Genomic DNA, 279,584 nt, shown 5'->3' with positions numbered 1-279,584 from the left:
ACTGTTGTGTTAGTTTGTCAAACCTCTGATTGGGTTATGTTGTTGTGACACCTTCAGTGTCCAATTGAAGGTGAGTAGACAATATACGGTAAACATAACTGTAACAGTCCTTTCTGTAGCACTGATTGTTACACTGGCACTGGGACTGTTGCACAACACAATCACCAGGACTCGGGACTACCTGCACGGTTTCACATACAGACAACCTAACTGACTGCCTGACCTGGTGTGAAAGATAAGGTATCATTCGCACTATCAGTGATGTAAGCTCTAGGTGTGATAGTATGATGTACCCACTCCAACTCTCTCACACTCGCTCCGACTGAGTGACACACTTCTGTTCCTTCACATCTTCTCAATTCATATTATGCATTATCATCTTTCTTTGCTTCATAATTTAAGTTTTTTCTGTCTGCTCAGACATGACATGATTTTCATAGTTTTTTTATTACATTAACTGAAATTGATTTGTATGATGATTTACAATTTAGTAGTCTAATTAATAAATATTATCTCCTAGTAGATAAAGATCTAGTGTCATGATCGTATATAAGGGGGGCTTTAAGCCCCCCTGAAATTTTGAAATACACTAAAATTGCACCCAATGGTTTTTTCAGCTAGAACACATTTATGAAGTATTAAGCCGAACAATTTCCCGGAAAAGATTCCTGAGCCTCTATTTTTTATGGTATTTTTTATTTCCTAAACCACCCAATGAACCAGCCTTCCCCCTCCCCGAAATAATTTTCTATACACACCACTGACTTGTGTGAATTGTGGTGATATTTGTTTGTTTATTATGAAGTAATTAAAACATATAAAGAAAATCTTTAAGATTTTTATTTTTTAAAGTAATCTCATATTGGTATTAAAACTAAAATATTGTATATTGCTACTTTACCCTTATTTATATTACTTAAATATAATCTTCAGTGAATCTTTTGGTAAAGTTTGTTATATACAGATTTGTGATTCTGTAGATTTTGCATTCATTGCTTATATCAACTTTAGTAAACAATTTGAATTTTCTTGTTTTAAGCATCCATTTGAAGTTAGAATGTTACCTTTGTTTAAACAGTTCCCATTTTGGACATAGTGATCAGATATTATTTTCCTTGTTGTTGTTAGTTTTGTCTGGAGACCTTTGAGGTACGTATTACTCAATGAGACCTCCTAATCAACATTCTTTTGTTGCCCCTTACCTTTCAATTTGGAGAAGTGGGGTGTACATTTTGAATCAATCACAAATGCCTTTGAGTAATGTCAATATTATATTCCCAAAGTATATTTGAAAATTCCCAATCATTCAAAAGTTGAGAGTAGGCTGTATTAAAATGATCTTGAGTTTTTCCCCATTGCAACAATGTCAAACCTTGTGTAGTTACGGCCTTATTTTTTATTGTAGCACTATGGGAAGTGTTTCATTAAAAAAAGTAATTTATATGCATCCAAACACGTTTTAGTTTTTTTTTTAATTGTAAAGTGTGTTTTTTTAATATTTAAATAAAATTGTCCAACAACATTAAAATTGTTTCTGAATAACCCATAAAAATATCAAAAAACTAAAATGCGTTTTGGTATGTATTAAATCTTTAAAATAAGACATCTACCATTATGCTACAATTGAAAATAAGAGTGCAAAACTGCACGAGGTTTAATATTCTTTTAATGGAGAGAAACTCTTGGTCATTTTACTACAGGTTTAATGTAGCAGAGGGTGAAAATGTTGCAAGAAATTCTTTATATTTTGTATTTGCACCTCGTTTGGTGGGAAATTATCAACTAGAGTGCCTGAACTCAACAGATACTGCCAGTTGTACACCTATGCTTTCCAAGTTGCAGCAACACAAAGTTGAAGGAGTCAACATAATTGCACTAGTTCTAGGTTTACTGTTCAGCAGTTAGAGAACTTTTATCAAAATATGATACATGTAATTATAAAACATTTTCACGAATTGATGATTTCCATTTGGAAACTGTTTCAAATGAGTTTGAAATTCTCTTTCACAAAGTTGTGTTTATTCAAACTAATGAAGTATTCAAATGAGTGAGTAATAAAAACCAAGTTAACAATTCAGCATTTGCCCATTAGGGCATGGGCGTATATAATGGGGAAGCTCAGGGGGCACAAGCCCCCCTCCTAAATTTTAAGACAAATATTAAAATTATACCCAGTAGATTGTTTATGCTAGAACACATTTATGAGGTCTTAAACTCAAAAATATTTAGTTTGAAGATTCCAGATTATGTATTTTTGGAGGATATGTATTCTTCCAAAAGCACCTAGTGAATCAGCTTCCTCCTCCACATGATTTTCTACATACACCACTGCATTGTGATGACTAGGTTCCCAACTGTTTTAACAATAAACTGATAGTGTATGAGTAATTTTCCACATATGTGTTTTTACCTATAAAATTTTAGCTTAATCGTATCATATAAAATGGAGATGTACGTCCGATGAAATAAATAGAAGTTTAAACTTGTTTGATTAATCTAAAACTTCTCAGTATTTCAATTAATACATTTGAAATAGTAATAAATAATTACAAAATGTTCAGTGTATCTTATGTTCCTGTAGTTATTTTTGGGTTAGACACAACTTAAGGTATGTTGCATAATTCCAACACAAGTAAGGGTTTTTGGAGATCACAATTCCCTTTCCCCAGATGCTTAAATTTACAAGGCTGGCCCTAGCTTGTCAGGGGCCCAGTGCAAAATCTTCTGCGAAACCCCCCTCTTCCCCGAATTGGCACCCTCATGCTCTTGCTCCCCACCCACTATAATCAGTACTGTATAGCACTTAAACACTGTATGTCTCATAGATAACAAGAAATAACTTGTTATAAAGTAAAATAACCTAACTGATAGGTACAATAGGTTGTGAAAACATTAAAAAAAACTTACCTTTGGAGAGTTTTTAAATACTTTTGTGCCTATATAATTTTTAAATTATTAATTAATAACTATAAGTTATGTTTACTAATTTGATTCATTAAACACTGTCAAATTCAAAATCTCTGTATTTTATGATTTTACAGATTTCTGAAATCAACATAGTATTTTGAGAACTAGTTTGAAATTATTTATGCAAAATTTTGCTTCCCATTGCTCTCATCTAGACTGCTTACTGTTAAAGAAGTAGTTCTGTTAATAAAAGCTCCCGTTATTTTATCAGGCAAACTGAAATGCTTTTTATGGTGCAGGGTTTCCCAAATTTCAGAGATCGATGTGACTGCATTGTTACACCTGCCTAAACCTTGCTCATATTGAAAATAAAAGTACAATCGAAGAGAAAAATGTATTAGAAACAATAAATCCATAACTATATGAATCAATCAATTGCCAATTTAGAATCAGAACAACATGGTAATTGGTTTTCCTGGGATTGTTTCAAAGTCCATTGTTATAGAATCTAGGTTAACACTCCTCCTATTTTAAAATGTCAGCTATGGCACAGCAGACAGGGAATATTGTTTGATTAGAAAGGAAAGTTACTTAGGCAAAAATACTTCTTTGCCCGTTAATATGTACCTATAAAATACAAGTTTCACAAGCTAGCTAGTTTCCCTTTTGATACTTCCTCTATCAAGTTCTCAGTCACACAACTGTTCATTACATGACACCAGTCAGACCTTTGATAACATGGGAAATGGGAGTCGGCTTTATCCATTAGTCAGTGGACACCAGCAACTAAATGGTTCAGAGTGGCTATGTCAATCAGTAGATTACATTGAAACCAACATATCAGTGGTTCAGAGCGGCTATGTCAATCAGTAGATTACATTGAAACCAACATCTCAGTGGTTCAGAGCGGCTATGTCAATCAGTAATTATATTGAAACCAACATCTCAGTGGTTCAGAGCGGCTATGTCAATCAGTAGATTACATTGAAACCAACATCTCAGTGGTTCAGAGCGGCTATGTCAATCAGTAGATTACATTGAAACCAACATCTCAGTGGTTCAGAGCGGCTATGTCAATCAGTAGATTACATTGAAACCAACATCTCAGTGGTTCAGAGCGGCTATGTCAATCAGTAGATTACATTGAAACCAACATCTCAGTGGTTCAGAGCGGCTATGTCAATCAGTAATTATGGTGAGACCACCTTCTAAATGGTTGAGAGGGGTTATGTCAATTTGTAATTACAGTGAGATCAACATTAAAATGGTTCAGTGCGGCTGTGTCAATTAGTAAAAACAGTGAGACCAAAACTAAATGGTTTAGAGCGGCTGTGTGATTTAGTAATTACAGTGAGACCACCATCAAAATTGTACGGGACAGATGTGTCAATCATTTATTATAAATAGTGAGAACACTATCTGAACGGTTTAGAGCGGCAATGTCAATCAGTAATTACAGTTGAGACCACCATCTAAATGGTTTAGAGGGGCTATGTCTATCAGTAATTACACTGAGAGCACCATTTAAATGGCTCAGGATACCTATGTCAATCAGTAATTACAGTGAGACCACCATCTAAATGGTTCAGAGCGGCTATGTCAATTAGTAATTACAGTGAGACCACCATCTAAAAGGTTCAGAGCGGCTATGTCAATCAGTAATTACAGTGAGACCAACATCTAAATGGTTCAGAGCGGCTATGTCAATCAGTAATTACAGTGAGACCAGCATCTAAATGGTTCAGAGTGGCTATGTCAATTAGTAATTACATTGAGACCACCATTTAAATGGCTCAGGATACCTATGTCAATCAGTAATTACAGTGAGACCACCATCTAAATGGTTCAGAGCGGCTATGTCAATTAGTAATTACAGTGAGACCACCATCTAAAAGGTTCTGTGCGGCTAGGTGAATAAGTAATTACAGTGAGACCAGCATCTAAATGGTTCTGTGCGGCCAGGTGAATAAGTAATTACAGTGAGACCAGCATCTAAATGGTTCAGAGTGGCTATGTCAATTAGTAATTACATTGAGACCACCATTTAAATGGCTCAGGATACCTATGTCAATCAGTAATTACAGTGAGACCACCATCTAAATGGTTCAGAGCGGCTATGTCAATTAGTAATTACAGTGAGACCACCATCTAAAAGGTTCTGTGCGGCTAGGTGAATAAGTAATTACAGTGAGACCAGCATCTAAATGGTTCTGTGCGGCCAGGTGAATCAGTAATTACAGTGAGACCACCATCTAAATGGTTCAGAGTGGCTATGTCAATCAGTAATTACATTGAGACCACCATCTAAATGGTTCTGTGCGGTTAGGTGAATCAGTAATTACAGTGAGACCACCATCTAAATGGTTCTGTGCGGCTAGGTGAATCAGTAATTACAATGAGACCACCATCTAAATGGTTCTGTGCGGCTATGTCAATAAGTAATTACAGTGAGACTACCATCTAAATAGTTAGGAGCGGCTATGACAATCAGTAATTACAGTGAGACCACCATATAAATGGTTCAGAGTGGTTTATGGCTAATACTAATTACAGTGAGACCACCATCTAAATGGTTCTGTGCGGCTATGTCAATAAGTAATTACAGTGAGACTACCATCTAAATAGTTCGGAGCGGCTATGACAATCAGTAATTACAGTGAGACCACCATATAAATTGTTGAGATGGGCTATATCAATTAGTAATTACAGTTAGACAAACAACTAAATGTTTCGGAGTGCCTATGTCAATTAATTACAGTGAGACCACCATCTAAATGGTTTAGAGCGGCTATGTCAATCAGTAATTACAGGGGGACCACAACCTAAATGGTTCTGTGCGGCTAGGTGAATCAGTAATTACAGTATGGCCACCATCTAAATAGTTCACAGTGGCTATATCAATCAGTAATTTAATGTTTTTTTAGAATTTAAATGTTTTATTTTGAATTGTGGCTGTCTAATTAATCTAAATTTAAATTACTCCACACTCTCCCGGCATGGTGTGCTCTTCAATTAGATTCATACCCTCACAGTCAAGTCCTAGTTACGCCACTGCCTTTCTCCCGGCATTAGAGAATGTCGCAGTCACAGCATCATGTCGTCTGATGCGACCACCATGAGTGAGTCGGTGGCATCTCTATGTCACGTGAATGGCATTCTGTTATTCATTGCTGTTGTTCTTGTGCAATTTTTTGTTTGGAGGCAGATGATTCGAACGTGAATAAACCGAATGCAATTCCCATCAAGATTGATAGATGATCAGTATTCGACTATGCAATTGAGGCATTAATGTTCGCATTTTACCTCAGTTTAACTGTCCGTTGAACTTTTAAATGTTCCACATCGCCAATTTCCTCTTGTAAATTGGAAATTGCTCTTGTCTGTCACCACGAATAAGGACACTCTTTGGCAGCCAACCATTCGAAAATTCCAAATTTTCAATACTTGGCACGCTAAAATGCGTTGCATTCGAGTTTTTAACGCCCGTTGGAGCATTCTCTATTGAATTTGAACTTGTTTGCTAATAGGTTAAATATTCGTAAATTCCTATCCTGGGTTTCCAAGTTCAGTAGGAGTCTGCCTCTAGCCTCATGTCCATGTATGCTCGGTCGGTCTCTTATCAGGGCACATTTAGACACAAAAAATAATGTTGTCTACAAAAAAGGACACTTGGAAAAAGTCAACAATTGTAACGTCTTGAATACTTCCTTGCGATATTCTATAAACTTTAAAATTTTAAAACCTGGCCATTTCGCCAGAACACCAAACCGTAGTTGAGGTGTGGGCAAGTCGATCCATAGTATGCCGTCATCAGAACCTGAATAAGGTTCGACCATCAGGAGTGTTATCGTCGAAGGAAAGTACGCATAGACTATTGAAGCGTTTGGTTACCAAGCATAACGCTGTGAAGAAAGAGAATTAATTGTAAGGTTCAATTTTAAATCGTTGGTAGTGTGTATAGGGGACTTTCGTTGTCAGATCAAGATACAAATGATTGTCTTTACTCACCCTCTTGGGGTTCAAATCCACATGCCGTAACGCTCTACTCCAAGGGTTGACAGCCAAGGAGTAGACGCACATTCTCCCAGGTGAATATAGGAGCTGTTGCTAAGTTGGTTTCAACTTTGCCGGCCGAGACAAAGGACAAAAACCCCGCTCTCGGCGGGATCGAAGATAAGACCCTGCGCTGACTCCGCCTACTCCCCTCGATCTATTGTTAACCCATTGCGGATCGTGAAAACGGCGCGCGCGCGGGCCTTAGAGTACGAATTAATCCGTATTACAACGCAGCACCCGCAGTGTTTGCACGCCTACCTGCCTGCTTAGCGCGCTCGCTAATTAGGCCAGCGTATATAATTATACATGTTTTTTTTGTTTATGTTGTTATTTATGTTATATAAACATTATACAGATCATATTAGACAAGTCTATTATACTAGAGCAAATGTAAAAATACAGGTACGTAACATTTTTACTAACGTTTTTTTTGCGTGTTGTAGCTGCTTGATGTAGGACGGATCAAATGTTTTACACAATAAAAAAATGTTGTAATAAAACTGTCACTTCAAGAAACAACTAATCTAATATTTACAAAATATTGAGACTGTCTTTGTCTTAGTAGTGGATTTATTTTGGTGTGATAGTCACGGAAACAATTATACGCGTGATAGAATCGTCTCCATCCTCAATAACACTATCGATATCACTTTCATCACTTCCACTTCCACTTAATAGTCTATCTAATTCAGATGATCGTAAATTATCACCCATTTTATTTACGTACACGCACACGAGGCAAAGGAAAATCGAACGCCACGACTGTACGACTCAGACAAACAATTTGTCGCAAATAAAAAACGTTATTGACCGATAACGAGGGGAGTATTTGTGGACAGGTACCAGAGATAAGATAGGAAGCCAGTCCAGGAAAACGGACTATAAATAATCTCCGAGACTTATAACAGCGATAAGCGTTCAAAACAAATGAGTCATCCGTACCACGTCATCCGCGTGAGGGTCACGTCATTGTGCTTTTGGTCCACGCCTCGCTCCGCGTCACCCTCACGTCGTTGATCCGCAATGGGTTAAGTCGTCTGAGACCCCGTTTGACCCCCATTTCAACTCAGCTAACATGTAAGATCGTCAGCAAAACCCAAAGAATTGAGCCCTTGGATTTAAATTTGTAACAGGAAAACGTCTCTGGGTACAACTCCAAAACAACGTTTCCGAAGAGATAAAATATGTGATGGAACAGTTTATTACGATTACGCGTTTGATTAGATATCATACCTTGAGATAAGAAAATATGTCGAGATAAGGTCTGGTCAATTCGTGGAACATGATAAAAGTTGTAACGAGGTCAGTATTATCTGTTAGAAATAACAATTTTCAACCGTATTGTAATCTGTTTACATCTTGCAATCCGGGTGATGATAAATAAACATCTTAGGATATACATGGCCTTATTTATGCACGTCCTATTTATTCTTTGCTCACGCACAGGGCGACAAAATTGGGGGGGAGGACATTTTGAATTTTATGTTCTAAAATATGTACAAAGCATTAAAATTATTATAATACGTTATGTTATATTACTCATGGATCATGCCGTTGTAGGGTTGTGTAAATGAAGGCGACGCAGCGTGAAGTAAGTACGTTTTGTGTAAATCAATCAACAAATATCGTTCTAGAGGAAAACCACTCTACTTCTAAACCGTATAGATACCCGAGTTTGAACATTAACTACGAACTAACTAGTAAAGCGACAGTAACTACATTAGTTACATTAAGTTATGGCTTGTTTATTTCTGCGTTTAGACATGTAAAGAAAATAATTTACAAACAAAATCTGCTTGTTATCACCATAACAATGATAAAGGATACCGGGTTTTGCACCTTATGAAGCAAACTGCAACTTTGAAAATTCGTAACTAGGATAAGAGCAATGTTTTTTATAACAGATCGTCAAAAATGTAATTTTAGAACTTTTGAATAACATGAATACATGTTACTATGCAATTACTAACTTGATTTATATTTTTTATTGGGTCGTTAAAAAATTTGTGTATTGTTCACTTCTTGGAGTTCTTAAGTTTATCTTGAGTTTAGTGATTTATCTTGAGCATGTAGCTTTGTTAACCACTATTCAAAATTTTAATTTTTAACACCGGTTTCATTAAATACATTATGTTAATTACTTACAATGACCGGCGCCTCCTCGTTGAAACATGCAATCGTTAGGCTGCCGAGGGCTGTATTTCAACGATCGTGTTACAAAATACTGTAACACATTTTGTTACAGTATTTTCTAAATTTCAGAATAATAGCTATCGTCAGATTTCGTAAGGGTTTACACAAAAATTAATTATAAACTTAGAACTCTCAATTATCGATATGTCGTTCTTCAAGAGGCATACAATAAATGCAATATAACATTTTTTTTTACTGTCATTGCTTTTGGAATAATGATGAGTTAAAGTAGAGAAAGCTTAAATTTTACACAGAAAACCGTGCTTTCTCCATATTTTCGGTGATCATAATCCACAAAAACACACAAAATATCTTTCTTTTGCTCGAATACATGGGTGAAAACTACCCAAATAGTAAAAAGTTATTTGCAAGGTAATGTATGTGTAGGCTACATTTTAATGTCGTAGACGTTCGAAGTGAACTTTTTAGCGTGAAAGAGAGGTCGCCGGGACCTGGCTCCGTCAGGGATCGTCTTTAGAAAACGAACTAGGTATAATCCTTTGGGTCGAATTTCTCCTGACAGAGTATAGTCCTAAACACTATCAAGTAATTTATGGTCGATGTATGCAATTTAACATATATTCGTGTACAGTTATTTATATTTTTTAAACTGTTACTCCAAACTCTTACATTTACACCTGGTTTTTTATCATTTATGCGTCTAATTGTATTTTTGTATTTTTGTTTATAGCATTAGTGGTCGTTACACATATTTACAATAAGTGTATTTTTTCTGGGAAATATAAGAAATTTGAAACAAATTGGTTATCTCAGTTTTCCTGTGTTTTCAAAACTTTATTTCACAAGTAATATGTCCTCCCTAAATATTTATATAATTTTTTAAACAAATTGTAAATGTTTTTAAAATCGTTGATGGCATCTTTAATGTTGAAAGGCCTCGTGTGAAAATATAAAATAATTATTGGATAATTTATTGTGAGTTTTATTTTATAAAATAATAGAAAAAAATTGTAAATGGTACAGAATAACAAAAAATGGGCCATTAAAATTTTTCATATTACTTTCCATTTCATCAGGATATAATTTATATTCAATATTTTATTGGTTTAGATATAAAATATCAAATATATTTTATTTTACTTTAAAATGTATGCGTGATTTTCATAATTTATAGTTTTCCGTGTTCCTTAATAAAATTGGATTTAAAAGAAAACTATTACGTTTTTATGAACTTTACTTACATTATTCTTTTTAGAATAAAATTCTCTACACATTTTATTAAAAATTGTTCTTTGTTTAGAGGCGATTTAACGGAATTATTGTAGTCCAAATGCAAACAAGTGTGTTTTGGACCCAAATGAAAAATATGGAATATTGAAGTGGGAAAGACTTTCCCCATACGGTACCAATAAAAACGTGTGTTTTTTAGTGAATCATTTTTTTCAAAATGGTGTATGCCTTCTCACTTTGTACACTGTATTCCACTACTTTACGAGAGTTACCGTGTACAACAGCATACACGAACGCTTTCGAACGCTTGCCGTCACAGGCTGGAGTCAGATATCTCAATCGGCTTCCTGAGGGTTTTATACAGTCGGACAGTTTAAAACTCTTCCGAAGCGCCTTCTGGTGTCAATTGCGTTTTATTCTGTCGAAGAGTTCATGGCTAGCTGCTGGGAGAACCAAAATTTAAATAAAAATGATTTAATTAGAGCCCCGAGTCTCATGTTCTTTGAATGTTGGTGAGAATGGGCAAGAGATGTATGTTTGAATGGCATTGTAAGTATGAATGTGTATAGTAGAGATTTCGGTAATTCTGAGCAATTACTTGGTCAACCCCAAACCTTTCAAGGATGTTGTCAGAAAGCAAGAAACATAATTATAATTCAAGCCCCGCAAGGCCGTCCTACAGGTTGCCGAGCGATAAGAAGGTTCAAAGTCCACGCGATAACAGTGACTTGTGGGAAGACGCGCGGAAGGCCAGTTGTGACAGTACCGTTATGGCTAGTGGTTCCTCCGATAATCCTTTTTTATGTGACGGGTGTGAGAACACGTTACTTAGTTTCACGGTTTCAAGTGAAGATCAGGAAAAGTTAAAACGTTTTTTGTACGAACACGGCGTTTTGCAACGCACCAAAGTTTGCCCTCTAGAATTTGATATTTTACTGATAGGTACTATCTCGAGGGATGTTTTTCTTTCATTGACATCCGCGCGGGAAGATGCTGCCGAAGCCCGGGCTGATGGCCAGAGGCACTTGTCTCAACTCGATAACAGCTAATTAATTTGTAGGTCGAAATTTAAGAATTTCACATACATCTCTAGATTATCGTAGTAAAATATGAAAAAGTTTGGGGTTGACCAAGTAATTGCTCAGAATTACCGAGATTTTAATTAATATAATACTGACTTTTGCAATGCAACGTCTTATTGCCAAAGTGCTATAAATGAATTATTATTATTACTTTATGCAATCTTATTTTGTCGCACGACCGCCTCGTAGAGCCCGGCCTGAGCGGAACCCAGCACATACACAATTAACCCGTTAACAATTGTGCCACCGGAAGTGCTTGTTGTCTCACTTCCGGTTCTCACACTCCCCGACGCAGTACTGGCACGAGTGTAGTAAAGCTGGAGGACGGTAATTTTCCGATCTCAGCTTTGGCGGCTTTAACGTGTCAATGAGTTGGCTTATAATTAAGCCACTCAAATTAAATGCTTGTCGGAACTTTGGCAAAAGTGGGACGTTTGGATTGAGTGGTCAAAATTATACTATTTTATTTTGTAAGTTGTTCAAGTACAGTGTCAATAAAGAGAAAACTCTCATTTTCATGATTAACCCATAAACTCTTCTGACGTCAGCGCCCTAGGCATGAACTACGCAAAACCGCCAAGGTTTATTGGTACGCTTTTACAATGCTCTTTATTCCCCTCTGTACTGTCCTTAGTATTTTACTGTATAGTAAAATACTAATGAATGATAACGTAAATAACGTAAATTGAATGATCTCTTTTTTGTTGTGAAGCTTTTCAGATTAGCTATCAAATGGCGTAAATTATATAAATAATGTATTTGGTAATTTTTAAATGAAAAAGTGATTACATATTTTATTGAATAGGAAATTACAGAATATTGGAAAAATAGACTGACAAGAAATTCTTATAAGAAGCTTGAAGTATAAAAGGAGAGTAAAACAACTGAGAACAAACAGCTCTGTTGAGGCCATTGGTGCTACCAACTTTATATTGATAAAGGTAGTCTTTATTTACTTCAAAGAAAACCAAACCAGTCGAAACAAACTTTAAAAGCTTGTAAATTAAATCAAATACGAGATTTTTTCACAAACGAGTGATCAATCAAACGTTGGCGGGATTTGCCTGAACCTCGGCGGTCTGATCGATCGGACGTAGGCCGTTTTAGTCTGAACCTCTGCGGTCCGATATATCGGACGTTGTCGGTTTTAGCCTGAACCTCTGCGGTCCGATATATCGGACGTTGGCCGTTTTAGTCTGAACCTCTGCGGTCCGATATATCGGACGTTGGCAGTTTTAGTCTGAACCTCTGCGGTCCGATCAATCGGACGTTGGCCGTTTTAGCCTGAACCTCTGCGGTCCGATATATCGGACGTTGGCCGTTTTAGTCTGAACCTCTGCGGTCCGATATATCGGACGTAAGCGATTTTAGCCTGAACCTTCGCGGTCCGATATATCGGACGTTGGCAATTTTAGCCTGAACCTCGGTGGTCCGTTATATCGGGTGTTAGCGTCCAAATGGTTAAACATGATAAGATACGATTGTATCAGACCGATCTAAACTTTTTTCTTGAGTTAAGCTCTAATTAGTGAATCTTATTTATTGTTTAATTACTGCAGCTACAAAAGGTAAATCGGGAACTATTTCTCGGTCAACGGGAACTCCGTTTTGGCGTATTAAGACCCGTTTAGACAGGAATTGACATTTTGCCAACTAGTGTAGACGACTTGTACATTAGTCCTTCCGGCTCAGTGGGAAGTAGATTCTTTGACAGTTGTAATAATTATTTATTTCTCGTGCGATTTACATCTAATAAGTGTCTCTAAAACTATTCGAGATACAAACAAAAGTGCATAGCAAAACTTTAGGAATGTTAAATGCTTTCCAAAATATCTTCCTCGCTTCGTTTTGGTCCATAAATAACGTTGTTGTGGTTATTTTTAATTTGAAAGGGTTCCATATTGCAACGGATTTTCGTACTAATCTGGCAATGACCTGAGCCAAGATTTGTATAAGATCAATTTCTGTACCAAGTTTGAACTGATTTCACCATTTCTTCCCCGAGTTCTTGGCAATAGAAACATTCTTGCGGGATTTACACGATATTTCAAAACCGGAAATCATTGAGAATGATTTGCCGACATTTTTTGCCAACATTGTTGTCAACGTGTTTTCTGTGAATATAAACACTTGCTTCCAATCTGTGAAGTCGACACAATGTTGGCAACACTGCCGCTATACCGGTCACGTGGTCGGCGAAGTGAGAAATTCCAAAAAACCATTAGAGAATCCCATAAAGTTTTTACGCTGTCGTCACACTTTCCTGCTAATGGATCAATATCAGCTTCAACCAAACTAGCTAATAAATCACTGCCAGTTATCTAGCCCAGAATCTCCTTTATAGCCTTTGCTACCAGCGCTAGCTTCTCCAATATTGGAGAGAACTGGAAAAAACGCCCCAAAAGGGTTGCTAACGCAAACTTTCGATATTTGGTAACAAAAGTAGACAATGAATAATTAGTTGGTAGCTTATGGTGTAAACGTGGAAGTTTAACTGTGTCCCTCAACTCAAAGTTTAAGTGGTCTCGCCTTTCTCCGATGTATAATTTCAAAGAGAACAAAAATTAAGACTTTTGTCATAAACTTTAGGTTTTTATTCGAAATTTGAGGTCACGATTTCAATTAGACACTTTAAAAATGTAAACTCTGTTGAATCAATGAAAAACGTAAAGTAGAGTGGTGAAATGCTCTATAAAAATAGAAGCACAGAGAATTCTTCATGAAGAATTATTAACCCCCCAGTGAAGATATAGTCTTTGTAACGTAATGCATTATTCAGCCTGGTTTTATTTCTCATGGTTTAATAGAAGTCGTACAATTCTTTTGTAGAAATGAAAATTCGACTTTGTATATTTATAAAAAAATAATAATAAAAGAACACGAATTTAAGTTCCTCTTAACAATTAATGATACATCAGAAGGGAATTCTAAGCTGAATTCGGGTCGCCTCCTTATTTCAAAACGTGATCAAGACATTTTATGCCTTCATAAAATACCTTGAGACATGCATTTCTAGTCATGAGAGAAATAGTATGAGATGATCAATAAATAAATATTCAGAATCATAATTTCTCGTTTCTTCCAACGTTTTTCGAACAAACGATATTTCGGAGTACAATAAGGTACATTTGAGTGTTGTTACATGTTTGTAGTATTTTGCCACACAAAAAACAAGTACAGTATGTTTTAAGATCTACCTGATGTCTTAGATATATTCATTTATGAATATTCTAAATAATATGATTATGTGATTATTTAGAATTTTGCTCCATTTAACCTTCATTTTATTGCATCGTCTGGTATCTGACGCTGTCTCAGACTTGACTCCTGGAATTTGGAGTCATGTTTGTCTGAAGATATCCAAAGAAAGTCGTCGACTAAGCTCACAACGAGACCTCTACATCGTTTCGACATCGTGTCTCATCACACGATTGAGTGCACCTGATGAGACAATGAGACTACCACTTCACCTATTTATAGGTGTCTCGGATGTCAAAACGATGTAAATGTTTCGTTTTGAGCTTTTTCGTCGTCGACTTTCTTTGCATCTCTTCAGACAAACATTCCAGGAGTCAAGTCTGAGACAGCGTCAGATTCCAGATGCTGCCATAAAAGGAAGGTGAACTGAAGCTAAACTCAAAATTCAATTGAATCGACCCTTCCTACCATAGCTATGTAATGTGATTATATTGTCATCATTAGACATTTAACTGAAATACATCATGCTATATAGGATGCAGATGTTAGTTACTATAAGTTTAGTTATATAACTCATGTTATATAACTATAACTCATGTTAATCCTATCGGCATTTTCAAAAATCATTGAAACTATTATGTGTAATAAACTTATCCAATTCTTTCAGCAACAAAATATGTTTAGTCCGCACCAACACGGTTTCCTCAAAGGTAAATCTACGTCTTCTGCAATTTTTAATTTCATTAATTCCATTATAACTTCTCTTGACCACAAGCTGTACTCGATAGGCATCTTCTGCGATCTCAGCAGGGCTTTTGACTGTGTCAGGCATGACGTTCTGCTGAGTAAACTTGAGGCATATGGCATTAGAGGTGTTGCGCTTCAATTATTTGCCTCCTATTTAAAAGACAGAAAACAAGTCGTAGAAATATCCACAAATACAGGTATTCACCATTCAAATGAGGGAGTCATTAAGTGCGGCGTACCACAGGGCTCTATTTTGGGACCAATACTGTTTGCCATCTACATAAATGATCTTCCCAAAAACATCAACCATAGTAAGATTATCATGTACGCCGACGACTGCACTTTGCAAACATCAGAGTCTACTGCGTCAGCAGCAGTTGATGCTGCCAACAATAGCCTCGCTCAAGCTTCTGAATGGTTTTTCAAAAATGGGCTTGTTCTCAATCCAATCAAGACAGGCTTTATACGTTTCACAATACTTAAAGCACCCAACAGTCACATATTCCCAGGCAGTGGACTCACCTACAACAACAACTCATTGCAACATTTTTCTGCCACAAAATTTCTTGGGCTGCATTTGGATGCCCATCTCAACTGGGAATCTCATGTGGATGTCATCTGCAAAAGGCTCCGCCCAGTCTGCTATGCTCTCGGCCGCCTTGCTCAGGTATGCACCATCCGAGTCCTTCTCGCTGTATACTTCTCCTATGTTGAATCAATTTTAAGGTATGGAATTATTTTTTGGGGTATGTCAAGTAACAAAAATTTTCAAAGAGTTTTCAAAATTCAAAAATGGTGCATAAGAGCAATGTTGAAAATGACCAGAAGGGAATCTTGTCAGTTGGTGTTTAAAGAATTAAACATAATTACAATGGCTGGTCTGGTGGGGTATGAGTGCTGCATGTTTGTTAGAAATAATCCCACTCTGTTTACTGCTGGCGCGGCTTGCCACTCGTATTCAACGAGGGGCGGGCAGCGACTGACAGTGCGGCAACATTCGACTACATTTTTTCAAAAAGGGCCACAGTACATATGTACTGTAGTATATAACAGGCTGCCACCAAACATAAACAAAGAGACAGGTGCTTATACTTTTAAAAGACTTTTAAGAGAGTATTTTGTCACAAAAGTCTTTTATAAGAAGGACTTTATACAAGACATGTAAATTGTATTTTCTTTGTTATGTATTTGTTCTTACTTTGATGTGTTCAATTGTATTGTAATTTGAACGAATAAAATATTATTATTATTATTGTTTAATTGCAGTGCTTTAAATATAATTGCCTTTTATGCCCATTCTTTCTGCAAAAGTATCCTCTCCGTTTCCCTCCTCAATTCTTCTGGCCTTACCTTCTGCATGCCTTCCACAAGTTGTATTCTCTGTGCATCAAGGGTTGTTCCTTTTTATTTTTCAACTCCCTGGAAGCTCCACCTCCCCCTCCCCAAAACAGTTAGGTTTCTAATGTGAACCACGTGATCTCTGTTGCAGACGGGCGGGGATGCGGTGAGCTGCTTCAAGGTGGACAGCAACGGCAATGCCTGTCACCACGGCACGGAGGCGGGGAGCGGCGACTGGGAGGCGGCGGCGGGGGCGGTGTACGTCAACCAGCCGCCCCTCAGTCACCTGGGGGCCGAGTACAAGGGTAGCGTGCGGCGGGATCGACAGGTAGCCGCTTGGTTCCTGTTGTCCTGGCAGCTAGCCGAGCGTCCAGACGTCTCGGACTGGATCGGCCTGTACGATCTGGGTGAGTACTCATAGTGAAGTTGTCCAACCGACCATCGATTGTCGCTAGGCTGCAAGTATCATATTGAAGATAGAGTTGTTCAACCGACCATCGATTGTCGCTAGGCTGCAAGTACTCATATTGAATATAGAGTTGTCTAACCAACCATAGATTGTCGTTAGGCTGCAAGTACTCATAGTGAAGATAGAATTTTCCAACCGACCATCGATTGTCGCTGGGCTGCATGTACTCATGGTGAAGATAGAGTTGTCCAACCGACCATTGATTGTCGCTAGGCTGGAAGTACTCATAGTGAAGATAGAGTTCTCCAACCAACCATCGATTGTCGTTAGGCTGCAAGTACTCATAGTGAAGATAGAATTTTCCAACCGACCATCGATTGTCGCTGGGCTGCATGTACTCATGGTGAAGATAGAGGTGTCTAACCAACAATCGATTGTCGCTAGGCTGCAAGTACTGAGTTATCAAACTAACCATCGATTATCGCTATACTGCAAGTACTCATAGTGAGGTTAGAGTTGTCCAACCAACCATCGATTGTCGCTATACTGCAAGTACTCATAGTGAAGATAAAGTTGTCCAACCGACCATCGATTGTCGCTAGGCTGCATGTACTCATAATGAAGGTAGAGTTGTCCCATCGATTGTCTCTATACTGCAAGTATTCATAATGAAGATAGAGTTTTCTAACCGACCATCGATTGTCGCTAGTCTGCAAGTACTCATAGTGAAGATAGGAATTGTCCAACCAACCATCCTACATCATGTGTAAACATGATGTAACATTTATTTTTTGCATAACTTAAACATTTATTTTTTGCATAACTGTCTGTCAATAATGAAATAAGCTACAGACTTGAAACTGCATTTAACCTCATACGTGAAGTCTGTTACGCGACTGGTTGGTTGGCAGATAAGGAAACCCCATGTTTTTTTCTGACTGCTCTAGTGGTTGACAGATAAGGAAACCCCACATCTTTTTCTGACTGCTCGAGTGGTTCGCAGATAAGGAAGCCCCACATATTTTTCTGACTGCTCTAGTGGTTGACAGATAAGGAAACCCCACATATTTTTCTGACTGCTCTAGTGGTTGACAGATAAGGAAACCCCACATATTTTTCAGATTGCTCGAGTGGTTGACAGATAAGGAAACCCCACATATTTTTCTGACTGCTCGAGTGGTTGGCAGATAAGGAAGCCCCACATCTTTTTCTGACTGCTCTAGTGGTTGACAGATAAGGAAACCCCACATATTTTTCTGACTGCTCTAGTGGTTGACAGATAAGGAAACCCCACATATTTTTCTGACTGCTCTAGTGGTTGACAGATAAGGAAACCCCACATATTTTTCTGACTGCTCTAGTGGTTGACAGATAAGGAAACCCCACATATTTTTCTGACTGCTCTAGTGGTTGACAGATAAGGAAACCCCACATCTTTTTCTGACTGCTCGAGTGGTTCGCAGATAAGGAAGCCCCACATATTTTTCTGACTGCTCTAGTGGTTGACAGATAAGGAAACCCCACATATTTTTCTGACTGCTCTAGTGGTTGACAGATAAGGAAACCCCACATATTTTTCAGATTGCTCGAGTGGTTGACAGATAAGGAAACCCCACATATTTTTCTGACTGCTCGAGTGGTTGGCAGATAAGGAAGCCCCACATCTTTTTCTGACTGCTCTAGTGGTTGACAGATAAGGAAACCCCACATATTTTTCTGACTGCTCTAGTGGTTGACAGATAAGGAAACCCCACATATTTTTCTGACTGCTCTAGTGGTTGACAGATAAGGAAACCCCACATATTTTTCTGACTGCTCTAGTGGTTGACAGATAAGGAAACCCCACATATTTTTCTGACTGCTCTAGTGGTTGACAGATAAGGAAGCCCCACATCTTTTTCTGACTGCTCTAGTGGTTGACAGATAAGGAAACCCCACATATTTTTCTGACTGCTCGAGTGGTTGACAGATAAGGAAACCCCACATATTTTTCTGACTGCTCTAGTGGTTGACAGATAAGGAAACCCCACATCTTTTTCTGACTGCTCGAGTGGTTCGCAGATAAGGAAGCCCCACATATTTTTCAGATTGCTCGAGTGGTTGACAGATAAGGAAACCCCACATATTTTTCTGACTGCTCGAGTGGTTGGCAGATAAGGAAGCCCCACATATTTTTCAGATTGCTCGAGTGGTTGACAGATAAGGAAACCCCACATCTTTTTCTGACTGCTCGAGTGGTTCGCAGATAAGGAAGCCCCACATATTTTTCTGACTGCTCGAGTGGTTCGCAGATAAGGAAGCCCCACATATTTTTCTGACTGCTCGAGTGGTTGACAGATAAGGAAACCCCACATCTTTTTCTGACTGCTCGAGTGGTTCGCAGATAAGGAAGCCCCACATATTTTTCAGATTGCTCGAGTGGTTGACAGATAAGGAAACCCCACATCTCTTTCTGATTGCTCGAGTGGTTGACAGATAAGGAAACTCCACATATTTTTCTGATTGCTCGAGTGGTTGACAGATAAGGAAACCCCACATCTTTTTCTGACTGCTCGAGTGGTTGACAGATAAGGAAACTCCACATATTTTTCTGATTGCTCGAGTGGTTGACAGATAAGGAAACCCCACATCTTTTTCTGACTGCTCGAGTGGTTGGCAGATAAGGAAGCCCCACATATTTTTCAGATTGCTCGAGTGGTTGACAGATAAGGAAACCCCACATCTCTTTCTGATTGCTCGAGTGGTTGACAGATAAGGAAACTCCACATATTTTTCTGATTGCTCGAGTGGTTGACAGATAAGGAAACCCCACATCTCTTTCTGATTGCTCGAGTGGTTGACAGATAAGGAAACTCCACATATTTTTCTGATTGCTCGAGTGGTTGACAGATAAGGAAACCCCACATCTTTTTCTGACTGCTCGAGTGGTTGGCAGATAAGGAAGCCCCACATATTTTTCAGATTGCTCGAGTGGTTGACAGATAAGGTAGCCCCACATATTTTTCTGATTGCTCGAGTGGTTGACAGATAAGGAAGCCCCACATATTTTTCTGATTGCTCGAGTGGTTGGCAGATAAGGAAGCCCCACATATTTTTCTGACTGCTCGAGTGGTTGACAGATAAGGAAGCCCCACATATTTTTCAGATTGCTCGAGTGGTTGACAGATAAGGAAGCCCCACATATTTTTCTGATTGCTCGAGTGGTTGGCAGATAAGGAAGCCCCACATATTTTTCTGACTGCTCGAGTGGTTGACAGATAAGGAAGCCCCACATATTTTTCTGACTGCTCGAGTGGTTGACAGATAAGGAAACCCCACATCTCTTTCTGATTGCTCGAGTGGTTGACAGATAAGGAAGCCCCACATATTTTTCTGACTGCTCGAGTGGTTGACAGATAAGGAAACCCCACATCTTTTTCTGACTGCTCGAGTGGTTGGCAGATAAGGAAGCCCCACATATTTTTCAGATTGCTCGAGTGGTTGACAGATAAGGAAGCCCCACATATTTTTCTGATTGCTCGAGTGGTTGACAGATAAGGAAGCCCCACATATTTTTCTGATTGCTCGAGTGGTTGGCAGATAAGGAAGCCCCACATATTTTTCTGACTGCTCGAGTGGTTGACAGATAAGGAAGCCCCACATATTTTTCAGATTGCTCGAGTGGTTGACAGATAAGGAAGCCCCACATATTTTTCTGATTGCTCGAGTGGTTGGCAGATAAGGAAGCCCCACATATTTTTCTGACTGCTCGAGTGGTTGACAGATAAGGAAGCCCCACATATTTTTCTGACTGCTCGAGTGGTTGACAGATAAGGAAACCCCACACATCTCTTTCTGATTGCTCGAGTGGTTGACAGATAAGGAAGCCCCACATATTTTTCTGACTGCTCGAGTGGTTGACAGATAAGGAAACCCCACATCTTTTTCTGACTGCTCGAGTGGTTGGCAGATAAGGAAGCCCCACATATTTTTCAGATTGCTCGAGTGGTTGACAGATAAGGAAACTCCACATATTTTTCTGATTGCTCGAGTGGTTGACAGATAAGGAAACCCCACATCTTTTTCTGACTGCTCGAGAGGTTGGCAGATAAGGAAGCCCCACATATTTTTCAGATTGCTCGAGTGGTTGACAGATAAGGAAACCCCACATCTCTTTCTGATTGCTCGAGTGGTTGACAGATAAGGAAACCCCACATATCTTTCTGATTGCTCCAGTGGTTGGCAGATAAGGAAACCCCCCCTTTTTTTGTGATTGTTTAAGTGGTTGGCTGATATAGAAACCCCACGCCTTTTTCTGACTGCTCGAGTGGTTGACAGATAAGGAAACCCCACATCTTTTTCTGACTGCTCGAGTGGTTGGCAGATAAGGAAGCCCCACATATTTTTCAGATTGCTCGAGTGGTTGACAGATAAGGAAACTCCACATATTTTTCTGATTGCTCGAGTGGTTGACAGATAAGGAAACCCCACATCTTTTTCTGACTGCTCGAGAGGTTGGCAGATAAGGAAGCCCCACATATTTTTCAGATTGCTCGAGTGGTTGACAGATAAGGAAACCCCACATCTCTTTCTGATTGCTCGAGTGGTTGACAGATAAGGAAACCCCACATATCTTTCTGATTGCTCCAGTGGTTGGCAGATAAGGAAACCCCCCCTTTTTTGTGATTGTTTAAGTGGTTGGCTGATATAGAAACCCCACGCCTTTTTCTGTTTGCTTGAGTGGTTGGTAGATAGGAAATCCCACATATTTTTCTGATTGCTTGTCTTTAAGTGGGAAAATGTGTAACTTTCCAGCAATTGATCAGTTATATAATAAGTGCTAACATTATTAAGTAATGTTAATTTTTCTGTTATAAAATGCTATATAGAACGCGACTTTTAACAGTGAATATTTACACAGAGCATGTATTGGGAGTGGTTTGAGATTTTTGTTTTAGGTGACTTGGTTTTAGGAATTTTCCACATCCAAAGAGAGACAACTCTCGTGCAGGGGGACCTGCCGTATATATGTACACCTGAGCTACCGAGGGTGTTTTAAACAGCCCATTCAAACGGACGCGGGCATTTGAATTTTAAATAGCAAAGTCAGGTCGGAAATATTCCAAAGCAAACAATAGTTGTGTGCTCGCCGTCATGTTAATTAGTGCCGGAGTTATTCCAGAAGGACAGAAGGACACAGTGAGAAGGCACAGTTCGCGGAAAGGATGTCCCCCAGGTGACACCTGACACATGTTTCCGGTGGCCGGACAGACGCGACACCTGTTGCCAGAGGCGTCAAAGTTGACACGCCCACGCTAGATCAACACAGACTCGCCCCCACACAACCCTTCTGATTTATGGTCAGGCGTTCTAGCATAACTATCCATCCGTTCACGTCGATTTGTTTCGTAGAACACCCGTAGATTCATTTTCTGTTGCGTCTTAGTTTTCGTTTCTCCAGGAATCGCATCTGACAATAAGTGACTTCATAACTTTTTCCGCGTTTTCTTAGTTTGAGGAATTGTTCCATGCGTTGGCGTAATCGATAGGAACAGCTGATAACATCGTTTTGCCTAGAGTAATGAAACAGTTGTAACAATTTCAACCATCGGTGACACACTAGATGCAGTGCAGCCTTTGGCTCTTGTTTTATAATTTAGCGCCACGATTTACTAAGGGTGTAGCTAGAATATCTTTGTATGGAGAAGAATTACAGAATATTCCAGTAAAGTAACTATTGTACACATATTACGTTATAATTTCTTATTACTGTTAAAGTGCTAGTACTGTAATATTGTGAAGGAAACAGGATTTTTCCGGACATTTGCCAACGTTCAGTGAAACAAAAAATCGGTAACACTACGTCTCGAGATCTGCGATCTGATCTCTTCTTCATGTAAATTAATTATTAACCTACCACATAATTTACAAACAAGGTTAAGGTAAACAAATCATACCAGAGTGTTGTGACACGCCTAAGTCAGGAATCACAACCACCATGTTGTATGTCAACTTCACAAACTCTAAAAAATGCAGAAGAAAAAACGCAGCACTAATTATTAAACACTAACCTACAGAATACTGGTCACAAAACATCTGCATTCGTCGTTCAACCACCTACGACTCTACGATTGCAGATCTCTAAACGTAGTGTTACTGGAATTTTGTTTCGCTAAACGATGGCAAATGTCCGGAAAATCCTGTTTCCTTCATAATCCTTCCATCGTCAAAAATAAGCTTCAAACAAAGAACTGTAATTCAAAGGTAAATTCAGTTCTTTGTGTAATACTTAGCAAATGTTATCAACAGAGTTGTTACTATGAATGAAGTCTATTGTGTAATTCAATGCCATTCGTTATTCAGATACATTTCCGAATTTCAGAGGCTTTCGCTCTCCAACTCTTCTAGATGTAAAATATATGCTAGCTCCCTAAACTGCCAGTTAATTAAGATGTGGGAGTTTTTAGCAGAATGATGAGAAAAAAATTGGTTCCAAGTCGAAAACTTGGTGGACGCCCAATCGTCTCGGCATTTCCTTTATCGGCTAACCCATTAGTCGAGCCGGTTTCCAGAGACAATGGCCTCCTAATGAACCGGCTCTCCCGACTCCCGCGTCACGATGACAAATGGGATCATCCCCGCACCCTCTCCTCCACCTCCACCTGTAGTGACTGGGCAGGCGGATGTGGTTGCCCCCGCCGGCACCTAACCGCACCTGACGGGGGGATGTGACTTTCATCTCTGTTCGAAAACCCATCACGTCCACCCTCGGTGGCGAAAAGCAAAAAATACACCCCGTGTGATTTCAGGTTTTTGTAACTGTTGGGTAAATCTCTTTGTCTGCTTGCATTAGCATTGTAGCCACCCTCCAATCCTCTGAAGTGATGCAATGTGTTATCCCATACATTCTTTGTTTAAAGTTTGTTATTGACGGTGGAACGTTTGAAAGGATAACAGGATTTCGGACATTTGCAATCGTTATAGAGTAAAAGGTATAACACAACGTTTCCACATTTGGAATCTATCCTCTTCGTCAGGATTAATACTTGCCCCACCAGACGAAGAGGTTAGATCCCAATCCTCGAAACGTTGTATTATACCTTTTATATCCTATGATGGCAAATGTCAGAAATCCTGTTATCTCTCCATACATGTATTTTTTAAATTTAAACTATGTTTATTTTAAATAAATTACGTTAAACGTTTTTGATCATTCTGTTATTGTATTAACGAAGGCTGCAAGATGGTATTGGTTTTTAGAGACTTTTAGGTCAGCAAAATGAGAATTGGACTGTTACAAAATTATAATTTGGACCGTTTTTATGGTTAGATACAGATTACACCATTGAATTGCACAAATAAATTATAATCTAGTGGTTATTAAAATATACGCTCAGTTTTCTATTTTTGTAACGATTATACTATGAATTACCTTAAGTAAAATACTTTAACAGTATTGACCAAACAATATATTAAATTGTTTAATTTAAACTACTATATTTTATAAACGTTCTGTGTTACTCTTTCAACTTTTAAATATATCATATATTGTGTAACATCCACTTAACAAAAGATTCATACTCTCTTCACCCTCAAAACGAACTGAGATTTTTCATATGAGTTTGGTGCCAAGGATAGTATATCGCCGCTATACCTAAACCACATATACAATAAGATCCAATTAAGTTAAACTACACGTCATAACGTAGCTATGGTGGGAAGCTTTGATTTAATGTGAATATTGAGTTTAGCTCCAGTTCACCTTCCTCTTAGTGCAGCGTGAATTTCCAGGAATTTGGACTGGAGCTAACTCAATCAATATTCACACAGGTCAAACTGTTTGTATACATTGTGGAAATAATGAATCAAAATTTAAATTTTGTTCTAAAACACTGTTTTTTGGAGATCGCCTTGTGTTTGTGGATGGCAGCGTTACATAACCTGCAGACTCCAGTGCAGTCAGGCTGGTTTTGGACACGATATTTGATGTGAAAAACGTTTAATCTATCTGTCTCTTCTACGTGTTTTGCACAATTGAGTCGGCGTTTGAACTCCCTACCTGCTCCATGTCATTCAAACAAAGTATTTACAGTCACTTATTACACATCCTTTGCAAAGTAATTAAGAGGATCCATTTGGGTATGGTTCGCAAATGTTCAGGATTTCAGAAATTTGCCATCGTTACAGGTTATAAAAGGTATAACACAACGTTTCAAGGATTGGAATCTATCCTCTTCGTCAGGCGGGGGAGGTATTAATACGTAAAAAAATAACGAACAAAAGGAAGGAAAAGAAAAGGGTCCAAACATTCCCAAAAGCTGCTTGGAGTCCAGTCCAGGCGTTGTCACTGCACAGGATGCAAGTCCCGAGCACAAATCACAAGTACGAGGATAACAATCACGCATCACACCAGCACAGGCAACAGTGGGATATCAACAAGAACGGCTCTTTCGTGTGCTCTTACGCGGTGCCGCTAGTCGTTATTTTTTTGTGTATTAATACCTCCCCCACCTGACGAGGAGGATAGATCCAATCCTCGAAACGTTGTGTTATAGATTTTATAACCTATAACGGTTGCAAATGTCCGAAATCCTGTTATCCTTTCAAACCTTACATCGTCAATAACAAACTGCTGCATTTTATAAAAGATCTTCGTCTATCCGTGTAAAACGTAAACTGTTATGAAAAAATAATTGTTATTTTCTGCAATATAAATAAACTGAAATGTTAAACTGGAAGTTGTTAATGACCTCGAGGTAGATCTGCTTGTAGACAACAACGGTACACCACGGTCCCGGAGATGAAGATGATTCAAGGTCAACCAGTGACATTTGCCTCATCCGGGAGCTGAACGGCGGCCTGGAGGCCCCAGGGGTGTCTACCACGGCTTGGGCAGGTGCAGAGACCAAGGATTACCTGAGAGGGAGGGGGGTATAAACGTGATCATGGTTCATAGGGTTCCCCAGATATGTCGGAAGAGATAATGTTTGAAGCAAGGTCTAATAATTTGGTGTGAGCTTTAGAAGGCCTGATGGCGTCATCTCGGATCAATCCAACTTGGAGGTCTTATTGATTTGAGGATTCTATGAGGCTAAAGTGTATTTTTATCACAGTTTGGTTTTTTTAGCAGGACCCTTTAGATAAGATAACATATCACCTGAATACTGAATAGGAAATTAAATCTGATGGGTTCCAAAAGACTCAAAATTCAGCCAAGACTGGAATCCCCAAGACTCCTTTGATCGCTCTTGGCCTTGTGGTATTGGCTGAGCGTCAGCGAAGCCTATCATTGAAGGAGCTGGAAATATTGCATTTCTGCTTGTCTGCTCGTCTGTTTGCACGATGCATCGAGAACAAACTGTCCAGTCAACTCGGAAGTTTTACATGAGGTTCATTTCTCTATGAGGAAAGTTGATTTCATGATGGTGCATGCCACTCCATGGGATTTAGCTGAGCTTTAGCGAACATTCTACGTTGGTGACCATGATGACAAAGAAAAAAATCATAGAATAAACAAATTTGCAAACAGACTTCAGTGCAGTCATATTGCATTTTAACACGTGTTATATTTGATGGACTGGTCGGTAAGACATTCGTTATATTCTTCTATGTGCAGCAGACATGAGATATTCTAGGAGCCGACAAGCAATACGAGCTGTTTAAGCGCACAACGTTTTCTTGAAATCCGAAGAGAAAGTTTCCCTATGAAAGAAATCGACGATCTTCAGCCGCGCTAGTTTTGTTGGCGGTTCTAACTGGGAGAGTATAAAAAGGTTACAAATATAAAATGACGCTTTTTCTTACATTTGTTTTTACTAGCTTCCCCTCAATTTTAAAATCCGCCTATACAGGCGGCCTTTAAAATTGATCAACGTAGCTCCCAGACTATGAAACACTATATATTTTAGTATAGGAAGATTGCTTTGTAATGTATGTACTAATTATAATTAATTGCCAAAAATCTTGCATGATGATTCTTTCCTATTTGTGTACGGCCCCTATATGTTTTCCTTGGTAACTTAACATGATTTATACGAATTTTCCTTGCCACCTTTTTGAACAATAAAATTGCTTGACGTCTCAATTCCAAGTTTCTCTTCGCACCTTTTTGCGCCCGCGCCGCTTGGCCGCCGATTCTGTTTAACTTCCCGCCCCCAGGGGCTGGGGCGTGACATTCGGGTCGGAAACGCTTTGACCGGCAAACAAATTGTTTTATTGTTGGCACGTTTAGGCCGGAAGAGCTCGAACCCCAGACCTCCCGTCCCTCTGGCCCAAACGAGCCTATTATTTCCTTATCATCTCCCCAAGCTCCCCCCTGTTCCCATGAAAGAGAGAGGAAACGGCTTTTCGACTCTTGTCGTTTGCCATACGTCGAGAAAATCCCATCTGTATTCAAATTTCGAAGTCAAACCAAGCCAATAACACGTGAATGTTGAGTTTAGCTACAGTTCATCTTCCTCTTAGTGCAGCACCTGGAATATGACGCTATCATAGGCTTATCTTATCAGTTGTGCACCTGATGAGATAATTATAATACCTCTTCGCCTAGATTACCCTGTATATTGTAGTCTGGGTATCCCTGATGTCAAAACGATGTGAAGAGTTCATTTAGAGGATCTCTTCTGACGGGCGGGCGTGGACTCCTAATTCCAGGAGTCAAGTCTGTGACACGTCAGATTCCAGGATTGTAGGACTGTAGGTCCACGCCTAGTTTGACGAGGGTGGCTGACGTCACTTTTCTGCAGGGTAGGACAGTTAGTCCACGCCGACACCTGTGGACTAACTGTCCTACTTTTCAAAACTGATCTGGCTGTGCATTAGTTTTTTCTACCTGTACTTATTCTTTACTCTGGTCAGTGATGCTTCCACTACATTCGCACAGCGTACTGCTAAAGCAGCAAATATTAACAATAGTTTACTCAAGCTATCACATATGAAGTGGATTACTAATAGGGAATATATCTTAACGAATTCCATATAGCATTATATTACTATCTGATTAATTTGGCATTGTCCTAATGAATCATAAACATCTACAGTAAGTTTGTATTAGTTATTCCTTATATTGGACCATCGTTTGTATAATACTGTCTATACCAGTAGACACTATTAATAATGGTTAGACATTCTTAAGTTAGAAATGGCGTAACTAACCTGACTTTATTTTATGTATATAATTTCGTTTCATTCTTTTTGCAGCTGTCTTATGTAGTGTACTGAAAATTATTTAGCAGATATAGAGTTTAGATTTCGAAACATCCATTCAAGTGCTGCAGTGTGAGTACGACGATCCCTTATCAACCCCTCGTCAAAAGAAACCCGTGAGTCGGACAGTGAGTCCCAGGCCGGTACCGTGGACCTACTGTCCACCCCTTAAGAAGTAGGTATGAAATGCTTCCGGCAGTGTTATGACGTGGACCTACAGTCCGTTTACCAGATTCCAGACGCTGCACTAAGAGAATGTGAACTGGAGTTAAACTCAATATTCGCACTCATTCAACCCTTCCTACCATAGGATTGACTTTAAATGGTAACATGTGGGGATTGCATGACAAAATGATTTTGTACTTCTAAATTAAAAAACGCATTTTTTGTGTATATTTTCAGTCAGAACTATTGGCCGTCTATATGTGTACACTTCCCACACCAACATTTATTGTTAAGATACGAGTATGTTTCTACAAGTAGGGACAATATAAGCCGACATAAATCATAATACCTTTTCCTGTATTTTGTTTTAAAAACGTACAAAATGTGTATATAATTGAATACATACAGAATGTATGTTACAGTGCAAACAAACTTATATTGGCATTATAGGAAACAAAACTTTTTTACTGTTAATAACAAAACAAATATTGGCATTCTTAAAATTGTAAGTAAATACAATGTTCTTCTTTATGATACCGACACTTCGAATTACATTCTCTATTATACCTGAGAAGGTTCGTTGTTTAGCTACTAGAACAGTATGTTGCGAATCACTGCCCGAGTGTCTTCAGATTGCTTATCGCGTTGATATAAGATAAGACAGTTGCACCGCTTATCATTTACCGAATAGATTACAAGTCCAAAGCCCTACATTGCAAAAGTACACAACACATCAGTCACTGTTAGTAAATTAACGGAAAAGGTCTCAAATTTTAAAAATCTAATCCTATTTTTGTGGTACATTGTTGCAAAGGAAAACAATTTTTTTTAAACGTAGGTACTGCATGTGTGCAAAATGTACGCCTCATCCAATGTGTATTAAAAGTGTAGATTTACAATTTGAAAACTATACTCTAATAGTAGGAAAATTAAGTAGGAAAATTAAACCTAAGTATTTTCCAACTTTCAACTTTGTATGTTGAACGAAACGGAACGGTTAAATAAAAACGCCAACAATGGTGTTATCCGACTTTTGTAGGTCACTATTATTACTAAAATTACTATTATTAGAAATATGTTTACATTTATAGTCTTTAAAGGAAATAGTAATTATAATAGTAAAAGTTATTATTTTAAATGTTTCTGGAATAGTTAAGCACTGACTAAGAAAATAAACTGATTCAATAAGAGTTTAATAAGATTTAATAAGAAAATTAAAAGTTCTACAAAACTTTGTTGTAACCGTATATTTGAGCAAATATTAAGTATGCAGTGCTTGGTCAGTACTGTAATGCAGATATGAAGGACAAAATTACTATCTAACTTTTACTACAGATTTAAAGACTTAAAACCTGTTAATGTATATATATATTTTCTTTATGGAGAAAACTCGTTTTATCAATTTAGTGGAAACTTATTAACAATATAGTAATATCGTTATGGTTTTGTAATTTTGTAATAGTATATAGTATTTATTTGCTTTATTGATAGGTGTTTATTAAAAATAAAGTCTCAATAACTGATATTACAAAGTTGAGATGATTGTTGACAAATTTTTTCTAATACACGTCAGGAATGACGTAGTCATTTCGTGTTTTGAATATACTGTCTTAAAATAAAATGCACAATAAAAAATTACAGTATTAACTAAAATAAAAATATAAAAAATTATCAGTTTGCAGACTAAAGCTTTTACTTAGTGCGTATCATCGAAATAAAGGTGGTAGCTAGGCCGGGTTGCGCGTGTGACGGTGGTTGCGTGTAGGGTCGCGAGGGTTGCCTAAAACTGCTGTACAAGGGTAAACGGACTGTAGGTCCACGTCATAAAACTCCCGGAAGCATTTCTTACCTACTTCTTAAGGGGTGGACAGTGGGTCCACGGTCCCGGCCTGGGACCCACTGTCCGACGCACGAGTTTATTTTGAAGAGGGGTTGACAAGTGATCGTCCGTACTCACACTGCAGCACTTGAATGGATGTTTCGAGATCTAAACGTTATATCTGCTAAATAGTTTTCAGTACACTACATAAGACAGCTGCAAAAAGAATGAAACAAAATTATATACATAAAAATAAAGTCAGGTTAGTTACACACCATTTCTAACTTAAGGAATGGCTGTAACGATTATAGTGGTCTTTGCTTTATTGGATACGTTTTCGCCGACTAGGAGAACTACGATTAAAAATATCGTAAGAATGCACAGAAAAATCAGGTAAAAAGAACAAGACATTTATATAATAGTATAAGAGCCTGTTAACTTTAGTCAATTGTTCTGAGTAAACATTGTTTTATAGTAGCGCAATCATAAATTAATTAATTTGACCACTATTTTTAATTTCCTTACATTTAGTTGTGAAAGCATAGAGTAAGCTTGATGATAATAACACTTCTTATTTCAAACTTTTTTGCAACCACTGTTGAGCACAAGTAAGACAAATGTTTAGATAAGAAAACTAAAAGTTTTGGGTCTGTTTCGTTTTAAGGGCCAGCACCTTACAAACATACTATACCTGACTGACAGTGCATTTAATCGTTTTTTTGGTGTTATTAGTTCTTAGGGCAGTAGTCCAGGTACTACTTCTAGTATAAACTCGTCTTATCTTATCAGTGATAAGCGCGCCGGTTATCTTTTGCCTGTAATGAAACCTGCGTTAGTTCTGTGATTATACTTAGTTTTTCTTGTTCAATAAAGCGTGGTGAGTTGATCTGGTCTTGGACTTTGCAAGCTCGAGTTCATTTTTTTTTCTAAAAGAGCAAGCAGCGCAAAGCGCAGCGCAGCGGGCAAGCATCGCGTGATCTGAGTTTTGAATAGGCAAGCTAGGGTCTTTTGTGCTGGCCCTTAAACGAAAAAGACCCAAAGTTTTATTAAAAGTTTACTTTTAACTGTACACTTTAGTAAATATTGAGTATTGCATGATGAGTACTGTATGCAGACATCCAAAGGAATGTACTATATAACCTTTATATAGTTATAAAACGCATAGTTTATTTGACTTTTGACAGAAGTAGGCTTCTCAGAAGTCTGTATGTACCTTGTTCGAGAAAACAAAGCAATATTAACTAGGGCACAAAATGTATTAAGTCTGGAATAATTTACGATTGCCTTAAGTATACACTTTAAGACATAAGGAAATCTCAACATTGGTGTCGGATATATAATTCACTCGAATCAGAAGTACTCATATGAAAGCCTACGAAATTGCATGCAAAACCGCGGGGAACTATTTATTATTTTTAACATTCATTGTAATCGTGTATCTTTCAAAACCTTTACAGCATTTGCGTTTTTTTATTAACTAAAACACCAACTTTTAAAACGTTTAATGGTTAACGGGTTATTTTAAAGGGGAATAAAATTAATAGGTTTAAGAATAAATTTAAAGAATTTGGAGCGATCGAAGTCCTTATAACTGCTAGTTAATTAAACATGTTATCTCCTGTCGTTCCGGGATCACTATTTGAAATAACGTTAAATTTTTTTCGCAGCGGGATATAGCGATGAATGGCAATTGGAAGTTTGAATGAAACTAGACACATTTTTTAGCCGTTCATCGAGTTGCTGTTTGAGTGATATTTACAACCTATCGTTTGCGGCATAAGGTCACTATTATGTAAGTTAGTATGTCTCTGTAGGCAGATGTTTCGTTTACTGTTTGGATTATATGCCAAGAGCCACTATTTAAGGTAATAAAATATTTTGTCTTCGTATCTATTTAACTTAATTTGGTACAACTTTAAAAATGATATATTAGATATGAACTAAATGGTTATTTTAATTATTAACAATCTTAATAAAACAATAAACCATCCATTTAAATTAACGTGTACTACGAGTAACGTGTCTACTGTCATATGCAGTACTATACTAACGATGGTCCAATATAAGGAATAACTAATACAAACTTACTGTATATGTTTATGATTCATTAGGACAATGCCAAATTAATTAGATAGTAATATAATGCTATATGGAATTCGTTTGGATATAATCCCAATTAGTAATCCACTTCATATGTGATAGCTTGAGTAAACTGTTGTTAATATTTATTGCTTTAGCAGTACGATGTGCGAATGTAGAGGAAGCATCACTGACCAGAATAAAGAATAAGTGCAGGTAGAAAAACGAATGCACGGCCAGGTCAGTTTTGTAAAGTAGGACAGTTAGTCCACTGGACTAACTGTCCTACCCTGCAGAAAAGTGACGTCAGCCACCCTCGTCAAACTAGGCGTGGACCTACAGTCCTACAATCCTGTACAAGAGCTGTTCGGCGCAGTCGCTCTCTTGAGCGGAAAAATCGTCGGGTTTTCCGCAGTTTCCCATTTCCCGGGTGCCGCAGCCCACCGGTGGAGAAAATCGCTTCCTGCCACTTGCCTCGTTCGCTTCGCTCGAACCTCTACTTTTGCTGGTCGGTGGCCATGGTCCTCGTCTTGCTTGAATTGTTGGGCTGAAGGTTTAGACGAGCCTCTCACTTTTGGTTTCTAAACTAGCCAGAAATTAGTGCATCAGGAAACCGAAGCCTCTTTTAAATGCCAATGAATTAAGTATAACGTAGCTATGGTGGGGAGGGTTTATTCAATGTGATTGCTGAGTTCATCTGCCGTTATGTGAAGGAAGTTCAGTTGCTCCTCCATGATCTGGGATCGTGTCCAAAACATCCCAGTGATTATAGGACTGTAGGTCCACGCCTAGTTTTGACGAGGGTGTCTGACGTCACTTTTCTGCAAGGTAGGACAGTTAGTCCACGCCGACACCCGTGGACTAACTGTCCTACTTTTAAAAACTGACCTGGCCGTGCATTAGTTTTTATACCTGCGCTCATTCTTCATTGTGATCAGTGATGATTCCATTACACTCGCACAGCGTAGACTGCTAAGGCAGTAAATATTTACTCAAACAAAAACCCAAGCTATCACATATGAAGTAGATTGCTAATTTGAATTATATTTAAACAAATTCCACACATCACTATATTATTATCTGAGTAATTCGGCATTATCCTAATGAATCATAAACATCTACAGTAATTAAGTATTAATTATTCCTCCTCTTGGTCCATAGTTAGTATAGGCCCTAATAATGTATCTACGAGTAGGCTCTTCACGTAGTACAAGTTAATAGAATTGTTTTATTAACACTTGATTATTAAAAAAACCAATAGGTTATATCTAATATATCACATTTATAGTCGTTTAAAATTACTTTAAATAGGTAACGATACGAAAACAAAATATGTTATTACTTTAAATAGTGGCTCTTGCCTATAAATAAAAAAATAAATAATAACGAAACGTATTGCCTACAGAGACATACTAGCTTACATAATGCCGCTAACGATAGGTTTTAAATGAACAATATTTAGCAGATATAGAGTACAGAGCTGGAACACTCGTTCAAGTGCTGCAGAATGAGTATGAAGATCCCCTGTCAACCCCTCGTCAAAAGAAACCCGTGAGTCGGACAGTGGGTCCACGATCCCGGCCTGGGACCCACTGTCCACCCCTTAAGAAGTAGGTAGGAAATGCTTCCGGCAGTTTTATGACGTGGACCTACAGTCCGTTTACCCATCCCAGTACACTCAATTGTGCACCTGATGAGACAATGAGAACGCTTCTTCATCTAGACTACACTTGTTATTGTGGTCTACGTTCCTCTGATGTTGAAACTATGCAAAGAATTCGTTTTTGAGCTTCTTCGTCGCCAACATGTTTTGGATCTTTTCAGACGGACGTGGACTCAAAATTTCAACAGTCAAGTCTGTGACAGAGTCGGATTTCAGACGCTACAGTAAGCGGAAGTTTAATTCAAAGTCCTCACCAATCAAATAACTATAAAACCGAATGACAGTTCAATTGTGCAGACAGAATTGAAACTGTTAGTATTAAGGAGTATCCGTGCATTGATTGCATCTGCTACAGTACATCGGGTTTTAATTAATTTACTGTTTTACTGAGTGAAAAACAGAACTGCAACGTCGCAAAAACTAGGAGAAGATAAAATGAGAAGATAAGAATGTGTATTTACAAAGATTGCAGTGTTTGCCAAGTGGAACAATATCCAGATTTAGCTTGTGCTTGCTATAACAACAACAAACAAGAAATATAGATTCTTAAGTATATGTAGTTTTCTTACACTGTATTTATCGCTCAGTGGTTTTGCGTTAGTTTCATTGAAAATATTCGTAAAATTGTAAAATACTTTTAATGCCGTAAAGTAAATTATGAATATCATGTTGTATGAAGTATATTGTAATCAGTTTGCTTAAAAGGACTTTGGTAAACTTAACTAAAGCATCATACCAGAATGTCGTTGATATCGAAATATTCACTCAATAATTAATCGGTGTTAAATGACAGTTGTAATAATCTTTTGAGTATTGCAACATTACAAGGTTTGATTGTATTAGTTACACAAGAGATAACTCACCCAATGGTATAAATTTATTGAGGCACGATAAAGCGAGCGATCGGACTGCCATCTGTGGAGTGAGAGAAGTGGCTCAGGTTATGTGGTGCACCCCCAGCGACGGATCTTGGAACTAACGGAAATAAACTCCTTGACCTTAGCACACCTCTTATTTATAAATGATTTATCTCATGTTAAAGTAATACAATCAAGGTAACAAACAGGTAATACATAACAGGCTTCACTGCTGTACATGCGAAATTTCGCACCTATTAGGTTACATAATATGTTACTATGTCACATGTTTAAATTATAATTGTCCTCAGTTTGTCTAATATTGTATTTATTCTACGATTTTATCGTTGCCGTCATGGTCGTTTTTTTAAAATTAATATAAAGTTCTTCGCTAGCGCTCAGCCAAATTGCATGGAGTGACATGCGCCATCGTCGACTTGGATTTTGCTTATCTAGAAATTAGGTTTTACACAACATTTTCAAGTTTATGTCAGTTTGTTTTCATACGGGGAAACATTCAGATGTGAGACATACAGACAGGCATAAAATTTGTCGATCCACTCGAGTAGAAATTTATGCCTTTTTCCTTTTTTATGGTTTGTTATTAACGATGGAAGGTTTGAAAGGATAATAGGATTTCCCATTGACATTTGTTATCGTTATATGTTACTGAAGGTATAACACAACGTTTCGAGTATTGAAATGTATCCTCTTCGTCAGGTGGAGTACCCCTCCCATAGTTTAATACATACAAAACTGTATATTTCCGTTTGTCTTCTTTCCGTTCATTATTTTTCCAGTCCGTCATCTGAACTTTTGCAATTGGCGTTTCTTATATTTTTACTTGAGTTTCTTTGTTTTAGAGTTGATTTCTTTTTCCTTGGTAACCTCGTTGAGGAAATGATGGAAATGAGGAAAGGTCAAACAAACAAGCAACATTAGAAGAGTAGGTAGAAAGTAAAACACTAGAACCGCGTTTAAAAGTCACACTACTTTTAAATAAAGTCTCGTGGAAACAAAAGCAAAAATTGGCTTAGTTCCAAAAATTGTGTTTACGGTATACAATTTTGTTGTAACAGGGAACAAATAGATGAGTCAAAAGGACCATTAAATGTAGATGTAAAAGAAAACACGAGAACGTGGCTAACGGAAAATCCAAAATTTCACATAGTGGGTGGTCTAAGTATGAGTTAGGATGAAGCCAACGTAATACACTGGGAACATCATGCATTAAATTAGCAGATTTCCGATGAGTCAACCATTGGTCGAAATTAGGCCGTTTAGATTGCCAATTCTGACTAATGAACCAACAAGGAAACAAAATGGATTCATCAAACAGATTAGAGATTCGTAATAAACCAATGCGGAGTAAAAAAAAATAAAGTTATAAAACCTAAAAAATGGCCAATTCCTCCACATTTTTCACAACTTTGTTTCTACCGTGATAATGGCCATTTACTATTGGCCATTGATAAGTTTTCAGCGGTTGGTCGGTCAGTGAACTATTGTGACTCGTGTACTTTAGTTCGGTATAAATAATTAGAGTTTATGCACAACTTGTTTATTGTGATTCTTGACTTATGGTTGTCGCAACGCTGTAGTATGATTAGTTTATTTTAACCTAGGTTGTGGTTATCTGTTAGGTTAGTTAATCAACTGAGGAAGCAAATTTCGAAACGTAATGTTACTGATTGTTTTGTATCACTCTCCGATTACCTTCACAATCCATCCATCGTCAAAAACAAACATCAAACGATTGATATTTCCTTTGAGTACTTTACCAATTACTTCAATAGGATGTCAATTAAGATCTAACAGGATAGTCTGATTTCCTCCATAACCTTTAGGGTATATTCATAAACAGACTTCTGAATCTGCACAGATCCTGAACTATGGCAAATGCTTCTTTCATAATCCTTGTATCATCAAAATCAAACTTTTAACAAAGGACCATTACTCTTTTTCATAAGTGTGTTTAAATAAGATTAAATAAAAGAAATGTTATTTTAAATAAAATAGCAGATATTCAATTCTTTACATACTTTATTATTTTCAAATATGTCAAAATAGAGAACACGACCACGCACTAAACTATGCCCTTGTTTACCTTCTTCAACATATAAAGTTTGGTTTATTACAGCAGCCTTCAACAAAGTACTAATAACTAATCTAATAATAACAAAGTAAAACAACTATTTCACTATAAAATCAATTCTTATAAAATGTTTATTATAACAAATCAAGCAATTAAATATTAAATAAAAATATAACTTCTGAAATAATGCAAATGTCTACTTTCTGCTTAGTGCAGTCTGAAATTTGAGACTGTCACTCACGATACTTGACTCCTGAAATCAGTAGTCCATGCCCGTCTAAAACGGAGGAAGGAGGTGCCGTGACACTCTCAACTCTCGGGCATTTCTTTAGGTGCTGTGAGATTAGGTACTATGACATTAGGTGCTATGGGAATCGACCTTGTAAGACGGTTGAAATTTAGATGCTGTGACACGAATACGTCTTTAGGTGCTGTGAAACCCCACGGGTACAACGTTCTCACTGAATCAACCCTTCCCACCATTGCTACGTTCTAAGATAAACTAAACTGAAGGACTTCTGACACGATCAATAAAATTAAAACAAACAAAAAAATATATTTTCTTTTTATAATTAAATAAATTGTAAATAATAATTTACTTTCTGTCGTAAAATTAAATAGGACTTTGAAACAATTTTTTAACTTAAACTCAGGGTTTAACTGGACTTGAAAAATGTCAAGGACTATGTACATTTTTAAGAGGATTACTTGCAATTGATTTATAAATTTAAATTTTAGAACAGTTATAATACAACTGTCTATTAATAAATTGAAACATATTTTAAGTATCCACTATACCACGAGGAACAGTCTCACACCCACAAACTGAAAAACTTAATTCCCCTTACTTACTGAGAACTCTCTAACTACAAACCGAAATGGAGGAGAAGCCCGGTGTCGAGATTAAGTACTTCACCCATCATCGGATTACTAACACCACACATATGTAGATCAAATTACAAGTAATTGTAGGTAAACCGCTTACAAAAAGACACTGGGCGATTTCAGTTCACGCAGGGTGGGGTAAATACCCCTCCGCCGCTGTTGTGCCGCCCTCTTCCAGTATCCCCACCACTGCCCAGCACTCGCCCGCTTGCTCTATCCCCTGACCTGTCCACTGCCACTTAGCGACTAACCTCACACCAAAACGCAAGTTCCCTGGATACGTCTATGGCTACATTATTGTGTTTAATTAATATTTTACGCTTTTATAGGCCTAAACACAAAAATAAAATATACATATAGAATAGGCAAGCAGCTGCAGTGTAAACGAAATGGCGCGAGCGAGACACTACCACACAGCTGATAAAACAGAGAAGGTGAGATGCTTGTCCCACTCCCCACCACTGGAGGGGGCCCCTCCTGCGCGTGGCTGCTAAAATATTTGCTTCTGCGCAGGTTTCTTTGCGATCCGTTTATCTATAATTGGACCAAGAGTATCATATTTTTCGCGCCAATTTTGATTTTGGTATTATCCTGAGACCATTCTGTCCCTATCTACTACTTTTTATTAGGCGATATACGTAGGTTTAGATTATGTTAATATTATCCTTTAATTTATTATTATTTTAAAATTTTAATTAGACAAAAATGAAAATGTTTTCATAAAATGTATAAGTAGTACAGATACAGTTCAATACAAGGTACTCAAGAACAAGATTGTTCTCTTTTAACAAAATTATATGCGTTACTTAATTCTGTCTAATTAATATAATTGTGTGAGCCTGCTTCAAGGCCAATCTCACTAGATAACCCGCCGCAAAATCGGAAGCCAGATTCATTTGGAAACTCCCTAATATTTTTAAAAATATTGAGAAAAGGGCAAAATTTAAAAAGAGTGATGGGAGAATTTACTTTGCACTCAGTTATGAAGCACTTTGCCTGATTTACCTTTTAATGTGTTAATCTTAGATGTGTTGTATTTTATGTTAAAGTGATGCTATGTATTTTATTTATCTAATGTTAATATTTAATTAACTATTTCAGACTTAGTTATTGTGCACAATGTATATTATTATAGTTGGACCTTTGTCATATATACAAGGTGTTTGAAAAGTCTGGGTTACGGCTTAATATTTTACAAACCATAGCAGATAACATCTATAAACTTTGCACAGTGTCATATGGCTATGTAAACTATTTTTCCTCGCTATTACCATGACATGCCAACGATGGGGGGACGGCCCACAGAGGAAAACATGGAAATCTTAAATTAAAGCATGGGTCGAGTGATACCTCATTTGAAAGAGCTCACTTAGTAGAGTTGAATGCCGCAAACCGCACCTCAAAAGGTTTATCCAATCAGAAATGGCGGGTTGTTTTAGGTACACATTGTGAAGTACATTATGCGCTGCCATTTCTGACTGGATCGTCGTATTCTAATGCGATAGGCGGCGTTTCACTCGGCATTCTACTACTACTACATACCTCTTTCAAATGAGGTATCACTCGACCCATGCTTTAATTTAAGATTTCCATGTTTTCCTCTGTGGGCCGTCCCCCCATGGTTGGCATGTCATGGTAATAACAAGGAAAAATAGTTTACATAGCCATATGACACTGTGCAAAGTTTATAGATGTTATCTTCTATGGTTTGTAAAATATTAAGCCGTACCCAGACTTTTCAAACACCTTGTATATAACATGTCCACGACAATTAAAGATGATTTGTCGATAAAAATTTCACAAATTAATATAAAAGGTGAAAGCGTTTCATTCTTAAGATGATAAAAAAATCGCTTCTGCTATATTTATGAAAAATATAAATTTACAGAATTAACACCTGCAATATTTTATAAACTTTTTGTAGCATTTAATACATATGTAACGTATAATCGTTTCAAAACAGGTTTTTATTATTTAGATTTTTATATAACATCTGCCCAATAGGATACACTGCATGTTTACCAATTGTGAAAATAAAAACATAAAATAACAGAATCGTATTAAAAGCTGTCTTATCAATATCGTATTGCTGTTACGACTGCAATCTTTACACAACTAGACATCAAATGAGGTCAATCGAGATAAAACAAGTGGTTCACCGTGTTCCGGGAATCCTTTCTAAGAAGATAACACTGATAAGATTGTCAGTGAAAGTTTGCTGGAAGTGGCAAAAAGTGTACTGTATTTCTAATACATTACCGTCAATTACCAAGCTTTTTCTAAGCAGAAAGGGCCATCGAACTGACAAGAACTTGGCATTAAGAAACGTAACTGTACGTAAGAAATTTTGACTTGTTTCATTAAATACGTATTATAAATCTTGAATGATCAGTAACATAGTAAAATAACAAAACAAACAATTATAGTTGTAAAACATTTACTAGATACCAAATATTTTAAAATTTGTATTAAATTCCAACGTTGCTTGTTTCAACGAAATATGTCAATGCACAAGCGAGCACGACCACTTTAAAGGTACGCTTGCACAAGCCGGAAGTAGTACCAATTTTGAAATTGTTATGACGATTACAACGGTAATTGTTTTAACGAAATTCGTGAGTGCGTAAGCTAGTATGGCCAGTTTAAAATATTCAACTTTTTTTTTTTTTTTACGATAGGAAAATGCATTATGCACCGTCAGGGACAGGTGTTCGCCCTGGTGTGTGGGGCTCTCACCCACTAAAAACCTACCGGTCCAGGCATTGGAAACCCTCTCGGGAACGCATCTCTGCAACTACTTCAAGAGGGTGCCATCGTTCGCCCAATGGGCATTACTTCATTCTAAAATCCACCAGCATGAGCTATTCTGGTGCTTTATAGCTGCTCTCTTCTTTTTTGCCTTAGCACCCTCTTGCAGAACGCAGCGACAGCGTTCCACGATTCGGGACTGGACAACATCTCTTCTATAAGAGTCTCCGGCGAAACATGCCCGATAGCTGCCTCCAGCTCCCTTCTCTCCGTTTCCCACCTTCTACATTTGAAGAAGGTGTGCAGGGCATCGTCCGCATCCGAATCCCCGTACTGGCATTCCGGGATCTTCCCTAAAGTTGAAAATATTCAACTTTAGAACCAGTGGTTTTAGGCAGAGTAGGCTATTAGTTCAGAAATGTTTAGTTGGTTTCACGAGGTCGTTTTGGAAAAATCTGTCACGAGTTTAAATGTGATTTTTGATAGCTGTGAACATGTGACAGCTGTTCCTCTAACAAATAGTGACAACAGCTGTTTTTAGCAGTTGTACTAACTTATGAAATCCAGATCTACATGGCTGTGAAGTTTTTTATACTCTATAATGACTTATAATATGTCCTCCTCCGTAGACTAGTGGTTGTAGTCACGGCTCTCTAACCGAGAGATCACGGGTTCAAATCCCGGGGAGGCCCAATAATGTACTTTGATAATAAAAATCTAAAAAAACCAGTGCACTTCGAAGCTGGCATAGCTGACGCTGAGGCTTAAATGAGATTATAAATAAAGAAAAAAAGACTTATAATGAAACTAGGTACGTTTATAATTTTTGGAACCTTAAAGAGGAAAGTTAAAAAGGAATTAAATTTAATCGTGTGACAGACTTCTCACAATTAAAAAAAAAGTTGTCTAAGATCAACTAAACATTCCTTAACTTATAGCTTAAGAGCCTATTTATACACCTAAAACAATTTGTGTAGTTTTATCCGTTCTAGAGTTATATAATTTGTATAATATTTTTTCTTTGTTTTTAGACCGTTTTTACAAACAGAAAAAAATTCCTGGAATACGCTGTATTTAAGATAGAGAAGTCTAATTTACGTCAAAAAATTTAGTTTTTTCTGGCCTTTATGACATAACTAAACTACATTCTATGAATTAGTATTTTGCTGGCGTCCTTATACTTTTGACATATACTGTATTCCCTTTTTATTTAGGCCATTCTTTAATTTCCTGCCCGCTCAGTTGTAACTACGCAACTGTTTAGCTCCACACAATTAATCACACTTTCACCTCTGGACGGAGTGTTATTTTCGCGCAATGTGCGCATCTGTTTTCGCAGCATTGCTCGTTACGTCGTTACCCGATTCTGGTGTCTGGCGCTGGCGGGGTGGGGAGGGGAGGTTGCCGCTCTGAATGAACGTAGTAAGACCACGTGATCGAGCGTGTGACGTGTCAGTTCAGTCAGTTGTGGCCGAGTCGCCTTCGCAGTCGGTTGTGTTTGTGCTCCGGTCGCCGTACCGCAGCCAACTGGACCGTTTCCGTGTTAGTTGTTAATCAGCTGATTCCTCAACCAGGAACATTTTGGATTATTCGAACATCGTTGTTTTCAATAGGTAAGAATTTTAGCCACTGCTGTACTATTAAAAGTCTATTTGAATTGTTCGGTTTGGGTCCGGAATTGTAATTTGGGTTTTTGACGAATTATTACGGAATTAAACTTATTTGTTGAAAATAGCGTTTCGTTGATAAGTAACTAGTAATTGGAAAATGTGAGTTTACCGGATATATACATATTTTAATCTGTTATTAAGTTTAATATTTAACACGCATACGTAAAATATACATTATGATATATATAACACTTGAGGTATCAAAAATAAATGTTTTATTGCGTAATTCGCTTAATTGAACTGTTGACTATATATTCGTTTTTGTGAGTAACATTAGAAGGCATGATTGTAAAATATTTTTGGCTTTGTTATGCACTACAAAAAAGTGAACATTTGAAATCCAGCGAAAAGGGATTCGCTCAAAAAAAAAACGCTTCTTAGCTCGATTATCTTAGGACAGACTCAAAGATGTGAATACACGACATACCGCGATATTCACTGACTGAACGTTTGTATCACATAACAATGGCAAGTTTGTGTATTGTAACAATTGTGAATTGTTGGTGCTGTACTTTTAATTAGAAAACTTCAAAAAATTCGTGTGTGCATTTAGTAAACATGTCTTTCAAGTAGTCTTTTTGGTAAATTAAATAGTGTTCAAGAAATATACGCCGAGCAGTGCTAAGTGCTCTATTAATTAAACGATTACTTAAAATATTATTTCGAATTTTCACTTGACGTACATTTATACTACGAAATGGGTGGGATGTAATTTTGCACAAATTTTTGCTACGGCATGCAATTCAGAAGTTGCTTTGTATATGCTAACACAATACAATTCCTTAATCGGTCAGTCGACCAATTAAAAATAACTAAAGGGATAATCTACGATCTATAATAAGTGTAATTTAAATATATTAGTAATAGAAAGGAACTCGACTACAAAACCTGTAAATTAAAATAATCCTATATTTTATAATAATATTCCTTTAATACAATAAACGCTTTTTAATTTTGTACCGTAAGTATTCGAACTAGAACATTGGAACGAGTGAATAAATTGCAGATCGATTGTATTAATTGGAATATGCATGAGGAAGAAAAGGAAAGGGTAATTGGTCGCGTTTCAATTAAGCAGATTCCCACCAGCGGTAAAGTAGGCTATTAGACGACCTAGATAGTTAGTATCGATCGGCCTTCATGATAGTATCGACGTTGGATTTTTCAACGTCAAGTATTCAAATTGGTAGTTTGTTATCAGGAGGCCACTCTGACCCTTTCTACTATTTTTCTTATTAGGCTATAAAAGTAGGTAAATACATACGTACGCATTATAATAATGTAAAGAGTTAATGAATTTAGGTAATATCTCAAGGAATTTCTATCTTTTTCCATTAGAAGTAAGGGGTGGTGCCGAAAGCGCCTCTGATGGACATTTCCGATCGGTACTTTCCAGACCTAGTTCACGTTCCAGACCGTCCAGCTTTTCCGACGTCAGATCACTTTGGACGATCTGGCACGTGATCTTAGGCCGGGGAAAACATCTCCTCGAGATAGTACCCAAATTCAAGCTCAGATCTCGTGAGCGCTGTAAAGGCCACCTTGAACTTTGGTACTACCACTTAATTTATGAACAGACACTCCAATAATTATTACATTTTATTTTTGTGAGGCCTTTCGAGTTCAAGGAATACATCATCAGACCCACATAACCCACATAAATAAAAGTGGTTAAATAATACAAACAATTTAGACTTAAATAAAAACACGTGTCATTAAAAATACAAAGAGATCAAATTTTAAAGCCTAGGAAGTATGCCTACTGTATATGTAAGTAATAATTAATATTTAATTAGATTAAAGGCAGTAAGAGTGAATTATAGAAAGGTCCAGGCTCATTATTCACTAAACCATTTTGAGTCTTATGTCTAAAAATCGTTTCATAAGCATCGAGGATTTTTTTATTTTGGATTTTTTTTAAATAATTTTACTTGCGAAAAGCAGTGTCCAGTATGAAGTGCATGTTTAGCCATGGCCGATCATATCGTAAATCTTATCTGAAATATCTACTCTTGTAGATATTTCAGATAAGCTTTGTGTTCCTTGACTCTCTTTTTTATCTTCATTTTTGTTTGGCCAATATATTATAAATCACAGTTGTCAAAAATTAATTTGATAGATTCCAGATGTTTCATCATCGTCTATTTTATTATTTGGATTTTCTAATATATCTTTTAGTTTGATTTTGAAATTTGAGGATGCATTAATATTGGCATGATTTTTAAAACTTTAAAAATTTTTGAAGTTAACTTTTTGTAAGAAACAGAGATTTGTTACTACTTGTAACATATTTATGATAACGTAATATTCTAAATGTAAGTAATGTGCAAATCCTATTACATTTATATTTTCATCAATATTGATTTGAGAAGTTGCCTATGCTGTTAGTAGCCTACTTGAGGATGTTTTAGGGACATCTTTTCTTCTCACAATTTTTGTGACTGCCACTCCTAGACGGCACAGGGAAACGTGAATGTAGAACAAGTGTGAAAGTTTCGTGCGTCCGGGCAGGCAGCACGAAAGGAGAGATGACGTGGGCTGGGGTTTAAATAATGTCCTGACTTTGTGCCGTTTTTGTGCCGCGGAGTCATGGCGTCATGCACTGATATACCAGCCCAGGACCGTTGACTGCACTAAGAGAGTTATATTCTTCCCGTATCCAGCTGCGGCCATCTTGTTTTATTGTACCGTTCACAATCGAGTAATGTATTAACCCTTCGAGGACGGCCGGAAACCGGTAAAATACGTCGTTTTTTTAGGCTAATGATATCATGTGTTTTAAGTAGTTACCCGCAGGTTAACACGCAATTTTGTAGGTTTTGCACCGGTATGAGCACTTCTGGTTCGAGTGAATTATATTTCCGACCCCAATGTTGAGTTTGCCTTCTTGCCACAACCAAGAAAATACGTAAAAAAAGTGTATATATTTATTGCTAATTGTAGTTTAGTGTTTTTTTTTTTTTTTTTTTTTTTTTTTTTTTTTTGTTCCATAGTTGGTTTTATTCTGTTTCCCCGATAAAGAAAATGCATATCACAGATCAGAGAAGTCTACTGTCAAAAGACAACTAAGATGGGTTTTAGAACAGTTTTTATTTTAAATTTTCAGTAAAAGTTAAATAATAGGTTTGCTTTATATTTAATTAATACTTAACATTTTGTTAAATATGCACAATTACAGGTGCATTAATAATGTCACTATTTACGCGTTTGTTTCTTTATAAATTTAAAAATACTTTTAATACTTTGGAACATTTGAGCTAGAATTTTCCAGCAAATTTTCATCAAGCACAGTGCTAATTAATGTCGAGTGTTTCAAGGTGAATCTTCGCAGTCAAATTCTGGCCATCTTATGTTTTAGGATTTTTTCTAAGGCTGATTGATTACTTAACTAACCGCTGATATCTATAAATTACGTGAAAAAGGTTGCTCCTTAGACAATTATTAACTATAAAGTGTAAACAAATTGTAAATAGTGGTTAATGTTCAAACATGAAACTGTGTTTACACAGAACAGTTGATTTCAATTATATTTCACAACTTTAGAGACCAAGATGGGATTTTCGGTGCTTTAAATAACAATGGGGCATTGCCCCAATCGAGTTTTGAAATTAGAATAGGCTTGTGTTCATACCAGGGACCGTAAGAATGTCCATGTAAAATTTCAGTACATTCGGTTGAGTAGATTACGCATTTATAATATTATGTTAGCATACTTAAATAAAGTAATCAACAAAGAAAAGGGTAAAAACCAATTATCTAAGCCAAGATGCTCTGAACTGATGCTACGAAATTTGGGAATACCGATTTCGTGTTTATTATTTAATCTGTCAAATTTGTTTGTAGTCGCTTATGTGGAGGAACGAAATTTCGATATCCCTGATCGCAGCATTATTAAAAAAAAAAAAAAAAAAAAAAAAAAAAAAAAAAAAAAAAAAAAAATTCAAATACGTAGTCAGGAAAAAGTTTTGGGGGGTCCAGACAACTGATATTTTCCAGTCGTGGACAGAGGGCATGGCCCCATTTTGTTCCTTAAAAAGTTCTTGACCTATTTCTTTGTTGAGTACTTGTCAGTAATACCGAATCATTTAAATAATAATAATCGTTTACTAAAAAAGTAATTGAAAATTTTGAAAATGAAAATTTTGAAAATTGCGGGGGGAGTCCGGACTCCTTGGCCCCCTCGCTGGCTACATCCCTGAGTACAGTTAAGTATAATCCCGTTGCGTACCGGGAAAACAAACTAATTGTTTATCGTTCAACATAGCGTATCAGTAAATCCAAATCTAAATTGGATTTGTTGTGCTTTCTCCAGGAGGAGCACAATTCCTGGTATCCTTATCACCACCCTCGAGATCGGTGACGTAGGAACGGAAGTTGCGTGTAGCTACTGCCACACAACTATTAGTAGATTTATAATCTGGAGTTACTCATCGCGCTAAGTTGGTACACCGACTTCCTGTAAGATTACACGCAGTGTCGTGGCAGTTCTGGGTATGCGGCAGGAATACGAGATGGAGACTCATCGTTGGCGCACGCTATTACAGGACCTGGCACTAATGACACAGGAATACAGCTCGTTACAATACAGCATAAACGTGCGTAACACTGTATTTCGTGTAATTTTGTAATTACACGAAATACTTCTGTCTAGCAAATAGCTCAGTCTGAAGAATTGCGTTGATTTTTTTGACAACATATGTTTAAGTTATTTATTTCTCATGTGATTTTGAGTTTACTTACAACAGAGCTTAGATGCAATTACTAATTGGTTTAAGACATGTAGAATCAAAATTAACGAAAATAAATCAGCTCACATGACGTTTACGTTAAATCAAAATTCTTGCTCTCCAGTTACATCGAATGACATTCATTTACCCCAAGTAACTGAAGTAAATTATCTGGGCTTGCGCTTAGACAGAAGACTTACATTGGAAATCCCACATTTGGACAAAGAGACAACAGCTAAATTTAAAAACAAACAAAATGAATTAGCTATTCGGATCTTAATCAAAACTCAGGTTGAAGAACAAGATGCTATTATATAAAACTATCCTAAAACCTATATGGACATATGGTGTGCAGTTATGGCGCACAGAAAGCAACTCAAATCTGGAGATATTTCAACTGTATCAATCAAAATTGTGAAGAAAAATTGCAAAAGCGCCATGGTATGTATCCAATAAAATGTTACATCAAGATTTGAACATCTCAATAGTCAAAGAAGAAATTACCAAATTAAGTCGCATTTATCTTTCAAGATTAGAAGATCATCCAAACCACCTTGCGGCAAATCTACTTGATAATTCTAAAAATGTGTACAGACTCCACCGAACTGCTATCCTGAATCTAGAATCCTTTTAGGTTCTAGAATTAATTATGTTAGTGTTAACAATGGTTAACAGCTAACTAAATTTTAATTGTTAATGTAGTTTCTGTATATAATATTTACTTATTGTTCTTCTCAAATTGAACAGATTGTAAATAAATAAAATATTGTTAAAAATGCGATTTGAGTAATCGATGTCTCGAATCCCGTTCGAATAAAAAAATATCATTTATTACAAATAGTTTTCGAAGTGTTACTAGCATTACAACTTGAAAATGTAAATGGCATCTTGTCGTTAAAGAACAGGAATAAAATACAAATAATACACATGATAGACAGCTGTACAATAATAACTTGTACTCAGGTATTGTTGCAGCAGTGTTGCCAACTCTCGTTTTTCAATAAACTAAAAGCGTTTTAATTGACGCTGTATTTTTAAAATCTCGTTTCTCAATTTACAATGTTTTATACTGTAAATGTTTTGTAACTTGACTCAAAAAAACATTTTTAAATGTTTTGTTTTCACAAAGAACGTTAATTTAATAAACAGATTTTGCATTATCAGATCATTGGCTATAAACAAAGGGCGGTAGTGATCCAAGTACTTTGCATTAGGAAGAACTCTAATTGCTCTTTTCTGGACCGACAGTTTAATACGGCAGAGTGGCCCTACAGCCTAGTGGACGATTGAATAAGCTACTATTGTAAACCAAATCTACCTAAATTAAACGATTTTACATATAGAAATAGACGTGATTATTATAAGGTTTGGCTTGTTATAGTTGAGACTTATGTGGTAATTGAAAAAGAAAAGGGAAAATTTTAATTAAGGTTTTATACTCATATTAATTAGCGTTGTGAAAACAGTTTTATTTCTTTGTCTGCAATGCAGGTAAAAGAACCGGTTTTAGTCTATTGTTGTAATTGTGAATGGCCTGCCTGCTTCATGCCTGAATGGTGAGTCATGTAACCCTTTAGGCGCCTTTTCTGAATGGACAAGTACATTGTGTCGTGAGCCGCTTACCGTAAAATTTCTAGAAAAATTCATGCTCCATTGAAGGAATTTTCAGGTAGCACTGTTATTCCCCTTTTGATTTTATAAGTAGGAGTGTTTTAGGTCGAAATTCTTGGAAACGAAAATTCTGCACAGTTGCCTATTTTGTTTAAGTGCCAATGTGTGAATTATATTTCAGGGTTTAGTCCCACACTAGGGAATTCCTTTAAACAAGTTTTGAACTTAATACTAGAGAAATATTATGCAATTTTAAACACTGTGTTATTTTATTTTGACAAAACCCGTGTACGAAAAGTTTTATAGCCGACAATGAGATATTTTATACTAAAAAGGTTAGGTTTTATTAGTGATGAAAATCCTCGGGAATTAAAAATATTTTCCAAGGAATACTGCCAGCAATATTTCCAAAATTCATAAATGTCCGGGAAATACTGAATAATTTGCAATATTTACGCAGTAGCTATTTCAAACTCTAAAACTGAAATATATTTGTAAATAAAATTTCAATTAAATAAAACTTGTTAAAATGGGAATATTCGCTATTATTAGCTTCAAAATTTATATATTGTGAAGCTGAAAAATATAAAAAACGGTGAATGTATAAAAATAAGTAGTTTTTGAATAAGATGTAGGATGTTTGACTATGAGTTCCAAGATAAAATTACTTTTAAACAAATTTTAAAATGCTTATGTTGTTAATACTTTTTTAGGAATGGTAATCGATTTAGTTCTATAAAAGTCCAGGATATTGTCTATAAAGGAAATTAATGCCTGGAATGATAATTCTTGGATTAAAATGTATGAATTCCCTCAGTTTTAAGGTAAAACTTTAACTGTTAAAACATTCCAAATTTCGAATTTTCAAAAATTGCCAATTTTTGGCAATCTGCCCAAACCATTATTTTTCAGTAATCCCGGCACCACTATGTTTTATATTTTCGGAGGCAAGGAAAAGTCCGTTAGGAATAGTCAGGCAATAAGACGATGTTTTCATGGCATACTTTGTTATCTTTTTTCGCAGCCAATCAACCGATAAGATAAGAAACCGGAAGTGATGAACAGGTGTCCCTGGAGATAGTGTATCCCGCTCCTAGAGAAAATATAAGCCCATCATTGCATTGGTTCTATATTGTTAAAAACTCTTTATTCCTATGAGGAATCACTGTTGCTGCAGTTTTATGGAATCCAACACAGAGTAACACTTGCATTATTGCAATAAAAAACATTTGATAAGTAATTAAAGATTTGTAAATATGTACAAACCATTTTCATTCACTTTCCCCCACTGATATTCTGTATTCACTTCGAATACTGCACAGAACTCTTCTGTACCCTCGTTCAATTCCCATTGTGAGGAGCCGAATGGGAAACGTGTGATTTTGTCTTCCGTTTGCCGCGGAACCGGGTTTCCGGTCGGCGACGTTTCGGCATTGTTTTCTCCCGCCTTCCTCCGCACTTTCCCAGTCTTCACTCGGCCCAGACCCACTTGCGGACCGACTTCGCAGCTCCGTACTCGCGGAGATGGGTATTTTTGATTTTGGCTAATTTGTAGAACATTAGGCGGGAAATTTAAACTTTTAAGAAATCAATTTGGTCTCATAACACAAGTAGATTTTAACACGAATTGTATTCATTACCAAAAAGCCTTGAGTGATGTTGGTAAAATTTTATATAGCTATCCGAAAACAGTACCATGTACGTGTGTGTGCGTGCGTGCGTGCGTGCGTGTGTGTGTGTGTGTGTGTGTGTGTGTGTGTGTGTGTGTGTGTGTGTGTGTGTGTGTGTGCGCGTGCGCGCGTGCAAAAATTGCCAATTCTAAATATAAAATTAATTCATGCATAATTTTACGAAGTACGGTTTAAGGATTAAATCTTGTGGAAGAGGGATCCGGACTTATTAATCTACGTTAATACTTATTTCTAATGTTGATTTTGCCTTGTAAAGATCATCGTTTATTTATTCCTTTTAAAAGGTTTCCGTAGTCATGATTCGTTGGAGCTGTTAACCTCAATACAAGATCGTTCTACTGCTTCTGAACAGTTTGAAGGCTCAATCGGTAATAAATCTTTATTGAAAAAGTTCTTTCTTCTTCTCAAAGGCCTCTTTGTTTAATTAAATATTCTTCGTTGTTTAGACAGAAGTGGGATAAGTCAGTTGATTTAGTTTTTCCGGTATTTCGATAGCGCTCTTTTTCATTTTATTCCAATGAGGAGTACTTTAAGAACGTTTACTAGTTTGAATAATCAATGGAAGTAAAAATGACAGCATATGATAGCATTGAATTGTTCGAAGCTAAACTTATCTTAAATGTTTGTCATGGGAGATATTAATATATTTATCCTGTTTAACAGTGATGCGGCTTTTTCGAACAGCTTTTTGAATCTGTCTTTCTTAACCCTATGTCAACAAATTATGTGACATCAATAGAACATTACTTAATAACTTTTAATGTTTATCATGTAAACAATATTGTTTGGGAATGTGTGTTGAATTTTTTCCTTTGTTTTAATTTACATTTTTCGGTGGTGGACTACAATGGGCTGTGACAAATCAAAGCTTGTTTTTGTGTTTAATATTTATGATTTCGATTTCTGTATTCTCTCTCCCTTCTTTCAATAGTGCGTCCTTCTCTAATTGCATTTAAGTGTTTAACAGTGATATGAGTTTTTCGAACAGCTTTTTGAATCCTTCTTAATCCTATGTCAACGAATTGTGTGAGATTAATAGAACAATTTAATAACTTTTGACGTTGGTCATGTACACAGTTTTGTTTAGGTATGTGTGTTGAATATTTTCCTTAGTATAAATTTACATTTTTCAGTGGTGGGCTTAGCCCTTCCGCTATAAAGGGCTGTGACGGAACAAATCTTGTTTTTGTGTTTAATATTTATGATTTCGGTTTTTGTATTCTCTCTCCTTTTTTTCACTAGTACGTTCTTCTGTTAATTGCATTAACGGTTCTATAAATACAATGTACTAAGAGTTCTCTAAAATCTGCATGGTCGCGTAGCCTACCTCCATTACTAAATAAAACTGACAAATTTATTCGTCGAGTGCATTCGTTCGTGATTTCGACAATCGATTGTAGATAAAGTCGATTCCTCCGAATCGCCAATGGAATTCGTTTTACGATTGACGCAAAGTAACTCGTACCTGTCGGCCATTTTGTCCGACTCGACGGCTTTAGGCCCGGCCTCCACTTGCGATTTGTTGTCGCGCGATTGTTTTGTCGCAGTCGCAAAACTTAATTGAGGTGCATCCACTTGCGACAGAATCGTTGTAGATTTTGATCATGGATGACATCGAAGCAAGTGTTGTGATCGCGCTTTTACTTCGTGCTAGACGTAAACGGCGAAAACATAATTACTGGGTTCACCCAATAAACAAGTCAGCGATTACTAAAAGGGCAGTTTCACAAGTTATTTGAAGATTTGAGTGAACATCCTATAAAATTCTTTCAGTATTACCGAATGACGAAAAAATAGTTTTGATGAACTTTGAGAATAATTGGTCCATCAATTACATATAAAAACACAAAATGGAGATTGTCTATACCACCAGAAGAACGTCTATCAGTGACTTTGAGGTGAGTAATAATTACAGAAAATCAAATTATCTTATTTGTTTATCTATTAAAAAACTCTTTATTAAATCAAAACATTTTAAAAAACACAAGTACAAATTAATAAAAATCAAATGTTATAGGAATAACTAAGGGTTAGTAGTTTACCCATTAAAAGAGTTACGATAAAATCAAAGATCACTTCCACTTGCAGAGGGTGATGACAAAACACTTCCTGCAAAAATCGTTTGTAAAAATTCTGCATTGGCCCAGTATTTTGTGGATACACAGGTTGGTTAGAATTATGTCCGTAAGCAGAATGGCTATGCTGTGGCTGTTGTGTATGTTGGGAAGAGCTGATGTAACCAGGGCGTGGATTAATGTTTCGAGCTTGCCTCATGACGTTTAAAATTTCTATCTTAGCATAATGCTTTTGCTCTTCATTTAATTTTCCTAACATTGGAACCAACATTAAAGCGAAGTGTTTATCTTCATTACCCTCGTCACTTTGTCTTGCTTTCAAAATGTTCAATAAAGATGTCTCATATGAGTTTGCATTTTGTTTCTTACTATTTTTACGCCTTTCACGCTCGGTCTGTGCATTAATGCCAAGTGAGCATCTTGCAGTAGAATTACCTTCTTGAATGTCATCAGATGTATATGTGGTTTGCTCTGGTTCATATCCATCCGTTTTCATTGAGGGAGATATTACTAATAGTTTCTCTTCCTTTTACAAAGGGAACCAAAAACAGCAACGCATCAAAATGGATATACTTTCTTCTTTTTGTTGCTCCTTGGCCTGATGTGGTTTTTCGTTGTGCTGCAATTTCCCTCAAAAAAGCAGTCCTTTAAATTCTTCCACTTTTTTTGAACGGTCTGTACCTGGAATACAAATTTAGTATTAACCCCCCTAGAATAATTAAAAAATTATATTTTATTGATTTCAAATGTAAAAACCTATGCCATAACTTCATCATAACACTTTTGATATAGTACCTCCTTATTTTCAGAATTTATTATTTTCAGGTACCTTGCCACTGGGAACAGCTTCATTTCGTTACACTTTGAATATTTATTGGGTGCCAGCACAAATTGGTCACATCATTAAAGATACTTGCTCAAAAATTGTGGACATGTTTACAACCAATACACATGCCTACCAAATCAGAGGAAGATTGGAAGGAGATAGCAAAAACAATTTTACTTGCGAACGAACTTCCCAAATTGCATTGGTGCATTGACGGCAAACTATAAGAATTCAGAAGCCAAATCACTCTGGATCTCTTTTTTACAATTATAAAAATTACTTTTCGATTGTGTTACTTGCTGTAGTAGACGCAGACTATTGTTTTACAGCAATCGATGTAGGATCTTAACGGTAGTAACAGTGATTCAAATATTCTGAAAAACTCCGCACTAGGTGCAAAGTTGATTGATGGCAAACTGAACATCCCTCAAGCTCAAACTCTTCCTAATGACGAAATGGAAAACCTATGCCATTTGTTATAGTTGGAGATGAAGCATTTGCTACATCAAGAAATATAGTGAGGCCTTATCCCAGGAAGAATTTATCCATGAAACAAAGAGTATACAACTACAGAATGTGCCGTGCTCGAAGAATGGTGGAATGCACGTTTGGTATTTTAGCCAACAAATGGCGAATTTTCCATCGGCCATTGAATGTCCAAACGAACTTAGCGGATGACATTATTAAATCATCCTGCGTTCTCAACAACTTTGTAAGAAGAAAAGATGGTATTCGAGTTGAAGATGAATGCTATGAGTGTCCGCTGGTATGTATACAACAAGTCGGTGTACGGGGGTACCTCTTCAGGTATCGAAGCAAGAGACTACTTGGCAGATTACTTCATTTCACCTCAAGGCTCATTACCTTGGCAATACGACCATGTTTAAATCAATAAGAAGAAGTTGGCATAATAATACATGGAAGTGATTTTACAGAAGAAACCTCTGTTTAAAAAAATTGTTTAATACATGTTAAGAGTAACTAAAGTTTAATAATTTCATTATTAATCATTTATACAACCATATCTTGTTAGCCAAAAACTACATTTTGGTTTAAAATAAATTGCTAATAAAACTATGAAACGATGTTTTATTTACAGAAACCTATTAGGTAGACCCTATTAAAATGAAATATTGAAAAAATGTTTCTTGTGAAATAATAATAAAAAATAAACAAAACTGTTGGGAATAACATTAAAAAAAGCATACAATATTTTAATAGACGATAATATAATAGATTTATAAGATAATACAATATCAAAGACGAAAATAAATTGATTAAATCATCGGGAACATATAGAACTGCAATGAATCCGATAAGATATAAATTATAAGTTAGTGTAGGCTACATTTTTAGATATCCTGTAGGTGGTATTTTTAGCCAAATTAATGCTATCATATTTAAATCACTCACCTTTATGTTTCTTTTCTTTTTGATGTAAGGTCATTCCAGTTTTCTATCACTTTACCACACACTTCAGTCCACAGTTTTTCTTTTATATTTCGGTCACTGTACTCTTTTAATTGTTTATTATAAAGAGCCGGTCTCTTTTCTACTTCACTAATTAGCAAATCAGTATCAATGACTGATTAATACTAATTTACTAGTAGAGGTTTCACTGTCAGACATATTTATTTAGTTAACAAACAGCCACCGCTCGACAGTTACTCAGTCAAAAATGCGACTAAATAATCGCCTGTGGATGGCATGTCGATGCCTGTCCGTGTGACTCATTTTATTTCCGCGACAGTCGCGTCGCGGTCAAAATAGGTCAGTTGCGTTTTTTAAATCGCAGTCGCATTTCTGTCGCATGTGGATGCGCCTGCATTTAAAACAATAGGTTCTATTTTTGCGACTAAACAATCGCGCGACAACAAATCGCAAGTGGAGGCCGGGGCCTTTACGGCGTTAATGAGTCGCTCTGCAAGGCCACCGCACTTCCGGCAGAACCGGAATCGGCCAAATGCAAGGCCGCCACAGAAATTGGTCTAGGAAGGCCGTGTTGGGGTCCACCTGGCTGTGGAGGTCTCTCCAGTGTTGAGATTGTTACCAATAACAAGTCACATTCAGACAAGAGATGGGAAATACCGTTATTTGTTGGAAACCTATTACCAAAATAACGTTGTTACTTAGTATTACGTTCCAGTAACCTATTACCGTGGTAACATGTTACCAACGCTCAGTATTACTATCATGCTGTTACTGAACTGACGTTATTAATCGCAAATGAACTGTCAGACTAAGCTACACGTGTGAGACTATTTATACTTAGTATACTACCATACATATAGTTTAGACATTGTTTACCATTACTACTGACAACTCATCGAGTGTATTCGTTCGTGATTTCCACAATCGATTGTTGAAAACTCAAATAAATCGCCCCGGAGTCGATTCCTCCGAATCGCTAATGGAATTTGTTTTACAATTGACGTGAAGTAACTCACAAGTTATTAAAAATGAAAACAAAAGTGAACAGATCGTTTTGTATTGTTACTATATATGTGGTTTTTCGAAAGAATGAGGTGGCTGAGGAAATGAAAAAGGATGAGAAACAATTGAAGGATGTAAGAGTGTGCAAAATCGTGTAATATATCCGATTGTATAATTCTGTGCAGCACCTGTAACTCTGGCCGTCATCGGAATACATGGAAGAATCCTAGTCTATTTCACCATCAACTGTGATAATTTGATTTCTTTACCTTTTCATCGTTTCTTCCATTCATTAATGCTAGCGAGATTTATTGCGATATTCCTGTACGATCGTCAACGATTTTGTCATCCCGGGATTAGCCACAAGGATAATAAAGGTTGGAACGGAAGGTCGGCTTGATCGCGAAAGGAGAAAGAAGAACTGCTCCTGTATAGACATCGACATTGTGCTGCAGCAGACGTTCCCTTGGCACGTGAATGGGATGAAGACAATGGTCTGGAGAAAATCAATATTGGGCAAGGTCAGGTCAGGAGGCCGGTGGGGAGACGTGCCAGGCCAGGTGTCCAGTGAGACGCGTGCCCCAGCAGCCCTGGGGCACAGGCAGATGCCGTTGTGGGCCGCTAACCATTGTACGTGGCCTTTCAGGTTCCCCAGAGTTCCATCAAGGTTTCATTTGACACGTGATCCTTCGCTTCATCTGATTACAGTGTGATTCAGCTTTTGGGTATTCAGTGCTCTTGCATTGTTGCCTTGGAAGTGTCAAATCCCCACCGGACTAGGTTTGTTCTGTTTTTTAGCCACATTTCCAACACAACGCTCTTAGCGTGCGCTGAAATGACTGTCAACCAGTGAAGGAAACAGGGGGTTTCCGGACATTTGCCATCGTTCAGTGAAACAAAAAAGCAGTAACACTACGTTTCGAGATCTGCAATCTGATCTCTTCTTCAGGTAAATAACTAACCTAACAGATAATTACAAGCTAGGTTGAAAATAAACAAATTTGTGACACGCCTAAGTGCATGTTTTAGAGTTAGTGAAGTTGACACACAACATGGTGGTTGTGATTCCTGACTTAGGCGTGTCACACCGCTATGGTATGATTTGTTTGTTTTCAACCTAGTTTGTAATTATGTATTACGTTAGTTATTTACCTGAAGACGAGATCAGATTGCAGATCTCGAAACGTAGTGTTATTGATTTTTTGTTTCACTAAACGATAGCAAATGTCTGGAAAAATCCTGTTTCATTCACAATCCTTCCACCGTCAAAAATAAACTGTCAAGTAGTGATGTAAAATTCCAGGAAATTTAAAATCGAGGGAATATTCCAAGGGAACATTGCCGACAATTTTCGTAAATTCATACATTACCGAGAATTTATTATTAATTAACAAAATAGCTCAAACACTTGTAAATCAACAGGTATTAGCAACAATTATATGGTTAAATGTTACTAAAACACTGAAATATATTTTAAAATAACATGAAAACATTAATGTACTAAACATTATGGCAATTACTGAAAAACGTAAAGAAACTGTACATTTATGAATAAAAAGTTTTTGAATATTTTATATGTAAGATGTTTGAACATGAGTCCCAGGGAGAAAATACTTGTAAAAAATGCTTAGTTTTTAATAACGGTTTAGGAATTTAAATCCATTCTATAAATGGCCAGGATATTGTTTAATACAAGAAATTGATTCATAGAATTCTTGGATTAAAATGTATGAATTTACTTAGTTGTAAGGTTTTTTAACTCTTAAAAAGTGTTAAAATATTCGAAACAAAAGAAAATCGTAGTTCTGAATTTTTGGGAATCTTCCCGGAGCAAAGAACTCCCTAGCAATATAACCATTTCACAAGTTCCCTCACACTGAGATTCCCGGCAGCATTATGACAACAATGTTGCTCTGAGTCTTCTTTTATGGTGTAGGCTATGTACTTTTAGACTAACATCTTAAGTTCTCCTAACCGTTTTTAATGCATTAACACCAGTTCGGTGCAACATCTTTTGACTGAAGATTGCTCTTCTCGTCGTCGAATATAAAGAATTGAACTGTGTTGCCAATGTTTCACGTGGTTTCATCAGAAAAGACTTACGATAACAGCAGCATAAGCCTAAGGACTTAGATTCTTTCTATTTACTGAAATGCTCTTGTAGCTTTTGTTCCTGTAGCTTTACACATCATAAGATGTCTGTTTGATCATTCTTTGTTGTTCCTTTTAGCACAAAGATGGGGATAATGCAAGTTTGGATTTGTAGAGTAAAAGTACGGTTTTCCGCTACGGACACTAAATGGTATTGGCTAGGCTAATCTTTTCCGGTTTTAAAGATATCAAACCAGCCTCTATGATCTGGTTACATACCAATCAAAGGCTCAAATTTTGAATGTCTACTCAAATGTTCAGGAATTAATCGAAAAGTTCAATAATACAGAATATAATCGACCACCATCGAATTTAGAAACATCTAGTTCTGGTGTCGATGAGAAATCTAGTACGCAAGGGCGAAAAGAAATGGTAATTAATACAAGTGATGTAATCCAGCAGGACGTGATGCAAGAAATATTTCCTTTAATGTAGGGAAATCCTTATTCGTGATATCCTTTCAAGGAAACGAAAGAGGCGACAGGGGTTGGAAACTATTATCACGTAATATGTAATATTCTCGCACTTCCTTGTGCTGTTTGCTGCCATATAATACACATGGCAGAATAATAACTCAGTTATAGTCAACTTGACAATTTATAATTGCCATTTTGAATCGAACAGTACATTCAGACAGGTTCGGACCCTACTTAAAACCCTTCCATGGAATACCCATTGGTTGCACTTTTCACCATTTTTGGAACATTATACTTCCTTTAAAATAACCATGGTGTTACATTGTATTCCCTGACTTTCCAGAAGCACGAGAATGTGAAGTGACAATTTCTCCGGATCAGTCAACCTCATGTCATGAAAAGAAAAAGTCGGCTGCACCTTTTATGTCCGACATATGTAAAGAAATCATATATATATATATATATATATATAATGTGGTAATTTGATAATACCTTGCCTGGCGGTATAGTGATGCTCACATCACACAGTATCCTACTGCCTTTTTTGTTTGACAAGAAATCCTACACGCGTCTGCAGTACCTAGAAAAGGGTACTGGAACATGGTGAAGGATCCCCACACAATTCTGTGGTTCATAGTGAAGCATCCCCAGATTCTTCTGTGATCGTAAGAAAGGGTCCTGACACATTCTGTGATCCATGGCGAAGAGTCTTCACACATGTCTTTGGTACAAAAGAAGGATCATTGCAAAATCCTTTTGACCAATGTGGAATCATCTTTACAAACGGCCATGATCCATGGCGATGGAACATGGCACAAACCTTTTAATCTATGGTGGAAGATCCTCTCAGCTCTATGGGTAAAGGGTACAGGCACACGTTGTGATACATGGTGGAGGATCCCTACACAATTCTGTGGTTCATGATTTTCCTTTGATGCATGGAGAAGGATCATTGCAAAATCCTTCTGGCCAATGTGGAAGGATCTCCACAAACGGCCCTGATCCATGAGAAAGGGTCCATCGTAATCCATGGCGATGGAACATGAAACAAACCTTTTAACCTATGGCGAAAGATCCTCCCACCTCTTTGGGCAATTGGGAAGTGCCATCCCAAATACCTTGTTCAAGCAGAGCAAGGAAAAAAGTACAACAGGACTCCCCTCATTTTACACAAAATAAAAAAAATATATAAAGAATTAATAAATACAAAATAAAAAGCTGTTAGATAAATCTTAGTGAAATGAGACAATTGTGTTATTCTGTTAGAAGTAGCCTACTTGGAATTTACTGCGGGCCTGGCCCGTGCCACAGACTGTTGGGGCCGGTTGCCGGGACTTCTGCCGCTGTATCCGGTGTCCGCAGCCACTTCCGTCTGTTAGCCGCTGGGCGCTGCTTCCGTCGGATATGGACAATACCAGCTTCCTTCCTCTGCGCTTCCCTTCTCTACCTACGACCGGCCACATGGCGGACACTGGGACTCGGGCACGGGGAAACGTGAGTCTGTCACCCAGTCCCACGACGTCGGGAATCCAAAAACACATTGTCTAGGTTCGCGTAAAACTTCTCCGGCACTTTCTATAGTTTGTGGTCCAAGCAATTGGAACGTGACATTATAATTGTGAAAGTGAGAATCCTTTGGAAATTAATTGTTTTATGTAGGACAAATGGATGTGGTATAATGCACATATCGGACTGTATTCATCTACGGTTTCGGAAAATAGAATTTTCATGACATTTGCCATCGTTTAGTGATACAAAACATCACTAACACTACGTTTCGTGATCTGCAAACTGATCTCTTCTTCGGGGAGATAACCTAACACATAATTTAAATCAAGGTATTTTCATTTATAGTTATTTACCTGAAGAAGAGATCAGATCTCGAAACGTAGTGTTACTGATGTTTTGTATCACTGGACGACGGCAATTGTCCAGAAAATCTTGTTTCCTTCACGAACCTTTCATCGTCAAAAACACTTGAAACAAGACTCGTAAAATAGTCCATGAGATTTATAAATTGCAAGAATATAATAAATGTTTCTGTATGGGCTCAGGAGAGATGAGCGTGCTACAAAGTAGTGTAGTATTCATTCCCCGAGTACGTTGCTTTGTCACAAAATGATAATTTACGTTTATTGATCCTTTATACTCGTATTTCAGTTAGGTACCAATTTAATATGTGACACCCACTTACACATACAGTCCGATGATTCTTTGAATGTTGGTTGATGAGTTGTAGCTTCCTTGTTAGTGGAATAAAGAAATAAAGATTCTGACTTTCATCAGGTAACTTCGACATTATATAACTTTGACAATGCAATAGCTAGAGAACCCTGCATATTTAAGTGGATTCCGAACCATGTCGCTTTCAACCTTGATGTATTTATAGAAATGTATCTATCCTCCTTTATCAAATTTCACCCGTTTACCACCCAAGAGAAGTATTGGATATTGGATGCAATCAAATAGAACTTTGCCTCGCAAACAAACATCGACAATCCAATAACCAGCGAACCCTGCATATTTAAGTGGATTCCGAACCACGTCGTTTTCGTCCTCGCCTGTATTTATTAAATCTTATCCATCCTCCTTTATCAAATTTCACCAGTTTACCACCCAAGAGGAGTATTTAGATGTTGGAGGCAATCGAATAAAACTGCCTCGCAAACAAACGTTGACAATCCAGTAGCCAGCGAACCCTGCATGTTTAAGTGGATTCCGAACCACGTCGTTTTCGGCTTTGCCTGTATTTATTGAATGCTGACATCCTATATCAAATTTCACCCGTTTACCACCCAAGAGATATTGGAAGCTATTGAATAAAACAGCCTCGCAAACAATCCCGAGACAGCGACCTCAGGGACCGGCGCGAGAGAGTCGGACATGTGCTCCAGTATGGCCCACACTGACGCCCAGGCACCTGGCCTACTGAGGGCGAGACAAGCGGATACTCCCGACCACATTTCGGTTATCGGGTCATCGGCGTCCGGGTGAAACGCCTCGGGCACGAACTCCCCCCCCCCACCACTACCGCGCGTCCTTTCGCTACGACCAGATTAGCGTATTCCATCCATATGTATCACAACACGCAGTGGACATCATAAACACGGCTGGGTAGGGCACGAATGTTCGCTTAGTGCAGCGTCTGAAATCTGACTCTGTCACAGACTTGATGACAACACCTCTTCGTCTAGATTAAATTTTTTCGTAGTCTGTTGTAGAGTTCGCTTTGTGCTTCTTCTCATTTTGATGTCTTCGGACTGACGTTGACTCCAGATTCCAGGAGTCGGGTTCAAAATTTGTACAACATATTACAGGAATTTTACATTGTCAAATGCAGTAAACACGTGTGACAATTTTTACACTTACAGTATCAACCTATCAGTATAATTTGGTTGGCTGCAGCACATTACAGTCAGAATGACATTTCTCTCCTGATTTATAAAAATGTTTCAATAAACGTTTATCACTTACAAAAACTAAATCACACACCAGTTATTAATTTACAAACAAAACGCTCTTACAGGGTTACCGTTATATTAGAATAATGAATGGTCAACTATAACCTTTTTTTTAAATTATTTTATTTCCAGACACGTGTTTCAGTATTAAACCATCATCAGTGTGAACATTAATCTCTGTGTCTGGAAGTAAAATAATTAAAAAAGGGTTTTATTTGACCATTCATTATTCTAAATTCATTAAATCTTGTGATTAATATTATTATTAAGTGTTTATTGAATATATATATAATCAATAGAAACTAAACTTGTGAGACTCCCAGCGAACACCAGATCCGAGTTTCATAGAGTACAATCATAAAAATCCTACGTACATAGACACGTAATTGCATAAGTCCTCATAAAAGTAAAAAATATACATCTATATATTTTCTAATCAAAATAATAATATGAGACATTAACATATGGCGTAGCGCACTCCTACATTGTTAATTATAAGCATAGCACTAATTATAAGTATTATCGTACAGTGTTGTTCATCAGTTTAACTCGTCTCGTTCCAAAAAATGGAACGTTTCTTGGAATGTTATTCTCAGTTCCGATTGAATAGAGAGCAAAGCCGTGTGATGTACAGTAGTTGGTCGACCGCAGGCCTTAACCTAAGTTTTACAAAGTTGTAATTTTTTTGAAATTTTCAAAAAATTGGTTTGGTGTTCACCAATTTAATAACAATTTATCAGAAACCGCTTCCGCGGCAAACGGATCAAGGTTCGTGACAATAAAGATATTGAAAAGTACAGTACATATCTGTGAAAGTACTGGCGACAGCCAGATAAACAATAAAGATATTGAAAGGAATAGTACATATCTGTGAAAGTACTGGCGACAACCAGATAAACAATAACGATATTGAAAGGTACAGTACATTTCTGTGAAAGTACTGGCGACAGCCAGATAAACAATAAAGATATTGAAAGGAATAGTACATATCTGTGAAAGTACTGGTGACAACCAGAAAAACAATAACGATATTGAAAGGTACAGTACATTTCTGTGAAAGTACTGGTGACAACCAGATAAACGATATTGAAAGGTACAGTACATTTCTGTGAAAGTACTGGCGACAGCCAGATAAACAATAACGATATTGAAAGGTACAGTACATTTCTGTGAAAGTACTGGTGACAACCAGATAAACAATCAAGATATTGAAAGGAATAGTACATTTCTGTGAAAGTACTGGCGACAGCCAGATAAACAATAACGATATTGAAAGGTACAGTACATTTCTGTGAAAGTACTGGTGACAACCAGATAAACAATCAATATATTGAAAGGAATAGTACATTTCTGTGAAAGTACTGGTGACAACCAGATAAACAATCAATATATTGAAAGGAATAGTACATTTCTGTGAAAGTACTGGCGACAGCCAGATAAACAATAACGATATTGAAAGGTACAGTACATATCTGTGAAAGTACTGGCGACAACTAGATAAACAATAAAGATATTGAAATGTACAGTACATATCTGTGAAATTACTGGAGACAATAAAGATATTGAAAGGTACAGTACATTTCTGTGAAGGTACTGGAGATAGTAAAGATATTGAAAGGTACAGAACATTCCTGTGAAAGTACTGGAGACATTAAAGATATTGAAAGTTACAGTGCATTTCTGAGAAAGTATTGGAGACAGTAAAGATATTGAAAAGTACTGTGCATTCACGTGAAAGTACTGGAGACACGCAGATAGCATCGTCAGCTTCGGGGAGTAGGCACGCACTTCCCCAGGAATGTTAATTGGTCCATCCACATGAGTCAGCCGTCGGGTTCGGCTATATCCGGTCCACTATAACCGGAAGTGCGACGTCCTCCATTACGTCGTGTCAGCTATCAGCTGTCCGCAATACAACCGACCGTAACTGCAATACAAGTGCCAATACTGTAGTGGTGCCGTTCCTACTTTAGAATCCTTTACGAGGAGTCGACCTGGTGAATCATTCATCAGAGGATACCTGGAGAAGGTCAAGCCGTTCGTATGCTGATATTCTTCACCGTAGGCTGCACTTAGGAATTGATCAGACTGATTGGATCCAACTTGAGTTTTGTATCACAATATCTCAAAATATTTACAAAAAAGGGGATCGGCCTGTCCTAAAAAAAATAAACTGAGGTTCCGCTATTAACACGAGACTAAATGTGAAAACTGAGTTTAGCATGTGAACTGGAACGTTCTTCTTGGATAGTGTAAAATTGACTTACCACGAATCCTAATCCTAATCAGTACGTATAATATCATACAGTCAATCGTAATAATAATGAAATTCAGAAATAAATATGTGTCTACCTTTCAATGCTAAAATAAACAAAGCTAATCGAAAAACCTTTCAAAATTCTAAATTTTCCATCAGTTACTAAACAAGAAATAATGCATTTAAGCTTATTGAAAACAGAGTAAACCAAAAAGATGACAAACAAGAATTATAAAAACAATGTGGAGTATTCAAAATTAACTGTAGTGACTGTGAAAGCTGTTATATTGGACAAACTGGCAGAAATTTTAATAGAAGGTTTAAAGAACATATACAAGCTTTGAAAACAAATAATATGTCTACAATAAAATAAATTTTTGCTGAACTTTTATTAGAAAATGGCCATGACTACAAAAATATTGAAAAAACATGGAAATTTTGGATATCGAAAGGAAAGGAGGAAAATTAAACACGAAAGAATAATTACATATTTATCTAAATTATAACAAAGATCCTTGCAACATATTAAATAGCAATCTAAAAAATAAGACGAACCATATCTTTGAAAGAATATTAAACACAGAACACTAATCAAAATTACAACTGTATCATATAAATTTAACATCTGTTTAAATGGTCCACATATGTATATTAGTTAGAGGTTAATGTTCACACTGATGATGGTTTAATACCGTGTCCGAAATAAAATAATTATCTAAAAGGGTTTTAGTTCACGATTCATTGTTCTAATATATAAAAAGATATTCTTTACTATGATAGTCTGGGGAAATAAATGAACATCGTCACCACAGAGTTTGGTCCTTGCCGGGCCGGATCTGGGAGATGTGGGCCACAAGGGCGTCCAAGGACCAGCGTACTCCTGCTCGCCGACGACCTCTACTGATATCAAGGTCAAATGGGTGCTGAGCTTTCCTGCTGATCCAGCATAACCATGACGTCATGGAAATGCTTTCATAGACCTCCAGTTGTATAAAAGAAATGTTAACAATGCTTATACAATGGTCCTACAAATAGGAAGTCCTGCAGTTACTTCGTTATGAAATAATAAATTATTATTTGACTATTTGGAACTGAGTCTTTTACGGAGTGAGTTAATTGGTTTCATAATTAGAAGCCACAATTGTGGTGAGAATCACTCCCCCTCTGCCATATCCGCCCTTACACAACCCTCATCATAGCTACTCATTCTAAAAACTACCTCACCCTCTGAAATAACTTAGAGTCGGCCAAACTGGTGGCCATCTTGGATTTAGCTGGATAAGAATAAGAACCTGAAATAAATTTTAGACCATATTTTGGTAGAAGAGATATGGAAGGTGATTTAAAAAATTAAATTAATATATGCTGCTTAGTTTTTATTGGTTATTTAGAAATACAAGCTCTAAATTGTACTGTACTTTCCTGTATAAATATTAAAAAAAATTTAACCTAAAATGAAAATCTAAAAAGCGTTTTGATGAGTATTAATTACATTTTAAAAATTATACATCTCTAATAATTCATCGACCAAATACCATAGCGTAAACATGTTTGAGGCTTAACATTGTTTTTATGAAGCAAAAAAACACAACAAAGCTTCACTAATAGGCTTAATAATAAATATGTTAATAACAATCAATTTCCCACCTGTGTTAAAAACGAAAATATCATTCTGAGGCGTGGAAAATTTCCCTTTATTAGGTAGGTCCTTCTGCTACTAAACCCCGTGTGGCGAAACATATATTTTAGAAAATATGTTCATAAAGACTTATCATAAATTGAGTTCAAAAATAATATTCGTATCATACTGTTGGCCACATCAAACCTTATAGTATTTAAGTCTAGACACAATTATGGCTTTTGTTGAAATGGACAGTGGAATCTTTAAGAAATAAAATAATCGTTAGCGCATTTTTAAACCGTAACCTCGTTGACACATCTTCTTCGCCTTCCTTTCAGTGCAGTGGTGCCGAATTTTTATGGAACCCTTCAGAAGAACATGACTCCAGATTGCAGGAGTCGAGTCTGTGACAGCGTCACACTCCAGACGCTGCACTAAGAGGAAACATTCACACTGAATCAATCCTTCCCACCTTAGGCATTGTTGGGTGCAGTAGCGATAATCCGGTTATAAAAAATGCGAGGAATGCTCACAATCACAATGTGCCGTTGATCCGGGTGTCGGTGTTACAGCGATCGCTAGAATGTAGCAGTGCTATGTGAGGACAGACGACGGTTGTCAGGTAACAATGGAGATAATCCTGCAGAGCGGAGCGGCGCGGCGCGGCTGCTAGGTCAAGGTCACGTGACCGCTACACTGGTGCCGTAATTGCAGTGGCCGTGCAGCTGCAATTTGGCTCTCGGCAACTCTCCGCTCTGCATCCGTGATGCAATCTCTTCGGCGGACATCCTTGTCGGAGTCACTTTTTACTCTGCCTTTTTGTGTCCATTACTTTTTTAAGGAACTGTTTAGGCAGTGTTTGTGTTGAGTTTGGGTGCTTTAGGGATGGGGGGGGGAATTGGCCAGAATTTTATTTCTAGAGAGGGATAATTTTGGGGGTGAATAAGAAGTGAATAAATATTGTTTTAAATGCACGTGTTTGTTAAGATTTGTAGAATTTTAAATGCTTTTGGTTTGTCTAACTGAAGATACTCGTAAGGAGGAAAATTTAATTCAGGGGGATTATTCCCCCCCAATTCCTCTGTGGGTACGCCCCTGGACGCCCCTTGTAATAATTACATTTTTGGACAGCGCAATGTTCATTTTATTTCTAATGAAGCATTAAATTACATTAAAATAATTTTGGTTAATGTAATTGAAGATACTTGTAACGATGAAAATGTAATTTAGGGGGCATTAATCCCCCATAAACCCCCATAGGTACGCCCCTGGTTGCCCCTTGTATTGCGTCATAGGATCAGCTGATCATTAGAAAGGATCTTTATGTTTTTGGACAGCGTAATATTCATTTTATTTGTAGTGTAGCAGTTAAATTACCACGAATATTATTTTCATTCTACCATGACACCAACGTCACGGAAGAATTGTGTTGGAACACGAACACGGTAAAAATGGTTTTGTACATTGAAATACCTCAGCAACTTTCTTCTTATCATCTTTCTTTTTTTTATCATGAATTAAATTAATATCACAACAATAAATGTATTTGAATTTGAAATTTCACATTAGGCCATCATCGCTGCCGCACATGTTGCTTAGCACTTAGAGGCTGTAGAAACTGCGGGTGGTTCTAAGGGCGAAGGGTTGTCAACACGGTTTACAAAGTCCCGCCCAGCTGCAGTGAGGTCTGGCGGATTGAATTACTGAGCAAACATTCGGACGTTTTCGCCAGATGTTCGGCAAACACGGCACTGAGCGATGATCCGCTCTGGGTTCGGCCCGAGTGATCATTGCTTGAAAAGATCTTGTATTTTATTGTACTAAGACAAACCTGCTCGGTTTGATTTGGCTCATTCCTCTAGCTTGAGGTCGACCCAAATCCATCAAAGAACTAGGGCTCCTACTATACCATGTCCGCGCTGACTTTGCACTGGCAATCTGGCAACGTCGCACTCACTTAGGTTCTATCATGGATTCTGTGTCTGCACCCGTTCATGAAAAAATACGATGGTACGTTACTAATTGTTAGGGAATAAATGAATACGCTGGTGCCTATTACTCACACTATCTTGTGCCACAAGTGTTCGCCAGTGTTTTTCCACTTCTGCACCTTACAGCCTGTTCCTATCGTGTGTGAGTTTGTTATCAACATCGTGTGCAACGGAGATGAACGTGTGAACACTTTACACTAGGTGTTCTGTAAGAGTAAAGGATTTAAAAGCAGTTCCATTTTGTAACAAAGTAAATTAAAAGCCAGCTATAGTGGCGGCCATGTTGGTTTCTGCCCCTATAAGAACAGATTGAATTCTTATATACGCTTACGGCCATATTTTCAGTCGTAGAATTATGGTTGGGGGAGGGGGGTTCTCATTTTTAAAAAACGTGCTTTTAGTTTTTTTCGATATTTTTACGGATTATTAATTTATTCTACGGAAAAAACTTAACGTTAAAAATTTTAATCTTTTCGACAAAAAAGTGTTTGGAACGCGTATTTGTATGATCTTTTAGGAACGAGACAACTCCTTAACGCTACGATCAAAAATAAGGGCATACATGTGCACGAGGTTTAACATTGTTCCCATAAGAGAAAACTCAAGGCCGTTTCTCTACCTTGCTCCTAAACACGTGGCACTGCCGTTCCGACTTTAATTAATTCCTGTGATAAAGCGATATCGATGAATGTGCTGGAGGAGCAAACATTGACGAAGTGCTTCCGGTCGTCTTATCTCTATCTGGGACCGGGAGACGAAATCGATTGAGTCATGTCAGCGAAGCTAGAGGGCGACACTGATGGAAGGCGACACAGTGACAGTGGATGGCGTAACTGCGTACTGCAAACTGCGCAACTTCCGCCGGAACTGCTTGCGCAAAGCGGAGACGGGATGCAAGCAAGGCAAGGATGAATGATAAGGTTCTCTAAGTTCACTCACGACGCTGATCAGCGCTCTGGGACATTAAATATTTGAAACACTATTGTACTGAAGGATCTGTCTGAAGAAGTGTTTTCACTGAGGTACCTGTCTAAGGAAATTCGCAATTATGTGGTGTATTTCGGCTACGTATTCCACATAATTGCGTGTGGGATGTTTTAGGGAACTGGTCTAACTCATCCTTTGAGAGAGTCATAAGAATTCTGGAAAAGATGACGATTAAGGCCATCTGTGGTTTCAAAGACCGCGAAGGTTGCCGGGGTACCTTCGCAAAGAAGAGTTCGTGGCGCTTCCGTTTCTATGTTTGATGAAGTACCCACGCCCACTTTTATCAAGCAAGAAATAGAAAGTGCCTAAAAATCCACTTTGGTTCTAAAATTGCGATTATTAATATTGAAAGAGCCTGTTAAATGCAATCAACTGTGTAAACATTGTTTTATGACAGCAAAACCACATATATGTTTTCATTTATTTAACCACATTTTCAATTTGTGTATATTTATAGCCGTGAACGCTTTCATAATAATAACAACACATCTTATTTCAATCTATTATGCAATAACTATTGAGCACATCGTAAAAATATCCTGATAATAAGATTAAGTAAAAATACACGTTACATTTTAGCAAATATTAAGTATGCAGTGCTTGGTCGGTTCTGTTATTGGAGATATCAAAGACTAGTTATCAAATTACTATAAATTTTGAGACTGTCGAACAACCCATCTTAGTTGTCTTTTGAAATAGTTAGGCTTTTCGGATATGTATATTTTCTTGATCGGGGATAAAAGCAAAATCAACTGTGGGACAAGAAATACTAAGGCCGGAATAAATTACAATGGCCATAAGTATACACTTTTTGGAACAACGCAAACTCAACATTGGAGTCAGAAATATAATCCACTCGATTCATAAGTGCTCACATACGTGAAAAGACTACGAATTGTGTGCAAAGCCGCGGGTAACTGCTGGTAATGGATAATGTAGTGTTAAGGTACTGTTCATAACCAGTGGGGCGTAGCCTGGATGGATTTTCGAACCTATATTTTAACCGGGTCCCTAAGAATGTCCATGTAAAATTTCAGTACAATCGATACAGTAGTTTTATGTAATTCGGTAACAAACACACAGACAGACATAATTCAATTTTTATGTAATAGTTAATTTTTCATTATTTTATGTACCCATACAATCTTTGAACCCACCGTAAATAAGTCTTGCAGATCGGATGATTCTACTACCGGACTATGGTTCAGTCACAGATCACGGCGCCGTGGAATGTTGAGAAGTGTCACCAGAACACTGTTCAGTTCAGTATCGGTAGTGTACGGTAGGAGGATGAGAGAAGTGTCACCAACATTGTTCAGTTCAGTACCGGTAGTGTACGGTAGGAGGATGAGAGAAGTGTCACCAACATTGTTCAGTTCAGTACCGGTAGTGTACGGTAGGAGGATGAGAGAAGTGTCACCAACACTGTTCAGTTCAGTACCGGTAGTGTACGGTAGGAGGATGAGAGAAGTGTCACCAACACTGTTCAGTTCAGTACCGGTAGTGTACGGTAGGAGGATGAGATAAGTGTCACCAACATTGTTCAGTTCAGTACCGGTAGTGTACGGTAGGAGGATGAGAGAAGTGTCACCAACATTGTTCAGTTCAGTACCGGTAGTGTACGGTAGGAGGATGAGAGAAGTGTCACCAACACTGTTCAGTTCAGTACCGGTAGTGTACGGTAGGAGGATGAGAGAAGTGTCACCAACATTGTTCAGTTCAGTACCGGTAGTGTACGGTAGGAGGATGAGAGAAGTGTCACCAACATATTGTTCAGTTCAGTACCGGTAGTGTACGGTAGGAGGATGAGAGAAGTGTCACCAACATTGTTCAGTTCAGTACCGGTAGTGTCCGGTAGGTAGGAGGATGGTAGCGCGTCTGATTGCTTTGCATAAGTAGGTCACAGCGATAAGCGGTATTTCGGAAACCGGTTTCCTGTCGTTTATCTCTGTAGCTATTCTGGGAAAATTGCAAGAGAAGAGGTAGAATTGCGACCATTACCAATAAAGATCTGCCAATATTAGAGAAAGTATTTTAACTATATTTATCACTTCCCATTTACCTAGATTTTGATGTTATGCATTAAACAATGATATTTAGTATATTTTTAATTCTGACACTTCAAACAAACTAAAATGTAATTTTATTGTTACATGTTAAAACGTAAAGATTTATTTTACTAAATAAATTCTTTTTGGAGGAATACATTTTAGTATTATACCCATTAAACAGCACCCTTACTCTTTGATGTGAATTCTTGTTTTATACCGGTATGTGATTTAAACTAATTAAAGTTCATAAAAAAGAAGGTAACTTTAGCCTATATTCAAGACAGTTGTAATTTTATAACAAACCTTGTTACAGTTAGTTGTGTGAGGTTTTAGGTTTTGATTTGACCAGAAATATTAATATACGGTAGATAATGGAAAGCAGAACGTGGATGGCAGTGTACTTTATTTATCTTTTATTTTCTGTTCAGGATTGACAACTATAAATTGGCAACATCTTACGATCGAACTCATTTTAAAGGGGGAGGTGTGGCAATTTTCGTTAAATCTGGTATTGAATTCCTTCCACACACGTTGACTCACAGTTGTGATTTAGATTTTGAAGTGGATGGAATAAAAATCGACCTGAACTCTGATGACAAAATTACAATTATTGGCTTATATCGTTCTCCAAACGGATGCAGCAATATTTTTTTTGAAAATTTTGAAAATCTTCTAAATTCCATCTGTTTGAAGTCGTCAAAGTTTATCATAACTGGCGACTTTAACATTGATGTTTTAGACCACACCAACCCCCTGACCCAGCGGCTACGCGACATCCTAAATTCTTTCGGATTGATCTGGTCAGTAAACACGCCAACACGAGTAACCGCCACATCGAGTAAAGCCATCGACAACGTCATCACGAACATTCCAAACGCCTCGGTCACTGTTTTCAATGCGGCCATCTCTGACCACTTCGCTCAGGAGACCACTATCAGTAACTTTCAGCCAGAAATTGAACACCCGTCATCCATAATCAAAAGAGACACTAGCTCGAAAAACATTGCCCTTTTGAATTTGTTTTTAAAAAATGAGTCCTGGTCATTTTTAGACAATCTTGAAAGCGTAGATGAAGCTTACACCGCGTTTCATAATCTTTTTGTCTATCACTTAAATGTAACTTGTCCTTTCAAAAATTTTAAAGAACGCAAACAAGCAAAACAAAATGCTTGGGTGACGAAGGAAATTTTAGAATTACGAGAACGGCTAAAATTTTACCATTCGATTTACATTAGCACCGAAAATGAACAATTTAAAACATTTTTTAGAAATTTCAAGAGCAAATATCGGAAAACAATAAAATCTGCAAAAGCACGTGAAATTGAAACAAAATTGAAAAATTGCGAAAACTTTTCCAAAACTGCTTGGGGCATTATTAAAAATGTAACAACACAGCCAAATTGCTCAAAAAATTCCCAAATTCCAAAGCTCAAAATCCAGGACGAAATTATTTCAGATCCCTCTAAAGTGGCAAGTGAGTTCAACTCATTTTTTTCATCTGTGGCATCACTTGACCCATCATTCAAAGGCCTCAATTGCAGCGAAGTGTCATCGATGGGACCGGTCTCATCCATGGCACTGTCTCCTGTGAGTGAGGAAGAGGTGGCCCGCGTGATACAAGGATTGAAACCAAAAACATCATGTGACATCAACGGCATGTCTGTGTGGCTGCTCAAACGTTGCTCTAAGCATATTTTGGCTCCACTTACAAATTTGATCAACTTGTCTTTCGCACAAGGCATTTTTCCCTTCCTTTTGAAATCTGCGAAAGTCACACCCATTTTCAAAAAAGACGATCCTTGCCTTGCAAGCAACTATCGTCCAATTTCAATCCTCCCAGTCATGAGCAAAGTTCTTGAAAAGATTTTTCTTGTCAGATTTGAAAATTTTCTTGATCGTTTTGAAATCCTCTGTTCCGAACAATTCGGTTTCAGAAAAAACAAATCCACAATCGATGAGGTCACAGACCTAATCGATACAGTTGTCGATGGCCTGGAGAGAAGAGAACATGTGCTAAGCATATTTCTAGACCTCTCTAAAGCATTCGACTGTGTACATCACGAAACACTGTTGTACCAGTTGACGACATGTGGTGTTCGAGGTCTGCCGCACGAATGGATTTCGTCTTACCTCAGGGATAGAAGCCAGTGTGTGCAGATTGCAAATACCCTGTCAGGAAAGGTTCAAATGACTTACGGTGTCCCACAGGGATCTATCCTTGGACCTGTCCTATTCCTTGTGTACGTCAACAGATTGAACTCATCGATCCTTACAGCGAAGATGGTTCAGTATGCTGACGATACAACTCTCTGCATCAGAGCAAAAACAAAACATGAATTAGAAATCAACTCATTTTTAGAACTGAATTCATGTATTCAGTATTTTTCAACACTAAATCTGAGGACCAACAGTTCCAAATCAAGCGTTGTCAATTTCTTTCTTCGGCAGCAAGAACCTGACAATTTCGCTGCCGTGATGGCGGATGATGTTCTAATAGAAGAAACTGATTCCACCAAGTTCCTCGGAATGCACCTAGATCGAGGGCTGACTTGGGACGATCACATTGACAGCATTTGTTCAAAGGTTTCCTCAGGCATTTATGTCTTACGGAACCTTGCAAAATTCTGCTCTTTGGATATACTAAGAACGGCCTACTTTGGCCTACTTGTATATCCACATCTGACATACGGTTTGAGACTGTGGGGCAGCTGTTCTAAATACAAATTCGAACGTGTATTTAGAAGTCAAAAGAAAGCTGTCCGAATCATTTCAAAATTGAACTTCAGAGATTCATGCAAAAACACCTTCAGGGAGCTTGGATTGCTGACTTTGCCCTGTCTCTATATCCTGGAGGTTGTCCTGTACTGCCGTTCTAAGTGTAACTTGGTTCAAGGCAGGGACGTTCACCAGTATGGGACTAGAGGCAGGGACAACTTCCGCGTTCAACAGCACAGAACTGCAGCATTCGAACGTTTACCGTCTGAGGTTGGTGTCAAGCTAATCAATAAGCTCCCTGAAGAGATCAAACAATTGAATGACCAAAAAAAATTTAAAACTCGACTAAGACACCTTCTGGTGTCGAGGGTGTTTTACTCAGTTGACGAGTTTATGGAGAGCCGCTGGGACGAAATTCAAAACTAACACGATCAATCCTCTGGTTCTGGTGTGGCAGTGGCAGGATTGTCTGGTGAGAATGAAGATGAGAGTGAATGAGAGAAACATGTGACTGTGTGCGTGAGTGAATGAAGTGTAGGCCTACCTTTTTATTATTTAAATATTCTGTGACGTTTGTATGCAATTTTATTATTGTTACCGCAATAAAGTTATATTATTATTATTATTATTATTATTTTCCACACGGTTTATCAGATAAATTTGATAAAAACTATGCTAATTTTGTATTATCCGGAAGCCATTCTTTTCCTATCTACTATTCGTTATTGGATAATTACGAATCGCTTCGTGGTTGAATTTATGTTTTGTCACGTGTAGGGTGCTCGTCAAGTGGAAATATAATTTGCATGGTTTATTATTTCACAGTATTTTAGGATTCACATTTGAAAAAGAGTGCAGATGTAAGTTTTGAAACGTCGTGATTTTTTTCTATTAAAACCTTAACGATGGTGTATGATCATTAACTGGTAAGTATTCTTAACCACAAACTATATACACATTTGCTTTATAAGGTGGGTTGTCTATTTCACTTTTGTTCTTTACTACTGATTATTCGGTGTACCTAGATACTATGGCTTATCGATATTGTCTTGTTCGTCAATCGCTTCGCTTACTATCGACCTATTTCGCTTGTATTCATAGAGGAAGAACACTATAGTTGGCACGAGCCTAGAATTGTGAGCGACGAGAAACGGTTAAGTGCGCTATTTTCCTCTATTTCTACCACAGCCAACCCCACAACCCCCAGTTCCGGCGGTGGTCGAGACAGGCCGGAAGTACTTCCGACAAGTCAGCTGTTCCGGAAGTGGATTTATTCTGGGTTTCGCGGGGTTAATTAGCGGGGTCGTCGAAGTAGCTCCCGGACCCAGAGCCATTGTATGAATGTCGGCTGTCATTTTCAAGATACCTACAAGCATATCAGGCCCATTATATACCTGTGGGTCCAGTAGCTGGGATATGGATATGCAGAGCAATCGATTTTGGGATTGGACTTTTTTTACATTAAATTCATAGCATTTCAAGGCAATGTCTCTAAATACAGAAACAGGAGAATTTGTTTGAGCACTCCGCTTGAAATTACGGACATTTAAAGTTGAAAATTTAGGAATTATTGTAATCATCCCAATTAAAAATGAAGATAAATGCGTACATTTTATAGTATGTACATGGTGTTTAGCTTCAGGGAGTGACATGTTTTTAATTTGTAGAAAAATAATTTCGTTAAGAAGGCAAAATAAAAAACACATGTTAATTTTAAGTATCATAGTGTATTATAATCTTAAGTCATAAAAAAAGAAAAATCCGAGAAGCTACAACTCGTGCACTTACCTAAGTACTGTATAAATTTCAAAATTTATTGTTCTGCAGCCGTTTTTATTTAGGTCTAATTGCAATATGTGTAGATTTTATACTTAAAATGTCCAATTTCACGTGAAGTGATGGAACAAAATTTTCTACTTTTTCTATACGCAAGGAAGGAATTATGAATATGGCATTAAAACCATTTCCAAATCTAAAATAGATGCATGGACATTGGCAAAGGCGAGATGAATGATGAGTGAGAGGATGAAAAGAGAGTGAAAGAGAATGTAAAGGATCTGGCTAGCCTTCTCCTGTGCAGTTACCAACTGCAGTCTTTGTAGGTTAGGTTGGAACTTGGCGATGGCTAACCAAGAATTTTGAAAATGGAAGGGATAAAGAACAGAAATACTGGGAGAGAAGATGAAGGGGCCTGTCTGTCATCACTCCAGAGATAACAAGTACTACAGTTTTCAGAGTATTTTCCATTTTCCAAATTAATGGAACTTCCAAAACATAGCGTTGCACCAAATGCTAGGTAAAGAGGAGATATGTTCATTTTAATCGTCCAAAAATGCTTATCGCAAAAGCATTTCGTACTTTCTTATAAAGCACGGCGAATACAATAAAATACTATGCTTTTAGTAAATCATACAATGTTCAGAAAAGGAAGTATACTCAACAAAATCCTGTGGGAATTTGAATTAAAATACCAATTTCAAATCAAAATCATGCGTGAAAAGAAGTTTATACGTTATTGACGTGAATTCCCGCAAACCCATTACTGTACTCCTACGTCATGGACGCAGTTTCCCGCAAACTATATTTGAGGCTAGTTTTAAAGTATAGTACTTTAAACGTGTGTTTTTTTAATTTTTTTAATTCTTGAGCCAGGGTTCAAAATCACACTTGAAAGACCTTCCACATTCGAAATTTATGAGAGTAATAAGATAATTCTCGTTTCCTCCAGCATGGATGACATTATCATGAGATTTCAGGTTGAAACGCCACACATGTTGAATTTGTTTAAATGCTCCATTTATACAGCAGACCGGTTTGTGAAATTTCCTCGTTATGAATGTTGACTTAGTAGAACTTCAGATAAAATGTCTTAGTTTTTCTAGTTCTTCTCTTGCCAACACTGAGAAAATTTAAATCAAATAAATTTCTTCTCGTTATGCTTGGGTTCGGCATTTTCATCGCCATCTGCAAAATATTTTAGAACTTTAAGAAGAACTTGAAGAAGAGAGCAGATCCGATTCCCGAAACGTCGTGTTTTTCTTCATAATGAATCCTTCTTTTTAGAAAGTACTGATAACATTTCTCGGGGAAACCGTCAATAATTTAGAGAAGCTTAAAACTAATGGCACGTCACACGTCATACTAATCCCACAAGAAGTAGCGCAAAGCAGCGGCGTCCCATTGTAAACCGGATGTCGCTCAGTCACAGGTCGGTTTTGCGACCGGAAGCGCCCGTCACTCGCCAATTTCCGGAGCCAAATCACGCCGCGAGCTGCAGTAGGTGGCCGCCGCCGCGCCGCCAAGGCGGTACGTCATTCAGGTGTCATTCGAGTACACTATTAGACATGTAATTGGGCGTGTTTTAGCACATCCAGCTTTCTAACACAATAATAATAACATATGTTCTCCAATGGTAAAATAAAATTGTGGAAGATAGTTCCAGGAAATTGCCAGATGCTGAGTAAATCACGGTTTTTTAGGTTATGTTTATGGAAGTGTTTGTAAATACAACAAGTATCGGATTGTGAAGTTTAGTTGGTACTTTCTGATTAAACGGAGGCCAAAAAACGGGATTTAGCAACTTTGGGTGGCTAGTTACACAGTAAATACTGTGCAACATATTTGTTTATCATCTGTACACAATTATCACGTTAAAGGAATTGTTATCTGCTCGGACAGTCAGATCAGTGAAAGTATATCAAGTCGAAGAAGGTAGCTCTTATCAGATTCGTGCCTCGGTTTATCATACATAACCTAACTCTGTAGCTCATTATTATCTTTGTTTTCGTACTGTACACTTGTTCTAGTGATTTGTAGATAGTGTAGGGAGTGATACTAATTTGATTTGGGATTTGCCAAAGAGCGAGGAAGAAGATGTATCGTTTTTACAGAGTAAAGGATATTTGATACTGTGTAAGTGGTCATAACATGGAATTGTATTTTACTGCTAATAATCCATTTTGGCAATGTAACACTAGGCCATACTGAAAAAACTCTGACTTCGTGAGGATACATAGTTTTCTCACAGTAGTCATGTGTCACAATGTTCCGATTTATATATTTTTGGTGAGAACAATTAACATCTATATTTTGGTGCGAGAAACAGCGCTTTCGTCACACCTTTCACCGACCTTATCGATTTTTGGAATACTCAAATATACATGTGTGATTATCATTTTGTAAAATACTTAATAAAGGTATAGTTTTTGTGTTCATAATCGAACTTGTATACCTACTTTTTAATCGTTAAACGGGTGGCCCCCGTTTAATCAGAAAGTACCGTTTAGTTCTATAAACAATATAATACGTTCACTTGAATTTGGATCATGTTATACTGTTTTCATAAAAAAAACAGTCGGATAATTTTATTCGAACTAGTTTAGGGTGGCGTGTGGAACCGGCTCGAGTCCTTGAAGACCGGCTGGTGATGCCTCTCGACCTTCGTTCACCAAGTTAATCTGATTGAGGGGAGACCCACGCGCGCGGCGTCTCCATCCATTCATTGACAGTCTCCTATCGCAGCCATCTAGCCCAATCTGTGAAAATATCCGGGCGTACGGAACGAGAAACGTCCAAATATCAATACGTTAAAGCTGCGCGCCCACTGCGTCGTCACGGCCGTCAACGGCGTTCCGCACCTTCGGCATGCTCGATAGAAAGTCTGGAGCTACAAACTGTAGGACTGTTGGTACAGCATTTTCAGCGTTCTACGCTGGAATATTTTAACAGTGTGAGAAGAGAAAACGTCTGGGAATAAAATGGAGCTGCTATGAAACCACCAGGTTTGTTTTCATTTTCTTGATACATTATGACGTCAATAATCCGTTCTAAGTTCGATTAGTCTCTTCTCTATATAATTGTGCTTCCAGCATCAGTAATAGTGTTTCAAACTTGTCGTGAGTCATCCTGAAGTAGGTACTCAAAAACACTTATCTTCCACAAGGTCAGGGAACAAAGTGTGAAATTCGCCACAAATCAGTCTGTTTCTGTTAATTTTATAAATTGAAAACCTCCTTTTTTATTTAAACATTCTTCTCTTCTTCTGTAAAAAAACGCACTCACTACCACAATTTCCTCCTCCACATCCATCTTTCAAGAGATCCTCTCCCAAACTGACTTCTGTTTTGGTGGAGGCGGAATGGAGGACAGTACGGAACGCCCGACGACCCAGTGAGCCCCTTGGGCGCGTAGCTTAAAAAAGAAAAACGGCCCCAAACCGCTCACTTGAGGCACTCCACAAAGATCCTGCGTTAGGCTGGCCCGCCGAAGCGATGGCAGGCCGCCGGACCTTGTTCTCTCCAATAGCCGTTAATCCGAGGGTCTCGGGTTCTAATTAGCTCTAAGCAGGATGTCGGCGCCGGCTACTTCCTCCTCGGCGTGACCGCAGCTCCGGGCGGGAAACTGTGGCCAGTGGCTGGGGGCGGAAGCTATTTTTAAAAGCTAGTTTCAACGACTAGGACTCGGGACTGCCCGGCCACCCACGTGATCTGGTGTGGTCAGTTGAGTAAATGTTGTAATTTAATTAGCAGCTTTGATCGTTTGCCTACATGCATTTCTACACGGGATAATTTGTGGAGCCCAGGAGTACCTGGTGACACTTGTCGAGACCAAATCTTCGGCAATCTTGAACTTTACATGGTATCTAAATAGTTATAGGCAAAGATGAGGAATTTCTGGAATATTTTGTTTTTAACATTGTAAAGTTATTCTTAATAAATTGTAATCTATATAGTATACGATGCTAAATTCAATCCTATTAAACAACAAATTCAGTCCTATTAAACAGCATAATAGAATAGATAATATTGTAAAATAACCAAGAAAATACATGTTTTGAAATTTATTTGCCTCCCATATTGAGAGTTTTAATCAAAAGGAGATATCTTAGCTCTATATCTTTATCTCTCAGGATATATTATTTTAAATGCAATTGTTTCAAAAATTAATTCTAGTTTATATGCTCTTCTCAGAATGTCAAAATTGTGCTCACAAGAAACTCTAATAATGATTTATTTTTCACATTCCATTCACATATTATATTTGGTATCTCATTATATGGGTCCACATCAATAACAAATTTAGATTCAATTTTAGTGATACAAGAAAAGCAATTCGTGTCATTTTAAAACTTCAATGGAATAAAACTGTGAAGGCTACCTGACTGACCTGCCAATGTACTCTTTTTCTGAATTTTATACAATAGTTTTCACCATTGTTAAAATTATATTGTATTAGATACTAATATAAAGCATATTTAGTAAACTTAACCGTTTATTTTCTCAATCATGTGACGCCATTCATGTACACCATGTGTAACAACTGAATGAAGGTTTTCTGATTCTGATTCACTGTTGTTGGTGTTCTAGAGGAGAGTGATGGGATGCAAGCTCTAGCCAGGTACAACAAGGACCTGGGCCACTCCCAGGGCGGCCACACCATGTGGTTAGTGGATCTTCCACTTCCTCATCAAGGTATGTACAGTTAGATCTATCCTGGAATGAGCTTATTCAAATATTGAGTAAAAAGCTTGGATCTGGTATTTTTACAGTGCGAAGGATAAAATGGATAAGGGAGCTGGACGCTGCAAAAGTAGCATATTACACCTACCTTAGTCCATTAGAGAGTTGCAGAAGTGCATAAAATCACTTAAGCTTCTGACGATTGTGTCTTTGTATATACATGCATTGGTCATGTACACAGACCAAATAGACTTAGCAAGAGGAAGTGATGTACACTACTACAACACTCGTAGAGCTAAAGATTATATTCTACCAGCACATCACACCACTAAATACAGTAAGAAACCCTCTTACATTGGACGCAAGATCTACGACTCACTCCCTCTGGATCTGAAGAATCTTACTGGAAGACAACTCAAAAATCAACTCAAAGACTGGCTGATGCAGCGACCCTTCTACACCCTAAATGAATATTTTTACTTAGTAAAGGACTCAAACAAGATTTTGTAAAGCAATACTCAATTTTGTTCTACTTTTGTAATGTATTGCATTGTAAGCTAGACACCATGTTATTTCTTGAAGAAATTAACAATAAAGGATTCTTTGATTTTGTTTGATTTGAGACTAAGTCAAATAAGTTCTTACTATACAAGAATTAAACATTAAAAGAAACATACTTTAAAATATAACATTTAAAATAGATTTCAACATATTTTGATGGTTTGAAATAAACGTACTTGACTTACTTATCTTAAAGAAAATCTATATAAAGATTGTGGTTAACCCATGTAAGGTCTGATCACGGGACATGGTCACCTGAGGAAGCATCTTCACAGAGTCGGCATCCTTCAGGAGGATCCGCTCTGTAGAATGTGTGATGAGCAGGAGGAAACTGCTGAACACTTGCTCTTTGATTGTCCTTCAGTAGCAAGGGAGCGGTATGCCATCTTTGGTAGTTTGGACAAGGGTGGTGAATTTCCCCAGGAGGACCTGATAGGTTGTTTTCGGCAGTTTGAGGAACCGCTGAAACTGTAGACTGGTCGGCCTCATGGTGTGCTTCCGGGGTGCACAAAAGGCCCTTGAGACTTAAGTGCATGGTAGTAGGCCACCCCATAGAAGAAGAAGAAGAACCCATGTAATTAATTCCAAAATATGATTCCCACTTTTAGTTCATCACATAAATACTATATACTATTGTAACATAAACTACAGTAAAGGGTGATGCGTTTCCAATTTTAAAACGTAAACAGAATAGAATTTGGTCTACAGTTGCTAAAAATATATGTCAGACACATTGAAAAACTCATCCAGTGAATAAAACTAGAATATCTAGAAACTGGCATATCTAGAAGCCAGTTGTAAAATTTAGTTTTAAAAGTACTTATAGGGTATGTAGCTATTAAGGTTATTAACTTACTATTTAAAGTTTTACCAAGTCTATAAAAATAAATTAAAGCATCGTTTTTTTTTCTGGTGTTATATTCATATGATTTATGTTTGATAAGATGAAAATTTCTTAATACATATACCACCAAATCATATTTGTAAATATTAGTTATAGTTTGAGTTTGCAATTTTTTAAACAGGGAATTACAATGTTCCATTGAGGGTGCCTGTGAAATTATTCGAACTACTTTCTTTTGCAAAATCAGAATTTCTCCTATCTGACTGCAATTATCATAAAAATTATACAACATCTAAAGACAATGTAATTTTGGTCAATGCAATGAGTTAATCGTCTTATAAAAAATGACTTATACAGACAACACTGTACATTTTCTCTTTGCAAACCTGTAGCCCCTTCTTACTCATAGACTTATCAGTTTGTTTACTCTCCATCTTTCTAGCTTGCTGAAATCCTCTATCTGTCTCTGTTCTTGCATAAGTCTGTGGAATAAGTATGTAATTATCAATTTAAATTCACTCATATTAGAATGTGATGAATTCAGATTTTTGTACTTAAATGAATGTAGAAGTAGTGAGTAACTTTTTCTACTCTAACTAAAAGTGAGATTGTTTTAGTTGTCACCTAGTGTCCACTATCTTCTAGTATTATTAATGTTGATTTAAACACTTTATCCTTACTTATCATACTTGTACTGTATTTAATTTTTAATGTCTTAAGCTGCCAAGATTCAGTTCAAGACTCATTAACTTAAGTTGGGAACTGTGCTCTCCGCCAAGATATTCAATGTCTGTAGTTCTTAGACAGTTTATTATCCATTTCCAAGGTTCTGAAGTGGAATGTGACATGTTTAAAGCATTTCAAGTGTTTTTTCCCGCGTTATCAAGTCCTTAAAATGATAAATCAAGTTCAGATAAGAAAATCAAGGTCTACATTCGAACTAGATAGTATTGCTAAAGCCCGAAAGATACAAGAATCTGAAATTCTTAACACTATTTAAGGGAATGTTGATAAAACAATTATTTTGTCTTCATTGACTTTGAGGAAGAAGAATAGGAGAATATGGACACTGATGTTGCCAGACTCTTTAAGGAAAACATGAATTTGATGACCATTCAAATCCATAATTTAGAATAGTTTGATGCTGATTTAAAAATATTTATAAAGCTTTCTTGATAAAGTGGAGCAATACTAAATAATGAGAATAATGATTTATTCCATAATAACTAAACAATTAAATAACATTACAAAATTAAATAACATCCTAATGCCATGGTGGTGAGTTCTCCTTCGTGTACTGGTCTATCCAGTTGCTTACCCTTTAAACTATGTGAGCAGAAAAATGTTATTGATCTTATTTAAAAATTCTCAGAAAAAAAGATCAAAAAGCGATCGCTCACATTATAGGAAATTTTGAACCTGGAAGAGTTTACAAATTCATGCCTCTGGAACATTAAAAAAATGTTAAAAGTCTTTCTAAATTTGTTTTTTTGTGAAACATTCTGCAGGTCACAATTTTAAACTGATTTTCTTAAAATTCAGCATGAACCATGCTTTCTCAATTGTTTTTGATAAGTTTGACAGTCATATCAGTTAGATATTGTGGAGATATATTTAAAAATGTATATTATGGAAATGGTTTGTGATTCTTTAATTATTATTCTAGGTTTTCCAAAACTAAAGACCAAAACCTAAATCTTTTAAGTCTAATTTATTCTTCTTAGATAGTTTGTTTGTAGACTGCGATGTAACCTAATACTGGCTAAATTGTGGGCATCAGTTTCTTAATTAACAGATTGAAAACAAAACCGATTTTACAAGTAATGAAGTATTTATATTAGATTTTGTACAGTTTCTCCTATTTCTCGTCATAAGAAAACTTTGGAAGTCAATATCGTTAGCCTGTGATTGAGAGTCTCTTAGTATTTCTGATCCACTAGATGAATAATTGTTTTTATTTCTTTGATTGATTTTTGGGAATGGACTTATAATTTTACCATAATATTACCATAATAATTTTACCAGTCTAAAACTGTGTGCAAGAAATATTGCTAGATTAGTGGTATTTACTTGCAGGAATTAAATAACTTGATTGTCTTCCTGTTATGAAAACTGTATAATATTTTGTTTGCAGTTCTTGACATCAGTTATTTTTACAGTGAAAACATCTCCTGATAAAGTCTCTCAGTTCATTTTACAATGAATATGAATGTAAAGTGATGTTCATGTTTTGCTAATAACAAAATAATAAGACATAAGCTACTTGCCGTTGCATCACAATCAATTACTATATATATTCTACAGAGGAACGTGAAAAAATCTGGTTCAATTTCATTCTGCAGTTTGTAGGATTAATACAGTGTTGTTGTTTTTCTGTTATTCCAGAAACCCGTCATTCATTCTTTGTTGGTCACAGTTGTTTTATTTAATACAAAGATGGAGGGGATTTCCTGTATGTTTTTTTCATCGTGATTTGAATTTTAAATCTTGTTTTCCAATCGATCGATTTCCTTGCCGTATAATTTGGAACCCGTCTTTCTCATTGCCTTAGTTTGACATGAAGAATGGTAGGAGATGTCTTTGAGAACAATGTTGGCTGGCAAGTGAATGTAAGCTTTAGAATTTTAGGTGAGTTATTCTCCAATACCGATTTATAATAGTTGATAAGCACCTTTTGGGTAGGCAAGTGTCACTTTTGCTTATTTATTAAATTTGTTACCTCTAGATTAACTCTATGATGCGTTTCATGATCATCCAAATTTGTTCCCTTACCAAGCCTGTATTTGCTGAAATTTGTACGCTTTCCGCCGCAGTTTATAATGGTCGTGTATAGTTGTTGTGTTATGTTGCAGAGTGCAGCAAGCTGCTGTGTTTCCGCTACTACAGTGGGCTGAATGTGACGTGTCTCGCGCAGAGTGAGCCGTTGGAGCTGGAGGCACTCTATCATACACAGGCCAAACGCGACTGTCTGCGACCCGCCAGACTGCGTGACTGCAGCAGTGAAAGCGAGTCAGAACCTGAGACGTGCTCCAGGACCCGCAAGCGAGGGTGGCTCAAGAAGAAGACGTCCTTGCCCAACGGATTTATCCGTAGTGCCGAGAAAGTCGAGGATTCCGACACTGATTCCTCGAGGAACTCTTCCAAAGACCTCCCAACGTGGAACTCCCACGAGACTGCACAGAAAACGCTGGATCTCCCCGACCAGGATCAGGAATACTTCCCTATTTGGAGTCAAAAATCACCTATAGCTACAAAATCTGTGTATGAAACGCTTTATCCTTCCTCTACCGAGCCGCCACCACCTCTGCCTCCCAGATCTTATCCTCCGAGGCACAGACCACTGGAGCGGACTAGAGCTCTGCACCCTTCCCCACACCATTGGAGACCCCCTGAGGTACTGAGGAAAAATAAACCTACAGTAGGCGGACCAATTTTACCCCCAAGACCGAAAAAGGTTTTGAATCCGGAGGATAGCTTTGGATTTGAAATAGTTGACACTGATGAACTCTCTGCGGCTTCTAGCCTCCAAGAGAGCCTCAGTGTTGACAGAGAGGGAACTGATCCTGTAAAACCGTGGGGTGCGGGGAACGTCATGGTAGAAGACTCCTTATTGAGAGTGGCAGCCCCCTTGGCAACGCCAGAACAAGACGGGAGTTTAATTGATACATCTTCTTTCGAGAACTTAATAGACGAAGAAGATGTTGTGGAGAATAAACCTATCCAGAAGGGTTGTGTTAGACGCACAATGCCTGCGAGATCTGGACACGTTTCTAGTCAATCTTTCGTTAGTCAAAGTGAGGTGTGTGAAAGTGGTGCGGAGAGTGTTGTTCCTGTCGAGGCTGGTCCTGCGACTGAGATGCCGTCCAAAGACTCAGAGAGTGTCCGAGACTCTCTTACAGTTCCTGAGCAATCTACTGCCTCTATCTCTCCATTGTCGCCGAATTCCGCATCAACTCCTACTTCAGACTCCGGCATCGTCCTCACTAACTCCATAGCTGATTCCAACCACATGGTGTCCAGCACGAGAAGTTCTAGTTCGGATTCGATAGGGACGGAGATCACAGAGGGTCCCGAACCTGTCAGCCACCGGCCAAGATCCGTGGCTGGAAGTGAGACGCCTCTACGATCGCACAGACCGTTGTCACGACAAGTCAGCCACCCCCCAGACAGTGCTGTCATGCTGCTACTGACAGACTCTCCACGCCCTCAGAATAGACTGTTGAACAGAGTCGCAGCTATCACATCTCCCACGATACCCCAGTGCCCTCCCACCCCTACCCATCATGCTCGTCCTGTCCGTGCTTCCTTCCAGAGTCCCATACTTCCTAGACACACACTGACGAGGGATTTCAACAATGCCTCTGCCGTACCCAGGCCACCTGAACCCTCTGACGAAACGTTTTCTCTTGAGCCATTCCGGGAAGTGCCAGATCGCCCAGAGGACTCTGGATGTTCCTCCGGTACGACGCAGAATGGCTGCTCGCTCCTTCCATTGCGTCACCTTACATCTACACGCCTGCCTTCCATCCCTGAAAGGTCGGTCAAGGGCCAACGTTTAGAGCTCGGCACTGACGAAGAACCTCTGCCTCCACGTAAGAAACATGGTTGCTCTCTTTGTTTGTTACATAAAATCTTGGAAAATCCACAGTTAAGCTTGTACTTTTAATCCAGTATTTGTGTAAGTAATGTTTATTTTCTGTAAATTAGTGACGTTTATTTTATGAGTGTCACTAAAGTAGAGCAGTAATATTAGTTGTGATTTGTACCTTCCATTCCAATTTGTCAAGAAAAGACAATATTTAAAATTTAATGTGGTGTACCACAAAGTTATACGCTAGGACCAATTCTCTTTCTGATTTTTCCACAAAAGAAAACTTTTTTGGTGTCCACAGATTGGGAAGCGCGTATCGACAGCCACGGAAGGATCTTCTACATCGACCATGTGAACAGAATGACGACATGGCAGAGGCCCTCTGGTGCTCGGGCCAGACCTCTGAGCAATGAGCTGCAGAGGCAACAACTGGACAGAAGGTGGGAACCCTACTTTTAGATATACAGTATTTTGAGAATGAGTCAGCAGTTTTTTCATTTCTTTTTTATCTTTGTACATTGCAAAGTTCATTGATATTGAATTATTTGCAGTGTAACTTGTTGTTTATACGCTCTTTCAACATAAAAAAAGAAATAAAAGGTAGAAGATAGAGTACAGAGTAGTGGAATTGGGTCAACCATAAATTACTTGTACCCACTTTGCAGGATCTCTGCTTACTGTGCTCATTTTTCCTCTTCCACCACAAAGGACTAACTTTTATTTCAAATGTTAGTCAACTTTCATGTCAACTTCATCATAAACATATGTACAAGAAAATGAGTCCAACATATCGATTATACTTCTAGATTTTAAACTAAACAACAATAATCTTCGTGGGACTGTGGACCAAATATCATGTCCAGCGTTCCAAATGGCAATCAGGTGAACTTGGAAAAGTGGAATAGAGATAAAGGGGCTGTGCTTAATACTTTCTATAATATAATAATTTAATTAGGGTTGGTGTTAGAGAATAATGGTCGATTAACAGTAGTTGTTAAATCCCAAAGTGTCACTTTATAAATGCATTTAATTGATTAAATTATTTTTGTTTCATGTACAGTTGAAAATGAACGTGTGACTGCCAAGGTAGCTTAGCTGTAGTGAAAGAGTTGATTCAATGTGAATGTTGAGTTTAGCTTCATTTGACTGCGTCAGATTCCAGATGCTGTACTAGGTGGAAGGTGAAATGGAGCTAAACTCAACATTCACATGTTGAGGTAGGTTTTACAGAACCTCAACATTAATTTTACAGAATACCAGGAGCGGTTGTTTTAATTAATTGAATTGTAAGGAAAATTCAGTAATATTTCTTTCACTAGTCTAGAAAGTCGAGTAATATTCCTCGACTTGTATTTGAAGTGTTAGTGAGATGCGATGTGATCATGCAGGTACCAGAGTATCCGGCGTACCATCACGTCTCGCCGGCCGGATAGTGACGAGAGCGTGGGAGACTGCCCAGATCTCCCGTCCACCGCTCCGGTGGTGCCAGAAGGGGCAGCAGTGTCCGAGACCGTCAACCACACCCCCGCCGTCAAGTTCCTCTCCCGCCCGGACTTCTTCTCCATCCTGCACATGAACCAGGTGATCAGCACGCTATAATATAGTCAGAGTAAACTACGGAACATTACACAAAATAAACAGTCTTTTAAGTAGTAAAATACAGATAATTTCCTTGATACTCTTACAACAGGTAGGTATTATTGTTACACCCGCTAAATCCTAATTGGTATATTCAGTATGGTTTTACCAAAGAATAAAAAAAAAATACATTGGAAACGCAATATATCAAGTATAATATATAACTATTTTCAGTAAATTACAAGAATTAATATAGATTTCCTATTTAGATGTTTCCAAAGAGGGCAAAGAGGGAGTTTAAGGCAGACTGATGAATGCAGTCTTTGGGATTAGGCAGAAGAATCAGCAGAGTACTCGTGGCTGATTTGTTCTGGAGTTTGTGAAACCAGGACAAAATTTTTAGGGATATATTTATTGAGCCCAGAGAAGAGTCCACAAATCTAATTGGTTTTTGCAGAAGGTTCTTTCAGGATTAAATGCAGGGTCCTAGTCTCTTCCTTCAGGTGGAAAAGACAGTGTAGCCAATTTTCCAACATTTTCGACTCCTCATTTGCTGGAATCGCGAAAAAGAACGGTGTCAGATTTTGTGAACATCTTGGAAGCATGATCTTGATCGGCAGCATCATCTTAATCATGCATGGATGTTAATAAAATTATTGAAACAAGACTAATCGTTAACTAACTCCATGTATGAATTCCCGTATGGTTGCAGACTCAGAAGGCTTATATTGACCTTGTTACAGGATGCTCTGGCGTTGTACAACCGAAACGGTTCACTAAAGCACATGGTATCCAAGATCCGGCGTGACCCGGCCACGTTCCAGCGTTACCAACATAACAGGGACTTGGTCGCTCTGGTCAACCTGTTTGCTGACGCTGTACGGGACCTGCCGCGTGGCTGGGAGACCAAAATGGATCGCAACGGCAAGGTAAGTACTGTTCACGGAACAGTATTTTTGCGTTGTTACAAGAGATTGTAATCTAGTTTTGAGATTTTAAAAAATGTGTGCAGAACTGTTTCAATCAGTGTTTTATTTATCTCATAAGCTGATATGATAAGAGTTTGAAGTAGATAATATTGTGGCTTTTTGATAAGAAAGACAGATTCATTTTATATTGAAAAAGGTATAATTCCAGTCAGAAGACTGTACACTTAAATTGTGTTTTTTTGTTGGAATAATTCTAATTTATTAGAATTGCCAAAGGTATACAATTTTCTGCAATCGTAAAATTATGTGCTTCCCTTTTTCATGAACGTCAAACATAGTGAAAGTGTTCAGTTGTAATTCAGATTTAGTGTCTCTTTAAACACTTCTTTCTGCTAAGACATCTACAATATCAAACAAGATTCCATAGCTGAAGCTATATGTATGCTTGTTTGTCTTTTCATCTCTTCCCTGATGCACATCCAGCATTTCCAAGCACCACGAGGACCTATGCGAGAATTCTGAGGTATAAAAACAAAGTTTTGGAAATTTTGTAAGGTTTTTAACAATGCAAGTTTTCCATAATGAATTGAAATACATTCTACTTAATTGTAATGTTGTAATCTAATAATATTATCATCTGCTAGTAAAGTTGAATATTTCCACAAATTATACGGTTTTGAAACTAAATATTAGATTGTAATTTCCAATTAGATGCGTTTTCCTGTGAATTCATTTAACAGTGCAAGGAATATTTATGAAATTATGAATTTTTACTTGTTATTGAAAACTTAACTTCCATAGGTTCACTGGCACCAGAAAAAAACAATCATCAGTCGTTCATTTTGCTCCCTGACTTTTTTATGTCAAAAATTTAAGTCATCACATTAATTAAAATTCTATTTTCATCTTCATTCCTTAGTTTTTAGTTGTGTTGCTGCTCCAAATAAGCTATTGATCTCTAAACTGTTTAAAAAATGTAATACAAATTAAAAGGTTCTCATTTTTTATTTGAACATTTTTTTGAAATTGAAAAGACCATCTCATAAGTCTTCATACGTTGCTGGTAGTAAACATCTCATATTGTCAAATAACATTATCATTACTGTCACTGTCAGACAGCGACGTGACTAAGGTGAGAGGCATAGTACTCCCAAAAGCCATTCTTTTTTCCGTTTATTTATTAAAATTATATTTTGAATAAAGTACACAAACATGCCATGGAAGGAGTTCTGTTTGTGTTATATTGTCCATATGTAATGGGGGAGGGGAAGCTTTCAAGTTATTTTTAGTGGATGGAGTGGCAAAAGGGCATTTTTTAGGTTACCAAAATCGCATGCGCCGGCTCCGCACTTTGGTGTGTTCTTCAATCGGATTCATCACCCCCTTCCACCCCCCAAAACCAAATCCTAGTTACGCCACTGGAGACAGAACAAAATGTCATTGCCGTCACAGTGACAATTAAAGAAACTAGGTATTAATAGTTAGTTCAAAATGTTCTTTCCATTTAGATTATACACAGGTTGAAGAATTCAGTACAAAAGAACAATGGTGCTTGACAAAGAACCTTGTCATCATTGCTCTTTTTCAGTAAAAAATGTATAGTGTCAAAAAGATGTTGATTGGGTAGCAACTGGTTTTGCAGCATTTTAGTAATAAATGAAAAATAATTTGTGAACCATAAAAATAATAACAGTACTAAATAACATCTTATTCTAGAGTATTATGCTGACTGTTGTATGTTCTTAACGAATCCGTAGTTTTTTATTCCACAACGAGTTGCTGTACTGTATTTTGGATTAATTAGGAGATCAAATTTTATATCTGGTTTTGGAATTTGTTGGGTTGCCAACAGCAATTCTTCATTGACCACACAAACAAGACGACAACGTTTATAGACCCCAGAGTGCCGACAGAGGCCCCGTACCTCAATCCCCACAAGTTGTGCACCGGCTGGGGATCTGGCGCACGCCGGCGCAGTCACAGTGCCGGGGAGCAAGATCTGGCACTCGTGAGAGTAAGCTGTTCATCTCTTAACAAGTTCTCGTTGTCTTGCGTTCATTTGGATTTCAATTTTTACTTTCTCTTTACATTTGGTTATGTTTTTGATGTTTTAAAGTTGGTCAGTGATTTATGGTCATACTGTTGATTTTTGTTATTTTTTAGCGTATATCTGATATACATTTGTCATTTTCATCATTCATAATGCACTTTTGTGTTTGATGTCATATTTCTCTTTTTTTATATGATGTTGTATGTCTTCTTGATTTTTCCCTTTTTAAGTTGTGATTTGTTTCTGAATTATTTTTATTGTTGAGATGATTATTGTTATTTATCAAGTTCTCATTGTTGTTTGCATTCATCTGAAATTCCATTTTGTTATTCTTTGTGTTGTGTTTGGTTAAGTTTTGTATATGTTTAATTTGGTCATGCTGATATATTGTTGGTTTTGTCGTTTATTAGTCGTAGATAAATTATGAGTTTCGTTTATATTCATAATGCAACTATGTGTTTGATGTCATATTTCTCTGTTGTTAATTATTTGATGTTGTCTGTCTTCTTGATTCTTTTTCTTTTTCTAAGTTGTGATTTGTTTCTGAATTCATATTTCTCTGTTGTTAAGTAGTAAGATGTTGTGTGTCTTGATTTTTTTCTCTCTTCAAGTTTGATTTGTTGCTGAATTATTCTTATTGTTGAGGTATTTATTATTAATGTAATTCCTTTTATCTTATGCTTTCCTTTTATCTTATCCTTTTTAAATTATGTAAAAAATGTTCACTTATACTTTATGGAATCTTCATTTGATGATTAGATACTTTTATGACTAGTACTGTATGATAAAATTGTAATTTTTACATGAAATTTCCTTTAAAATTCTACAGGTAAAGGAATCCTGATGCTTTTTTTCAATTAAAGTTTTGTTCATTATGATTTGTTTGGAATTGTAGTGTATGACGATTTTTATTTGTAAATATATAAGATGAAGTTTTATTGATTTTAAATAATATGTGCTTTTGTAAATTTATCTTAGACTATATTGTAATTTCTTTTTAAAAACACAATTCAGGTTCAATAATATACAAAAACGTTACTATCTGCTCCCAAATGATTATGTAACTGAATTTTTTTTATATAAGCTATACTATTTAGTGTGTTAAACAAAATCAGTTTATGTAGTGTAATTATGCTCTGTTTTTATAGGCAATAAAATGTTAACGGTTTGATACGATGTCTTTGCGTTATGTTACAGGCTCCGGTGCCCCCTCCCCGCCCCCCTGGCCCTGGCCCCTCAGGCCTCAGCAGTCGTGGTCTGGAGATACCCACAGCATACAATGATAAGGTACAGGGGTTGATGCTTCTCAACAGGATACTGCATGTGGCTGGGGTTCTGCTTATGTCTGTTACGATTATATGTTGTGATTCAGTTACAGCCGTAAACATTGCTTTGTTATAGTTTCTCACTGACAATGAATGATTTGAAAATGTAATAGGATTTTACACATTCACCGTCTTTACATGTTACAAAAAGTAGAATACAACATTTCGAGGATTGAAGTGCACCCACTTCTTCAGGTGTCAAATAAACCCCAATACAAAAACTAGCACAACAAACTTACAAAACTGTTTTGCAAATCCATTGCTGTACTCAATTTTCAAATTTTTGTGCACATATATGTATTAGGGTTTATTTGACACCTGAGGAAGTGTGTGGACTTCAATCCTCGAAATGTTGTGTTCTGCTTTTTGTAACATTGACGATGTCAAATTTCCGAAATCAAATTTGTGTACAGTGATTGCCAGGCCTCTACTCAGACCATTTTGTTTTGACAATTTTACTGGAGCCCGGGCTCAAAGGAGGCCGGGCCCGCTACACCTCTGAAGGGACAGTGTCAACGGATGAGATAGCTTAATCTAATAACTGTAGTAATTTAACGCTATTATAGGCTAAATTTTTAATATCGTTTTTAATTTAGAACAAACTGTGACAATTACTTTTAAAAATAATAATTTTAATTTTGATTCAACAATCTTGATTCTGTTTTTTACATCGTGCATCAAGCAGAAAAGTCAATAATAGTTCCTACGATCAAACAAATACCTCAACACTTGCGTACGGTCTGATCCGATGAATCATAACTGGAATGTCGATACAAAAGACGAACTATCTTCAGTTGAGAATAAAAAGAAAATTTAAAAAGCGTCTTTTAAAGATTTGTATCAGAATCGTTATTGTCTAAAAATAATTTCAATTGGACAGCTAATAGACTAATTGTTATACATGTTTAGAGTTTACTAAATTAATTAAAAACAACACTTAAAATGGTCCGAATAACAAGATGATTTCCGTACAAATTTTTAGCAACATATAACGAATCTTACTAACATTAACAAAATAATAGGTGGTTGTCAATGGGATAGCGTTGAAGGAGGGGGGGGGGTGAAGCGGTGTGACAGGGTCCGCCAAAGCTGAATACAGCCCTGGTGATTGCAAGTATAACAACTGATGGTAATTGTTTATGAAAAATAAGCAGGCTATGGGAGCAAACAAAGTAAAGACTCAAAACGAAACATTTGCTTCAGTCACAAGTTAGCTTCTGGCTCATGCTTCATTAAAGTTAGAACGTGAGCTATTTGCAATTTACTAACGTTAACGTCCCAACTAGAATGTAGCAGCATGATTACCATTCTCTGTTCGTCCATGCTGCCACTTATTTGACTTATAATGTCTCAGCTATTCCATATAGAGTATGAGTCTTCTTCGTTCTAGCTTTCCAAGTCCTCTTCCAAGTAAGACTTATTCTCTTTGAGGTACATATCCTCTGTTTCTCTTTAACAATTTACCAGAAAGAGTATCGGATGTTCCAGTCAGTAAATTCAAAGTTACAATGAAACAATGGCTGAAAAGCAAAACTTTTTCTCCGTTCATAATTACCTGATCTTTGTTTGATATCAGCTCGTTATTGTTTTCAACTTGTTTTAACCCTTTGACTAGTAATGCTGTAAACAGTTTTCATAATTTTATCTTTCACCTGAATACTTGTGTGATCTTGTACAATGGATAAGAAACACTAGAATAGTTTTCGTAATTCCCACTAGATGGCAGTTACTCTTTTGTCTATTTTTTCAGTTCCAATTTACCACCATGCATCATTGTTCAATTAGTTGTTTTGAGTAATCAGCTGATTCTATTTCTCTTTATGTATATTCTGTTGTTATATCTGACATAAGTTGTAACCTCATTTTTACGTTGCCGTAAGACCTTTTGTATTTTTTATAAAAAAATTGACAGTATTTAGTTTTATATTCATATTTTGTAAATAAAATTATTGTTATGCATAATTATAACAATTTGTATAAAAAATATAAAAAACTTCAAATATGTTAAATTGATTGTTTTTTTTTATAGCTTCCCCTACAGTAAACCTTTAAAAACATACCAATATTTAAATATTTTAAAAACTCATTTTTTAGGGCACTCTTACAGAGAAACCTCTGTTAGTCAAAGGTTTAATTCATAAATAGATGTTATTTATTTGTTTTTTTTTTTACAGTTGCTGTATCTAATCATTTTAGTATATTATGAAGTATTTTTTTTAGTTATTGCATATAATATACCTGTACAGTAACATATTTTTGCTTTGTGTTTTGTATAGTCTATAATTGTGCTTATTGACAATAAAAACATCTTTAATATTGGATCTTGAACCTTTCTTCTTGTTTTGGCTGAGGGAGAAGTAACGGTAGTATTGTTATAATATGTGTGACTTGATGTGTGTTTTTGCATAAATATAATTTTTGTAAATTAAAAACAAACCTGTTGCATTAGACTTGAGTACAATTAATTTTCTCCTCCAAATGTTATACTATTATGCTTATTTATAAGTCAAATTGAAGAATCTTACTGTGTGAATTTCATTTAGAACGTATTTTAGTAATTATTTTTATATAATTTATTTTCATTTAGAACGTATTTTAGTAATTATTTTTATATAATTTATTTTCATTTTGAACGTATTTTAGTAATTATTTTTATGTAATTTATTTTTACTTAAAATGTATTTTAGTATTTATTTTACGTAGTTTATTTTTACTTAGAACGTATTTTAGTATATATTTTTATGAGTATGTTTGTTAGAAAAGGTAAATATTGTGTTCAGGTGGTGGCTTTCCTGCGGCAGCCGAACATCATAGAGATCCTGCGCGAGAGGCACGCAGCTCTGGGCTCCAGTGTGGCTCTGCGGGACAAGGTGAACGCAGTCAGGGTGGAAGGAACTGTGGCACTGGACCGGCTCAGTCACGACATAGATCTCACCATTCTACTCAGGTAGGTTCTTCAGTTGATCGTTATAGAAGTGTTTACCATTTGTCGCAGTTTGTTTTAGCATGTGCGGTGATCACCATGGACATAGCCAATAATTGAGTCCAAGGGGGTACTGACCCCCAAAAGTTTATCTATATACGCTTCCGGTTGAATGAAAACCGATTTGGACTATAATCAAATGGAATAACTAGTCCACTCAGACGTTGGTAGATTAGCAACTACTTTGTTAAACACTGGAGTTTGGTTGGAAAAAATTAATTAATTTCCTTAAATATGTTTGTACAACCAATCTATATAGGGTATCTGAATAATCCTTGGAGCCCCGGTTAAAAGATTTACAAAATACTTGTTTTCCGGTTTTACACCTTGTTAAAACATTTTAACACATTAACATTCATGAAATATGTTGTTCCTGCTGAAATTATCCTCCGTGTTAGCCAGTGGCGTATATATAAAAGTTTTGTGGTGGCTAACACAATGGGTGGTTAAAGAGGTACTCTCCAAAATAGGTACTCTGGAATTTGTCTTCGGAACATTGTTGAGCTTTGAGGTCTCTTAAATATGTTCTAGCTTAAAACAAACTGGATGCAATTTTAATGTTCGTCTATAGAAGCTCTTCACAGCAAGTACGAATTACCTTCATGATAAGGGCGTAGCTAGTGAGGGAGTCCATGTGGGCCTCTCCAAATTTTAAAATTGTCAATTACTTTTTACCAAACAATTGTTATTATTTAAATAATTCAGTATTACTGACATGTACTGCTTAAAGATCGTTCTCAACATTGACAACAGTCAAGAATTTTTAAGGAACAAAATGGGGAATGAACGGTTAGTATGAATACACCAGTTTAGAAAAGCCTCAATATTTTAGCTAATTTCGGTCAGATATTCATGATTTGTCACTCAAATGCTCATAATGAAACTCACAATAAATCAAATATAATAAATTAGTTATTTAATTATTTCTGAATTTTTAACTTTACTTAATGTGAGAATACAAAGAAACATTGTTATCCAGTGGTAAATTTTGCCATTCGAGCTGTCAATTTGACAATTTTTCTAAGCTTTGAGGTAACATATCGCAATATCAAAAAATTTTGATTGATTTTGAATTTTCCACGCGTTATATGGTCATCAAACCACATAATGAGATTGCGTAAGTCGACATGTCCACATATAACTCTCTCTGTACAGCGTAATAACATTAATTACCGCACTTGTAGAGGAACCTGGGGGAATCCACTCCCCTATGAAATTTAGAAATTATCTTGTTTAAGTGATATTGAATTTATATTACAGATTATCCCTATATTTCTAGTTATTAAATTACTTTGCTTGTGTATAGTTCACATTGGTAATAAATATCTCTTCTGGCATATTCGGAAGAAAGGTAGATCTTGTGACATTTAGGCCCTAGAAGATGATAAGATGGACATTATAGTTCAGTAAAGTCGTTGCTTAGGTCCAGATGATCAGAGATTAATAAAAAAAAATATAATTTCAAAGACTCTTTTACACTTTGGGTGCGAGTGCCGTAATTTTTATGATACGCTGAAACAAAGATTTTAATTTTAGCATATTATGTAATCACTAGTTTTACACCGTAATCGTCGGTCTTTAATGCTTTCGATGCCAGTGAATTATCCTTTTTTTATCATTGTGTCTATATTGTAATAATGTGTTGTCGATATAACTTTGCAAAATAAACAAGAACTAAATTACATCTTGAACTTTGCTGATGTGCTTCAGAGGATATTCTACTTTAAAAAATTTATTTATGGTATTTAAATTAATATTATTGTTTACAAATGTTAACTACTATAACCCTAACTTTAAAAAAATCGTAAAAAAATAAAATGTTAGATAGGTTGACCATAATTTTTGCAATAAATAGAAGCCCCTTCAATTTTTATTTCGCCAGTTCATCACCAATATGCGTTGAGTTGGTATCATTGGTCTGCAGGAGCAATGGCTATGCTTTCATTTTGTAAGCCTAATTCAAAAAAACATATTTTTGGCTATTTCTTATAAATAATTTATAAAATTATCTAAAAGCATACTGATTTATTTATAATTTAATTAACTTTGTATACTTTTGCATAGGAAATGTATTTTCCATTTAATTCACTTTATTTTTTAAGGTAAAAAAAATGCTTACTTAACTTATTTACCACAACAGTTTTGTTCTCTAGAAGCCTATTGATTTTATTATTGTTTCTTATATAAAATGAATAGAATTATCTGAAGTAAAACTGCATCTTTATTTACTGAAACAAAAATAAATGCAAATACCAATACTTTTGAAGTACTATATCCATTTTAATAAGACAGAAATACATTTTTGTCACTAACCTTTGTTTTTATATGTAAAACGAAGTGGCTTTCTACACCATAGTAATTAATGTGTAAACAAATAATAGTCCTAAAATAGTTTTATAAGCTTTTACACAAAATTTGGAAAGGAAAATTAATTACCAAATTTCTTGGCATGTAACTTGGTAGCAGTGTTATATTATGGGCATAACTGGGAAAAGTTATATTTTGAAAAACTTCAAACAATGCATAATTAATAAAGTTAATGTCGATGTATTTATGACCTTTATTGCTCATTCGTAGTTTAAATGAAGAAATTGCAGGAACATTGTTAAACACCCAATCAAAGTGGAGATGTCATAGTATCTGGACTTTGTGAGTTGAGAACAAGGACAATTGCTTACTTGAAAAATTTAAATTCAGCATTGGGCTTATCTAAACATTCTATGGTTCAAATCATGGCTAAAGATATAAATTAATATACAAAAATCAATATATTAATTTAGAAGACACTATAAAACAGCTGTTAACAGAATCAACATTACCAACATAAGCAAATATAATTATCAGTCGGCGCTAAATTAAATGTCAATTCATTACATTAAATAATTCACATTATTTACTGAATATGAACAATAAAATACATGTAAAATATACCACCTTGTATGTAATGTCTTTAAACTAAAACTACAAATAATGATAAAATCTTATCTCAAATTCCTTGACTGTTCTGTTTGTATCAACGTAGCCTGTTACGAGTGCAACCTCAATGTAGTCGGTTACGAGAGCAACCTCAATGTAGCCTGTTACGAGTGGAAGCAACCTCAATGTAGTCCGTTACTAGAGCAACCTCAATGAAACTTGTTACGAGGGCAACCTCAATGTAACCTGTTACGAGTGCAACCTCAATGTAGCCTGTTACTAGTGCAACCTCAACATAGCCTGTTACGAGTGCAACCTCAACGTAGCCTGTTACGAGTGCAACCTCAATGCAGCCTGTTACGAGTGCAACCTCAACGTAGCCTGTTACATAGTTTAAATGAAGAAATTGCAGGAACATTGACAGTGTTCCTCACTCAATCAATTTGGAGGTGTCATAGTATCTGGACTTTGTGAGTTGAGAACAAGGACAATTTATTGAAAAATTTAAATTCAGCATTGGGCTTATCTAAAAATTCTATGGTTCAAATCATGGCTAAAGATATAAATTAATATACAAAAATCAATATAGAAGAAACTATAAAACAGCTGTTAACAGAATCAACATTACCAACATAAGCAAATATAATTATCAGTCGGCGCTGAATTAAATGTCAATTCATTACATTAAATAATTCAAATATTTACTGAATATGAACAATAAAATACATGTAAAATATACCACCTTGTATGTAATGTCTTTGAACTAAAACTACAAATAATGATAAAATCTTATCTCAAATTCCTTGACTGTTCTGTTTGTATCAACGTAGCCTATTACGAGTGCAACCTCAATGTAGTCGGTTACGAGAGCAACCTCAATGTAGCCTGTTACGAGTGGAAGCAACCTCAATGTAGTCCGTTACGAGAGCAACCTCAATGTAACCTGTTACGAGGGCAACCTCAATGTAACCTGTTACGAGTGCAACCTCAACGTAGCCTGTTACGAGTGCAACTTCAACATAGCCTGTTAGGACCTCAATGTAGCCTGTTACAAGTGCAACCTCAATGCAGCCTGTTATGAATGCAACCTCAATGCAGCCTGTTACGAGTGCAACCTCAATGCAGCCTGTTATGAATGCAACCTCAATGCAGCCTGTTACGAGTGCAACCTCAATGTAGCCTGTTACGAGTGCAACCTCAATGCAGCCTGTTACGAGTGCAACCTCAACGTAGCCTGTTACGAGTGCAACTTCAACATAGCCTGTTAGGACCTCAATGTAGCCTTTTACGAGTACAACCTCAATGTAGCCTGTTACAAGTGCAACCTCAACATAGCCTGTTACGAATGCAACCTCAATGCAGCCTGTTACGAGTGTAACCTCAATGTAGCCTGTTACGAGTGCAACCTCAACGTAGCCTGTTACGAGTGCAACCTCAATGCAGCCTGTTAGGAGTGCAACCTCAATGTAGCCTTTTACGAGTACAACCTCAATGTAGCCTGTTACGAGGGCAATCTCAACGTAGCCTGTTACAAGTGCAACCTCAATGTAGTCTGTTACGAATGCAACCTCAGTGCAGCCTGTTACGAGTGTAACCTCAATGCAGCCTGTTACGAGTGTAACCTCAATGCAGCCTGTTACGAGTGCAACCTCAACGTAGCCTGTTACGAGTGCAACTTCAACATAGCCTGTTAGGACCTCAATGTAGCCTTTTACGAGTACAACCTCAATGTAGCCTGTTACGAGTGCAACCTCAATGTAGCCTGTTAGGACCTCAATGTAGTATATGAATATTCCTAACCGTTATGAGGGTCTGAACATACAAGTTTAGTTCATAGATGAAAAAGAGGAACGGGAGAATATTGAGTGATGGAGAATGTCTTCTGTAGTAACAGATTTAGTCTTTTGATGATCCAAACAGCTTTGTTTTGTTCAATGAAGACATTGGATTTGTTCAGATATTGGAAGATGATCTGTCTCATGGAACATGATAATGGAGAAATCCATGATAAATCATAATCAAAACCCTAGGCTCTATTAGAAAATGGACGTAATTTCCACAGCTCTAAAATGTTCTAAAGGAAAAAAGATCAATCCTGATAAAGTGATACATGAGATAACCACGATACTGTTTTTACCCTTTTGTGTGGTCAACAACAAAGAGATTGATGTTCCCAGAACAAATCAAAAGGTTTTATTTTTGTCCCATTCTAAATTTCAACCGAGCAAAAGAATTGATGTCTATAATTGAAGGAAGATGAAGGCTAAGAACCAAAAGACCAGAAAGAAATTCGGTTTTAACGGTTTTGTTTATTTATTAGAATAATGGAAGAAAAGTCGTGATTTGTCAGTTTGGAAATTCGCTGAGGAATATGTAAGAAAAAAATTTGTTCCCGCTCATTTGGACCTTTATTATTTTAATTTTTTAATTTTTCAAAGTACCTTTGAAGGTTGTCTAGCCTTGAGACAAAAATTTAAATTTTTTCTAATATTGTTTTGTTTTTGAAATTTAAATCTCTATTAGAAACACAACACAGACTAAAAAAACGAAGGTTCAGAGTACGGTATGTGAATGGTGAAGCATTTTCCACTATTTCTGTACAGTTACGGTACAGGACCTGTTACCACCAGTGTTGTGTACAGGCCACCTCCTACCGTAATTTTGTGGTCAACCTAGGCCGTCCTGTCACACTCCACTGCTGCCACCTGTTTATTACTCCAGATACAATTGTCACTGGGATACGTTTATCTCTAGGACTGTGTCAAGGTTGGCAGCAATTAGTGCAGCCATGTGTGACAATATTATCCTTTGTGTTACTGATCTCGTATCTGTTTTGTTGATTATTGTAATTTTTTCTTGTTATGACTCATGCCAACTAAAACATTAAAGCATTATTTCTTGGGTTGCCAAGGTTACAAATTTTAATAGTTTTATTGCAGCTAATCAACTTGTTCGATCAAAATTTAGATGCATAAACTAAAAACATGAATTGTTATGAATTTTTGTCTTTTTTTACAAAGGGATGGAGTGGTAAAACGTTTTTCCTATCCTTCATTTAGAAATTAAATATCTTAGCTAAATCTTTTGAGATAGATGAATATTCTTTGTTTGAAGTTTGTTTTTGACAATGAAAGGATTGTGTAGGAAACAGGATTTTCTGGATATTTGCCATTGTTCATGGATGGTTCGTTGATTTTTCGTATCACTAAACGATGGCAAATGTCCGGAAAAATCCTATTATCTTCATAGTTAAATAGATGAAGTATTTAACTATGGTTTTATCTTATCAAAATCTTAAATTATCAAATCATTCAATGGATACAAATTTTGAGTTGGTTTCAATACCATTTGGGTAAAGGGAAAACAGTTGAAATCCCTTAAAAGTTATTTGAAATAATGACTATTCTGCAGAGAGCATATAACATTTTAATCAAGAGCGAACTTCAACTTTAACCTTTTTAGGTATTCAATATCTATTTAAGAATTCAAGGTGCCTAGACATGTTAAGTGTGAAAAATATTAATTATTGTACAATAAACAGTAAGGTTAGTATGAACTTAGAGATTTTAACAAAACTTAAGTACTTACAAAGATTCCTTTCTGTTTATGGATAATAAGAGAAAAATAGTCAACATAGAAGATAGCGTCAAATTATCAAAAAGCTGGCAGCCTGTAATAAAGAAATCGTATTGGTCACTGGAAAGGCTGATTTGGCTTTCATCCTTATTCTGTCCGTCCTCATGGACCACTGGCCTGTGTGAGGATCTTATCAAGCAGAATAAAGAGGAGAGTTGGATAGTACAAGGTTGATGGTACTCGTAAAAAGGCCAACGGTCACATGCAGGATTTGAATTTGCACTATCCCTAACTCAGACCTTAAGTTGATTAAGTCTCAGACAATAGTGGTAACTTTGTACTCACTTAAAGAGTTTTATGTTTTATTGATAGGTTTGATTTAGTATCTGTTTACTGAACCTGTCCACAGCAAGGCCAAAATATTTCAATAATTTAACTGTGTACCGTACTCTAAGCAATGTTTTGATGAAGCTGGAAAAAACTTAAATGTTAGTTATGACACTGTAGGCTTAATAAATAACATCACAATATGATGATCCGTATGGATTATGAATGTTTAATAGTTCCCTAACATAAAACTGGATCTAAAGAAGAAGTACAGAATTACCGACCAATATCATTGTTACCTTCATTTTCAAAAATCATTGAGAAAGTTGTCCTTAACGGACTAGTTGTTTCAAAAGTTGTATAATATTTTACATAAAAGGCATTTGGTATTTCAAGAGGTTTAATACTAGGGTCCATTGGAATTGGGGTTTTAGCTTCAACACATATCCCATCGATGACAATGAGGCCTTGTATAGCTGTGCAGGTTACCCTTGTTTGGTGAATCGAATTGGTCACAGAATTATTAATTGTTCATGTCAGTTTCTCAAATTATCATTGGTGGTTAGAATATTGTAATCTGTATAAATTTTTAATTCTTAAAAATAATCCTATGCCACATACGTTTATTGAAGTTTTTATTGTAATTGATCAACAAATCGGATATATTTATTTATTTTGAAAGAATTAGTGCAAAGAAGGAAGAATATGGACTAAGACAAGAGCATGGGCCCACTACATAAGTAATGCTGATATCACAGAATCGATCTCAGTGACTGACTGTGACTCACATCCTGACCACTGTGTCCTGTGTTCTGTGTTCCACAGTAGCTACAGCGTCAGTCTCACTTACACCCACCTGACAGTTCAAGGTTGTATTATAATACAGTTGGATCAACCGGTTTGTCTGCTACTGAATTTCTTTTGGTTTTAGCTTTGATCAGAAAGCGTATTCAGAAGCTAAGATTGTTGTGAAATAAATTCATCACTTCGATAACTCCTCCCATAATTCAATAGCAAATTGTCAATCTTGAATTTCTACTGAATTCAGATAACTGCAAAAGCTAACCAACTGTAGCGTTTTCAGGACTTAAAGAAATCTCATAATTTCAGAGGAGAGACAGTTTGTTTTTTTAAGAATAAGAATAAGAATGTATTTATTCCACCATTAAATAACAAAGGTAAACATATGTAAAAAAAACTTGGAATGACTAGTCACCGCATCAAGTAAAGGTGACTAGCACAATGAAAAATAAACAAGAACTTCTTACATCAAACAGTCTAAATATTACTTATAACCTAGCGGTCCGCTGCAGTGTCAGCACTTATTTATTTTAACTGAACCAAAGTGCACTTTACATTAATACGAGTAAGTAAAATAAACTAAGTAAACTATTCACTTCACTAAGTAACCTCGTCAGTAGGTGAACTAAAAACATCCAATACATTAAATAAAGCCAAACAATTGAATACTTAAAAATATTTACACAAACGCATATAAACTCTATTCCATATATTCTACAATAGGAATTCGTTTTTTTTAATTTTCATAATTATAGCTAATGTAATATTTCTACCAGGTCATTAATGTTGTCTTTATCAAACAGCCATGATTTTAATTTAATCTGAAATAGCCTTATGTTTTGACTGTTTTTTATGTCTATTGGTAAAATATTAAAAATTTTTGGGCCTAAAAATATAAATGTTTTACTGAACATAGTTTTATTCACTTTTGGTCTAATGTATGTTACTTTAGAAGCTGCCCTGGTATAGAAGCGAAATTGTTTTGAACATTTATTTCCACTACGTATGTAAAACATTTTTAATACTTTAAAAATAAAAAGGTATTTCAGAGGCAGAATTTTTAGGAGGCGAAATAGAGGCAAGGACGGTTCGTGTTTGGATTTAAATGTTATGATCCTTATAAAGTGTTTTTGTATGATTTTCTAATGGATTTAGTGTGGTATTGTTTGCTGCACCCCACACTTCTATACCATAAGTCAGTCTTGAGTGGATTAAGGCAAAATATAGCATACGTAAAAGGTCATCGGTTTAAAAGATTTCTTAAATAATAGAACGTTCTTATATTTTTTTCTTAATTGAGTCTGTAGATGATAGATGTGTTGCTTCCATGAAGCGTTTTCGTCTAGAATTACGCCCAGATATTTTATATGAGTTACTTGACTAATAATCGGGCAGGGACAGTTATCATTGATTGAGCAATTTAAATAATCGTGATATTTTAAAGTATTAGGGAAAGAGTATTGTTTTAGGTCAAAATTAATAAAGTTTGTTTTTTCAGCATTTATTTTCATTCTGTTGTTAATACACCAGGTTCCCAAGGACTGCAAATCTTCATTAATGTCGACCCATATGTTTTCCCCAACTTTTCTTGGAGTAATGGATGGGCAACATCATCGGCAAATGCTATTATTTCACCCTTGAATGGAACATTCATTAAATCATTTATGAAAATTAAAAATAGTGTTGCAGACAGTACCGATCCCTGGGGTACACTTTCACAATAGATTTTTGCGTGACTGAGACAGTTTTGAATTTTTTACTTGCTGGGTTCTTTCCTTTTAGAAAACTACTAAACCAGTTTAGCAAAGGTCCTCTTATTCCAGCGAGTTCTAATTTGTCTAGAAGTATGTCAATGTCAACAAGGTCGAAGGCCTTTGAAAAATCTATAAATAATCCTGTACATTTATGACTATTATTTATGCTGTTTTAAAATTCCCTCCATAAAAGTTGCAATAGCCGATTCTGTACTTTTACCTTTAGTAAAGCCAAAATTGGTTAGATGAAAAAAAGTTGTTCTTATTTAAAAAATGAAAGTAGCCTAGATTTAATGCATCTCTCTAGAATTTTAGATATAATAGGCAATAGAGCTATCGGTCTGTGGTTTTGTATCATTTCGGGGCTGCCTTTCTTAAAAATAGGTACAATTATAGTTTTGTTTTAATTTAGAAGGAAACTTGCCTGTTTCAAAACTTAAGTTGACAATATATGATAATACTTCAGATATAGCAGTTTCAATATGTTTTATTAATTGGACTGATATATTGTCAATTCCAGTAGATCTTTTATTATTTAGGGATTTAATGGTATTTGCTAATTTCTAGCGGAGTGACAGGACTCAGGAACATGGAATGCGGTTGACGGCAACAGTGTGCGAGGGCTGCCTCGCGTGGGGGGGAGGGGTCGGCTATCAGCTGTTGAGAGACTGATACAAAGTATTCTGTTTACTGCCAGAGGAGAGTCAGTTTGTTTACTGCTTGAAAATCAGCAGTGGAACGTTGATAATTTGTGTTTAGAGAGGAAAACCCATTATTTCATAGGAGAGCCAGTTTGTTTATTGCTTATAAACACCAATCAGCAGTGGCATGTTCATAATTTGTCTTTAGAGAGTCAATTTCATTATTTCAGAGGAGAGCCAGTTTGTTTACTGCCAGAGGAGAGTCAGTTTGTTTACTGCTTGAAAATCAGCAGTGAAACGTTGATAATTTGTCTTTAGAGAGGAAAGCCCATTATTTCATAGGAGAGCCAGTTTGTTTATTGCTTATAAACACCAATCAGCAGTGGCATGTTCATAATTTGTCTTTAGAGAGGCAATTTCATTATTTCAGAGGAGAGCCAGTTTGTTTACTGCCAGAGGAGTCAGTTTGTTTACTGCTCGAAAATACTAATCAGCAGTGGTACGTTGATGATTTGTCTTTAGGAGGCAGTCCCATTATTTCAGAGAAGAGCCAGTTTGTTTACTGCCAGAGGAGGGTCAGTTTGTTTACTGCTTGAAAATACTAATCAGCAGTGTGTTATCTGCATCTTTGATTGTTATCTGCATCTTTGATTGTTATCTGCGTCTTTGATTGTTATCTGCGTCTTTGATTGTTATCTGCGTCTTTGATTGTTATGTGTGTCTTTGATTGTTATCTGCGTCTTTGATTGTTATGTGTGTCTTTGATTGTTATCTGCGTCTTTGATTGTTATGTGTGTCTTTGATTGTTATCTGCGTCTTTGATTGTTATCTGCGTCTTTGAGTGTTATCTGCGTCTTTGAGTGTTATCTGTATCTTTGATTGTTATCTATCGTTTAAATGAGGGCAGCCCAGTCCAGTCTGGAGCGCTCAATTTCCCTACATCTAACATTGGATGAGTTATATATTCTGTAACTATTACAATCAACGGTATTACTCCAGATACAGTATTATGACAGATATAAGCGTTAAGTACATGCAAGAGACTGTTTTTAATTGTTTCATGACTTGAGCATATTTCTGATGTTTCCAATGTGATTAACAAGAGAAAACTTATTCGAATTCGTACAAAATATAACTTGTGTTGTTGCAAAGTACAAGATCAAGAAGATATAATTACATAGTGTTAAAAAGATTATATTATGTTAAAACATATATTTGTATTAAAATGAAGAGCTTTTCAAACCAATTTTATGATGGCAAGTGTCAATAAAAATTACCGTAACTGCTGTATTCCGAAAATGTGGCAACAATATTTTTGTTATTCCTTTTTTATTTTTTAAACTAACAAAGTATGTTTAAAAATTGAAGCTGTATTTGTAATTCATACTGCAGTTAACCTACTAACAATTTTGTATTCTTGTATTTTAGTGTATTTTAAGTTATATAACAAATTTTGCAATGACGAAGCTGGAATGAATAATGCACAGTCAAAATAGCACTAATTATATGAGTTACTAAATTAAATTCAAAGACAATTGAAAGTTTTACTAATTTGGGGGGAGGGGGCAGAAGCCCCCTAAATTACTCCTCATCTTCTAGTAAATGCCCCTCTCCTCTGTGAGACTGTCCTCTATACCCGCCCCTGCTCTAGATCAACCTCGTTCCCGTACAATTTTATAACTTCCTCTGGGCAGAGAAAGCAATACCGGTACGACATTACCTTGATCTAGTCACTGTAATGAAGTACAAAACTGAAAGTCATAAAAAAGTAGTAGTATTTAAATTGAGAATATCCTATCACAAAGTAAACCAATATGCGGAGTATCGAAGCAACAGACAGGACATTACGAAAGAGTGACGGACGGGCTGTCCATAGTTTTTTTAATCCAAATTCAGTAGTGTCTTCCTTGGACCAGGAGAAAGTGACAGAACGAACGGACAACAGAGACGGAAGGACTTCCCGTTAAACAAATTCAAATACAGGGGACCAGGAGGAAGCGACAGAACGAACGGACAACAGTGAGAGAGAGAGACGGACAGGCTGTCGGTCGTTTTTTACTCCAAATACAGTAGTGTCTTCCTTCGATCAGGAGAAAGTGACAGAACGAACGGACAACAGAGAGACAAACGGACGGGCTGTCCGTCGTTTTGTACTCCAAATATAGTAGTGTCTTCCTTCGACCAGGAGAAAGTGACAGAACGAACGGACAACAGAGAGACAGACGGACGGGCTGTCCGTAGTTTTTTACTCCAAATACAGTAGTGTCTTCCTTCGACCAGGAGAAAGTGACAGAACGAACGGACAACAGAGAGACAGACGGACGGGCTGTCCATCGTTTTTTACTCCAAACACAGTAGTAGTAGTGTCTTCCTTGGACCAGGAGGAAGCAACAGGACATACGGTCAATAGACGGACAACGGACGTGTTGTCCTTTGCTGCTTCTGACAAAGATGAACCTATGTACCAAAATACAAGTCTTCAAGACCCTTCTATCAAGAGTTATTGATCGACGACACGTTTTTATTTACTTTTTTATTAATTTTTAAAATAATAATTTGTTTAATGTTCTATTAATTGTTTTCCACTACAAGTTACCAAAATAGGGTTTATGATTGGAAATTACTATATTAATGTTCAAATGTAAATTAATGTAGTTGGGTTAATCACATTATAAATTACATTATAAATTACAACTTCCAATGGGGTCTAACAACTTGTAGTTTTAAAGATTTATGGTGCAGTTTTAATGGGACAAATATGGTTTTAATAGTAAGTAAACTTTTGTTGAAGTTAAAAACGTGCTTTCAAAGTTTACCTTTAAAACGTGTTTTTATTGACTAAACAATAATTATTGAACTTTTAAATAATTAATGAGTATGGATTTTCACTTTGGTAAAAACTGTTTTTTTGTAATTAAAAGTTCATTTTGAAATGTGGTGTAGGATGTCTTCTGAGTTGCAACTGAAATTTGGCATTTATAATTCAAAATATAGTGAAACTTAGAAATATAATAAAATACATAAATAAACAAACGGAAGTACTGTATATTTGTTTCTCCCACTCTAGTTTGTAATGCATTCAGGCTGCTCTAAAATGATGTCTGTTTTAGCCACCCCATAATGGACAGGGACAAAGAACAAACATTTGTTCTACCGGTGGTGTGGTGGGGGAGGGGTGACAACCCCAGAGGTAAAGGTTATAAATCTATAGTTTATTGGGGGTGGAAGTGAAAGTTGTCCTTCCCTTTACTGCCTCATCCAAGTTCGGACTTTAGAGAACAATTTTACCACCTACGTTTTTATTAGAATTTTTTACCCTCACCGATTTGATCCTGTATTAAAAATCGTCTTCCTCTTCCGCACTGGTTTCACTGTACAACATTTGTCAGGTTTGGTTCCCCCTTTTTCAAATAGTATCGTTACGTTTGTAAATATTAATTTATTGAATGATTTTGAGCAATTTCAACATAACTTAGCTATGTGGGAAGGGTTGATTCAATGTGAATGTTGAGTTTAGTTCCAGTTCCTCTTCCTCTTCCTCTTAGTGCAGCGTCTGGAATTTGACTTGACTCCTGGAATCTGGAGTCATGTTCGTCTGAAGAGATCCAAAAATAGTCGAAGATAGAGAAGCTCAACGTGGAATCTTTACATCGTTTCAACATCAGAGACACCTCAGAGAGGTGTTTTTATTGTCTGATCACGTTGACAACAGAGATTCCAAGACTCGTCTGTGACAGCGTCAGATTCCAGTCTCTGCACTAAGAGGAAGTTGAGATGGAGCTAAACTCAACATTAACAAATTTTTCTCAAATCGGAACATTGTTAACGAGTTTTTCACTCAACAGCCGTGTGCACCAATTTGCTGGGGAGTCTTTTTGTAGCCTCGATATCCTTCAGAGTGCATTACTTCTGGGACATGGCTTCACATATAAATCTACTTTTGAAGAGAGATGGCCCGCAAGGAGTCAGAAGGAGATCTTTAATGAGAGCATAGGTCGAGTAGTACATCAAATTAAAGGTCTTTATTAGTAGAGTACAATGCCGCAAATCCGACCTCAAAAGGTCCGGTCTTTAAAGAACTATGCTGGTTTAAAGTTCGAAACATTTACAATGTAGGAGGTCCTGTTCTAGGTGGTTTAATATTCTTGTCTTGGCTCATGTTGTGAAAGTTAAACTTGGTAAATGAATACTGGACTTAAGAAATAGTTTTAAGGTAGTTAGTGACTCTTCACATCCAATAAAGGATGGTCTACAAGGAGTTCGGAAAAAATTGAACGTAAGCGTAGCTCATTTTGCGAGAGTTCACAGCTACCAAGCCAATATTGTATAGTTATTAACATTAAATAATTTAATATTCCTTATACAGTAAAAATTAATACAGAACATATGGCGTTTATGTTTTGCATAATTCTTACATTACGGTCATGTGAGAAACTAATGACGTTCCATTCACTAGTTTAATCGCTCTGTGCACCAATTATACGGTGAAAACAGTGAAATTCTGCATTAGGAAGTGTAGAAAAGTGAGTTGAACTGACGTATATTCAGTTTCAAATGTTATCGTGATCTGTAATAATAGTGAAATGCCAAATTAGAATGAAATAAGTGAGCATATTCGTTGGTTGTATTGACGACTGATATTCATAATTGTGCAGGCATTGCTTTAGTAGGCTGTGTTGGATTAATAATTAAAATTGATTAGACTTATGTATTAATGCAATTACAAAAAGATGTTTTTATTGTTTGCAAAACACAGTATATAGTGTACAAATCCACATCGAAAAGTGATAATATGTAAACTAATGTATACAAAAGTAAAATTCTTCTGGATTTCTTAGCCATCGTATCTAGTACTTGCCTTGGAGAAACTGGCATTTTACTGAAATGGACAGAAAGTAAGAAATGTGCAGTCAACCGCTCATTCCTTATTCTGTTCCTTAAGAAGTTCTTAACCCATTTAAATGTTGAGAACGATCTTTCGGCATTACGTGTCAGTAATTCTGAATTATTTAAATAATAATAATCGTTAGCTGAAAATTTAATTTGAAAACTTTGGCGGGGGACCCCTTGGACCCCCGCACTGGCTACGTCCTTGGTTCCGTGTTGACATATACTGTCGTGTTTGCTTTTTATGTGCCTCTTGTCAGCAGATTGATATTTAGCGAGTTAATCGTTTGTATTAATTAAATTAAAAGTAACGTAAGAATCCAGGACTTTTGAATTTTTTCGCAAGAAATCTATCAGAATGTTCACTTTTATCTTTTTACGATTTTTATAATAAAATAAACAATGCATTTTAGCAATTGAAAGTGTTTGATTAGTAAATGTTTCCTCCTTCCCTTATCAGTCGGAATGGGGTCAACACTGATAACGGAACGGGTTTGGCGGGTGGAGAGATAGCGTGTTTTAAAGTGGTTGGCGATAAATCAGAGGCCAGTAACGGAAAATTAAAATTTATCGCAGATAACGAAATTTTTTTTGTTTACAAACAACTAACGGACCCAACGGATTTTAATGTTTAAATCGTAGACTAGTGTTCGATTATTTAACTGTAAAAGTTCTACTAATTTGTTGATCAAGAGGATTTACAGGGGTGTTTCAGTAAGTACCCCCCCCCTCCCCACAAATTGCTAGGTAAACTGGCATCTAGGTCAACAGATAACGTCCGTGTAATTCCTTCAAGTTTTTTAAGTTACCGATTGGAGAGTGCATAAACGATGTTAGCAACAATCTCTTCATTGACAGACTGAGTGTAAACAACGTAACCGGTTTTGTTGCGTAAATTTTACCTCTCGCGGACAGCGTTCTCTCTGTGCTCCACAGTTTGCGCACAAAACTGAAGAGCTTAGTGATTCATTTCACGCGCAGGGGCGTATCCAGAAATTTTATTCTCGGGGGGGGGGGGGGGGAGGGGGTCTATCATCCAGTATTTATAGCAGGGGAAATCTTTTGGGTTATTTAAATATAGTATGCATTCGTTTCTTCTACCATATACAATTTTAAACAAATTAAACGAAGTCAGTTTTTATACGCATAGGGTAGAGAACCAGCTGTAACTCTTACTACGATTAGGTTACGGAGTAATCTGTTATTTAAATTTATGGAATGCACAGTCCCGTGCATTGGGATGGAAGCCACGACTACACCTGTCTGTCTGTCTGTGACCGTTGCCGCTCTGGCTTCTTCCCCCGTCCTCCACCTGCGACTTAGCTTGCGCTTAACGGTGTCCGGTCATTGTATGGGGGCTAACGTCTTTCCGTTTCCGGCCGGGAATTTGCACTCCGCATCGCGCAGTTGGAGCTGACACTTCGGATAAAGGGTTGGGAGAAAGTCGTCGCATTATTCATTGAAGTTTCATGATTCAGGTATCCTGCAGAAGTAGCTGAGGGTGTTTTTGGAAGCAACGTCGTGTTAATTGAGCTGAATTAGAATTCTAACGGAATATCAAAATTCGTGTGACGTCCAAACCGAATGGCCCCGCCTAGTAGAGGCACGTAAATTCGTATTAATCATCCTGACATTCATTACTTATATTTGGAATGTTGATTTTATTATGGGACTATTTTAAAAATAAATAAATTTATTCATTTCAGTAATGGTACGAGTTGTTCACCAATGCAGAAGGTCAAAGCTGCCATAAATTACGTAGACAATTCATTTCAATCTGATTTCTTCTTCATTGAAGAAGAGATCAGATTGCAGGTCTCGAAACGTTGTGTTACCGATTTTTTTGTATCACTGAACGATGGCAAATGTCCGGAAAATCCTGTTTCCTTCACAACCCTTCCATAGTCAAAAACAAATTTCAAAAAAAGGATTCATTTTTACATTGAAAGGCAAACTTAACCCCTGCACGTTATTTAACGCCATATACACTTTTTTCATAAAAAATAATGTTTTAAGGAGTTGTTCAACCTTATTTTATCCATCCTCATGGGCTACTGTCCTGTGCGAGGATCTTACCGAACACAATAAAGGGGAGAGTCGATACAGTACAAGGTCGATGGTACTGATAAAAAGTGTAAGGGTCACAAACAGAATTTGAACCAGCGCGCTATCTCTAATGCAAATCCAAAGTTCGACGTCTTGGACCGCTCGGCTATTGCCACACCCGATTATTGTAGTGAAATGTAACTGCAATAATTATAAATATTTTGCCTTGTGCGTAGCTGTGTGTATTTTAGTTTTCCCACAGTGGTCTTCGTAATGACGTAATTAATTTTGTCGAATTCCATATTTTTAGTTCTTTGATTTATAATTATTCCTAATATGCGATACGGTCATAATAAAGGTATTTTTGACCTAGTGTCACGATTGTTGTATACACAAATAAAATTTACAAAAGAAACAGGTTTGGCCAATAATTGAATCGAATAATGGAGAAAAGAAGGAGTTTTTGTGTTCAAGGCCGACTTCTGAAGCAAGAACTGCAATGTTTGTTTCTGTAAGTGTAATATGGGTTCAGTCCTCTCTGGTGGTGTGTCGAAATGGCCTAATGCTCGCGGAATCTGATAAACACGCCCAATAACTGTCATCATTGTTATCAGAAAAGTTGAAGAGCTAAAGACCTAAAGAGCGTATCTTTATCTTATCAGCGTAAATGTTCTGGAATAAAACTATTTTTTATAAGTGCACACCACACCTTCACGAGAAGAAGATATGAGACACAGTTTACGAAGAATAAAGTGTTGGTCGACTCGAATCTTCGATCTGCTAGGGATCTGTGAATAAACTAATATTTCCCACCAACACGGTTGTTTGCAAAGTTAAACTTGGAACATTAAAAATGATTTGAGTTTGTTTTTTTTAACTTAAAGTGTAGTAGAATATTCGAAGTAAAGGTGCTATAGCAAAGTTATTGTTCGTCATGAGTTGACCTTTTTTAAAAAATAACAATGTAATACATGTACGAGTTTGTATAAATAAGTTTAATAGGCACTATTGATTTGACATTGGACGTTGAATTCCAGAAACCTAAACAGAAAGCCGAAGACTGGTGTTTCCGTGGTTCGGACTCCACGTAAAACTGTAGGATTGCCTTTTTACCATTCATTATTTGGGTACTAATTAGAGACACTTGCTGAACAACATTCCTAATTAACTGGCAACAAGATAACACCTAACTCGTCAATTACGCTTCATTCAAACCAATTTAGTATCAGTAATTGGTTATGTTGGTGTCTTTCGCCAGTAGATTAAACATTTTAATTGGTGATCTCTTTCAAGACAGAAAGAAAATGTAGGGCTTTATTGTTAGCTGACACCAAATCAATAAAACTACTGTTTAGGTTTGTTTGTATTTTAATATTTGATACACTCTCAAGCATTTATGATCAGACCCTTTGCATTTTATTCAGTTACAAGATAAGCATTATCTCTGGGGATGTTTTTCTTTGGTTTACGCTGCAGTTATGACCGAAGACATAGATAAGATAAATAAATACAATAAGATAAGAACTTTACCCGAACCCAATTCTTGTAAAACAAGGTTAAACAATTACATTTCAGCGGACAATAAAACTTGACGATTACAGTATGATGTTTTCGTTTACAAGACTTCGCAAGGTTTGGCGTGGGCTAACAAAATGTACCCAAGAATTTCTCTTTGTCAGGTTTTTTAATAATTAATCCCAGTTCAGCAGCTAAGATCCGTATTGTACCCGAAACGAGAAGAGAAACGTTATTTTAAGACAACCATGCGTTATCACCCAACTGAGTGATACTAAGTTTGTTCGGTTTCAAGCCGTGCTTCAAGTGAGTGATGTGCACCATCAGACTTCATTTTGCCTATATAGAAATGAAGTTAACGAGTAAGGTTGATCTGGAGATATTGTGCGGACACGTAGACAGACAGGAGTGTGAAACTTTCCGGTACCATGAGCAATAGGCTTCGCTGACGCTCAGCCAGTCACCGTACTGTAGCTGAGATGGATGCATAAGTATGTGCTGTTTTTGAAATAAGGCAAGCGTTCCGAAGAAAATACAATTCAAGCTTAGACAAGAATGCGGAATGTTCACTGTCTTTTCTTCGTGTCCTTCTCGGAGGAGGGGAGCGAGCATTTACGGATTTTGCGATTCACAGAATTCGCCTGGAGACGGAATATTATCCACCCACTGTTGTGTAATGTGGGGGCTCTATTATAGACATTTGGGAGGAATGTACTCATCTGACCTGCTGGGTCTCGAGTGCAGGACAAACAGGCAGGTGGTGAGGTCCTGCAGGTAGGGTGGCGCCTCAGAGCAGCCGAGGATTCAGGACCTCGGTCTGTAAGCACCGCTTTATGTATTTCGTGATACACGAGGAAAGTAATCGATGTATAGTACAGACATAACCCTCCCTTGTAGAACCATGTCACTGGTAAGGTCAGACCAGGCTGGCCAGACTCAAATTCCTAAAAGGAGGACTTTTAGGGATGAAAAAGGAGGATATTAGAGAAAAAAAGGAGAATATGATTATATATTCTTGTAAACTTTGTAAAAAATATTTATTTATACATTATTACAAAAACACGCATTATAAATTGGTAGTGTATTGCTTGTAATGTAAAATAAAAAAAAAACAAAACTGGATTTGTTTTGACATATAAATAAAAAAATTAAAGGATTCACATTATTAGAGTGTATATTGATGGATAAAAGTATTATTTGAGATTATTATTTTGTGGGTTATACGATTGAGTTAAATATTGTTAAACATTTTCTCTTTAAAAATTATAACTGATTTTTACCCAAGTGCTTAGAATGATTAAAAATAAATTTTATGAAATAATTAGAACTAATTTATTGCATTGATTCATAACATTATTAGTAAGCTATTCTAACACACATGTTGGAAATAATCACTATAGCAGAACAATTATATAACGCATTATAACAAAATTAACCTATCATTCATAATAAATTATAAAATCAAAGGGCAGTAGCGCCAGTGCAGCTGAGCGAATAGAAACAACAGTGAGTCAGTGACACTATAGACAACACTCAACACACAACTGAATCTAACAGCAGTTCACATGCCATGGCATTACGTGTGCGCTGCAATAACTTTTCATGGTGTATCTGCGAGACTTTGGAAACCGGAAGACCTTTTTTATGTCATGCTACTATTTTCGAACATTTAAGCGTTCCCTAAAAAGCCGGACACATATTACATAACTTTCAAAAGCCGGGATGACGGGAGGACAAACATTATAAAAGGAGGACATGACCTCCTAAAGCCGGACGTCTGGTCACCCTGGTTCAGAAGAAGGTTTACGAGGATGTCTCAGAAAATCTGGAATCTGCAAAATCTTGGAAAAGCTTCTAGCAGCGTATATCTTGTGCACATTGTTTCACCTTATAGATTGTTTTATCAGAGAGAAGCTTCCATTTTATATAATTGTTTTTAATACTTTTTGTCGTAGTGTTTATAATTGAATTAGCCAACGTGGATGCTACAGTAAAATTGTATAGGTGGCAAAGACACCCTGGCAGCTTAGCATAGAGGTGGCGGAATATAGAATTTCGCAGACCCCTTTCTCTTCAAACTGCACCTGCCGGCCAAGAATGTATCTGCGCAGCTCATCTCGACAACTAGCGGTGGGAATAGGTATCGGGTTCGATTCCCGGCCGGCGCCACAAAAGGTGTTTTGACCGACTGTACCGTTAGTTCCTTTCCAAGATCGACGGCAGATGGTCAGTACGATCAGTATTGTCCAGGGGCTGATGTTTGACCTGGATTCGTCCTTTCGAAGGGTTGGGGGGTAGAAGGGGTGTGAGATTCGCGAAATTTCGGCACTCACGTCTCCCTGGGTTTAACACAGTGTGGATTTCCAGGAGCGAAAAGAGAATCCAAACGTAAAGAAAATGTAATTGATAATGGTAATGTAAATGTAAATACAATTCAATGTTCGTTCTTTGTGATAGAACACTGAATCTAAAAATTAAGTTTTTGCCTATCCTTTTAAATTTATTTTTGCACTCGAGCCTTTTTCATGGGTTTCAAAACAAATTTGTTACCGTTCTAAATATTCCAATAAACTGCAATAAATTCTCGCATGTCTTTTTTTCAAATGCAGCAGTGACGATCTAGGAGCTCTCCCCCGGAAAATTGGTAAAATGGCGCATTTTCAAAGCATTTGAATTTATAATTAGCTTACTTATAATTAGCTTACTGTATCCGTATTAATAATAGTGTTAATGTGTGTGATGGGTGGGGGGGGGGGGCGTCAGCGTAGAAATCCGCTATGCTGGACAAAAAAGACTATGGATATTGAAACGTTTGTAATATCTAGCGTTTGTGATTTTCTCAATTCAACGTTTTGCACTTAGAAATTCTTCGAGTGCATTGTAAATTTAGGCTATACTCTAACACCACCTTTTTATTGTTTATACCATTGTTCACCGCCAACGTACAGCTATTTATAGCATTTTTAAGTTACGTAAAATCACTTAAATATATAAACAATGTTCACAGAAGGGAACATCTGTTGACCACATCCATTGGAACCCTGTGTGAAACAGGAACAATGTTAGCATGCGAAGTGTTCCAAGTGGCAGATGGAACTGTTTCGTTCCAGATTCCAACCGGATTTATTTAAAATGGAATTGTGGCATTTCGTTAATTCTGGAATGGGCCGGAAGAGAGCGTCATGCCAAAAACTGAAATTTCCTGCTTTTGTTAGTCATTCGATTTTTGAGATTTGAGTAAATTTTGCTCAACTATTTGTATAGAATTGGCACGAAAATCGTTCATATATGTGATGCAGTGTAGTGTGAGCCATGTGCAAGGGTGGTGACAGTTAGGACCATGCCGTGTCCACCCGAGGACCTTGTGCAGTGTCAACTCTATTAGGGAGGCGCCACCCCGAGCTTTGTGGTTGTTTTGGCTTTCCGCGAAACCGAAGGGCAGTTCGCTCTTTGTTTACACTGGCCTTCGTACACTAGCTAATAATACTGGGGTGCGAATTTCAAAAGCCGGCCGAAGCTCGTGCCAAGCGGTGTTGTGTTGCTGCCCGGAATCGACCTTGAAGCTCTCGACCGTTACAATTTGATGCAACGGTCTGTTTAAACGTTCCTGGAACATCCTTATCTTATCTTATAGAGGCTGCTTTGTTTTCGGACGTTGAAAACTACACGTATTACGAATAAAACTCACTGAGTAACGAGTACCATGGACTTATATAAAAAGGCTCAGGGGGCTGAAGCCCCCCCCGGACTATTTAAAAGATCCAGTTGTTTGTTTTTAGCTAGAATGCATTTATGAATCCTTAAAGCGCAACAATTTCTCGGAGGAATATTCCCGAACCCCTATTTTTGGAGGGTATTTTATACCTCCTAAACCACCCACTGTGTCAGTCCCCTCCCAAATAATTTTGTCTATACACCACTGGACGTAGATGAAAAAGCTCAAGGGGATCAAACCCCTCCTTGAAATATTTAAAAGACCACGGATAAAATTTTACCCAGTTGTTTTAGGCTAGAATGCATTTATGAAGCCTTAAAGCACAACAATTTTCCGGAGGAAGATTCCCAAGCTCCTATTTTTGGAGGGTATTTTATACCTCCTAAACCACCCAGTGTGTCACCCCCCCCCCCCCAAATAATTTTCTCTATACACCACTGGAGGTGGACCAGCCTGAACTAGAAAGTGAAATGCCACTGTGAGGGTAAATTGTGATGGAAATCGCATTCGTCACCTGGCCCTCTTGCGCCGAACAGCTGACTGTGCTGAAGTTTCCCGCCAAAACAGTCCGGACACAGGAAGTCGTTTCGCTAATAAACTGACCCATCTGCTTTAACTCGCCATCGCCACGTCCTTCCTTCCAGTCTTATCTGACCAGAGCCCACCTTGCGCCTGGTGTCCAACTCCTTGTCAGGTGTTTTTGGAGATTTGGCGGGAGATTCTGGCTGCTGGTAAAATTGGTAGATGTACAGGGTGAGATACAATCGTCCTCTTCCTTGAGCCAATTTGTGGACAAAATGTAAAACAAATATTTTGAAATGTTTTAAAGACTCTTTACCTTGAGGGGGTACTGCTCAAAAGACATGGGGGTACTTTGTGACATTGCAAAGTGGTAAGTCAAGCATGTTGGTCAAGAACAAAATGTTTGTAATTATTTGTTTACCGCATATTCGAAATCAAAATTTTAATTTGGGATAATTACAAAAGTCACATTTCCTACTTTTAAAAAACTGGTCAAACTGTTAAAAGAAAAAATTTGAGAAACTTATATTAAGATTATTTAACTTAATTCTCAAAGGATATTACAATTTTATGGTCTTGACAAAATCATGGAAGATGCCAGCGATTTTTAGAATTTTTACTGAGTTTGTGATTGTGCTCTTTAGTACTGAGTCGTTTCAAATTCAAATACATTTATGTAATGTGTCAAATTGGCAGTTTGATTTGGAATACAATTGAAATAGGCAATAATGTTTATTTTCTTTCTGTTCCCGAGCTTAAGGTTATCCTCTGAGTATAAATTATATTACAAAGCATTGCTGTCGGTTGAAATTTTTGAGTTTGATTTCCTTTAGGGAACATTCCTCAAATCTTTCCATTGTCCTACCTAGACGTTTCGGGGCATTGAATAATTAATTAATCGTGCTATCTACATATCATATAGAGATAGTGGGGGGAAGAGCATTACAAGATAATGGTTACGCCACAAGACATATCAATACAGCCGTTGAAAAACAAACAAAGACAGATGTCCGTGTGTGCGGCAATCCGATCCAAACCAAAACGAAGAACGTCAAAAACTGGCCTATCTTCCTTGCATCCAAGAAACTACTGAATGGAATAGATAGGGTATTAAAAAGACACGAGCAATACATTCAAGCGCCTAAAACAATGAAGAGTTGTTTGGGGACTAGTAAGGACAGGATTCCCTTGTGCACGCATGGAGTCTATGGAATTCCAGTAGCTGTGACTCAGTATACATTGGGAATACGTGAAGAAAACTATCTTCACGAGGTAGTAAACACATTTAACACCCGTGACGTCAGAATATGAAATTTCAAGCGTAACGGAACACAATTTCAAAACTTAACATGTACTGGAGTACAATTAAACAAATATACTTGAAAAACAATGTATAGGCCTACTATTATCTAAAGATATCTAGAGAAACCTTAGAAATAATCGCGAAAGAGAACAAATCTAACAAATAAGACAGCATCAAATCATCAAAAAGCTAGCAGCCTGTGGTTTTGTAATCTTATTGGTCGCTGATAGGTCTATAATTAGTCTCATTTCTTTATATACCTAACAGATAAGACAACTTCAAATCATCAAAAAGCTAGCAGCCCGTGTTATTGTAATAGCATTGATCGATGATGGGCCTGTAATTAGTTTAACTTCATTATACAGCTCTGTCACATTCATCTCGCCCGTATAAGCGGATGTGATTATTGGCAGTTTTGGTAGACTACAAATGGCTGTCCATTATGAGGCCAGAAAGTTTGTGTTATTTTTTATTTGATATACATTTTTGAGATAAATTTTAGTGACTCTTTTTCAAAAGAAATTTGAGAACTGTTGTTTTTTTAAACGTTACATGTGCAAACGTTCATCTCGATCTTTGCTATTAGAAAAATGGTAAACAATTTCGCCTATTTTAGTCGTACAGCTTGGCAACATGCTACATTTTAAATGTTTGATTTGCATTTTACAGATTACATTTTATTGTACCTGCATTGTTGCTGGTTATTAAATACCGTAAAAAATATCGTAGAGTAAGTTATAACAGTTATGAAAACAGTTGTGTATTTGTCCATATTGCGTTTGTATGTATTTAAGTAATGATCTAAAACATACGCGTTTCAAAACTCTGGGTAGATGGAACACCAGTGCGAATTACTGTTGTAATTGAATAAAACTCAACATAGATATAAACTTGCAGATCAGGACTTCTGGACTGTTGAAAGTAAATACTGTATCTGAAGGCATGAGATAAGATAACATATGAGATAAGAAGAAGTTTACTTCTAGTGAGATTCAGTTCCTCATAGCCGAATCGCCAATCATAACATTGCAGAATAATCAAGAGCAACAGACAGATTGATAACACTGATTTTCTTTGAAAAAAGATAATTCTAAATGGGTGGTTAGCTTTAAGGTTTAATACAGGTAAAAACCTTTGTATTTGTCCAGAATGGATGCTTAAAAATTGAGTTGTTTTGTATCGTGAGGCGTTTAAAACTGTCCTTTATTCGGAGTTCTTGGTGAGGCGTAAGTCCTTCTGATTGCACAAATAACGCTGGATGTTCCCTCCGCTTCCACTGCACGGGGGATGGGAACATGACAGCAGCGATTATGCCGATAACTGTAACAATGAGAGGAGACCGCGCCCCGGAACCACCAGGGCAGGGCGGACCTTACCGTGGTGCGTGCTGCAGGTATGGGCTGTGCGTACAGCGGACAGAAGCTGCCATAGTCCTGAATTTCCCGAAAGTTGAAATGCACACTAAACGCGTTCTGTAACATTCTTTGAGAAAGCTGATGGTTTTTTTAAGAGAATTCTCAAAGAGAATTGGATAAGAGAACATTTTACCCGTTTGGACGAACCGTACCATCTTCAAACAGAAATGCAAGACTACCACGCTTATGATAAATCCACAGATCACGATGATGTGCCCTTTGATTACGTTGGCACTGAAGCCTGGTGGTCCGCCATCTTGGCCTGGAAAATTATCTCGCCACTGTTTTATCGGAGTCCGAGTAAGATAAAAGCACTTTTAATTGCAGATAAGAATCTACCCACCTGGAGCTAAGAGCTGGTGTGTTGGCAGCCAACTTGATTATGGCCGCTTAATGAATGATGTTAATCCTCGTACACGTATTCGCAGAATAATTAATAATCTCATTTTACACAAATGATTAAAATACGCATCCGAACGCTTTTTATATTTTTCAATTATATTTTTAATTCTTATTAGTTATTTCGAAAAATTAAAAAAACATTTGCAAAAAAAACTAATAAGAGTTTTTAAGATGAGCCATCTCCCATAACGTTATGATAAATGGCCACAAGGGTGTAAGAAAAGGCATTGATGTTCTTATGGGAGAAAACTTAAAAATTATATTACTAAATCTGTCCATATTATTTACAGTATTCATTATTGATTTATTTCTTTAATCGATTCTAGTCGTTATACATGTAATGCTACTGGCCATTCTGTCCCACGTGGGCTTGTATTTGCCTTAATCTCCTTGCCTTGTCCGGCAGGCTTTTATCATACGAGATAACTCGACTTTGTTCAGATCGATTACTTTGTTAACTAGTTATCAATGTTATTTGTATTTGCTATTTATCAACCTGGTGATTTATGTAATCATTTAACTAGGCAGGGGTACGCCACACCACGAGTATATAGTTCATTGTATTCTCAAGATATCGTGCGAATAGATAAATAGACAAACTTCATAGATAATAGGAAAGTCTTTACAGACCCTTCAGCAGACAAAAGAGAAATTGTGTGTCTTCAATGACGCTCAGCCAATTCCATGGTTGGTATGCATGCACCATCGTAGAGCTCATTCTTGTCTATGTAGAAATGAAGTTTCGTGCAAATTTAAAGTCTACGTACATGAAATATTTCTCAAGATATCTTGCAACATGATGCAATCATATTTTCGGTGATTGACTTAGGTTTCATAGAAGTGTTCAAGTAATAAAAGTTGCTGCGATCTAGGGAGGGAACTACAACGCAAGAGTATCTCAAAATCAAATCTTGTAACCGACTTTTGACATTGACTTTTCACCCTCTATTATGTTTTTTCTTACAATACGAATAAGCTACATATATTAATATGTGAAATGGTTGTATTTAGCTTGTTTACATTATTCATTTATTCCGCTATTTTCTCGTAGCCATTATGGTTACCCCATAAGAAAATTTCAAGTGTTTAGGTCAGGTCATTTTCGAGACATCGTGCCAGACAGACAGAAATTAATTTTTCCAGTCCCTCGAGTGACAGGCTTCGCTAACGCTCAGCCAATTAGTGTATAACGTGGGAAGAAATAAAGATTCACACATAATACTAAGTTTACAAACACTACCATATACGCTGCAACCTCTAAAACCGGTATGAATAGGGTAAATCCTTAATTTAGGAGTCTAGTAAGAGATATTAACTTTATCTTGTGTTGCGTATCAGATAAAGATGACCGGGATATGATCTAAATCTACATCTGATGTTTGGCATGTCGCAGACTCCGAGAGCTCTTTTCTAACTTGCCAAACATTATTGTTGTAGATTACGTAATTGCTCGAGAAGAGGTCAACAAAAGTTGTTGTCCATTTTTCCACATCTTCAGAGAAGGTGTTTCAAGTGTTGTGAGCACGAAATTTACAAAAGACTGACCCGATCGTAAACCGATTGCACGATTTTCAATCCAACAAGATTTCTCAACCGTGGTGCACACAAGAAGGGGGAGTAACTCCAGTAAAGGACAGGGGAGCCACGAAAACAATCTTGCCGAAGGGATGTTGACCCTTGAGTAGTTTTGAGGTTCCGTTAGGCCTAAGGGAATGTTTTGTCGGCGCGTTTTTGCCCCGTTTTTATCGTAAAGAACACGCAACTGGGGTCGGACTGTGAAAGAACAAGAATTGTCTCCCTGAACTGGGAGATTCGTAAGAAGTCACGTGATGTGTGAAAAAAAATACTACAGTAGTCCGTGTCGAAAGAAGGGTCGGGTGACATTTATTGTCTCTAAAAAGAGTGAACTATTTCATTTAGATTAACTTTGCGTGATACGGCGTCTGCTTTTTATAGATTCAATAATCTACAAACTGATTTTAAGAACAGTTTTATTGCAAGTTTGTAAAGTAGAACACGTACGCTCTACTAAAGATTGGACGTGATACAAACACTTGGTGCTCGGTTACATATCACGTACAATGTAGTCAACTGTTGACTTAACCCGCGGTTGAACCACAACACACCCAGAAATGACCGACATTTTCTTCAGCCAACACACGTTTTGTTGTTTAAACATATTTTCAGCTCGTTTTGTCAAGTATAAGGCGTGGAACTGAGTTGTTGTCGAGAGTAGTGGTGAAACATTGTGTACTCGATGGCGCTTACCGATTTTAACAATATCGGACTTTAAAATTAATTGCACAATTCAGTAAGTAATTTCTGGTTGAGCATATAAGGCAAGAGAAATACATAAGTTGAATTGATGAAGAAGTAATCAAACTTTTTTATCGTGTATTCTGGATTAATAATAATTGGGATATGTCTCATTTATTATCTGGGCGTCCAAAGAAACCTCTCTCGCTTATGAACGAAATCCGATTTCTACAACTACAAAAACTCATAAAAATATTGGAAATCTTAAAAATTGTTTGCATGCGTACTAATTATATGTTGAGACCTTGCCATAAATCTACAAAAAATAATGAGGATGTAAAAGTTTTCTAGGTTCAAAATAGTTTTTATGGTAAACGGACTGTAGGTCCACGTCATAAAACTGCCGGAAGCATTTCTTACCTACTTCTTGAGGGGTGGACAGAGGGTCCACGGTCCCGGCCTGGGACCCACTGTCCGACTCACGGGTTTCTTTTGACGAGGGGTTGACAAGGGATAGTCGTACTCACACTGTAGCACTTGAATGGATGTTTCGAGATCTAAACTCTATATCTGCTAAATAGTTTTCAGTACACTACATAAGACAGCTGCAAAAAGAATGAAACAAAATTATATACATAAAATAAATTCAGGTTAATTATGCCATTTCTGACTTAAGAATGTCTGTAACGATTATAGTGGTCTTTGCTTTATTGGATACGTTTTCGCACCGAGTAGAAGAACAACGATCAAAATATCGTAAGAATGCACAGAAAAATCAGGTAAAGAGAACAAGACATTTATATAATAGTATAAGAGCCTCTTCACTTTAGTCAATTGTTGTAAACATTGTTTAATAGTAGCACAATCATAAATTACCTTACATTTAGTCATGAAAGCATAGAGTAAGCTTGATAATAACAACACTTCTTATTTCAAACTTTTTTTGCGACCGCTGTTGAGCACAAGTAAGACAAATATTTAGATAAATAAACTAAAAGTGTTATTAAAAGTCTACTTTTAACTGTACACTTTAGTAAATATTGAGTATTCATGATGAGTACTGTATGCAGACATCAAAGGAATGTACTATATAACTTTCATATAGTTATAAAACGCATAGTTTATTTGACTTTTGACAGAAGTAGGCTTCTCAGAAGTTTGTATGTACCTTATTCGAAAAAAACAAAGCAATATTAACTAGGGCTTTTTTATGAACTAAACAACAAATTTTAAATTTTTAACGGTTAACGGTTTATTTTAAAGGGGAATAAAACTAATAGGGTTTAAGAATAAATTTAAGAATTTGGAGCGTTCGAGGTCCTTATAACTGCTAGTAATTAAACATTTTATTTCCTGTCGTTCCGGGATCACTATTTGAAATAACGTTAATTGTTTCGCAGCGAGATATAGCGATGAATAGCAATTGGAAGTTTGAATGAAACTAGACAAATTTTTTTAGCCGTTCATCGAATTCCTGTTTGAGTGATATTTACAACGAATCGTTAGCGACATCAGGTCACTATTATGTAAGTTAGTATGTCTGTGTAGGCAGATGTTTTGTTTACTGTTTGGATTATATGCCAAGAGCCACTATTTAAGGTAATAACATATTTTTTCTTCGTATCTATTTAACTTAATTTGGTACAACTTTAAAAATGATATATTAGATATGAACTAAATGGTTATTTTAACTATTAACAATGTTAATAAAACAATAAACCATCCATTGCAATTAACGTGTACTACGAGTAATGTGTCTACTGGTATATACAGTATTATACAAACGATGGAATAACTAATACAAACTTACTGTAGATGTTTATGATTCATTAGGACAATGCCAAATTAATCAGAAAGTAATATAATGCTATATGGAATTCGTTAAGATATAATCCCTATTAGTAATCCACTTCATATGTAATAGCTTGAGTAAAACTGTTGTTAATATTTACTACTTTAGCAGTACGCTGTGCGAATGTAGTGGAAGCATCACTGACCAGAATAAAGAATAAGTGCAGGTAGAAAAACTAATGCACGGCCAGGTCAGTTTTGAAAAATAGGATAGTTAGTCCGCAGGTGTCGGCGTGGACTAACTGTCCTACCCTGCAGAAAAGTGACGTCAGCCACCCTCGTCAAACTAGGCGTGGACCTACAGTCCTACAATCAGTTTTTATCAGGCTAAAAACAAAATTACCGTCAGTGCAGCTGTTTTTCCTCGGAGGATTGAAATTTGGTGTAGACTTTGGTAGATCCAAAATTTAAAATGGTAAAATGGTCCATTGGGAGACGCTCTCCTAACAAGGATGTTGTCCACTTCGGGGCAAACGCAAAGCCTCCCACTCTGACATAAAGTATGGCGTGAGTTTAACCTTGTTTCTTAGTTAACCTGAACAATTGTTAAAATTTTCATTTCAATTATCGAAATCTTTGAGCAAAGTTCGTAATGTGTACAGGATTGCGACAGTTTAGGTCTATGTATCCATATAAAAAAATTCAAAAAGAAAGAAAATTTGCCATAAAATGCAATAATTTATTTACAGTGATACATAATTAGGCCGATTTATTATGATGTATACTTATTCTGGTGTCATTTAAACTTCCAACCATCCGTTCTCAGTCTCCTTGATGGATGGTGATCTTAGTCCCTCAATAAATGAAATCCCTGTTACATCACCAGTTTACTCCTCCCCCCCCCACAGGAATCGACACCCTGCACCACTAATCCCCCAGTACACTGCCTGGACACACCGTGTCGCCTTGCCAGGGAGATCCCCCACACTCACGTGCACGGTGCTTCTGTAACTGGAGCCGCCGCGGCCGTGCCACGGTCCACGGAGTCCCCACAATATCTGGCCTTGCACCGCTAGACTCCAGCTCCAGCAGCGACTCACTGGTTCAGGCAGGTCATTTCATGAGGGGCATCTGCAGAACGTCGGGGAATTCTCGGAAATCGCCCTCGGACTATTTCTGGAACATTAACAGACCACCAATTCACTCATAATCTTATAGTGCAAGGTATAAATTACTCAAATTTAATGGGGTCGTATTTCCTGAAATCATATTGGGACTCACTGAGAGTCATTTCACTCCAAATAGGCGGTCATCTGATCAAAAGCAACTTTTTCAATACATTTTGAAACAACTGGTAAAAGCGCGATTGGGCGATAGTTATACATCTGCCACTCAGTCCCACTGTATTCTATGGAAAGCGAAGGCGAAATGGGTCGATTCTTGAGCAAAAGCCTTCTGTTCCTGGGTTTTCTCCAGTGGTCACATAACTTTGATTTGCTCATCGCCGTTTTCTTAAGATTGGTAATCTTTGAAATGTACAATTTCTTGAAAGTGTTACCACATACATGAGGATATCTGGAAACAGTGATCTATACTAATACAGCAGCGGACCGGCTACACCCGTTCTTTAATAGTAGTACTTTCGTGCTCCCCTTTTTATTTTGGGAGCCGATTAAAAAGGCACTGCAATGTTGTTACAATTTTCTAACATATCTCGAAGCTCGACTTTGAACGTTGCGTTCTCGCCTTATTTTCCCACAAATTGTCAAAGATAAAGGGCGTCAATGTCTATATTTAGATAATCAATATTTGTCGCAGATAAGTTATCATCAATGCCTGACATATGCTGCGTCTGCGGAGTAAAGATACTACAATAATTAAACAAGTTCAGGCACAGTTGAATTGGTTTTTAACGCTTCTCGGTTGGCTATCTTGTAGTTTAAACAAGAAAGAAATGATATTTTATCTGCGAACCAGTACACGTGTCTCGTTTCAGAACAATGAACTATGTTCTTTTGTCTGTGCAGCACCTGCGGCTCTGGTATTGAAATATATACGGATGCGGCAGTGCAAGTATACAATGGGGTGTTGTATAAAGCTCAACCCTGCGTTGTATAGGATTCTCTTGTTTTCCAAAAGAATCTTACTTCACGCATCTGACCACGGTGGTACTGAGTTTTAGGGGTTTGACTGATTTTTTGAAAATTTATACTGTTCTTGATTTGTTTTGCTGCTTACCATAGTCCTGTTTTATATGCAAATCATCGAGTCTTTCTTTTCACGATTACTTCATCTTATTGATAAGGGTTAAATGGCTCTAAACTGCACGATTGCAAATCTTACTAGCTCCTAGTGATAAATCTGAACGTTTTCCCTGAGAGGATCTTTCAATATAGTTTACCTATTGCGGAAAGAGTTTGTTTTAATAGGTTTACCTCCTTCGCGATCTACAAACAATCGATTGTTTTGTTTCACGATTACTTCGCCCTATTGATAAGGGTTAAATGGCTCCAAAACGGTGACTAGTAATGGGTTTTTCATCGGTTTACATCTTTTGCGATCTACAAACAATCGATTGTTTCGTTTCACGATTACTTCGTCCTATTGATAAGGGTTAAATGGCTCCAAACCGGTGACTAGTACTGAATGAGTTTTTCATCGGTTTACCTCTCTTGCGATCTACAAACAATCGATTGTTTTGTTTCACGGTTACTTCGTCTTATTGATGAGCCAAACAACTGAAACCGCAAGATAAGATTCCTGTTCTACGAGAAGTTCGCGTGAAGTCCCCGACAACCGCCGACGGTTGGTGGCTTCCGCCGCGGTTGAAAGCGGTTGGAAAGCGGTCCAGACCGTTCCGGATGTGTTGTAAGTGCAAAAACCGCCCAAGGTGAAACCACGAGACCGTCAACGATAATGACCAATCGTTCGTGTGTGAAACGATCGAATTATGAATTGCAATGTCGGGCTCTGTGTGCTGTACGAATTTACCGTGCGTTTGTGAACAGATGTGGCGGCGATCTGTCAGCGAGAGAAGTGAGGTTAGGGCGGGATCAACGGTCTCATATGCAAACGGGCAGCTACTGAAGCTTAACTTCACCTTTTAAAGGAAAACGGTACCTCCCATTATGTCGTCTACTTAGTCGAAATGGCCGAACAGAACGGTGTGCTACCAAACTGGCTTGAGCCTAAAACAGACATCTTTAGTCTGAGTGCTCTAGGACATCGATTCATTTATCTTTTATCCATTCATTTCACTTAACTTTTGAATTACTGGTATCAAACGAAATCAAATTAAAATGTTTCCACTCGTTGTGGTGATTATTATATTAGTAATATTTTTGGAAAGTTTACACACCTGTATATATTTTTTGGTTTCTATTTAAAATACCTAAAAATATGTATAATAAATAATAGAAAGAGATTATTAAAGATGCCTGTTAGTCCAAAGCAAAATTGGAAAATTTAAATGCAATGGTTAAATAAAATAAGATCATATTTTCGTAACTATCAATAATGGTATATGCAGTTTACCAACATCAAAAGAATTGTGATACTAATACTCTGGTATATCCTTTATTGTTAATATTACTTTCTGGACCTCACTCTTTTTTTCAGATCATGCTATATGACATTTCATCCTGCCCTCAACTGTTCTATTATCTATTCTAGTTTAAGTTAAGGGTTAATTGTAGAACTAAAGCGTAATCAGGCACTAATTCTAGCTAGGAAAAACTTTTTTATATCTATTTGTGACTGAAACAACACCTAGATTACTTTTACATCGTGCATTTTATGTAAAAATTGGATGATGATGGGAAAATTGTGATAATTCATTGAAAATAAATATTTTCTAAAATACGCATTTTTATACAATTAGTCGTCGTGTATTTTTTCTCCCCCATATAAATATAAATATAATACTAGTAAGTTCTCTCCTTGTATTCAGTATGAATTGAGCTATTCGACGTGCTATTTTGATGCTTGTAGTGGCCGAAGTATCTAAAACGGAACACCGCATCAATAAAGCTGTCGAGGGATATTTTTAGCAGTTTCCCCGCCGTTGGCAGCCCTGCTAGTTCTCCCGCGGAGAGGGACTGCGGGAGGGATATTTCACTAGGCGCAGCGGGAGGCGCGATTTCGAACCGATTCCGATTGGACCGTAGTCACCGAGTTAGTTTCGCGCAGTCGCCCGCGCTGTGTGTGTATGTGGGTTTCGTTCGCCTCTATTTTCGTTGAAGTATATTTAAAGTTCGTAAAACTGGTGGATTGTTTAAGCGATTTTATGACGGCTTAACTGTATGGCCGAAAGGTTCGACCAAGCCTGGATGTGGTGACTGTTCCCTTATGACAACTTGGATACTCGGCGGTGGCGACTGTGACTGTAGCTAGATATGGAACATCAACTATGGGAGTTGTTACAAAAACTCTCAGTATACTATTCAGCCTGTAAGTTGTCACTTGTTAATATATCGTGTAGAATATTAGCGTTTCGTAAAAATGTCAATTATTGTCCTAAAAATTCATAAATTTAACCCTTTCGATGCCAGAAATTTGTGTTATTAAACCCGGCTTGGGCATTGAGTATTTACATAATAATCTAGCTATTCAATTAGCCAAATTTACAAAATTTGTATTTTTATGTATTTATGCTTTTGAGTTCATCTACTTCCTACAAACTATTATACAATAAATAGCCTATTACAGGTTTTATTGGTAGGTGTACACAGTAAAAATATTTTTTTAATATATGGAATTTAACGTTTTAAAGTACAGCAACAGCTTTTTGAAAGTTCAAAATTTAAACAATTTCTATAAGTATATTTGAGCACCATTAATTTACACTTTGGGATATGGTAAACAAAAAGAACAAAATGGCCATAGAACTCTAAATCAAACCAAAACATTAATATTATGCCGAGTGTAATATGCCAAAAGTATTTACAATGGTGGGAAACACTTTTCTGATCAATTCAATGTATAATTATACGAGTATTTGCCTTCTTAAACACCGTATGAAAAGTAAATACGCTGTTTTATAAAAGTCCAATTATACAAAAACATTACACGAAGTTGGAGTTCTTTCATTGATTAAACGTAATCGTATAATAATTCGGTGAGATAAGAATATCGTATTGCGCTATTCTGTGTGTTGTCAGCACAGATATTGATGAGAAATATCTTTGGACTTGTGTTAAATGAGATATGGATATGTTGTTGGAATATGTAACGGTGTAATAGACCGTGGTAATTTGTTTTTCTGTGGTTATGCGGTTTTATAGGTTTTTTTCTGAGGTGTTAGAAATGTCGCGTCGTTATGTGGAAAACTGAGGATGGTCGACAGGCGGGTTGTTTTTCGGGAGAAATAAATAATTGCAGAAAAATCAGATATAATGTTTTATCCACTCGTCTATAAAAGCCGAATTAAATTGTTGTGAGTGTATATTTGTGTTTGATTGTTTTACCCATAATACGAACATATAAATTTGGCAGTTTATAAATAATGCTATCCAATTGTTGAGATTTAGATGATGAAGGATTTGGTTACAGTCCAAGTAAGGACTAGTTTTTATGTACCTGACTGTACATAGACATAGCAATACAAACGCTGCTAACCGTAATTTTATCTAAATCGTCATCTAATCTAATGGTAGATGTAGGAAAAAGTCCATGATAAAACTTCTAGGTTATTAAAATATTGAAAAATGTGTCACCATTTCTTAGAATAAAATTTATATATATATATATATATATATATATATATATATATATATATATATATATATATATATATATATATATATATAAAACAATTGATAGTCATAGTTGGAACGAATTTTGAATGAATCCCTAAATGTTATGCTTTTTATTCTTCTATTTTTGTGTACTTTGTAATTTTTATTATGAACTTAGGTTGTTAGAAAAGTATTTTTCTCATTCTTAACTACAAATCCAAGTGTGCGTAATTTTTAAAAATAGGGCCTGACTTAATTTCCTGTTTAAGAGTGTTTTCTTACATTTGATTTAGCATATTGTAAAGTATGGTTGATTTATCTCTTGAATAGTTGTTTGTATTGCTTTTTAATTTTGCATTATCAGTTAGTTCGTTGTTAACCTTTCTCCATGCAAGCAACTTATTTTTAAACGAGTTAAATTAGAAACAGTTGATTATGTTCGACATAAATAACTTAAGTATTAGTGTAGTAAAAAAAAGACTGGACATAAAAAATACGATACCATAGTGTAACTAATGAGGAACCCAGAGCGCGCAGTAAGATAACACATTGTATATCGATAACAGCTGTCTTCTAGGAAAAGTGCAGTCAGTTATACGTAACAGCTCACAAGATAAATTGAAAAAGACCGTCCTCCATTGAAAGTGTATCAGTGTCAATAATTCAAATATAAATATGAAATGTGACTGAATGTTTTGAGAATAAATAATGCCATTATAAATAGTATACGCAATGGGTAGAAGTTAAGGGCCAATTAAAAACCCCTATAATGGTTTATAACGTGGCAGTTGTATAAATTACTTTATAAAATACGTTTATAGATCAATATACCAAAGGTTTGATTGTATTAGTTCTACTGGAGATAAGCCATTCGTATGCTGCAGACGAGGTATGCTGAGGCCCGATGGATTGTTAATTCACGTTAGTTCCGAGGTACGACGCTAGGCTGCGCCACGCAACTTTGATCGTTAACGTTCAAATATTCGCTAGTTCACCTTTCACTCCACAGATGGCAGTCCGAGCGCCAACTTTTGCCGTGCCTCAATTTACAGCATTGGATGAGTTATCTCTTGTGTAGCTAATCAAAAGATAAAACTGATTAATTTTTGTTGTCAAACAGGAATTTTAATCTTGAATGTCTAAAAACGATAATAAGTAATAATTAGATAATAAGTTATCTAAGTTTAGCTCTGTTTCAGTTACGAATTAAGGAAAGATTACAATTTAAAATTCTCGTATAAAAATACTGGGAGTATTTAGTCTCCCTCCGTATATGATATACCTCAGTAATAATAAGCCCCCCTGGATGGAAAATAAACACACTAAAATCGTGCTGCACAACCAAAATTATGTGACAAAAGTAATGATTGAATTATAAACAAAGTTTGAATAATTTGGTTTGGGTATAGTTCTTGTGGAATGGAAGGTTCTCACACTGTTTTGTGTTTGCTTCATTATGAAACTTCACTTCTGAACCTTGGTGTTCGTATGAATATTGTTCGTGCCGGATTGTGTTTGCAAGTTAGTTGACCTGTTTAATGTCGCCGATTTATTTATGTTTATTAACTTTTTATTGGTTTTCAATAAAATTTAAATTCAATCGCATAATAACAATTCTAAATTTAATACTCTATTAATAGCTGTTACAATATATAGCGTGGGATATGTGTAATATCTTTGGCAATGGTTTTATGTATATATCAGTGGCGGATCCAGTGTGGAGGGGGCCACTGATATATGTAGTCTATTTATATTGAGTGTGCGGAAGGCATCCTACATACTCTTTAATGCATACATGTTAGTTGGGTTTCTGGTAGTACTGGCTTGCAATTGTTTCTATAGTTACTTTTTTAAATATTTAACTGCTATTTTGGTATTTGACTGCCCCGATAATCACTGGAAATCTTTACTCAAATCTAAATTTGTTGCTTTGATTTATAGAATTACGAGATAATTGAAAAAAAGTATATATATATAAATTTTTTAGGGTGCATGTTTTTAATTTTTCTTATATTTTGGTTTTACTCGGTAGTTAGTGATTTTGAAAATTTATCCACTCAACAGAAATGTTACGTAGTCATTCTAAGTACGGTACTCGAATAGAAAGGCGCAATCGTCGGAAAATTAAATTCCTCGCGAACAATTCCTCGTTACGGATTTTTTGCGCGTTGTGTTAAAAGGAGGGGTCAGCAGTCGGGACCGTGCCCAAATTTGACTCGCTCGTGCCCAAGCGCCGGTAGGAACACCGAGCTTTTCCCATTTCCCGGGCCGGAGTTCAGTCACCCGTATTACAATGCAGCGGACGCCTGCACACCGAGGAATGCCCTGCTCGTGGTCGTCGCCCTCCCTGCCTTGCAGCCTATCACCGCTTCTTCTGATAGTGAGGACCGGCGATTAAATATTAGCGCGTCAGTTCTGTTCCGGAGCGTTAGCAAAAACGTCGCCCATTTGTGAATTATTATTTTAGTCGCGTAGTCCTGCACTTCTATCTGAATTGATTTGAAGATGATGCTCTGTCCTTTTTCTGACGCTGCTGGTCGAATGTTGTTAAACCCAGTTGGACCATAATCGATAGATTGTCAAACCCAGTTGGACCATAATCGATAGATTGTCAAACCCAGTTGGACCATAATCGATAGATTGTCAAATCCAGTTGGACCATAATCGATATATTGTCAAACCCAGTTGGACCATAATCGACAGATTAGTAGATGAACAACTAGGGCTACTGTGTTAACACTTGGAGTTCGTTTGGAAAAAATTTAATAGTTTCCTTAATTATGTTTGTACAACCGATCTATATGTCAGTATTATATAAACTGAAAAATCTTTGGAGCCTCGGTTAAAAAATCTACAAAATATCGCCGTTTTCTGGTTTACACCGTGTCGGAACATTGTGAACACAATCACATTTTTCGCAATTAAAAACAAATATGTCATTTCCGCTGACAAAAGCCGTTTTATTTTGCATATGTTAAATAAAAATGTCTCCTTATTGGTGATATTATGCTCCGCTTTGGCCAGTGGCGTATATACAGAATTATTGGGGGGAGGGCTGGCTAACACAATGGGTGGTTTAGGAGGTACCCTCCATAATAGGTACTCGGGAATTTTCGTCTGGACATTGTTGAGCTTTGAGGACTCTTAAATATGTTCTAGCTTAAAAAAAAAACTATTAGGTGCAATTTGAATGTCCATGTTCAAAATTTTCGGAAGGGGGGCTTGAGTCCCCTGAGCCCCCCTGTATATACGCCCCTGGGTTTTGCTTGTGTTGACTGAAGACAGCTCTCCACAGCAAGTACGAATTACCTTGATGACAAGGACTTAGTAGCCGGCAAGGGGGTCCAAGGAGTCCGGACCTCCAAATTTTCAAATTTTGCTATTACTTTTTTAGCGAACGATTATTAGGATTTGAATAATTCAATATTACTGACATGTACTGTTGAAAGAACGTTATCAACATTTAAACAGGTCAAGAACTTTTTAAGGAAAAAAATGGGGAATGAGCGGTTGATTGCGTTCTGACCACTACGGGAAAATATCAGTCGTCTTGACCCCCCCCCAATTTTTTTTCTGGATACGTTCTCGCTTGATGGTAGTCATATGCAGAGCAAGCTTAGGATAATTAATGTTGCTTGTGAAAACATGGATTCACAAATTCCAGTTTGTTTCCTTCTATTGTAGTTCATCGCTGGTGTAAACAACTAAACAACAAACGGTTTTGTAACAGTGAAAGAAAGAAAACAGATTATTCACACTTGTTTGCAGTTCAAAGTGTGTTCGATCTCAAAGGCAACGGTTCCCAGTGTATAGACCCCGCGCACCCCTCCCTCACACTCCGCCTTCTGGGTGGGGGAGGGGAGGGGAAGCGCCAGCTGACTGAAACATCTGGTCTCGCCAGCTGATAACGAACTAAAACAATCCACTTCCTAAAAACGCAATACAGTCAACACTTGGCTGCAACAACAGGACGTAGACATTTCAACGTGACCTATTTATTGAGACGTTACATATTATAAAATTGTTCATTCCCCCAATTTGCGTGCTGGAGGAAAAATAATATTTTACCTGGAAAATGGGACTTGAGTTTTATGTTTTTCAACCCCCCTCCTTCTAGATCAAGGACGTATATAAGGGGGCTCAAGGCCCCCCCCCAACATGCTAAGAATAGAAACGTGTCTTAGCATGTTTTAAACATGAACATATTTATTAGGCATGAAAGTTCACCATTATCCGTGGGAAGATTCTCGAGTCCTTAATTTTTGAGGTTATTTTTTATATCCTAACCATCCAGAGTCTCAGCCCACCGAAATAATTTTCTATATACGCCACTGTCCTGAATGAAGAATATTAAGGATTCTCTTGAAAATGCTCGTTCATGATGTATCTTCTAAATAAAATTAAAAATGAGTTCTTCCGTAATACCAAAAATAATTTTGTTCATGTATTTTCTAAACGAAACTCTTTATTTTGTGGAATGTTACTAGGACCTCTACTTGCTTTTCTTGTCTGTTCCATAATTTTCGCTGTGTTAAAATTTCAACTCGGAAGAATACAGTAGGAAAAGAATTTTCTAGAATCAGGTGTCTCTGTATTTTACAACGTATTTATGTAATTTTATTCAGTTATGAACCAAACAATATTTGAAATCGGTGCACTTAAGTTTAAAAAAAACCAATCTTCTAGTAATTAGTTCTAGTGAAAATTTATTCAATTTAACCCTTTAAGGAGGAACCATTTTGTATAGAATAAGATCACTGATAAGACAATATATTTATATATTTTTGCTGGAAATGAGCAAATGTGTACAACATTTTTATAGTTTCATAGCCTTGGAAACCATTTGAGTTTTTCTGGTTACTATAATCTTTTTCTACTACGAAACAAAAATAAACAGGTACGATCATTATGGTTACACTGTGTTTAATAAAAATATTGTTTAAAGAAATGTAAAATAATTTATCTCATATATTCTTAAGATTTTTGTCCAATTCAAATATAATTTAGCATATTTAAATATACCTTTAAAAAACATATTTCCACAGTAAAAGTATGTTTTGGTTCTCATGCTTTGAAGAAATACTCAAAATTACAAGAAATTAATTAACAAATATGTTATATAGTGTATAAGTCATGCTGCTTTCTGTTGTTTTCTCAGTTTCACAACATGTTGCACCCTTTCACAATTTCCATTGTTTATTATTTATAAAGGCCAAACACTGCTTCATCTGCACCTTGATGGTTGTATAAGATTGTAATGATGGGAATGAGCATCCTGGTGCCTGGTGATTGTCATCTGTGTGTGTGGGCCTTGGCCCCATGTCTCTCTGTGTGTCCACATGTTTGTGTCTGAGGCCACTCCACTCATGAGAAATTTACACTCTTCGTTTTGATAACATCTGTCTCGTTTGCCCTTCAGCATTATTTTTCTCATGCCTCATGGACACACTGATAGTCAGATTAGAGTTTGTATCCTTGAAAAATCATTTCGCTTTACTTAACTAAAAAAATCAATGTTCGTTTTAGAACGTATAATACCAGTGGGTGTGCTTCTTGCTGTAGTAGAGTACACAGTTTGGAATGCCAAAATATTTCCAATTAATGCAAAAATAGTTTTCTTCCAATTAATGTATGGCTAAGACAGTTAAATTCTTCTTTAAAATTTTGTAATATAGGTACCCTACAGAGCAAAATGTTCTGTTTGGTAAACATTACAGTGTTGGTCTAGATTCTTATATTAAAAAGCCATGTAATCTTATAAGGTGTTTGATGTTTGGATGATCAAACATAGTTAAAAAGGATTATGTTTCAATTATTTTAGAAAAAGATGGGATAATTGATATAGGTCTGTAATTAGCTGCACCTTCTTTGCATACTCCATTGCCCTATCACTGAATATTCAGTTCGCATTACTTGGAAGCTTTTTGTCTGTACAATACATTTAACTTTAAGTTGTAAAGGTAGAATCAATGATTTATAAAAATGTTTTACAACTTTCAGTAAAAATTCATTGTGTAGAATTTTTAAATTTTAGTCTACATTTTTTGGAGATCTCATTTTGACTCAGATGTTATCAAGACATTACAACATGGAAATTTAGTTGCAGATTTAGTGTATTGATTGGTTTCCAGATGAGTAATAATCTATGTAACAATCCTGAAACAGAAAGTTTTAAAAATGAGAAGTAAAACTACTTGTTTGAGCCTGTTTACTCAAATATGAGTGCTATTTTATTACGAGCAATTGTATTAATTATAATACAAAGTTAAAGTACTCTTTAAAAATAAAATAAATCAGTCTTCAGTTAATTTTTAATAAATTATTATGTGGGTTTCTCATGCTGCTTTCCAAAACCCAGGAGGTATTGCAAAAGTCCGTTCCTAGAAATCTGCAAACAAACAAAAATTAAAATTTTCAGTCTGTTTGCATTCTTGTCTCATGCAAATTTTTGTAACACTCCAATTCACTTTAAGTTCAAGGACATTTCCAGGTGTTATTGTTCTATAATGAGTCCCACTACTAAGTGATCTCTCTGAATAAACATCAGCCATTCTTTACTTCGCCTCAAGAACGTAGCCAGGAAAAAAGTTTGGGGGGGTCAAGACGACTATTTTCCTGTAGTGGATACAAAGTAAGGCAATTTTATTGCTGACAAGCTAGGAGCACCAAACATGTCACAGTTGAGAGGTATCAGTTCTTTGTTTCTCCCGGCTTGTGCAAGCGTGCCCGCTTATACATTGACGGATTTCGTTGGAATTGTCATAAAACGTTGTTCATTGTAAATAGTTGGAATCTTGTAAAATTTGTACAACCTATTGTGCAGCTGATGCCTATCCAAAGACATAATCTTAGTTGCTCCCGGCTTGTGCAAGCATATCTATAAAGTGAACGCGCTCGCTTATGTGTCGACCGAGTTCTTTGGAAAAGGTATCGTTAGTATTGGTAAAAATGGCTAAATAGTTGGTACCCCATGCATTTTTTATAACGGGTATATAATTATACGTATACGGGTATTTTTGTTATTTGTCTCCAAAAATTTTAAACACCATTTTGAAACGGGTAAATGGATTTTGTTAATTTCATAAAGGTCTACCAAAGGTTAATATAATTCTCAAGTTTCATAATTTATCGTAATTGGTTCAAAAGATAAAATTTTTTTTTTCTAAAAAACACATACAGACAGATAGATGGAAAACTAAAGGTTTTAGGACATGCCTTCATATAAGCTTTTTTATTCATTTTTATGCGTAGAACAAAATTCCAAAGTATAGGAATCCTTTTACTGAACACCTTGTAGATATTGATATTCCACTGAAACAAATATCATTTCTATTACTCCAGTACTATCTATTTTGTAAGTAGAAAGTAATAAGTACAAAGGTGTGAACGTCAGCCTGATGAGTGGTGTGGTGTTGCAGCTTGTTCGAACAGGAGATTATGAGCTATGTGCCCGCAAGTCGCACGTCTCCGCGCGGTTCTCCCCAGCTCAGTCCCCAGACCAGCCCTGGACTGTCACGTGCCAACGCGCGTGCGCCTGCTCCCTACCGAAGGGACTTTGAGGCCAAACTGCGCAACTTCTACCGCAAGTTGGAGAGCAAGGGCTACGGTCAGGGACCTGGCAAACTCAAGTAAGTAGATTGAGTACCTACATGTACAAAAGTTTAGTATAAGTGTGCTAAAAAAGTATACAGTATCAAAAATCATCCTTTTCGGTAGATTTTGTTTAAAAAATCAGTTATTGTACCATTTTTCTCATGGTAGTACTTACTGAAAGTTTCTACTCAATGTCCACCAATCATGACTATCAGAGCCTAAAACCACATCTTTTCAATAGTTGAATCTATGCTATATATATTCCGCTGAATATAGAAATAATAACTGTCCTAAAAGAAGCCAAACAAATTGACTTAATACAAAAATTGATCTTTTATCTAAATTTGTTGTCCAATTTGTATGCCATTTTCCTTCAATATGGCAGCCATTCAAAATTTGCAACTCCGCTATTTATGAACCTACAGAAAAAACAAGTGTTTTGGAATGCTTGTAACATTTACTAAACATTTTGTAATTGACAATCATTTTGTACATGAAAAGTTTTTGAAATATCGATTACATGTAAATTCCATACGAATTTTACTATCACTAAATAAAAGCAATGGAAATGCTGAAATAAGTTTGACCCTTGTATAAAGGTTTATATTGTATAAATCTCGATAAAACTGATATGCTGGCCACTCAAATTATATAAAAGATTCATAACTCCTTTATTTGTGAAGTTAGAGAAAAAAATAACGTGTTTTGGAATGCTTATATAACATTCAGTATTTGCTATAAACAATTTTTTTGTATCGCAAATGGTTTTTGAGATGTGTCATGTAAATCAAATGAGAGTAAATTAATACTATTTCAGTTGTCACAAAATCTACCTATTTCTTTTCGCTGAGCCCGAGGGCTTATTTTCATAAATTACTTAACAATTAAAGTATATATGAAGATGAATTAGTACTACTTCACAAATTCCTTCAAATATTATTTATCTTCAAATAACTTGTTGTAAAGGCAAGATCAATATTGGGGCCAAGTCAACACTTATTAGCTTTGTTTTACCGTGTCCAGCATAAAGCTGATAGCGTTTGCTCTGTCTAGGCTGCACATCCGCCGTGAACACCTCCTGGAGGACGCCTTCAACAAGATCATGTGTGCCTCCAAGAAGGACCTGCAGAAGTGCAAGCTGTATGTCCAGTTCGACCACGAGGAGGGTCTGGACTACGGCGGACCTTCTCGGGAGTTCTTCTTCCTGCTGAGCCGAGAACTGTTCAACCCCTACTACGGTTTGTTCGAGTATTCGGCCAACGACACCTACACGGTGCAGGTCTCGCCCATGTCGGCCTTCGTCGACAACCAGCATGAGTGGTTAGTACCACTTTCTCTACTCTGAATCTCTTTATTAAAATCTTGTTCGTAAGAATCCTTAAATTTATTTCATTGGATGTAAAAAAAATTAAAGGCCATAATGAAATGATTTTTAATACAATTGTAGAATTGTCAGTAGTAGCATAAGCTGAGAACAATAAAATGGTATTGTTGTAGTTTACTATACACTTGTATAGTTTGTGTTTTGTAGAATTTAAAGAAAAAACTAAGATGGAAATCTAAGGTAAAATTGAGGAAACTTTATTTTTAAGTGCCTTTTTAAGGATCATAATTTTGTTTTTTGGATTGACCACCATATATGTATTTAAATTTAACTTTTATATATATCTCCAATAAATTACCAAATTATATTTAGTGATAGTTAAATCAGATCAGTACACTCAAATTATGTGCCAATAAAGAAGAGTTTTTGATGTCTGGAATTGAATGTGCAGGTTCAGGTTCAGCGGACGCGTGTTGGGACTCGCGCTCGTCCACCAGTATCTCTTGGACGCATTCTTCACTCGGCCATTCTACAAGGCTCTGCTCAGGCTGTGAGTAATTTCACTTATAACATCCTACACTTTATTTATAACTAAAAGTGTTACAAGAGGGCTGTTGCTTGAGCTGGGTACATTTAGTTTCTTGCTTCTTTTATTGACAGAACAATATACTACAAGAGGCAAATGTTATATTAGTAGCTTGAGCAAAGTTATCTGAAAAGGTTTTTTATTGTTACAGTAACAACTTTGTTAAATTAGTTTGAATTTTTGACAATTTTTAGTTGTATTGTACAAAAGTGAGATTCTCTACTTCGCGTTGACATGTTTTAGGCAAAATTTAATCTATAAAGATTAAACTTCATTCTAAAATGCATACCTCATTTTATTTTTATATTAGTACTACACAAAATACTGCCATGATGTGTGTTTTATTCATATTTTTAGTTGTAAAAAGTAAAAATGGACCAGTTTTTTACCATGATTACATATTTAACATGTATTGTTGAGTACTGAAACAATTAAAACGTTTCCAAGAGTTGAACAGTATGGGAGTTCCACCAGTCCCTGCTGTGGATCAAGGAGTAACCAGTGTTTTGATGTTACAGACCAGTATCCCTGAGTGACCTGGAGTCCCGGGATAGGGAGTTCCACCAGTCCCTGCTGTGGATCTAGGTGTAACCAATGTTGTGATGTTACAGACCAGTATCCCTGAGTGACCTGGAGTCCCGGGATAGGGAGTTCCACCAGTCCCTGCTGTGGATCTAGGAGTAACCAATGTTGTGATGTTACAGACCAGTATCCCTGAGTGACCTGGAGTCCCGGGATGGGGAGTTCCACCAGTCCCTGCTGTGGATCTAGGTGTAACCAATGTTGTGATGTTACAGACCAGTATCCCTGAGTGACCTGGAGTCCCGGGAGAGAGAGTTCCACCAGTCCCTGCTGTGGATCAAGGAGTAACCAGTGTTTTGATGTTACAGACCAGTATCCCTGAGTGACCTGGAGTCCCGGGATAGGGAGTTCCACCAGTCCCTGCTGTGGATCAAGGAGTAACCAGTGTTTTGATGTTACAGACCAGTATCCCTGAGTGACCTGGAGTCCCGGGATAGGGAGTTCCACCAGTCCCTGCTGTGGATCTAGGAGTAACCAATGTTGTTATGTTATGTTACAGACCAGTATCCCTGAGTGACCTGGAGTCCCGGGATGGGGAGTTCCACCAGTCCCTGCTGTGGATCTAGGAGTAACCAATGTTGTGATGTTACAGACCAGTATCCCTGAGTGACCTGGAGTCCCGGGATAGGGAGTTCCACCAGTCCCTGCTGTGGATCTAGGAGTAACCAATGTTGTGATGTTACAGACCAGTATCCCTGAGTGACCTGGAGTCCCGGGATAGGGAGTTCCACCAGTCCCTGCTGTGGATCTAGGAGTAACCAATGTTGTGATGTTACAGACCAGTATCCCTGAGTGACCTGGAGTCCCGGGATGGGGAGTTCCACCAGTCCCTGCTGTGGATCTAGGTGTAACCAATGTTGTGATGTTACAGACCAGTATCCCTGAGTGACCTGGAGTCTCTGGATGGGGAGTTCCACCAGTCCCTGCTGTGGATCTAGGAGTAACCAATGTTGTGATGTTACAGACCAGTATCCCTGAGTGACCTGGAGTCTCTGGATGGGGAGTTCCACCAGTCCCTGCTGTGGATCTAGGAGTAACCAATGTTGTGATGTTACAGACCAGTATCCCTGAGTGACCTGGAGTCTCTGGATGGGGAGTTCCACCAGTCCCTGCTGTGGATCTAGGAGTAACCAATGTTGTGATGTTACAGACCAGTATCCCTGAGTGACCTGGAGTCCCGGGATAGGGAGTTCCACCAGTCCCTGCTGTGGATCTAGGAGTAACCAATGTTGTGATGTTACAGACCAGTATCCCTGAGTGACCTGGAGTCTCTGGATGGGGAGTTCCACCAGTCCCTGCTGTGGATCTAGGAGTAACCAATGTTGTGATGTTACAGACCAGTATCCCTGAGTGACCTGGAGTCTCTGGATGGGGAGTTCCACCAGTCCCTGCTGTGGATCTAGGAGTAACCAATGTTGTGATGTTACAGACCAGTATCCCTTGAGTGACCTGGAGTCCCGGGATAGGGAGTTCCACCAGTCCCTGCTGTGGATCTAGGAGTAACCAATGTTGTGATGTTACAGACCAGTATCCCTGAGTGACCTGGAGTCTCTGGATGGGGAGTTCCACCAGTCCCTGCTGTGGATCAAGGAGCGAGATATTTCCAGCGAGACACTGGACCTGACATTTGCCGTCACGGAGCAGGTGTTTGACCAGGCTGTGGAGAGAGAGCTCAAGCCTGGAGGACGTAACATTCCAGTCACGGAGAAGAACAAGAAGGTAACTTACTAGTTAACTATACTATTGCCACTACATTTGTGAGTTTGTTGAGAGTTCACTTGTTTGAATAGAAGAATTTCAAACAAACGTCATGATAATCAAAGTATAAATTGTAAAAACCATGAGGAAATATTATGAAGTGAACAAAAGTTAGCTGATTACACTCGCGCATGTACCCAGCAGACGCTTGGCATTGCACGGATATAAACAGAAAATGTAAATTAAAAGTGAAAATTATTTACAAAAGTACGATAATTTGTTGATGAAGTTATAAATCTACGGTTTTTTGTAAACAAAATACAACAATAACAAAAGTTTGTGTGTACTACTAGTGATTGTCTGCAAATAGATGCAGCAGAACCACGGCATTGCTTAAAAACAATTGTTGAAAATATTAATAAAATATATTAGTGTTTAGGTTTAATCGTTTTTGATAAGTTCACTTTCAAATAATGATCCATTCATTCTCACAAAATGTGACTTCAAGGTCTAATAACCCTACGAGTGTCTATTTCAGTTTGTACAGTGTTGCAGTAATTTTAGGGATTTTGCTGAGTTTCTTTTAATTCATAAAAAAATGTTTAGTATATATAAAATATTCTCGTTCCAAAATTGTAAAAGTGTTTTACCTTGTCATGTATTTTTGGTAATATAAGAAACTTTAATTCATTCTTAGAAAAAGTAAAATAAGCTTAATTTAGATGGGAATCCAAAGTTATAAGGGGTCATATAGTTTTATATAATAATAAGAATTTATTTATAACTGTACAAAACAAAATTATTGCCTGGACAAAATTTTCTGAAAAAGAACATCTGAACAATTGAAAACTAATAATAATGTTATCTGGAGACAGGCCATATTGATGTACGGACTATGTCTTCAGCTTTCTGTTAAAGTAACTTTTATGTACCTTTGACTAGTTTATGATGTATATTGGCAGTATATGTTCGTCTGTGAAAATATCACCTTATAAAATCCCAATCAAGTAAATAAATTCCATCCAATCTCTGTTGCTGAACAGATTTTTAACACAATGCCTTAATCACATTATCTGTGGTCGCAGGAGTATCTGGAGAGGGTGGTGAGGTGGAGATTAGAGCGAGGAGTCTCCCAGCAGACCGAGTCCCTGGTGCGAGGTTTCTACGAGGTGGTGGATCCTCGGTTGGTGTCGGTGTTTGATGCTCGGGAGCTGGAGCTGGTGATCGCTGGGACCGCCGAGATAGACCTTACGGACTGGCGGACTCACACGGAGTACAGATCTGGTCAGTAGTTACATACACCCTGCTACTGCTTTGTGTTGACTTGTGTATATCATTATTTATCAACTTTAACATTGCAATGGGTCAAATAAATGTATTTTGTAATTTTAACATTTCTCAATTATGACCTTCAAATAGATTTTTATTACATTATACTTTTATATTTAACAAATTCAGTATAGACAAGATGGTATATTCACTATTTTTCCACATTAAATCAAAAGTAAACATCAGTGATGTAACTAGGGCTGGGTTTTGAGGGAGGGCATTTGAAATCAATTTAATTTTGAATATATTTTGTGTATTCTTAATTAAAAATAAAATATTTAACTGCTGTATTTTAAGCAAGTTAAATCGCTGTTATACATTTTTTTTTATTTTTAGGCCTTGTTGGGGGGGGATTCTGACCCCCACATAGTTACACCACTGGTTAACATTAGTTTGCTAGCAGTAACGCTTCAAATCTAAATAACTTAACATTATACAATACAAAATTATAATGTTAATAAGTATATAACAATAAGTAATGGTAAACGATAATAGATAATAGTAAAGGACTAATTTAATAGATTAAGTAGTTGTTTATGTTGTAAGTGATACCTGAATGACATCAATGAATGTTATTTGTTTTGTTGTAGGTTATCACGATAATCATCCAGTGATCGTGTGGTTCTGGTCAGCCATGGAACGGTTTTCCAATGAACAGCGGCTGAGGCTCCTGCAATTCGTCACGGGCACGTCAAGTGTTCCGTACGAGGGTTTTGCAGCGTTACGCGGCTCTACAGGTCCCCGCAAGTTCTGTGTGGAGAAGTGGGGCAAGCCTAACAGTCTGCCCAGGTGAGGAGGGAGTCAGAATTGAAGAGTCTTTATCAGATCGTAACCTAGAGTGATACAGAGCGATACACAAAATACAAGCCCTTGAAATATTTCTAACCCTTTAGGGTCGCCTAAGAAGTTTTTATAAGCAATTTGCAAAAAAAATACAACATAAGCACTTGACAAGTTTACATACACATAAGCTGATACTGGCTCATGATTCAAAATCAATCTACAGCAATGACATAGTGAAAAGAATGTTTCTGTTGTAATGTAACAATACAGAAAACTACCTCTAAATATGAAATCCAACAGGCACTGATGAAATAAACAATACCTTGAATTAAAATTTAAAAGTTTCTATTTGATCTTAAACTGTTTGCACAAAATCGCTTTCACTAAGCGTGAACTTTAAGTTTGCGTTTCCAAACATTTTCTATCTGAAAATCTACACAATAGTTTTCTATAAGAATTTTTGTAAAAGCCATGATATGTTTGTGGGGGAAAATTTGCATAATCTAGATGTTTAAAACATTTAAAGTTTTGAATAATCACTATACTCTGAACCAAATTTGATCGAAGTTGGTGCTTTAATTTGGTTATGGCTGTTGACTACTTATAGACAGATATTTTAAGTGATAACCAAAATTCATTATTTTTACTATGTGGAACAAGGGATAGGAAAAACGTCATCTGCAATCTAAAAACAAAGTCAACCACATTAGATTAAATATTAATGTAGATTGATAAAACATTATTGTATTTATTATATATTGGATGTTAATGTGGATGTTAACAAAAAATAAAGTGTTTTTAAGAAAACTAACTCATAGTCATAGTTTAGCTCATGAAGTTGAGTTAATTTTATTTTTTTATGGTGCAAGTAATTTTCTCATAAAAATTTTAAATTTCCTTTTTCAAAATGGCGTCCGTGTGACTGAAACAACTGTAAATTTAGAGGAAATTTGATAATTATTTTATACAAGTCTTTGTAGACAGTTGGTAAAGATTTATTTATTGTTAATTGTGTTCACCAACAAATTGTCTGGTCCGTGTTGCAGAGCGCACACTTGCTTCAACCGGCTAGACCTGCCGCCGTACCCGACTCCGGAGATACTCTACGAGAAGCTGCTGCTAGCCGTCGAGGAAACAAACACCTTCGGCATCGAGTAGTGGAACCTCGACTCTAGTTCCGAGCATGTGCACGTTTTAGTATGCACGTGCTTTACATTCAGTTTTTGGTGGGTTCGAGTAATCTTTTTATTCCCTCACTTTAGTTTTCTTTGATGAAAATCAGTTGTAATGCTTAAAGACATTAATTTTTATTACAGTTCCTCCTGGATAATGGGGTCAGTTAAATTCGTCATAATGCGGCGTTTCCTCTTACTCAGTAAGCTGTTTCCAACCTTAAAAATATTACTCGTATCTACTGATTATACTAGTAAGTGCTGTTGTATTCTTTTAAAAATCAAATTAAAAGGAAAAAGTTTTATTAGTTTTTAAATAATTATTATTTATTTTGTAGCCAAAGGTTGTTTTTTGTTTTTAAATATTTTACTTGACTGAAGACACTATTCTGTACATAATTTATTTGTATATTATATATCTATTATGTATTTAAGGCCAGTGTATTGTTGTCAGTCGAATCTGTGGTGGTCAGTGATATTGTTATCCGTGGTCCCCTTCCCACTTTTGTTTAACAATAAACAACTTCTTTATTCGTCACATTCATGTTGAAGAACGAGCGATTGTTTAACAATCAAATGTTTTAGGGACTCGAATATGTTAAGAGAAATTAAATTTCATTTTTAAACTACTAAAGTAAAGTGGGCGAATTAAGTTTAGACGTTTTATACAATAAGGGTTGGTAAAAATGCTCATTAAATTGATATTATGTGAGTTGTTAAAGATTTGTTGATGTATTGTGTCAAATGTTTTGAGGTTAGTAGAAAATCAATGTTATACGTATTAACAGATTTATTGGTTCACTATATAGTAAAAATAAATATTGAAAGTATTGTTGATTATTATAATTTTCGATAAGGTGTTAACGTGTAATTCGTTCGCTAAACACCGTAAATTCTTCTTTGGACTTTGTAACATTCAGACGTTGCATTTAAAATATCCTGAAAAGGGCACAGTTTTCAAATAGTGTAGAGAAGATAAATAGAACGCTTTTAAAATGCTCAGTGATCGTTTTGAACTTTTACGGAAATCTTAGCGGTAATTAGATGAAATTGAAGGTTTTTGAAAATATACATGAAGCCTAGTCACGCTTCGCTCAGCAGTAGCCCTAGCTTTTATACATATGAAGCACAATTCGTCCATTAGGTGGCTAGATTCAATTGTCAACTATGTTTGCTTTCTGTGTTTTGTATCCTGATCGGACAGGTTTCGAGCGGGCAGTTCATTCATAGTGAAGTCGTGTCGGAGTTACACACATTATATGTGTCTCCTGCTCCGTGCTACAGAATTGAACAAATCATTGTCGGTAACACAAACAGTGTTACCGCTGCTCTAGACTTTTCGTATCTGAGTGATTACTCTTGAACTGAAAAGTATAGATGTTTGAGTTTGAAAGTTAACCACAAACTAACCAGCAGAGCTACAATAAAGAGCTTTACATTTAAATTTAGCATGTTTATTCCTGCGTTTAGACGTAAAAGCAAATTATTTACAAATGATTACGTCCACACACAACGTAGCTATGGTGAAAAAGGTTGATTCAACGTACGTAAATGTTGACTTTATATTAGCATCTGGAATCTGATGGACAATGAGAATACGTCTTCACCTAGATTACAATATATTTTGTAGTTCTAGGTTTTTAAATCATTGCACTGTTGCATGATGGTGCAGACACTGCAAATACAGAGACATAGGTGTAATTCCTGGAGTAAATTATTGAATTTCAATATTTTAGTCCTATTTTGAACACCCATCGCCAGTAGCTTGATACAATCTCATATAGTACAAATGAGAAATTTTTATCCTATAACAATTGAATTACGTACACTTTGTGCACCGTAAAATCATCATTACCGTTTCACAGAGTCTCCCGATTTTACGTTTCATGAAAATAAAAATAAAATTGTTCCATAGCTATATTGAGTGTGGCCAAAAAGGAGTAAGTCCATAGAGCTTGCAATGTATTTCCTGTTTGAATGTGTTCTGCACAGCTGAAAATACCCTCATTTGTTTCACTACGACCAAACGTGGAGTACGTAGTGAATATGTGGATACGTAAACAAACTAAACGTCTCTTGCCAAGTAACGTAAAAACGATACAGCCCTGCCACTTCAATATCACGATTCTCAGAAGCCTGTGATTAAAAGTACGTGAAAACCCGCTGGAGATCCAACACTGCTCGTATGAATGTACTACCTGCTCGCTCTGCACATTATCTGTACATATGATGTGCACCGCTGTTCCGATGTTGTTGTTGTTGTTTTGTAAGCTCTCATGAGTCACGTGTTTCTGATGCTAGTCATAGATGGTATATTTATATATTTGTGTTTCACCTCATATTGTATCATTGTCATCGTAACTACATTACGTTATAAGTATATTGTGATTTCGACTTTATTTAATCACGTTGAATGTATATTATATTTATTATCCAATAATATAAATTTATAGAAAAGTTTAAGTTTAAATTACTTTCAAATTTGATGTGCACTGTCTATGTTTGGAGATTGGATGTCGGGAGGATGAATGGAACTTTCGTTATTGTTAAAAAAAATCGAGTACTTGGTTGTAAGTGAAATTGATTTTCAAAAGTGTTATTTCGGTTTAGCAGATTTCTTGTTAAATATTCTTTCAGATTTTTCTTTACTTAAAATTTTAGTTTACAGCAATATAATTCTAGTTATTATTCCAGTTGTTTATTTATATTTAAACAATGTAATAAACGTGTTAAAAAACGTAATAAAGTAAACTAGATAGACGAATATAATGTTAACGATATCTGTTGATGAGCACACAGTACAGTACAGTATATTCTAATAAAACACCAATATTCCATGTTGTTTCATTCCTCCAAACATAGAGAGCAGTAGATGGAATCTCAGACAATAGGCTAGTTGTCGTCGTGTGACGATTGCTACCACTAAGCGTTTTTATGCAATTAAACATGTGTTAATTAAATTCATATTGTGTTTTATTTTCTCCATGTAATCATTACTAAGAGTCAAATGTTTTAATATTTGTTCAATTGTTCTACAAGAAATGGTATTCTTTCTTTGAGTTTGTTTTTTACGATGGAAGGATTATGAAGGAAACAGGATTTTTCTGCACATTTGTCATCGTTCATTGATACAAAACGATGGCGTTTGTATTACTGAACAATCGCAAACATCCAGAAAAATCGTGTTTCCTTCAGTAATGGTATCCATGACTAGATGAAATCAAGAATCTCTTGATCGAGACAAGAAGGTTGGACAAGTTTTTGTCAGTTACTCAACTAGTTGTAAAACAAACAAAGAAGAATATCTGCAGTTTTATCCAACTAAAGGTATTCCTCAAGGTTCTCTTTTGGGACCTGTGATTTTACTACAGTGTAACAGATTTTCCTGCTTGTACAGAAAAAAAACTATGTGCTTCAGGATATTAAGGACAATGATTTTATTGCTGCTAACTTGAGTATCTAATTTGTAAAAAGAAAATTTTTCAAGAAAAAGTTAACTAATTTTTTAGGGAATTAAGAAAAGAATTTTATGGAGTAGATCATATAAATGAACCGACTTTATTTTCTCTAATGGATCATTAACAATAAAGCTCATAAAACAGCAATACAAGCACACAAAAAAACCACAAAATGTGTGATTCAAAAGGTCTGCAGTTAAACTGTAAACAAGTTTATGTATAAATTGTCACAGCATATAAAAATGAAAACAAACTACATTTTTATTGACCAACAAAAGTTAAAGTAATGTTATAAATGTACTGATTTTGGTGTACATTTTTAACACTTAATGTATGTGCTGTACAGTCATAGTTTTGAGCTTAAATTATTTTAAAACTTCTTAAAAACTCATAAACCTATGAAGAGTATGAAAAGCAATTTAAAGAGAAAATATATTGATTAATACTAAGATTTGGTATTTTTTAGAAGAAAAAAAACTGCATCAGACATAGCTTATCATACGTTTTTAAATTAAATATATATAATTAAATACTACTTGATTTTCTTAACTACAAAATAAAGTATTTCAAATCAACTCAAATTATCGAAAGTAAATAATCAGTCCAGGATCCGACAGCCAATTAGCATTGTATAAGCATACAATCTAGTTTTTTATTTAAACAAAAGAGAAATTTTTCCCAAGAAAAACAAATTAATCATGAGCCATGCTAGTTTTGATGGAGTTTGAATGGGAGGGTATCAAAAGAGATAAAATTGTGATAATATTTTTCTTATCTTGATATATTTAAAACCAACCACCTGTCATATGAATAAATATGAAATCAGAATCAGCAAATAAATCAGTGAAATCAAATGTAGTTTGTTTTATGGTAATACGTATAACCATTATTTGTATCTGAGGGTCGATTTTAAGTTAATCAAACACAAAAATATAATTTGAGGAATAAATTATCATTTCATATTTTTTAACCCTTTTAATGCCTCTCATTTATTCACTAAAACTAGTCTGACTGATAATACAATGCATTTATTAGGCAAAATTCCTATAGCGATTTCAAGAAAACCCAGGTTGTGTGTTTATGCAGTGTAAATAATTAGCTTTGATGTACACTATAATACTATTCAACAGAAAACATGACACGCATTCATGATTAATAAAAACAGCTCCTCAGGATATTGTAAAAATGTGTCAAGCAGCAATGCAACTTTACAGTAAAAAAGTATTTCTTTTTTCAAAAAAAGAAAATTGGCATCCCTTATTAACTTAATTGACAAGTAAGATTAATATCTGCACATTGTAATAAAGCCGTATTGATGTAATACAGCTGATGTGCACGTTGTTCCCAAAGATGCAACATTCAAATGCCAGTGAAAAAAGCAATGTAGCTGAGCAACGACATTCGAGCACAAAAAGTTAACCCTTTTAGGGCCAGATATAAAAATTATTTATAATTTAGTTTTTTACAGTTATTTTCTACCATACGGGTTGGAAAAACATGCACAGATTTTGTAAATAGAATGTTAGATTTCTGGTTTATAAGAAGCACTCTGATTAAACAAATATTTCAATATTTCTCAACCCAGATAAGCCTATTTTCTACATTTTATATACCTCTTACTGGATATAAATACAATAAAATTTAAGTATTTAAAAGTTAAATTCTTAGAATCAATTTCTGTAATCGATATGTATATAAATGAATGTTTATGTGTTTGTCCTTTATGGAATCGTAAACTATTACGACCGATCATTACGAAAATTTGTATGTATATGTACTTTTCCACGAAGAAGGTTTCTATGCTATGTCTATTGATGTAACTCACCTCCAGGTGGCATTGCCAAAGACAATAGTTTTCAAAGCGCCTGCACATTATAAACTGCAATTACGAGACAGTTAAGAATATTTAATAGCCAAACACTATTTGAAGACGCTAAGTTATGATGTAAATTTGTCTTGGAGATAAATTTCTGGTTGAACTTAAAGCTTGAGTGTTAGACCACTTTATAATAAAACACATGTACGTGTACAATGGCTATAAACATATACAGATTTTCTTGATCGTGGCAACAAAGCAAACTCTACATCAGCGTTGGAAATATAATTTACTTGAGCCAGAAATGCACATACACGGGTAACGCTTACGAAAAGCATGTGAAGCCGTGGGAAACAGCTAGTTATGTTTATAAATCTTGTAACGCTTCAACATGGTTGTACATTTTATAATATACAGTATAGCCTATTAGAATCCATTTATTAGTGTACATATATACTGGACTATCCTTTTAGCAGTCTAGACATACATGTATTGGCTTTATGCAACTCCACACTTTTACATCTAACATGACTTCAGTCATGTGAAATTACAGATGTTCATTAATATACAGATAATTAAAAATTTAGCAAATGAGATCAGTTTTGGCTTTTCATATTCATTTTTTTACTATAAAAGCAGTATTTTTTTTTAAGAAAATGTTTCATTCAGTTGGAGAGTTGATAGCAGATAGTTTCAGGCGTCGGACTTCATACCTGTGTTACAGAATTACAGTTTCAAATCCTATCTGTGACTATAGGACTTTTTTATCAGTACCATCGACCTTGTACTGTATCAACTTTCCCCCCTTATCCTGTTTGTAAGATCCTCACAAAGGCCAGTAGCCCATGAGGACGGGCAGAATAAGGCTTAAAAGAGGATCAACCTCTCCTCATTAAAAATAGTTTGTAATATAATAAGGCCAAATAAAAAATTAATAGAAAAGTTGAATATTTTAAAAATTGTCCATTACAGATTATGAAGAATTGACCTGCACGAGATGCAGAATTGTTCTTTTGAGAGATGGTAATTATGGCTTGCATGTCTGTGGGCAATACAACACTTACGATAAGGTTCACTTGTTTATAATTCATACCAAATTAGAGAAAAGCCCTACTTCCGCCTCTCTAATAAAGGCAGTTTTTGTTTAATTTAATTTCATAATTGCTAGCATATTCATTTCAATTTTGTGTTTTATGGTGCTCCAAATTAAATGACACACCAATTAAGTTTATTAGTTTTACTGTAAAATATCTTTTAATGCGAACAGTAAAACTGTGTCATGATTGGTAATTTTAAGTATACTTCTCCGCTGTATATACTTTAGTAAATATAACTTTTAAGTTGGGCACATAGTTCATGTTTAAGTCAGGCATTGACAGTTTTAATCCATTTAAGTCGCCCAGCAAGAATGACATATTCCCTGCCCTTTTCCATCATGGTATTGAAAGGTTACCATGTGACTGTTGAATTTGCTCCAGTTCACCTTCCTTTTGTACTGTGTCTGAAATCCGACTTCTAGAATTTGCTCCAGTTTACCTTCCTTTTGTACAGTGTCTGAAATCCGACTTCTAGAATCTGGAGTCATGTTCGTTTGAAGAAATCCAAAAAAAAGTCAGCGACGAAGAAGCTCAAAACGAACTCTTTGCATTGTGTCGACATCAGAGACACTTAGACTACAAAATATAGTGTTCTCTTTATGAAGAGGTATTCTAATTTGTTTCATGAGATGCACAAAATTGAGTGCACTACAATGTTTTAGACATGACCCAAAGCACTGTGGAGAAACCGAGTTTTCTACATACCTGTATAAGTAGCCATGGTGGGAAGGGTTGATTCAATATGAATGTTGAGTTTGCTCCAGTTCATATTTCAGACTCTGCATTAACAGCACAAGACCGTGGTCAGATGCTGTTAAAAACTAAATTAGCACAGGCAGTACAGTTCTGTTCCAGTCAAAGGAACAGAGATCTGTTTGCAATGCTCTTTAAACGGGTCTCACATAGCCTAAGCCTAATAGAGCAACCAGTAACAACCCAGACCTTCCCATTATTGTAGTTCTATTAGATGCAAATGTTACAAAAGATGCCTTCAAAATAATCTTTGTGTAACACTTTTCTTTCGCATAACCTAGTTATGCATTTCTTCTTACTGGGGTACCATAAGCATCATTCCTAGCCACTATTGGTTCTATTCAACCAATCCTCGTAGAAGATATGAAAGTAACAAAAACAATATTAAAATATAATTTTCTTTTCACATCTGAATAAAGAAAGGTCAGCATTATATTCTAATAACGTTTTGTAACATAATTTTTTATTTTCAAAATGAGAACAATAATTTTTAATGAGCCCATTGGCCTACTTTGACGAGAAATTATCTCTTGCCCTTTTCTCAATTAACATACATCTTTGATTTTTCATAGAATATAGCATGAATTTATATGAAGATTATGTGGCAGAAATTTTTTTGGTCAAGCTAGTTCTGTTCTATAAAGAATAAATAGTGCTAATATACTAAATCTTTTAATCAGAGGTTTTATGTTAAAGTAATTGCTTCATTTTTATGAATTAAATTTTAAATGTTGAGTACTTTTTATTATTACTAGGGGTTTCTCAATATAGCCTACGTTTAATTGTGTTCTGTATTATTTAAATTGCAGTTTCCCTTATTTTACGCTAGACAGCGCACAACCAGCCATGTTTCAAGTGGCAAGATTTTAGTATTAAATACAATGTACATTCTCATAGACAGATACATAATCAAAAGTAATGTCCAGTCTTAATTTAGTTTCCGTACTATGAAATAATTAACTTTCCAAACTGAAGTTTTTTTTAGGAAAATTAAAAAAAATATTTTTGAACAGAAAACTTGCATTCATTCATTTTGCATTTGAGAATGAATAAGAAAATGAAATTTTCACTAAGAACCACTATTAAAAATCAATATTTTGTAATTTACTTTAAAACAGTTAACATAAACTCGTCATTACTATTTTTATACATATACCACATTAGATAATGTAATTAAAATTAATACTAAGTTTTAAATAATAATGTAGTTTAGGCTATATATTAATAAAACTTAGTTTTAACAAAATGTACTAAGCACAACATACTATAATAAGATGTCTCCATTTTTAACCAAATAAATTACTTTTTATTGTCAATATGAGGTAAATTGGATAAGCTAACCTATAAGCCACAGAATAACAACTGAGAATGCTTTAGCCTGGACAGGGTTTAACATTGGACACACACAATTTTTTAAATGGCATACAACACATTACTTTTCCTATTTTATTTGAAAATAAATAAAACCCCTAAGAATACAAGGAAACAGATTGACCAAATAGAATCAAAGTGACCAAAAATACAAGTAACAAATTTGACAATTTTTTAACTTCATCTATTTCTATTATTTACTAAATGATTGGTTACTTAAAAGTCAACACAGTTCTTGATTCTAAATCCTAGAGGTTTGCAGAACTATAATTTCTCTGGAGCAGAAGGGTACTGAATATTGTACCTATTAGAAGGGCCGTGTATTTTCAACAATTTAATATTCACTTTGTACTATACTACAATTAGTGCATATTATTTAGGCCTATGCAGTTCATGCTAAAACATAATCCATTTGATGAATAAAAATTTAGTCTTTTGTTGGGTATTTTGTCAGATATATTAGCCTAATTTAACCAATAAAAAAAAAAACAGTAGCAGTCGTGGGACTACCGATAGAAGTGAAAACGGAACTATGAAGTTGAGAGTAATTAACAATACGTTATAGTAGCAGTACATCTGTAATTGTAAATGTGACGCGTTTTTAATTTTCCAATTTTAAAATCCACGAAAAAATATTATCAAATGACTAGAAATTATTTTACCACGCTAGTAAGATAAATCTTATACCGTAATAATACTCATTTTCATGATGAAGAGGTTAAATATTAAAAATTAAAATGAATATATTTTAAATACAAATATTCGTTATTAAAAATGTTTAAAAATATATTCATTATTCATTTATCTGTATAAAAATATTAATATGTTTCATACTCACTTTTGAACTTCCCACGTGGTCAATTTAACTTTACTTACGGATAAAGTATATAATTGCAATAACAATTAAACCCACAATATTTTTAAAACTAATAAATTAGTTAAATTAACTTGGTTCTTTCGTAAAGGTATTTTTATTGCACAATAAACTAATTTATTGAGTTAATACGGTATCAGTGAGCCAATGCGCCAACTACAGTTCCGGCAGAAACGTTCACTCATCACTTCATACGCTACTACAGCCTAAACTAAACTTCCAATAAAAAAATGATAAATTACAAAAAAAATATTCATCTATTTTCACACAACTTTCTCGCTGACAAATTTTGTCTGACCAAAAAATAAAAAAAATCCTCGCTTACTACTTTTTTGTTGTCATTGTAAACGCTATGTAAAATGTAAACAATAATCAAAATTATTTCGAAATTTTTTTAATATTTAAAAATGTAACCAATAGATTGCCAATATTAAGAGCTTTAATTTGACACATCTTACAGAATTGTACGACATTGGCTTCACTTTTAAATCGCGAGAGGAAGCCGTAAAGGTCACTGATTTTCGCAGTCTGTTTTCATACTCCGCCGGGACAGTTTTAAACACAGCGAGACTGACTTTTTCATGCAGGTTAGTAGTCCGCGGCCAAGTCTACGGTTAAAAAACACAGCGAGACTGACTTTTTCATGCAGGTTAGTATCATTAGCATGTCGGTGACGCGAACCGAGGATTTTACCCTCTACCAAAACGCTCAACGCGCCTAAAGAAGTTTTCACTTCAATAAGTCTAGTAGATACATTTGCATAGGAATTATTTTGTTTCTACACAAAATATTAATTAGTAATGTACACATTAACAACTAATATCCTATGCAAATTCACTGTGAAACACAAGACCAATTAAAAATATACTCTCTCAGTTAATATTTTATTTAAATTTCACAATAGGTACCAAACTTATTGTCACTTTAAATGTTCTTTGATAGTACAAACCTAGTTGATCCTGATGAATTGGGACCAAAAGTGATTTGGATAAAATTCAAATAAAATAAAACACAATAGGAATTTATATAACAGTAAAATAGAGCCATTAATATTGTTTTGTAAAAATTAATGTTTTAGAGTAAACAAATAAAAAGGAATATTGTTAACTTTTTGTCAAAAACTTTGCATTAAAATTTTTACATTTTCTGAAAACATTCGACTCCTTTAAATCTGTAACCTCATCTAGATAAACCATAGATAGAGACAATCAAGGTTAAACTGTGCGTTCGAAGTCGAACCATTAGTCAAGTCTTATTGGAATCAAATACTTGTAAACAAACACTCCAATAATTATGAAATTCAATTTATGTGAGGCCTTTTGTGTTCAAGGAACACATCAGACCGACATAAGCTGGAACCAAAGTGGTTCAATTATGTGGGTCTGATGTGTTCCTTGAACTTAAAGGCCCCACAAAAATAAAATTTCATAATTATTGGAGGATTTGTTTATAATTATAAATTAAGTATAATTTCTACAGCATAATTGTTTTTGAATAACTCAGTTCCATATTACTCATTTTCAATCAAATATTCCAACCAATGTAGAAATGAGAACCACAATCACTAACTGGTCTAAAATGAATACCGTGAGAAATAAAGAAATTGTGGTCTACACAAAATATCGATTGATCTAATGTGAAGAACATCGTACTATGTGATAGGGATTGTAAGGGCTAAAAAGAAAAAACTCAATAGATTTTACATTTTTTATTAAGACACGATAACAAGGCGATTAAAATCTTAACTTCTGGAAAAACCACTTGTTCTTGCCTGTTTTGTATCTGCAACAAAAACACAATAAATTAGAAACATAAATTAAAACATCAAAGAAAGAAAACAAGACAAATACCAAACAACACAAAGAAGAAAATAAATGGTGTAGTTTACAGTGTAGTGCTTGTGGTGTTGAATCAATACTGGGCCTTAGATTTCAATATTTTAAAATAATACTTCTGAGTGTGCATCACATAATTTTACAGAAATAAAAAACTCCCAAATGGGGTCAGATAATTTTATGAAAACAATGTTTTTAATTTTAGCGGATTGAACGATAGCTAATTTTACAACGTAATGGCTACTACGTAATTTTAAGTATATTGTAGTATTAGTAATACAATTCTCCACTAGAACGTGCAATTTCTGAAGATGTCTTACAATTTGGGATCAAATGATTATTTTGAAACTTTTTTGTTGGGTATAAAACAGAATTCAGGAGCGAATAGCAGAAAATTTTGTTTTGCATAATTGTTGAAGCATTAAAGAATACGAACAAAACAAATTTCTCTGTTCTTCTGTGAGGAAAATTATGTTACATTTTGAGCATTGGTTGTAGTTAAAATAAGTTTCAGAAAAAACATTAACAGGTACTCTAAAACACTGTGCCACTACTTCAATAAGTTTGCGTAATGTGTTACATGAAAATAAGCTACATTGACCAGAATGACGAGTGTTGGTTGCTGCCGTACAAAGCAAACCTTGCGCAAGGCTCACGAGACGACAACAACCGTTACTGTAGCACCTTGAGGAATCCCACAAGCAGACGTCTGCTGCGGGCCAGTATGGTGCACACAAGTACTTAACACACGTTACATTGTAAGCAATGTTTATTATAAAAATGTTCACTCTTCTGGAAAATTAATTAGGAATGAAGGAAATACAGTGAATGGTATGAAGAGACTGTAGGTGTTCTGGAGAATATGACAAAGATTACAACATACTGAGCAAACTCTCAGACATATACAATCCAAAGAAATAAAGATTCCACGAGACATTTGTTATATTTATGAAGATCCAGAAGAGAGAGAGAGATTATTCACTTAATCTATTTAATTAGGAAACTACGGTTTTAACCCTTTGAGTGCCAAGTATCTAAAAGTGCACTTTGGAAGGCATTTTGCAAGGTTCCAGTAAAAATTCAGTTTGATTATTTATTTAATAAGCTATCAACATATTTTTTCTCTCTGAAAACTCCACCCAATTAACATAAAATAACAAAGTTACTATAGAATTAAATTTAGGAATACCAAAAATGGACTTACCAAAATAATTACAGAATTTATTTATAAATTTCATTTTTCAACCAAATTATCATTACAACAGAAATTTACATCTTTTTCTTTGTCCATATCACTGGAAAGAGCATTCAAAATTGTCTATAAATCTTGAAAAACTTCAAACAACAACATAGTACAAGATAAACAACGCACTGAGAAATATGCATCACAATCTCTTGACAGATATGTTGGTGCCTTCTAGATCGATTTTCGATAAAGTCAATTGATCGGAAGTGTACTATAACAATTTATTTTTAAAAGAACAGTTCTTCATGAACAATTTAATATGATATTAGTTTAAAAATATAAAGTTTTCTATTTGTAGGGATTTTCCACCCGAACATCCAATCAAATTGGACATCGGAACTTTTCAAATAATTTTGGACATACGGTAAAATTAGACGTTGGCATTTAAGGGGTTAACATTCCCTCTCACTATTGTGTAAGAACTGGTCTGGCCTAGTTTTAAGACCAGTCTTTATACTCCGTGAGACATACATAAATGCTAACAACTAATTCTCATGTCAAATTTAACCCTAGAACTGGCTAGTGTTGAGTCCTTTGTGGGCGTTCTCTCGAATCTTATGAACTAGATTTTCTAAATATAGTATTTATTCGCATTTTAAAGTAACTTTTGATACAATCTCTATATATCACTGCATTCAGGAAGATATTTGAGGTTATGGCAATAGTTCCACATAGTTTGGTGCCTAGCAACGAAGATTGGTATTATGAAGACAGTTTGTTTTGTTTACTTTGTAATATTCGAACAGCCTATCAATTGTACTCAATAAACACACATATTGTTTACCAGTTTATACAAAGTGTTATTATTTCATAGGAGTCAACCCAACCTTTTCATATACGGTTTACATAAACAGACAACTTTATAAGAAATATAAACTAAATGGTAAAAAATCACAATTAATCATCATGGCAACATCAATTATGAACGTTTAATAGTTCTTTTTCTGGCTTCATTAATCAAGTATTGTTTTCTCTAAAAAAATAATTCCAAGTTCTGATTCAGCAGTAAATATAAAATATTAAAAAAATACTTATTTACTCGGTAAAGCCATTATAAGTTGTGAATTACCTAATTTTCTTCAAATTTCAACGTATAAATAATAAATATGATAATAATTACTTTTGAACTTTGTAAAAAATTCACACTTTTTGGAAATTGGGTAATTTTTAATAATTTTGAAAGTACTTTTATATATGGACTGGCATTAATTACATTTGTGATTCTTAAGAATAAAAGTTTATACTATCTTTCGTACATGATATAAAATATTTATTTCTTTTCAAAGAGCTAGCTAGGTACTTGGAATTCTAGTTCAATAACACAAATTTTGTTGTTGTATACGTAAGGAATATGTGCCGAAATAGTTATTATAATTATGATACAATACGAGAGAGCATTTCTTTGTGAATAAAATAGTTAGCAACATAATGGGCTAGGTAAGAAAATTAAATTTTTAATGAATGTTTTAAAATAGACCTTGCCAAGATTAAAACAATGCCTTGCCAGTTCTAGAGTTAAAACAAACTCAAACCAGGTACATAAGATTTAATACGTTAGAAAGTAAACACCTAGCTCATCTGATAATAGGAATTGCCAAAATAAAATAAATACTGTCCATAAAACCACGAGCTTGGTAATAATTAACTACAATGCACTCTCAAAACTAACAATATTACTGAGCGAATAAAATGGTTATAGATAAATAAAAACAATTTGAGTTTGCCGAAATCGCCAGGCAATCCAACACATGCTTGTAAGGTTGCTGTGCCACAATTCTTCTTTTATCCTTTCTTGTAGAGTACCCTACGTTCTCCTTAACAAAATAACAAGCTATGAACCAATCGGAAAAAGATATTTAAGAAAATTGGCAAAAAATTATACACTTTTGGAAGTTCTATTTTTAATCTTAATTCTCAAAATTGAAGTGGTAAACTATCCCCACATTAAAATGTATTCTAGACCTAACAAATGTGATGACTCTGTGCACACTGTTCTATAGCTAACTCAAAAGATTTCTTATAAATTTACATACTTTGTGCACAAAAAAACAAAAACTTACTTGTCTTCTAGCCTGACTCTGACTTTAAATCGCAGTTTCTTCTTCTTCATCGGGTCTTTCAGGTCTTTATGGTTAATTTTCTCATTTTCCAAATCTAATGTGTACCTGGTTGGCATCAGATGATTGTAGTTCATAACCTAAAACCAATAAAACAGCATAAGGTTAACTGCAAAGATTTCTTATATGCCTCGAATTTAATAAAAAACATTATGTATTTTTACGAAACACGATACAGTTGTACATTTCACTTTCTCTTTGTCCGACAAAATAATCGTGAAGACATCAAATCTTTTAAACTGACCATAAAGACAAGCGGATTCTTATTGATCAGTTAAAGTGTTAATGGCTGAAGATAAATAATACTACAGCTGGGCTTTTGCTCCTATATATTCTCATGTATTTTATATATATATATATATAAAAATACAACGATTAGAAACTTATTATATAAGCATTACAGAACAATATAATTATTACATATAAAAAAGCATTATAAAATAAAATTACCTAAAATTAGTAAATAATATATTCTCAGATTTTAAGGGAAAGAATAATGAGTATAATTTTAGGGAAGAATGATAAGTGTAATTTTACAAGGTTTTTAGTTTTATTATTTTGTTAATAAAAATAAACTCACTTATCTGGAGATACTTAAAATATATATTGTAACTCAGGTGGAATGGTTATTTTTGGAGGTTGTTGGGAGGGAGGGGTGGTGGTGATGAAGGGTGTCCATAGACGTTATTGTAAGAAAAATTGAGTAAATTACAAGGCGTGTTTAAAAAAAAAGTAAGTGCCATTTTAAAATTCCACCGATGCAGCACTGTGGTTAGTGTCCTGCGCTTGCACACTGTCTACCTTCATCTGATAGCAAGCCTCAGAAACAGTTACGACTGAAACGGATAGTTTTTTCATATGTCAATGCATATTGCAAATGTCCTCGTCAACTGAGAATACCACCGGCTTTGAAGTAAGTATCTTTAAAGTTATTTGTTTCCTTGGCACCAAAGACGTGAAAAATATTAGAAATTCACCATTGGTACCATGAAATTTATAGATAAATATTATGAGTGATGGCATGGCATTCAAATTGTAAAAGCTTTAAAAGATGACCAAAAACATGTTCATGATGAAGAATGGAGTGGACCCTCAATGGTCACCAACAACTTGAAGCAAGTGAAAATGAAGACGTTTAACAAGTCTTCATTATTAGAAGATTTTTCTCAAGTTGTTTTGTTATGAACAATTTGATAATCCCCAAAAAGCCTCCATTGACTATGACTTGTTTGTTCACCAGAAGAAGAAAGCTGAAAGTCAGCGCCGCAACAATTGTGTCAAAATGATTGCTTTGAAATTGCTGTTAAATCAGGTGGCAATCTTCTATGGCGACAGTATACAAAAGGTTGTTTATAGATAGGGAAAGTGTCTTAACCCTTTTACTGCCGGCCATTTTTTTATCGTACCAGTCAAAATTGCCAAGGGGGAAAATCGCTGTTGTGCATTCATTTACAAAAAATGCTGTACCTTTTTTATTTTTCATTAGATTTGCATGAATTTTTACTTTATTTACTCGTATTTAAATGCTGTTTTTTAAATAATAAAAAGAAATTTTAATTTGAAACAAACTCATTATTTAATTTTAAAAATTATGTAAATAAAAAATAAATAAAAAAATAAAAATTGTGTTTGGCATCTGATAATTTATTTTTAAAATTATACTAAAATTTTGAGCATGATATCATTATAAACTAGAGCAATTGCTTAGAACATATACCAAATTTGAAGGTGCTACCTTGAAACATAGCTGCACCATGAGGATTTTCCCAAAACTGTTAGGCCTCCTCTAGGCCTACCAGTGGAAGTTGAAGGTAAACTTATCTGTGCCACATCCCCCTCACTATCTAATAACTCCTCATTATCTGATGGTAAGATAAAGTCAGGATCGTCATCAGTGTCATCCACATCACTTTGATTGTCATCAATAGCCCTAACACTAATATCAGAATCGTTCTCAGCATCTGAATCTGACAAATTCTGAAGGAAATCGTCACTCAGTTCGTCTTGCACTTGTACACCACCATCGATTAGACTGTTAATTATTGTTCCCTCACTCACAGGAGAGTTAGATGTAACTCTTTTACTCATTTTATCCTTGATCAACAAAAGTAACACTTCAAAAAACTTTCGATAACATTGTAAACAACAACAATGAACGAAGATTTCAGTAATCTAACCAGATCATCTGGTTTTGACAGCTGTCTAGGTAGTTCGTCAATTCTAGTCAAAGACGACGAAAATAGAAATCCAAAGTTCTTCAAATGGCTTCTTTCATTATCCTTTCCTCCTAAACAACCAAAATACCGAATATTTCGGCATCTGAACATAACAGTAGCCAGTAACAATAAAAAAAACAGACGTCCGACATATCGGACGTTGGCGTTTTCGGAAAAAAAATGCCGACGTCCGATATGTCGGACGTCGGCAGTAAAAGGGTTAATATTGATGGCAATCGTGTAGAAATGTAAATAGAAGTGGAGGGATTTTACATTAAAAACTCGTACAAAGCTAGGCCTATCTGAGTACTGATTATTAGATAATAACTATATCACATAGTGATAAAAATAAAGTACAAATAATATTGTAGTGGACTTATAGAAATATACAATAGCCTATAAATGAAAAACATTTCCATAAATCATTTTTTACAGATTTGGTAAAAGTTTAGAAGTTCTTGGGGAAAAAATGAAGACAATGATAATCAGAAACATTTTTCAGATGATGCCAGCAGGGCGGTAGCAGACAGCGAATGGTGGAAGTATAATTAGGCTATACTGTACTCCAGTTGTAATCATTTCAACTGTAATTAAAGTACATGTGCACTACTAAATTATTTCTACACCCACAAAATAACTATAATGATACATGAGATTTCTCAAACCTTTAATCGATAAAAAAAAGAAACATGTAACAACGCTTTTAGCCTAACAGTAAATGTTTTTGCTGGAAATTACTATAAAAATGGAAAGAAGATATATATTTTCAGACTGGAATGAATAAAATTAATTGCATTTGTAAAAATTCCAATAATATATAACATGAGATAAAAAGTCGTTTACTAAAGTGAATTCTTCACAGAGAGACCACACATAATTACATGTGTGTTTGTAGCATGGTTGATGACTGCCTTGTTAATGCACAAAGCTGCCAGTACTGATGCATTAATGTGACCACAACTTGAAGCGATTTCTCCTCATCAGAGGTAAAACCAAATGTAACAGTTGTGGTTGATACTTTAACAGTTACCCTTCTTTGAAAAACCTTCAACATTGGTGTTTCTACATTTGGCCCATTATATAGGCCAATGACTTATTTTGTCTACAATTCCATTACAATATGATGAAGTATGGCTAAAAATTTAGGTACTGTTATAATCCGAAGGCCACTATTTTTGGTGGGTTTTCTTTCCGGACATCTAAAAAACTACATTATTAGAAAGAATAGATTTCATTCGGGGTACTGTGATAACGACATTTCATTATGACGATCCACAAAAATTGCATACTTTTCCGAGACCAGATTATGTTGGATAATCTCACACATTCCTCCCGCATTTCTGGCGACAAAACGAAAATACCCCCGAGAGTATCTAAATTCAAGCTCAGATCACGAGAGTGCTTGTTATCTTTTTATATTTATAAAACGTACATATGTATACATTTACCAACTTGCATAGCCCAACAAATAGTAGATAGGGACAGAGTGGAATCCATCTCATAGATTGCTACCTTTTGCAAACAAGAACCTGTTGCTCGGAATAACCTGTATAGCCTTTTAAATTGACACATGGCAGTAGAAGAAATATACATCTTTAACGTACAAATACAATAAAAAAGTTTGGCCCCCCCCCAATTTATAACGTGAATTACTTTCCGGACGCCTCTAGTATAATTTATTGATTTGAAAATGCAAACCAGAAATTGTCTGATACCCTATTACTTTTTAAAAATCTGTTTGGTAAAAATGTGTTAAACAGGTTATTTGAAGAAATATGCCAGAAATGTGCACATGAACTAATTTAAAACATTTCTACCCAATATAATTTTGATGAAAAAAAATAAAAAAAATTGTCTAGATTTAATTTCTGTAGCATTGCAACTTTATAGCTATTTAGTTTTATCAATGACAACCATAAAGGCTAAATATAAACAGGCTGCAGTATAATAAGCGGCCACCATTACAATTGAATCATCAATATTCATGACTATTTAAATTAAAAAAATTAGTATCACCAAAATTAAAATGTCTTTCAGAATTAGGTTATAGATATTTAAAATTATAGTATGTTCAACTGTTTTTATACCTAAAAAAGTAACGATTTTATAATGAAGACAAAAACTGTCTAAGCTAGCCTATGTGTATTTATAAAATGTAACAAACAAAACAGTACAACATTTATACACTTTTTACTAGGTATATTTTGAAAGATTAAATGTGTGACAGCTTGTTAATCCTGTCAACGATGCCTGCCCGCTGCGCACTGCTTGCTCTTTTAGAAAAAAAATTAACTCGAGCTTGCAAAAGTCGAATCCCAGATCACGTGATGCCCCTGATCCTTAACCCTACAAGTGTTGTTCGACAAAATTTTGTTGGTTATTTTCCATTCTTAATGCAATAATGGCCGAAAGGCATCAATATAATACTAAATTATAACTAACACACTATAATGCTATATTCAACTTGATAAATAAATTATAAACTAGTTATTTAAAATACACAATATAATTATTGGGTACTTTGGTATTATCCTGAGGCTACAATTCTTCAACAGTTTTTCTCATCACACCAATATTTGGTTTCTTTAGTTACACTGAGGATTAATTACTCTTAAATACTAATTATTAGATAATCATGAGTATCGCTGATTCGATTGTCGTGGTGGCCACTTATTATACTGTAGCAAATAATCTGCCGACTGTACACTGCCTAGATATTAAATTATTTGTTTTAAATATATATTTTTCATATATGGAGACAATATTATTGATAGTTCTGTTATTTCATATCTATCTTTATAGTAAGCCATACAAAACCTGGGCCCTCTTAACCCTTTTACTGCCGACGTGCGCGATTGCGCACGCTGCCGTTTGTGCGAAAATCGCCAACGTGCGCTATAAAAGCCGTCTCGTATTTGTTTTATACTGGTTTTCAATGTTGTCCAAATGCATCGAAATTCAGCTGTGTTATTCATTACTATATGGACAACACACAGAAAACAGGTTTTATAATCTATGGAAGCCATTTTTGTTACTGAACTTCTTTGGTTATAACTCGAGTTTGGTTTGATGAGGTTATGGTCGATCTCATTAGTTGTGAGTTCCACTTGTTTCGTGTTTTACACTTTATTTGACATTTATATTTGTAAATCTACATATTTTTACGATTAATAAAATGAGTACTGGAGGGAAGAGGAAGAGAACCAGGACTGTCTGCAAAAACTGTAAAAAAGGTGTTCATCCCACAAGTTTTGGGGAACACAAGTGCTAATCAGCAGGCCTATGAACCTAAAAATGTATATATATTTTTGTAAATATTGATCAAAGTGTCTTTTAACTTTAATTTTCTATTATGTATTATATTTTCATATCAATGGACAGTGATTTATGTATTATAAAGTGATTTATGTATTATAAAGCGATATAGTGTAAAGTTATGTATCAATAAACGTGTTATCTTGAAATTCGAGGATATTGCACCAATTTCAAAAATTCATCACAGCTTCAGTATTTTTCAAGGTATGTTCCTAAAACTTTTTGGGAATGTTTATATATAATTACTATACAATAAAAAATTATAATTATGGTGGTGGTTTAATATTTAAATATAGTTGTTAAAGTGCAAACTCAAAAAATAATTTTTATTTATTTAAAATTTTTGTTTTCATGACATAATATATATATTTTTTAAGGACAGAAAATGTTTAAATTATTTTTTGTAGCAAATTACAACTTATAAGGAAAAAAACAAGATAAAGTTTATCAATTTATGATAAAAAATAATGAATCCATGATTTTTTAAAAAAATCATTACATTTTAGTCAATTTCAGCCCGGCATTTTTCAACAAACTAAAAAAAAGGTGTCCGGCAGTAAAAGGGTTAACGTACTCTACTCAGACAGATAATTAAAGTGGTTCTTTTCTTGGTTATATTTTTAACACGTTTTCAATCCAAATTTAGTAAAAAATTTTTTACTTGTATTGTAGAGAATTTCATATAAAAATATTTACATGACAGCATTTAATATATTACAATATACAGATGCACATTTAGAAGAAAAGTGAAACATTAACTTACCTTAAGGAATGGCTTTATTTTAGACCTTTTGTGAATCTTCTTTTTCCCCATCCGTTTGTGTACTTTCCTCGGATACCTATCAATACCAGCAACTAGGGCATGGCCATATTGCTTATCTGATGTACCTTCATCGAAATTCTTCACAATGACTGCTTTTTTGCCCGCGTAACGCCCGCTCAAAACGAGCACCACTTTGTTGGGTTTCATAATCTTCCCCATGGTGGGATCCTGCAATGTCAATAAAGAGATTTAGTCTAGACCTATTGACTGAAGATCCAACTACGTAACATCTACAATCAAACAGTACATATAATCTCAATTTAATTTAAAACAATGTAAAGCTATTGAAGTAATAAATTCTGTATCTAATAGGTATAGGCTATTTTATTCTATTAACATATTATTGAGGTTAAGTATCCCAACACCTAGCTACACATTTCTCAAAATGCTAAAATGAAGTAGTTTAGACAAAATAATGATATATATGATGAGCTATAGCGTCTTATGCAAGAGATTTACCAACGAAACAATTGTCTCTATTTGAATACAAGAAGTCTACATGTGATTGTGATGGCGAAAGGTATGTGTATTGGAAATCAACATATAATTGAAGTGTAGGTTGTAATCACGTTTATAAGCTACTTCCTTAACGTTTAACCATTTAAAAAGTATTGTATATGTGTTAGTACCTATATAATCAACAATTATAATAGATGATCAAGGATAAAAACAGTTACTTGAAATAAAATATCATTACCTACTACAGGCTACGTCCAGCCGGAAAGAGACTACCCAAGTGTACCGGAATGAAGAACACTCTCTGAACGATGCTGCCAACATAATAGATTTAAAGTATATTTATTTTTTGTCTTTATCAAGAAGTGTTTTCTTGACTGCGTAGAAAATGTTATTTCTTATGTACAAAAATGTGTAATAATCTCAAGTTCACCCTAGAGTCATCACCTTCAATAAAAGTTAATCTCAATCAATTATCTGTTAGTGTATGAAAATTATGTATTCAATCGAAGATTATTAATGCCGGCCATCGTACTAATAAGCAGGATAATACCCACCTAGGTACTAGGGACAGTATCACCAAGCTTGATGTTATTTACACAGGCCTAGAATTGAAGAGTTTCTATATTTTTGATCATGTTTGTCTCGTGTGCGACACCTAATTACTATGAGCTCATGGTGATCTCCAATTAAGTTCGAGAAAGGGGCTATAATTAAAAGAAATAATTGATCGATTGGAGGTAGCCAAGAGATTAGTAGAGTTTTGATACTTTTTCTTTTTGACGTGAACGCTAGGTAACATCGACGGGAAACCTTTGATTTTGAATATTGAGACGGACATCTCCTTCCACTGAGAGAAAATTCCTGTTCTTTTTTTTACTTATCTGTTGCAAATACATATCTTACTAAAAAAGCCAGCTAAAAGATTTTAACATCATTTTGAACAAGAAAAAAAATGGCGTTATGCATCTCTGATATAATACAACATCATTATTACGTTTCGTTTGCCAAACATATCTTTAATAATATTAAAAGCCAATAGTCTGTTTACCAATGATCTACAATTCAGCAAGACTTCTAATTGCATTTGACACGAAATAATTTTTTTGATGTATCTAACTATTTATATAATTCCTAGTAAATTTCTCTATCACTCATTCATTGTTTATTATCCTACCTCAATAACTAAGAGATTCGAACGTTGACTATTTATTCTTTAAGCGATACATATAAATTATGCAATATATTGGTTTTTTACATTTTACACCCTAATTTTAGAAAGAAACATTTTTATAAGCTATTTCAGTTCTTCTGAAAATTTTTTTCTGTTACTGAGCACGTCACAAATGACAGAAAAAGTAAATCTATCTCAAAAACTGTTAATTTCTTATTTTAATACACCATTTTGAAATAAAATCTGTTTAAAACTAGAAACGTAGGTAATAACTTAATATTGCTTAATATACAATCTTGTAACTATATCGTAAAATTTACGCAGTATTGGTTTTCTTTTTACTGTATAAATATTTTACATGTGTTACTATGTCATATGTAAAGGAAAGTACTTGCTCCGCCAGTTCTGATTCATTCTTTATTGAAAGTATATAGGTGTCGTCCTCTAGGAGTGATCACGAATTCTCGATCTTTTGCGTTGTAATCACCTCCTGCTATGAATTTATACACCAATGTGGTGATACACGGTTCAAATTGTTGTCTGGTTATAAAATGTCTTGGGAGAACAATAAATGGCTGAAATTGTAATAGGGCCTAACCATTCTTAAAAAAAATGCTGGAAGCTTGAAAGTGATTCTCTCTATCACAGCAGGGTAGTCATAAGTATGTCTTTAACTAAAATGACACTATCCCATGAGCTGTGTTGTCGAGAAGATTAGTATCCCATGAGCTGTGTTGTCGAGAAGATTAGTATCGTATAATATGTAGTTAGGAATTCAAAAATAACTTTTGTCAATGACATGAGTTTCTGAAATAAGTAGGACGTCTAAGTTATGTTGGGTGATGGATAACTGGGTCTTCTTTATTATGCTAAGTCATCCCGTTAGCATGCGATAAAGTGACTTCCAAAAATATATTCATTTTATACGAGAAACAATAGTAGTAAACAAAATAAGTAACATACTAATATATTCTTCTTGTTTAGGTAAAATCTTATTCAATCCTTCATAAGATTTTTGAATTATGTTGGGCAATCCTTCAAATTTATCCATGTATCTGTTTAATATAACGGATCTATCCCGTTTTCGTCCTTGGATAAAAACTGCACATTCTGTTATTATTCTGACAGCATGAGAGAAGGTGACTAAATTACTTTGAAAGGACGAGTTTTGGTTAATATTAGTTCGGTTATTACGTCCAGAAAGATCCTAGTTGATTTCAAAAGTCTTCTAAGGGGAAGGAATTGTTTGTTTTGTATTTCTTTATACACAGGACAACCTTTGTAGTTAGCTGGATTCTCACCAGAGCACAGAACGCAAGAAGGGGACGTTGTTAAAGATTGAACGAACACCTTTGTATCGTGATCCTGGCATAATTTAAAACAGCGAAACGTATTTTGACAGTTGAATTTATTATGTCTATAACGTTGGAAACGTTTATATTGAACAACTTCTTTCTTATTATTAGGTGGTTCAAATAAAACTTTAACGTGTAATAAATACTGAATTTGAAATATTTTTTTGTTACGATCGCAATGCTCTACATCAATAAAACTACGAGGATATTGGTTTCTTTGTGATTCTGTTATTTCTTAAATTGACCAGATTTCTTACCTTGTGCCAGTTTTTTGGATTGCTAATTTTAGGTCTTCAAAAGAAATAGATGAGACAGATATAATGTCTCCTCAATCAATGTGCTTCTTTTTACGTTCACTTCACACTACCTTTCAAACCTTTTTTACTGCATGATTATTTACAAACTTATTACTTTTAGACTTCTACAACTGGGGAGGGATATTTCTATATATTAATATCAATATATATTATACATAATGCAACTAAATAGCGACATATCTTATTAGTTCATTCAGTCTGTCTAAAATTTGCTATGAACACGTCTTCCTGCAGTTTTGTCTTCCAAAATGTTTTCTCAGTTTGATTTTCTGTTTTACAGGATCTGATATATCCTTATGATTCTAGTGAGCTTTCTTTTTAGTTCCTCTTTAACACTATAGGAAAATGTATATACCTTTTATATTGGATGTAATAAAATATGAGACGTAACAAAATAATGTAGAGATTTCAATTAAAATTTTAATACTAGTGTTATCGCAAGAATCTTATCTTTTATAGCACTGTCTTTGAAGCATTTTGGCTACCAATATTGTGGGATTATATGGATTTGCGTGAAATTTGGACTGGGCTAAGGAGTAGCCCAAGAAACAAAAGTTATATAGTGCAGATGTGTGCTTTTACCCCTTCCAGGGATTGAAATTTTGTTTGTGGAAAATAATTTCCCTTTCAAGAGAGGAACAAATTCTAAGCAAAAAATATCTATCAGAACCTTTTGTAAAATCCATAATTTTTGAGATATGGACACCTAAAAGTGATCATTTTTAGCCCAAATGAATGTTTTTAGCGATGTTTTGGAAATATCTAAAAAACTACAAGTTTTATTTAAAAAATGGCAAGGGGCAAATATGAAGATTATTAAATAACAAAGAGATGTTATTGTTATAGGTGATTAGCTGTAGTAATAGCTCTTTGAAGTTGAAGTCAATTTTTAAGATAGCTTAAATTAAAGCATTCAATGTAATTTAACTGAAAATTAAATGTTTTTCTAAAACGCTTCATATTACATTTTTTGAACTAATTGAATAACCGTTTAAGTTGATTACTGGCAAAAGTCATTAGCATGAAATTTAACGAAGTTAAAATCAAAATTAAATGGTTTCTAGTGGAGAAATGTGTCGTTTAGCGGCTAGCCGTCATTTTGTATTTTTTATAAAAAAAATTAATATGTCTAGAAATAGTCGATCTACAGATACAAAACTTTGCAAATAAGAAGAAAATGCAAAACACTAAAAGTATGATTTACTTCGATATTAACAAAATGGCGTCTGATAAAAACTTTTAAAGTCAAATAACCCAACAACCTGTATATTTATAAAACACTTGAAAGATGCCAACTACTTTTTTACTTTTATCGGGTTTCCAACAATACTTTTCTCAACGAAATCCGTCAACGCATAAGCGAGCACGACGATTTTAAAGGTACGCTTGTTTTTTCTTTTTTTTTCTCTAATTGTTAGCTCTAGGCTAATAAGCTTCGGGAAATCCCATGCCGCCTCAATGTACTATTTGATTCTTGACGTAGAAGTCTTGTAAGGATCTAAGATAATTTAAGGGTCCATCAGGCTTCCTTAAATGAAGCACCTTATCCAGGTTACATTTATGTTTGTAGTCTGCAGAGAGTTATTTTGTTTTAAATGAATTTCTTAATTGAGCTCTAAAATACATATAATTCTTTAAAAATCTCTAGATTGTTTGACTGGAGAATTGTAACTAAGTTTTGACAATTTATTCTATTCTTATCTTTATCTTATCTTATCTTTATTAATTTCAACCTTGGCTTTTAGCATGGTTATATGCAGGACACGTAAAAACGATACGTTCCAAAGTCTCACTATGATCTAAAGTACATCTCAGACATGACAGAGTGAAGTACTCACCAATAGTATACGTATATGTTTTCATTTATATTGGCGTGACCAAATCTTAATCTTAGAATGTTGATTATTTCCCACATTTTCATTTGAACATTTTTGAACCATGTACATTTTGGCATTGTTTCATCAACCTCTTAGTTGAGCTATTTTATATGCACTGTAATTAACTGCATTCATTTGTTTCTTGAATGTAGTGAATGCTAGCCGTCTTTGGGCAACAGCTCGGGAACAATTGTCTGTCCACCATGGTTTTGGTGAAAAAGCTTTCCTTGAATTATTTATGGGAGTGTTAACTTTTATACTTCACTAGACTGTGTAATAATATTATAGATTTCTCTCATTTTATTTTCAGAAGAGATTGGTTGTAGCTCCCTAATCTTTTCTTTCAATAGTTTTAGTGAAAAGTAGTCCGTTTGCTTTTTTAAAAATTAAGTTTGTTGTTTCTGTCTCTGAGGAAATATATTTAACGTTATAGTTACTCTCACTATGGAAGCTCAGGAAAGTTAGTTTCATATGTGCGGGTTTTGGTGACACTAGCGTAAGAGTTAGGCCTTTCAAAATTACCTCTGATTTTTTTATATGTTATGGGGAAAAACTTGATAGACGTATGATAGTCCTCTCATTGCACTCATCCTATCCTTAATGTTATGTTGACGGGTATATTCTGGGCATATTTTAGATATGCTGCTGTGTGGACCTAAGCAATGAATACATTTTAAAGGGGTCTGATATTCATCTGAATGAAAACTCTCTCCACAGTTTCTGCATAGGCTATTATTAGTACAGGGTGTACTTGCTACATGTCCGTAGGCAAAACACCGAAAACTGCTTAACAGGTATAATGAATGATCTACCTTCATTTGAACATAATTAAGTTTTACATACTCGGGTAGTTTGTCCGAGTCAAAAGTAATCTTCACAAAAGATGTAGGAACTAGTTCGCCAATTATTCGTCTTTTAATCCTATGAGCCTGAATAATATTCATCTTACTTTGTATCTTCAAGGATTTCATCCTCTGATATTTATCGCTCTACATATATATGACTTCTACAGAATATATTCCAATTGAGGGTACAAAAACATTGTAACGCAACAAGTATTTTTAGCATCTACTAAATTATTAGCCACCAAATGGTTTTTACATTTTACTAAAAGATTTTTTCTTGAACGCTTTATGTGTTCAAAGTCTTCATAATGTTTCTTAATTATTTTACCTATTGTAAATGGGTTTGATTTTACGATGTTCAACAGCAAAGAGCACTCACCAGTTACTTTACCAAAGTCCGACCAGGGAAATGACTGGACATTATAACCTAACCTCTCATTAAGCGTCCAACTGAAAACAAGACAAAATCCAACAAGAAATCCAAAATAAACTCACAGTTTATCTCTCATTAACAGTTTTACTGTGAAGTTAAAAGTTAAAGTAATGAATCACAATAATTAAAACAAAGAACGAAACTAAATTATCAAGATTAATTCACTTGACAAGTGAAGTAAATATTACAACAGTGAGGTACGCTTGTACAAGCCGGGATTAACAGCTGATGCCTCTCAACTGTAACATTTTTTTCGGGTTGTGCAAGCGGAAGTCATCGTGCTCGCTTTATGCGTTGACGGATTTTGTTAAAGTAACTGTTTCGTTGGAACTGCTATAAAAATATTGTGGAGTTTATTGTGATATGATATATGCAACTTTTAACACACAATGTTATTAAGCCAATAAGCATCTTAAACATTAATAAAACTCTTAACTGGTTTTATTATATAACTAATTAATTCATATAATGTTATCGTTGAGAATTAATTATACAATTAAAAACTATCAATATGGTTTTGCAGAAGCCTACGTACTAGAATAATTAATTAGTAAGAAAGAAATCAAATATTAATTTCAGGTTTTTCAATTGTATAAATACTGTATAAGCAATGCACAGATAATAACTATACACAACTACAGAACACGCATGAAGAATTTATTTTGTTTAATAAATATAAATTACACTGGGGCGTCATAAACCTTATAAGCAAGCTACTATATTATTATAAGCGAGCTATAAATGTATTTCCCGCAATGAAATAAAAATGGCCATACAACAACTCTGTTATTCATTCTAAAACCGTTGCTCAAATAACAGGTGAAGAGTTTCGAGTCAGACTCTTTTGACAGTTTTCATCTCAAGCTTACCTTTGCTGGCAACAAAACTAATGAATTCATTGTTGTTGTCATACCGTTGTCAAAATAACAGGGAGTTTCTCGCAACACGTTGCGGGGACAACTGTTGCATCGCGGCGACACTGTTGTTTATCCTGTTATCCTGTTGTTTGGGGCTTAAAACGCTTGGGATAATTCATCATAAATAATTATATCTTAATGGGATTCTATTTCAATAGTACCTTGTGAAAGTTTGTTTTTTATTTATCTCTTGCAACACAAAGATAAATACATTTGGGTTTTCTCACGGCAGTAGGCTACGTTTAGATACAAAGTAGTCTGTATTTGTAGGCTCTGATGGCTCATATTTATCTATGCCTCTAATTCTTTTTCTTCTTCGATTAGACGAAACTACTTATGTTTACTCGTAGTTTATTGCTCATTTATACCAAAGAAGACACAAACTACCTACTCATGTTTCATTTCATGTGTAGGTTACAGTTTCTAGTTCGTGCATCGAACATAGAAATATCGTGACTTACAAAAGATCTATTTGAAAAAAGTCTTGACATCTCTTACGTTGTAATATAACTAACGCCTCTTTGGCATGCCATACCTGAAATATTAGGAGATTAAGAGAATGACAACTCAACTAAAAGCAACGATCTGGAGAGAATTGTCTGTGCCGTTTAGCATTCACCTCTTAAATTTAATCACCAACTTGGTTTAATCACCTTTTTGAACTCAACATTTTGTAAATAGATTCATATAGGGTACCAGAACACAGATTCAAACCAATCTACTCACCATTTACGCGATTAAAATACGTTGCATATTTAACCTGCTCTATAAAAGTATTCGTATGTATAAAAATAGAAATATTTAAGCGGTAACAAATTCTAATAAAAATTCCTTAATGGATCAATGATGGAAATTAGCTACTATAATTAGTTCAGTGCCAAAGTATTGATAGACTATGTTCAATAAAGCTTTGACTGAACTCCCTATAGAAGCCCTAGAGTGGCCCAAAGTTTGGCCGCCTTTCATGACTTGATAGAGTCTATTATAGCACACTTGTCTTTTGTGCCTTTATTATTTATTCAAATCGAACGTGATGCTATTTTGCGCTCTGTATAGCATGGAAATTTAACACCACAAAGAAAAATAACAATACGGAAATGATTTATTAAAACTACTAACTGAAAAAGAAACTTACATAGACAATCTCACCATTAATTGTGTTTTTTTAGGTTATGTTTTATAATCACTATACAGACGAAGTGTACGAAATCTCCCCTAGATCTCTGAAATCCCAAGAATAACATATATCTCAACTGCTTAGGGTAGAGTACGATAAGTGGGCTCTATTTTTTTATATCGATGTTGTCAAACAATATTTAATTTTTATACCCATCGATATCAACAACCAGTACTAATTAATTTGAACAATAACTAAATCATCAGCACCAACTACACAATTTCATATTCTAAACACAACTTTTTCAATTAGTAACTTCTTTTGAATTAAAAAGGATAGTTAACTTTAAAAAACTGTAAAAAATAACACTAAAAGATAATTTACTGCGTCTATATCGGTTTCAAGATGTTTCTTTTGTTGTTACGTTTTCTTTATTATTTAAATGTAATTTTTCCTATTAACTTTCTTAGTTTTATCGTTTGATTAATGGTTATGGTTCCTGTATTATTTATGACTACGCAATTGTTTAACTGTTTCTATTAAATTGAAACACGTGACTTTAATTTAGTACTTCATATTCGGTTAATATCGATTGATAGTTCTGCTATTCGACATATAAGTATCGATGATTGCAGAAAGCGATATAAAAACCGGGTCTGCTTATCTACTTAGCCCTTAGTTTTATAGCAATGAACTATCGAATCTATTATTAACGGATGCATGATCATTGAATCACCATATTATTATAATTTCATGAACAGTGATAGGATGGAAAGTGATAGGAAGAGGATAGGAAAGAGTAGATAGGAAATGCGTTGATACTCTTAATAATGAATTCACGCTTCAATATTTACTCTCTTTAATTTACCTCTAAGTAAAGATCCCCTTTTATTTATTCCTAAATAAGGAAATGAATATATTATATTTATTATCATTATTGTTTGTCTTTAATTTACCGCTAAATAATACCCTCTTTAATTTATTTCACGGTGTTTACCTTCTTCCATTTATCTATCTTTTCAACGTGTGATGATGGAAAATCTAGATCATACCGTACAAAACCTCGTTTAGATTGTTGAAAATAATTCCAATACAGAATTTGTTTTCTTATACAGTTTTAAGAATCTTTTACATTTCTATTATATTTACATTTCCAGTATATTTACATTTTTAGTTTTACATTTACATTTTTAGTTACATTTCCGGTATATGTGCATTCAAGTATACTGGAACTCAAAATTTATTTTACAATACACGAGAGACAAATAATAATTCTTTTAAAACACTTAAAGTTAATAAAGAAGTATTTAAGAGATCATATATTTTTGCGACCATATTTATTAACAACTTACAATGTATTATCAAGATGTGTGCTAATAAAAACTCTTTTTAGATCATTAAAAAGTGCGAAGCCGTTTTAGTTGTTTAATATGTATTACTTAATTTATTTCATACAAATCCATTTTATAATTTAACTTTCTTTTAATAGGGAGATATATTTGTATGTTTTACCCATTTTATTTATTTATTTTAGTTTTGTCATATGCCATGTTTAATTATTTATGTCAAATGTAAAAGAAGTAATTAAGTTTGATTTCCCACATTCCAATACCAGTTGAGTGACCTGTAAAATATGAAATTGGTGTCCCAAGTATCTCAACGAGCAACCATTAGGTTATATACATGTCTATGTATCATCCACTGAATAAACTTATAAGTACTTCTTTCTATAGTTATTTTGGTAGACTATAAGTAAAATACTGATGATAATTTTAATAAAAATATTGTGTTATTCCGTAAAATTAAAGTTTGGAATTAAAGTTGATTCAATTATATTTAATATTTAATTAATTTGATATTTAATATTTAATTTAGTTGATTTTTAATATTTAATTTCGAGCAGTCTCATTAATTTTTTTAAAATTTAAGTCTAGTGATTGAAATACATTTTAACTTCAATCAAAGTTTTTACGAGAACTGGTATCTGAGAGGGTAAGGAGCTTGGGTGTAGTAATTAAAAACATTTGTACATTTCAATAAAATGAGACAACGTTTCCTCAAGCTATAAAAGTAGTCCATGCAGTAAAAAAAGTAATATCATATATTATTAGCTATTGCTTAGTGATGGTATTGCAAGAAAAAAACCAGTAACATAACGTTTCGAGATCTGCAAATTGATGTCTTCCTCAGGTGCATAACTAGCCCAACACACAACTACAATGTGTTTGGTTAGTTATTTGCCTGAGGAAGAGATCGGATTGAATATCTCGAAACGTTGTGTTATTGATTTCCTGTATCACTGCACAATGGAATATGTACCGCAAAATCCCGTCACCTTCAAAATCTTTCCATCATAAAAAATAAACTTCAAAAAAGAATACCTATATTATTCATCCTTCCGATATTTTTGGTACAATACCATTGCAAAGATTATTTTTGGATATTGGCTGCTAGAATATTGAGATAAGTAAAAAATATCAGTAGGCTTTACACAGATTTAATCCAAAAAACACCATTAACAAATTTAACCCAAAATGACGCTACAGTAAATACAAAGACAACGAATTGTATTGAGAGAACCACATCATTTTCACTCGTCATTGCAAATTAATATCCCAATTACCCCAGGGTATATCTGCGTTAAATTATGATAAAGTAATTACTGTAAATTATACTCTGTGATTATGGCTCTCATAAAGACTGATCTGTAGCACAATATTTTATAACATCTGATAAGATATAATTCAGTGATCAGTCGCAATCTGCGTGACACTAATGATGGTGACCTGCGCGCATGCCCGTGAGCATGCGTGTGGGCATACCGCGACTAGCACGAAGAGTTTACATTCATTTTAAATTGACGAAAGCAATCCAAAACCAGATGTCATACCGAGATTAGTAAATAGAGCCAGTCAACAGAATTGTCTACACTATGAGTCGCGAATAGGTGTGTGCCAGGCCGTTCCGGAACTGGAACCGTTCCGACCGAAACGTTCCAAGCTCGGAACTATTTCCGCGAGATAGTTCCAGTTCCATGCGTTCCGTTCTGACAGTCCTTGTCTACTTATTTGTTTCTGGCCGATTTCGTTCACGTACAATATAATACTACGTTCCGATATTTGAATTTTAAACACAAAGTCTGCTCAAATTGTTTTCGTGCACCATAATACACAGTTCCATAAAAATTAAACTTTGTGAATGCTTATATTCGCAAATATTATTTTAATTCTAAATCCACAAGTGTATTAAAGACCATTTTATTCAAGCAACAAAACACAATAAGAAATATTATTGAAATTCACATATTTTAAAATAATGATATAAAGTACAATGAAAGAAATTGATTATATATTAAGAAGGTTACGTTGAAACAGTAAAATAAATATTATATGTTAAAAGAACTTCCATTATTTAAATACTAAAATTTTATTACTCAATTACTATTATTGATCCCAAATTAAAACAATTAGCCTTAAACTAGGTATAGCTGTGCGAAAATGTAATTTGTTAAAGTTCATTCATTACGTCTACAGACATTAAAAGTTATATGAGAATTTTTATTTGTTAAAGTATAAATTAATAATGATTTGAATATATCAATAAAAATAATTAGGTACAGGTAGCCACATGAAAATATTGTGGTTGCCTGGAATCCAAGCGGACCTGGAACAGTTACCATCCTAGTCGTTCCGCTTAACAGATCCAGAACACCCGGAGGCATTTTGTCTAGTAAACCGTTACGATAGTACTGGAGTTTCAAAGAAGTGAATTGTTCCAAGTCCGTTCAGCGGAGAACAAGTTTGGCAACGTCGGTCAGTCTTCATTGGCTGTTCCAAGGTCACGCGCCAAACAAGCTCCTCCCTCAACTGCTCTCTCTGATGGTCCCTACTGTAGTGATGCGTTCTGGGTCACCTGTTATTTTGATGGCCAACAGTTCGCCACTCTGGGAAATCTGTTTGTTGGGTCTATGGGTGGTTGCAAAAATAACTCTCCTATTGTGATAACTCAGGATATACTCGTGTACGAGGCCCTCTGAACGATCCTCTGAATCCCTTCTGAACCCTCCTCTCAACCCCCTCTGAACCTCCTCTCAACCCTCCTCTGAACCTTCCACTGAACCTTCCTCTGAACCTCCTCTGAACCCTCCTCTGAACCTCCTCTGAACCCTACCCTGAACCCTCCTCTGAATCCCCCTATAACACGCTTATCGGGCAGTTGTGTCAGCCATGTCTCCTTCTGCAGTGCTAAGTTTGCCTCCGCCTATTTGCGGTGATGATCAAAATAAGCCTAATTTTTATAAATGCACCTAAAAGTTCATTTCTAAAGCCACAGGTACTTTACCAAAATGCACAATATGTTTCAAATAAATTTGATATTTTAAATATTTTTACACAGTAACCATGTTGACATTGATTATTTGTCTGAACACTGGCTCAAACAAAGTAACTGGACAGCATTATACCTCGAAGGCTGTACCGTTGGAGCAATATGCTGTAGACCACGTTTGGTTTGAGGTGGTATCTGCATACTGGTGGTAGAGGTTCTCCTATTCTTGTACAAAGAAGAACTCTATACATCAGAACGTAACTTTGAGTCAGTTGCAATTTGAATTCTACCTTTAAATCTTGTAATACTAACAATATAAACGGGGTACAACCCAAGAAGATATCAGATAGTTTGGGTGCCAAGTCCCATGTCACTGCTCACCAAATATTTTATAGTAGTGTTGCACCACGATTGTTCAATATTCCTAATTTTGTCTCATGTATACAATTTTTGAAAAATGTAAGAATATGGCTTTTTGGACAAGACTGTGTTTATGACCTGCTTAAGATAGGGAGGTTGGGTTGAAATGGTTGTCAAGTTTAAATTAAGATATCTGATGGTTGTGCTACTTTTTTGTATGACTGTTTTACTTAGCATCTTCATCTTTGTCTACCATCAGTTTTTGAACCACAGAAAGATTGGGTTGTATTTATTTTTCATTATTTAAAGTAAGTTTTTATGTATACGTTTCTTTTGCGTTGCGAGTCGCTGCTAGCTTTGTTTTAGTTCGCTCATCCAAGTGATGGCGATCCCAATTCAGGTTTCTCCAAGGGGCCCTATTTATTTAGCCATAATGTATGTATTAATTTCACTGTTAATATAATATTTGCACTTTTATACGATGAGTTGTACAATTGTTTATGAATGTGAGTGGGTACACATTATAAATTGTGTTATTCTTTCGTTATTAATATTACTTTGTAAAACTATGTATTTGTATTTATGGCAGAATAAAGAATTATTATTATTATATATAGGTATCCTATCTGGTCTCTACAGGTCGATGGAGTCTTTCAGTCTGTTTATGAACCTGAAACAAGGGTCTTGATATGTGGCGATTTCTAAGTTCATGTCTGGAAACCAGTGGACTAGGGAATTCTTTGGTTGTCAAATCGTATTAATAGTTTTTCACTTAAGATAGCAATTGGTTCTGTGATACGGCATAATACCAATGGGGTTCATGCATAGAAAGTGTCATTACAAAACCTTGGTCCAAATGATCTTTCTTCCAATGTACATGCACCGTGCCTATCTGATCATAATGCCCAATTGGTCTCTATCACCATGAGGTCTAATGAACCAGAGACTACAAGTTTTGTTGCAATGACATCGTTCTCACAGACAACACAAACACTGTTTTACAAAAGCTTTAGCGCTGTTGACTTGGATATGGTTAGAAGTTCTTTGAATGGTGAGGAATAGTTTTCATCTTTTTTGGGGATTTTTTGAATAGTTCTGATAAATCATGTCCTTTTTGCTAAACTTCACCAAAGTTGTAGCAATAAATCTAAGAATTTTCAAAAGATTTGTATCCTTTTCAGCCAAATTTCCCTTCAAACAGTCACAGAATTATGTATTGATAGAAATAAAAGTCATACATAAGCCGAAATTTTACTACATAATCCTCTCATATTGATCTTCGACTAAGAAAGGATGACAATAATGAAAAAGCTGTAAGGTAGATAGGATTAAAATATCTTTATACAGAATCCTTTTAAAATTGCAAATATTTTCCAGAAAGGTTTCACTAATAAATCGCTTACTGAGGACATCGATAGCAGTAGGTACTGCCAGTACTTCTTCCAGTTTAATTCGTAACTCAATGGCAAATCCGTTATCCTGGGTCACATAACGAACTTATCAACACAATTTCGAAGATGTTGTCCAACACAGCTACTGATGTGTTGCCATCATGGGTACCCATAAGGCCCATGTAAAAATATTCGCTACCGCTCAGTCCATGGAGTGACATGCACCATTATCGAACTCTGTGTTCCTCAAATAGAAATGAAGAAGCCTTCGCATACTTTCAAGTTTATAGGTTAGTTCGTTTTCGAGATATCGTGCGGACAGACAGACAGACATACGTAAATGAACATTTTCCAGCTCCTCGAGTGATAGGCTTTGCTAAATCTCAGGCAATAATTAAACTATTTCTCTGCCAACATACATCACTATTAATAAAAAACAATTGAATAAATTTAATTTAAAGTTTATGTCCTGAATATAAAAAATATATATAGCAATATATACTTAACATAACAGGATAATTGAAATATTAAGAAATATATGATACAAATAACAGGGAATAAATTAAAAATCATTTGTAACCTTAAACATTTGTAATACTTGTTCTCTTATCACCACTGGAAACAAATTCAATTTTATGTTATTATTTTAGTTAAAACATTGGAAAACATTTCTTTATCAGAAAATAAGAGGTGTGTATTGATTTATTTTAAGAAATTTCATGGAGCACATACATTTTGAGCAAATATTAAATCTTAACTGACTTCCAATTTTTGCTGCAAAACTAAGTACCGTTGGTAAAATACCGTCTAGAAATAACAATCTGTAAATAAACTCAAACAAATTGATAATAATGTGGCTTAAACAACCTCGGTTAAAATATAGGACAAATTGAACACTTCCGCTCATCTTTTAATTTTTAATTTAAAATGGTATAACAATATGGGCATTTAAATAAAGAAAAATAAACCGAAATAATTAAATAATAAGCATTTTTAATACGACTTTTTTGTTTCTTAACGCTACTAACAAATACGGTTATTCAGTCGAGTTAGGTTGGCCACACTGCCTCCGACTGTTTGGTGGTGTCAGGCCTCAGTGTGCGTCTGTCCCTAGAGGTGTTCGGTTGACAAAGAGAAATAGTGACGTTTATGGTTTTGTGATTTTTTTGCATGTAATTAAAACATCTCTACTGTTATGTAAGTTTTTCTCCTTTACATTCAGTTTAAGAAAGTAGTACATTTAATCTTAAATGTGTCATTAGATACTTTGTATTCTCTTTGTTATCTACAGCTCCTTCGTTATCTGCTTAGATAAAGCATTGATTTTTACATTTTACAGTGTTTCGCTAGTGATAACAACATTTTACTTCCACTACAACTGGAACTAAATTAATTTAAAAGAAATCAGTGATATGGAAATGTAAATGAATCAGGCGTTAACGAAAACGCTTGATTAGGTTTTTTATATCCCTCTATGAAATATTAACTATAAAAAATGTTGAATAAATTATTTTTAAGCAATTTGTTTATAAAGCGGAACGGAATTTTATGTACCAGTTCATTTGTAAAACATCAAACATAGTTTAAATTTCAAAACTGATCTCTTGGAAAATGCAGGTAAAATAGTTGCGTCATCTACCAGTAGTGAAATGGGAAAATTATGATTCTCCAATGTACGACTATATGAAGTTGATAAATATAAGTTTTTGACTTTGGGGTGTGCGAAAATATAAATTCAAGTTTGTGTTGGGTGAGTGAAGAAGAATTACTGCTTTGAATTATTTAATTATTCCATGAATAGTTAATTTTAGTTATCATTTTCATCAGACATCTACACATTCTTCAGTCATTCTGTGTCAGTCATTAATAAGCGCGATAATCGATGGTCTATTTTATCAATAATAGTTCGGTTCGATACAACTCATAATCAAATATATTAGTCGATACGTTTACAGTCCGTTCTCTACGTCAAGATGCAAGCTTTACTCCTTTATCGGTTAATTTGTGACTAACTCTTAAGATTGGCCGACAGGTCTTGGACAATTGGTATATAATAAGTTATATTAAGGTTTACAACGATTTGAGTGGTTTAATTTTCAGGGATAACGTATACCACCTATGCTGTAATAATATTGATGTTAGTTTGTGTTGCAGTAGGCCTATTATTAACAAGTTAAACTATTGTATATTCAAGAAAGGTAACACTAAAGATATTTTGAAAATATACCCTTATAATTTTACTCACTTTTCTCCTTAAATCTGGTTTAGAGGAAAGTCCCTCAAATTTCTCTCCCCCAGTGTTTGTAATTGTGGTGGGGCGAAAATATAAAAAATGAGAAAGAAGTATAGCTGTATAATTTGGAGGTTATATTATCTCTATTGGTTTTACACTTACAATTCTTTTGTAAGATCTAGCTAGCATGTACGCAATTATCTAATATTTTGAAGCAACCTCCGTGAATAAATAGTTTATTAGATGAACTGAAATGCAATTAAGTACGTAAAATGCCTTTATAAGGGAACGTTCATGAATCTAATGAGAAAAAAAATTGAACGTTTACTACTTTAACTTATTATGTAACATTTTAGAAGAGATGAAGAGAAAACTTTCTATTTCCTCCCAAGAAGTGATTAAAAAGACTACAGGATTGTACTGTTTATATATACTGTATATAATATACTTATAATCGTCATTGTTTCTCACATTTCCGGTTGATGCGCTACAGATAATAATTAAAAAAATAAAATAGTATATACAAATAATATTGTTACTAATAAGCGATAAGTTTGTTTCCAATAAGTTTCAAGTCCGTGAAAATGTTTTTTAATAACACGCTGCTTCACTTACTACAATCATGTTGTTTTATGAGAGCTTAGCCAGGGCAAACTACAATCTAGTCGAATTTATCATTGTAAAGAAGATGATAGCGATCTTACTGGCTTCCCAGTCCGTACCCAACTATCTTTTTATAACCAAATCAACCCCCCTCCCGTAGGGTTTTCTGGCTGGTTTAGACATTCCAGTTGAACCCACACTGGGTACAGCAGACTCCGATGTGTCACTTAAATCTGGGCAACCTTATGAATGTCCAGGAGCAGCACATCTATAATCCCAAATGTCGAGATATTGGGGAATAAGAGTAGATCTATAGGTATAGTATACTGCGGTAGACGATTGTTGGAGTTGGTAGGGCTCCCTAAGTCTTAAAGGGCTGTTGCTAGCCTAAGGGCGTGCCACCCCTGCCTGCTTTGACTAGAGAGCTGGTACAGAGCTGGCGTCCCCTTCTTCCAAAGAACCATAAATGAGAGTAGTGTCCAAAATACTTCCTCATGGATTTTGACAAAAGGCGGCCTCTAACTCAATCCAACCTTACCCATCCAGAATATCCTATCACTCCGGAAGCAGCGCAAAAGTTCTTTTAGGACTAAGTGAAATTTTTCAGCTTCTTGTCCTAAGGAAAAAATCAAATCGAAGGTTTAATACCAAAAAAGTTTGGGATATAGTAACGATTGTTTAGTGCTATTAAATTGTTTTAGTCGTTACGCCGAGAAAATTGTTTTTCCACTACAATTACGTAAAGCACAAAATTAGGAACTACAAAGCATTTGACAGTTTTGATGTAGCAGACTGACGAGTTCTAGAACATCTATACTTGAGGAAGATTGAATTCATCTAACAATTCACACCAGCCTAAACTTTACTCCAAATTTCATAGTACCATATCAAAGTGGGGGACGTTTTGCGCAAAAAGTACTAGAGGCCCAACAATTTGTTTTATGATTAATATGATTTTCTTTAGCATTATGCAATGCCATCAAGGTGGCACTCAATTTAAGTTTCACTGCAAATAAATAATTCGTAAATCAGTGTTATTATTGGAGGTAGTAAAAAGATAATTGAATACAGACTTGTTACAGATTCATTTATTTTTGTGCTTCAAATTATAAAAGTTTTTCTTTCTACTTAAAAATATTATGTACATCACAATGATCTTGTTTTAGATACTAAATTATCTGTAATGATTGACGGTGGGGGGGGGGGGGGGTCCTGATGACGTGATGTCTTTAGGATGTCTTTGTATGATGTCTGTGTATATTGATGTCTTTGTAGCTAGAAAACTACTTTTCTAGCTACCACGTTTTCACAGACACACGCTTAGTAATTTCTCTTGTTGTAATACAAGCAAATGGATAGTCGCATTTACAAAACACTACGCTTTCCTGTTCAAAAGTAAAAGTAATATTTTATTGTATCCACAAGATTCATCCAAACAAGTTTACCACCAACTACTATAATTCGTAGTATAATTATTGGCAGAGCGTTAGCGAAGCATATCATTAGAGGAGCTGGAAAAATTCTATTCTGTCTATCTTGTACCGAATGAACGAATCAAATGGGGTTTGTAGATCCCAGAGGTCGTAGTAGTAAATAATCGGTATTGCAAAGTTTATAAGTTTTAGATGATAAAATAAAATTATGTCTTGCCACGTTACTGCCAAAATAGAGTAATAATTAATTAACTATAATTATGTCATTGAGGGTGGGCATTGGTGGTTCCAATGTTCTTTGGAATTTTATTTGTGGACTTAATCCCTTCTTTAAAATTTAAAATGACTTCCCTTCACTTTGATTTCGACTTACACAGGTGGCGTCAGGATCTTGACTCGACATTGCAGCTGGAGGCACAAAAAGGAAGTTTGAATCAAAGTAGTCCCCAAAGAAGAATCATTCTAGGACTCACGAACTTGGTATGAACTCAAAGCCTTGGTCTCGCATAAAACAAAATCGCGACGGTATTAGCCATTTATCGTGAAAACTTACAATCACGACAACGAGGTCTCGTCAGAAGGACATTGCCACAACTGGAGTATATCTGTATTAATGTGGCAAAAAACATCATCATAGGTAAGTTACTTTACTATTTACAAATTTACTTTATATTACATTCAAAATGGTGGTCTCTCACCAAAGGTGTAGTTAAAATACTAAAATGTAGTTTCAAATATATATCATGAAACTAAATAACGGTACAGTCCGTTGGACTCTATTAACTATTAACGATATCCATTGACTAAAATTTTCATGACCTGATATTTTGCATGAACCTTAATGTCTATATAAGGAAGCATTCGATAACGGCTCATGTACTCTATGGGGTTTCATTTAATGTTGGCGAAAATCTTTACATCATCTTTAAAATTATGTAATCATGATGGCAACGAGAAGAACATTACAGAATAAATAAATTTGTAAATAAACCGATTGGCTTACTCATACAGTGTCTACTGTATATGCAGTAAAGAATTATTTACAGTTTATACCGAACGACACAGTTTTCCGACTTAATGTAAGGTAATATGGCTCAGTGAATCGAAAACTGAGTCGATACATGACTTTGCCGTGTAGGCAAATCCCGTTCATTTGACCGTGTGATGGTTTTACTTGCAACATGTGTTCTGTTTGCGCTCATCTCGAGTTTTCCAGCGCTACCAGACATATCAAATATTGGCCCGCTAGCGGTTCTGAGGATTAAGCTTACCGATTCTAATTCCAAAGAGTCTATTTTTATACACGCAGACATTATAGTTTAAAACATTTTAGTGGTTTTATGCGTATAAAATAGTATTTTATAAAGTATTAACAGTGGATGTTCAACAAAAATAAAAATATGCTGAGGTTACAAAGAATAATTATTTTAAATGTGCGATATGAAATGTGTAATACTCGAACTACACCGTAGTGTAAGGATAAGGCTGTAACTCTCTAACCAAGAGGTCACAAGTTCGCTTCACGGGATAGTCCTTTTCCTTCAAATCGTAAGTGCTATTAATTAAAAATGCCATTGGCATTTGGATATTTCTCAATAAACGGAATTGTAATAATTTAGTTAGTTAGCACTTTTTTCTCCTTGCGGTGTTGAATTTTTTGTAAACGTTTGGCTTTTGACGTAAACTTTTGCAATCAATGTCAAAATCTTTATTGCAACAAAATCAAGTTAGTAACTCATACAAATTGCCAAAAATTACAAAACAAATAATAGTAAATACTAGTTAATATGTCTTTACTGGTACATATTTACTTAAAGTTACAATAGAATTCAAGTATTAAAATCCATTCTTCACAGAAAATTGAAACTAACAATTAACAAATGGTAACACAGATTAAGACAAGTTAACAGTTAAAGTTAATCAATATTTGAAAGACAAAACTAATTACCACTCAAAGTTCCATTTAAAGTAATGCTTAATGATAAAAAGTATTAAAAAATCTATGATATACAAGAAAGCACAAAAGTAAAACATTAATATCACAGGCAAGGTCATCAATTAAAGCTAATGTCTATGTTTGAAAGATCCAAACACTCATTTACACTTTAAATGGGATTCCTCAGTAGCCAACTGTACAGTTTTGTTTTAAAACATTTAAAATCAATGTCACAAGCATTTCTAGGAAGTTTGTTGAACATGCTTAAGCCTTCCTATGTATGTTAAGCCAATGTCTAAGTTGGAACCTTAGCGAGTGTATCACCATGTGTTGTTGATTAGTTAATAATTGTTTAAAAATTCTTCATCGTGCCAGGAAAGGCGAGAGACTGTCGAGATTCATTGACACCTGAACAAGATATCAGATGCCATCTTTTGAAACGCAAATCTATTATTTTTGTGTCATATAACAATGCCAAATGCCTGAGATCCTATTATCTGTATAAACCTTCCTAGGAGTTGTATCCAAACTAAAACGTAAAAATACAACTGATGATTATAACATTTTGATTTTTTTTTAATCTGCCGTACATGACCACTAGCTACTCTTCAATAATTTGTTTTCTTGACGATAGAGAACTTGGAAAATAAATTCTTTTTTTTCTAATCTAAATAAATACCAGTGAAGAGGTAACAGTGTCACAATAAACGAGAACTCCGTAGTTTTTTTTACTCGCGCGATGTGGCAATATTCCTAAACTTTTTTCACTAATAAGCGTCTCACAAATCACCATTTCTATTATGTTGTAACGAATGAGATGAACCTTTTATAATACCCCTAGAGGGGCAATGGTGGCTGGCACCCGTACGTAACTCAGCTCACGCCACGGGCTGCCATTGTTTTGGAATTTACATCTCATAATTTCAGCACATTCAATTATAATTGTTTTCCTTTTACTGGAGGCTACTCGAGAAGATCTTTTTGTTTTCTAATAATATAATTAAATACGAGTACAAATATTTGAATACCAATTTGAAGTTTTGTTTTCAAAATAAAAACTGTAATATATTTCTCGACTAAGCGTACTGTTGAGAGTAATTCTGAAAAGGTTCACTTAAAATTTGAAACTGTCTTAGCAATATTTAAGGTATGTAAAAATGTGCTAAAGTTTACGCCTAGTTTTTTAAGTACGTTTAGTTTAGAGTACATACAATTTCAATTTTGACTATCAAGAAAGGAAAATAATGAATTTTTGACTATAGAAATTCTACTTGGTCACCAAACGTTTTCTGTAACTGGTCCATGCTAAAACAGTAAGAGCTGAGTGTCCGCTAGTATTTCATCTTTGGTTTGTAAAATTTAAATTTTGGATTACGGTGATAGATTTTTTACATTTACAAGACAGGAGTACACTATACCACGCAGCTGGCTTCGCACAGCCAAAGCCTACAAAGTGACATGCACCATCATTGAACTCAGTGTTGCCAACTTAGAAATGTAGCTTCAAGCAAAATTCCAAGTCTGTAGGTCAGATAGTTTTCGAGATATCGTGCGGTCATACAGACAGACAGAAATAAGCACAAATACAATTTTCAAGTGATTACTGATTCCTATATGTCTGTCACTCTAATAAAAGAGTAGCGGCATTGGGGACATCTAGAGAAAAATATTGCGGATTTATCATAGCATGTAACTCATTGAAAGACTGTAATAACAACTGTAATAACGGCAATTGTGATTTGTAGAAGTTGTTGTGAGTTCGAGGAAAATTGCCAATTATTGCAGTTTCCAACTCCTCGCCCTGCCAGTGGGATAGTCACCTCGATTTGAGCTGTTGGCTGCCGTAGTTCTAGTTTTTGATCTGATAATATCCCTTCTGTTTATTCTTTGTTTAAAGTTTGTTATTGGCGATTGAAGTTTTGAAAGGATAACATTTGTCATCGCCGTGTGTTACAAAATGTATAACGTTTCGAGGATTGAAATCTATCCTCTTCGTCAGGTGAGAAGATAGTTAGTACATCAAAAAGGAGGAAAAGAAAGTATATATATATATACTTATGTATATATATATATATATATATATATATATACATTTTATGCATTTTATGTACTAGTTATCTTCTTCCTTGACGAAGAGGATATATATATATATCGTAGAAACACACTTTGTAACATCTAACGATAGCAAATTCCTACATCACACTATAATTCCGTTTAGTTAATTTTAAAAACTTTTTTGTTTTTTTTTGTTCTACTGTTTTACGCTAATTATTTAGAGCTCAATGTTGTCACACATTATAGTTGTCTAAGTTAGGCTATTCACTGGAATTTTCCAAATGTGTGGGGTCTTTAAATTTTGTGTAATGGTGCAAGTAGATATGATAGTAACACCAAACGCCTAACTAAAACTGAATTGTTTTTTAAGGGTAAATTTTAAGATTTTTTGTCAGGGATACTTAAAATATTTGTAAATCCTCACGAAAACTATGCATGTATCCAAAATCTCCAACAGAGTTTAGAGTGAAAGAAATTCTTGATGTGTATAATAGTTTAAATTTATTAAAAGTTCAAAGAACTGCAATTTTCCAAAGTAGATGCTTGCATTCAGAAAGCACACGCAATTTCGAACGTTACTGCGGAATGGAGATATTGCGAAATATGAATTTTATCCCGGCAGAGTTCTCTCAGTATCAAAGATACGACTATTTTAGTAAATGTAACGGTATTTATCACACACGTACTTTATATTTATAGAAAACTAGCAGTTGCCCGCCGCTTCGCACGCAATTTCGTACGATTTGCACCTGTATGAGCAATTATATTTCCGACGCCAATGCTGAGTTTGCCTTGTTGCTATGATCAAGATGTCAAAAAATACATATAACAATTGTAATTTATTCTGGTTTCAGTATTTTTATGCAATAGTTGTTTTTCCAGACCAAGCAAATATTTGTATATACTGTACACAGGACTGAAAAGCCTAGCTGTCAAAAGACAACTAAGATCGGTTTCATATAAAATATTAGATAGTAATTTTGTCTTTGATATCTGCATTGCAGTACTGACCAAGCACTGCATAGGTACTTAATATTTGCAAAAAATTACAGTACAAAGTATATTTTTACTAAAACTATTAATTTTCTTATCTGGATATTATCTTTCTCTGTGCTCAACAGCGGTTGCAGAAAAGGTTGTAATAAGAAGTGTTGTTACTATCAAGCTTACTCTATGCTTTTAAGACTAAAACGTAAACAAATTGAAAATAGTGGTTAAATCAATAAAATATATGGTTGTGCTGTCATAAAACAATGTTTACACAGAATTCTTGATTACATTTAACAAGCTCTTTCAATCTATACTTTTAAATACAAATTTTTTGTCCGATTTTTTCGTATACTTTTACTACATACATACATACATACATACATACATACATACATACATACACACATATATATATATATACTCGCCTTCGGCTCGCTGGGGGCTACGCCCCCAGGCCCCCAAAGTAAGTGCTTAAAATTCGGGATAAGAGGGATTTAGTGATTGGTTAAATTCAGACATGAGGTCTCGAAATTTCATGTAATCGGTTCTCAAGAATCTTACGGGTCGTTTATGCTTCGCTAACGCTCAGCCAATTGATGTGTGGTGTATAATAATAATCAATAGATATCTTAGAACATTTAAGTTATGTGTTCGCGAAATTAGAAGACAAGAAGAATTTGATGGTAACTAAAGTCAGAGATTATGTTTGTATATCGTAGTTTAATTTTCCGGATTTACCCAAACTTTTGACTTTGGAAGCGTTTTAAGGCTTAACCGTTAGAGTTACGACAAAAAGTGACTGGACCTTTCTTGTCGGAAATTTAATTTTATCTTTCGATTCTGGTGTCCGATTTTAGCTACGACGTCTGGTTTAGCCAGTACGGAGCTGTGGAGAAAGGACTGCACTGGTGGGCTATTGTGAATTGTTTAGTGTAAAATATAACAAAAACCCAACCCTGAGTCATTATTTTTAAGTTGTTTTAGGGGGGATTAATTTACTCAGAAGGTTATCTGGTCATACCAGATACTTCCGGGGGGGGGGGTTAATGTTACCCGGGGTTAAGACATCAGGGGTTTAATTTACTCAGGAGGTTATCTGGTCATACTGGGAAATTCCAGAGGGGGGTTTATTGTTTACTGGGTGTTAACACACACGTGGTTCTCTTTTAGAGGTTGTTGTGTGTGTTAAAATAAATAAATTCTCTCTGTCCACTATTATACTATTGACGTTTCGCTAACGCTCAGCCAATTCCCTAGGGGGGTTGTAATCACTAGGTAACGTAGTAATAATTGTTCAATCCGGAACCAGAATGAATTGAACAAATCATAGTACCAAAAACTTTTAAAACAACCAAAATGTGCATTTTGAAAAAAACACGATAAATATTTTACCATTGAAAGCGATTTACAGGCTTACTAAAGGATATAAGACAAAAGGCTACTGGACCTTTTTATAGATCTCATAGTTTTCTAGTTACTGAATTATAAAAATTTAAACTCCAACCAACGGTTTGGCTGATATCGACTCCAGAAACAAGATTTTCACGTATCAATCACAAAATAATTCCATTTAAGCGCGTTTTTGCGGTCGAACAATTGTAGATAGGTCAAAAAGTCACTGGACCTTTTTTGTAAATATCACCTCATTTTTCTAAATCAAACCTTTGTTTTATTTTGACTTCCGACCAATGGTTTTTGCGCTATCGACACCAAAAACAAAATGTTCACGTAAATATTACAAATAAATTGCACATAACCACGTTTTTCGGCCAAACCAATGCAGATAAGGGCAAAAAGTCACTGGACCTTTTTCTGTAGATCACTTAATTTGCTAATTTGATGGGTCAATCAGATTTGAGCTACGACCTACCGTTCGGCTGCCGCTATCGGGCTCGAAACTTTATTTTAAGCGAAAAAATCTCTGGAATGTCAAATGTTCGAGCGTTTTGTCGCTTAAACCATGGAAGATAGAGCAAAAAGTCACTGGACCTTTTTTGTAGTTCATTTCATTTCTGATTATGAATTTTTCGTCAGATCCGAGCTAGCTCCAACGGTTCGCCCGCTAGCGGGCTTACAAAAAAGGCCTGCAGGGGTGAAAAATGCATGAATTTTCTCGAATTTTTTTGAGGGGTTTAGAAGTAAAAAATGTCCGGTTTTCAGACTTTTCCTCTCGGGTCATATTGTGAAAGGTACCTGCGTGCCAAATTTCAAGTTTCCAGCACTTCTAGAACTATGTTAGAATTTGTACCTATATATCAGTGAGTGAGTCAAGTCAGTCAGTTTCACATGCGGCTGTATAAGTATTTAGATTTCTCATTTAAGCCTCAGCGTCTTAGTCATGCTGGCTTCGATGTTCACTGGTTTTTATTTTACAAAGTACATGATTGGACCTCCACGGGATTTGAACCCGTGATCTCTCGGTTAGAGAGCCGAGACTATAACCATTAGTTTACGGAGGAGAACTTACTACATTTAATAGTTATGCTGTTAATCGGTGTGGAGACGAATCCAACAAATCAGAGATCATTATAATCGGAACAGCCATTCTTGAGCTATAAATGGTGTAACTAACCCGACTTTGTTTCATGTATATAGAGTTATCATAAAATATTTAACCGAATGATTGTTAAAGGTCACAGTTGTAATTGTTATGTGTACATCATAAAGTACAGGAGTAACCGTTTAGCACTCTGGGACTTATTAATATGGCGCTGTTGTCTCATGTGGTTGTTCCAGTTGTCTGTCGGGAACTCCAGTTGTTTGTGTTTTCATAACGGAACTCATGGGATTTTAAAATGTTTGAAAGTGAATGGATCCAACTCTGTAATTTATTTGAGGCTAATGATGTATGGTATGTCATGTTTCATCGTTACCTCTAGGCTACTGATTAAAAAAGGTTCATGTATGGATCGCGTAGTATACAGGGAGATCCAGTTTCACATGGAATCCGAACCAGTTAGATATTGATTTGATTGTAATACCACTGAAATTCAGCCTTGTTATGAGGTGGTTCAATCGATTCTGCGTTTTGAAAATATCTTGTACGTTAAATTCATAGTTCTTTCAGATGCTTTATGATCATTCTAGATGAAATTAGAGGCATTCAGTCTTGAATTTAGGCATTTTGTAATGAGGCCCAAACTAAAACACCAAATATAAAAATATGAATTTTTACAGCATGTACATGAGTTCTAACTTCTAGTGTCATGTTCACTTCCTACAGTACTTTAAATGCTTGTAATTTCAAGTGGAGTGATTCAAATTAGTTTCCTACTTGTTCTGTATTCAGGGAAGCTACCTTAAAGAATCATATTTAATGAACAATATTTTCTAAATCCTAAATTGATAGCATCGCCTTGAGGATAAAAAAACGTTACGTAGCTTAACTTTTTTGTTTAAAGCACATTTTTGAGATTTGAAAGTATATCAGGGGTTCGAAAATTTGCACTCCTTAAATACTATAAAAGCTGAAACTGCGTCTTAAGAACTCAGCGTTCAGGTGCAAACAAAAATTAACTAAACTGCCGTGAATGTCTTAAAGTTAAACTTGACACATAGTTTTACATCAAATAATATATGCTTGTTATTTTACTCACGTCTATTTTTATGATTTGCTATTTTTTGGCACATATCTGTTTTAGGTTCCAAAAAACCGGAAAAAGAGGACTGATACTAGTTCCCGAAACGTTCTGTTTTACCTTTAGTAACATATAACGATGGGAAATTTCCTAAATTTTGTTGTCTCAAAATACCAATGATCACATTCTTGTCACGATCTCCCAACGATCTCACGTTCATTTCGCACTTTCATCTAGGAATAAGGTGTGTCACTCATCAGCTGTTTGTTTCTGGAAAACGGGGAAATTTAATGTGTAGTTGAAGATCGAATTAAGATCGAATAAGGAAACATTTACAGACTATCCTGTCAAGTTATATATATATATATATATATATATATATATATATATATATATATATATATATATCTTACTATATATATACGAGTAAACACTGAATAGCAAAAAGTACTTGCTCCGCTGGGAGTCGAACCCGGATCTCTCACTTGCCGGGTGAATGTGCTACCAAATTATAAACATCAATAATTATTTTGTCCATTTGACATCTTTCCTTTCCAAAAAAGAATTATGAGACCCCAAGTCTGTTAGATACCTAGGGCATATGATCTTCTTTAGGGCACAATATCTGGAGTTTCATTTTGAATTGACCAGCAGGCTCTGTCGTGCAGATTGTCTTGTATGTTTAACTACTTGAGAAACCATGAATATCTTCTGTCTTACTCCAGGTGTAGATATTATATGACATGATTCCTGATCCAATTTGGTTGTTTATGGGTTTTTGCCAATCTAGATTTATTTCTATACATAACCTCTCCTAGGATGAATGAGGAAAATTTGTAGAAAACAATGTATTAGTTTATTATTCAATACATAGAGTTAGAACTTAACTTTTTAATTCTCTTTTTATGCCTCAGCTCTTGGCTATGCTGGCTTATTTTGAATCACTGTGGCTATTATGCCTACCATGATTGGACCTCCTCGGCATTTGAACCCGTGATCTCTCAGTTAGAGAGCCGTGACTGTATCCACTTAAATTAATAAACATTGCAATAATGATAAAAATCATATATTAAATTAGAAATTATTTTGTCCACATGTCATATCCTGAACGAATAAAAAGGCTATTTTTATTCTTCAGCAAGAGCATCAGATTTTGACCTTATTTATTATTCTTCCAGTTTCTCATATTTTCTTTGATCTTTTTTGCCTGTTTTAACAAGTAGTTTCGGAAAATTGTATACCGCGTGATAAAAGCGTTTGACTTTCAGAGTGTTCTTCACCATGTTTTCAGACTTGGTAACTTTTTTCACACTTAATTTTAAAATTTAGAATTTGGCACCAGAAGAAGAAGGCATTTACCAGATTTAGTGTTTCAGTTTTTATGACGTGCCAAAAGTAAACTGACACCTTAATAATGTTATATTCCAAACCGTTGATCGCGCAAAGAGCGATCCTGCTATCTTGATTTTAGCCTCATAAGAATAATACAAGACTTTCAAATCTTTTACGATTTTATTTTAGAATCAGAGACGATGTCTCATTTTAAAGCTACGTTTAATATACGAATCCAAACGTTTTTTCCGGTATTTTTATCGGTTACTGAGAAAAATCTTAATATCATTTGTAAATTACGTTTACTGATTCAAAAAGTATAAAGTTTACCAAGAAACTAAAAATCATTTGGGTTCGTATTAATACTGATTTTAAAATGAGACATCTCTCTCTCTCTCTCTCTCTCTCTCTCTCTCTCTCTCTCTCTCTCCCACACACACAACTCTACGACCAATAATACAGGTGTAAAAGTGGTTAAAGGTTAACCACTGCTTTTACGGTGTAAACTCAAGGTGGTTACACTCCAGTCACTTAAATTACTGATTTAATACTTAAAATTGCTACTTGTGCCTCTGGTTCATCCGTCTTATGGTTAAACACGGAATTTTTAACCATATAATATGTTAACAAGATTTTACAGCCTAAACCGTAAACCTGTATACCAAAAATCTAATCAGACAACAAAATATAAAAAAATACATTACGTGTAAAAAAACGTCGTTTTCTGAAAACGCAGAGTAAGGAATTGTTATGAAAATTATAAGCTATAACTAAAAAAGTTTCGAATTCCATCCAAAACTGTAGAATTCTAGAATTCAACAAAATAATTGCAATAAATAATAACCAAGTAATGTGAATGTTGAGTTAGCTCCAGTTCACCTTCCTCTTAGTGCAGCGTCTGGTATCTAACACTGTCTTAGACTTGACTCCTGAGACCTGGAGTCGTGTCGTCTGAAGAGGTCCAAAAAAGTCGCCGACGAAGAAACTCAAAACGAACTTTTAAAGAGATATTCTCATTGACCAAAATTCAGTGCACTACAATGTTGTTTTAGACAATGGAGCTACAGAGTTTTTCACAAATAACATATCTATGATGGGAAGGGTTGAATCAATGTAAATGTTGAATTTAGCTCCGTCCACCTTCCTCTTAGTGCAAAGTAAAGTGAAAATCGTACGTACCGAAAAATCCCCAATGTGAATTGCGATGAGAGTACCGATGGTCGAGTGGTTTAAGACTTTGGACTTTGGGTCTGAATTAGAGATAGCGCAGGTTCAAATCCTGTCTGTGACCGTTGCACTTTTTATCAGTACTATCAACCTTGTACTGTATCGACTCTTCCCCTTATTCTGTTTGATAAGATCCTCGCACAGGCCAGTAGCCCATGAGGACGGACAGAATAAGGCTCAAAAAGGGATTGGCCTTTCCTTAAAAAAATGTCCTGAAGAAATCTGAAATCACAGTCCAGCCAAATTTCTTACGTGATCATGAAAGACTACAGGATTTATGGTAAAAGTGCAAAGTATTTGTTACAAAGTTGAAAAGCAAAGAGTGTGTTTGTGATAGAGAGTGTTCGACATGTCCATGCGTGACAGACTAGAATATTGATATTACGTTACGTCATTCACGTTTCAGGTCGGATGGTCGCAACGTGTATCTCGTACTGCTTTTTTACTCTCTATGCACAAACATGATTTTATTATTTTAATGCATATATCACCGAACTGAAATAATGAAGTAAAAAATAAAAGAAGAACTGAAGTACTCGATGTGGAGCAAAAAGAAAATATAACATTTGGCAAAACTGTGCAAGAGCAATAACATTTGAAATACAGTAACATCGTGAAATATCCATATTGTCTACACGTTCTGGTCGGTCTGTGCTGAAATAACACGATATTCAGATCTTGTTTTGGTCGACAGGTTTCTCTCGCTACCGCCTTCTACGGTGAATTTACGTTTTTATATACTATAGTACTAGATATATGTTTAATTTTACATACAAGCATCAGTAGGGTAAAATGTTGTACAAGCAATACTAAATCAATTTTTATGAAATTTTAAGTATACTTGAACGTCAGAAATGTTTGTACGCAGGGCTGACATTTCGCATTACAGTTTATCGTAACAAGATACGTGTATACGTCACGCCAGGTGTCGCTTATTAGGCATCTCTGAGGTTGTACGCAATATTGTGACAAAAGTGCCATATGATTGTACTCGTTTTTACAATTCATTTATTCTGCAAATTTATTACTGCTATCGCGATTTCATCTAACGAGAACAATGTAAAAATGTTCGCTAACGCTCAGCCAATCAACTTAACTACCCCAATTTTTTTCAATTTACCAATTATTTTACATTAACTGGCAGCTATGTTTCAAACTAGATCGAGATCCGTAAAACATTACGAACAAAATTCGCATGCAGCAAGGAGGCAATCTACATAGATTGTTAGTAGAATCATTTTGTTGCAGGTAATACATTTTCATCTAATTAAGCAGTAGCACAGTCTTATCCGCCTTATTATTAACGCCCAATTTCACAAAACGGTTACAAAACAATTCGCATGAACACACACACCGCACTATAACACAATAATCTTATATTAGTCTTTTCTTCTCTTTTGGATTGTTGGATTTAGTTGGCGGTTTCTTTGATGTTTTAATAATTGATTGCTTTTTAATTTACGAATCACTAGCAAATACCCGCGGCTTCGCCCGTAATTCAACGTTCCGTGTATTTGATTGGATAGCTCCCATGATTTCAGTAACACGTAAACTATTTTAAAACAGTCTAGAGGAACTACAAAGTCGACGTTCGTAGGTTTCTTAGTGAAAGCACTTGTGGTGTGATACGATAGGGTCCTATGATATTAAAAAAAAAAAAAAATGGAATTATTCAAATATAAAACATCAGGTAGGTACAAATTTTCAGTGTTTATTATTAAGAGGACCAGAAGTTAAGCAAGATTGCGAGTAATTCTTATTTCAGAGATTCCACTTTTAGTTAGCTATAGGCCTACAGGCCGTTTTACAACATGGAAGAAATTATCTAGAGACATGATCCAGCTAATGGATCGTTCTGTGACAAGAAAGAGGAAGAAAAAAGCAGTCCGAAAGTGGAGACTGGCTGTTGATTTAAAGAGGAAAAATAATTGAAACGCCGGAGGCTCCTTGGTTCTCTTTGCCTTACTAAGACCAATCTGGACAAGGCTGTCTTTACTGAGCTTCTGAGATAATGCGACATAGGCAACTCTTTGTATCTTACTTGGAGGGCATAGAGGAAACTAGTATTGTTGGTTTCTCAAGTTGGATTAATAAGTATGAGATATTATTGAGATAATTTGTATGTTTAATAACTACAGATAAAGTGTTCACGCTTTTCCAAAATATTTTTATGGTGTATGTAGTAATAGTTTTTATATGAAACCATTTATTGTATGAAAGTAAATGTTTTATTCCTATACGAACGGCCAATAGGAACAAAGCAACATGCTCTAATGACCTTATGTTTACAATGACATGTATAATAATTATAAGTTTTATTGTTACTAATTTTCCTTAAAAACTAAAATTTGTAAACATAATTGTTTTTATTATCTCACATTCAATTGAGCCTATTCTAGATTTAGCTTTCTAATTAACTATAGCGTATTATTGATGTAGTTTGTAATTTATTCGCAAACGTGTTGGCTGAGCGTTAGCGAAGCCTATTACTCCAGGGGCAGGAAGTATTTAAATTTGGTCTGCAAGAATTCAAATTTTGCACGAAGCTTCATTTCTATATAGGCAAGAAACTGATTATAATAGCCTAATATGACATTTTACCCTTCGGCACAGTGACACATCTAGTTATAGACTTGAAATGTTGCATAGGTACAACCTCCACGAAGCCTATTACGTGACACGTGGTGTGTTCTTAGCGAGCCAAAAAACCAAAAACAGAATTTCCAATAAAATCCAAATACAAAATATATGTGGAAATATTCCCACATGAGCCATAATCGGGTTGAACGTGGGTCAAATCCGGTTGTTAGTTTGAGTAAGGAAATTTAATTATTTATTTAAAGAATACATTTAAAACAAGTATTGCTTTAGACATAATAAGAATTGACAAAAATATATAAACTAACCAACAGCAAATACAAAATTTAAAATAATACCAAAATTAGAATGAAATTGATTGCAGCAATGTTATATTAAATACGAGTGTAATGAGTATACATTAAAGTGAGGTTTTCTGAATAATAGAGAGGGTAATTTTTACGGGCCTCTATTTGTCAGGGAAAGCTGTTTAATGCAGGGTGAGGGATAAGGCATTAGTGTCAAGCTGGAGAGGGACATCTGTCATGGTTAGAATGTTGGGCGGGGGTGGGGAGGGGGAGGTCAATGATGGATGTTGTTGGGGAGGGAGGGGAGTTAAAGAATTCGCTCAAAGTACACTTCTTTAATTACTTGGAGTTTCTTTTCGAAAATTGCCTATCGTAAGATGTCCCGGAGCTGTCACTTACTTTCAATCTAATACGTACATTTCACTGCTGAAGAAGCCATTTCATTACTTGAAATTCAACGGAGAAATGAGTTTATTGTTTAGAAAACTCTTAAATCGTACAGATGTTGTTTAAAGCACGTCTGTATAATAATAGTGTATACAGAAACAAAATGTAACTATGGTAATCTAGCCGGATCAAATATTTGAAAAACTGTAGGCTTATGAACATTTCTCTGGAAAAGAGTCCATCTAGAATCACGAATGTTCATATCTTTAGGGCTCAGTCTACTTTAAGGATAGTAGAATGTATTTAAAAAGTCCATTACGTAACGATAATTAGTGAAACCTAGATAAGGAAGGAAAAACTGGAATAAACAAGATAGCATCAAATTATCAAAACGCTGGCAATCTGTGATAAAGGAAGCAATATTGTCGTTGATTGGTCATTCCGATCATTGGTTAACTGAGCTTCCCCCAATCACGATGGAGCTCCGACTCCTCCAGTAAAGTTTATAAGCGGATATGCTTTATTGGCTTTGCCAGTTTGGTTTGACATCTGTTATCCGATGAATGCAAAGTGTATAAGGACTTTAATCTCCATAAATAACTGCAAAACTTAGATAATATTCGTACTAATAAGTTGGTGGTAAATTTAGTCTTTCAGATGATCAATGAAATTAATCTAGAACCGGAGCAGTTTAGAATAATTGTGCAGTGAAACAGATTTTACACTCGTACGCAGAAAGATATAGAAAACATTGTACGCTCATGTTTGTATAGAAATTTAAACAAGCTTTAATTAGCTTTTCAATACATTTGAAAGTATTTAGATTTGAGTTATTTTATCCTCCTACAGTATATAAAATCAACCGACGTGTGAAGTTTTTATTTTACAACAAGTACATTTAATTTTAAATTTGTTATTTATATTATGATATAGGAATTCTCGTACATAACTAGTTTAGGCAACTTAATAAATCTATGATTGTTTAGCTGCGCTATCTAAGTATTTCGTTTCAAATAGGATGTTTTAAAACCATTTTACATTTTATATCTGCATTAATTTAAATAAATTACAGCATTAATTTTGATCAAATGTTTATTATTATGGCAGGAATTTCTTAAAAACGCTTTGTGTCCTGCAATAAGATTAACGCGGTTGTTGGACGACATTGAGGATGCCCGATTACAATACTCCATAACCTCAAAATCATCAAATACCAACGTCTAAGAAAGTCAATTGCTGGAACGCACCATACTCCCCAGCCAAATCCTCCAGCATAATCAATCAAATGTGCAAGCACAACCTTTGATTGTATTAGTTGCACAGGACATATATCATTCAGACGGACGAGGTTTGCTCCGGGGGATTATTTCAGTTAGTTCTCAGTTCAGACGCTAGGGCTGTGCCACCTAACTTGATTGTCTCCGTTCAAATATTCGCTAGTTCACCTCTCACTGCACAGATGGCAGTCCGAGCGCGCACTTTTGCCGAGCCTCAGTTTTTAGCATTGAATGAGTTATCTCATGTGTTTAACCTAAACTAATAAAAGGTTAAAAGTTTAATGGTTAAACGATCGAATATCTTACCAACCAATCCAACTATGTAACCTAACCATACCCATTAGGGTTTACTTCTGTCTAGTTTATACCTTCCAGTTGAACCCACACTAAGAACAGCAAAACTGATGTGTCACTTAATTTGGGCAACCTTATGGATGTCCAGCAGCAGCACATCACTAACAGCAAATGTAGAGATTCTGAGGTGCAAGGGTAGTTTGATAGGTCTAGTCTACTGCGGGATATGACTTTTGGAGTTGGTGTGGTCCCCTAAGAGTCAAAGTTTCTTGCCAGCCTAAACTTAAAGGTGTGCCACCCCCTCCCTGCTTTGACTGGAGAGGCTGGTTCAGAGCTGGCTTTCCCTTCTTCCGTTGGGACATGGCTGAGATTAATGCTCTAAATTCGTCCTAATGGATTTCGACAGGAAGCGACCCCTATTCTCATTCTTACCCAGAATATAATGCACCTCGGAAGCAGCGCAAACGTACTGTTAGTACCTGGTGCAATTTCTAAGCATCTTGTCGTAAGAGAACAAAACAAGACTGAACGTCTTTAGTAGCACTGTATCGTTGGTTTCTTGTTGCAGAAACAAAATGTTCCAAGTTCCATTTAAAGTTGAATGGACAGGAGTAAAAGGGAAATATAACAAAGAATCGTGGGATTGATTCTTAAAATCATGATGGTACCAGAATTAAAAAAACCTGTATAAACAATATCAATAATTAATCAATGAATAAAAGAAATACGTGTCATATTTCAAATAACAAAGATCACTAGGTTGAGGAAGTCGGGAAAAGTAAACCCCATATACGAGCACCCCCTCGTATTAGCAATAAATTTGGAATATTTTAAAAATCGTTTTGAATGTAAATTCAAGCTTTTTGCTAAGTGAAGTGAGGTATCCGATGATCTTGCCCAGGATCTTTATGAGAATCGTAGTGTTTAAGAATATATCCTGTGAGACGGTGAGTATATCTACAGTCTGTCCGTATCAGGTTTGCCCTAGGGAGACAATTTGGTAACGTGTTACGCGTCCGCTCTGTACCTGTAATTTAAATGAAAAAATATGTGTTTTAACTTAAAAGTAACGGAGCAGTGCATTATCATAAATGAGAAACGTTTGCACAAATACAAAGTTAGCACAGGTTGGATGCTGTAAAAGGACCAGTAAACACTAACACTCATATTGATATTGACTTTGCAAATAGTTTGTTATCTCTCTACTAATAGATAATAATAACAATAATCTTTATTACGAAAAGACAATTAACAATTGTATTGTATGTGTTAACAGAGTAAATGAAGGAAATACATAATTTAAATTATGTATTGTCAAAAATAGTACAGTTCAGTTTTATATCAGAACTGGAATTCATGTTAACAATGTTTTCGAAAATTTAAAGAATTATTATCCCGGCGGCTCATCATGAACTCATCAACAGTGTAAAACGCCTTTGACATCAGGAAGTGTTTCCGACGAGCTTTCAATTGTTTGGTCATCGAGTTGTTTGATACCATAAGAGAGACTATTGCTTCGTCTAACACCAACTTGAGACAACAAGCGTTCTGTGTGTTTCGATTCGAGACTTGTCCCTGACCCTCGTTCTGTACTGATGGACATCCCTTCCTTTACCAACTCACACGTGTCGACAAAACAGGACGAGCTCGAGAATACAGAGGCAGGGTAAAGTCAAGTCAATAATCTAAGTTCCCTAAAGACCTCTTTGCATGTCGCTGAAGGTAGCATAATGAAACCTTAAAGTTTAATTCCATTCGTATTTGTTGTATTGTAGTTAGTCTGTAGAGAGGCGGCCACGATTATAGTTAGTCTCAAAAGAGTCTCAAGACTAGCGCCTTCAATTTGTTTGGTGGCCAGAAGGCCAGGGGTCTTCTCGTGACTCGCCTACAGTAGACATGTTACAGTGAAAACTGCCGCTCTTTGGCTATTCGACTCCACTATAAGTAAGAGTTCTTCCTTGTAGCAAGACAACCCCATTCAAAATCTTGCAAGCCACAAGACCCTTTCTATCAAGAGTTATCACCCAATGAGACAATTTGAAGAAAATCTGTTTTGTTTTATTTTCGTGACGATATGATTTTAATTAATTGCAATCAATTTATAATGTAAAATCATTATTATTTTACTGTGCAATTGAAGTTTAGCTGCAGTTTGTAGTGCACATACGACAAATAGGTATTTTTGAGGTGCATTTTTGTTTGGATTTTTTAAAAGTTTTAACTCTTTGAAGAATACATACAGTTGTTAAACGTGGTGGAGTAGGCCTATGATTACAGTAAAATAACGGTTCTTTGTTTAAAGTTTGTTATTGACGATGGAAGGTTTGAAAGGATAACAGGATTTCGGACATTTGCAATCGTTATAGATTGCAAAAGGTATAACACAACGTTTCGAGGATTGAAATCTATCCTCTTCTTCAGGTGGAGGAGGTACTTGTGATTTGTGCTCGGGACTTGCAACGCATAGACTGGACTCCAAGCAGTTTTTAGGCAATTTCAACCCATTTCTTCTTTACTTCTTTCTGCTCTTATTTTTGTGTGTATTAATACCTCCCCCACCTGACGGTGAGGTAGATCCCAATAGTCGAAACGGTGTGTTATACCTTTTGTAACCTATAACGTGGTAAATGTCCGAAATCCTGCTATCCTAACATAACGGTATCATCTTGCTGTCGGAATAGGCGTTTGTAATTTCGGTGATGAATTAGACAATCGATAAACGACGAGGCTTTCATACACATATTATGAAACAGCTTTTATGTTTTACTACATAAACACTCCTAATGAGAAAATCAAATAGTTTTAAAACCTGTAAAGAATTTAGATAATTTAGTTAATTTTAATTTAGTTTCTTAGCAACGAATTGTTAGTACCTTGGTATCATGCGGAGGCCGCTCATACCTATCTACTTGTCATTACGCGATATAAGTAGATTTAGATTATTATGCTTTCACAAGGTGTTACTATTAATGTCAAAGACAAAGATAAACTTTACGAGCTCTCAAGTGATTTGAGCTTGAGTTTGGGTACTATCTCGAGGGATGTTTTCTTTTTTCACCATAAGTGCGGGGTGGCGCCCAATGCGAAAAGATCATGTTTCTGACGTCAGATCACGTTGGACGATCTGGGACGTGATCTGAGGTCGGGCAAGTACCGGTCGGAAATGCTCCTGGTCATCAATGCGGCCTTGGATGTCACGATCGGCTAAGGAAGATAAAACATCCCTCGAGATAGTACCCAAATTAAAGCTCAGATCACGTGAATGCTCGTAAAGGTCAACTTTAACTTTGGTACTACTGGTAACATATTTATGATGACCTAATCTAAACCTACTTATGTCTCATAGGGACAAGAAGTAGATAGGGACAGAGGGGCCTTCGTACAAGAAACGAATTGTTTGACGATCATACGTTCGTTAACATGACAAGGTAAGCATACTCTACGTATTAACGGCGAGCGGTTATCGTTGTCTTTGGTTATTTATGTGTTTGCCAGTGGGTTTTATGTAATTAACTGTTACTTGTTAACTGCAATACTAAATAAGCTCCTTCATATCTCACAGTTATTATTTCGCAATGTACTACTGTCACAAATTTTTATGTCGTTAAAACCGCATCAGGACAATCTACAAAATTGATCAATTTGTTGAAATACGTGTTCTAAAGTTTTTATTAAATCGTTTAGATTGTGAAGGAAACAGGATTTTTCCGGACATTTGCCATCGTTCAGTGAAACAAGAAATCAGTAACACTACGTTTCGAGATCTGCAATCTGACTGTCCTCACGATCTGTGCGACGATCTTCTCAAATATAATATGGGAGATAGTGAACCCTGTCAAGGTAATAGTACTGACAGTGTTCCGGTCACAAATTGTGCAGATAGTGTAACTGACGGATCCAAAGGTCCAACCACCTGCAGGGCAAGGGTCGGCCGACATTACACAAACTCACAACTGGTGTTTGTAGAGTAAACAGAGGTCGAGTTAACCTCAAACCGACCTCACGTGGAGTAAATTTACTGTAATATACCTCACAACGTCCTCCCGTCTCGGGTAAAAAAGCAAATGGACTTTATTACGCTCTTTACACGATTCTCAGATAAAATCTATTGTTTGCTTAAGTTTCTTTATATTTGGCACCTATTATTTTACAATTTACTACTGTCATATATTTTTATGTCGTTAAGAACGCACAATGTGGCCTACCTTGCCTCCAACCAATTCTCCCCCTCCCCCCACCCGCCCCTTTCCTTCCTTGTGGTGGGGAGGGATTTTCATAAAAAATTATACAAACATGATACCTTTAAATTGTCCACTGGTAAGTTTGTAATACAACCCTTATTCGCGTCATGATTCAAATTTAAAAAATCCTTGTAGTAATTACTAATTAAAAAATTAAACATGATAGGAGTTCGCCACGTCATATAACTAGTTCGCAGAAGTGGCATGGAAAGCTTTATGTTTTACTGTAAGATGTTAAAATGTCACAATGTTGTATTTAGTTTTAATTATTAGGCTTTCGCAACCAGTGTCATGGTGCTGTGGAGAATGATATTCCGTCAACCAAAGATTCACCAAAGGCATACCTCCCCTCCAACCAATTCTCTCCCCCCCCCCCCAATATCCCTTTCCTTCTCTGTGTTGGGGTGGGAGGCTTTGGAGAGTTATCCATGGATAACAAGAGAAACTTATTCAAACAAATTAAAAATATGATACCTTTAAATTGTATACTGGCAATCGGCGAAAAAAGCCACATTGATCATAACTGGTCCGTGGTTGGTTAAGCTTCTCTCTTCAACTCGTCTATACAGCCAACTCCCCATTATTGTCTGTGTGATTGAAGATGGTTATCCACAACGAAGCCGAAATATTTTAAGAAGACTATTTTTTTAAAGCCTACCCGATTTATACATGCATAATTCATTCGCCGACTCTTTCGTTGCCGTCATGGTTACCCATAAGGCCAATATAAAAATATCCTATTAGACTCAGCCAAATATCAATGGGTGACAGGCATCATCATCGAACTCTATGTTGCTTATGTAGAAATGGATCTTCCTGCAAAATTACAAGTCTTATAGGTAAGTTTGTTCTCGAGATATCGCCAGGTACTGACAAAAATACAAATTTCCCAGACCCTATATAAATACGCTTCGCTAACGCTCAGCCAGTAACGCGTGCTTTATTAACTGTTTCATCCAGTACAAAACGCGTACAGAAAGGTTCAAGTGAAGTAGGACTGGACTGGAACTGCAAGCAGTCGTGCAATTACAGTTAAATATTGCACGCAATCAATGACATCTGACATTATCTCACTATGTAATATTGATAGCTGTAGACTTGCACATGCAAGTGTAATAGGCCATGATTGATGATGGGTAATACATGGGGGTTTGAACTTGATAAGGTGTAACTTTTGAATAATTTTAAATATTGAATAGTATAATATGTATATACGTATCGATTTTGAATATGTACAGTAAAATTTAGAAAAGATAGCTAGATTTTTAGAAATTTAGAAAAGAATTTCTAGAAAGTATAAATTTAGAAAAGATCTTTTGCTAAAAGATAGAATTAGCATTGGACTGAATAATTTCAACACATACATACACTCATGATATTTATTCGGCAAAACATGCCTTACTCACTATTTATGAAGCACTCGCATCAAGGACGCAGAGAAGATATAAAATGGTTTTGAACTTTTTGAAGATAAACCACCCACAGGTGTCAACATGATCTTGAAACTCCTGGGAAAACTTAAAATGCCTCAACAGTTTAATGGCACTCAAAATATTTTAAACATGAAGTAGATTATAATGGCTAAAAGTAGTTGCTTTGTGAACGAAGTATACTTTTCAGACCAACTTCCTTGACCGGAAAACACTTCTATAGATCGGAAATACCTTAGACCGGAAAGAGATTATTTTAAATGTAAGTATACGCTTTTTAACCGGAGATGACTTATCAGAACTATTTATATATTTTATTGAATTGAATCACAATGAGTAAATTACAATTACTGGAAGCAGTAGCTTTTTTACTAGAGTAGACTTTTCAGACCAACATATAAATTAATATAAAGTTTCCTAATTGGAACAACAATGCAAACGCTACTACGGTGAAGTAGATTTCAATGACTGAAAGTAGACGCTTTTTGACTAAAGTAGACTTCTCAGATCATAATAAACATTTTTTGTTCGCGAAACAAGGCACTATGGCGTGTATGTAGGATGACTGTCCTAACCAGAAATGCTTCTACACACTCAAAACCTGAAATAGCGAACAGTGGAAATTTATTTTACCCTCTGAACCTTTTAGCAATGAACACTGAAATGATACGTCATAAACATGTGCTTCCTATTCAAAATTATTATAGGGCTGCATCATACTACATCATATGTGATTCCACCATATTACTACGGAATTAGTATTATTCCACTCTGGCCTTAAATATTTCAATTACTACTGTAATATTGTTGGAGCCATTCTTTACTGAATGTATATTAGCTAAATTACGGAATGTTGCAGACAAAAGTTGTGTATTTCATTGCTGCTAATACAAATTGTTTACTCTCCGACTTTAAAGCCTCAAAACATTGGTCATTAAACCTAAATTAGAGTTATTATGATATTGATCATAGGATTGGATCCAGTGACATTCGTTTTCAGGAGTCTTTATTATGCTATTACAAAGTATGTTCCTAAGATATACTTGTCATTCAATAGGATATCGCGTACAAAGCCTAGTACAAATTGCTAGTTTGATATAAATACTTGATGTCACTGGTTTTGTTGATCTATAAAGATAATTTACAGTATAATATGGCCATTTTGAAAGTGGTTGAGGTATAATTAGTAATTTTTATTTTGTGAAGTATTTTATATATATATATATATATATATATATATATATATATATATATATATATATCATATAAATATTACTAACGTTGTCCTCTTGGTAGATTCCGCGAAAAAAAAAATATTTTCTCACCCTTTCACGCATAATTTAAGAAAAAATGGTCTGTAACTTCTATCATCGAATACTTTACGTACAACGTTTTCATTGTACATACTGTAAGTTGTGTAATCAATACATATTTTGTTCGTTCATCCAGTTATTTTACAACTAGTTTAACTCTTTTCTTGGTGGTATAGAGTGAATGTGTAATAATATCGAGGACAGTAATGGCCAGGATCCTTTACACGCTAAGTAAAGGTAACCTAACAACGTATTAAACTAAAATAACTTAAAATTAATAGTGCTTGGTCACGATACTTAGATACCAATGTTAAGGAGCCGTTTACTACACAAGATCGGCAATTATACTAGAGTGCAGCAAAGAAGTCAGTTGAGGGCGTGGCCTATGCGGCCCGCCACTTCGTTTCAGCCAATCAGAGATATGCTGTGTTGCCAAACTGTCCTCCCGCCTGAAAGACTCATGGCTTGACTCAGTGTCGTTCTCAATCTTTGAAGTTGACGCTCTGAAGATAAAGTAATTGCGTTCAGTTCAGTTACATCTAGCGAGCAGAGAAATAACAATTTTATTACTGCGCTCGAAAGTATCTAAGTCATTACCAATTTATTTATTTATTTCATTTACGGCAATACACCATTTTACAAAATATCAATAATTAGCTCAGAAGAGGACTAGTAACTTAGAAGCAGCGTGCAACAATAATATATACAATAATAAATTAATAACAGTACATAACAATATAAGTAACTAGGACAATAACAATGGACATAAACTATATAATACATTGTAACAATAACATAAATAATAAAATATAGATAACAGATAGATAACAGTAACGATAGCAAATATATAACATCGCAGCACTATGTGGACCCTTATTAAGTTGCTATCACAGCCAATATTCGTGCATAAAGCACGATGTAGCCCTTTAAAGGCACCACCCAGGCACTCATCACTTAGAACACACTGTCGATTTTCAGGCTCCAGTTGGTGAAGTTATAGCTGCCAGTACGTTTCTCCTGAAGTGACGAAAAGACGGATCAAAGAAGTCCACGTCAGAACACATACTGTTGCCCGTTCTCATCAGCCTCGGGATCGTACCGTGGTAAAGGTAGTTGGTATGATGGTGACGTCTGGTGAACAGTTGGGAGCTCCGTGCTTGACTACGAGGTATATGAAGGTCTATTGCCTGAAGAATGGCTGGACATTCGATCATCCCATTCAAGATCTTAAAAAGGAAAACCATGTCCATTAAGGTTCTGCGAACTGACAGCGGTGGAAGGTGAAGAAAATTAGACATTGTCTCCAAATCGACATCGAGATACTGGTAACCAAGCTTCACACCAACAGTTCTGAACACACGCTTTTGAACAGATTCAAGCATTGAGATGTGTCCAACCTGGTAGGGGGACCAGACCACAGAAGAGAATTCGAGGACCGGACGGACCAGAACAGCATACAGGGTCCCGACTACAGTAGCAGAGAAACCACGACGACAGGTGCGGCATATAAGCCCTAGGATTGAGACTGCTTTACTGACGATGCTGCGAATGTGCTCACCAAAGTCCAGCGTTGATGTAAGGAGAACTCCAAGGTCACGGGTTCTCGTAACTCTCTGAAGGGTGACACCATAGAGCGTATAATTGAACTGCAGGATCTCATGAGCTCTGGTGTACGACATAGTGTTGCATTTATCAGTGTTTAAGTCCATACCAATTTGTTGTGTATCACTCACATATATCTAAATAAGGATTATTCAAAGGCTTACGTTCTTATTGGTTTTTTCATAAAATAATACATCTTTAATACTCATACATTATTTTTTGTTTGTTTATTTTTTGGATCATTGTAGTTTTAAAATTGTCACCTCTTTATTTTTTATAGGATGACCACAGTAAAACACTACTTAAAAAATATAGCCTAAAACAATGAATTTGGAAATGTTGGTAATTATTGGTTCAGAAAATAGAATTTAGATGTAAAATTGCTTTGAAGTAGCGACCTGTATTTCAATATTTAATAATAATAATATGATACAATAATTTAGCTAACGCTCAGCCTATAATGAGGAGTAGTTGATTATTAATATTTATAAAGGTTCGCTGTGAAAGTATAATGTTTATAAAACTAATATGCAACCCATAACAACAAAAATCTTAAAAATATAAATATTTTAATATCTTGACGGGGATTAATGAGATGGTTAATGATTATTTAAATTACCTTATGTGAGATTTAAACATGAAATTTAAAAAAATATCAAAGTAAATTAAACTTTTGATTTATTAATAAATTATTGTTCAATGTTCTTATCATGACGTGCAGGTTTTAAACATTTTAAATGTTAAGTAATTATTTATTTTATAATTAAATCTTTTAAATTAGTATTTTAAGAGTGTAGTATTAAAGTATTATATACATAAAACAAAGTCTGGTTAGTTACACAATTTATAACTCAGGATTGGGTGTGCAAATTATTATGATCTCTGATTTGTTGGATCTGTCTCCACCAAAAATTACATTTAACTATTTATTTTAGCAAATGTTAACTACGTAGTGCATTGTCAGTACTGTAATGCAGCTAACAAAGACTAAGTTACTATCTAACATTTACTATAAATTTAAAGACAGGGTTTTATACCCATCTTAGTTGTCTTTTGACAGAACTAGGTTACTCAGACCTGTGATATATAAATATATATATATAATATATATATTATATAATATATATAATATATATATATATATATATATATATATATATATATATATATATATATATATATATAAATATATATATATATATATAATATATATATATATATATATATATATATATATATATATATATATATATATATATATATATATATATATATATATATATATATTTAGCTAAAGAGCCCAAAATTTATGCAGTGACAAATATCACTTAGAACAATATATTGATAATTTATTATCAGCATTTTCCAAAAGGGGTTATCCACGAAAACTTTTAAACAACAAATTGAACACTAAATCACTATCAATTGGAACAAGTAAATCTAAATTTGACAATAATGATCCAAAGTTTTTAACAAAATACCACCCAGGACTTTATAAAATTAACAATATACTTCGAGTAGCATACAGTTTATTGGACAGCTCTGTTTCAACAAAAAACATATTCAAATACATTCCAAAAATAAGATTTAGAAAACCACCAGTTTTGAAAAATATTTTAGTCCATCCAAAATTACCTAAGCACAAAGACCAAGAAAACATGACAGTTGGGTCACATCCTTGCAATAAACACAGGTGTTTAGTTTGCAACATGTGCTCTACTTCAAAAACATTTACAAGTAGTTCTACACAAAAATCATACAGTATATTTGAAGACTTAACATGTGAATCAAAAAATATTGTTTACCAAATTCAGTGCAAGTTATGCCCTAAAGATTATATTGGTTCAACGATAAATTCTCTTAGAACAAGGATGACTGGGCACAGGTATGCATATAAACATAAAAAGACAGAGCAACCTGTAGTGGCACATGGCTTAATACATAATTTAAATTTTGAAGAAACATTTTCAGTGAAACCAATTAGAAAAATATCAGAAATTTAAGTACACACAGTCTGAGAACCATGGAACAAGCCCATCAACTCGTCACTAAATCAAAATTTCCAAGTGGATTAAATTTAAGGTGACTTAGTCAACAAAGTGAATTTATAAAATTAAATCATATGTTTACCATTGTACATAATTCATTCTTACTTTTCATTTTCTGTGTTGATGTTTTTTGTTTATTCTGTTCTTATAGCCCTATTTATATTTTTTGTAATTTCCTGAAGACGGCTTACGCCGAAATATAGAAACTGTTTAATACAATTGAAGAATCTTTATTGAAGATTAATATATATTAATAAATATATATACATTCGTGATCCAAAAACAAGGCAAAATCAAGTGTGGAACAAAATATACAAAGAACAGACTAAAAATCCACAAATATAAAAATTGTGGTGTATTTTCTTGGTCGAGGCAACAAGGCAAACTCAACATTGGCGTCGAATATATTATAAGTCACTCAAACCAGAATATATTTTCTTAATCGGGGAAACAAGGTAAAATCAACTATGATAAAAAATAGTAAGACAGGAATAAATTGCAGTATCCATAAATATTCACTTTTGCCATATATTCTTGATTGTGGCAACAAGGCAAACTCAACATTGGCGTCGGAATATATTCACACGAACCAGAAGTATTCATACACGTGAAAAGAATTCGAAATAGCGTGCAGCCGGTAATTGCTAATATTTAAAAATAATTTATTGATTATACTTGTAATATTTTAATATTATGAATTAATTGCGGAGAATATACACAGAACCTGTATGATGTTGATGGAAAATATTCATTATGCTTTAAACTAAGTGAATAATAGGTTATTTATCTTATGTATCGAACGACAAAATCGGAATATTTCTCAAAATGGGGTTTAAATCTACCACATAACAAAGAGAACAACACATTAGGAAAACTACGAAATAATAATGGTTGTAATATGTGAACACGTTTCTTAGATAAATCTTATCCCATCTCATGTGACAGAGCGGTTTTGTCAAGATTGCATGCAAGTCTGCAACTGTAATATGTGAACACGTTACATGGATAAATCTTATCCCATCTTGTCCCATCTCATGTGACAGAGCGGTTTGTCAAGATTGCATGAAGTCTGCAACCTGAAATATGTGAACACGTTACATGGATAAAATCTTATCCCCATCTTGTCCCATCTCATATGACAGAACGGTTTGTCAAGATTGCATGAAGTCTGCAATTGTAATATGAGAACACTCGTTTTCTTGGATAAATCTTATCCCATCTTGTCCCATCTCATGTGACAGAGCGGTTTGTCAAGATTGCATGCAAGTCTGGCAACTGTAGTATGTGAACACGTTACATGGATAAAATCTTGTCCCATCTCATGTGACAGAGCGGTTTGTCAAGATTGCATGCAAGTCTGCAACTGTAATATGTGAACACGTTACATGGGAAAATCTTATCCCAATTTGTCCCATCTCATGTGACAGAGTGGTTTGTCAAGATTGTATGCAAGTCTGCAACTGTAATATGTGAACACGTTACATGGATAAATCTTATCCCATCTATGTCCCATCTCATATGACAGAGCGGTTTGTCAAGATTGCATGCAAGTCTGCAACTGTAATATGAGAACACGTTTTCTTGGATAAATCTTATCACATCTCATGTGATAGAGCGGTTTGTCATGATTGCATGCAAGTCTGCAACTGTAATATGTGAACACGTTACATGGATAAATCTTATCCCATCTTGTCCCATCTCATATGACAGAACGGTTTGTCAAGATTGCATGCAAGTCTGCAACTGTAATATGTGAACACGTTACATGGATAAATCTTATCCCATCTTGTCCCATCTCATGTGACAGAGCGGTTTGTCAAGATTGCATGCGAGTCTGCAACTGTAATATGTGAAACACGTTACATGGATAAATCTTATCCCATCTTGTCCCATTTCATATGACAGAGCGGTTTATTAAGATTGCATGCAAGTCTGCAAGTGTAATATGTGAACACGTTACATGGATAAATCTTATCCCATCTTGTCCCATCTCATGTGACAGAGCGGTTTGTCAAGATTGCATGCAAGTCTGCAACTGTAATATGTGAACACATTACATGGATAAATCTTATCCCATCTTGTCCCATCTCATGTGACAGAGCGTTTGTCAAGATTGCCATGCAAGTCTGCAAGTGTAATTATGTGAACACGTTACATGGATAAATCTTATCCCATCTTGTCCCATCTCATGTGACAGAGCGGTTTTGTCAAGATTGCATGCAAGTCTGCAACTGTAATATGTGAACACGTTTACATGGGTAAATCTTATCCCATCTTGTCCCATCTCATGTGACAGAGCGGTTTGTCAAGATTGCATGCAAGTCTGCAACTGTAATATGTGAACACGTTACATGGATAAATCTTATCCCATCTTGTCCCATCTCATATGATCAGAGCGGTTTGTCAAGATTGCATGCAAGTCTGCAACTGTAATATTAGAACACGTTTCTTGGATAAATCTTATCACATCTCATGTGATAGAGCGGTTTGTCATGATTGCATGCAAGTCTGCAACTGTAATATGTGAACACGTTACATGGATAAATCTTATCCCATCTTGTCCCATCTCATATGACAGAACGGTTTGTCAAGATTGCATGCAAGTCTGCAACTGTAATATGTGAACACGTTTACATGGATAAATCTTATCCCATCTTGTCCCATCTCATGTGACAGAGCGGTTTGTCAAGATTGCATGCGAGTCTGCAACTGTAATATGTGAACACGTTACATGGATAAATCTTATCCCATCTTGTCCCCATTTCATATGACAGAGCGGTTTATTAAGATTGCATGCAAGTCTGCAAGTGTAATATGTGAACACGTTACATGGATAAATCTTATCCCATCTTGTCCCATCTCATGTGACAGAGCGGTTTGTCAAGATTGCATGCAAGTCTGCAACTGTAATATGTGAACACATTACATGGATAAATCTTATCCCATCTTGTCCCATCTCATGTGACAGAGCGGTTTGTCAAGATTGCATGCAAGTCTGCAAGTGTAATATGTGAACACGTTACATGGATAAAATCTTATCCCATCTTGTCCCATCTCATGTGACAGAGCGGTTTGTCAAGATTGCATGCAAGTCTGCAACTGTAATATGTGAACACGTTACATGGGTAAATCTTATCCCATCTTGTCCCATCTCATGTGACAGAGCGTTTGTCAAGATTGCATGCAAGTCTGCAACTGTAATATGTGAACACGTTACATGGATAAATCTTATCCCATCTTGTCCCATCTCATATGACAGAGCGGTTTGTCAAGATTGCATGCAAGTCTGCAACTGTAATATTAGAACACGTTTCTTGGATAAATCTTATCACATCTCATGTGATAGAGCGGTTTGTCATGATTGCATGCAAGTCTGCAACTGTAATATGTGAACACGTTACATGGATAAATCTTATCCCATCTTGTCCCATCTCATATGACAGAACGGTTTGTCAAGATTGCATGCAAGTCTGCAACTGTAATATGTGAACACGTTACATGGATAAATCTTATCCCATCTTGTCCCATCTCATGTGACAGAGCGGTTTGTCAAGATTGCATGCGAGTCTGCAACTGTAATATGTGAACACGTTACATGGATAAATCTTATCCCATCTTGTCACCATTTCATATGACAGAGCGGTTTATTAAGATTGCATGCAAGTCTGCAACTGTAATATGTGAACACGTTACATGGATAAATCTTATCCCATCTTGTCCCATCTCATATGACAGAGCGGTTTGTCAAGATTGCATGCAAGTCTGCAAGTGTAATATGTGAACACGTTACATGGATAAATCTTATCCCATCTTGTCCCATCTCATGTGACAGAGCGGTTTGTCAAGATTGCATGCGAGTCTGCAACTGTAATATGTGAACACGTTACATGGATAAATCTTATCCCATCTTGTCCCATCTCATGTGACAGAGCGGTTTGTCAAGATTGCATGCAAGTCTGCAACTGTAATATGTGAACACGTTACATGGGTAAATCTTATCCCATCTTGTCCCATCTCATATGACAGAGCGGTTTGTCAAGATTGCATGCAAGTCTGCAACTGTAATATGTGAACACGTTACATGGATAAATCTTATCCCATCTTGTCCCATCTCATATGACAGAGCGGTTTGTCAAGATTGCATGCAAGTCTGCAACTGTAATATGTGAACACGTTACATGGATAAATCTTATCCCATCTTGTCCCATCTCATATGCCAGAGCGGTTTGTCAAGATTGCATGCAAGTCTGCAAACCGGCTTACATATAAGCAAGCAGTTTCATTCCGAATCTATCCATATCCGTGTCACACAGTCTTGTTGTAGCAATATACAACGTGTTACAAGGGGTTGGAGTCGATGGCATACACAGAAACAAAGAATAAATTTCCGACGAACGTATGTCATATCTTTGTTTCACAAGCTCATGTCTGTGTCTTTCTGATTTCATCATTTGTTTCGCAAACAGTTTGAGACATAATATTGGTGGTGTCCTCTGAGGTTTTCAGGTCACACACCCGGGTTTCACTACAGGCAGCCAATATAATTAAAGAGCCAATTTAGAATATCTTTGGGAACGGTTTACGTAGCTTAACCCATTAGTGCTTAGCATCCTAAATATAGGACACAAGAAAAATATTTTTTACAGGGATATTTTACTTAATACACTATTGGAGTTGGCATCACTGCTTCCCCTAGATTCCACAGATGAGGCTGTACACAATAGTAGTTGACTTCAACATAACCTCAATTTTCCACATACTGAAATGTCTGACAACAATTTTGTTGTCACGCACGAAGGATAAGTTTATTTTATTTCTCTTTAAGAGCCAGTTATACGGGCGGCCATCTTATTGTATGTAGTTTTTCATGAGAAGAATGTTAGTAATAGTAGATGTTTCGTTTTTAAGATATAATTAATACTCATCCTAGTGAAACTTTTCCAGTTTTCTCCTCAGACTGTACTCGGACTTCAACGAATACAAAAAAAGGTGTTCTCAACTGAGGTAAAAGTAGAAGTACAATATTTAAATAAAGAGGATTGCTAGTCAGAGAAACAGTTTTATAATCGTGCTCTCATGTTTTCATTTTAATTTGAGGCTTACATTCCCAATAAATGAGCTGAAATGTACGATAACTATTTGTGTTTGGTACAATAACATTTATAAATGGATATTGTAAGGTAAATATTTGTCAACTTTTATTCACCAAAGTGTGACAAAGAACTGCCGATACAGTTGTATTATTTATGCGGCACTAATATGCCTGTAGCTTTGACCGATCGTTTCTGCAATGCACGTCATTAAAGTGAAGCGTAATAATAATTTAGTTTATGTCGAGCTCAGTTCCTTATCTAGTGCTAAAATATCATGTGAATGATTTTTACAGGAAACGGTTTACAACCATTTTCAAATCCATATTGGTTTACAAGGAATTGAACCCGGAATCTCTTCGTTATTCTAGGATACTGAGGAGATGAATTACAATGATATACAAAACATGAGTTGAATAAGATTTCCTTTTGATGTACAGAAACAAATTTTAATAGAAAAAACATTGTATTTTAAATTGTTACAAATGGAGTTTAGCTCCATCCACCTTCCTGGCCAAAAGTGGGTACAATAATCTAGTCTTAAATCTAACACAATTCAGCAATTCGTATTGGACTTTTGGGAATTTCATGAAATTCTATTGCCGATTGAGGCAATTCTAAAAATTGTACACACCATTCTTTGAGTGAGTTATACATAGCTGAATTTTGTTCTGAGTAAAAAACTTGAATAAAAGAAAATTTGTAGATGTTTAGTTATGCATAACTCGATGCTAAGTACAAACAGACAGGGATAACTTTCCTGGAGTACACAAACCATAGCTATGATGGGTGGAAGGGTTGATTCAATGTTAATGTGGAGTTTTTCTCCATTTTATCGTGGAAAGAAGGCGACAATAAATAATAACACCGGAATAAACTCCAATGGCCATAAATATACATTTTTTGACATATTTCCTTGATCGAAGAAGCAAGGCAAAATAAACTATGGCACAACAAATACTAAGACTAGAATAATTTATAAAGGCAATAAATATATACTTTTAGACTTAATTGGATCGTGGCAAGGGAAACTTAACATTGGCGACGGAAGTATAATTCACTCTAAACAGAAATGCTCATATACGTGCAAAGCCTACAAAGTTACATGCGAAGCCGCGGGCAACTGCAAGTACTTTAAAATCGAACCCATAATTTATTGCTCATCTTAAAACACATCGTTGTATAGGGTATGCCAGCGGTCACGGTAGATAGTCAGTAATTCCGTTATGAATACTGTCTCGAGAGTCGGCGGAGAGAGCTCCGATTATCTCTATTCACAAACTGTACAATGAAGCTTAAGTGACTTCTCATTAAACTGTACAACGTTCAGAACACGGTTCGTAATTCACCGATAGTCGATAGTGTAATCCGACTGAAAAGGATCTGCGAGACTATCGACTGTTTAGAACAGAACTGACCAACCGACAGGGAGAATTGAGATAATGAAAAGAAAACATTCAGATTTCTTGTTCCAAGAAGTGGAACTGTGAGACAAGCCGCATTGCTGGCGAATTTTGTTCTTATTATATTTATACCGCTGATTAAATAGTAATTTCCTCGTACTTTTAAACCTTGTTTTATATTAAAAATTTTTTATTTTCGTGAGGCCACGGACGATACTAGTGCCCATTGCTGTTTAGAATAACAATCACTAATTTTGTTTTTTTATTCATTTCAATGTTTTCACCTTATTTACAAAGTGTTTATAACTTAAATAGTGCAAATACATGTTGTAAAAACTAAGTAACAAAACAACAACATCTAGTAGTATAACAACATAATGTAGTTATAACTGATGAACAGCGCAACGGTCAAACTTTATAGACAATATTTACTCGAATGGACTTGCTAGTCGTGGATACGGTTTTGTAAGCGAACTTTTGTGTTTTTATTTTAATTCGAGCTCATTTTGTACATAACAGAGCTGAAATGTACGATAACTATTTGTGTTCGTTACAATAACATTTATAGATGGATATTGTAAAGTAAATATTTGTCAACTTATATTCACCAAACTGTGACAAAGAACTACCGATACAGTTTATTATTTATGCGGCACTAATATGGCTGTAGCTTTGACCGATCGTTTCTGCAAGGCACGTCATTAAAGTAAAATGTAATAATTATTCAGTTTGTGTCGAGGTTAGCTCCATACCTGCTGCTAAAATAACATTTAAATGATTTTAATAGAAACCGGTTTTCAGCCATTTACAAATCCATATTGGTTCACCAGTAATTGAGCTCGTAATCTCTTCGTTAGGCTACTGAGGAGATGAGTTTCAATTATATGTAAACATGAGTTGAATAATGTACACATGTTTCCTTTTGATGTACAGAAATACATTTTAATCTAATAAAACAAGGTGTATTTTAAATTGCTGCGAATGATGAGTTTAGCTCCATTTCACCTTCCTCTTACTGCGTCTGAAATCTGACGCAGTTACAGTTTTGACTCCTGAAATCTAACTCAGTTACAGATTTTCCTCCTGAAATCTGACGCAGTCACAGATTTGACTCCTGAAATCTTACCCAGTTACAGATTCGACTCCTGAAATCTTACTCAGTTACAGATTTGATTCCTGAAATCTTACTCAGTTACAGATTTGACTCCTGATATCTTACTCAGTTACAGTTTGATTCCCGAAATCGGACGCAGTTACAGATTTGACTCCTGAAAGCTTACTCAGTTACAGATTCGACTCCTGAAATCTGACACAGTTACAGATTTGACTCATGAAATTCTTACTCAGTTACAGATTCGACTCCTGATATCTTACTCAGTTACAGATTTGATTCCTGATACTTTACTCAGTTACAGATTTGATTCCTGAAATCTTACTGTTATTCTGGAGAGATACAAAAATTGTCGGCGACGAAGAGGTTCAAAATGGACTTTTTAGGTCGTTTTAACATCAGAGACACCCAGACTACAAAATATAGTGTGGTATAGGTAAAGATATATTTTCACTGTCTAATCTTGTACAATGGTTGCACTTTGTAAAACATTTACTTAATACTGTAATACATCTTTCTTTTTATAGCTAAATTGCTTATAGTTTCTAACGTAGGAAATTCTTTTTACGACTTCAATGTTCTTCTCAAAATAATATTTATGTATTCATCAATTACATAAATAATATAAATATTATTTAATCATGAACGGCAAATTAACATACCAATAAATTCATTCTTTAAAATTTTAGAAATCTTGCTGTATTGTAATTAACTAACTCTGTCTTGTTAGTTATATTTACGTTTCATATTGTCGCAAGAAAAGAAGAAAAAAGCAAATAAGTATTTGGTCGCCTTGACCGATCGTTTCCACGAGGAACGTCATTAAAGTGAAGTGTAATATTGACTTAGTTTGCGTCGAGTCAGTTCCGTACCTGCTCCTAAATAATATTTAAATGATTGTAATGGGTAACGGTAACACCATGTTGGAGTTCTTACACAAGTTGGAAGTGCTGTGTTTCAACAACTACATCTAATACAGTTTGTAGAAATACGCCATTTTAGCAAAATTAGAAAAGTTAATTTGGGAATGTGTAGTTAAAAAATTCCCAAAAACGTTTTTCGTTTAAAATTTAATTCTAATATATATTGTAAAGCAACCAGCATTTTAATCTTCTGATGGCTACTTTTCCTGATTGATAGACTGGAATTATTGGTGATTGAACAGCTGCCTGTGACTTTGACATGGCAGGAGGAATCAAACTGTTTATAGCAGAAAATTCTTCAATACGACCTTTCTTTTCTGTTTTATGAAACACTTAGAAGTGACCCGCAGCTTCACAGTCTAGTAGGTTTGCAGTTCTGGTTCGAGTGAATTATATTTCCGGCACCAATGTTAAGTTAGGGGTTTTCCCATGGTCAAGAGAATGTGTTAAAAAGTGTATATTTATGATCATTGTAATTTACTTCGATGTTAGCTTTTGTTCCATAGCTTATTTTGCTAATAGTAGACAATATATGTACATACACAGCCTACTTCTGTCAAAAGACAACCAATTAAAGTTTCATAGCAGTCTTTAAATGTACAGTAAAAGTTAACCATATTGTCAGTTATCTGCACAGCTAGCAGTTACCCGCCTCTTTGCACGCAGTCCACTACGTGTTGGACTGTAAGGCGTTGCACGTGTATGACCACTGCTGGTTGGATGTACTATATTTCCAATGCCAATGTTGAGTTTGCCTTGTTGCTACGATCAAGAAAATGTGTTTAACAGCGTTTATTTATGGAAATTGTAATTTAATTTGTTCTTAGTATGTTTTGTTCCATACTTGGTTTTGCCTTATTTCCTGTTCAAGGAAATATATATCACATATCAGAGAAGCATACTTCTGTCAAAAGTGAACTAAGATGGGTTTTATAGCAGTCTTTGAATGTACAGTAAACGATCGATAATATAATTATCTTTATATCTAACACCTAATATTTGATAAGAATATACAGTTAAAGGTATTGTAACAATGCAACCAAGCAATGCTTTGATAATATTTTAGAAACATTTAGATCTGGAATTGGTACATTAGTTCAAAAGCACTGTCCAGCGAACTTTCATGCTGCATAGTTCTTTCCGACTGCTTCAAAGGGAGTCTTAGGTGTCAAATTTTGACCATGATATTTTGGATGGGTAAGGTTAGGGATAGGGGCCGCCTCCTGTCGAGATCCACAAGGAAACGTTTAGGGCACTAATCTCGTGATGTTCCTAGGAAGAAGGAGAAGGCCAGCTCTGAACCAGCCTCTCCAGTCAAAGCAGGCAGGGGTGGCACACCCTTATGTCTATGCTAGCAAGAACCTTTGACCCTTAGGAAACAAACCCCACCAACTCCAACAGTAATCCCCCGCAGTAGACTAGAACTATCGATCTACTGTGCTATACCTTTTGTAATATATAACGATGGCAAATGTCCGAAATCCTGTTATCCTTTCAAACCTTCCATCGTCAATAACAAAACTTTGAACGTTCAGACTCGATTTGTCATCTGTGGATTGAGGATGACTTCCCACATCGAGGTCGAAAATTTTTAAGAACTGTGTAATTATGTTGGCTATGTCATGACAGGGTGGGATTCGGAAATTTTGATCTTAGTTATGACACAAAACTGACAAACTATTAATGCTACAACTACCATGTTAGTAGATTCACCCTGAATGGAAAATATAGTAAGGAAATAGAGATAAACTTGTACTTGGTTAATCACTACTTTGAAAAAATTTTAATAAATGAAAACTCAAACGGAGAGAACGATCATTATAACGGGTGTAGAGCTAAACATGGGGGCTTACTGTGTCAGTTAGGGGTAAAGAACTGGGATCTGCTACGAGCTTAATTGATTAAGTGACTTCGTGACTTGGTATTCTTCCGCTTTTTATTATCTACTGAAAGTTAAATTAATTACTTTCATTATGTAATGTGTGTTTAGCGTGTTTTCTTGTTTAGTGTATTAAACACTGAAGAGTTCCGCATGCAGTTTAAATATATTTTGTTTAGGGTCTTTGGGTTTCGTAGGCTGTTTAGTATGATTAGTGAGTCTACAGAACATTTTTATGTAACAGCTTCAATAAAATGTATTGCAATTGGTTAATAGTGTGTTTAAACCTGTTTTGCAACTTTTAAACACAGTTATTTTGTGTAACTTTTATTTATAACATTTACATCGAGTTATTAATAAGGCATTTTATTAAGGCAAAACACTGCATTTGTTATTGAAACTTATAATATACTGTGTTGTGTATTATTTTTACGGATTAATTTTAAATCATATATTTACAAATATTAGACTAATTAATTATTTAACTTATTTACGTTTAAACACATAAACCAATATTTAAAACTTTTATTTTTGTGAGGCCTTTCGATAGCAAGGCTATCTTCGTCAGACACATCACAAAAGTAAATACAAAAAGTAAATCTGATTTTTTATAATAGTTAAACTTGTGATTTTAATATTAATTTGTTCTGTGTGGCGTAGTGTGTAAATAAAATTAAATCGTTACTGGAATTATGCCATATAAATTTTGAACGTTATTTTTTTAACTTCCGTGAAAGTAATATTGAATTTTGTATTGGTCCATCTTCTTGACCAATAGTTTTATGTGTTTAAATGTAACTAGGTTAATAATACAAGCTCCATTTTCAACATATTTAATTATTAGTAATAACGAGTGTAAAACAATTTTATTATTTTTTAAATTTTTCTTGTCTCCCCGAAACGTAGTGTTCTATTTTTGTATTTTTGTTTCTATTTGTTTTAACGATTGCACTTGTGTGAAATCCTACTATCATTGTTCACTAACAATCATCTGACTGTACTCTGAAATAATGTAATATACGATTCCAGATCATCGTATTCTTCACGAAGCTTCAGTAGTATTCATTATTAATGTCGTATATACCCTTTACGATGCTTCAGATTATCCACAAATACCGGAAAACGTACTGAAAATCCTATACTATTACAAACGTGAAGCAATATATAATATGAAAATAGTAATAATAAATTATATCATAAAAATAATCAAGCATCAGATAAAATACTTATTTTGCTTTTTTTTCTTTTCTCGTGACAGTTTTAAAAATGACTAGAACTACAAAAAGTAGAGTTAGTTCTATACGATGCAACAAGTTTTCAGAAAATTAAACATTTAAAGAATAAAACCGATCAGTTGTTAATTTGCCGCTCATTATTAAATAAGATTTATTTCCGAATACGTACCATCAATATTATTTTGAGAAAAACGTTAAATTTGACAAAAGTATTTCCTACGTTAGAAACTATAAGCAATTTAGCTGCAAAAAGAAAGTTGTATTGTATTATTTAAAAAATTGTACAAGTTGCAACCAATACACAAGATGAGACAATGGAAATACATCTTTACCTATATCACACTATATTCACACGCCTGGGTGTCTCAGGCGTCGAAACGATTTAAAGATTCTATTTTGAACTTCTTCGTCGCTGACAATTTTTGCATCTTCAGAATATCATGACTTCAGATTTCAGGAGTCAAATCTGTCACTGCGTCTGATTTCAGGAGTAAAATATTGGACTGCGTCAGATTTCAGGAGTCAAATATGGGATTGCTTCAGATTTCAGGAGTCAAATCCGTGACAGCGTCAGATTGCAGGAGTAAAATCTGTGACTGAATCAGATTTCAGACGCTGCACTAAGAAGAAGGTGAAACGGACCTAAAATTTCATTCGAAAAGATTTAAAAAACACTATATTTTTCTTTGTTTAAGATTTATTTCTGCGAATTAAAAAGAAACCATATTCATCTCACGTTTTGCATATAATTCAAACTCATATCCTCAGTAGCCTAACAAAGGGATTAAGAGCTCAATTTCCGGTGAACCAATATGGATTTGAAAATGGTTGTAAACCATTTCCCATAAAAACCACTTAATTGTTATTTTAGCAGCAGGTATGGAACTGAGCTCGACACAAACTAAATTAACATCACACTCCACTTTAATGATCTGCCTTGTGGAAACGATCGCTCAAAGCTACAGTCATATTAGTGCCACATAAATAATACAAATTTATCGGCAGTTCTTTGTCACACTTTGGTGAATAACAGTTGACAAATATTTACTTTACAATATTCATCCATAAATGTTATTGTACCGAAAACAAATAGTTATCGTACATTTCAACTCTGTTATGTACAAAATGAGCTCAAATAAAAAAAATAAAAAAACAACAGCTCGCTTATATAACTTTTTAAACGACTAGAATTTCCCTTTATGTAAATATTGTCTATAAAGTTTAAACGTTGTACTGTTCATCAGTCATAACAAAATTACGTTGTCGTTATGTCATTTAGTTTTTACAGCGTAAATTTACATTATTTAATGTATAACATCTTAGTAAATGAGGTGAAAACATTGAAATACATAAAAATAAATTCGGTGATTATTTTTTTAAACAGCAATGCGCACTGGTATAATATGTCAGTGGTCTTAGTCAAGTGGTTCACAATACATGAGCAGAATGAGTTGTTTCATGCATTTTGATGAACAATTTAATATGTAATGAGACAAGGTAAAAACGTTTTAAAGGTAAACGTCGGCGATTCCACGTAGTGTGAGGAAGCTCAATTGAAACCGTATAAAGCATTTCGTATCAGACGCATCCTGTCAAAATGTCATGTCGTGTTGCTTTCAATACATTGTGAGGCAGCGAAATTGAAACGTATAAAGCATTTCTTGTCAGACATTTCTGTCAAAATGTCATGTCGTGTTGCTTTCAATACATTGTGAGGCAGCTCAATTGAAACGTATAAAGCATTTCTTGTCAGACATTTCTGTCAAAATGTAATGACGTGTTGCTTTCAATACATTGTGAGACAGCTCAATTGAAACGTATAAAGCATTTATTGTCAGACATTTCTGTCAAAATGTCACGTCGTGTTGCTTACAATACATTGTGAGGCAGCTCAATTGAAACCGTATAAAGCATTTCGTATCAGACGCAACCTGTCAAAATGTCACGTCGTGTTACTTTCAATACATTGTGAGGCAGCTCAATTGAAACGTATAAAGCATTTCGTATCAGACGCATCCTGTCAAAATGTCACGTCGTGTTGCTTTCAATACATCGTGAGGCAGCCCAATTGAAACCGTATAAAGCATTTCGTATCAGACGCATCCTGTCAAAATGTCACGTCGTGTTGCTTTCAATACATTGTGAGGCAGCTCAATTGAAACGTATAAAGCATTTCGTATCAGACGCATCCTGTCAAAATGTCACGTCGTGTTGCTTTCAATACATTGTGAGGCAGCCCAATTGAAACCGTATAGAGCATTTCGTATCAGACGCATCCTGTCAAAATGTCACGTCGTGTTGCTTTCAATACATTGTGAGGCAGCTCAATTGAAAGGTATAAAGCATTTCTTGTCTGACATTTCTGTCAAAATGTATTGTCGTATCGTGTTCGATGCAGTGTGTCTTACTTGCTATTTATTAGAAAGGACGTTAACAGCCTAATAGCTAATCACAAAACTTTGCTGAATAACTTCATGTAAAGAAGGGTATTTCAACAGGTGAGCTCTTCGGCGGAAATTAAAAATTTTTAATATATAAAAAACCTTTAAAGCAAGGGGGAGTTACTATTATTTCACCTGTATAAATATATGGACGATCAAAATTCGCCATCAATGCGGCTTGTCTCACAGTTCCACTTCTTGGAACAAGAAATCTGAATGTTTTCATTTCATTATCTCAATTCTCCCCTGTCGGTTGGTCAGTTCTGTTCTAAACAATCGATAGTCTCGCAGATACATTTCAGTCGCAACACACTATCGACTATCGGTGAATTACGAACCGTATTCTGAACGTTGTACAGTTTAATGAGAAGTCACTTAAGCTTCATTGTACAGTTTGTGAATAGAGACCATCGGAGCTCTCTCCGCCGACTCTCGAGACAGTATTCACAACGTAATTACCGACCATCTACCATAACCGCTGGCATAATCTATATACAAATATGTGTTTTAAGATGAGCAATAAATTATGGGTTCGATTTTTAAGTACTTGCAGTTGCCCGCGGCTTCGCACGTAACTTTGTAGGCTTTGCACGTATATGAGCATTTCTGTTTAGAGTGAATTATACTTCCGACGCCAATGTTAAGTTTCCCTTGCCACGATCCAATTAAGTCTAAAAGTATATATTTATTGCCTTTATAAATTATTCTAGTCTTAGTATTGTGTCATAGTGATTTTGCCTTGCTTCTTCGATGAAGGAAATATGTCAAAACATGTATATTTATGGCCATTGTAGTTTATTTTGGTGTCATTATTTATTGTTGCCTTGTTTCCACGATCAAATGGAGAAAAACTTCACATTAACATTGAATCAATCCTTCCAACCATAGCTACGGTTTGTGTACTCGAGGAAAGTTATTCCTGTTGGCTGTTTGTACTTAGCATCGAGTTATGCATAACTAAACATCGATAAATTTTCTTTTATCAAGTTTTTAACTCAGTACAAAATTCAGCTATGTATAACTCATTCAAAGAATGGTTTGTACAATTTTTAGGATTGGCTCAACCTTTCAAGAAATTCCCACAAGTCCAAGGGTTGTATTAGTGAATTGTGTTAGATTTAGCCTAAGCCTATATTATTGTTACAACTTTTGGTCACAGATCAATATCTGTGTATTATTTTATTAGAAAAAACGTTTCGTTATAAGAGAAGAAAGGTAAGAAAAGGACACAGGACATATTATTAGATGAACAACAGGAATTAAGGTTTAATCCCTTCTTTCCTGTTATTAACAGGTTGTTCGATATAACATTAGTAATTTGTCGCTGAGCAACAAAAGCATACTGAAAATTGTATCAGTGACGTTACTAATTACTTAAAATAAGCATCAAAACTTACAATATAACATACATTTAGTTTAACCCTTCGAGTGGTGAAAGACGCTGCAGCGTCTATTAAATCTCGTTCGCGAGTGGCAAAGACGCTCTAGCGTCTATTAACGCAAGCCTCTCTTGTTCCGGTATTTCCGATGTTATGCCGCGACTTAAACGCTATATATTAGGTATGGTTAGAAAGACCAGATTCTAAACTTTAATTTGATATAGTATTTAGATATGCTGGTACTAATGGAACTCTTACAAACGGTTCATCCACCTACTGTACTACCTCCAGGACCAAGTGTAGGTCTTCTTCACGGGATTGCTTATTTACCAGACTTTGTGCAGTGTGTGTACGCACCAAAAAAAGGGGGTAAAAGTCACTTCTGGTGCCCAACTTGTAATTTTGGGGTTCATAGGGAGTGTTTCCCCTTACCTGAACATTATTGGAGGCCTCTCAAACCAGGAAGAATGATGAGGAATGAGGTTGGCTCTGATACTGACTAAAATGCAGTAAAAAACGTGTACATAAAAGTTTCGATCAGCAAATAGTGCGTTGTTTTTAGGAATAATACATATAACGGATACATATTTTTGTTCAGAATTAAATTTTAAACAAAATGGCTATTTTGGATTTGTGTTAAAAAATTAAGTTTAGGAACATTTACTCAGCCTAAGAATAAAACAAAAAAAATTTGAATTTTTATTTTTGGAATTCAACCCAATGGTTTTTTTACACCAATCCAAGGTAAGTGTTTCATATTATTACCATTCTACTTTGTGTGTTATGAAGTTTAAATCGATGTATGATATGTCATACTTATATAATATACAGGATTTTATATAAATTTTCTTTTGCGAACATACAAAATCAGTAAAAATGTCCCGCCACTTGGAGAAAAAAGTACCGCCACTCGGAGGGTTAAAAACTAAATATAAGTGAAAAGTTAACAAATATATATGTACGTGATCAAAAATTGTTCTCATGTTTAACCCTTTGAGTGTCAAGTATTTATTGAGTGGGTATACTGAAAAGTGACAGATATTTTTCTAATGGGTGTACCTAAAAGTGCCACTAGAAAGGCATTTTCTATAATATAATAAATATATAATATAAATATAATATATATATATATATATAAATATATCATTTTCTTATATATAAATATATCGTATAAGGCTAGAAGAGCCCTTTTGAAGGCATTTTGCAAGATTTTAGTAAAAAATTCACAGTTCGATTATTTAATAAGCTATCAAAATGATTCTTTTTTTATTTATCTCTGAAAACTCTGTTTAATTAACATAAAATAACAAAGTTACCATAACAATAAATTTAGGAATACCAAAAATGGACTTACCAAAAAAAAAAAAAATCCAAATTTTTAAAATTTCATTTTTCAACCTGATTATTATGACCAACAAATTCATATCCTTTTCTTATACCATATCACTGGAAAGTGTATGCAATTGTCTGTAAATATTGAAAAATTTATATTATTATCTTCAATAATGAGTGAGCTGTACAACTTTTAAGAAACTATTGTCACATTGTTTCCGGTAGCTATGGCAACCAAAAATGTTAATATGTGAGTTTCATAATTTAAAGTTTGTAAAATAAACACAAAAACTATACAAACACACTTAAGCTTGATGAAAACTCCTTTGAAAGTACAAATTGCATACACACAAAAATCCACATGAAATATTTAAAACTCGACCTAACCAGTGTTTTTAGCAATGGTGTTTAGGGAGGCATTTTGAATGTAAGCCTTTCTTACACTTTACACACATGAATGCTGATTTTTTTTCGCTTGCCACCTGCCTGTGTGCTGTGCAATTCTTCACAAACATTTCAATATGATATTATTTAAAAATATTAAAGGTTAAAATTTTTAGGAACCAACTTTTTTCCCGAAAGTCCGGTAAAATCGGACGTCGGCACTTTTCGGCCAACTTTTGTCGTCCGGTAAAATCGGACGTTGACACTTTTCAGACACCTTTTGTCGTCCGGTAAAATCGGACGTTGGCACTCAAAGGGTTAAAGTAAAAGTAGCATTTGAACTGAAAATACCAATAGTTCATATCCGTCAGTCAGTTGAAAAGCCTTGCCACTGCCTTTAAATCATAAATGGACCTTTAAGTTTGCTTCTGGAGTTACAGAACGATCAGAGCGGGCGAGGTTCGGAATTAATCGCTTTCTTTCACAATCCGAAGTTATATCGGGTACTATATGTAAGACATGTTACCTTTGAAGAGGATAACGTGGACATGATCAAGCTCTTTTTCAGCGTCTTGCAGGCAAAATACACAAGAGCCAGTACCTCCTCATATTTAAGCTTGCGAAAACTTCACCTAACCTAACCAAAATTAATCTAAGCTAAGCTAACCTATCACAACGGAACCTAAGTTAACCTAATCTAATCTAAACTTATCTAAGATAACCTAACCTAATCAAAGCTAACCTAGGTGAACGTTACCAAAATTAACCTAACCTAACCTAACCTATCTAGGCTAGGCTAAGCTATAGTAACGTTACCCAAGTTAATCTAACGTAACCTAACCTTAGCCTACCTAATCTAAGCTAACCAAACCCATCCCAACGTAACCTGTGTTAACATAACCTAACCTAAGCTAATCTAAGCAAACCTTGCCTAATCTGAGCTAAGCTAACCTATCCTATCGTAACGTAACCTAAGTCAACTTAACCTAACCTAATCTAAGCTAACATAACCTAATCGATTTTTCCTGTACCCAATGTAAAACCAGGATTGTAGAGCCAACCATAAGAGAGCAATTCTAGGCAGTTTAATTGAATCTGAGTGTGCAGTTGTATCTCAACAAATGGTCTCCGTGAAATCCATCCCAGAAATATTTATTTTGGTTTTAATAACGAACCTATTATTTCAATAAATTATTCCGAGAAATTTCATTCATTAGAGGAATCTGAGAGTCAACCCGACAATCACACAATTCCAGATAATTTTAATTAATCAATATTCATGCAGAATAATTGACTCACGTAAATAACACGGTTCGGTGTTATTTACATATTTAACGAATATCTCACATCGTTACGTGACTGGGGGAGACGCTATCTCACGCGCGGGGAAACTATGCATATAAATTACAACCTTCGCAGGTCGACTTTGCTTGAACTTTGATTACCTTAAAGCGCATATTTGCTTACTCTGGAACTTACCTTATGCGAAGTAAATATGAAAACGTAAACACGAATTAAAGTAGCTCTTCATAGGGCAGTAGGCATTTAAACACTATACTTTAAAATTTGATTGTAACAAAAAGTGTTACGTAGCTACAAACACAACTTTAAAAAGTATTGTGTTTTTCGACGCTCTTACTAAGATGTGTTTATTGGTTATGTGACGTTTTATTCAATCTGAAATGCTTAATAAACTCAAAATTTTGAAATTCTTGTTTTTTTTACAATAATTTTTAAAATCATAATTTCCTTCCCCGCCTGACGAAGTGGATAGATTTCGATCCTCGAAACGTTGTGTTATGTCTTTTATAACCTATAACGATAGCAAATGTCCAAAATCATGTTATCCTTTCAAGAGTAAAAGAATTATTTTACTATTAAAGTTAAAAAGTGGGGAAGTGCAAGTTGGAAATGAATTTTAAACATTTTTTAGTAAGTGTGTCATCCTCTTCACCGCTTGATGCGCCCGAGATATCGAAACAAAATTTTGTATAGACTAAAAAATTCTAAGACTTCTCGATGCAACTTAATAGCTGAGATAAGCTATATATAGCTATTAAATCGAAACATTGAGATACAAAACTTATTGAAAAAATTAAAAACTTTACTTTTAGTGAGTTTAACGTGACCAGTAAAATAAAACGTACATAGTTGCGAACAACCGCTTCATTATTTAATAAGCCTATCCAAAGACTGTTTAGTGCTATAAAATACCAAGTACGGTAATTATCATGTCCCGGAATCTTTAATTGTAAGGAGTTAAAATTTTGAAATTACTGTAATTACCGTGTTATTAAACTAATGTTATGTTGAATAAAGGGTACCTACGTGAGTGTACACATATTTTCGACCGGGGTTCGTTTTCGAATCTGAGGGTTATAACTGATTAAGATATGAAAAAGTCCGGGAATTTATTAAAGAATTTCGAAAATTTTAAGACGATGACTGATTATGCTTAATGTTTTTTAAGGATTCCCTTTTTATGCCTTTTCTGCCCATCCTCATGGACTACTGGCCTGTGCGAGGATCTTATCAGACAGAATAAGGAGAGTCGATACAGCACAAGGTCGATGGTACTGATAAAAAAGTGATACGGACACAGACAGGATTCGAGCCTGCGCTATCTCTAACTCAGACTCAAAGTCCAACGTCTTAGACCACTCGGCCATCGGCACTCCCAAAAATGCTTTATTGCATTTTAACATATAATATCGGAAACAATTGCGGTTGAAAAATTTCTGGAACTGGTCAGTTGAAAAGTTTATTCGTAAAGAACTTAATTTTAAGGTTACAACAACCTTGAGGAAAATTGATAGTCCTAAAACAACTAAATACAGTTGTCAGATGGTGCTATTTCAAAAAACCTTATAGAACATTATTGATAGTTTTTCCTTCTTCAGAAGTAAAAGTAGAGGGGTTTTGAAACATTGCATATTGTGGTAAAAGACATGATCGACCCAGTTCCCGAGCGTACAACAAACTGTCAAGGCTACACTATTAACACACTGTACTACGTACGTGAAGTGGAGTACGTACCTGAGGGCCTACCGCGTCATATAAGGTTGCTAGGCAACAATGACACCCAACAGTTGGACAATAATTATACTGAACCGTATCGTATCTTTGTCACCAAATGTCCTTTATACGAGTCGTATTTTACAATCCTGCTATTAATAGTTTGATAGATAGAATTGATGTGTCTCTCTGTATTAGAGATGTAGCCTCGAAAAGTGTTTGATAAAAATATGCAATAACACCTTTTAACACGTTTTGATAGATTTTATTTTGTGCAATGTACATTTCGAATTCAATGAATTCATCATCAGGTACTTATAGGTTAAGGTAAATGAAGTAAATAAATAATTGAAACCAAACTGTCATATGTTTTAACAACCTTGATGGCTACACTTTTGTATTTAATTTTATATGTAATCAATTTATATAATTTAGTCTGTCGAATAATAAATTTTAATAATACATTAGGATTAATTTTGGCACTTTTGTAATTTTGAAAATGTTCTCAAGTTGACAATAGGTGACATTTTGCATGTTTGTAAAATTTCAAGATTGTTTTCGATGTTTGGGTATGTATGGCCGGTGTCATTTAAATGGTTAGCATATTTTGAATTTGATGATGTTTTCGATGCATTTATATGTTTATTAAATCTAATTTTGAAGGATCGGCCGGTTTGTCCAATATAGTGGTTTTGACAATCATTGAAATTTAATTTGTAAACACCAATATTGTTAAATTTCGAATTTGGTTTGTTGAATTACTTTTGTTTTGGATTATAAGGTCGAGGTTGTTAGAAGTTTTGATAGCCAATGGATATTCTTGTTTATAAAATTATTTGTTAATTTTGTGGCAACGTTTTCCAAGGTAGTCTGATTGAATGTATTTGATATCTCTTTCTTCTTATTTTCTTTCTTTGTGTAGTTCTTCGATAATACATCAATCATGCTTGGTTTGTATTCATTATTTTGGGCGACGTATTTTATAATATTAATCCTTTATCAAAATATTCAGTTTACGTTGGAATTTCGTTGGAATCTGTCGATCATTGATTTTAATGCACCCATTTGCTTGGTGACGTGGGTGATTCGATGAGGAAGGGATAACTAAATCTGTGTATGTTGGTCTCTCTGCAGGTTTTCGAATTAATAATGTAAAAGGCAGCAGTACGCCACACCACGTGGTGTTAGAGGCTTCGGCGAGATTTGCAAAATTCCAAATCTATATCTCATTATATTCTCGAGATGTCCTGCGGACAGATAGAAAAGCAATTGTACAAAAAAGAAGTAGACACGAAAATGACACATAATATAACTAATTATTGTAAAAATGAAGTTTCATGCGAAATTTAAAGTCTAAATGTTGTCATAACTTGCCACATTATACATTCAGAGTTTTGTTCATTAAATTTTGTTTCATTGCAGTGTTTAAATAATACAGACCTACATCACAAATCATAATAAATTATGTGTGAGGTAGAGTAATTAGGTTACATGTTACTATGTCTTATGGGTTCAATCTCTTATGGGTGTATTCATTTTGTTTACAAATCTGTCTACCCTGCTATTTTGACGTTGCCATCATAGTTACTCATAAGTCAAATGTAAAAATATTCGCTAACGCTCAGCCAAACCCATGGAGTGACGTACTAGCGTCAATCTCAGAGTTCCTCTTATAGAAGTGAAGCCTCGTGCACAATTTCAAGAGTATTGGTCTGTTTGTTTTCGAGATATCGAGCGGACAGACGTACACAGACAAACAGACAAACGGAAATGTATGTTTCAGCCCCATGAGTGATAGATAGGCTTCGCTAAAGCTTGGGTAAGAACAAAACCCAAGTCCATTGGGAGTGTCGATGGCCGAGCGGTCTAAGTCGTTGTACTTTGGGTCTGAGTTAGAGATAGCGCAGGTTCAAATCCTGTCTGTGACCGTTGCACTTTTTATCAGTACCATCAACCTTGTACTGTATCGACTCTCTCCCTTATTCTGTTTGATAAGATCCTCGCACAGGCCAGTGGCCCATGAGGACGGACAGAATAAGGCTTAAAAGGGGATCGGTCTCTCCTTTTTTTTTAAAAAAAAAAAGAAAGTTTTTTTGTCCAGCATATGATAAAGACAGCAATGTTTCACATTACGTATCTAAAATTAATTGTGAGAGAACACATTAACCTAGAATATGAACTAAAAGGTTTCACATGAAAATAAATTTAAAGAGTAGAGTTGTAAGTACAGAGTGCGCTAAAACCACATGGGTGGTGTTTGATTCACGAGTTTTTTTTTTTCCAAATATGATATATTTAATGCCAAACACTTCGGTAAAAACGGAACTCTTCTTTTATCGTTTTGAATTCGTTGCAGGCGGCCGAAAACTGAGAAATTTAGATTTTAATTTTTGTTTATGCCCAAATAAAAAAAATTTGAAAAATTCTGACATTTTAAACGCCAACATAATAAACCACAGGTTCTGATTTTGTACTTCTATGTAAAAAAAGCACATTTTGTATCAAAACTCTTTTCTAAAACTGACCGCTTTTTCCAAAAATGTATTTGAACCTTTATCAAGGACTGGTATTGTGGAGGAAGATATTCTAGAATAATACTGTATTTTCTCAAATTATGCAACTTTAGACACTGATATGAAACGCCCAATGCGATTTTCCAGACAGTAGTCGTTACTGAATTTTTACGCTTTGATAAAGGATCTTTCAAATGCTAAAGTTTTCGAATTCTTCCATGACCAGAACATCGCACTCGGAATACTCCCAAGTGCGCTACTGTTTTTGTATCGTACAATTTCGTTCAACTGTGATTTAAGATTTAGCACCTGAAGAAGAGTGCAGATACCAGGTCTCGAAACGTCGTGTATCTTTCTTTTAATTTTATATCGTCAGAATAAGTTTAAAATAAAGGCATAAATGGTGTTAACGAGGTTGCTACTGCATTCCTAGCAAATAAAAAAAGTAAAGAAGAAAAAACAAACATCAACTAAAAAGTGGGGGGGGGGAGTTTATGCTCCAGAGGGGTCTACTACTGTACGTTTTGGACCGTTGACTAACGTTGGCACAAATATTGGTGGAGTAAAAGATCTAGTTCTTTCAATATAAGGTCTTAACAATTACCTTGGAAGAAAATCTTAAATATAAAAATAGGGTCGTTTTGTCGATGAGTCATTGAGTAAATGACCCCCTTTTTATTTGCCATTTTCTCAGAAAGGGTCGTTGTGTGAACGATTAGGATTACAAAAGATCTATCACTGCTTATAACTTCCAGTTGAACCTACACTTTGTACATCAAAAGCCGTCTGTGTCACTTATGCCTGTGCAACCCTATGGATACCACTTACCTACCGCTGATGTCAAGATGTTGTGGTGGAGGGGTAGGTCGATAGGTGGAGTCTACTGCTGGGTATGGCCCTTGGGGTGGCTGAAGTTCTCTTGGTGTCAAAGGCTGTTGCTAGCTTTCCTCTGTCCGCTTTTACAGAAGAGGCTGGCCTTCCCTTCCTCCAAGGTGTGAAGGACGCAATTCAAGATATAGCCCTCTATCCTTCCTCATAGGATCTCGACAGGAGACGGTCCTTACAACTAAGCTGACCCATCCTGAATATCCCGTCATATTAGCGAAAAGGTCCTTTTAGGTCTACGTGCAATGAGAGTTTCTCACCTTCTTTTTCAAAGTGGACGAAAAAGTCCATCTATTTTACCTGTCACATTCATCTTACCTCTTGAAATGGTAAATAACATATAGTTTCTGTTATTGAAACCATCGATTCACAAGACATTTCTTATGTAGTATCAATATATTTTCGGATTCCTTGATTCCAAAATTCAAAATAGTGTTTATTAACAAGTCGAGGCAAAAATGAAAGAATTTGTTAATTCTTCGTTTAAGGTTTGTTATTGACGATGGAAGGTTTGAAAGGATAACAGAAGTTCGGACATTGTTATATATTCACAGTTCACACACAGTTCAAAAATCTTTATTTGTGCAATACATGTACTACTATAGGTTCATATTGGCAAGTGCAGTAAGCACGTGTGACAAATTGTTACACATATTATATAAAAAGTATAATATAATTTGGTCAGCTGCATATTAAATTAACATCCAAACTTGATAGTACCAATATTTGTTTAAACTATTATTTTTTTATTCTCTTTTAAGCCTCAGCTCTTAGGCTATTCTGGCTTGTTTAAATCACTGTGGCTAATATTCCTATTATGATTAGACCTCCCCGGTAAACTATTATTATTTTCCTGAACCAAATATTACACCATCTGTTACAACAACTAACGATCAAAATAACGCACCAATTATATTAAACCTTGTTACATCTATTATCATAAAGTGTTTATGTATTATATAATTTATACAATGTGGAACTAAACAAATGCCCCACAGACTCCCAGCTCATACCAGATCCAAGTTTCATATATTACAACTATAAAAATAAGTCTACATATTCACAAGCTAATAATAAGTACATATCAAGTATTAGTACAAATAACAACAATATATATCTATAAATTATAATAACAAGAAATTGTAATAATAATAAATAAACAAAACAGTTCATATGAATAACAATAAATAAACAGATAACATTATTTAAAATCTCAGATTATAATAACAATACAAATAAAATTTAAAAACAAAATACAAAAGGTATAAAAGTATCCTCGAAAAGTTGCGTTATTCCTTTTGTAACATACAACGATGGCAATCTGTTTATGTATTGTCTATGGGTTTTCGTTTCAACGAACCATCCATTAATGGTCGTTATTGTAGAATCGATGTGCCAGGAGGTTCTTTGAAGACTCTTTGTTTCCTGTAACATATTAACCATAATATCAAAGCATTAATATAGTACTTCCATAGAAAAACATACTCCTATTAGAGTATTTCTTAAAAAGAAAACTTCCGAAAATAATGAGAGTACTGCCTTATTCTCGTTGTTTTTTATTTGCCTGTGATGTATTATTTTATTATGCCAACTAGAGCAGTAACGGCAAGAGTGACGCAGACAAAATATATATGAGAACCGAGCTCTTATTGACGTGGTTCTCGTGACGCTGGGTAATTTGTTTCGACCTATCGATGTAATTTAACGACATGAGAAACACACACACACACACACACACGCGCGCGCACGCGCGCGCCCTCTGCGGTAGTTACTGTTACGCACGATACAGAATATATTATTTATCCAGAACGAATTGTCTACACGAGTTCATAAAAGTTGATGGTGATAGGTATCAGACATCCGAGGCTTGAATTAATGATAGTAACAATAATAAATTACACCAATCAGTTAATTTAATACGTTTTTAACACTCTGCCATAAACTTTGTATGTTTTATTCCTATAATAACTGTGTGTGTTTATCTTTTCAACTAATCCATCGTTAGTGAAAGAGCTTTAAGCAAATCATTAGTTTGTAAAGATAGATCAGCACGTCAATTAAATTAGTAATTCGATTTGTGCAGATTGGTTAGTAATTAATTATTAGTTCCGAATTAGATTTAGTTGGTCAATTTCATGACGAAAATATTTATTTACCTACTTGTGATGAATCGTTTAGCATATTAAATTATTATTTCTTGTGTAAAGTATTAATATTCTGATTTATGATTTAGTGTAATAATATGATTTGCAATTTTGGGTTGACATATGGTTATTAATACATTTAAATGTGTTATTAAAGTGTTTTTAATAGGATAAAAGGATTTCAGACATCGTTACAGGCTATAAAAGGTATAACACAACGTTTTGAGGATTTGGAACCTATCCTCTTCGTCAGGTGGGAGAGGTATTATTGGCACATAAAAAATGTTTTATTCATACATATAAATTTTAGGCTATCAGTTATAGTTCAGTTATCTCAAACTTATTTGTCCAAAGTGTGACTTTTTTAAATGGACAATATTGTGAATGCAGGTAGTGGAGATTTTTACAAATGCTTACAGATTTTGCTAAAGTATAAAAAAAAAATTATTTATTTTTTTATTAAAAATGTTCTGTTTTATAAAAACAAAACTCTCTGCAGATTTGTTACGTTTCCAACATGTGACTAAGGCACTCTGTTGAAGGCAATAACTTTTAACTTTTTGAGTAATTGGTCGTTTTAATTGGTGCGAGTGCTGGGGGGGGGGGGAAGGAGTAGAATATATACAGCGGAGTTTAATTGTTTTATTTAGCGGTTATAGGTTAGATATATCCTCAATTAAATTTGCAAACAAGTTTACTGATTAAAAGTATAACCCCTGGTTTACAAGACAACTTAGGATAAGTTACTACTAACTTATCCATACATATATTAGTTACATTCAAACGTACAAGAAATGAGGTAATTTTAACGTATATTTTACAATAGAGTAAACGAACTTATATATTCGTTTTAAATGTTTTGTGGCAACTTTCTTCCATATTGAAGGGCGAGAGATTGCACCATGGGGTGCAAAGAAGGAAAGAGCCTTCTTCCCCAACTCAAGCCTCATTCCTGGCAGCTAGAGAAAACTATTTTGTCGTTTACTGCGCTCGCTCACGTGATTTCTCAACTGTACAACGGTTATCGCAAGATAACCGAATCAAGCTACGTCGAGCGTGGCTGCTGCTTGGATGGATGACCGCAGAGCGATCCTGTCCATGCAAGCAGCCCGCCTGCCCGGCCATTGGTGGTGGTTCGGAAGTCACCTTTAAGCCGTTGGTCCCCAGGTTAAGTGTTAGAGATAGCCTTAACTTCGCATGGTAGATTAAGACATATTTACTTTACTTTATTTCTATGAGTTAACTTACTGTTTAAATAATATGATCTTCGTTTATTTACACACCACGTTAGGGTTATTGAATACGCGTGTTGCAAGCAAGGAGTGTGGTTCCCTTTTCAGAACACAGTTGTTTAAGAATATAATGCGAGCTAAAGCCAATGGTTGTAGTTTAACACCTGAACAGGCTTGGGGTTTGTTATGAAGCCATGGAACATCGGAAACCTTATAGCAGTAAGATATAATTGACAGCCGCAGGCACGAGTATTTCTATGCTTATTGACAAAGGTAATTGTTGCCAATAATAGTTCATTCTTGTAGCTGACCAATTTGACTCAGACAAACTAGTGATTAAATAATCTCCGGTGGTTTCCAATTCTGACGTTTGTATAGATATGTAAATAAAAGCCTTATAACGTACTTGATTTCCACCGCATACATACAATATTACTTCACTAGTTGAGTCATCAAGTTCCAATAATGTGGTGAATATCAATTCGGAAACAGAAAAGGACCGAATACTGAACCTTGCGGAATCCCGAACTTTGATCTGATAACGTGCGTATTGATTTATTAACTACTAGCAGTTACCCGCGGCTTCCCACGCAATTTCACAGGTTTTGCACCTGTAAGAGCACTTCTGGTTCAAGGGAATTTTATTTCTGACGACAGTGTTGAGTTTGATCAAGAAAATATGTTGGCACGTGTATATTTATGGTCATTCTAATTTACGCTAATCCAATTATTTCTTGTTCCAAATCTGATTTTACCTCTTTCCCGACAAACAAAATATATGTACATACCCAGCTCTGAGAAGCATATTTTTGTCAAAAGACAACTTAGATAGGTTTCATAACAGTCTTTAAATGTGCGGTATAAGTCAGATTACATTGTCTGTTATATTTGCACTGCTAGCAGTTATCCGCTGTTTTGCACGCAATTTAGTAGGCGTTGCACGTACTGCTAGTTCAAGTGAATTATATTTCAGACGCCAATTTCGAGTTTGTTTTGTAGCAACAATCAATTATACGTCAAAAATTGTATAGTTATGGCCATTGTAATTTTATTCGTTCTTACTGTTTTGTTACACAGTTAAAATATATAACACAGATCAGAGAAGCTTAATTCTGTCAAAAAAGAACTAATAAGGGTTTTATATCAGTTTTTAAATTTATAGTAAAAGTTTTTAATTATTATAGAACATTTAGAGCTGGAATTGGTACATTAGTTCAAAAGAACTACTGTTTTTTTAGTCCAGTAAAATTTCATCTTGTCAACTGTTTCAAAGGGAGACTTCGGAGACAAAACCTGAACTTCTTATGTGTTAGGGCAGTTTCTAAGGTAGATTAAGTAAGATCGGCGTTAAAACATATGGTTACTGAAAATTTACAAACTATAAATAAATAAAAAAAAAAAAAAAAAAAAAAAATGAAAATACAAACAATGTTTACACAGGACACTTGATTCATTTTACAGACTCATTCAATTAATATTACACAACTGTTGAAATCAGGATGGGGTTTTTCGTTTCTTTAAAGACCAGTGGGGAATAGCCCGGATGGATTTTTGAAATAAGAATAGGCCTATATTCATTCCAGAAACTGCAAGAATGTCCATGTTAAATTTCAATATAATCGGTTAAGTAGTTTTCACGTGAGAACCTAACAAACAAACTTACATTCGCATTTATAATATTAATCGGGATTGATTCTTCTGAACTAAATGAAGGGACATGATATTTTGGAGAATAATGATATTATAATTTTTATGTTTGCGCGAAACACAAATAAATAAATCACTTCTGTAACCAAACGTATTAAGCATATCATTGGTTGGTTTTTCAATTTTATAAAATTATATCTTTTTACTCTAAATGAATTGATTTACTGTAAGCGAGTTACGAGATGATCCCTGGCCCACTACATGGTGCAACTGTGCATTGTAGTTGGAATCACCTTATTTTGCAGGCACTTAAGTCAGTAATTACGTCTGCTAAATTAGTCCACATGATTGCAAAGACACCAGGAGTCGCCCCGTGACTCTCCTACAGTATTAAGCAAGAACGAAGCCAAGACAACATTTGTGGGGGGGGGGGGTCAAGACAACTGTTACTTTCCAACAAAGGACATAAACTAAGGTCCCATTTTGTTCCTTAAAAGATTCTTGACCAGTATTTATGTTGGGAACAATCTTTCAGCAGTACATGTCAGTATTACTGAATTATTTAAATAATAATAATCGTTTACTAAAAAAGTAATTGAAAATTTTGGACGGGGGCTTCGGACCCCTTGGACCCCCTCGCTGGCTACGTCCATGGTATTTAATAAAATGCACTAAGGTAATATTTCGTTATTTAAACATTCAGCTGATTATTAAATTAAATAGTTGAAATTACTACCTCCATTGCTGTTGATTTTATGTAGTAAATAAACTCATTTTACTTTATTTCCAAAATATGTTATTTTGTAGTATTAGTAGGCTCAAAGCTGTATAGATTTTGTAAAGAAATCTATTTAAATTCTCAACTGCAAAAACAAGTTAAGTTAATAATTAAATAAGTCAATATCTTGTTTTTACAGTTGAGAATTTACATAGGTTTCTTTGCAAAATCTACACAGCTTTGAGCCTACTAACAAATTTAAAATAACGTATTTTTTAATAAAACTTAAATAAGTTCATTGACTAAATAAAATCAACAGTAATGGAGGTAGTAATTTCAGTTGTTGAATTTTCAGTAATTAAAATTCAGAGTAATTTCAATAGTAACACACTGATTTAAGTTTTTACTCTTACATGTTTCTCTGTTCATGAATAGCTTTAGTTCAGATGTTCTCAAAGGTTGATGTTGTTATTTGTATCTTTACCATTTAGTGCTCTATTTTTACTCTGTGTTATATTTGAATTTACTATTCTATTTCCCTAACAAAAGTAAAATTAAGGAACCTATGCGGGATGAAAAACACCTATATCATATTTAACGGACTAGTATGTTTGTCCAACAAGTGAAGTTTTATTATTTCTCTACATATTATAATGAATGTTTCGCGTTTATAAATATAATTCAGTCGGAGTAAAGTAAAATAAACGTCGTACACGCGGCGTTGACAGCCCAGGAGCTACAAGATGCCCTTTGATAATCCAACAATACGGAGCGTTTAAACAAGAACGCCGAGTTCTCAATTGACCTTTCAGGACGACTCGTGTAGAGAATCCTCCTCTAGAGTGTCCTGAAGGCTTCGCTGCTAACAATGCGAGAAAAGCAAAGTTCCTGACAGTGGAATTCTTAGTTTATTTTGTTCTTGTGTAGGAAAGAAAACATTATTCATAGATTGTTACGAAATGGGTCAGTGGCTCTTGTTAGAAAAGTTACATTGTCAGGTACTCGTGTATTTTCAGAAAAAAAACACAGGGCGGATTTGTTTGAATTTTTTACATTTACTGGTGTACTGTTGTTGAATGTAATTAAAATATAAGTATTTAATTTCATCGGAGTGTCACTATAATTATAAGTCTTATTGGCTAAGATTTAGCAAAGCCCATCAGTCGTGGGGCTGGAAAGAATTTAATTAGTCTGTCTGTATGTTTACATGTAGTCTTTGTGCACGAAGCTTCATTGGCATACTAACTCATAGCCTACATTCCAACTCGTTCAGCATAATTTTATAGTGATTAGGTGAGTAGACTTTGTATAATTTTTTTTAAAGGAGAAGCCTATCTCCTTTTATGCCTTATTCTGCCCGTCCTCGAGGGTCACTGGCCTGTGCGAGGATCTTATCAAACAGAATAAGGGGGAGAGTCGATACAGTACAAGGTCGATGGTACTGATAAAAAGTGCAACGGTCACAGGCAGGATTTGAACCTGTGCTATCTCTAACTCAGACTCAAAGTACAACGTCTTAGACCACTCGGCCATCGGCACTCCCATCAATTAATTTATTGTTAATTAAACACTTAACATGAAAACCAATATAATTTTAAAATATGTGAATGTATCGTGTAGAAACATATGTAGAAAATGATTTTACATATATTAAATTTTTCATGGAACTTCATTTCTATAAGAATGAGTTCTCTGATAAGTCTTTTTTGTGTCAAATTTTTTTGTATAAATGCATGTATACCTCTCCGCAGGACAAAAATGAAATGAGCTACAGATTTGAAATTTTGCTTGGAATCCACGTGTTATGGCGTTCAATGAGACCTTGCTGTTACAATCACAATAGTTGTTTTGTGTTTTATAGATTGAAATATTTTATATTTAAATAAGAAGTGATCGTAATACTATGTACTAGACGAATGTGTTCGAACTTTGCACTATCCAGGATGACAGGTCCTTAAGATAGGATTATTAAAGATAAGTCACCAGATGAATTACAGTATAACGTGGATTCCGATCCTTTCAATTATGATTCTTATTGTACGAACAAATTGAAAAAATGGACTCTCTCACTCAATCTCTTAGTGCAGCGTCTGAAATGTGACGCGATCACAGACTTGACTCCTAGAATCTGGAGTCATGTTCGTCTGAAGGGATCTAAGGGGGGGGGGGTGAACTGGAGCTAAACTTAATATTCGCATAAGTTTCATTGTAAATTTTGATTAAATTTGATTGTGCTCGTTTATCTTAACTTTTCCAATGCAGAATACAATTTACCAGTTCTCTTATAGAAATTTTTGACTGAGAGTCTCAAAACTTCTGTTCATCTCACCAAAAAATTCGTAAATGGTAAACTAAAAAAAAAAAAAAAAAAAACAGAGTAAAAACTACCAGTAAGTATAACTTTAAAGATAAATATTATGTACCAAAGAGCATATGTCGGGTATTACAACTAAACGAACACCTTCCGGATGCCTAGGAACGTTATAATGGGGCTAAGGTTTTGTACCAGATGAAGAGCTTAAATTCCAGTCTTCGAAACGTCTATTTATGTAACACTATCACGTAACTTTGGCTCCGTCCGCAATTTCTATGCAACATTCCCTGTATTGTTTGTACAACTTCCACGATTTCAGTAACACTTGAGCTATTTTAGATAAATGCTAAGAAACTCCAAAGTCATAACATTCTTAGTGACAATTAGTGATGTAATTCATTAGGTAACCACTTTTCAGTGTTAGTGAATAAATTAAGTAAACTTGCAAATAATATTTATTTTAGGTTTTGCACTTCTAGTTAAAATTAATTTTATTTCCAACACAAAATTTGAGTTTGCTATTTTTCTCCGAGAAACAATATAAATTATATATATGTATATATATATATATATATAATTTATGTATATATATATATATATATATATATATATATATATATATATATATGTGTGTATTATATATTTATGTATATATTATGTTATGAACTCCACATTATAGGGTTATCTTTATGTTAGAATAATAAATCGGAAACTAAAACCCTTTTAAAATTCTTTTATTTCAGACACGTGTTTCGGTATAAACCATCTTCAGTGTGAACATTAACCTCTAACTCTGTATATATGTATGTATATATATATATATATATATATATATAAATCTTCAATTGTTCAAATTAAACAGTTTCTATGTTTCGGCTTAAGCCGTCTTCAGGAAATTAAAAATTAAAAATAAGGCTGTAGGAACAAAATAAACATAAAACATCAACACAGAAAACGAAAATTAAAAATGAATTATGTAGAATGGTAAACATATGATTTGATTTTATAAATTCACTTTGTTGACTAAGTCACCTTAAATTTCATCCATTTGGAAATTTTGATTTTGTGACCAGCTGATGGACTTCTTCCATAGTTCTAAGATTGTACTTAAATTTTCTGATATTTTTCTAATTGGTTTCACATAATATTTTTCTTCAAAATTTAAATTATGTTTTAGCCATGTGCCACTACAGGTTGCTCTGTCTTTGTATGTTTATATGCATACCTGTGCCCTGTCATCCTTGTTCTAAGAGAATTTATTGTTGAGCCAATATAATCTTTAGGGCATAACTTGCACTGAATTTGGTAAACAATATTTTTGATTCACATGATAAGTCTTCAAATAACTATACTGTATGATTTCTGTGTAGAACTACTTGTAAATGTTTTTGAAGTGTTGCAAAACTAAACACCTGGGTTTATTGCAAGGATGTGATCCAACTTTCACGTTTTCTTGGTCTTTGTGCTTAGGTAATTTTGGATGTACTAAAATATCTTTCAAATCTGGTGGTTTTCTAAATCTTATTTTTGGAATATATTTGAAAACGTTTTAGTTGAATCAGAGCTGTGCAATAATCTGTAAGCTACTCGAAGTATATTGTTAATTTTATAAAACCTTGGGTGGTATTTTGTTAAAAACTTTATATATATATATATATATATATATATATATATATATATATATATATATATACTAGCGGGCCCGGCGCGCTTTGCTGCGCATTTCAATAATTTTTTGCAAAAGTTGCCCGCGGCTTCGCACGCAATTTCCCGTTGAAAACAGTACACTATATTCACTTATTCTTTTTCTATCACATTCTAAACATTGCTGAGATAATTGATAGTCGTTCCATCGTGAGCCTCTTGGGCGTATTATGAAGGTATGTACCATATTCCTGCCTCTATCTAGCTGTTACCCAAGGCTTCGCACGCAAATCTTAAGAACCGAAGTCCTTATATTACTTAGTAAATTTTTTTTTTACTATAATAAATTTTAGATTAAATTAGTTATATCTCCGATGCCACGATTGAGCTTGCTTTGTTGTCTCGATCGAGAGAATATGTACACACGGAGTTTTGAGAACCATACTTCTGTAAAAAAAAAAAACAACTAAGGTTGATTTTATAACATTCTTTATATTTGTAGCCAACGTAAGATAGTAATTATGATATCTGCATTACTCTTCTGATCAAGCATGAGCATGGTTTATATTAAATAAATATTGCAGTTAAAGGTGAATTTTTACGTCAAATTTGAATTGTATTATCTGGATAGTAAAGTCTATGTTTAACAGTGATTGCAAAAACAGTTTAAACAAAATTTGTCGTTTCTCTTAAGCTTACTCTATGCTTTAAAACTATAAGTGTAATATATGTTTACAAAGAACAGCTGATTAAATATTTGAAAAGACGTTAACATATGTTTGCTGCAATGCATTTCTTATGGGTATTTCTGTAACCAGTGGGGCGGAATCCTGAATCGGGAAAGATATGGGCATAGCTTATAAACCTTCTCCGTGGAAAAATACATATACGTACAAATTTTCATCATGATCGGTCCAATAGTTCACGATTCCATAAAGGACAAACATACAAACATTCATTTTTATATATATAGATATATAATTTTGTAATAAGGTTGTATTCAAAACGGAACAGGTTTCTAATTGGTATGGATATAAATATTATTATTGAAAAAAATCTAGAAACTAAAATCAATATTAACAATAGTTGCACATGTAAATACTTATGCTATGGCAGTTCTCATCCATATGTAAAATACATGTTCTTGCTACCCAATATCATTGTTCGCAATTGCATACTATTTCCTCAGTCCAGTCTAGGAATTATATCAGTATTTATATACCTAATCAGTGAGAAATGGATGTGAAGTTCCCTCGACGATTTTCTGTGGTTAAAAATGCATTTAGTGCCTCGTGTGTTGCTTTGTGATTCCATTTGCTATAATGACGGCCTCATTGCGCTCACTTTTTTCCCTAAATTGTAGTCATGGAACAAATGATGTATTGAATAAAGCTAATCTCCAGTCCCTCCGTTTTTCTTCCTTCAGCCACTGTAAATATGCTGTCCCACAATGTCTAAGGAAACTAAATACTAAATTCAATACCTTATATGTACACTTATTCAATATAATTAATTAAATTAAAATCCAGAATACATTAATCGGTATGCGTTGTTGCCACGATATTAATATAAGAAGTGTTGTTATTTTTGTTATGGTTTCACTAAATAAATAACAATTAAGTAAACAAATTGAATTACACATATGATCGTACTGTCATAATATAATGTGTACACAGAACAGTTGATTACATTTAGCAGGCTCTTTCAATTTATATTACTCAACTTTAGAGGCCAAGATGAACTTTTGATGCCTTAGAGGCCAGTGGGGCGTAGTTCGGAGGGACTTTTGAAATAAGAATGGGCCATATTCATACGTGGGGCGCTAATAATGACCATGTAAAATTCCAATAAATTAATTGGGTTAATAGTTTGTGAGTGAAAGAAAAAAATCAAAGGAATCCAATTATAAAAAATAACATTTTACACTAGGATTATATTAGAATAATATAACTGGTGTTGATATCCAAGGGCTTGTTACGTTCGACTATTAAATGTATTAATTTGTAATTTCATTTCAGATTTGGTTGGAGTTTAACGGATCAACGTACTCGTACAAATTCTAAACGGTAAGTTTAAAATTGCATAATTTTGTTTTGGTATTCAGTAGGATTAGTCTACATCTGAAATATACATCTAGTTTGAGAATAATCGAATAAGATTTCGAAATTCCCAGTATTCGTCAACTAGCATTACAATTATATTTTAAAACTCATAAAATATAGTTTCAAAAAGTAATAAAGTATATATTTCGCATTTATTTATTTGTTGAAAATTTAAAGTCCATTATAATCGTTTGTTGCATAATACTAAATTATAACATTAAAAAATTTATATAATTTACTGTGCTTAAAACAAAATAATAACAATAAATTGTTAAAAGTCCAGAAAGTTTGTTAAACGATTAAGTTTATAAAATGTTCAAGATATTAATTTATAACAAAAAAAAAACGAATGTTTATCCATGGTAACAAATTATGAAAAAGAATCAAGCAAAACACAGTAATAACAATTAACCATAAATAAAAGTTCTAAAGCAAGGTATATATTCTATGACTATTAAAATTTATTTGAGAAAGAAAGAAACAGGGTTCGAAACGCTCAAACGCCTTTCAGGTGCTTGAACGTTCACTCTCTCTGACTATTTTGCCTGTCGATGACTGGCAATATTAAATTGAACTTTTTGGATGTAAAATAATAACATATTATGTAAGCAGTCTTTTGTATACAATCTTAACAATGGTCTTCTCTTTTTAGGTCTGATAGAAAAGTAACAAACGAAAATGTAACTTAAAAATCGAGTTCAATGTACTGTGCTTACACCAAAATAATAACAATAGATCACTAAAAATCCAGGAATATTTTTTATAACATGTTCAAGATATTAATTTCTAACAAAAAAACGAACGTTAATCCATTCTAACAATTCTTAACAAATTATGAAAAAGAATCAATCAAAACACAGTAATAACAATTAACTAGCAATAAAAGTTGTTCTAAGGCATTATATATATTTCTATGATTATGGAAATTGGTTTGAGAAAGAAAGAAGCAGCATTCGAAAAGCACAAACGCCTTTCTGTTACTTGAACGTTCACTATTTTGGACTATTCTGCCTGTTGATGACGATAAATATTGAATTGAACTTTTTGGATGTAAAATAATAACACATGGTGTAAGCAATCTTTTGTATACAATCTTAACAATGGTCTTCTCTCTCCAGGTCTGATAGAAATGTAACAAACAAAAATTCCACTTAACAATCGTGTTGATCATTTGTGTGTTGAATCATTTTTACGATTGCGCTCTACGTATTGTACATATCAATCTTTACAGCGAGTGTAAGTACGAGTTATCCGCACCCAACCCCACAGCGCTTACGTTTAGCCCAGACTCCCCCCTTCACAAAGCCGAAGCCTCTGGAGTGCGGAAAGAAGCCATACGCCACTATTCAATTGTCCATAAGGCCAAATCACCCGTTAAAGGCTCATTTTCGCATCTCAAATCATTTACAAACCGTTTTTGGCCAAGCGTAAGCGAAACTGTTAACTTAGTTGTCAAAAAACTCTTAAGAGCGTATATCTTTAATGTAGTAAGACCTCCGTTGCTTCTTTCTTGTCTTAGGGGAACATTCAAAGAAGAAATACGTGCAAACAAAGTCTAATGGTAGATCATAGTAGAGGGGCTAAGGAAACTAAGTTATCAATGTAGAACAATTAATTTTGACATCCAACAGAAATACCACGCTTATCAAGTACTATTAAGAACTCGAAAAATTCGTTTTAAACTCAAGTCGTTATCTACCCGACCGTCTGTGCGACTCTTAGACAAGTCCTGGGGACTTTAAACTTGGCCCAAGAAAGAACACTGTTGATTTTGGAGTCCAAGGATCAAAGGACAGCCCGTCCGTCCTAATTTCTGTCCGTCTGTGCGATAATTATTGACAGAACGGTACTAGAGGCTTAAATCTTGATCCATAGGTCTCCCTTCGTCTGTTGATTTTGGGACTAAAAGGTCTAAGGTTGCAAAGTTGCCATGCGTAGATGTTTATAGAACAGATATTCTGTGTCATGTCGGTTGCCGCACATAAAAGGATAATACGATTTCGGACATTTACATATGTTACGAAAACGATTATAGCACTACATTTCGAGGATTGAAATCTACCCTGTTCTTCGGTGTAAAAAGACCTTAAAATTAAAAAAAAAAAAAAAAATCTAGTAATGGACTGCCACTCAAAGGTAAAATAATTAAGTGATACCTGACAAACGAACCCAAGCATAGGAGCCATGAGCACATACACATCACACCCGAACTGACGTAGGTGAAGCAACGTCGAGGAACTCAATGTCGGCATTTCCTGTGATATCGCGGCGCGTCATCCGAAACAAAGAAAACAGGAAGGCGATGATCGGGACGTGGAGGAGGGCATCCGCCTGTATGTGTGAATGAATGGGGACGAAATATTACAATCGGTTCGTTAGAGTATCGTGATGTTCTGGATCCTTCGAAACACCGATATATCGGTTTATATTTAATTGGGATGACGGAGAACAACTACCTGAACAGTGTCTACGGTCTGATAACTTATAGCTTAACAAACTGTTTAGTGAAAGTTCTACTATCGCAGCCTCAACCGTATGGTTGGACACGGCTTTCATTGTTGTATCGGGTTAGATTAGGGTTAGTTCGTTCACGCTTAAATCAACTGCCTTATAACAAAAATATACGAGACAGTGTATGTGTTATTGGGGCGGTTATAATGGCATGACGGAGATGTGTACGTCGTTCACGTGGGACAGTTTTTTTTTGTTCTCTTAGAAGCTGACAAATTGCTCTTAGTCCTAACAGGATATTCTGGATGGGTATAGTTGGGAGGTAGGGGCCACCTCCTATCGAGATACATGATGACCCTTGAAAGAAGAGGAATCCAGCTCTGTACCAGCCTCTCCAGTCAAAGCAGGCAGGGGGTGGCACGCCCTTATGTCTAGTCTAGCAAAAGCCCTTAACACATAGGGATCCTTATCAACTCCAACAGTCATCTCCCGCAGTATACTAATTTTAACGACCTACAGTTGCAACCCAAATATCTCGACATATGCGGTTATTGAGGTGTCGCTATTGGACATCCATAAGTTGATCAGATTTAAGTGACATATCGGTTTTTGCTGTACCCAGTGTAGATTCAACTGGAAGGTATAAACCAGCCAGAAGTGAACCCTCTTGAGGTACGGTACGTGAGATAGTCGCACAAAACGTAAGAGGTTTGCATTAAACGCGACGAAACTGTTCGCGACCACTTTATATTATACTGATTGGATTAGTGAGAGTATAACAAAAATGTGCCTATTAACTTATAGTAGGAATGACACAATCTAGTAGAAATGTAGTAAAGGCAGGAAGGGGTGAAGCTAGTGACAGAATGAAAGGAGGCCTGATGAGCCATAATTTGAAAGCGCGAAGAATTCAGGGAGTACGTGTAAAGCTAAAGAGCTGTTCCTATTTCTGTGAATAGAGGTGGTAAGTGAAAGAATATGATTACTTGGTGGTAGAAAAACAAGAAACAAGATAGACGAAATGAAGAAACTTATTATTTGTCTTTCGGTCAGTTATAGAAGAGGTCTTTTATTAAAGAAAATAAAAATATTTAGGCAAGGTGACAAAAAGTGTGATTAAGCGAAGTTTATGTGTTGTCAGCTCGTATGGTTCATACGTTGATGAACTCTTAAACAATATCTCCTCGTTGGTATGACCACATTATGTGGCATTTGTTTCTTTAAGAGTGTAGTGATTTTAAGCGTCTCGTTTTGGAAAGTTATGTCAAAATTTTTTGTAAACCATGCTTAAGAAAAGTGACAAGCAGTGTATCCTTCATACTCAGCTAGTAAGTGGAGTGTGTGTGTGTGTTAAGTGGTTTGTACGCTGCTAAAGCGGTTCTAGTAGTAGAGTATAGTCTGCTACGCTGATTGGCTGTGTATACTGTTCACGGTGACAGCTGCAATCTGCTGTCTGACAGCTACAATCTCTGCAATCTGCAAGCTGTGACTGAAGAGACGAAACAACGGCAAACCAGCTTCACTAGGCAAGGGAGCCATAGCATACTGTGCCTTTGCAGCCATAATGATAGCGGGTGGCATTGCCTTTATCTGGGACAATCCGATTTAAATTTAAGGAGGAAGGCCTCAACTCAGATTATGGAGAAACCTCAACTATAGTAGGAATCACGAAAGAATACAGTTGGCGGCGACCAACAGAATAGACAGGCCCGCGCGACATTGCCACAAAACACGTCACGAAAAATATAATAAAAGTGTTTTTAGTCTGGCCTTCCTAAAATGCAGGTCAGTGTTATTACAATGACAATGACTATAAATATTGATATCCTATTAAGATAAGATAGTCTAATAAAGTCATTTTCATCAAGATCATTACATCATTCTTCTTTTTTAAGGAAAATATTAAAACTACTCGAAGTATAAAAGTAGTAATTTTTTAGATTGGGTATGGTTCAGGAGATATCCATCGACAACGCAGAATGGGAAGTAGACCGAACGATGAGCCTTTCAAAGGAAGCACGTGCATACCTCTAGTTGGCTGATCGTTATCGAAGCGTGTCAGTCGAGGAGCTGTAATAATACCGTTTCCCTCTATCCGAGTGTTATCTAGTGACCTATAACATGACATTGACATTTTGCATGTAACTTCATTTCTATGTAATCAAAACCTAGATCGATGATGGTGCATGTCACCTCATGGGATTTTGCTGAGCGTAAGTGAACATTTTTACATTGGTCTTATGGGTAACTATGGTGGCAATGAGAAAACCATAGAATGATAAAGTTTTAAACAAATCGAGTACAGTCATAAGAAATTTCAATATAGTAATACAAATAGGCAGTGGAATGAGAAGTAGACTTGACATTTTGCATGAAACCTCAGACAAGCTTGTTACGCTACAATTGGTGTGCCAGCGTACCTGCAAATATACGTACATACCGCAGATGGCGTATATACAGTACATACAGTACCACAACCCACTCTCTCAAAGGCACTCCGTTTTAACAATAGTACTAAAATACGTTTAAGAGCTTCAAGAACTTCATTATTTGGAGACGTTATAATGACGATTGTGAGAAATAAAGTATTTGTACCTGGAGAGACGTTTTTGCGAAACTCTGTAACGACATATTTAACTCGAGAATTAACGTTTAACAATATTTCGAGCAAACAAGAGAAAAGGAAACAATTCAACAGTACAAATCTGACGGTAAAAGTTGGAATAACTTCCTTGGAAAAACACAAAGCCGTGAGAGAAAAACCGGCGAGCGGGGGAGTGGTGGAGTGGCGATGAGGGGTGGTGTTTGAAGAGCGCTGACTTGGAGTGAACTTGCTTTACAAACATTTTCAGTTTGGGTAATTTGACAAACTCAGTTACAGCGAACATTGCGTAGCTTTGTTTGACCGAGAGAGTCGCTCAGGAGCGGGTTGTCACCGGTTGTATCTAAGCATCTGTCGTGACGACAGGAACAGCGTTGAACATTAGAAGGTTATTCATTGTTGTACCCTAACAAGTTTTAATTGTCCCCTTAATATTCCGCATTTTTTCAGATATGAACTGCAGACTATCATTGTTGAGTACTGTGTGTAGCTCACGAGTGAAGTAGCGGGAGGAAACTGCCCTCCGTCATTAACTACGGACTACCACAGATCATTGTTGAATAATGTGTGGAGCTCACGAGTGAAGTAGCGGGAGGAATGCGCTTTACGTCATTAACTACGGACTACCGCAGATCATTGTTGAGTACTGTGTGGAGCTCACGAGTGAAGTAGCGGGAGGAAACTGCCCTCCGTCATTAACTACGGACTACCGCAGATCATTGTTGAGTACTGTGTGGAGCTCACGAGTGAAGTAGCGGGAGGAAACTGCCCTCCGTCATTAACTACGGACTACCGCAGATCATTGTTGAGTACTGTGTAGAGCTCACGAGTGAAGTAGCGGGAGGAAACTGCCCTCCGTCATTAACTACGGACAACCGCAGATCATTGTTGAGTACTGTGTGGAGCTCACGAGTGAAGTAGCGGGAGGAAACTGCCCTCCGTCATTAACTACGGACTACCACAGATCATTGTTGAGTAATGTGTGGAGCTCACAAGTGAAGTAGCGGGAGGAATGCGCTTTCCGTCATTAACTAAGGACTACCGCAGATCATTGTTGAGTACTGTGTAAAGCTCACGAGTGAAGTAGCGGGAGGAAACTGCCCTCCGTCATTAACTACGGACTACCGCAGATCATTGTTGAGTACTGTGTGGAGCTCACGAGTGAAGTAGCGGGAGGAAACTGCCCTCCGTCATTAACTACGGACTACCGCAGATCATTGTTGAGTACTGTGTGGAGCTCACGAGTGAAGTAGCGGGAGGAAACTGCCCTCCGTCATTAACTACGGACTACCGCAGATCATTGTTGAGTACTGTGTGTAGCTCACGAGTGAAGTAGCGGGAGGAAACTGCCCTCCGTCATTAACTACGGACTACCGCAGATCATTGTTGAGTACTGTGTGTAGCTCACGAGTGAAGTAGCGGGAGGAAACTGCGCCTCCGTCATTAACTACGGACTACCGCAGATCATTGTTGAGTACTGCGTGTAGCTCACGAGTGAAGTAGCGGGAGGAAACTGCCCTCCGTCATTAACTACGGACTACCACAGATCATTGTTGAGTACTGTGTGTAGCTCACGAGTGAAGTAGCGGGAGGAAACTGCCCTCCGTCATTAACTACGGACTACCACAGATCATTGTTGAGTACTGTGTGTAGCTCACGAGTGAAGTAGCGGGAGGAAACTGCCCTCCGTCATTAACTACGGACTACCACAGATCATTGTTGAGTACTGTGTGTAGCTCACGAGTGAAGTAGCGGGAGGAAACTGCCCTCCGTCATTAACTACGGACTACCGCAGATCATTGTTGAGTACTGTGTGTAGCTCACGAGTGAAGTAGCGGGAGGAAACTGCCCTCCGTCATTAACTACGGACTACCACAGATCATTGTTGAGTACTGTGTGTAGCTCACGAGTGAAGTAGCGGGAGGAAACTGCCCTCCGTCATTAACTACGGACTACCACAGATCATTGTTGAGTACTGTGTGTAGCTCACGAGTGAAGTAGCGGGAGGAAACTGCCCTCCGTCATTAACTACGGACTACCACAGATCATTGTTGAGTACTGTGTGTAGCTCACGAGTGAAGTAGCGGGAGGAAACTGCCCTCCGTCATTAACTACGGACTACCACAGATCATTGTTGAGTACTGTGTGTAGCTCACGAGTGAAGTAGCGGGAGGAAACTGCCCTCCGTCATTAACTACGGACTACCACAGATCATTGTTGAGTACTGTGTGTAGCTCACGAGTGAAGTAGCGGGAGGAAACTGCCCTCCGTCATTAACTACGGACTACCACAGATCATTGTTGAGTACTGTGTGTAGCTCACGAGTGAAGTAGCGGGAGGAAACTGCCCTCCGTCATTAACTACGGACTACCGCAGATCATTGTTGAGTACTGTGTGTAGCTCACGAGTGAAGTAGCGGGAGGAAACTGCCCTCCGTCATTAACTACGGACTACCGCAGATCATTGTTGAGTACTGTGTGTAGCTCACGAGTGAAGTAGCGGGAGGAAACTGCCCTCCGTCATTAACTACGGACTACCACAGATCATTGTTGAGTACTGTGTGTAGCTCACGAGTGAAGTAGCGGGAGGAAACTGCCCTCCGTCATTAACTACGGACTACCACAGATCATTGTTGAGTAATGTGTGTAGCTCACGAGTGAAGTAGCGGGAGGAAACTGCCCTTTCCGTCATTAACTACGGACTACCGCAGATCATTGTTGAGTACTGTGTGTAGCTCACGAGTGAAGTAGCGGGAGGAAACTGCCCTCCGTCATTAACTACGGACTACCGCAGACCATTGTTGAGTACTGTGTGTAGCTCAAGAGTGAAGTAGCGGGAGGAAACTGCCCTCCGTCATTAACTACGGTCTACCGCAGATCATTGTTGAGTACTGTGTGTAGCTCACGAGTGAAGTAGCGGGAGGAAACTGCCCTCCGTCATTAACTACGGACTACCACAGATCATTGTTGAGTAATGTGTGGAGCTCACGAGTGAAGTAGCGGGAGGAATGAGCTTTCCGTCATTAACTACGGACTACCGCAGATCATTGTTGAGTACTGTGTGGAGCTCACGAGTGAAGTAGCGGGAGGATTGCGCTCTACTCCTGTCTGGGCTCCTTGCCAATCACTTTTCATTTATTTCTAAAAAAACATTGCGCATGCTAGACTATGAATATTACGTTTTTTAATAAAATAAGATTAAGTATTTAATTTGTTATTACACTAATTTATTATAATTTGATTATCTGTATTCATAAATTGGAAATATTTTATTTTTGCATATTACTAACTATATTTTCGTTTTATTTTTGTGGCTTGGACTCTTTTAATTTTTTAATATTAGATATTGTTACTTTTGTAGTTATTAATTTGTTTAATGCGTTTATATTATATGCATTATAAATTTTGATAACACAAAAACAAAAGAGTCAGGCGCCTTGTAAATATCACCATAAATTAGTAAATTTATTTAAATAACAGCTTTGAATTCATTTGTTATATTTCATCGCAGTCTCTTACGTATTGCTATATATATGTAGCAACTCTTAACTCTTTATCATAGAGAACTCAACAAACAACGTACCATGCATATAGAAATTGAAGAAATTAAACCAAAAAACAGAATTTGATTAACGGTTTATATTGATTTAAAACTAAGATTATTTTTTAGACTAATATATACAATATTTCATGGTAATTAGTTTAGATGGATTTGAACTGAGATCTAAATACCTCGACAGGATCCGTGTTCATTTAAATTAATATTTGATGGAATATGTCTTAAGTTTGTTCACACCAAATCAAGTGCCATACAAAGCCACATTATCATTCCCACCTAAGTGATGCGAAGCCAAAATCAAAATATTCAGCTGATATGTTTTTGACACTGACAAAATCGTCTTTTAGAAGAGAAGGAGTAGTGGAGTCAGAATCACGTTGCCTCGTCTCTGAATGAGAGGTTCTTAATTAGTTGGATCTCCACATCGGATGTTTTCATAACTGGGGTTTCCCGGGATTTTAGTTAGGAGGAAATAACGACTACCAGAGCTACTGGGGCTGCACGGACTAGTTGCCTGTATCACAAGTGTGAGAATGAACTTGAAAAGTTCCCGGTGGCTCGTTAAGTCCTTTTGGTTTTATATGGGTTATAATTCAATTTCCATTTTTTTTAAAGAAGTATTCATGGCAAAAAGAATGAAAGGTTTTAGGGAAATTCTTGTTGTATACTATGACACACAAAAGCAACAAAAACAAAAAAGATTTAAAATACATTTTAGAAGGAAAAATTATGCATATAGCGAATTCGAAGAGCATCGGTAGATTAATCTGAATAAATTGCACATAATATGCTATTTTGAAACCTGCTTGAAATACTTTCTAGAGTCTATAATGGGTACACATTTCACACTTGCATGTTAAATTTTTACTTCTCAGATAACCACAATAACGTATTTTTGAACTGGAATACTCTACAAACCAGTTTTGATAAGTTTATCAGAAAGTTTCATTCTTTAACGTTAAAATAAAAACTGTATTTATACGTCGAGTATTAACTTTCGACCAATCGATTCAAATAATTTAATTTTGGCTGAAACATCGGCATTGAAAGCTAATTGACTAGCGCGTTGCTGTTTGCGTGAAAGCCCAATAGGTTCAATTGCGTTTTAAACAAACAATTAAGAGACCTTTAGAATAACAATGTAGTATTCATGACGTTCTGTGGCTGTTTCAGATCAACTGAAATTAACAGTAAAAATGTCTCTTTATATTAATTTTTTTATTGTTGTTAGTCAAAGACTGGAATTAAAAGTAGTACGATTTGAGCTTTGGTTCTATTCTAAAAACGGAGAGCTAATTAGTATTTCGGTGAGTTCAATCGAGCAGTTTTATCGATCTAAGAAGAAAATTGATCGCCAGCATACTAATGTTGGTAGAGGTTAAGTAGTGGGAGTGTATCAAAATAATTAAAAATAAAAATGTTTCTTGAAATTATACTCTTGTTTGACCCTTCAAACCAACCATTAAATACGTATATCGTCAGCCAACGAGATAACTTGGCTAAAAACACAAATTTCAGCACAAATAGCCAGCCTCTATTTAATTTATTAACGCTGTTTTACTTTTATTTTTACTTGGTTTCTGACGGTTTAAGTGTGTCATGCTAAAAAATATGAGCTGAGAAAAATGTTATTTGATATTTAAAATACCCAAAAAATATTCTTTAACTACTCTCCCATTTGCCCACATATAATTGAATTTTCTGACACATATTTTTTTAAATAACCAAACTATCATATTATGGGAAGACCAAATAGGCTACCTATCAAATGACTTTACACTTATTAAATTCCTATAAACGGCAATAGCCTGATTTAATTGTAATAAAAATTGAATCACAAGGAATACGTACCCTGCCGGGACTCGAACCCAGACGCATGCTAAAATAGAGTAAATAAAAAAGCATAAAAAATAATTTAATTTACTTTTTATACTCCAAATAAGTCTTAGTCGTGGAATGGTTTAACATTTCATATACGAACTAATGGTTTTGTGAGGCAAGTGCAATATGATCAAAATGTTTTCATTTCTTTCCTTGATTATACGTCTTAGCATGACAATGAAAAATAACTTAAAGATTTTTATAATGGAGGAGCCAAAGTTGTAATAAACTAGGACGAAGAGTGACCTATACGCCATTTTCAAATTTTTAGGATCTTTCTATCAAGAGTTAATAATATAAAAATGTCTTTTATTCTCTATTTAGTTAAGAGTTAATTTCGGAGAAAATATTTAAAATGTTTTATTTATTGTTTGCCTAACGGGTGACAGGGAACACGCATTTGTGCAGTTAAAAGATTAAATCAACTTCATCAGAACTGTACTGACTATTTTTTGCTAAAAGTAATTTTTAGTGGACATATCTCTACCGACTAGGTTGTGTGTTTTCAAAGCGAATTTATCTCGGTTCTTTGACTAATCTAAGCTTTAAACCGAAGTGCAGAAGAGAGTATACTGATAAATCAACTCAGCCTTCAAGCTGACAGTAATTCAATTTACTGTAACACTCTGTGATATTATGAACTGGCTCTTGTCTGGTATGAATCGCTGCTGGCCTAATAGTTACACAGCCTTTATAAACAGAGCATAGTACCGTAGCCCTTTGTATCAACGCAAAGTTTCCAGAAAAAAAAATCCCAGTAAAACACATCCCCTCAACCCAATTTCACCAACGATCATGCAAGATGATAACAAAAAAATATTGATCACGACCACATAAATAATTCCTAATTAATTAGCTTAAGGCGAGACATTAATTAATAAATAAGCACTGCTTCACCAGAAAGGCTAAGCTCGTGCAATTAACATTACTACTATTGGATTTAATCATCAAAAGCAAAAAGAGGAACTGAACTTCTTTTATCATTTACTTTACAATACGTTACAATTAATACTTAAAAGTAGTTCTAGGCTTATTGCCGATTTATTATTGTAATGAAACTAAGAAAACCTTTTTACAAACTAAGGCTTTAATCAACAAAATTCAACTAGATAACCTTAAATATTCAATCACAATGTATAAACAATTACTTAATATCTTCTTTAAAAATAACAGATGATCTAGTTATCTTTACATGGAGTAAATTATATAACGTTCTCCCCCACTGAATTTAGGAGGTAGTCATTGAAACGTTCAAGGATCCTTCTTATTCTTGATCCTCTTCGAGGAGAAACTATTTTATTTTCTTGATTGAACTATTCAGATTCAACTTCAGTGTCTTTTGAAGAATCTTCCTTATTTCCTTGTGATTCATCTTCATGTTCATCCTCCACCTCCTGTTCTTCCGACCAATTGGATAAGTCTGTCACCATTAGACTTTTATCACCTCGGGGAGCTAAGTGTTTTAGTGAAAAAGTAGATTCTCTTCCATTGGGGTAACGAATTAGTGCGTATTGTGGATTTGCTTCTACTAATTCAACTTCATCAACTAATGGTTCGTATTTGCTGCTTCTTACATTACGCCTAGTTAGTACTGGACCAGGTTGCAGTAACCATGCTGGTAGTGAAGTACCTTTAGTTGATCGGCGTGGATGTATGAACATTCTCTCGTGTGGAGTGCAGTTTGTTGCTGTGCATAGTAAAGAGCGTATCGAATGTAGAGACTCTGGAAGTACAGACTCCCAGTATCGTTGGTCCAGTCCTTTGGATTTTAGTGACAGTGTAACGGTTTTCCATATAATTCCATTATACCTCTCAATTTGTCCATTTCCTGCAGGATTGTATGGACTGGTTAAACTTGTAGCAATCCCCTTTTGATGGAGATATGTCCTTATTTCATCAGACAAAAATGATTTGCCTCTATCAGAATGGATGTAATTTGGTATCCCATAAACAGAGAACAAGTTTTCCAAACATTCTATCACAGTACTCGAAGTCATCTCTTTGCAGGGGTAAGAGAATGGGAAGCGAGAGTACTCGTCAACAATATTTAACATATAACGATTTCTACTTGACGATGGTAGTGGTCCTTTAAAATCAATATTGAGTCTTTCAAAAGGTGAAGTGACCTTTATCAATGTGTTGGTTTGTTTGTAGAATCTAGGTTTGACCTCTGAACAAATAGGACAAGATAAAGTCATTGATTTGATCTCATTCAAAGAATATGGCAAATTCTTGCTGCGTACCCAGTGATAGAAACGCGTTATTCCTGGATGACAAAGAGCCTGGTGCATTTCAAAAAGTTTGTTGTCAGTCGTAGAGGCATTACAGATCCGAGAGAGTGCGTCTGCAGAAACGTTTTCTTTACCAGGTCGATATTGAATGTCGTACGAGAAAGAAGAAAGCTCTAGTCGCCAGCGCATGATTTTGTCGTTTTTAATTCTGCTAGAATGTTTTTGGTCAAAAATAAATGACAAAGCTTTTTGATCAGTTAAGAGAATAAATTGTCTCCCTAACAAAAAATGTCTCCATTTCTTAATAGATTCTACGATGGCCTGTGCTTCTCTTTCTACTGTTGAGTGTTGTTTTTCACTTCCAGACAAAGTCCTAGAAAAGAAGGCAACAGGACGTCCATTTTGGCTCAGTGTAGCAGCTATTGCAACTCCTGAAGCATCAGTTTCGACTATCAATTGATTTTCCGGTTCAACAGTCACAAGAAATGATCTTTCTATATCCTTCTTAATGTTTTGAAAATCACTAGCGGCAATGGAGGTTGGTTCAATAGAAAAATTCTTACAGCTTACTAAACTTCTAATCTTGTCAGAAAACCTTGGTATCCATTTGGAGTAGTATGATAACAATCCAAGTGTTCGTTTAAGAGAAGCAGCATCATGAGGCAGAGGCATGTCCAAAAGTGGTTGTAATCTCTCTGGGTCGGGGCGTATAGTTCTATTTCTGATTTGATAACCAAGGATAGATATAGTATCTTGAGCAAATTTACATTTCTTCAGGTTCAATGTTAGATTGTATTTCTTAGCCACAGCCATAAACTTTTGTAAATTTTTATCATGATCTTGTTTACCCATTCCTCCTATTGTAACATCATCAATATATGCGAAAGTACCTTCGAGTCCTTCTTCTGAAATAATCTTATTTATAGTCCTTTGGAAAGCGGACACGCCGTTGGTTACTCCAAAAGGAATGCGTTTGAACTGATACAACTGCCCATTAGCTTCAAAAGCGGTAAGTTGTTTTTCATGCTCTGGAATTGGTATCTGATGATAAGCACTAAACAAATCCAATGAACTGAAAGTATCAAATTTAGCAATTTTTAACACAAGTGATTCGATATCTGGCAAAGGATAAGCATCCAATAATGTAAATTTATTTACTGTCTGAGAATAGTCTATTACAAGTCGTTTCTTGTGGTTTTCATTTTTGGTAATGAGCACTTGAGCTCGCCATGGAGAAACACTTTCCTCGATAACACCATCTTTCAGAAGAGACTGTATTTCACATTGTATAAATTTTTCATCTTCCCCAAAAAACCGCCTTGTTTTAGTCACAACAGGTCGACAATCTTTAGTCATGTGCTGAAATAATGATGGTGGTTCCACATTAGCACAGGCAACGTTACAAACGGAGAAAGATGATCTTGGTCCCCCAAAGTCTACAGTAACATTTGTATGTAGTTTCATGATATCATGTCCTATCAGTACATCAGTACATAACCTTTCAATTACAAGCATTTTGATTTGTTTGTAAGCATTGTCTTGTACATACAGATCTACCCTAACATACCCTTTAATTGGTGAAACGAGTGACGTAGATGCCATCGACACCTGTTTGACTTCTGGAAATGTTTTAAGGTTGTTAGCCTTTACAAAACTACTAGCAATAAAACTATCAAAACTTCCAGTATCAACTAAAAACTTAGCAGAAATTCCGTTTACATTTCCGGATACAATTGCTTTAGATAATACTTTGGGTGTTACTGCTGAAGTTATTACGGGACATGTTGTTAAAGAGGCTGAATTTATCTTACCTTTTTTAAGATTCTTAGATAAACAAACTCTGAGAAAATGACCAGTTTTCGAGCAACCTTTACAAATAGCATCTTTTGCAGGGCAGTCATCTCTTGAAATATGTCTTGCTCTTCCACAAAAATAACATTTCTGTCGGAGTCCGTGTGCTGATACAGCAGCAGCAGTAGAATTGTCTTCCTGAGTTTTTAGTTTGTCTGAAGGAATCTTTAAATTACTACTCGTATCAACGTTGTGACAATATGATTGAGGTACACCTGAAGTCATAGAATAAGCGTCCGCATGTTTCTGAGCTGACTCTAAGGAACGAGCTATTTCTTCAACTTTTTCCAAGGTTAAAACGTTATGTTCCAGAATACGTTGTCTGATTCGAGAAGAATTTAAACCACTAATAAAGGCATCTCTGATAGACTCATCACTATAGGTTTTAGCATCGACATTTACGACATCACACTCCTTACTAAGAGATTTAAGCGTTTGCAAATAGTGATTTATTGATTCTCCTTCTTGTTGTTTATGATTAGCAAGCAAGTGTCTAGCAAAAAGTACATTTTTCTTAGGTATGAATAATGTTTCTAAAGTTTGTATAGCATTGTTGTAATCTTTACACTCACTGATAATTTCATAGTTTTCATAGGTTAGAAAGTTCACTAGTACTCCAAGTTTCTTATCTTCTTTAACTTCAGCATTTTCTATGAATGTATTGAACGTTTGAAACCAATGTTTCCATTGTTTAGAAGCATTTGTTGTTTCAGGGCTGCATGCAAATTTCTCAGGTTTCAGTAGTTTTTCCATTACAGAGTATTGAAGTTAGTATAGCAAAATTGTTGATTAAATTGTAATGAAACTAAGAAAACCTTTTTACAAACTAAGGCTTTAATCAACAAAATTCAACTAGATAACCTTAAATATTCAATCAGAATGTATAAACAATTACTTAATATCTTCTTTAAAAATAACAGATGATCTAGTTATGTTTACATGGAATAAATTATATAACAATTATAGGTAAAACTAATAGAATTTTGAGTTTAGCTTCAATTCACCCTCCTTTTATTGCAGCGACTTTGTCTCAGACAATTATGTACTTGATGAGACAATGAGACAACCACTTTATTTATAGATGTATCTGATTTCGAAATGATGTAAATGTTTCGTTTTTAGCTTCTTCATCGATGGCTTTCTTTGGATCTCTTCAGACGAACATAACTCTAGATTCCAAGAGTCAAGCCTGAGACAGTGCCAGATACCAGACGCTGCAATGAAAGGAAGGTGAACTGGAGCTAAATTAAATTGAACCAACCCTTCTTACCATAGCTAAGTTATGTGTAGAAAACGCGGTTGGTCAACTGTGCTTAGAGATCGTGTCTATCACATCGTAGTGCAACTCAATTGTGTACCTGATGAGACAATGAGACTACCACTTCACCTATTCATAGGTGTCTCTGATATCGAAACCATGTAAATGTTTCGTTTCGAGCTTTTTCGTCCTCGACTTTCTTTGGATCTCTTCAGACGAACATGACTTCAGATTCCAGGAGTCAAGTCTGAGACAGTGTCAGATACCAGACGCTGCAATGAAAGGAAGGTGAACTGGAGCTTAACTCAAAATTCAATTGAATCGATCCTTTCTACCACAGCTACGTTATGTGTAAAATTAATATTTACGGATATAGGTCGTGGAATGTTGGGTTCATGGCTGAGACAAGGCAATGTGTCTAACGGAAATGGCCACACTTATACCGGAAGTCACGTAACAAAGACGTGTTCATGACAATTGCAAGCGTACTATAAAATATTGTATTTATTTCCTAAGGTACCCCTTCACATAAATTTGTTAAAATGTTTTTCATTAATAAAATATTTAAGGCCACTAAAATTTTATTTATTGAGTTATGATCAATACAATGCTGGACAATGGATCTTGTTTGTTTTCTTATGTCAGTACTAAAACGATTGTCCAGTTTGGCCCACAAAGAAGATAGACGATTAAAAAAATTATATATACATGTTATGTTTTCTTCATATTAGAAGCCAAACATAACTACATAAATGTGGAAAATAAAATGGAAATTTTAGATAAGAAAGGGAAGGAGAAAAAATTAAACATAAAAACCTGTCTAAACTACAATAAAGATCTTCATAAAATTTTAAATAGCAATATGAAAAATAAGACAAATTTTTGAGAAAAAACTTAAAATATTAAATACAGAATACTAATCAAAATTACAACTGTGTCATAAATTTAACATATGTTTAAATTGTCCACATGTATATATTTAGTTGTTTATTATTTCTTTAAAGGTGGATTTATACACTGATGAAGGTGGAATTCCGTGAAACACGTGTATAGCAATAAAATAATAAAAAAGTGTTTTAGTTGACTATTCATTATATTACTATACTATATAGACATGATTCATAGAATTTATACATAATACGTATGCATCATAGTAGAATATTTGAAAGAAGAATATATTTGTTTCTGTATTGCAAACTGATCGGATTGTTCTTAATTGTTTTCAAACACTGTAGTCGAGTGAATGCAGATATACTTTCTCTTCTCATGTTACATTGTTACAATGGTGCACACTTTTGTATCTTAATTTTTGTATCTACATGATTAGTTTGAAAACAGTTAGCGAAAGCTATACACTTCATTAAGCTCCATTCCCTATTATAATTCTCTGGACTCGAAATAACTGCTAATATTTTGTGAAACAATGGATTGTAAGCAGTAATTTGAATAAGTACAAGGATGACATGGATGGTATGTATGGTTTGAACAGATGGAGTAGTATGTTTTTGTTAGAGCTAACAGCTTAGTGCTAATTATTTCTTTGTTTCTAGAGTTAATTTTAACTATTGAGTAATATTATTGCAAATTGCTCAGCAAAAGATTTAGTTGTGTAATAATGCCTTGAAATATAATACCTTTGTTTTAGTCTACAAAAATAAAATTTTCAATTTGATTAAAATAAAAGTCTGCTAAGAATCCGAATAAAGAAACGATTGGTAAACGTTTATTATTGAAAAAAACTTAACAGTCTAAGGTGACACACAAGTTCATCGAAGGCTCCGGCAATCGTATTGTTGGGTGGTAATGTTTAATCTGGTTGTCTATATCGATTTGTTTTTATTCATTCATGTTTTGCATGATAACAATGTGTTGTCTTGGAATTGATTTATTTTTTATTATGGGCTTGATCCAAAGCGGAGCGAATGTTTTGTGAATCAATCACTACTGAATGTCTTGATTGATTCACAAATCAGTTATTTATATATCAAAACGCGTCAGTGGATACCAATCCAGACTTTATTAAAATGTATGGCATAACCCGTACTGATATAATCTGCATTTGGGACAACAGAAACTAATTTTAACTAAACACAAAACAGATTGGCCGGGTCTGTTCAATTGCTATGTAATAGGGCAGGTAGCTGAAAAGGGTTGACCCTCCAGTTTCGACTCTCCCCCGAGAATAATCATGTGCCCCAGAGATTCCGTTGATTAAGTTTGGTCGGATAATCGATTTACCTAAGTGCTATTTACAATTAATACGTTAATCACCCAAGAGAGAGTTGTGATTAATTAGTATGCTAATCACATGTTGTAAATAATTCGTGTTCGGTATTTCCCATTAATACATGTCCATTTAAACTGAAGCAACAAGTAAATGACACTTTTAGGTTTCATAATGACGCAATTATAAGTTTAAAATTGTTTTAAGTGCTCATGTACAGTTAAAATTAAAATGTTACACGATGTGGCTGAAGTTCTTTTACTCCTGAAGTTCGACAATGGCCACATGCAGTACCCCGAACTTCTTGCTGAGGTCTTCTTCTTCCGGCCATCACCAGATCCCCTGGACTTCTAAGTCGCAGGCATTATTCCACCACTTTTGAGTCCAATAGTCCTTTGGCAAGACCTTGGACAGGTAAAAGTAAAATGTTACCCCTGTCTGCTGACAAATGATGATCTGCTGCGTCGCTTTGTTTCTCTAGTTGTTGTCCGAACTGGCTTCAAACATATGGAAGTTCCTTTGCAACTTTTATCCTGTGAACTAAATCTTCCATTACTTGCCTTGCATCACGATGTGGCTGAAGTGTTTTGCTCCTGAAGATCGTCAATGGTTTCCAGCAGTGCCCCGAACTTCTTGCTGAGATCTTCTCCAGAGTCCCAGCCATCACCAGATCCCGCGAACTCCTAGTCGCAGGTATCATTCCATCACTTTCGACTCCAATAGTCCTTTAGTAAGATCTTGTAAGAGTAAAAGTAAAATGTTACCCCCTTCCCAAATGATAATCTGCAGCGTCGCTTTGTTTTTCTAGTTGGTATCCGGCTACAATTATATGGAAGTTCCTGTGCAAGTCTTATCCTGTGAACTAAATCTTCACTCACTTGTCTTGAGTCGCGACGTGGTTGAAGTTATTTTGCTCCTAAAGATCGTCAATGGCCTCCTGCAGTGCCCCGAACTTGTTGCTGAGGTCTTCTTCAGAGTTCCAGCCATCATCAGATCCCCTTGAGCTTCTGAGTCGCAAGGATCATTCCACCATTTTTGACGCCAATAGTCCTTTAGTAAAATCTTGTACAGGTATTTTACTTTACCTGTACAAGATCTTACTTAGCCCCTTCCCAAATAATAATCGGCAGCGTCGCTTTGTATATACTAGATGTACCTGTGCAACTTTTATTTTGTGAACTAAATCTTCCATCACCTTCCTTGAGTCGTGACATCGCCAAGTGGCTGAAGTTGTTTTGCTCCTGAAGATCGTCAATAGCTATCTGCAATGCCCCGAACTTGTTGCTGAGGTCTTCTTTCGGCCATCACCAGATCCCCTGAACTTCTGAGTCACAGACATCATTCCACCACTTTTGATTCTAATAGTCCTTTGGCAAGATCTTGTACAGGTAAAAATAACATTTTATCCCCTCCCCAAATGATAATCTGCAGCGTCGCTTTGTTTGTCTGGTTGGTGACCGGACTGATTGCTATATGGAGTTTCATGTGGAACTTTTATCTTGTGAACTAAATCTTCCTTCACTTGTCTTGCTTCGCGACGTGGCTGAAGTTCTTTTGCTCCTGAAGATCGTCAATTTGGCTCCTGTCCGAACTTCTTGCTGAGGTCTTCTTCAGAGTTCCAGCCATCATTAGATACCCTGAACTTCTGAATCGCAGGCATAATTTCACCACCTTTGACTCCAATAGTCCTTCGGCAAGATTTATTCGACTGGGAAATTGTGTAGCATCAGAGTGTGTCCTCTACTGCAACAGTGTCCCGCTAGTCCTAAAACGTGCTCTTGACATTCTAGCTGCTTAAGAACGTCAGGTCTTGTTACCCTAAACAAAACGTTCTTTTTTTAAATTTTTAACATGTTATTATTGTACATTATTTATATATTATCTAATTTTGTTATAGTTTAGTCTCTTTGTTAGTTGTTAAATTAAAGTAATATTTATTCAAAAATTGTTTACATAATATTATTGTTTTTGTTAATATTTATTATTTAGTTAACTTATTGTATTTTGAACGAGTTTCTAACTTGTACGTTCACGTTTACTTGCCTGTTGCATTTAATCAAAGGTTTTCTGCATCAATATTATCGCATGTCGTTTGTTACTTTTCACACTGTTATTACTCTCTAAAATCTACTTAAACTGTTGTTGACATTATATTAATTTAGTTCTTGGTACTCAGTACAATTAGCATACACCATCAGCTTAGGATTAATTAATGCTCACCACCTTGATTGTATTGTCTCTGTAAATAATTGGCTTTTGTCCTTGGAATGAAAATAAATAAATAAATAAAAACAAGGAATTTAATCCGGTTATGCTAAAACTGTAGTCGAAAAATCCTCTATAGTATTAAACGAATTTCTTAACTTTTGTCCAGCAGTTTTTGGTATACAAAACTATTATTTCATCTACATATTTGAAATAATAGAACAATAGAACAATAGAACAATAGAAAGCTCCTACACTCTAGTTGTGCCTTTTTTGATTTGAAATGTATACGGTCATCAGCTGACTTTGTTATTTGGTGAACATGTATTGTATTTGGTTCTGTGAAATTTGTTATAAACTTGCTTTTTTTCTCGTGAAATAGTTCACAAACTGATAATAAGAACTGTTATTAATTGATTTCGTTTATTTTGATAATAGTTTTGATGTAGTTTATTGTTCGTAATGTAATGTTTTTTGTTCTTCTTGTTACATAATCTTGTCTAGTTTATGTTTATGTTTTGATTGTTTACGTTTTTGTAGATTCTTATGATGCAAACAGGTCCCACTTGTGAAAATGCTTTCACTGATGATAGTGCTCATGTTCTACATGATCACGGTTATAATCAGACAGCAGTAATATCTACAGGTATTCCAAACTCCCGAAACTCTGAGGACAAAGAAAGTAATGACGGCATCCACTGGCAAACAGTGACTGGTTCATTCAAAAGACCTAGGAAATTGGTTTCGAACGGTCCCGACATATCGAAGAAATTGTGTTCAAACCCAAGTAGCTTCTCATTAATTACAAATAATCGTTTCGATGCTATTGGAGGGTCAAATGCGATGGATGAGAGCACCACATCGACGCCGCCGTCTCATGTTGGCGAGGATAAACCACCTCCGATCTTCGTACCCAACGTTGTAAACGTTAAGAGAACCATGACACATGGGCATGTTTGAAATCCAGTGATACCCCACCCACCTGCGCTCTATGTGAGGGGAACCACCCGGCGAACTACAAAGGTTGTTCTGTGTACCGCGAACTTAAACAAAAATCGTTTCCCCCGATCAGACCCAAAGTACCTGAGAGTAAAACTCATGATCAATCACCTCGGGGAGCCCAAGAAATGGTAAGACCTCCCAGTCCATCCACTGTTCGAATCCTGCCGGGACGATCATATGCACAGGTGGCATCCAACTCGGTGTCTGAAGATAACAGTACTCAAAACGCTTTAAGTAAAACACTTAACGACTTTTTCAGCACATTTGAAAAAATAATGATACAACAGGCTGAACAGATAGGTACTTTAATGAACCTATTGTCTTCCGTCATTTCGAAGCTAAAATGAGTAATTTTTATAGAATAGCACTTTGGAACGCCAATGGCTTGAGTAACCATACTCATCAAGAGGTTAAAATATTTCTTGGTCTTCATAAAGTTAATATTATGCTTATCTCCGAAACTCACTTCACAGATATGACACATTTCAAAATTCCTTTTTACTCTCTGTATCACTGTAATCATCCAGATAATACTGCTCATGGTGGTAGTGCGGTATTAGTTAAAAATAGTATAAAACACCATGCCATACCTACTTATAAGTATAATTATATTCAAGCTTCCAGTGTTGTGATTGAAGACTGGTCAGGTCCACTCACGGTATCTTCTGTGTATACCCCTCCTCGTCATAACGTTTCATACCAGCAATACAGCGACTTCTTCAATACCTTGGGTTGTAGATTTATTGCGGGGGGTGACTTTAATGCGAAACACACCATGTGGGGCTCTCGGCTGTGCAATCCCAGAGGCCGTAATCTCCTCAAGACTATCAACGACAATAACTATCAATATTTTTCTACGGGAGAACCGACTTATTGGCCTACTGATCCCTTAAAAATTCCTGATTTGCTTGATTTCTTCGTGACTAAAGGTATTTCCGAAACGTACACACGTGTAGAATCTTGTCTTGATTTATCCTCAGACCATTCTCCATTGATCTTCACTTTAAGTTCATCTGCCATTACTACAGAGGGTCCACTGCGGTTAAGTTCTAAATATACTGACTGGGACAAATTTCGATCTCTTCTTGATGAAAACTTGCATTTACACGTTTCCTTGAAGACAAATGGTGAAATAGATGAAGCTGTTGAATTGTTTAACAGGACAGTCCAGAGGTGTGCTTGGCAATCAACGCCGTATCAACGAAATGGAACCACTAATGGCCTGAACTACCCTCTTAGAATCAAGAAAAAGATTGCTCAAAAAAGAAGACTTCGTAGGATTTGGCAAAATTCCAGGAATCCTCTTGATAAAAACAACTTCAATAGAGCGGCGCGGGATTTGAAACGTTTGTTATCTAACTTCAATAATGAAAGGTTTCAGGTTTTTACTGCAAGTCTTACTCCTACAGAAGACACGAAATATTCAATGTGGAAAACTACTAAACACATGACTAGTCCAAGAGTGCCGATTCCTCCGATTATCTTGTCAGGTGGTGGCTGGGCCAAGAACAACAAGGAGAAAGCTGAAGTATTCGCTACGCACTTACGCGATGTGTTCAAGCCCAGTGACTCAGCTCAAGCTCTTGACCCAGAAATTGAATACTTATTAGAATAACCTACCCAACTATCACTTCCTGTTCAGCCCTTTACTCCCTCTGAAGTAACTGAAATAATTGTGAAACAATTGAAGCCGTACAAATCTCCTGGGTATGACCTCATTACAGGAAGGATTTTAAAAGAACTGCCGAGGAAAGCTATTATGTTTTTGACTTTTGTCTTCAACGCAATATTGAGAATTGAGCATTTTCCAGCACAGTGGAAATTATCGGAAATTGTCATGGTAGCTAAACCTGGGAAGCCTCCACATCAGGTTAGTTCTTATAGGCCCATAAGTCTATTGCCTGTGACTTCAAAAGTTTTTGAGAAGCTTTTTCTAAAACGATTTCAGCAAATTATTGATAGCGGCAACCTTATCCCCAACCATCAGTTTGGTTTCCGCCAGAAGCACTCTACCATTGAGCAGATTCATCGTGTGGTCAATGTAGTGAAGGAAGATCTGGAAGCAAAAATATACTGCTCGGCTGTTTTTCTTGATATCAGTCAGGCTTTTGATAAAGTTTGGCATGAGGGTCTCCTCTATAAATTAAAACTAATTGTTCCTCATTCTTTCTTTAATGTCATCAAGTCCTATTTGTCAAACAGGTTTTTTCGAGTCAAATTTCAAGACGAATACTCCGACCTCCACAAAATTGAGGCGGGCGTTCCACAAGGCAGTGTATTGGGTCCCATCTTCTACACCCTCTTCACATCTGACATACCTGTACGAGCCGATGTCACCATGGCCACCTTTGCTGATGATACCGCTATACTAGCCTCTCATGAAGACCCAGGAATTGCATCCCAACGACTACAATCTGAGCTGGATGACTTGTCGGAGTGGCTTGTGAGATGGAGGGTGAAGGTTAATGAAACCAAGTCCACTCATGTAACTTTCACAACAAGGCCTGCTAACTGCCCACCTGTCTCTCTTAATAATGTCCTCCTCCCACAATCTGAAGAAGTGAAATATCTGGGTATGCATCTAGACCGAAGACTAACTTGGCGTTCTCATATCTGGCACAAAAGATTATTTTTAAACTCAAAGTTCAAAAAAATATCCTGGCTTTTAAACAAGAGGTCGAAATTATCATTAAGAAATAAGTTGTTAGTATACAAGGTGATTTTGAAGCCTGGTGATTTTGGACTTATGGTATACAGCTTTGGGGTACAGCCAGTAACTCCAACATCGAAATTCTTCAACGTTTTCAGTCTAAAGTCCTTCGGAACATCCTGGAAGCTCCGTGGTATATAACTAATCAATTAATACATCAAGACACCAAAATTCCCACAGTAAAAGAGGAAATAACTCGCTACAGCAAGAAGTACCAAGACAAGCTGTATTCTCATTCGAACTACCTTGCGATGAACCTGTTGGATAATAGTGCGTCAGTTACACGTCTGAAGAGACACTCAATCCTGGACTTACCTCTTAGGTTCTAATTTCAAACTTTCTTTTTTATTTGTGTTAGCTCTATCGCTGGATAGAGTCTAACTCGTGTTAATTTATTATTTTATCTAATTTACTTATTGTTCTAAGAATGTCTGAACAGATTGTAAATAAAATTGTCAAAAAAAAAAAAAAAATGTATACGACTATAGGGCTCTGCCCCACGGGCTTCCAAAGTTCCAATGTTAATCTTATTAGAGTAATTTAGTTTAGTTTAAATCAGCTGATTACAAAAACACTCTGGGTTCTCAGGCAGTTATTCTCTATCTACTAACGAAACTTAATATCAGCTGATTGGTTTAGATTAATATGCTTTTTCTCCACGTCGGTAGATAGTAGTGAATAGTTCTCCCGCATTTTTAAAAAAATTAATGAAAAACTTACTTTTAAAATTAAATAATCAATACACATTCGATGAAGTTGATTGTCACTTTTGGGTGTACACAAAGTATGTTCCCTATCATGTGTGAGGCATAAAATATATAAAGATTTAAACTATTTCTCCCGAATTAAAGATTGTTATATTATTAATTCTGAACACAAAGGTCCTGAATATATTGAATATTTTATGGTATTTCTTCTTCCAAGACCATAAAAACATATGCCTTTCCAATGTTTAAAAATGTAAAAGTTATTTTTCATTTAATTAATTTTTCAAGTATAATCAAGGAAAGAAATTAAAACAATTTTATTTCTTCCTGATTTCTTCACCAAACCATAAATTTATCTGTGAAATTTTAACTTTTTAATTTTAAATTTCCATAAATAAAGCTTATTTGGAGTAGGCCTACAAAAAGTAGATTTAGTTATTTTTAATTTTTTTTTATTTTCACTCTTTTAGTACTCTTTGTTATTAAATCTTAATTATCATTAAATCCTTAATAAATCCTTAAACTGCCATTAAATCCTTAAATCCTAAATCTTAATATTGTCCTTTATACAAATCTAATGAATGTAAGAAATCGTTTGATAGGTATTTGGTCTTCAGATAATATGTTAGTTTGGTTATACACATGTATCAAAAAATCAAATATATTTTCAATTAGTTATTTGTAAAATTCATAATTTATTAAAATTTCAACGAATAAAGTGTGATCGTACCCGTCAACGTGTACAAATTAAGCATTCAAACTAAGTAATCTTCAATTTATTTTTATTTGAAGATGAAAGCTACATGCAAAACAATAGTTTTCTTCCAACTGTGCCGGCAGCGATATTTTGTGTTCCAATGTTTAATAAAGCCACAAACGAATACATAGGGACTGGATTGTGTACGATTTTTAAATATCTACGGATCTTGAAATTGGAGATAATTTTGTTTCGTAAATTTAAAGTAATATATTTCGAAGAATTCAAATTAGGCAGTATAATGGCATTTCGTGTTACCTAAAGGAGAGGGTGAGTTACTGCCCTCTGCGGTCACCCCCCCTCACCCCCTTACCACATTTTACTCTCACATAACCACATACTCCTCCCTCCTTTATAACATCTTGCAGTCTTTTCATCTCAGGCACAAGAGCTATCACATGTTTTATCTTTTAATAGACTCCTTGAATTTTGCAAGAGACCTCACCACGGTCCCCTGACTGAACTTTGTCCCTCCCTTACTCCCCCCCCTGCGTCATTCGTCAGTCTCTTGATCTCTTGAATATTATTCAGAGCATGTCAAAAACATAAAACCATTTCAATATTGGTATCATATCAACATAGGATCTAAAAGAGCTACTTTTACCACTGGGGCATAAACATCTTCAAACAAAATTAGAAGAATCGTGCATTATACGAGATCAAAAATTTTAAGATGTTGTAGAAAGGAAAAACACATATAAACATTTCTGAAAAATATAAGAAACAAAGCAAAATCAAGCGTTAATTAAATTGACTTTGAATGACACTGAGTATTTAAATAAGTTTTAAAATGTATGTGGAATATTAGGCCTATAGTTATTAAAATAATTTAGTATGCTAATTATGCAATTTAATGAGAAAGTTCAAATTAAAAAAATATTTATATCTCAAATTTAGTCCTTTACGATGTTTAGTTTGTAGGAATATATGATTAGCTATATCTAAATAATTAGTGATAAAGCTTTTTGAATTGTTTAATGCACTTAAAGAAGAGAAATTTTCTGTCATGCTCCATAGCGTGGGTCGAGGAATTAGGAAAGGTTTAATTTTGGGTTTGTATCGTTTTAATCCAGCTAATAAATAATATAATATCCAGTCACTATGTATAATAGCTGGTGATTTTGGAATTGATTAATAATAGTTAATGAGAAAATTCAAAATGTCAATTAAAACTATGATTAATATCTTAAATTTAGTCCTTTATGATGCTTGGAATCTCTGATTAGCTATTTGTAAAAGAATAATGATAAAAGTTAGTAGTTTTTTAATTTTTAAACGCTTTTTAAGGAAAGGAAATTTTATAACTTGCTCCATAGCGTGGGTCGAGGAATTAACAAAGATTTAATTTTGGGCTTGTATCGCTTTAATCCAGCTAATCAATATAATATCCAGTCACTATGTATAATAGCAGTGATTTTGGTCAGTGATTAATAATGCTCTATTTATCACTTTATCCAACCATTATACATATTATCTGACTGAAGTTGATCAAAGTGACGGCAATGCTGTATTTGTCAGTTTATCCAACCATTATACCTACTAATGAAAATGCCTGGTAATGTATTAATAATAATGTATTAGCCTAATTTATGTAGTTTCTATATAACTGGATGTGTGTTATGACGATTGATTGTGGAGAAACAAATAAACAAACCCCAACAAACCCTGTTTTACCTAACCTAACCTAAACCAACCTAACCTAACCTACTCTTTACAAGATTGTTTTTACACCTGTCTACCTTCGCTAGCCCGAAATAATTTTAACTTCGACCTACTTGAGTTTGCTATTCTTCACAATGTCTGGAAAAATAGAGATTATTTTCCTAAGGTTAATATTACTTTTGCCAAATCGCGTTAGATATTGCGTATAACGACTGGTTAAATCACTGTTTCATCAATTTAACTAGTGAATTTAGTCACTATGTTAATACCCATACATTATACATAAAGGCTGATAATTAACAATATTTTTCCATGTACAAAAGTGTATGTCATATATCCGAGTTAATATAGACTACTAAAATGTAAAAACTCTTCTTGCTTATTAGGCTGCAAACATCTAAGTTTTCTGGATCATACTGATCCAATCTAGATCATTTTCAGTTAAGAGATGTTAAACTGAAACTAGTTATCCCATAATCTTTGTCTCTTCGCAGATGACACATCGCTGAGCGTTTCAAACAACTCTAGAGACCAGGCTGAGGTTGAAATGTTCATTCAGGGAAGCTCTCTATTGCAGTGGATGGCACAAAACCGACTTTATGTAAACACGGAGAAGACTAATTTTGTAGAGTTCAGCCTAAGGAGTGACATCATCAGATCCGGCAACATTTTTATTGGTGATGTGGAAATATTTCCCTGCAATGAGGTTGACTTCTTGGGTCTTAAAATTGACAGCTCCCTGAACTTTTCAAGCCATATAGATAAAGTAGTCCAAAAACTTTCCAAAGGCATCTTTCTTCTTCGTAGGCTCGCGTTCATTGGCAGCAGAAACATCCTAATCCTGGTTTATTATGGATGCTTCTTACCCCACATGGCTTACGCTGTCCCAATATGGGGGTCAGAGAGTACAAAAACTAAAAGAATTTTCATCCTGTAGAAAGAGGCCATAAGACTCGTTTTCGGCTTACCAAGAAGGCAAAGCTGTAGAGGAGTATTTAAGGAAAATAAACTTTTGACATTCCCCTCAATCTACATACTCGAGTCACTAGTCTTTGCAAAAAAAATCTACACCTCTTTTCTAGGCCTTCAACTCTCAGAACCCTTAGAAACAATGACTGCCTAGCCATTCCTTCTCACAGAACAGCCTTTTTCCAAAAGCATCCCATATATAACCACACCATCTTCTATAATAAACTTCCTTCAAACCTAAAATCGGAAGCAAGCCTAGATGAGTTTAAAAATATGTTAAAGAAAATTTTAATAAACAAAGAGTATTATTGTGTTTATTTATTTATTTATAAATAAATAAATAAATCGTTGTGTTGACGATTTTATAAAAGATAAGACATTTTAGTTGCTAAGTTTGCACAATACCATTGTATATCAAATATGTTCAAGACGTTTGCTATGCATTTATATGTTTTTATGGCAATAAGGATATTTGAATTTGAATTTGAATTATGTTTGATTGTTATGGTGTGAGAAGAGGCGGAGCTATCACGTGATTGGCTGTACCTCAACCTATCAACTATCGGTATTCTTAACGTCAGGTTGCCAACTGCATTATAATCTGATGATGTCTTCTTTGTTGAAGGTTTTTCTTTCCTCATTATTTATAAAGTTTCCCTTATTTTTTTAGAATAGCAGAGAATTGAATGATTTGGTTGTCGAATAGACTAGACTAATTTAATTATCTTCCTCAGTAAAAATCGATCTTCTATTGATATAATTATGAAAAGTGGGTGATGAATTAGGTGATTACTATAGAAAGCTGAATTACATTGTGTTCGGTGTGATATAATACAATATGTTAATTGGTTTGAAGTGAACATTCTCAGACAATGCGAATATGTATTCACATAGATTACACTATATTTATATATTTTGTAGTCTAGAAGTCTCTGATGTCAAAACGACGTAAAGAGTTTGTTTTGAGCTTCTTCGTGGCCAAATTTGTTTGGATTCCTTCAGCCGAACATGACTCCAGATTCCATGAGTCAAGGTCCCAGACATTGCACTAAGAGGAATGTGAACAGGAGTTGAACTCAACATTCATATTGAATCAACCCTTCCCACCAAAGCTACGTATATTAGTTTATTTTAAGTTAAAGTCTAAGTTATTTATCAGATATATTCACACATAACGCAGCTATGATTGGAAAGATTGATTCAATTCGAGTGTTCAGTTTAGCTCCATTTCACCTTCCGCTTAGTGCAGTAGGTGTCTATGTGGTCACTTTTACAACGCTGGCCACTCGTTGGTTTGTTAGGTATTTTTTTCTTATTTTCTGTTGTTGTTATCAAAGTGACAACTTCTTTTGGCGAGCTATGGATGTATGTTTTGCACGGGGAAAAAAACTTTCGTTTCGCGTTACGGAACGTCACGTCACGCTTGTTCGCTCTGTAGCTGCTAGGGGCTATAACGGACATTTTGATGTCAGAGCGTTTCTCCGTTCAGTGACTATCCAGCCGTGCTAGTGAGAGGTTACTGTTACTCCTTGTTGAAGTGACTACTTCTTTTGGTGGGCTATGGGTTTATGTTTTGCACGGGGGAGGGGGGTTGGAATGGAAAGGCAGTGGCGTGATTGATCGACAGAAGTGATTACTTCTTATAACAGGCTGTGAATAAAATCAAACACAGACTAAAATATATGGTAAAATACTGGTTTGAATAAATCTACGAACCACTAATGTATTTATTTTTGAACCCAACATAAATGGATTAACTTACTGCATAATTTAAAAGCAATATTTAAATTAAATTTCAGCACGGCTAATATCAATTCCCATTCCTATTCACTACTAGTTTCGTCCCAACTGGATTTAAAATATGATTAAAAATAAATTGATTAGAAGTTTCCTAGCTAACAAAGCCGTAGTGTAATTTATTCCTGGAAGAAAATTAGTCTTTCTGTTGATGATAATTATATCCTTTACTCAATCACATTGGGCCTTACCTTACTTTTCACTTAAAAAAATAAATTACGTTAACACAGATTTTAATACAAATTTACCTAAGGAAACGTCAAAACCATTAATTGACTTTTAAAAAGATAAATTAAATTTAACAATGCCAAACTATATAACATAAATATAAAGAGATATGGAAGTAAAAGATATTTATCAATATTTCCTTCCAGAGTTTTTATTTCTTATTTCAGTTATTATAAACCTAGAATTTCATTTTTACAATACAATGACAATGAAAGTGTAGTAATTATTCCGGGAATACAAGATTGTAGTGAAAATTATACTGACCAAATTGTCACACTAATATGAATGATAATAATGAAAATGTATAGATATGTATTACTTTAATATTTAGAAGTCAGTGATCTTTGGAATAATATATGAAATGTAAAACATATTACAAAATTACTCTTTATAATACTAATAGAAATTATAAAACTGTTATGTTAAAGAATGAGTGTCTTTTATTATTTTAAAACATAAAAAGTAACATTTAATAACTAGCAAACGTACTTTGGCAAGATATATATACACAGCCCGTTATAAGAAGTCACTTCTGTCGGTCGGTCCGCAAATGGCTTTTAATCTTAATTCATAATTCATAATCTCTTTATTGCGTGTTTGACAATATGTAACATTGTATTGCAATAGTCAAATGCATCATAAAATTCCTAACTACACATTCACTCACAGTCATACTTACATCTCAGCATTCTCACGACACAATCACACAGACTTCGGATCCATGATTTTCAATCATCCCAACGGCTCGTCATGAATTCATCAATCGAGTAAAACGCTTTAGACACCAACAGGCGTCTGAGACGAGTTTTGAATTGATTGAGGTTGTTGGAGTTTTTTATATCCTCAGGGAGCTTGTTGATTAGTCTGACACCCACCTGCTGAGGGAGGTGTTGAGATAATGTGAGTCTGCGTTGATGAGTTCGCAAGTTGTCCCTGCCTCTAGTTTCATATTGGTGAACGTCCCTGCCACTTATCAAGGCACATCTCGATCTGCAGTACACGATCACCTCAAAAACGTAAAGGCAGGGCAATGTCATCAATCCCAGCTCCCCGAAAGATGCCCCTGCACGACTCTCTATAATTCAGTTTTAAAATTATCCTGACTGCTTTTTTTTGGAGCCTGAAAACCCGCTCCATTTTGTTTTTGGCACATCCTCCCCAGAGTCTTAATCCATACACAAGATGTGGATGGATTAGGCCGTAATAGGCCGTTTTTAGAACCTCTAGGGTACAGAAAACTTTGCTAGGTGCCGTAGGGAAAATATGCCTGTGGTAACTCTAGCACAGATGCTATCACATGATCATTCCAGGTCAGTCCTCTGTCAAGGAGCATCCCCAGAAACTTTGTGGAATCTGTATCCTCTAAAAGGGCATCATCCGCAAAAACAGAAGGTCGCATCGCATGATCATGCTGACGAAGACAAAAATTGATGACACTTGATTTTGACTGGTTTGTTGTCAAGTTCAATTCTGTGAAATATTGAATGCATGCGTTCAATCCCTCAAAAGATTTTATTTCCAGGTCTTGTTTTGAATTGCTTTTGAAACAGAGAGTCGTGTCGTCAGCATATTGAACCAGTGCCCCAAGTTGGATCACTGAGTTCAATCTACAGACATAAATCAGGAAAAGGAGAGGGTCCAAGGATAGATCCCTGAGGGACACCATGAGCCATTTTTTATTTTGCTGGAAACGACGCTCGAGATCATCACACGCTGATTTCGATCTTTTAGATAAAGACGTGGAGCCATAAATGTGGGAGACCCCGGACGCCACATTTTTCTAACTGTTTGCAGCAGTGTCCCGTGATGCACACAGTCAAAGGCTTTGGAAAGATCGAGGAATATGCTTAGCACATGTTCACGACCTTCCAGTCCATCGACAACATGGTCCAGAAGGCTATTCACCGCGTCAATTGTGGATTTGTTTTTTCGGAATCCAAATTGTTCTGGATTCAGAATTTTGTTTTTTTTTTAGAAAGCTTTCCAGTTTTTCATAGAATAATTTTTCAAAAATTTTGCTGAACACAGGAAGAATTGAGATTGGACGATAGTTGCTTGCGAGGGCAAGGATCGTCTTTTTTGAAAATCGGAATGACTTTGGCAGTCTTTAAAGAAGATGGAAAATTTACAGTTTCAAATGAGAAATTGATCAATTTTGTGAGCGGTCTCAAAATGTGCTTATAGCAACGTTTGAGTAGCCATACTGACATCCCATTGGCGTCACTGGTTTTTTTTGTGTTCAGCCTCTGTATGACATTTGCTACCTCCCCCTCCCACACAGGGGCCAGGGCCATGGATGCAACCGGATCATTGACTTCTCTTCCGTGTGACTGAGATTTCTTTAAATGACGAGTTCATTGTAGCCACGGTAGAGAAGTATTTATTGAATTGGTTAGCCACTTTGAAATTGATCTTCGTAAATTTTGTTTTCAATTTTGATTGCAATCGGTTGGGAAGACT

The 279,584-nt window shown here is 35.5% G+C and overlaps 4 protein-coding genes across 12 annotated transcripts in view; 3 read left to right on the top strand and 1 right to left on the bottom strand.

Annotated features, from left to right (window-relative positions):
• Window positions 1–42,020: 42,020 nt before the first annotated feature.
• On the top strand, window positions 42,021–148,251 carry LOC124366266 (E3 ubiquitin-protein ligase HECW2). 6 transcript variants are annotated; one of them, XR_006922796.1, is made up of 17 exons: window positions 42,030–42,229; window positions 79,665–79,769; window positions 84,015–85,754; window positions 86,055–86,193; window positions 87,142–87,334; window positions 88,075–88,260; window positions 90,113–90,274; window positions 91,508–91,597; window positions 94,416–94,582; window positions 137,639–137,848; window positions 138,867–139,133; window positions 139,589–139,687; window positions 141,829–142,024; window positions 143,089–143,287; window positions 143,923–144,121; window positions 145,162–145,341; window positions 145,432–148,251. XR_006922796.1 is itself a non-coding variant. In XM_046822666.1 (16 exons), the coding sequence occupies exons 2-16, from the start codon at window positions 79,679–79,681 to the stop codon at window positions 145,271–145,273; spliced, it is 4,050 nt and encodes a 1,349-aa protein (XP_046678622.1). In that variant the 5' UTR covers window positions 42,030–42,229; window positions 79,665–79,678; the 3' UTR covers window positions 145,274–148,251. The 6 variants fall into 6 exon arrangements, 5 of the variants coding, with proteins under 5 accessions (XP_046678624.1, XP_046678625.1, XP_046678622.1 ...); XM_046822666.1 differs by having other exon boundaries at window positions 145,162–148,251; XM_046822667.1 differs by lacking the exon at window positions 90,113–90,274 and having other exon boundaries at window positions 42,036–42,229; window positions 145,162–148,251.
• An 8,098-nt stretch (window positions 148,252–156,349) lies between these two features.
• Window positions 156,350–167,027, bottom strand: LOC124366265 (60S ribosomal protein L27). Of its 2 annotated transcripts, none has more exons than XM_046822664.1 (4): window positions 166,906–167,027; window positions 166,149–166,376; window positions 159,798–159,934; window positions 156,350–156,438 (listed from the first exon to the last, which is right to left on the bottom strand). In XM_046822664.1, the coding sequence occupies exons 2-4, from the start codon at window positions 166,365–166,367 to the stop codon at window positions 156,390–156,392; spliced, it is 405 nt and encodes a 134-aa protein (XP_046678620.1). In that variant the 5' UTR covers window positions 166,368–166,376; window positions 166,906–167,027; the 3' UTR covers window positions 156,350–156,389. The 2 variants fall into 2 exon arrangements, with proteins under 2 accessions (XP_046678620.1, XP_046678621.1); XM_046822665.1 differs by having other exon boundaries at window positions 166,838–166,945.
• Window positions 167,028–181,874: 14,847 nt separating this feature from the next.
• LOC124366264 overlaps window positions 181,875–279,584 on the top strand; it is a 235,476-nt gene continuing 137,766 nt past the window's right edge. For all 3 annotated transcript variants that reach the window (XM_046822662.1, XM_046822663.1, XM_046822661.1), the window contains exons 1-2: window positions 181,875–181,973; window positions 246,948–246,995. The gene's annotated coding sequence lies outside the window, so the exon portion shown is untranslated. The remainder of the gene's footprint in view (window positions 181,974–246,947; window positions 246,996–279,584) is intronic.
• Window positions 270,633–279,584, top strand: part of LOC124366877 — a 52,562-nt gene continuing 43,610 nt past the window's right edge. Inside the window, exon 1 of the mRNA XM_046823477.1 lies at window positions 270,633–270,779. Within this exon, the coding sequence (XP_046679433.1) occupies window positions 270,633–270,779 (147 nt within the window). The remainder of the gene's footprint in view (window positions 270,780–279,584) is intronic.

Source organism: Homalodisca vitripennis, chromosome 7 (assembly GCF_021130785.1).
Source record: "Homalodisca vitripennis isolate AUS2020 chromosome 7, UT_GWSS_2.1, whole genome shotgun sequence".
NCBI lineage: Eukaryota > Metazoa > Arthropoda > Insecta > Hemiptera > Cicadellidae > Homalodisca > Homalodisca vitripennis.
Note: the sequence above shows the minus strand (reverse complement) of the source record. Positions and strands in the feature narration are given on the sequence as shown.

Coding starts and splice junctions, on each gene's coding strand:
- LOC124366266 (XM_046822666.1), top strand. CDS start 79,679: ATGCAAGCTCTAGCCAGGTACAACAAGGACCTGGGCCACTCCCAGGGC. Junction 79,770..84,014: donor TCTTCCACTTCCTCATCAAG/GTATGTACAGTT, acceptor GTTATGTTGCAG/AGTGCAGCAAGCTGCTGTGT. Junction 85,755..86,054: donor CGAAGAACCTCTGCCTCCAC/GTAAGAAACATG, acceptor TGGTGTCCACAG/ATTGGGAAGCGCGTATCGAC.
- LOC124366265 (XM_046822664.1), bottom strand. CDS start 166,367: ATGGGGAAGATTATGAAACCCAACAAAGTGGTGCTCGTTTTGAGCGGG. Junction 159,935..166,148: donor AAATAAAGCCATTCCTTAAG/GTAAGTTAATGT, acceptor TATTGGTTTTAG/GTTATGAACTACAATCATCT. Junction 156,439..159,797: donor AGAGTCAGGCTAGAAGACAA/GTAAGTTTTTGT, acceptor TTTTTGTTGCAG/ATACAAAACAGGCAAGAACA.